Source organism: Carettochelys insculpta, chromosome 6 (assembly GCF_033958435.1).
Source record: "Carettochelys insculpta isolate YL-2023 chromosome 6, ASM3395843v1, whole genome shotgun sequence".
NCBI lineage: Eukaryota > Metazoa > Chordata > Testudines > Carettochelyidae > Carettochelys > Carettochelys insculpta.
Genome location: NC_134142.1, coordinates 20,968,777 through 21,173,399, shown reverse-complemented (window position 1 = coordinate 21,173,399; position 204,623 = coordinate 20,968,777). Strand labels below are relative to the sequence as shown.

General features: G+C 42.9%; 3 protein-coding genes across 16 annotated transcripts; all 3 read right to left on the bottom strand.

The window, feature by feature from the left end:
• Positions 1-461: 461 nt before the first annotated feature.
• PPP1R13B (protein phosphatase 1 regulatory subunit 13B) lies at positions 462-139,765 on the bottom strand. 14 transcript variants are annotated; one of them, XM_074996410.1, is made up of 18 exons: positions 139,512-139,765; positions 102,040-102,187; positions 95,439-95,558; positions 90,550-90,617; positions 44,851-44,952; positions 43,352-43,526; positions 42,787-42,983; positions 39,487-39,651; positions 36,273-36,453; positions 24,030-24,188; positions 19,175-19,344; positions 17,585-18,086; positions 15,767-16,518; positions 13,774-13,911; positions 13,557-13,690; positions 6,393-6,559; positions 5,179-5,378; positions 462-1,144 (listed from the first exon to the last, which is right to left on the bottom strand). In XM_074996410.1, the coding sequence occupies exons 1-18, from the start codon at positions 139,518-139,520 to the stop codon at positions 1,103-1,105; spliced, it is 3,429 nt and encodes a 1,142-aa protein (XP_074852511.1). In that variant the 5' UTR covers positions 139,521-139,765; the 3' UTR covers positions 462-1,102. The 14 variants fall into 14 exon arrangements, with proteins under 14 accessions (XP_074852511.1, XP_074852510.1, XP_074852520.1 ...); XM_074996409.1 differs by lacking the exon at positions 139,512-139,765 and adding an exon at positions 114,726-114,950 and having other exon boundaries at positions 39,511-39,651; XM_074996419.1 differs by lacking the exon at positions 139,512-139,765 and adding an exon at positions 114,726-114,947.
• An 18,016-nt stretch (positions 139,766-157,781) lies between these two features.
• On the bottom strand, positions 157,782-164,583 carry ATP5MJ (ATP synthase membrane subunit j). The gene is made up of 4 exons (XM_074996407.1): positions 164,448-164,583; positions 160,066-160,186; positions 158,862-158,882; positions 157,782-157,966 (listed from the first exon to the last, which is right to left on the bottom strand). The coding sequence occupies exons 2-4, from the start codon at positions 160,184-160,186 to the stop codon at positions 157,941-157,943; spliced, it is 168 nt and encodes a 55-aa protein (XP_074852508.1). The 5' UTR covers positions 164,448-164,583; the 3' UTR covers positions 157,782-157,940.
• Positions 164,584-171,313: 6,730 nt separating this feature from the next.
• Positions 171,314-172,731, bottom strand: RD3L (RD3 like). The gene is made up of 2 exons (XM_074998702.1): positions 172,433-172,731; positions 171,314-171,611 (listed from the first exon to the last, which is right to left on the bottom strand). The coding sequence occupies exons 1-2, from the start codon at positions 172,729-172,731 to the stop codon at positions 171,314-171,316; spliced, it is 597 nt and encodes a 198-aa protein (XP_074854803.1).
• Between the last annotated feature and the right edge of the window lie 31,892 nt (positions 172,732-204,623).

Here is a 204,623-nt window from a genome sequence, read left to right as displayed (position 1 = left end):
CTCTTCCTTTTCTCGACTCAACATTAGCACAACTAGTTCTCCACTTTAGTCCTTCAGCTACTCAGACTTCAGGTTTAGTCTTCCTTTGTTATCAAACTCTTACCCTTTTCAACTATTGCACTTCCATCCATGCACACATACAAATCCTTTAGTCAGACTGCAAATCCACTCTTTTGTTCCAAACAGACAAGTTTACAGGTGAGTAGGACCTATAACTTAGAGGTAAACTCATAGTACAACAATTATGAAGAAAATGAACAAGTTAGTTAGTGTTTGGGGGTTGAAGTATACAAAACACTGTTTGGATTCTTTAGCTTATCATTTAAATGCAAATCTAGATTCTACCATTGCTAAATCTTCCGTGTGGCCTTTGTAAAGGTTATCTAACACTATAGTGGCACAGCTGCAGCTCTGCTCCCATGATGCTTCCTCCAGTGAGTGAAGAGGATTTCCCATTGCTATAGGTACACTACCTCCTGAGGCAAGAGCTGCATATGCAGGAGGAATTAGGTCAACCTGTTATCCAGGATGTATAATAGTTCACAGTTCTGAGCAATATACCCAAGTTGACTTAAGTGTTGTACGTTGACTAGGCCCTGAACGAGGATTTAGAGGTGTTCTCAATCCTAGAGCCTTGGTGGCTGCTTTTGTGCATTTAGCATATGACAATCGCTGCAGCACACATGTAGTTAAGTCAGTAAAACTCAACATTCAGTGGTGTCAAAAATATCCAGAATTTTGACAGACAGTTATTGTGGGACTAGAATAGACAGGACAGCATATCTGCAATTTGCAAATGACACTTGTGAACATTTTAACACTACATTTTTCTGCCTATAAGAGTATTTTTGGTATTTAGAGTAAAACTGACAAATACTGTAAACTGCAAGTACCTCTCCCACTCAGTGATGAGTTACATGGAATGGTCTTCATTTACAAAATGCAGTTTTTTAAATCCTTGACTCCTGCCCAGGAAGGAGAGAGCACCATTACCAACACAGATTATACATTTTATTTCTCCAGTTGAAACGTGATAGAAAAGGATGACTCCGGTGTGGGTTTAAGCTTTCAGTTACCAGCAACGTATTGCACTGCCAAAAATTCAAGCAAGGGTTCGCTGCCTAGGTTTTATTCTTGGATATAGCTGCAAAACAAACAAATCAAAGGTTTAGCTGTGATCTCTAGAAAATCAAGACTAACCTATACCACTTCCATCCACACAGCTACTTCAGATTACATGAATGGATTGTAAAGCAAAAAGGGTAAGACATTTCACTGACTTGTCCTCTGGATGTATTTCTTTAGATTAAAAGTGATGGGCTATTTTGTACAATTCAAGAGGTGACTGTTTAGGTTTGAGTTTCCCCGTTGCTAACTGTTAGATTTACCACCCTTCTGAGGATAAAGAAATTGTCATTCTGAATTAGATCAGTGTCCTGTCTAGCTCAGAATTCTGTCTGCAACAAGATAAAAATGCTTTTAATGAAAAGATGCAAGAAGCCTCTACGCAAAGGAAATTTCTTCAATCCTGTTAACTCCTCCTGTAAATGTGCTCCTTATACTTGGGTCACTCTTACATCCTACTAAGGGTATGACTATAATGAGCAGAAAATTGACCTGGTCAGGGTCAATCTTCTGGAGGTCAATTTCACATGCATAGTAGGGATGTAAGAGAATCGAATTATCTGGGGTTGGCAGTCAACCCCTGTACTCAAGACCACCAGAAGTAAGGTAGGTCAACAGATTTTTTTTTTCCCTGTTGGATTTCCCTCTGTGAGGATGGCCTAGGTAAGTCAATTGCAGATAAACTGAGTCTAGCTATGCAAGTGCCATAACGAACTGCATATCTGTCATTGACTTACAGGCCTAGCGTAGAACTGGCCTAACTCTTGACTTCTCCTAGGGTAGTGAATTCTACAGGCATAAGAACTTTGATGCCACTCAGAATAAAGAGCTCAAAGACCACCACACACCTTTGCCCAGAAATGTAATACAATCAAGTCCTTTTGCAAACAGCTCGATGAGAAGCTTACTCAACCCAAGGACATTCTATATGTTTCCTAAGATACACCAATAAGGGACCTAGCAAGCCCCCCCCATTTAGCCATGGTGCACTTAGTGAAGGAAACCAGCCTCCAGAAAATATGATGTACCTGTAACAGCCTTGCCAGCATGGGTGTCACCTTCACCCCAATACCACTACTATTTACAATAATGACATTGCTGCCTGCCTAAAATATCTACAAGACAATGGACAACACTCGTATCTACTCCAAACACATTTCATCTTTACTTATTCAACATCGTTTTATCCAGACCAGAAGACCAAGGATGACTCCATAAAGGTGGCCTATGAGGAAGCTGGCCTGCAGCAAAATATTCTGGACAAGTGCACCACACAGTAAGATAAACCTGAGATACATCAGTGACATTTTCATCCTCTGGAAGATCGAGGAACTCCCTCAAAGTGTCATTACAACTTCAACCAGCACCCATCCTTAAACTATCTATAACACCATGACCAGCTTCAACAGTGGAAACCTACAGACAATTATATACAAGAAACCAACAAAATGGCATACCTACCCTCCCAGATCTCGTAACCACCCCAAAGACATCAAGAAACTGATCTACAGCCAGATACTCAAATATCACAGCACATATTCTGATGAAAGACCAATGTATACACCACAATGAACATAAAATCAACTTAATCAAATAAGGACACTCCACCAGAGATGCAGACTGCACCATGGAAATGGACACCAACATACACCAAGAGAAACTGCCACAACATGGAATCCTCTGCAACGGCACTCCCTTATTTGTCTTACCTACTGCCACATTCTGGACCCCAAACAATCTTAAGCTATCGTCAATGGGGACCACAGCCTGCAACAGATCTTTCCTAACCCCTGTCTTCTGGCCCATAAACAATCCCCCAATCCCTCCAAGTTTATGATGAAAAGTAAGCTCCACACAGACCAGGGTACATGATTTCAAAGTGGCACCAGACCTTGCCAGAACAACAGATGCAAAAACCTAAAGATACATCTCCAATGCTTTGAAGATCATCACCCCAATACAACATATCTTTTAAAATGCCCCAACAGTAACTAAATAGGTGAAGTAAGATACTAACTAGATTTTCAAATGAACTTGACCAGAAAGGTAACACACCATATCACTGATGGGTGAACACTATTCACAAAGCAAATCAGCATGAATTTGACCTCCCAGTCCTCATCTTCAAAGGAAACCTGCACAACATCTTCACACAATGAGTCTACACGGGCAGCTTTTGTCAACAAACCTCACCAAGCATTTACTTAGTTAAAGCGCTCTGTCAGATTGTGGCCAAAACTCAGCTGTTCTGTCAGCAGTGTCATCCCTGTACTCGATCAGATATAATGCTTCTGTTGACAGTGTTTTGTCAACTGTGTGCGTGTGCATGCGCACACGCACAGACACTTGTGTTGACAGGGCTTCCATTTCTCTGGGCAGCCCTGTCTGCAGAGCTTCTGGGCAGCCATTCTGTCAAGAGAGGGCCAGGCAGGGCAGTCTGGCTGCTCTTTCAATCTGTTTTTTTGTGTAGAGGTTATCTGTTGACAGAAGTACTGCTGAGGTTTCTCTGCTGCTCGTGACCTTTGTCAACAGCTGCTGCCAGTGTAGACATGGCCTGGATATATGGCTTTTTACAACACTTTCTTTCCGTGTGCACACCCCACCACACACGTTTTCCCTTTCTTTCTCTTGTTTGACTGGAGTGGCATTAACAACTCGCTTCACCTTGAATAATCCCCTCAAATGTGTTAGCTACTTACGTTAAACAATGTTTTACCTTGTAAGTAGCCATGACACAGACCCTTTTGAGACCTGAGGAGCTCTGTACATATGAAGTCTTGTCCCCTTCACCAAGGGTTGGTCCCCCCCCCCCCCAAAAAAAAAAAAAAGTATTACCTCACCTACTTTGCCTCTATCCTGGGACCAGCATTGCTACACAAGCATTCAGTCCCGTCTTTTTTATAGAAGCATTTTTATTATGTGTATACTATCACCTATCTAAATTCTCTCCAAACACTGCACAGGGGCACAAGGTATCCTCCCCAGAGCTGAATTCAAGCACTGGCAATAAAGGGACAAGGAAGCGTAAAATAGTATGATGTGCATGGTGAACACTTGTCAGAGGCACCCACTCTGGAGCACCCACAGGAAAACAGCAGGCACTGACAACCTGCCTGCCTATCAGTGCCTCCCACCAGTAGCCCTACCAAACAATGCCTCCTGCACCCCCGCTCCCCCCACCACCTCATGAATGAGTTGTTCTGTGGCCTGAAGGAGTTGCTGGGGGGAAAGTGGGGGAGGAATGAGGACAGAGTGCACTTGGGAGGGGGCAGAAGAACAGTGGGAAAAGGGAAGTGGGGGGCTGTGGGAAAAGGGGTGGAGTGGAGGCAAGGTCAGGAGCACAGCTAAGGGGAGCACCCCCAGTATATTAAAATGTCAGCACTTACGTACCCTGTTGTCCTGTCATCTGTTATAGTGTATGAGGTCTCTTACCTAAATGACTTAACTATGTTTAGTTCCATCCTTCAGCAGGGGGCACTAAACAGGTATAATTTTACACCATTTTATGCAACCAGAAGGTGGAAGTGTACCAGTTGCACAATTCTGATCTGCATTTTGACCACATCAGGCTTCTGAGCAGGTGAATAAACCTGTGTTTTGAAACTCCCACCAGGAATTATCCATGCCCCAGAGTTGTTACACTCCAGTTGTTTAAATATCTTCTTATATCAAATACCAAGGTCACACACAACAGTATACTTACGGTGCTAGTTTTATCCCTTAGTTTAATTTCATGAAAAATCATTAATATTTTAAAAGATCAATGAAATTATAACCTTTAAAAAACCTTCAGGCATCTTAACAATTACTGTTCTTTTTATACTCTCTTGTCCTAACTAGTTTTCCTTTTTCTACAGTAATAATGCTTAGAGAAGATGTACTCGGGCCCAGGAAAGAGGACTGCCTTCCTTATGTGACTCTGCAGCAATGATTTACCTAGAAGTTGAATTGATGGGTTCTGGAGGAAATTTCTTTGGCAGAAGACAAGAGGGAAAGTGTAACAATAGGCAGAGTTCCAAGCAAAAAGGAAGAAAGAAGCTTTAAGTAACTTACCCCCAAAAGATTTTTAGGCACATAGCCTTCTTTATCATTGAGGCGAGCCCACCACCATTCTGTTTCATTATCATCCTTGCGTCTTAGAATAGTAATGGCATCTCCTTCATGGAATGACAACTCATCATTATTCTGGGCTTCGTAATCCCACAGACCATACACAACTCCTTTATTCATGACTCCCAACTTCTCCTGTACTCCTGTTACCAAGGAATAAAAGGTAAACAAGACAATTAAAGGTGGTAAAAGTACCTTGACTTTCTCTATTTGGGATTTTGGGCCCTCCTCTCCAATGGGATATGCTAAGAGACTTTCATTCTAACACAGTTTAAGACTGTCACTATTTCCATTATAAAATCATTTTTCCACCTGCAATTTAACTGGCACATAAAACTTGATATAGCACAACAGCGGTCATAGATGGTTGGGAAAATTTTTTTTATTGCACATGCGTGAAAATTTGACGTTAGTTGAAATAAGAGTGCAAATCACTCCTACTAGTCTCACGTGCATTCTCTAGCAGCAGTTTAGAGTTTGTCGTCTTGTCCAATCTAGTAATTGCAACATTTATTGTATGTATCACCACTGCAAATCTGCCTACAAGGGTATGGTAAAACCCTAATGGAATCTTTACACTCTTTTTGGTGCAAGTTAGAATCTGAATTTAACTTCTGCTTCTAGAAAGATACTTCTCTTCTGATATGCACTAAACTTAAAAGCTATAGGTCATCTGCTTCATTAATTTCATAAATAGATGAATAAACTATTCATAATAAGGGTGAAGATCTAGATGTATTTTAATTGCTTATGTGGTCTGCTATAAGTTTGGCATATTTGACAATTTCATATGAAATTTACATGGCATCACCCTTCTAATTCCCAAACCTTGTCATTAAAATGAAAGAGAAGTTTAAAAAATCATGCCCAATGCCACAGGGAGCTAGTAAGTGGACTTGAAAAGGGAGGAATGACATGATTAACACCACCCAAAAATACTTTGGCACCACTATTTTCAGTGGATCAGAGTTTGTATGTGTGTTGGGCCGGGAGTGGGGGGCACATGACACACACATTATTCATTTCAGAGACCTAAAGTGAGGATATGAAACTTAAACTAGCACTGCTTAGGACAGAGATGAAAAAGACTGAATTATAGGGAAGTTACGAAGGTTTGTAAGTGGGAAAATATCAAGCATACACACTTTGTAACCTACCATACAAAAACTGAGAACACTGAATATAACTTTCCTCCATCTCCTCACACTTGTCCGCAGCAGTTTCTATATCACTTATAGTTGAAGCAAAAATTGCTGCTCCAGATTCTACAAGTAGTTTACAGAGATGAACACTATTGCAAGAAGCTGCACAATGCAAAGGTGTCCTGAAACAAAGCGAACACTTAGACATCAAAATGGGCCAGTAACCTAGAAATCCAATCTGAAACAAATGGTTTGGTCAGCCTTAAAAAGAAGGACTTTTGAAGGAATATCAAGTTTTTATTTAGGCCACATTCACCACATAAAAGTTAAATAACCTAGGTGAAATTCTGACACCCCCCCCATGGAAGCCAAATGGGACAAACAGATTTTAACAAGAAGGGAATAGTTTCATGGCATGTTGCGAGGTTGCAGTATGTTAGATTTAACAGGCAGAGAAAGACTTGTGCTGGCAAAAGAATAGATGGCAGGGCAAGAAAGGTGCACAACAGCATAGCTTAACAAGCTCGTTAAGAGTCCTTGCATTCATTACAAAAGTGTGGCAGGACAGAGAAACATTAGCCATGTGCCCAAAACCAAAGATTTTTTTCCCCTAGCATTATATCAGTGTGCTCCATGCATGTGCCCCCACTCTTGCTCTGAAGCTGTAAAAGGAGGTTGCCACACTGCACAATATCTTGCAAAGGCATGCACAGAGCCTTATGCCAGTGCTCTGCAGGTGTCAACAACAGAAACATCCTCAAGGAAGGTGATCAAGGCTAACTGATTCTTGGGGCCCATGCTGTCACACTGCTCTCAAGAGGCAAGCTGTGTAGCATTGAGCAAAAGAGGGTACATATTGAGCTCCATTTTGACAGCTCAGTAGATATGGCCTTTTTTTTATTCTTTCCACACGAGACAAAATATCTAGATTTCTTAAATGACTTCATCCTTAGGAGGTAAAAGGCAAGGGCCCCATGCACTTCCAAGTAATGTTATATTATCTGTTCCCATTGGTATGTGGTTTAGAGTCAAACACAAGAAATGAATACCTCAGTTAATGAGTGACAGCCTACTTAAGGATGCACATCAGATGCAGTCTCATGAATAAATTATTTTTGTGGGAAGCAGCAGGGGCAGGGGGGACAGAGCTGGAAAAAACAGGGTCAGATCCCAGGCTGGTGCAGGTTTTGCTATGGGAGGGCAAACTGTAATCAGTCTTTTCAAGAATCAAGATATGACTGGGTATGAAAACAGTGTGTGTCTACTGGGAGGTGGGACCCACTGATGGCTTCCAGGTGTATATTAAGGGAAGCGAGAGACAGTCCTGTACATGTTAAGGATAAAATAAAACCAAAGACACCCTGAAAGCTTAAACGAAAAGGGGAAATTTTCTGTTGGTCAGAACATAAACCATTTCCACTTCACCAAGAGCAATTTCTTTTACGAGTCCCTCCTACAGGTGCTGAGCATGTCCTTTCTAGTTCTGGTGTTGATTCAGATGCCATGCTCTCACATACAGGGTACCTAGATTGGGGAGGCAGTTCTCCCCCTACTCTGAATCAAGCAGTGTCTTGAGGTAAAGAAGAGGCTGGGCTGACAACTAATAGCTCTGGGTACCAAAACTAATGGGTCCAACCCAGCACTATGAGAACGATACGAGCCTTGCCTTGCCTGATTTTCTTCAATACCCTCAGTAACAGGAATCAGAGAAAAGACATACCTCAGGACCCACACCCGTCACATGAGAATAGCATCCCTCAGTGAACTCAGGCCTCCCTGCTCTTTGCTTCTTTCTCATGAGTCACACACCTTGCCCATTAATGCCTACTATAAAAACGAGAAGTCCTGTAGCACCTTATGGACTAACTGATTTTTTGGAGCATAAGCTTTTGTTGGCAAAGACCCACTTAGTCACTTCTGCCTACTGTGTTTGGTGGAGCCTGACACTCTCTGATTGTTGAGAGGCAGATGACAACAGGTATACCAACACTTTCACAAGTACAAAACACTTTTCACCCTGCTTGGTGTAATTGTTTCACGTGTCTGCCAAAGTTTCTGTAGTTTTGCTGATGGCTTTGGTGAGCACCTTTCTAAATGGTTCTGAGCTGTGCAGAATGTCTAGCAGTGCATACAGGGATTTCTGGTCCTCTCTCAGGAGAATGCTCAGTTTAAAAGGGTGACATAGGCATTAAGTCCTAGAAGGTACGACAGGGAAGCAGAAATCTCTGCCTTGTTGGGGGAAGGAGTACAAGTTCACCCGCATGAGGATGCCTTCTTCCTGGTGGTCCTCTCTTCCAGATTGTTGTGACTTTTAAGGGTGAGGGTGCTCTTCCTCCACCTTGGGAATCATATACCTGCAAGGCTTCTCTTTCCCATAACATGGGTAAATTAGATGACAGTGTCTTGAGTTTTCCAGGCCCCAATACTGCCATTGCCTGACCTCATATACTCCCGCTGCGGTAAAGGGTTCTTCATTGCACTGGAGTACTGAGACACTCGGGCTAATAGAGATACCTTGGTCTGAAATCAATCATTGCAAGACACCCTCTGGAAGTAATCCTGCTACTGGACACGAGACTCCAGAGTATCACAAAACAAGCAGTCATGTAGCACTTTAAAGACTAACAAAATCACCTTTTAGGTGATGAGCTTTTGCGGGGCAGACCCACTTCTTCAGGTCTGGAGGTATGCCATTTCCAGTACAGCACTGATGGTTTTATAAGACAGAAAACCAAAAAAAGTTGAAATAAATACTAACAAATCAGATACATAGGACTGAAGTGGGGAGGAAGGGAGTGAAATATTGAGTGTCCTCCCAGAGATCGTTACGAATATCAAAGGTAGGGAAGCTGTCTTTGTAAGGTGTGCAGTAATTCCTATGTCTATTAAGGCTAAGCCTCAATGTATCGAATTTGAGCATAAAAGGCAGTTCACATTTTTCCCTTTGTAATCTGCTGTTAAAGTCTCTTGTAAGATGCATACTCTCAGGTCTTTAATAGTATGTCCCACTCCACTGAAATGCTCACTGACAGGTTATGTGTATTCAGCTTCCTACTGTCTGCTTTGTGTCCATTCATTCTTTGGCAAAGTGATCGTCCAGTTTGTCCAACACACATAGCAGAGGGGCATTGCCAGCACACGATGGCATATATAACATTGACTGAGATACAGGAGAAATGTGCCCCTAATCCCACAATTAATGTGGTGAGGTCCAGTGATGGTATCTCCAGAATAAACGTGGACAAAGTTGGCAATGGGTTATGTTGCAAGGAAAAGCTCCAGGATTAGTATTAGTGTGGTTAGGTGGTTGTCTGTAGGAGAGAGCAGAGAGGATTCCACAGAGATTTTAACAACCTGTACCCCACCATCAATCTCAGCCTTGACCATTCCACACAAGAGATCCATTTCCTCGACACCACAGTACAAATCACTGATAGCCAGACTGATACCACTCTCTACCGGAAACCCACTGACTGCTACACTTACCTGCATGCCTCCAGATTCCATCCAGCACACACCATGCAATCCATCGTCTATAGTCAAGCCCTTAGATACAATCACTCCGCTCTAATTCTACTTACAGAGACCAAAAACTTCAAGATCGCTGTCAAGCATTCATAAAACTTAATACCCAGAAACCAACAATTTCAAGATAGGCCCAAGAAGGTCAATTACAGAACACCACTTGTCATTACCTATAGCCCTCAGATCATATCCCTGCAGTGTGTCATCAACAACCTACAACATATACTGTAACATGATACTACACTCCGAGAGGCCTGTTCTCGCCTACAGACAGACAACCACCTAATCTCAGGAAAATTCTCATTAGCAACCACAGGTCATACCACACTAATACTAATCTTGGAACTTCTCTTTGCAACATACCCTGTTGCCAACTTTGTCCACATATTTATTCTGGAGATCCTATCACTGGACCTAACCATGTTAATTACAGGATTGGGGCACGTTCTCCTGTACCTCAATCAATGCTATGCCATCATGTGCCGGCAATGCCCCCCGGCTATGTATATTGGACAAACTGACTAATCACTTTGCCAAAGAATGAATGGACACAAAGCGGAATCTGAATAAACATAAACCTGTCAGTGAGCATTTCAATGGAGTGGGCCATAGTGTTAAAGATCTGAAAATATGCATCTTTTAACAAACAGGCCGTATCCACACTAGCCCCAATCTTCGAAATAGCCATGCAAATGACCAATTTGAAGATTACTAATGAGACGCTAAAATGCATATTCAGTGCCTCATTAGCATGCTGCTGGCCGCAGCTCTTCAAAATTGCCACTTTTCTCTGCTGCACGGCTCGTCCAGACGGGTCTTTTTTGAAAGGACCCCACCAACTTCAAAATCCACGTATTCCTATCTGCCAGAGAGGCTGCTGATAGGAATAAGGAAATTTCAAAGTTCGCGGGTTCCTTTTGAGAAGGATTCCTGTTTGGATGAGCCGCACTGCAGTGAAAAGCAGCAATTTTGAAAAGCTGCGGCGAGCAGCATGCTAATGAGGTGCTGAATATGCATTTCAGCACCTCATTAGTAATCTTCGAAATGGCCTTTTGTATGGCCATTTTGAAGATTTGGGCTATTGCAGACATAGCCAGAGACTTTAACAGCAGATTACAAAGGTAAAAGCATGAACTGCAGTTTATGCTCAAATTCAATACACTGAGGCTTGGTCTTAATAGACAGAGGAATTACTGCACATGTTACAAAGACAACTTCCCTACCTTTGATACTCATAATAATCTTAGGCAGCACACTTAATATTTTGCTCCCCTCCTCCCCACCCCTTGCATTCCCCCCGTTCAATCCTATGTATCTGATTTGTCAGTTTTTATTTCTATTTATTTTGGATCTCTGTGTTATAAAACAGTGCTGTACTGGAAATGGCATACCTCCAGATCTGAAGAAGTGGGTCTGCCCCATGAAAGCTCATCGCCTAAAAGATTATTTTGTTAGTCTTTAAAGCGGTACAAGGCTTCTTGTTTTGCCAGAATACAGATTAACATGGCTACTTCTCTGTTACTATTCAGAATATCACAATGACTCTAGTTCCATAAATACAATTACGTCACCTGCTTCTGAGAAACAGGCTGGAGGCAAAAGGAGTAATTTCTGTAACTCAGGCCATTGCTGCAGAGAGAGCCAGAGCCAGCAGTGCTATGGATCAGCCATAGCCCAGAGCTGGCTGCCAAAGCCCAGGACTGGATGGCTGAAACCAGGAGTCAGTGCCCACCACTGTGTGGCTGGAAACAGCACTCATTGTGGTGTGACCAGGCATCAGCACCCTAGGTCAGCTCCCATTAGCATGTTGCTGGATCCTGGGAAGAGAGCTGTTAATTGGCACCTGCTGCTGTGAAGCTGAGGCAGGGTATCAATGCCAGGGGCTGAGGATGTACAGCTGGAACTTGGATCCAGTGTCTGCCACTTCTCATCCAGAACTGGGGCTAAGGGCTGAATGAAGCTCTGTGACCAGGGGCTGGAGTCTGCACCTGCCGCCTTGTGGCCAAAGGCAGAGATTGGCTCCCAAAGCCCTGTGCTTGGAATCCACTGCTGTGTGGCTAGGGCTGGTGCCTGAGGACTAGTCTGCTGCCTCACAGATGGAACCAAGAGCCAGAGACTGAAGTCCTGAAGCCAAGGCTGTGTATCCAGATTCAGGGGGGTTAGTACCTGCTGCCCTGTGGTCAAAGCCCAGGACCACATGTTCCAGTTCCCAAAGCTCCACTTATGTAGCCTGCGGCCCAAACTCCTACACCCAGCATGGGTCAAGGACTCACCTTGTTCCTGCAGCAGCATGTCTCATCTGTCTCCATGAGTGCAGGGCAGTACATTCAGGAGCACTAAGGAGTGAGGGGGCGGTGCCGATGCTTTGCCTCCTCCATCATCACTCAGGAGACTGTCATGGCTGCACAAAAAGCCCTGATGGCTACACACAGCCACAGTGGCCAAAGCTGAGAAATGCTGAACTAGAAGATGGTAAGAGTGAGTGAGTGTGTTTGTGTAAATGGGATTGTAGTGTGTGCTAGAGGAATAGAAGGGCTCCATACACTGGCAAGTTTGGAAAACCTGACCTTCTGAATAGTACACAAGTTTAGGAAATCTAACCCCATGAATATATCCTAAATAGATTAAAAGCATGAAGACTAATTTAAAAGTCACCTCCTAGGAAAGCTTCAGTAGTCAGCACAAACATAAAACTTGATCCTAAGCCTCGAGCAATAAGTAGTAACTAAGGTGGTGGTACGGCAGCCCCAGTGCACAGCATGAGAAGAATGAAGGCACATGTTAGAATTAAACAGACACTAGGGAAAAATCTTTGGTCCTGGGCATATGGAGCACATGCAAAAACCGGAAATGTGTTACACATATGGGCCAGTATCCAAAAAACTATGGGCCATATATTAGGATTAAATTTTTTTAAATTTTCCCTTTTTAAAAATCAATGGAAAGTTTTAAAAAAGTGATGACACAAAAAGCACCTTATAGAAAAGTATATATATTCACATATTTTTAATAAAGTAGTTTATTACTAATACTGTAAAATTATAATAATTCATGGACAAAGAATCCATGAAGGTAAAACCACTTTTGTATAACCACTGTGTATTTCAAAATTATTAAACATATCAGAGACAAATTAGAACTATACAGTTAAATATAAACAAAATATAATAGCATTTATTATTTGGAAGAGTGTGCACATTACATGTAGGTGAACATTTAGTAAAATGTCATGAATTTCAAGGCCTAAGTCATTAAGACTATGTCCACGCTAGAGACCTTACAGGTGTACTGATGCAGATGCAGCACTATAAAATTTCCCATATAGCCACTATGTGCTGACATGAGCTCTCCTTGTCAACATTATTACCCCCGAACCCCCCCATAACCAGTACTAGCTGTGCGGACAAGAGTGCACAACCAACGCTTTCATCAATGTAACTTCCATCAGTTGGCACAGTGGAGAGGTGTTTGTATGTGTGAGATCACTGAGCGACATGTTTTATCAATGAAAGTGCCTAACAATTTGCAAAAAGTCATTTTGGTAAATATATAGTAGTCTGATCCCTAGACAGCTCTTCACTAAGTTTCACTTTGAAAACGCCTATCAAAACTGACTGAATTTGACTTTGAAGTTAAAAGTGCCAGCATGCTTACCATCCATCACTGTCTGCTGCATTCACATTTACACCAAAATCAAGCAGGAACTTTACAATGTGGTGGTGGCCAGCACACACGGCATTATGCAAAGGTGTAATTCCTTCATCATTGGGTTTGCTGGGATCATCAACCTATGGGGAAAAACTGAAATACTTAAGCCCAAATCATTTCTTTCATGGAAAGAACATGAAAGACTAAATTTAGAGACGTTCACCTCATAAATGATCCTTTGTACCAAATCAAATTCTCCCTCTAAAGAAGCATCAAGAAGGAGGGCTAATGGGTTGAACTTTACCCTCAAACCATGACCAGTTCGTTCAGAGTTAGGTTTCTTCAGGTTGGTACGTTTAGTCTGAGCAGAGGAAAAAGGAGATGTCACCCCAAGTTGCATAAATGTCACAAAAAACATTCAATTTCATTTTAACTAAACAAGCATTAAAGTGCCCTAATGTGCTGATTAAGATCTGTCAGCATTTCCATTATAAATATTAGAGATAGATACCCAACCCTGAAAATACTAATTTTATTATGTGGAAATCTGAAGGTTACTTCAATATAAAAAGAGATTACTGTTAGAATGGGTGGAAATTACAGTGGGTTAATACTTTGCTAATTTCTTCATCTATGAATACCATTTTAAATCCCTCTGGCATCACAAACAAAAGCAAATCTGATGGGATCCTCCTGATCTCTAGCAAGTCTTTGGTTTCATTACAAATTAAATACTTCAGCACGAATGGCAGCCCCTGCTCATGAAGATCTCAGGTTTGCAGTAGGGAAGGGAAGCTTGCACAGCACTAATCTATTTTGTGCTTTTTTTCTAGGCAGTGGTTTCAGGAGAAACAGGTTCACAAAATCTGAACCATTTTCAAATGTGTTTTGTTAGACAGTCACAGAGAGGTAGCCATGTTAGTCTGTATCTTCACAAAACAAAAAAGCAGCCCTGTACCACTTTGAAGACTAACACAATTTATTGGGCGAGGAGTGGATCTGTCTCACCCAAGCTCATCACCTACTAAATTATTTTGTTGGTCTTAGTGATACATGACCACTTTTTTGTTTTGTTAGACAGTATTTTCTATCACTCAGATGCATTCTTCCCAGGTACCAGCAAAATGTTTTATCAATTGTGCACTACAAGGACTAGAAGCTGTAGAGGGTTTGAAATGTGTGTTTTAAAATTACCGTTTACTTATGTTTGGGACAAAAAGATTACCTCCACCTTTCCCCACAAAACACCCCATACCTATTCCCATAGGGATTACATGCAAGGCCCTGTCTTCTCTTACCAAGTTGGAGCTAAGTTCTTCCGAAACATCCTTTGATTCTACAACAGCTTGAGATAAATGAAAAAGCAGGTGTGCTCATGTAGTCAATATGGAAGTGAATAATACACACATAGTAGCTAGTAATACTTTATATTCATTTTATTTTATGCTGTTCCCTCATTTTCAATTCTCAACATAGTGCAAGATTTCAAAAATGACAAATAGTCTTGTAGACATTGCCAGCCTGAAACTGGAATCATTGGTATTTGGAAAGGAGGCAGTTGGGGGTCTTAGCATCTGGGGAAGCATGGAGGAAAATTTAGATTGTGGGATAAGCACATTAGATGAATGCTAATTTATTTTAGCAGAAACAATGTTGGCATTTATGTTATTTTTAAGAAGTGTTAATTCCCCATTGAGAGGAATATGAATAGTTCACACCAGCCAGAGCTGTTTTTTCAGACTGTTTGCAGAACTAGGAAAACATCTTTGCAACATTTTCCACTCTGGTTCAGGTTTATTGTTACCTTCGCAACCTTGAGATCTGGAAACATTTTTTGAATTCAAGTCTGATTCTAGAATTCAATTCTTGGGAAGGGTAACTTCACGTAAATTTCTGCAGCTAGGGGATACACAGAACCCCTGAACACACATGACTGTCTACAAAACACGTGCATTATTTCTTTACTATCTAGCCAGAGTTACATACAAAGCAGCATTCATACAGAAACAGCATTTTTATCAGCTTCTCCATAGGAATCTTTTATGGTGCTGCATTCGTTTTCCTTTTATTCCTGTGACGTCATAAACTTTATGCTATAGTACATCATTTAGCATAATCTGTTCGTATTCCTGCAACTGTAGGAGTAATAGACCATACAGCTACTGTCAAAGGCCAAGGGTAATACAGAATACAACTTTATTTCTGTCATCACTTACTGGAGGAAGTGGAGGAAGAACAGCTGGTGGCACAGGTACTTCATCTTCTACTGAGCAGCTGACCTCAGGTATGGGACTTGGTGACTTCTCGGTGGAAGGAACAACAGCAGGATTGTTATTATTGTCTTCAGTTGTCTCAGATGTTTCATGAGTAGTTTCAGTGCTAATATGTTCCTCAGTGGCAGGAGAAGGTAATTCATTATCATTGGCATCTGATGAAGGAGGCGGTTCATCAGGAAGAGCAACTGTTGGTTGCAATGAAATTGGTTCTTCAATATTGCCATTGGTGCTAGTGTTTCCATTATCAACATCTGCCAACGTGCCTATAAAGTCCGGTGAGTTGCTTGGTTGATAAAAAGGAGCACTTTCTATTCCTCCAGCAAGTGTATTAAAGCGCTGATATAGTAACTTCTGTATATTTGGTCCACTGGGACCTTCAGGTTCAGTGATAGAACTACGCTTCTTTAATGGTCTAGGAGCATTGGCTAATTTTCTTCTAAGAGCTTCAAGATCAGCATCACTTTGATATCGTAGGGGAGAATGCACTATAGGTGTAAGCTTAGTAGGACTGAGAGGGCGAGGAATGTTTTCTACATTGGTATTTTCACCTGATGGTGGAATGTTTTCCAGCTCTTGATCTTTTTGAGTGAACTCAGGCAGAGGCTGTGATGTATGGGTGGGCAAAGATCCATGAAGAAATGGTAAAGGTGAAGGAGAGGTTGAGCCAGATTGTAGGACAGGTTTTCCATAAACTGAAGATGAGAAAATAAGAGTAAGGGACTGTTCTAAATTTATATCAGAAAGGTCATACAATAAACTGCTGGATGGCACTACTGCTGTTTGACCATAAATCAACACAGAAGAAAAAGACATCAATAGCTGGGTTATGTCATAGCTGAACATCTCATTGCCTGATCAAACTAGGATATCAATATTCATCTGTGAGTGACAGAGATATCTCTGATAGGCTACATCTACACTAGCCCCAAACTTCGAAATGGCCACGCAAATGGCCATTTCGAAGTTTACTAATGAAGCACTGAAATGCATATTCAGTGCTTCATTAGCATGCGGGCAGCCGCAGCACTTTGAAATTGACGCGCCTCACCACCATGCGGCTCGTCCCGACAGGGCTCCTTTTCGAAAGGACCCCGCCTACTTCGAAGTCCCCTTATTCCTTATTCCTACTTTGAAGTAGGCGGGGTCCTTCAGAAAAGGAGCCCCGTCGGGACGAGCCGCGCAGCGGTGAGGCGTGTCAATTTCGAAGTGCCACGGCCGCCTGCATGCTAATGAAGCGCTGAATATGCATTTCAGCACTTCATTAGTAAACTTCGAAATGGCCGTTTGCGTGGCCATTTCGAAGTTTGGGGCTAGTGTAGACACGGCCATAGAGTTATAAATCATTCATGGACAAATGGTAAGAGGAGGATTGGTCAGGAGAAAAACCTGCCAGACATTGTATTTCTTTAAATCAATCTCTGCAAAAAAATACTTGAATACAACATTTGACATTTAATATAACCCATATGGTACAAAAAATTAGTTTGTATTTTTTAGAAATAAAAGATGTCTCTCAGCACATGCCTACTTGCCATCTCAATAACTACAAATGGGGTTAAGTTAAATTGTGATGCCATACTGTTTGAGTAAAGAAAAAAAAAATCCCTTCTCCCCAAATTCAGGCAAGTTATTCAAACAAAATATATTTATAATAATCTCAATTATTTATTACAAACAGATCAAAAAACAGTCTACCAAGTAAATCTGACCTAAGAGTAGTCTATTTAATAGGGAAAGGCAATAAGTATATATTTCTACCTGCTTTTACTGATTTATTTAGAGTATTGTATACAGCCTGTTGATAATTCTTTGGTGGTGTTGCTTGTTGAAGATACATTGAGTAGATGGAACTGGAGTTCACTGTCTGAGGTCCTTTTCTTGGAGACTGAGGCCTTGATCCTTTATCAGCTAGAAAAGGCCTGATGGCCACAGTTAAAGGGAGCTCAGGCCGTCCATCTCCACCAGGAAATAAGGAGGGACCAGAAGGCTGATATGTAGGGCTAGGAGGTACAGAAATTCTCTGCTGTATCTGTTGTGATGAACTAGGTTGATGTATATTGCTTGATGGTGGTAATGGAACAGGTCTTTGTCGATTTGTTATACTGGAGCCAGGTCTTGGTAAGCTGCCATCCTTCCGCCTTTCCAGTGAATTTGTAGAACCTGCTCCTAAAGGAACAGGGCTTGGATAGGTTCCATAGTTTTGAGGCAACTGCTTACTTACACCAGTCATGGTGGGTGGCATTTTCCCTGGATCAAGGCCCTAAATTAGAACAAAAAGTAGCGTATGAAAATCTGGGCAGACTGCACCATATCACAAATAAAATCAAAATAACCCTGGGTAAAAACATGTGTATCTTAACTAGTTAGATTCATATTCCTAAAGAGCAAGGAATAAATTATACTTATTTACATCTATACACAATTATGAAGCATGTTTTTAGAAACCATATTAGACATCATGCTTCCAGGAGAATTTTGCACAGAAGACAAAGATCAAAAGGATTGCTGCATATTAGAAAGAGAAAAAAAGTACACACATCTTACAAGTCCAGTGTAAGATATCTCCAATAGTTATAAGTAAATATGAATGCAAACAAAAAAGCAGTAAACAGTATCTGCATCAGCAAAGGGCCCAATTTTCAAACTTGAGCGCTTAGCTTTAAAGCACTCAAATTTGACTCCCTCCCCTGGCCCCCGGTCCCTTACAATTGCACTTCAACAAAAGAAATTAAGATAAGGTTGTCGCTCTTTGGAGTTAACAGTCTAAGAAAAACATAAGCCACTGCAATGGTGCAAACACCAGAGGACACAAGAAGACAAAGGCAATGGCTGGCTCAGCATAGGATGGATTTGAAAAATGAGTGTTTTCTGGAAGGATTTTCAATGAACAGGGAGAAGAGATTGGTAGAAAAATGGGAAGTTATGCCAAGCATCATTAAGTGGCAGCATGAAAGGCATGAAACTGAAGAGAGAAGGCAAAACTTTTAAAGGGAAAGGAGAAATGGGCTTGAGGGAGAAGAGTGGGAGAGAATGAGAGTAGATGTGCAAGACTGGCAACACACAAGACCCTGAAGGTGAGTGAGAGGAGCTGAAACTAGATGTGATAAGAAACAAGAAGCCAATGAAGGAATCTGAAGAAGAGAGATAAAGAGGATTTTATTAGTAACATTTTTGATAAATGGAAGGGATGAAGTGAAACGAGAAAAGGCCCAAGGCAAACTCTGCCAGAGAGGCCAAAGACAATCAGAAGTTATAGCAAAAGTTTATAAAAATACTATAAACATTTGACAGACATTATGAGGTTACTGTTTTTTTATAAAATTAAAGAATACCACATACAAAACCCACCAGTTTATCAGTACTTCCTAATACTGAAGATGGCAAAGGCTGACTGGATACAGTGCCTTGCTTTAAAGCAGTATCCATGCTTGATTCCTTCCAGTCTGCACTGGAGATTTGAGATGGTTTTACCACAGGCGCTGAACTCTGTTTAAGCGTCGGCCAGTTTCCATCATTAGCTTGAAATAAAGGGGAAATTGTGATATTTATAATTATCGGTGCCCATAACTGTAAACAAGCAAAGCATTTAAATGTACTCTATTATTCAGATTATTTGGATGCCAAAAATCAAATAAGCTTTCATTAATGTCAGGACATGATCCAAAATACCAGCATAACCACAAAGAACAACAGGCTATTTCTTATCCTTTGACGTTCAAATTAATTATATTAAAATTAGCTCTAATGACAGTGAACATTTTGGTGCTAACTGCAATTTCAGGTATCCTATTCCAAAACTAAACTTTTTTTTTTTTAAAAAGTTTATTTATACATAGAAATATGCCATAAGCAGTCAGTATTTGTTAAATTTGGTGAATTACCAATATACAAAGCTAAATTCCGCAATGTATCGATTATACCACTGTTTATCCTGAGTAACTGAATTAACTTCAGTTGAGTTTTTCCAAATTTGTACCTGTAGAACTGCAATCTGTAGAACAGAATTTGGCCCAGAGCCTTTGACATATAAGTGTTAAGTGAAGACCTGTTACAGCTATGTGGTACAAAACATTAACCGCAGCAAGTGAAAAATCTCCCAAAGTAGACATGAATGTCTTTTTCTTTTCTTCCCACTATCCTTAGCGATTATAAATGTCTCCCCATTAAAATTTAATTTTTCAGAAATTAATCTTCAATTAATTGAAAATTTCAACCCACATGCATATTTATTCATTCCATGCAAAAATATTATGCTCAATTACATGTAAACTGAAGCAACCAGCCCTTGACTGAGTCCTTGATGCTTTAGTGTGCAATTTTGGTAACTGGCATAAACAATTCATTTTTCAGTTTTCCCTAACTAGGATAAAAGTTTTAAAACTACATGAAAGTTAGACCTATATTGTTAGGTTGTAAAACAGTTTTGAACTTGTACTTTGTTCTCCTGTCTAAAAGGTCATACTTCTGTTGCTTTACTCACTCTTTTCTATGAGGTGGATATGGTTGTTTTTGTCCCTCCCACTGCTCTGTAATGACCACAGCAAAACAATTTAATAGTAGTACTGATATCTTGTGGAAGAAGCACTTATAGAAGATAATAACTGAAATGCCACGTCTTATGTGGAGAAGGTAGGATTTACTGGGATTCCTGCAACCCCTATGAGGAGACCAATTGAAGGTCAGTGATATCCAGTGACAAAGCCTTCCACTTAATTTCAACGTTACAGAAAAGTTCTCTCATTTGGCCTCTCATTGATCGTATTTTCCATTGCCAGATATGTAACCACACATCTATTTTGTACAGTTCTTTTCTAAAAAAATCTGTCTGCTATCCCACAAATAGGTCACGTAAGGTTGTTATAGATAAAATGCAGTTAACATAAATTATTATTAACTTATTAACTTGAGCCACTTTTATTTAACATCCAAAGATGTTAGAATCTGGAGACTGTTCAGAAACCCATATTTCCACCAGGGCAGTCCACATTCAGAGTCTATCAATTCATTAATCTGTCTTTCCCATAATTATGTGGTCTATTTTCTATCCTTTACTCATTTGAAAATTACACTCTCTGCATGCTGAACTGCCCTCTGAATTATCTTTCCTAAACATGCTACACACAAAAAAATAACAAGAAGTCCTGTGGCACCTTACAGATGAACAGATATTTTGCAGCATCAGCTTTTGTGGGCAAAGACCCACTTCATCAGATGCATAAGTGGAATCACCTGATCAGCATCAAAAACCTGCAGAACACCTCAATCTCCCTGTATCAGAGGCGTAGCCGTGTTAGTCTGGATCTATAACAGCAACGAAGGGTCCTGTGGCACCTTATAGACTAACAGAAAAGTTTTGAGCATGAGCTTTCGTGAGCACAGACTCACTTCATCAGATGCTGGATCTAGGTTTAATTTTGCGAGATAATTACTTTGGAATCAGAATGCTTTTCTGATTGTTAATTTAATAAAGCAAGATTGTTGTGAATTTTATTGCCCAAAGCACGTGATATAACATACAGTTCAGAAACAGCTTTTCAGAGTTTGTAGCATGCCAAGAAGTGCTGTAATCAGGACCGATGTCAAGATCTGACACTCTCCATGAACTGTGCACCTTATTTTTAATATCATCATCTAGTTACAAAGAACAAGACCAAAAAATAGACAAAAGTAAAACATACTTGCCTCTTAAGTAAGGGCAAATTTTCTAAATGTGAACAATACATTGGATTAATATTTACTGCATGATATATCTAAGACGTTCTTTAATTCTAGCATGCTTGTTATGGTTCCATTTCTTAGATCAATTCCAGAAGTTCTTATAACCTATACATACACACACACACACTAAACAAAGGAACGAAGATTTAGTCATACACTTAGTATTTTGTAATGAAGAGAGAGGAGCACTAAACTTATTTAAAGGGTAAGAAACAGCAAGATATTTCACTCTTCCACACATGCACACAAGTTTAAAAGGAACACTCAAGGAGCTAGGCAGCTGCAAAAAACATGCACTGAATATAAAATTTCATCTTTAGAACTCTAGGGAGAATTGCACATATCCTTAGAATTCTAAGGTGAGAAATGGGAACCAAACACATTCAATCTCTGTCCCTCCACCTCTCTGGTCTCTCTTTTAGAGCTGGTCTATGGGTTGCTTCAATTTGCACTAAAAAGGCGTAAATTTTCGTCCACACTAGTGTATTGCACACCAACTAGCTTGTGCGGATCCTATTGGTGTGCATTAAAAGTTCCTCAGTGCCACTTAAAAGAGCAGTATGTTCATGTGCATTAGGGAACTTTTAGAGAGTGTCAGGAGGTCCACTTAGCGTGCAAGACACACTAGTGAGGACTAAAAATGTACAACTCTGTTGTGACCTATGACACTATATAGACAAATTCTTGGTTTTCTTCAGCTTCAGAATGCATCTAGTCAAAAATGCATGCCAATTATCATGCACCTTACATGGCACACACATTAATACCTCTGGCTATGTCTGCACCAGCCCAGAAGATCGACCTGCTCACGGTTGATCTTTCAGGGTTCAATTTTGCGTGTCTGGTAGGGACGTGCAAAATCGACCTCTCAGGGGTGCAGTCAACCCCTGTACTCCTTGCAAGATGAATCAGGACAGCCAGGTAAGCCAAATGCAGATACATTCATTCTAGATACACAACTGCCATAGCTAGAATTGCATATCTACAGTCAATTTACTTTACCTAGGGTAGATTTAGCCTGAACCAAGTGTCACACATTCAGCTAAACTGCAGTAACAGCCTAGAATTACAGTTCGAGCCAGTAGAAGCTGGTGTTGAAAGGTGCCAAGCAGCTGCTGTCTGATGCTCCCCCAACTAGATCAGAACAGAAAGGGAACAGCTGCTAGGAACAAGCAAACCCTGATATTGGCAGCAGCGGCAAGAATACTTATAGGCAAGGATAGGGCAAGAGGCATGCAATACTGGCCATAGGCTGCCCTAACTAGCAAGCGGACATCAAGTTAACCTAGTCCCCAAGAGGTCCCTGATGCCTTCTGCTCCTACCCAGCACTTTGTTACCCAGAATTCGCTCAGGAATATTTCCCCAGGACACCTTCACCAAACCAGGTGTTCCCTGCTTCACCTCCGAACATCAAGTTATCCTCCTGGATACTCCTAAGACTCCAACTATCAAGCTGCTTCCAACAAAGTTTGTGAACCCCAGCCATCTTCTTCAAATCCTTCCCTTCCCCACAGGCCTCCATCTTCTCATAGCCATGCCACTAAGCTTCCCCTATATTTCCCTACCTCAGGTGCCCCTATAAACCTGTTATCCCTGAGCCACTGCCTCCTACAGCATTCTCAGCACATGTGGCCTTCATCATCCACTCACGAACCCCCAAAAATTCAACTTTCCTTCAATATCCTTCAGCAACTACCACCAACTGTTGCCCAGCTTCTCTATCACACACATACACAATTTTATCTAATTAGCTGATTATTTTACTACTATATTCAAACAGTAACCATATACTGTAAACCAACAATCTGAAGATGGTTGCTTTCTCTATTACCATTATATTTGGGCTTTTTCCAGACCTTTGTATGCAGAGATTTCAGACCACCTGATAAACAGAAATCATGCTTTTGCCGTTTTACTTACCTCCTGCGATGTAGCAAGTGAATTGCACAACAAAAGGTGAAATTCTGGTCTCACTGAAGTCAGTGGAAATTTTGCCATTGACTTCATTGGGGCTGAGATTTCACCCCAGGACCAGAAATCAAATCTCCCAATTCCCAGTGCTGAATTCCATGTAAACCATTAGAACCTCACACAGAATTCTCTTTCTAAAGTAAACCTACAAATACTATGTCTTGTTAATTCCTCTAATTTATAGGTTGATAACCAATAAAAAGTTTCCAGTAATTTTTTTTGTAATCATTATTTCAGTATTTTCACCTAAAAAACTCATTGGGGCAAATTCATCCCTGGTGTAACACAAATGGCAATACCCAAGGGATGAATTTGCACCAAATCCATTTACTTCCTTTTGATCCCCAGGATTAGCCCCCTAAAAAGTGTACATTATAATAGAGTAACTGCTTCACGCCAGGACACAGCACAATTTCTAAAATTGCTGTTTAATATGCATCTGTAGGCATGAGCTCAGATGACCATATTAAAAACTGGCATTCTTAACTAGCCAGCTATCATCTATACACTCACAGTGCAAGGTGTCAGAAAGAGAAGGTGCCAGGCAGATGACAGTTTGAACAGCAGACTGAAGAGAGGAAGTGGGAGGTGACAGAATAGGATCCACTATTATGTCTAAATCAGAAATCTTCCAGGTTCCTGGAGATTTTTTCACACACCCATAGTCTGTCTCTAGAGAACACAGGCAGATTCAGTCACACAAAAAGAAAAAAGGGGGAAAAAAGTGGTGGAAAAATTACATATTAACCATGAAGAAATTAGAACAGAGAAATGCAGAGATAAATACAACACTTGAAATGTGAAAAAATCTTGAATGTGATTTTTTTAGCAATGGATAGACTACTTTCTTAAACAGCTGCTTTGAAAAATTTGATCTAAATAACTGTTATAAGCATGTAAATTAATAGTCTAAACTACAAAGTCTAAATCTCTCTTTTACAGTCTAAAATACAGCTTCTCTAGATGTCCATATGCAATTATCCCCCAAAATAGTGAGATTTACAGATAGCAAAATGTTGTCTGCATATACTCTAACTTATCAATTGACCTTTTCCATGAGACGACACTTAAATGCAACAAAACAGAAGCCAATACAAAGAAGGAGTTGCTAATCTGTCAATTAATCTCCCATTTAACTCTCCATAAAAATCTGATTTGATTTTCCTCAATGAGTACTGGGACAAGATATGCACAACCCATCACTAAGTGAGGAAGAGGCTAGGAGATTTTGTACCAACTACCAGAGAAAGTGACCGAAGTGTCCATATATGACAGCCAACCTATGTCCAGGTTGGAATACACTACAGGCTGAACATCTCTAGTCTGGTATCCTCGGAATCTCACTGGTGCCAAACCAGAGAATTTGCCAAACTACAGGAGATCAGTATTGTCTAGGAGCTTTATTAATACTTCCACTGCTTACTTGGCTCTTAGAAGATACTTACAGGTAAACTAGATCTAAATAACTGCACAGAACACTGAGAACCAGGACTGGTATTAATGCGTGAAGGTAGCTCTCTTGATCCTAATGATTTACCTCTTGATGAAATGCCTACGGCAATAAGCAAGTGATGTAAGATGCAGGTGGAAGATATCACTGAAAGCATTTAGTCACAAACCTGCATGTAGGCAGTCCAGGTGTGATGGTCATCTGCCTGCTGAACTGCAACAATAGCAGCTCCCGTATCCTGCCTAGGTATCAAAGCAGCCCAATTTAGGGATAGTGCTGTCTTCTTTGAAAGAGGGGGAGAGAAAATCATCCCTAACGCTGCTTGTTCCATTGCTCCCTGTCATTGAATTGTGGTCACAAGGGAAAAATCAACAACTAAACTGAAACTACACCTTGCATCCTGGAACATACACTTGTTTCTTGATCACGATGATCTCCACGAATGCAGGACAGCAATCACTGATGAAGAACTTGCACGTTATAAAATTGATGTTGCAGCTTTAAGTGAAACTGGTATTCGTAGTACCAGTCAGTTCACAAAGGATGGAGCAGGCTATTCATGTTACTATATGGGCTACCCCAAGGATCATCCAAGGCAAGTAGGAGTTGGCTTCACCATCAGGACACCAGTAGTCCCCCAGTTTGAATCCAAGCCCCATGCCATCAGTCGTCGCCTTATGACTGCAAAGCTTTTACTGGGCAGGGACAATGCCTTGTACTTATTAGTGAATATGCACCCACTTTGACTCCTACAGATGATGAAAAGGCTTTTTATAATTGCCTGAATTCAGCGATCTCTTCAGTACCTTTTAAATCCAAGCTATATAGAGTCAGCAATTTTAGTGCTATATTTGGTCAGGACTACACCACAGGGCCAAAGGGGCTTGGACATTATGGTATTGGAAGTGAGAACTCAAATGGCACTCTTCTTCAAACTTGTGCACAGCATGAGCTTGCTATTGCTAGCACATTCTTCCAACAGGCGAACAAGTACAAACCAACTTGGATGTACCCTTGGTCTAAGCATTGGCATACGTCTAATACTTCATCACAAAACAAGTTAACTAGTGTAATGCGTGGTATTTGTTCCTCGTCTGACCACTACATAGTATGCAGTGTTGTCTCCTTGAACTTTGTCCTCCAAAACCTCATCATTCTGCTGTATGCCGAAAAAAGCTGGATGTAGGTACACTTGAAATACCCAAGACACAAGCACTGTTTCATTGCAGTCTTGATGCTTCCATAGTCATCAGCAACGAAAGTTCACCCACTGTTGAGGATGACTGGATTAACATCAAAGAAACAACCTACAGAACTGCTGTTGGGATACTCCGTTTCCAAAAACGCAGGCACAAGGACTGGTTTGACTAGGACAGAGATGCCCAAGCTCTTCTTGATAAGATGCAGGTGACACACCTAGCTTAGCTCAACAATAAAGCAAAAGCCATCAGGAAATCAACGCATATTTGAGCTAAGCAGGAGGTGCAAGTCAAATTACAGCAAATGCAAAAGGATTGGTAGTAATATCAAGCAGCTGAACTCCAAAATGCATCTGACAGACATGATTTTACAGCATTCTGTGACGGGCTGAAGGCAGTCTATGGGCTATGCATTGCTGGCTGTACACCAGTGTGCTCTGCTGATGGCCTCACTTTGATCGCAGATAGCGCTAAAATCCTTGACTGTTGGGCTGAACATTTTCAGAAAGCAGTGGACCTGAGGTCAACTTCTGACAGCAGCATTCTTGAAGAGATTTCTCAGCGGACTAATGATTTACAACTGGCCGTACCACCAACTCTAGATGAGATATAAAAAGCTGTTAAACAGATGAAATCTTGAAAGGCCCCTGGCAGTGACAGAATTACATCAGAAATTTGTAAAGCTGCTGATGGCCAGATGATATACCATCTCATTGATTTACTTAGTCCCCCAGGACTTCAAAGATGCCCTGATTGTACACACATATGAGAGAAAAAGATTACTGTGTATGCTGTGATGACCATAAGGGCATCCCTCTGCTCTCTATAGCTGGTAAGATCCTGGCTTCCATCCTTTACAACCGGCTTTCACTACATGAGTTCAAAAATGTCATTATCCCTCAAAGCCAGCATGATTTCATGCTGGTCGAGGCACTGCCGATATGGTATTTACAGCCAGACAGATACGAGAGAAATGTAGAGAACAACATCAGGACAGCTATGTAATCTTCATCAGCTTGACCACGAGGTTCAACACACTCAAAAGAAATGGGCTCTGGAAAATACTTGGGACGAATTGGCTGTCCTGAAAACTATATCAACATTGTTCAGTGTTTTCATGATAGTATGCTGGGTTGCATCCTAAACAATGGAGAGACATCAGCACCTGTTGAAATATCAAATGGTAAAAAGCAAGAATGTGTCGTTGTTCTCCTGTTCAATGTCTACTTTTTAATTATGCTGTTAGTTGCTTTTAAGAACTGCATGTTTGGCATACCTATTCAATTCCAAACAGATGGCAGTACTTTCAATCTCCAGAAACTTCAAGCTTGCACTTAAGTGGCTACTACAACTATCCATGACCTTCTGTTTGCTGATGACTGTGTGTTCAATGAAGGATGCACCACAGCTTTTTGATCGCTTTGTTACTTTTCATCACCACTCTGGAATCACAATGAGCGTCAAGAAACAGAAGTTACACCTCAGTCTGTTTGGAAAGAGCCCAGCACTCCAGTGATCACTGCTGCCGATACAGTCCTTGAGGCTGTTGACAAGTTCTGCTACCTTGGAAGTGTACTGTCCTCTAGCACAAAACGTAGCTCATGACATATCTGCTCGAGTCGTCAAAACCAGCACTACCTTTGGAAAACTGATCAAAAGCTTATGGAATGATCCTGGTATTAAACGCCATACCAAGGTAGCAGTTTATCAGGCAGTCGTCCTGAATATCTTGCTGTATGGCTCAGAGTCATGGACAATATATCGCCGCCATGTTTTGAAACTCAATCAGTTCCATATGCACTGCCTGAGGAAGACTAAAATTCCTTACACAGAGGTTCTTAAGCTGTGTGGTATCATGGAAGCAATGTTTATGAACAAAGCGTTTTGCCAGACTGGTCATGTTATGAGGATGGATGATATAAGGATACCAAAGATGGTCTTCTATGGACAGATTGCTCATGGAAAGCACTCTCTCAGTGGTCAGTATAAGTGCTATAAAGACATCTTAAAGATCTAGGTGAAGTCACGCGGCATCTCTTTCAATGATCTGGAAATTCTAATTCAGGACAGATTGTCCTGGCAGCAAACCATTATACAGGCTCTTAATTGCTTTGAGAGTCAGCATCTCCAGGCACTACAGGAAAAGTGTAGGATCAGAAAAGAAAGTACAATGCCTGAAGTTGGAGGTCTGTTAAGTGATATCTTTAAATCAGCTCTGCCGATCAAGGACTGGTTTAGTCGCTCACCAACAGCATCACAGAAGATGAGATTCATCAATCGATGGCTCAGTCCAAGAAGAGGAGGTGGGTTGTTTCACCTCTTGGCCTTATCATTCGGTTTCCTTGGGGCCCCTGTAAAGTATGACCTACAGCTGCACACAAAATACATAGCAGCAAAAGGAAGTGATAGTCTTCAGTTCTGACTGGGAATTAATCATTTGGCTCTTAGCAGCAGATACTGGTTTATGGAGAGCAAGGTTTATTGCTAATCCATCTAAACACGCTCTTGGATGAATGCAAAGTACTTAGGATATGTGCTACAGAATGGTTCAGCTGCCCACCCAGTGAGGTCCAAGCCTTGATGCAGGAATTCAAATCAAACCATCAATTCACAGGTCAGTACTGACTGGCTATTACAGGTGACTGGCTCTGGTGGCTCCTCTCTCACTTTTTTGGATCTCATTTAAAAGGTGACCCCAATCTATGCCCTGTGGTCAGAGGCTTAGGACAGAGAAGTTACTCACCTGTGTAGTAACGATGGTTCTTTGAGATGTGTCCCCATGGGTGCTCCACAGTAGGTGTCAGGCTCGCCCCGGCGCTGCAGATCGGAAATTTCCAGCAGTCTCCGTCGGGTCGCGCATGCGCTGATGCGCGTCGGTCCTTCATGCGCTTACGGTCACATGCACGATCCGGTCCCCGCCAGTTCCTGATCAACCACTCCGGATGCTTCTGAAAAACATGAAACAGAGTTCCGAAGTGGGGAGGAACGGGTGGGTAGTGGAGCACCCACGGGGACACATCTCGAAGAACCATCGTTACTACACAGGTGAGTAACTTCTCTTTCTTCTTCGAGTGGTCCCTGTGGGTGCTCCACAATAGGTGACTAGCCAGCAGTGACTCCAAAAAAGGAGGTGGGGTACCCGATTTACGTGCAGCTTGCCCTTGAAAGGACTGCTGTCGACAGGTGTGTATCCTCATCAAACACCCGGTGTATGGCATAGTGCTTGGTAGGATGACCAAGTTGCCGCTCTGAAGATGTCTCTTAGCACGATTCCCTTGAAGAAGGCCATCGACACTGCCATTGTTCTAGGGGAGTGAGCCCTGGGCGGAACTAGCAGAGGGGTCTTGCGAAGCTCATAGCACAGTCTTATGCAAGATACGATGTGGTTTGAAATCCCTTGTGAGGATAGGCCTTCCCCTTTCGACCTGGGTGTGAGGGACACCAGGAGTCTGTCCGTTTTCCGGAAAAGCTTAGTCCTGTCTATGTAGAAGGCTAACGCCCTCCTCACATCTAATAAAGTGCAGCCGCGCCTCCTTGCTGGAGTTGTGAGGCTTAGGATAAAACAAGGGTAATAGTATTGGTTCGTTAATGTGGAACGCTGAGGCAACCTTTGGAATGAAGGCTGGGTGTGATCATAAGATCACCGCTTCCTTTGAGAACACTGTGCAGGACGGCGTCACCATTATTGCTGGAAGTTCGCTCACCCGACAGGCTGACATGATGGCGAGAAGGAAGGTTGTTTTCAGGGTAGGCAGCCGGAGGGGTACGATGGCCAATGGTTCAAAGGGTGGTCCTGACAGCGTGTGGAGGACCAAGTCCAAACTCCATGACGGCGGTAGTGGTTTCCGAGGGGGGTACAGGTTTACCAGCCCCTTTAGGAACTGAGTGACAAGAGGATGAGTGAATATGGTTGGCCCTTCCTCTTTGTGTCGAAAAGCTGATATAGCTGCAAGATGGACATTTAGTGAGGATAGGGAGAGTCCGTCTCGTTTGAGCTCCAGCAGGTAGTCCAGAATTACAGTTATAGGGACGTCCAGAGGAGCTAACTGCTTGGAAGAGCACCAGGAGGTAAATCGTGTCCACTTCTGCTCGTAAGTCTTCCTGGTGGAGGTCCTCCGACTGCACTCCAGGACTTGTTTCACTCCCTCCGAACATGTGCTCTCTAAGGCGCTGAGCCATGGATCAGCCACACCTCTAGGCAGAGTCCTTGAGGATGTGGATGCACTATTGACCCCCAAACCTGCATGAGAAGGTCCAGCACTGCCGGTAGGGGAAGTGGCCGGAGGCATGCCACGCGCAGAAGCAGAGGGAACCATTGCTGTCGGTCCCAGGTTGGGACTACGAGTATCATGCGTGCTCTCTCCCTTTTGGCTTTCTCCAAAATCTTGTGGATGAGTGTTGTGGGAGGGAACACAGAGTAGAGGGCCCTTCCATGGGATCATGAAGGCATCCCCCAATGGTCCCTGCTCTACGCCCGCTCTGGAGCAATACTGGGGGCATTTCTTGTTGTGAGTGGCAAACAAATCAATTTGGGGAAACCCCCATTTGTGAAACACTCGTCGGAGCAGGTTGGAACAGATCTGCCACTCATGCGTGAGCGCAAAGCGTCTGCTGAGTTGGTCCGCCTTTACGTTGTGGACACCCAGCAAGTATGAGGCTTTTAGGGTTATATTGTTGGCAATGCACCAGTTCCACAACTGGACAGCCTCCGCACAGAGCGCATGAGATCTAGCCCCTGCTTGTCGGTTGATATAAAACATGGTGGAAGTGTTGTCGGTATTTATCCCAACTACTTTGCCGTGCAGGTAATTTCGAAAACGCTTGCACGCATTGAACACTGCTCTGAGCTCTAGTATGTTTATATGCAGTGTCTTTTCCACGGGGGACCATAAACCTTGAGTAACTTCGTTGCCGATGTGCGCTCCCCATCCCATATGGGATGCATCTGTCGTGAGAAAAGCGGTAATTTGCGGTTGGTGGAAAGGCACCCCTATTAGTAAGTTCCTGGGTTCTGCCCACCATGCCAGTGACCTTCGCATCTCCATTGTGGGCGATACTGCCCTGTGAACGGCATGGGCTATTGGTTTGTAAATGCTCACCAACCAATGCTGCAGGCTTCGCATATGCAGCGTGGCGTTCTGTACCACAAACGTGGTGGTCGCCATGTGCCCCAACAGTTGTAGACATGTTAGGATTGGGACAGTGGGGCTGTACATTATTACTTGTACCAGGGATTTGATGGCGCGGAAACAGGCAGGTATACCCTTGATGTAGTAGAGTCTATTCGCGCCCCTATAAACTCTATATTTTGCATGGGCTCGGTCTTTGACTTCGAGAGGTTGATGATTAGGCCCAATGAGGCGAATGTGTTTGTGGTGATGTGTATCATGCGTAAGACCTCTGCTTTCGATGTTCCTTTCAGTAGACAGTCGTCTAAGTATGGAAAAATGAAGACACCTTGTCTGTGTAGGTATGCTGAAACTACCGCCAGCGTTTTGGTAAAAACTCTGGGTGCCAAAGAGAGGCCGAATGGAAGAACTCTGTATTGGAAATGCTCCCAGCCTACTGTGAATCGGTGAAAACGTCTGTGTGCCGGATGAATTGCTACATGAAAATACGCGTCCTGTAAGTCGAGGGCTGCAAACCAGCCTCCATCGTTCAGTGCCGTGATTATGGAAGCAATTGTAGTCATTTTGAAACGCTGCTTGCGCAAATACTGGCTGAGGGCCCGTAAGTCCAGGATTGGCCTCCAGCCTCCTGTCTTCTTCTCTGTCAGGAAGTACCGTGAGTAGAAGCCTTTCCCTTGGAATTGTTCCAGTACTCTCTCCACCACCCCTATGAACATGAGGTGGTCTACTTCCTGTTTTAGCTTTGTGTGGTGAGAGGGGTTCTTGAAAAAGGACCTGGTGGGAGGTTTTGGTGGTGGCAGTGATCGGAAGGGGATCATGTACCCCGTGGCTATAATCTCCAATACCCATCTGTCTGTGGTGATGCTTTGCCATTGAGAGTAGAATGGTTTGAGCCGATGGTGAAACACATGTTGAGACTGGCACTGAGAGACCGTCTTGATTTTGCAGTCCCCGACGTACCCGTCAAACCTGCTGCCTCAGAGTTTGCGCGGAGGGTGCACGACCCTGCTGGGGGTGACGTCTAGGGGCCCTGTACTGCTGCTGCTGTTGGTGGCGCCCCGGGTCATACCCCCGTTGATATTGAGTACGCTGTGGCTGGTAAGCGTAATGCCTTTGCTGTGGGTAAAAATGTCTTCCTCCTGTACAGGGGGCCGGTGTATATACCCAGGGTCCTCAGTGTAGCTCTCGAGTCCTTGCTGGAGTGTAGGACCGAGTCGCTTGAGTCTGAAAATAACTTCTGCCTATCAAAAGGAAGATCTGTGATTTTTACTTGCAGATCCCTGGAAATCCCGGATGTCTGGAGCCACGATTCCCTACGCATTACTACCGCAGTGGCTGTGGAAAGAGCCGCTGTGTCTGCTACATCCAAGGCAATTTGAACTCCTGCTCTTGAAGCTGCGTAGCCCTCTTGGACGATCGCTTTGAGGACCGGCTTCTTGTCCTCTGGAAGAAAATCCATGAGGGAGGTAAGTTTCGAATAATTGTCGAAATTGTGGTTCGACAAGTGAGCAGCATAATTTGCCATTCGCAGCAATAAGGTAGATGAGGAGTAGACCTTTCTGCCGAGTAGGTCTAATTTCCTTGTGTCCTTATCTGATCCCCCTGACCTATATTGGGGCGTTTTAGCTCTGTGTTGCGACGATTCGACCGCTAGGGAATTCAGCTGTGGATGACTAAACAGAAATTCCATGCTCTTCGCTGGGACAAAATACTTCTTATCTGCCCTCTTATTTGTAGGAGGGATGGAAGTGGGAGTCTGCCATATGTTGGTGGCTGACTCCATAATCGCTTCGTCTAATGGGATGGCGATCTTGGATGAAGCCGGGGGTCTCAGATTTTTGAGGAGCTTATGGTGTTTCTCCTGCACCTCTGCTACTTGAATGTCCTGTGTTTGAGCCACCCTTTTGTACAATTCTTTAAACTGTTTAAGGTCATCCGGGGGAAGAGAGATCCCCAGGAACAACTGCCACATCTGGGGAGGATGAGGAGGCATTGCTACGATAATCTCCTCTAAGTCCTCAGGTTCCTGACTCTGTTCACGTGCTTGTTCTTTTGAGGGTTCTCGATGAGGGTCCAAATGCTTTGGACCACTCTCTAACGGGGGAAACTACGATGTTCCCCCGAGAGTGAGACTGTGTGCTGGGGTGCTGACGAGGCATGGACGGGGATCTACCCTGAGATCCAGACCCCCTGTGCCAGTGTCCCATATGGTAAGGGCGGCCATAACAACAGGGGCAAGGGCCCGATGATGGGGACCTGGACCACGACAACCGGAAAGTGTAGATGTGACGCGTGGAGGGGCGTGATCGTCGAGATGACGTTGACAATGGTGGGGATCCCCTGTGATAGTATTCATAGGGATCCCTGCTGGAGGTTGGTGAAAAGTGTCCAAGCCAGGGGGATGGCGGCTAAAGGAACGGAGATGGAGGTCTAAGGCAGGCTGTTGGAGTTGCCGCTCGGTGAATCTCTGGGGGAGAGCGAGGTGATAACGGCAATGCGATGACCTCTGGGGAAGGACTGTGGTGCCAGGTCTTGGTCTTCATTTTCCCCCGTTCCTGAGCCGTAGGTGTTCCCACTGGTGCCGTGCTCGGATCCGCTGCGCGCGGTGCTGCACGGGGAGTCTCGTCTGGCACCGTTGGGCCCCGTGCCAGGTACCCTTGCTCCAGTGCCATTGGTGCCGCAAGGCTCGGTGCCATGGGAGCCGGTGCTGCCATTTCCAGCGCCTGCAGGGCCCTCGGTGCCGCCTCCTTAACAGTTGGAGGCCCCTGCATGGGTACATGCGCCGCAGCCTTCCCGCTATGAGAAGCCAGCGGACTCGGGCCCTGTGTTCCGCTCATCCTGCTCACAGAAGTGACTGGCAGGGATCGAGCTGGTGAAAGCTTCTTCTTCTTCTGCACAGAGGAGGTTAAGGAAGCCGCCTTCCTCTTGTGCGAGCCCGAAGATCCCTCCTTGTGGGGACTTTTCCGATGGCCCAGGCTGGAGGGCCTTATCGAACAGAAACATTTTTAGCCTCATTTCCCTGTCTTTTCGGGCTCTAGCTGTAAGCTTAGAGCAATGAGGGCATTTCTGAGGGATGTGGGCTTCCCCGAGGCAACGGATACATTTGCTATGCCCATCTGAGGCAGGCATAGCCTCCCGGCATGAGTCACATTTCTTAAAGCCCGGCGAGGACATTGTTTGAACATTAAAGTTTTTGAGTGCTAACAGGGCACTTAACAGTTACTCAGTCCAGTAACAGATAACAGATAACATTCGCGGCCTTAAGGTAGTGGACCCGCCAGAGGCAGCCGCCTCCGTACTTTTCCTTGCTCTCTTTTTCTTTTTAAATATACACTCTAACATAAACAACTATAATAAGTAGGGTATCAACTAATAACTATTAACAAGAAGTAAATCAGAGTTTCTGTCTCAGGCGCTGGAGCCGGAGTGGATTCCGTCTGCAGCCGTTGGCGGTTGAGAAGGAACTGGCGGGGACCGGATCGCGCACATGACCGTAAGTGCACGAAGGACCAATGCGCATTGGCGCATGCACGACCCAACAGAGACTGCTGGAAATTTCCGATCTGTGGCGCCGGGGCGAGCCCGACACCTACTGTGGAGCACCCACGGGGACCACTCGAAGAAGAATGTGTGCATTTCTTACTCTTAAGGAGATTGTTTGCTACTAACCCATTCTTCACAGTTCTGACTTTAACTTAGACATTTACTGACAAATTGCCCATTGCAGAGAACTTGGAGAGAATGTGAGCTAACAGTTCAAGCATCCAAGTCATAGATGAATTCCTGCACCAGACCCCAATTGAAAAGGCATATTATAATACAGAGAGAATTGTTAACTACGGGAGGCTTGGGGGCTGTAGTGTTGAAGAACATGCTACAGATAATGAGTGCAGAAAAGCTCCTTCACTTGCCACAGTGAGAAAGAAGCAGGCAGTTAGAATACTAAAGGACTTTCTATGGCAGAATTAGCAGAAGACACACACAGGCTGTGTCTACGCTACAGGGATCTTTTGAAAGATGATCTTCCAAAAGACCTTCTTTCGAAAGAGCACATCCACACAGAAAAGAGCACGTCCACACACAAAAAAAGCACGTCCACATAGCCCCCACTCTTTTGAAAGAACAGGCCAGGGATTGAAAAAAATCTGGTGCCACGAGGTCTGCTCTTTCAAAAAAACGGCCCACTAAGCATCTACACATGCTCCCCCCCTGCCAAGAAGCTCTGGAAAGGGGATGCTCTTCCTGATCCAGGAGCGGAAGAGGACTTCCAGAAGAAGAGCTGAAGTCTTTTGATTTCGGATCGAAGGAGTGCATTTTGTGTGTGGACGCTCTGCATATTCTTTCGAGAAAGGGCATAATTTTCCAAAAGAACTTGCTAGTGTAGATGCAGCCACAATGCCTGAGTCAAACATTTTCAAAAACTTATTTTGGTAAGTTCTCTTCTTGCTGGCAAAACAGACTTGAGAACGGAAATCAATAACAATTTAATTATCTGAGAAGTATTTTGTGTAGCTTAATCTTACTTAAGGAACAAACATTGAAACAAAGCAGAATTCTTTAAACAGATGAAAATAAAATACTGCATAAATTAGTTGTATTTTATTTGAAGATTAAATTGCAGTTACATACTGGATTTTAAACTTTATTATTTAGATACAAACACCCCTAGAGCAGAAGTATTCATCACATTTCTGACAACTGCGCATGCTCTTTTTTAGGTGCCATATTCAGTTTATTAACCACGTAAAACTCTGGCAAAGCTATGGAGATAGCATACACTCAGCCTCTTAGGAAGAATGAGCAAGAGAAAACCAAAATACCTCAGCTTTTCTCTCACAGGACTAATCTGCCCAATTCACAGGACAGCACTGAGAGGCTTAAATCACTTTGACCAGAGAAGACTGTTCAAACTTGGGATCTCTAAGGACCAATTCTTTGCTCCCTTATATCCCAAATGGTTCAATAACCATGTACTTACCAGATTTTGATTTTCCATGAGTCGCACTGGCAGCAATAGTGAGAGACTGTGGTTTTACTGGGTCTACAGGTACAGCATAACTGCCAGCAGTAGGAACTTGGATGTAAGGCCCCACTGCTGCTACTCTGCCTGAAGCACTTAGAGATGACTGTGGTGATGACGTTCCATTAATACGATTTAACTAAAAATACACAAATCAAAAATGGTGTTAATATCTATTTAACGAGGGATTTTTAATGTGGCAAGAAAAATATGGTTGAATAATCTAGAGGGACGCACAGTAAACAATTCACCTCAAAGTTGTTAATCAAATTTGATCTGGAAAAATAGATTTCTACTCTAGAAAAGAGACTTTGCTCACCTGAAACTACACAGAGTTCTCAACCATGGGTATATTTTTCTTCTGTTCAAGGGTTCACTTCATCTCCATACATTGTAAGGTTGGGGCCTTAATGGAGCATTAAAAACCAAAATTGAAACTGTAAGCATCCCTCCATCCAGGCCTTCACCTGGTCATCCAGAGATGCATGCCATCAGAACACGCACACAGTTAGGGTGACCAGATAGCAAGTGTGAAAAATTGGGTTGGGAGCTGGGCAGTAATAGTTGCTTTAGGCTATGTCTACACTACGATGTAAATTTAATTTTATTATAATTGATTTTACAATGCTCGGTTTTATAAATTTGAACTTGACTATCCTCACCTCCCCACAAAGTCAACTTACTGCCGCCACACTAAATCGCCAGACATTGACTGTTGCAGCATTGCATTGTGGGAACCTATCCCACAGTTCCCTCAGCCCTGTAGCATTCTGGATTTTTTCACTGGTGCAGTATGGGGGCGGGGAAGGCCTCACAAGTGGTTGTGTGTATGTGATATTGTCATATTCCCACACTGCATTGCATTCATTCCCCTCCCATGGAAAGCAAACGGATATTTTTTCAGAAAGAAAGAAGTAGGGAATCCCAGGCCAAGGGAAACCAAACAGGCTGGCTTCAGAAGGTGTAGTGCACCAGTAAGGGGATTGTCATACTGCCCTGGGATCACCCAGTTGACTGTGTCATTTCAAATGGCACTCCTGACACTTCCCTCTCCTCCCCACTCGAAACTAACTCCCTCAGGCAGGGAAAAGAAGACAATTTGTGGTGCAAGATGTTTGGCTCCCCACTTCACTACACAGACACGTCCAAAGGGGGGGAGCTTGCCAAATTTCCACATGACAGAAATAATCTGTGCCCTGGGATCACCCAGGTGTTTGTGTCATCTCAGTTGGCCCTCCAGCCACTTTTCCCCTACTTGAAAGCACCTCTGCCTGGGCAGAATGGTATGGCTTCTACCGGACAAGCCAACTAGAGCTGCAGACATGGGATTGCAATCCTATCCTCAGGGATCACCCAGGCGATTGTCATCTCAACTGCTCCTCCTGCCACATTTCCCCCTGCCTGACAGCATCCCTGTTCCTGAAAATATTACATGAACAGATGACAGCTTGTGAATCTGCCCCCCCACGACCAATTCTATAAGGGAGATTGTGAGTATTGTGAGGGAGTAAATGGGTCGAAGGGCCAGTTGAAATAGTTCCTTCAGTGTGTTACTCTGGTGGGGGAGGACTGCCCCCCCATTCCATAAGGGGTATTGTGGGGGCACTGGGTATTAAAGCTGCAATCTGTCACCCACCAACACCGAGCCCCCAAAAATCTTTGCTGCGTGGGGAGACTTCCTCTCAGCAACAGCCAGCTCCTAAAAATCTTTAATGCAGGGGGGAGACTTCCCCCTGGCAACAGAAAGCCCTCAAAAATCTTTCCCACCTTTGGCACCCTCACTGCACACAAGCCAGGACATGGTGCCATCTAGCATCATGGTCTGCACAGCTCTGCTGGCAAATGATTTTATTGGGTCGGGGGCTAGCTATGTGATGCTTCTGGGGGCTGGACAGACCCCCAACTGCATGGTGTCTGTGGAGGTGAGAGCGGGCTGCACCAGATATTTGTGAACCGCAGAAAAGAAGTTCCTTGGCCTCTCATACAAGCATGACCCCTGCTCCCCACAGCCTAGCTACCACATGGTGCAGTGGGGCAGGGGTTAGCACCTGCATTTAAATAAACAAATAAATTAATAAATCTCAGCCTCTCGTGCTACATCCTGCGCAGGGCAGAAGCCACCACTCTGTGATGGGGCTATTTTTTCATGGGTAGACGTGAGTGCTGCACTAATAAAGAAGAGTGTCTCTCAGACTCTCATACAAGTATGACCTGCACATCCCAGCTGCTTCAAGCTACCTGGTGCTGAACTGAAATTAGTGGGCTTCCTGTTGCCTAATACCTGTGCACCTGGAGAGCAATGGAGATGGAAGCAGACACAGCGGACAACCATGGGGCATTGTGGGATACATATAGGGTACCTATCTGGATGCTAATAAAGTAATTTGAAGATCGGGTATTTCCACACTTGCCGTAATTTGAACTTGATGCTACATTGACTCACTTTGTGGGTGTAATAATATCGAGCTAATGGTATTCACAGTGAAGACAGTGACAATGTAAAACTGAGCTAACTGCCTTAAAACTGACTTCATCATGTAGTGTAAATGTACCCTATGTAAGACAAAGCCCCTAATACTGGGATACCTCATCACCCTACATACAGGGTCCAGCATACAGGTAACCACTATGCATAATTTGTAATGAGAGGTGATGGAGCTCAGACAATTTTTTTTTTTCCACATTCAGTCCAGACGTGTTGGGGATATGAACTGCTGAGTCTCTAATTTCCAAAGCTCAGCCCTGCGGCAAATCCTGGAACAAATTAAGCACTGGTTGACAATGTTATTCAACTGTGGGCAGATTATAAAAGTTACCAGCCTGCCCCAGTCTTGGAGGTAGTGATTTTCATATTTAGGAACAAATAGTTTACTAATTATCCAACCCCAAGAAATACTGATGGAAAGCCAAAAAATTAAGATCTAATTTCTGAAATACTGTTACTCTTGCAGTTTTGAACAATATCTTAACATAAAAAATAAGTGCATAGTAATCTAAACTTTTCCTAAGATTCATGGAAAGAATAACAACATTCTAGATTTCTAAAAGGTTATTTTCAAAAAAAGTGTTTTTCTAATTATGCTTCTTCAGCCGGAGAAAGATAAATTACATTTTATGACCTGTTTTGATGTTGAAACCACTAAAATGTGGCCCTTTTAATAGTTTATCTTACAGGAATGTTTTCTTTTTGACGTGCCTCAGCTTTTTTCTTGTACAGTCGCTCACGTAGCTCATTGATTCGCTTGTCCATCATAGCCACCTCCATGTTACGTTTGTTTAAAAGTTCTTTCTGCTGCTGAAGCTTGGAGTTCTGCTCCTGGTTAAGCCTATTACGAATCTTTAAAAGTGCAATTGTTATAATTATGGTAGATACTTTATTTTTTCACCTACCATCAATCCTTCTTACAAGATATCCAAAGATATGAAGTAATGTACATCAATTAAGGTCTTGCATCTAAATCTACACTTCTATAAAAACTGTTAATTGAACCTTTGCATGAAAATACAATTCTTTAGAAAAAGAAGCAAAAGAACATCTCTCTCAGGAAGCAATTGTACATTAATGAGTATATGCTTACTGTGTCCAATATAAGATAATTTCAAGCATCTAAGCATAAAGATGTTTCATCAAGGAACATTCATGAGATAAAAATTAAAGCATATATAAAATCTGATAGTAAGCTCATCTTTTCAAACCTTTATTTAATTTATTTTTTTACAAACTGGATGGTAAGAAAGAAAGAAAAAATGTCAGTTTCAACAGAAGCTATGTTATTGATTCTGTTTTCAATTCCAAATTAAACCTCTCGATGGAGGAACGGGATTCAAACTGAACTGCTGGTGTGCAGGCTAGACGCTGATTTTCCTTTCCACACAGGATTTAAGGTGAAACCTTTCAAGACTATACTAATGGTTAAGGGAGTGGGTCACCTCTACAGTTTAAAAATAAATAATGGTGGCCTTCATAATTTATTTTTCTTGTCTCCCCATTGGCACCTCTAATATTTCTCATGTCTCCATTTTCCATGTTGATGTTACATGGAAAAAAACAGGTGAATTTAAATCCTGATAAAATATGTATGGGTGTGTGTGTCCGACTGTGACAACAAGCAAAAATAGAGCTCTCTCAGGAATCTCCTAAGCACCTTTGCACATAGCATTGCTACAGAAGTAGAGATGCACGTAGTATAAATGACATGGGGAAAAAGTCAGTTCTTTTTTAATTAAATAAAAATGTGAGCAAAATTATATTAAACTCCATATTGTTCAACCTGATATAGCACTTTAAATGAGCCTTCCCCTCCCCTTGAGGGGAAAATGTTGTATTTTAGTAACTGTTAATTAGCACATCCATCTTAACCATCATAGTCAGTCAGTCAAATTCTCACACGGAACCTGCAAGGAAAACAAAAAAGAAGACCTCAAACATAGAGACGATCTACTGAGACTGAAGGACAACAACTGGGGTACTCCTGGAGTCAGCTACAAGTTTTGTCTAGAGACAGAGTGAAGTGGAAGAGCTTTGTAGATAACCTATGCTCCACTGGGAGTACAGCAGACTGTTGAATTCCACGAGAATTACGTTCCTGGACAACCAGACGTAACTTGAAATTTGCACAAGTTGAGGGGTCAGGGTGACCAGCTCAGCAGCAGCAGCCACTGCTACAGCCAGGAGCAGGGGCTCCCCCTGTTACAGGGGAAGAGAGCTGGTGGAGAACTTTGCTCAGCCAGCTCTCCCCTGGGGTACCTCTGCTAGGGAGGTGGGCGGGGGTGAGATCCCCTTGTTAACAGGGATCCCTGTGTTAAAAGGCTGCTGGCTGTGAGCCAGCTTGGCCACAGCTCCTGCCAGGGCAGGGGGAGGGAGGGAGGAAGCAATCCCCCTGTGAAGGGGGATCACACCTGGCCTGGAGTGCCCTCAAGTGCTACTGTGGGGAAAGGGGGAGGGGGCTGAGGGGGAATCCCTGTTAAAAGGGATTTAACAGATAAATCCCAATTAAAAGGCTGCTGGCTGGTGGAACAAAGCTGGCTGGTGGAGCACTAGCGAGAGGAGAGATCCCCCTATCAGAGGGGAACAGATCTTCCCCTGAGTACCATTGCCCAGGTGGGTAAGGGGGTGTGTCAGGGTCAGCTGCCCGGCCCCCTCTGGACAGCACTCATGGGAAGATCTGTTCCCCTTTGACAGGAGGACCTCCTTCCCACTCACCTGTGCGGCAGCAGCTGCTGCCTGTGGCTGAGCTAGGGGATCTTTGCTCCTCCAGCCACAGCCTTTTAAACAGGGGGATCCCTGTTAACAAGGGGCTCCCCGACCCTACCCCAGGCAACAGCTCTCATGGAAAAAGCTGGCTTTGACAGCTCTGGTCGCTTTTGACAGGGGGATCTCCTTCCCCCTTGTCTGTGCAGCTGCTGCCTCTGGCTGGAGCTTCCAGGGTCCCCCTCCAATTGTGCTAATGTGAGATATGCACATTATCTCGAGGGATTACTGTACAAGAGTTTAAGTCAGTAAGTCAAGTAATAACCACATACCAATTGAAATTATACAGAAATGTTCCTTTAAAAAAAACAAACAAACAAACATGAATTTAATTTCCTGGCTCAGAACCTAAGGATAAAAGAAATACATGCATTCCAAGAAAGTGAGAATTATCAAAAAGCATTATTTGTATTTCACATTTGTAAACTAATATATGTTACAGTTCACATATCAACCACAGAACACTACCAGCATATTTCAGAACCCATGAAAATCCTGGCAAAATGTCACGTAGTTAAACATTTGTAATATCATATGTGAAAAAGAGATATAGCAATGCACACAAAACATTTAAAACTTCTGAATAAGATCCACACTACAGCTATAAAGGTCTAGTTGGAGAAATAGGTTATAGGGTAACTGTAAATTTTCTTGTATTTTCAGTTATTTCTGGTGAGTCTCAAAATATAATCAAGCCAGGCTTGTTATTTAATCCTATAAACTTTAAATTATACCATATATTCACTACTATGTTTTCATACTACATTTTACAATGGATACTTTCATTCCTGAGTCATATCCTTAGCTATGAAAACAACTTATCCAGTTTGATAAACGTACTATCTCACAGAAGACAAATGATTAAGATGTGAAAAATTAGTCTGAGATGACAAATTTTAGAAAAAAGGAAAACAAGAAACGAGCACTAGTTTACATGCAAGTTCATTTTTTGCATTTATAGTCAATTCACTTACTGAGTAATCCTCTTCAAAATATATGTACAGGTTATTATATTATTTACAAATGTTAAAGTAGCAATAAAGAAGTGGTTTTAAAAACTAATGATTTATATACACCTAATATGCTCTTACAAATCAACACACACACGATCATAACTGGTTAACAGGGTTTCTGAAAAACCAAATACAACCACATATGTGGAGGGAAGTATGTATTACCTTACTACAGATACTGTGAAAAATGCCTCAGTTAATGATTTACCTGTAGTTCTTGGTACAGCTTTTTTAATTCTACACCTGCAGGTCCTGTCATCTGTCCATTGTAAGACTGGAGTCCATTCAGTTTCCCTTTCCTTAAGTCCTCCAATTGCTGAGTTAACTGATCCACTTTTAACACTGCAGCCTGTAACTCCTGCTGCTTTTCCTGGAACATGGCACTGATATGCTCAATTTCAGTAGCTATAATTAACAAAAACACATCACAAGGACTATATGAAATTCCAGTAGTACATATTGCGTATTTTCATTGTTCTAAATATTTAGCTATTGTAAACTGTAGTAAACAAGTCCTAACACACAAACTTTTCCATCTAACTTCACAAAAATAGCATACAAACTTATGCTTAAAACATGTTAACATAATTTGTAAAAAGATGAGCTTATTTACAAAAATGTATCGATTACCTAATTGATTCACTTGTATAAAGACCCTTTCTAGAAAGAGAAAAAACAATCAAACCGAAATTCTGCCACTACATTTGCAGGTTACAGTACAAAATATCACCAGTGAAATTAACCATGGAAATAGATTTGAAAAATCCACATACACAGATTGCCATTCATGATCTTGCTGTAATCAACTTGTCCTCTCATGGCACGTATTTTTTTCAGTTTTAACTCCTGCGTCTCTACCCGTTCTTTAAGTTTTTGAAGCTTTTCACTCTCAGAAATAGACTGCTGCTGACGGCGTTCCTGCTGCTTCAGATAACGTAAACGTTGTTCCTGTCAAAGCAAGGAGACCATGTAATCTCATTCAAGAAGAATTTTTTTAGTAAGTGGATAATGGTAAAACAAAACAACAAAACTTAACTTTAAAGAAACCAAAACTTTACTATCAACTTCAGATGGTTTTCTTGCCTATAAATCATCTCTAAAAACCACCACAAACTTACCTGAGAATAAACTGTAACTAAATCGTACACCAATACTCCAAAAAACACCCTACTCTTTTTGTATCTAAATAAGCTTGTCTTAAATATTGAAACACAGCACACTGCTTTTGAAACTATTAAGGCAAACCTCAAATGTACACCAAAAACAATGTCAGACTAAACATTCGTTCCACACATCTGTGAAACTTCCTCAAGCACTTGTTTCCTGCTGCTAGCAACATGCTTCCTGCTGTTGCAAAATGTCTTCCAACCCTCCATTACTCAATTTCCCAAAGGAAGCAAACAATAGTTAGTAGAGGATTTTAGACAGCCGAAGATAAGGAGATATGCAGCAAGATAAAGTTCCAGCTCTCTAAATGACAACCCATTCACTGACTAAATAAGGAAAATGTTTCTTTGTTTTCCAATATATTTCCTTCAGAGAAATATAGCAAACACTGTTCACTTGAATCTATTTAAATGTCTTTCAGTCCTGTAGTCCAAGCATGCAGTACATCCCATATATGTTATCTGGTAATTGTAATGGTGTCACAAAATGCTATACAGAAATACAAAACTTTGACCATACACTCATGTTTATGTATTCGGAAATGAACCTAGCACAAAGAGGTAACAATAATCTATTAATCTTTTTTCAAAATGCATGTAATTAAAGAGTCATACTAACTTCCATGCCTGCTGTTTATTAAGCTGTAGAATTCTATATAGCCTGAATTTAAAAATATTTGTTAATGCAGCAGATTTCTCAGGTTCTTTAATTCAAAGTGTTGTACAGGTTGAACCTCTCTAATCTGGAACACCTCTCATCCATCATCATCTATAATCTGGTATGACTTCAGTTAGCCGGATAATCCCTTATCATGGGTGTGGCCAAATTTCCCATGGTCCCATAAAGTTTATTTACAGCCACCACTCCTGGCTTTCAGTGTTCTGTGCTGTTAATTTACCTCTGAATGTCTTCTAAGAGCCTAGTAAGCAGTGAAAGTGTTGGTAACATGCTAGACAATATAGAGTTGACCTCCTGTGGTCCAGAAAATTTTCTCATCTGGTATTAGTCAGGTTCCAAGGGTGCCAGATGAGAAAGGTTCAATTTGTAGTGTGTTTTTCCTCAATTCATGAAAATTATACATGAACTTCTTTTTTTGTATTTTTACCTTAGCAACCAACATTTGCTGTTGGTTTTCAATCTGCTGCTGTTGTCTGGCAGCCATATCTTGAAGTTCTGAAAGTGTGAGTTCAACACGTGGATTCCCAACCTGTAGAAAACACAAAGCACTACATTAAAATGATTATTTGCTTATACATGTTGGATTTTGTGACATTAGAAACCAGACATCAGTAATCTAAATATGTTCTTAAATCCCAGTTAGAAGCTAAAATAAGTTTTCTTTTTGTCCTCTGAACTTTAACCAGAGTTTTATGCTATTTGATTGCAGGGAAAACAAAAAGAAGAACAAAAAACACCACCACAGCCTGAGATTATAAATGTTACAAACCAGATCTTCCATAAACACATGATCAGAGTTTCATAACATGTAATTTATTTGGTTGTTTTCTGTTTCCAGCTTTCTGAATATCCTGGTTCTATGGCAACATTGTTGTATGTTATCTCTTGGAAATATACCAAATGTAACAAATACTTGATGTTCCTGACTATGAGATGAGACTTCTTTAATTATTGTGAACTATGTATTTTGTGAGGGGAAAAAACACTTTCAGGAATTCGTTTCTCAAAATTATTCAAAGTGTAGTCTCTTTAAAAATCTAGGGATCTTGTAGGCTGTTCAGCCTGTGGGACAGGTGGGCCTGAGCCTCTGAGCTCCAAGGCAAACCCATGTCAAAGCACTGTCTTAAGCAGATATTTTTACACTGCTAACTCTGTGGATCAAGGCTAGGAGGCTTGCTCCAAGAGGCAGTGCAAACATGCCCACAGAGGCACCACATCCCTAATAACAGATCCCACATGAGAAGCAGAAGGATGGATTTCTCTAAGGAAGGAAGGAAGTGAGAGGCAGCAGATAACACCATGGAATGTGAACAGAATACAAGGTGGAAGAGAAAAGTTAACATGAAAAAACAACAAACTGGTTAAAATGGAAAGCAAATATGGAAGACAGAGTGGGAAGAAAACAAATGCTGCTATTCAAAGGAAGAGTTGACCAAAAGATAAGAGACTAAAGAACAACAGAAAACAGTACACCAAAATAAAAATGGTAGAGCAACACAGAATGAGTAACACAGAAAGAGACAAAGGTGGGGTGAGGGAGATACTCAGAAAGGGAAAAGCTAGAATTAATAGTTATCAAAGAAAAGATGTATTTTAAATTTCTTTATGGTTACTGAATTTCTATGGCAGATTTCTCGTTTGTGACCTACAAATTCTCTCATCTCCCTTATTTAAGCTGAGCCCATTACATGTGGAGTCATCATGAATCATCTCAGTAGTCCTCTCAAAGAAATTCCAAAGACAATTCTGATTTTTGCCTATACATATATAAGAAAGAATACACTACTCTTTTTTTTTTTTTTTTTTTGGGGGGGGGGAGGTTTGAAAATAAAGGACTTACAAGTTCTATTTTTTCCCCCACTACAGCACATGAAAGTTGTTTTTCTAGAGGAAAAACTATCAAAAAATAGGAAAGCTACTATTTTCGATGAGATATTACTGTTTAAGGTCCATTTTTGATAGAGCTATCAGAAATTAAATTGAGGCCACCAAATTGTTCTGCAGTGTTTTCACATTTTTTGCCTGTAAAAGTAACAAAATCCCTCAAAAAACTGGAGCCAAATTAGAGAGTACTTGGGCAATTTTAACACTTAACGAGGAGCAGTTACTGAATATTATTTACAATTTGTAACACACTTTGAATAATTTGACTAGTATATTGAGCTTCTGCTAAAACAAACAATGTAATGCTGAAGATTTCATATCTTTAATCTCAGTCTTTTTTTTTTTTTTTTAAAGGAGTAATTTTCCCTCTGCAAAAATATTCCTTTTTTTTTTTTTTTTTTTTAAAAAGTGGAAGTAAAAAAAAAACAAAACAAACAAACCCCCAAACATAAGTAAATTCCAGAAGTTGAAACTGCTCTACATCTCTTACCAAATGTTTGCTCTGCTACATTTAGATAAATTAATGTTGCAATACCAGAACAGCACTATGCTGTTGTTGAACAGAACATAGTATAACATCACCTGACTGGTAGGAAGAGCTGGCTGCCCAAAACAGTGTAACTTTTGTTACAACTGATTTCAACTTTAATGCAGGCCATTTTACCAGCATTGTAATCATGACACATTCTGTGCAGCATTTGAGCCAAATACATATGGATTACATTACTAACAAAAAAGTTAAATATAGGGCATCTCCAAGACTTAATGTAAAACCTCTCAAAGAAAAATCAAAGGAAATTAAGAAGTTCTTTGGAAATGATGACAGATGGAATTCAGTTTCAAAACAGTGCTTATACATGGGAAGAGAGATTTGAAGATTCATAGAGAGGGTAAAGGAACAATTAGAGGGAAATCTAAGCCAAACCTCTCAGATTCTGGCATCTGAAAGGAAATCTGGTTCAGAGTCTGTTCTGCGGTTCTCCCAAGTTGCCTTTCATGATAAGGTCTGAAATGATCTGAGCTGCCAATGGATCCTCTGCCATTACCAGTATCTTATCCCCAACCTCAAGAAGGGACAACTCATTCTCTGAAATCTAACAGGTACCAGTGAGACCGAACACCCGAGTAACTGATCTGCAGCTCTGCTGCATGCTCCTCTGAAAATCACACATCTCCAAGCTTTGTGCTCCTACAGAGTGGTTTCTTTGAGATCCAATTAATGGGAAACGAAAAGCAACAATTTTAACAAGATCTAATTCCCATGAAGGTGGACTTTTGCTTCTTTTCATTCTACACTGGGAAGGGTGCCAAAGCAACAGAAGGTTCCCCAGTAGAATCATAGAACACTAGCACCGGAAAGGGCCTCGAGAGGCCATCGAGTCCAGTCCCCTGCCCTGACGGCAGGACCGACCACTATCTACACCATCCCTGATAGACATCTACCTAATCTGTTCTTAAATATCCCCAGCGAGGGAGATTCCACAACCTCCCTTGGCAACTTATTCCAGTACTTGACCACCCTGACAGTTAGGAACTTTCTCCTAATGTCCAACCTAAACTTCCCTTGCTGCAGCTTAAGTCCATTGCCTCTTGTTCTCTCCTCAGAGGCCAAGAACAACAAGTTTTCTCCCTCCTCCTTATGACACCCTTTAAGATATCTGAAAACCGCTATCATGTCCCCCCTCAATCTTCTCTTTTCCAAGCTAAACAAGCCCAATTCTTTCAGCCTTTCTTCATAAGTCATGTTCTCCAGACCTTTTATCATTCTAGTTGCTCTTCTCTGGACCTTCTCTAATTTCTCTACATCTTTCTTGAATTGGGGTGCCCAGAACTGGACACAATATTCCAGCTAAGGCCTAACCAGCGCAGAGTAGAGCGGAAGAATGATTTCTTGTGTCTTGTTCACAACACACCTGCTAATGCATCCCAGAATCATGTTTGCTTTTTTTGCAACAGCATCACACTGTTGACTCTCATTTAACTTGTGATCTACTAGAACCCCTAGATCCCTTTCTGCTGTACTCCTTCCTAGACAGTCTTTTCCCATTTTGTATGTGTGAAACAGACTATTCCTTCCTAAGTGCAGCACCTTACATTTATCTTTACTAAACAATAAAAAGAGTAAAAAGAATAGACTCTACTATTCACACTGCAGTAGGGCTTCCTTCATGGGAGGTGGTCTGTCTCTCCCACTCTCTTGAGGAATAACAAACAACACCCTTCTAACCTTTTTAATACCATAATATATAAAACAATATCTTAACAGAAAAGCATAGTGGGTCACACCAAAGGTCCATGTAGCCTACTATCCTGTCTTCCACCAGTGGCTAATGTCAGATGCCCCAGGAGGAATGAACAGACCAGGTGATTATCAACTGATCCATCGCCTGTCACCTGTTCCCAGCCTCTGGCAAACACAGGCTAGGGACAACATCTCTGCCCATCCTGGATAACAGCCACTGATGGACATATCCTCCACAAATTTATTTATTCTATTTTGAACCCTGTTAAAATCACGACACTCATCCTCTGGCAAGGAGCTCCACAGGTTGGCTCTGCATTGGGTGAAGAAATACTTCCTTTTTTTTAAAACCTGCTGTCCATTAATTTTATTTGGTGATCCCTACACTTCTCGTGTTATGGGAAGTAGTAAATAACTCTTCTTTATTCACTTTGTCCACGCCAGTCATCATTTTAGACTATCGTATCCACCTTAGTCATCTCTTTTCCAAGCTGAAATGTCTGTCTTATTAATCTCTCTTCATATGGCAACCGTTCCATACCCCTAATAATTTTTGTTTCTATTTTCTGAACCTTTTCCAATTCCAATATACGTCTTTTGAAATGTGGTGACCACATAAATCCAGCATACCATGTGATATACTGTGGATTTATATAGAGGCAATATGACATTTTCTGTCATTGTCTATATCTTTTAATGGATTTTTAATATTCTGTTCACTTTTTTGACTACCACTGTACATGGAAAGGATATTTACAGAGAATTATCCACAATGATCTATGTCTTGAGTGGTTTTAGCCCCCATCATTTTATATGTATAGTTGGAATATTTTCCAATGCACAATATTTTGTATTTATCAACACTGAATTTCATCTGACACTTTGTTGCCAGTTAACCTGTTTTGCCAGATCCCTGCGCAGTCTACTTGGGACTTAATTATCTGGAGGAGTTTTGTACCATCTGCAAATTTTACCACCTGACCACTTACCCCTTTCCCCCAATCACTAATGAACATATTGAATATCACTAGTCCCAGTAAAGACACCAGGGGACACGACTATTTATCAGTTTCTATTCTGAAAAGTGATCACTTATACCTGTCCTCTGTTTGTTTTAATCAGTTCTTCCTCAACACATCATGTTAATTTGTGTCTGTCAATTCTGTTCTTTACTGTATATTCAACTAACCTGCTGGCTAGTGAAGTCAGGCCGACTGGCCTGTAATTGTCAGGATCACGCCTGGAGTGTTTTTTAAAAAATGGTACAACATTAACTGTCCTCTAGTCACTGGGTGCAGAAACTTATTTAAAATGATAGATGGTAGTATAACGCTCCTGCTGTTACATTATTAGTGTATGGAATTATAAGCCATATATAAAAATATCACCTTAATTTCAGAATCTTCTTGAGAGGGTATACTTTACAGACTATTTTAATAGTTCCTTTCAGGTGACTGTCCTTTTTACCTATTAGCATTCAATAATAGCATATTTAAAAGTAATATGTACATAGACGTTTCTTACTGTCAAAGCATTGTTCACCTAGCTAACCCTTTAAAACGTTCCTGTGAGTTAAGTATCCTTCCCATTTGACAAATGGGAAACAAACATTCGCATCACCAAACTCCTTCCAGTAGGCTATTCTGCCTTAATATCTGCTATTTTTTTACTTTGTTTTTTGACTGAATTACATTTCATTTTTATGTAAAGAAAACCCAAATTATTTCCATTCATACTTTTGTTTTATCTCCATCTTAAATTCAGATTGGAAACAATTTTTATAAACATGTTTTAATTAAAAATAAAAGCGGTTTGAATGTCATCCCTTCGCCTAAAGTAAATCAACAAACGCACAAGTCTGATTTTAACTATTTTACACACACACACACACACACACACACACACACACGGGAGATCTGTACCAAATGTGGAACACTTTCTTTTCAAGCTGTTCAGGCATCAGTATGATACAGACATGACTCACTTGAATTCAGAGGAGAAATGGCCTGTCCACTCTGTGAATACATCTTGCTGGCCATATAGTGGAGCAGAATTAGAATACATACTGGAAATAGTAACCCAAGTAACCCTACTCCTAGTAAATGTCAGCACGAATGGAAATTATTTATAAAAGCGGAATGATGAAATAGGTATGGAATAGTGGCCCTAAAACCAAGGGATATAAAAACATTGGCAATGTCTAGACCACATATAGAACACTTAGGTATTAAATCTGATTTCACAAAAGAGGAAACAAACAATCTTAGATGTTAGTAGTCTGTACTAATTTTTTATGTACCATAACTGTAACAGACAGCTTTTCCAGTGCTCTCCTTTATAGGTCTCATATCTTCTCTAAGCTTACTTCTTGTCTATTATCATTAAATGGCCAAGATATTTTACAAGAAGCTACCTTTCTTATACGGTGTTTCTCTTGTGCCCTTCAAGGCAGCACTAGAAACAAATAAGGGATCTCTGAAAAGGAAAAAAAAATGGAGAGTGATATGGCTGGTGAGAGGTCTGTTGTTGTGACCTGCACGTCATGTGCCATGTTTGTCTTTCTCCCAAAGAACAGAAAGGATTTTCTCTGTACCAAGTGTAACCTGGTAGCCATTTTAGAAGAGAAGGTTAAAGGACTTGAGGCACAAATAACCCTCGGGTCCATCAGAGAGGGTGAAGACTTTCTGGATAGAAGGCAACAAATAATACTGCAGGAACAGTAGGCTACCCAAAACAAGGAGGAGAAATGGAAGCATGTTACCTCCAGGAGGAGGAAACCAGTTCAAGTCTCTCCAATTCCAGTGGAGTTAAGTAACCGCTTTCAGCCTCTCTCCACAGGTGATACGGCGGAATTAATTGGGGCTGATACCTCCCAGGGATTGTATCTGAAAGAGTCCCCACAGTTTAGAAGCCATGGGATGCGCAGTCCTCAGGATGGGAGTTCTATGACCACCACCCCTAAGAGAAAAAGACGAGTGGTGGTGGTCAGGGACTCCCCCTAAGAAGGACAGAGGCATCCATCTTCTGCCCGGACCTAGAATCCCAGCAAGTTTGCTGCTTGCCTGGAGCTAGATTTCGGGATATTACGCTGCCAAAATTCTCAAACCTGTAGATTATTACCCCTTCCTACTTCTTCATGTAGGAACCAATGATACAGCCAAGAACAGCTTTGACAAGATCACGGCAGACTACGTAGCCCTCGGGAGAAAGATCAAGGAATACGGAGCACAGATGGTCTTCTCATCTATCCTCCCTGTGGAAGGCAGGGGTCTGCGGAGGGATTGTTGAATCACAGAGGTAAATGCATGGTTGTGTAGGTGGTGTAGCAGGGAAGGATTTGTTTTCTTTGACCATGGGATTCTGTTTCGTGAACAGGGATTGCTGAGAAGAGACGGGATCCACCTCACTAAAAGAGGAAAGAGCATCTTTGTGGGCAGGCTTGCAAACCTAGTGAGGAGGACTTTAAACTAGGTTTGTCAGGGGAAGGTGACAAGCCCGGAGGTAAGTGGGGAAGGAGGAGGGAACAATCAAGTGGGTTTCCTGGATGAAGAGGAGAAAGTGGGCCAATTGGCCCCTCTCTAAGATGCTTGTACACTAATGCCAGAAGCCTGGGGAACAAACAGGAAGAATTAGAGGCCCTGGCACAGTCACACAAGTACGAGGTGCTTGGAATAATGGAGACTTGGTGGGATGATTCGCATAACTGGAGCACGGTCATGGAAGATTACAAATTGTTCAGGAAGGACAGACAGGAGAGAAAAGCAGGAGGAGTTGCGCTCTATATGGAGGGAGCAGTATGATTGCTCAGAGCTCCACTATGAGGAAGGAGAAAATCCAGTTGAGTGCCTTTGGGTTAAGCTTAAAGGCGGGAGTAACAGAGGTGATGTTGTAGTTGGTGTCTGTTATAGGCCGCCAGATCAGGGAGAGGAGATAGATGAGGCTTTCTTCAGGCAGCTTAGTAAAGCTTCCAAATCACAGGCCCTGATTCTCATGGGAGACTTTAATCATCCAGACATTTGTTGGGAGACCAATACATCAGCATACAGACAATCCAGGAAGTTTTTGGAGAATGTTGGGGATAACTTCTTGGTACAAGTGCTGAACGAACCGACTAAGGGCCATGCGCAACTTGACCTGCTGCTCACAAACAGGGAAGAACTAGTAGAAGAAATAGAAGTGGGAGGGAACGTGGGCTGCAGTGACCATGAGATCGTAGATTTCAGGATCTGGACAAAAGGAAGAACGGTGAGCAGTAACATACAGACCCTTGATTTCAGAAGAGCAGACTTTGACTCCCTAAGAGACTGGATGAGCTGGATCCTTGGGAAACGAAGATGAAGGGGAAAAGAGTTGAAGAGAACTGGCAGTATTTTAAAGAAGTCTTACTGAAGGCAAAGGAATAAACAATCCTGCCGCACAGTAAGAAATGCAAACATGGTAGGCAACCAGCTTGGCTTAACGGGGAAATCCTTAGTCAGCTTAAATTAAAAAAGGATGCATACAAGAAATGGAAACGTGGACAGTTGACTAAGGAGGAGTATAAACATACGGCTGGAGAACGCCAGGCAGTAATCAGGAAAGCAAAAGCACAATTGGAACTGCAGCTGGCCAGGGATGTGAAGAGTAACAAGAAGGGTTTCTACAGGCATGTGAACAATAAGGGGGTTATCAGAGAAGGTGTGGGGCCATTACTGGATGAGGGAGGTAACCTAGTGACAGATGATGCAGGAAAAGCTGAAGTACTCAATGCTTTTTTTGCCTCAGTCTTCACGGACAAAGTCAACTTCCCCATGACGGTCCTAGATGATGCAGTATGGGAAGGTGGAGGGCAGCCATCTGTGGGGAAGGAACAAGTTCTGAGCTATCTAGAAAAAACTAGATGTGCACAAGTCCATGGGTCTGGATTTAATGCACCCCAGGGTACTGAGGGAATTGGCAGAGGTCATTGTTGAACCTTTGGCCATTATCCTTGAAGGCTCTTGGAGATCGGGGGAGATACTGGATGACTGGAAGAAGGCAAATGTAGTGCCCATCTTTAAAAAAAGGAAAGGAGGACAGTCCAGGGAACTACAGACTGGTCAGCCTTACCTCAATCCCCAGGAAAACAACAGAGGGAATTCTCAAGGAATCCATTTTGGAAGAGGGGAAAGTGATAAAAAGTAGCCAACATGGATTCACCAGGGGCAAGTCCTGCCTGACTAATCTGATTAGCTTCTATGACGAGGTAATAAGCTCCGAGGACATGGGAAAATCAGTGGATATCCTTGGACTATAAGATGGATAGAAAGCTGGCTTGATGGTCAGGCCCAACAGGTAGTGGTCAATGGCTCAATATCTGGATGGTGGTCAGTTTCAAGCGGAGAGCCGCAAGGCTCTGTTCTGGGGCCAGTGTTATTCAACATCTTTATTAATGACCTGGATGAGGGACTGGATTGCACCCTCAGCAAGTTTGCAGATGACACAAAACTAGAGGGAGAGGTAGGTATGTTGGAGGGTAGAGAGAGACTCCAGAGGGACCTGGATAAATTGGAGGACTGGGCCAAAATAAATCTGATGCAGTTCAACAAGGAGAAGTGTAGAGTCCTGCACTGGGGACGGAAGAATCCCAAGCATTATTATAGGCTGGGGACCAACTGGCTCAGCAGCAGTACAGTGAAAAGGGACCTAGTGGTTATGGTGGATGAAAGGCTGGATATGAGTAAACAGTGTGCCCTTGTAGCCAAGAACGCTAACAGCATACTAGGGTGCATTAGGAGGACCATTTCGAGCCGATCTAGAGAAGTAGTTATTCCTCTTTATTTGGCACTGGTGAGGCCACATCTGGAATATTGTGTCCAGTTTTGGGCACCCCAGTACAAATTTGGGTTTGTGGATTTGCTGGAGCAGGTTCAAAGGGCAACAAAAACGATTAAGGGTCTGGAGCACAAGACCCATGAAGATAGGCTGAGCGATTTGGGCTTGTTTAGTTTACAAAAGAGAAGACTTAGAGATGATTTAATAGCAGCCTTCAACTTCCTGAAGGGGAGCTCTAAAGACGCGGGTAACAAACTGTTCAGTGGTGTCAGATGGCAGAACAAGGAGTAATGGTCAGAAGCTGAAGAGGGAAAGGTGTAAGTTAGATATTAGGAAAAACTACTTCACCAGGTGGGTGGTGAAGCATTGGAATGCTTTGCCTAGAGAGGTGGTGATTCTCCATCCCTTGAGGTTTTTAAGTCCCGGCTGGGATGACTTAGTGGGGGTTGATCCTGCTTGAAGCAGGGGGCTGGACTAGATGACCTCCTGAGGTCCCTTCCAGCCCTGTGATATTAAAGCAAGGCTCAGAATAGAAAAGTAGCAGTACTTTTTAAAGTTTCAAACGTACACCAGCATATGTTCACTTTAAGACACAAAGGTAAGATACCAAAATGAAATGCTGTTCCCAGTATATTGTGCGTATGTTAAAAATACAATTATGCACATTCTGCTGCACTCGTTAGGCATCACACCCTGAAAATAACAAAAGATTCCTGTGACACCTTATAGACTAACAGAAAAGTTTTGAGCATGAGGTTTCATGAGCAAAGACTCACTTCATCAGATGCTGGTCTTGGAAATCTGCAGGGCCAGGTATAAATAAGCCAGAGCAAGGCTGGGGATAACAAGGTTAGCTCAGTCAGCAAGGGTGAGGCTTACTACCAGCAGTTGATCTGGAGGTGTGAACACCAAAGGAGGGGAAGCTGCTTCTGTATTTAGCCAGCCATTCGCAGTCTTTGTTTAAGCCTGAGCTGAGGGTGTCGAATTTGCAGATGAATTGTAGCTCAGCAATTTCTCTTTGGAGTCTGGTCTTGAAATTTTTTTGCTGTAGGATAGCTACTTTTAAGTCTGCTACTGCATGGCCTGGGAGATTGAAGTGCTCTCCTACAGGTTTTTGTATATTGCCATTTCTGATATCTGATTTGTGCATGTTTATTCTTTTACTTAGAGACTGTCCAGTTTGTCCGATGTATATAGCAGAGGGGCACTGCTGGCACATGATGGCATAAATTATATTGGTAGATGTGTAGCTGAATGAACCCACGATGGTGTGGCTGATCTGGTTAGGTCCTGTAATGGTGTTGCTGGTGTAGATATGTGGGCAGAGCTGGCAACGAGGTTTGTTGCATGGATGGGTCCCTGAGTTAGAGTGACTGTGGTGCAGTGTATAGTTGCTGGTTAGGATTTGCTTCAGGTTGGCAGGTTGTCTGTGGGCAAGGACTGGTCTGCCTCCCAAGGCCTGTGAAAGTGGTGGATCATTGTCCAGGATGGGTTGTAAATCCTTGATGATGCGCTGTAGAGGTTTTAGCTGCGGACTGTAGGCGATGGCTAGTGGTGTGCTGTTGGTTTCTCTCTTGGGCTTGTCCTGTAGTAAGAGGCTTCGTGGCACACGTCTGGCTCTGTTGTTCTGTTTTTTCACTTCCTCAGGTGGGTATTGCAGTTTCAAGAATGCTTGGTAGAGATCCTGTAGCTGTTTGTCACCTCCAGCTCCTCCAGCCAGGCCCCCTCAAGCCACATCTCCCCAGAAAACCCTCGGCTACGGGGGGGGGGGGGGGGGGCGGCACCCTTCCCTGTGTCCTTCTGCTGTGTCCCAGGCCCAGGTGCAGTGACACCCAGCACTCACGCTTGTGGAGAGCGCCACAACCCTCCCGACTCGGAAAAGAGATGGGGGGGCACACTGCCTCCAGTGGGTGCCCCATAGATGCTGCCCCATGGGAACCCCTGGTGGGGGTCAAGTTCTTGCTTGGTGTGTCAGGGGATGGCTGGGGGGGGGGCAGCAAGGTGGGGCCCCTGGGCAGGTGGCAGCACAGATGGGTCACCTTTCTCTCCCTTTGTGTCTCCTCAGCTTCACTCTCTGAGGGCCGGGGCAGTCCCATCATGGAGCAGTCTCGCCCCACCTGCTGAACAATCCAAGAAACCCCTATCCCCACCGCCCAGGCTGTTACTTGCCCCAGCCTGGAGGGAAGGCCGCAGCCACTCACACTGCCACCAGCTGGGAGCAAACACCAGATGGAGCAACAGGACAGAGCCTGGTGGCAAGAGGCGTGGAGTGAGGTGGCTGTGGTGCTCCAGCACCTTGCCTGCTCAGAGCCAGAGCACCCCACTACCCCCCTCCCCCTCCTCCCCTGAATTGATCACCCTGATCCCATCCAACCCCTCCCCTGCTGCCTGGCTCACACTGGGCCAGGGGCTTGTCGCCAGTGAGAGCCTGATCCCTCCCCCGCCCCCCGCTTGTACTTGGTGAACCCCGCTGGCGAGGCATTGCCAGCACCCCCTGCCTGGCCCTACCTCCCTGTAGTACCCACTCCAACCCAGGCCCGACGGGCCCCTGGACCCAGGCTGGCTGGGGTTCCCACACACACCGAAAGTCCCAGCCATCCACCTGCGTGACATAAGCCCTCCCTTGCCCATGGCCCCCCCATGCTGCATGCCCCCTCCCCATTGTATATAGTTCTTCCTTGTTCACCCCTGTATATAGAATTAATAGACACCTCTTTACTATTAATGGGGCTATGTGATATTCATTTACGTGTTTGGTTGAGTGCAGTCTGTTGTGTTGATAAGTGCAACTAACGGATATATTTTCATCTACCCCAGTGTCCCTTGTGCCTTTGCAGGCAGTGGTGCGAGGTGGGTGTGGGCTGGATGATGTCTGGGGGAGGGTCACTGAAGCTCACGTTCCAAGGCCTCCCAGACCCTAACCTCATCCTTAATGTGCTCACATCTTGGAATACAAAATCTACTTTAAGAAAATAACTGGTTTTCAGAACCACCACAATTTGATTCCTAATAACTAAGCATTCAATGCTGCCCTAAATAAATATATTTGATATATATCTTTGAAAACCCATTATGCTTATACAACTTGTACAACAGAAAAGCAAGATAAATTCTTATAATAGTCTATCCTTACAGAAACCTCTGAATATTTTTAATTTATAGTACAAAAACATTAAAATATATGTAAAAGGTTTTAAAAAGCTACTTATACAATCTTTTGAAAAAATAAATTAAGAAAAACGTGAGACTACCTTTTAAATACAAACCTTCTATAAAACGTCTAAGTGTTAATTTTACTGAAAACCATTACAGCTACATACCTTTTATTGTTAAAATAACACCACAGAGTTGAGTTAAAGGAGTGGGGAGAGATTTAAACCTGTAACTTCACTTGCTGCTGCTGCTTCCTTTTCATCCACATGGTAAATGAAGTACTGAAACCAAGTGAAGCTTCTTTTCAGGTTCAAGTAAATTATGTTCAGAGACGGTATGCCAACATATGCTAGGTGTCGCAAGTATAGTAGCATAGTCTTTGAAACATCAGGAACTTTAGCAAAAAGGGAGACTTTCCAACATATTTTCTCTTGTAAAGACCTCGTTGAACACATGCATTTGTTTTAATGACCTTCTCTTCAGTGAGGTAGTTTATAATAATCTGTAGTCCTTCAAACAAAATTAATGAGAAAACAAGCAAAAGTTCAGAATAGTTTTTGGTCAGTCCAAGGCCTTCTTCAGAAGCACTGTTATGTTTAATGTAATGTAAAACATGGTATGTCTCCTTAATGAGATCCTCCTCCTTCTAACTGAATTTCTATGACATGAAGTTACATTTCACAACAAACCTGGACCTATCACACTTAAGACACAAAATATCTCCCTTTTCCTGCGTTGGTGGAAATCTTCCTCCTCTAGGATTGCACTTATTACGGAGAACAAAAAAGAGCATGGCAAATATGTACTCCTCCAGATTCCACACATTCACTTGCAATATAGAGGTAAGTTCCAGGGCACCAGTCTGCTGAATTGTAACTTTTTTTATATTCATCACTTAGAGCCTTATACCCTAAACTGAACTCCTAAATAAATGCTGTTGGTTCAGTTGTTCACACTACAAGATTTACCTAGCACTGTTGGGTCCTTCATAGCAGGTAGCTAGGGTTACGCGCGCGCGTGTGTGAGTGCGAGCACACGCACATGTGCGCGCGGGAGTCAGGTCAGGGGCATCCAAATCACAGGCCCTGATTCTCATGGGAGACTTTAATCATCCAGACATTTGTTGGGAGACCAATACATCAGCATACAGACAATCCAGGAAGTTTTTGGAGAATGTTGGGGATAACTTCTTGGTATAAGTGCTGAAGGAACCGACCAGGGGCCGTGCACAACTTGACCTGCCGCTCACAAACAGGGAAGAACTAGTAGAAGAAATAGAAGTGGGAGGAAACCTGGCCTGCAGCGACCACAAAATCGTAGATTTCAGGATCTGGACAAAAGGAAGAACGGTGAGCAGTAACATGCAGATCCTTGATTTCAGGAGAGCAGACTTTGACTCCCTGAGAGAACTGATGAGCAGGATGACTTGGGAAACAAAGATGAAGGGGAAGAGAGTTGAAGAGAACTGACAGTATTTTAAAGAAGTGTTACTGAAGACACAGGAACAAACAATCCCGCTGCACAGTAAGAAATGCAAGCATGGTAGGCAACCAGCTTAGCTTAATGGGAAAATCCTTAGTCAGCTTAAATTCAAAGAGGATGCATACAAGAAATGGAAATGGGGACAGCTGACTAAGGAGAAGTACAAACCTACAGCTGGAGAGTGCCAAGCAGTAATCAGGAAAGCGAAAACACAATTGGAACTGCAGCTGGCAAGGGATGTGAAGAGTAAAAAAAGAAGGGTTTCTACAGGCATGTGAACAATAAGGGGGTTATCAGAGAAGGTGTGGGGCTGTTACTGGGTGAGGGAAAGGGACCTAGGGGTTATGGTGGATGAAAGACTGGATACGAGTAAGCAGTGTGCCCTTGTAGCCAAGAAGGCTAATGGCATATTAGGGTGCATTAGCAGGAGCATTTTGAGCAAATCTAGAGGAGTAGTTGTTCCTCTCTATTCGGCACTAGTGAGGCCACATCTGGAATATTGTGTCCAGTTTTGGGCCCCCCCAGTATTAAAAAGGACATGGATTTGCTGGAGCAGGTTCAGTGCAGGACAACAAAAATGACCTACAAGGATACTCAGAGATTTGGGTTTGTTTAGTTTACAGAGGAGAAGACTTAGGGGTGATTTAATAGCAGCCTTCAACTTACTGAAGGGGAGCTCTAAAGACGCGGGTAAGAAACTGTTCTCAGTGGTGTCAGATGACAGAACAAGTAGTAATTGTCTGAAGTTGAAGAGGGAAAGGTGTAGGTTAGATATTAGGAAAAACTACTTCACCAGGAGGGTACTGAAGCATTGGAATGCGTTGCCTAGAGAGGTGGTGATTCTCCATCCCTCGAGGCTTTTAAGTCCCGGCTGGGATGATTTAGTGGGGGGCTGATCCTGCTTGAAGCAGGGGGCTGGATTAGATGACATCCTGAGGTCCCTTCCAGCCCTATGATTCTGTCATTCTGTGCCAGGGACTCAGGGCAGGAAGCTGTGAAGTGTGGGGTGGGGCCTAGCTCTTACTGTTCAGGATGACTTCTTGAACAAATAGACTCATAGCTGGATGGATGCACAGGGACAGACAGGATGCACAAACTCTCTGTATATTACAGACATGTAAAAATTACATCACATAAAGAAAGCATTTACACAGTACTTTCCTTCTATGCCCATTATTGCTTACACATAGCAAACATTTTCAGAAGAGGTTACACCTGTTCTCCTCATACTGTCATCTTGAAAGTTCGTTTGGCAAGGGACAATAAACAACAATGCTTGGAGGGGAGAAAAGACAGCCCCATGCTTTGTGCACTAGCCTCGAATACAAATAGCCCACATTCAGCTTCCGGTTCTGTCTGTTTCCCATGTGATCATGGGTAAGTCATTCAGCCTCTCTATGCCTCAAATGCCCCTCTGCCCTCGGCCCTGGAGAGCAGACCGGCATTACTGGAATAAAAACTGTCCAGAGAATCATTAAAAAAAATAATGTCCCCATCATCTGACACACAAAATGGGTCCTGAAATTTTAATTTCTGATGCATGACTCTCCTGCTGCTGGTTACCATTTTGCCAAACAGAAATATCTGTGGCACTGGCAATGAGAACGAAAAGACAGATTATAAACCAGTATCTGGACTATTTCACTATTAAATTATCCCAAACACTGCCATACCATTTAAATATTTTGATCATTTACAAAATATATATGTGATTAAATAACAACCATTTCCACATTTCAGCCTATGTACTCTGAGGTTTATTTTTGTGAACATTCTATTTCTTTTCTTCTTGCTTTATTTCTATCTCAAAGCCAGGCTGTCTCTTGCCTGTTTGTCTATTCCCTTTTCTGGAACGTATCTCCCTAACTCCCTAATGAAAAAGTCATAATGAAGTGGCTCATCCAAAGGCAGCCCCAAAGACTGTCAGAGAAAACCATGTATCTGAACTCAGATATTCAACAGCATACATCTGTATAACGCAGACAGACATTCAACAGTGAAGCAAACAACAGGCAACCCTGTAGCACCTTAAAGACTAATACATTTATTAGGGAATAAGCTTTCATGGGCAAGACCCACTTCTTCAGACTACTGGAGAAGACAATTAGAATACAGGGTTTATATAATGGGAGGGAGGAAGGAAGGATGAATAAAAGGGTTACCTGACACTTCTAGGACCAGTACATGAAACAAATTAAGTTAAAGTAAGGTCTTATCCACGAAAATGCTTTACCTAATAAATATGTTAGTCTTACGATGCTACAGGACTGCTTGTTATTTGTGAAGCTACAGAGTGACACAGCTACCCCCTGAGCCTTAGTGAAGGGAGATCACAGGAACTTCCACTCAGCCCACACCTACAGACCTTATCCTTCACATAGGCTATGTCTACACTAGCCAAAACTTCAAAAAACGGCCATGCAAATGGCCATTTCGAAGTTTACTAATGAGGCACTGAAATACACATTCAGTGCCTCATTAGAATGTCGGCGGCTGTGGAGCTTTAAAATTGACGCGGCTTGCCGCCGTGCGGCTCATCCAGATGGGGGTCCTTTTCAAAAGGACTCCAGCAATTTCAAAATCCCCTTATTCCTATCTGCTGTTAGGAATAAGGGGATTTCAAAGTTGCCAGGGTCCTTTTGAAGAGGACCCACGTCTGGACGAGCCGCGTCAATTTTGAAGTGCCACGGCTGCCGGCATTCTATTGAGGCGCTGAATATGTATTTCAGCGCTTCATTAGTAAACTTCAAAATGGCCATTTGCACGGCCATTTTGAAGTTTTGGGCTCGTGTAGACACAGCCATTAAGGTAGTGCCTCAGCTGGCTGTTAGTTAATACTGCCCACTCCAACTGTTCAAAATTCATAAGTAAGGCCCACAAAACCCTGAGATTTTACAAATAAACTGGTAAGGGAATGGAGTCTTGGACTTTGATTCTTCCAAAGTTTTCAAAGTTCAGTCAGGTCACATTTTCCATATTTTCTCCATCACCATAAGGGCTAGATAATGTTATAAAAACTTTAAAAAAAAAACCGCAAGAATCTCAGGACTCCCATAGCTGTTGTTTGAGAGAAAAAACAAATATTTTGAAAGTCCAAATAAATTCACAAGAACCAGCAACACCTGTTAGCTGTTGTGGAAAGAACCATTACAAACCCTTAACAAGTAATTCTTGTCCACCCTATTCACCCTCTCCCCAAGGACCAAAAAGATAAGATACTGACACTGCTTCTTCCCTCCCCAAATTTCTGCACCAAGGTCAATGTTGTCTCCAGTATTCCCAGTCTCCTGACACAGTTGACTGTTGTCCATGGCTGCACCTTCTCTCACATGTTCTTACCCCTGTGTGCTGCCTTGCACTCTCCAGCTGGTCTGCTGTCCCTGAACCCAGTGCTGCTCTCCCTATTCCTTCATTTACCATGTTCGTATCCCATATATACTTTATGGGCTGCTGCTGCTCCGCTCCACTCTATCTAACCCCAGGTCCTGGCTCTCCCTTCACTAGAGGTGTCTTCTGGGGCTTGCCCAGATAGCCTCTCTCTTTCCCCTCCCATTGTTTTCAGAGGACCACTATCTCCCCTAATCCAACAGAGCAGAATCAGAGAAAACAGGTAGCCATTCCCACCCCTAGCAAAGCCCAGTCCTCCCAGCAGACTGATCTGCCAGCCATCAGATAGTTCCACCTCCATTTAAGACATTCCCTACTTAAAAGGGTGTTTTGTCCAATACATGCATAAGAAAACTGCTCACACAGAGGTGGTGCTTCTCCAGGGCCAGTAAAAGTGAAGGCTGCCTACAGAGCTAAGATGGGACATGACAGATGGTAGTATGGCCACCTTTAATCTCTCTGGTCACTAAATCTCACAGTGCTGAATTAGACTGTAACCTATCCCTTATTAGCCTACTCCGAAGACATGAGGCGAGATCTGGCCACATCTTGAAGACAGATGAATGGGAAAAGAGGAAAGGCATCAGAACCTCCCAAGGGAAAATCTTCCGTGAAACTGATTAACAATAAGGTTAGACCTGAGGAAAGGTGGGAGAGGGAAGAGTTGTCTTATTTTGAGGAGGTGCCATGAGGCAGTAGCACATCAAGTTTGGAGACAGTATAAGGGGTCAAGGTCACATGACAAGGTGAGACCAGTTCTGACAGCAGGGCACGTGTAAAAGCTGCAGCACAAAGAGGGGAATGAAACTACAGTCGCCTATCTTAAGGGAGTTGGGCAGTTCAGGAATCGCATCATTCTCCTGGGCCAGGAACAGAACTCTCCAATGGGAAAAGCAGCAACATCAGCTTTTATCAGCCTACAGGGGGAAGGGTATGAAGGCAGTAGCAAGTTGTTTCTCTGGTGGGGAACAGTTCTTCACATCTGAGAAGTGGGAGTTTTCCATCAATGTGTGTAGCAGTTATATGACTGGCTGCCTTCTTCTAACAAGTGGGGTACTGGGAAAAGCAACCAACCAGATGAAAGCTTCTCTAAATCAGTTTACTTCAGAGGAAAGGGGAAAGGAAATGAGACCCCCCCCCCCAAACAAATACAGCTTTCCAATTCCCTGCCTTTTACCCTACTGCAAGCTAAGGTATCCTGGGAGCTGCTATGGAGCTATTTAGCTAGCTACTGTGCCCAAGAGACTATACCAGTTGGAAATAGCCATAGTGCAGTAAACTCCAGCCACCTGTCATCAACATGCCTCTTTCTTAAATGGGAGGGCAGCCTAGAGAATAATGTAAGAGTTCGTTACCCTGGCAATTATATCCACAGAAACTTCCAAGCAGTTTCTGCTGTCTCTTAACCAGCTGAACAGCACAAAGGAAGCCCCAGAAGGCAGAAAGTCTACTCAGAAGTACTTACTGGGGCCAGTTGGCTTTTACCATTCAGCCCTCAGTCTGCAAAGCCTGGACATAACTGAGATAAAGACTTGATAATCCCATCTCTGCATCCAAAGTCTAATTCAGACAATCTAATCTTTTATAACTTCCCTTGCCTGTATGTCAGAAAGTTGACCTTGCTATGGTATAGAACATTTTGGAAGTCTTGTGGACAGACCCATACTTAATATTACAAAATGAGTATTTGATTCTATTCTGGCTAAAATAGAATGTTTGCTGATCTCTGTGCAGATGACATTATTTCCAGTTTAATGGTCCTATCCACAATGTGCCCTGCATTTTTTTAAAATTAGGTCAGACAATGCCAGCAGCAGAAATCCATTTAAAAATCTAATGATAATACCACATGCCTTTTTAAGACTCATGGAGATGAACTATCTAATTAAATAAAGCAAGCAGAATTTCAGAAATTAAAAAAATAAAGAACAACAAAAGTTAACAAGCTATTTGTAGACACTCATTAAGTATGATTGAGTAGTACAGTGTTCAAGCTAACAGATTTTAATCTGGCCATTTTATTCAGATACATACAATGAAAGAGCATTCCATTTTTTTTTTTATGCTTTAATATTCAGTTGCTTTAAAATGGAAAATATTGTGCCAGCCATACTGCATCGCAATTTGCGGACAAATTTCACTTTTCCTGCTCTTGTTGTTAGCAATCCCTAACTCATGATGACATAACTGGGTAAGCTGAAGCACTAAACTTCAGAGCCAGGTATTTATTAGTGTTTTCTCCAATGTTCTCCTAGAAAATTCAGCTGTAATGACCACTTATTTTTCTCTGGCAAGGCAGACCAACAGCTATCCTGGTATTAGTTATCAAACATCTACGTTCCCCTGCCTCAACTCTGGGGACAGGGCTTGACAACTTTTTGAGGTCTCCACCCAACCCCTACATTTCTGATTCTGTAAGAATTTCGAAAAATTAAAATGGATTTCTTACCTATTGTACAAATATACGGTGAACATGTGTTAGTAAGTACTGGGTAAAACAGGAGTGCTTACAAATAATTTTTACAGTGTAAGAAAAGTAGTAAACACATTCCAAAGAAACATAAAAACTACAAAACCAAACTTTTTAAAAATTCAACTATCCATGCAAGTAGGAGATACTACTGTTTTTACTGGCAGCAGCACAGACATAATAAATTTCCCCTTCTAATCCACCTGACTAAAAACAGTTATCCATTTAAAGAAAAAAAGAAAGCTTTTCATGCATAAATATGGAAATAATTTGCCAGAGGACAATTATGTATTAAACTTCAAACTTGTTTATGGTACCAATCTTTTACTCAGGAGTAATTAGGAGTAACAGTCATGTCTCCGTTAACTTTCAAAACAAATATTGTGAGTTTCTTTCAAACTAAACTTTTGGAATTAGACAGTCTGGGTACTGAAGAAAGATATATTATTTTGATATGCCAGTCCATCATAGCTAAAAAAGGCATTTCATTATAGATATCTTGCATAGTATGGTTAATATCACGTGCTCATTTTTCCCTTAAGTAACCATTTCAATGCCATGTTCTACAGTGGGGATTTCATATTGTTTACATGACAACAAACAGAAAACATTTCCAAAAGAAAATACAAATGCACTGAAAACAAACAGGATATATCAGGGGTGGGGGAGAAGATGAGTATTACTTTTCACATGTATCACCTAATATTTTCTTTTAAATCTGTCATTTTTTAAAATGACAATGGTTTTAAAACTTACAATTAGCAACTTGTGTGTTATCTGTATGCTAAATAATGTGTTTTTCAGCACTGCATTTTCAAACTATAGTTATGAAACCAAACTAGTCTGCATTCTGGTCATGTGACTCCAAAACCGTAACTTTAATTCAAGTGAAAAAGTAATACATTACTCTAATGAGCTGCTTGCAAAACAAAATATTATTTAAGAGCAATTTACGAAAATATAGTTTTAATTAATTACCTGCTGGATACTCTCCCATGTAACTGTAAAAGAGCATATCTTTATTTCGCTGCATTGCCCATCAGATGTAAACTCTTGCATTCCTTCAACATGCTTTAATTCCATTTTGTGCTATTTGCCGTCTACAGCAACCACATTAATTGTTTACTATTGGTTAGCCAAGGTAGCAAATGACCACAGAAATTCTATAAGATGAGCACTCTCTCACATCTTCATGGCTAGGTATAATCAATAAGATTTTGTATCTTTTTCTATACTAAATAGAGGGATTTTTCCTCCTATCCTTTATCTATATGAAAATCCGCCCCTGCATTCATCGGCAATCAGTGAACTGAAAAGGTTAGTGGATTTTGCCAGCAGTGAAAGACCTAATCATGGCAAGATCAAGCCAACTGTCAACTATGATTAGTTTGATGTATTGCACTTTCCCATAGCCAATGGAAAATGTTGAGCAGTAATCCTTTCTTTCACAGTCAGAGAGTTCAATGGAAAATACTGTATTGAACCCAAACGTTTAATTATTTAAAAATCACTAAATTACTTCCAATCCATATGTAAACCGAAAACAAAAAAACAATCTCATTAAGCACTGCTCACGCCTCAATTTTGTTCTATAGCGTAACACATAACAAAGAAGATGACAACATAGAAGGCTGTTATGTTTTACAATACATCCCTACCCACACACACCGGCCTTCCATGCTTACAGGAAGGGAATTTAGATGTGAACCTGGATTACACAGGATGAACAGCAAAACAGATTTCCATCAGGATATGGAAGTATTATGCATACAAATACAATAAATATACAGGTTGAACAGTTCTAATCCAGAACACTCATCCAGCAACATCCATAATCTGGCATTATTTTAGATAGCCAAACAACCACTTATCATGCATGTAGCCAAGATTCCTGTGGTCCCATAAGCTTTGTTTCTCGCCACCAGTCCGGGCCTTCAGTGCTCTGTGCTTTTATTTTGCTCTAATTTACCCCTAAATGTCTAAGAGCCCAGTAAGCAGTGGAAGTGTTGATAATGTGCTACACAATACTGACATCCCATGGTCCACCAAATTCTCTAGTTTGGCATTGTTCAGGTCGTCTGCATACTTGGCTCAATCTAATTCTTGACCTTCCCCCCCAGCCCTCCACTCTCTGATTTGCTCACCTTGATTATCTTTTTCTGATTTGTCCTCCTTGCTTACTGTTTTTGGTTCTCTGTGTCTTAAATATTGAGTCTGTTCTGCTCTGGCTATGGTCTGAAGAAGTGGGTCTGTCCCATGAAAGCTCACCTAATAAACTATTTTGCTAGTCTTTAAAGGGCTACTTGACTGCTTTTTGTTTTGATAGTGTACAGACTAGCATGGCTTCCTCTCTGTTACTACTCAGGTCCCAAGGGTGCCAGACAAGAGAGGTTCAACTTGTATATTTTCTGGCTGCATAAGGAGTCAGATTTATTTTTAGGAAAAAAGAGGCCAACAAGGAGCTAGATCACCCACTAATAGCATGTGAAGATGGACCCACAAAATATTTAACTTTCTTCTCCATTAGACAAAACCAGGCTCCATCTTACAGCTACTTGATATTAAGATGGTTTATGGACTAGAGAAGGCAACAGCTGAAGCAGGAGGAGGCTGCAGAAATGGCAAAATGAAGGCAAAGAGGTTCTGTTGGTTGGAATCAGGGCCTCCTAGAGCACTGGGGGAGGTGGGGAGAAATATATGCTCTATATGCAGACTGAATGGAAAGGGAAAGAAAATTAATATGAGACAGTGAGTACATAATGAGCATATGTCAGTGAAAGAAACTGAGGAGGCTACTGTATATAATTCACAGGCTAAGGGAAAGATGAAAGGAGACATCAACCAACAGATGGGAGGATGAATGTGGAAGATGGCTTGGGAAGAAAGATTAGGCTACTGACAAAAGCCATAGCCAAAGAATTATGCTGCTGACAAGAGCACTGCAGTTCTTGATCTGGGACAGAAACCAGTACATAGTTGGAATGCTGGAAAAAGGATACTAAAGCAATAGGATAACTGAGAAGCATTATGCCCCAAAAAGGGCTGGATCAACAGGAATGGGATGTCTACAAATAATGAGCTCATTTAGCAAAGCCTTCTGCTCAAAGTGGGATTAAACTGAGCTGGAAACATACTTTAAAGACAAGGGATGTATAGATTACTAGCAAGTGTACACTGTGCTGCTCAGGTCTTTAAGGCTGTGTCTACACTAGCCCCAAACTTCAAAATGGCCATGCAAATGGCCATTTCGAAGTTCACTAATGAAGTGCTGAAATACATATTCAGCGCTTCATTAGCATGTGGGCGGCCGCAGCACTTCAAAATTGACGAGCTTCGCTGCCACACGGCTCGTCCCGACGGGGCTCCTTTTTGAAAGGACCCCGCCTACTTCGAAGTGCCGCGGCCGCCCACATGCTAATGAAGCGCTGAATATGTATTTCAGCACTTCGTTAGTGAACTTCGAAATGGCCATTTGCATGGCCATTTTGAAGTTTGGGGCTAGTGTAGACACAGCCTAAGTCAATAATGATAAAAGCAGGGGGCTTTTTTTAGAAAATATAAAGAAAATGTACATGATTTAAATGACTTTTTTCCCCCAAAAACCTGCATCCCCACATCAACAGCCCTGTCTTGAGCCTCTCCTCACCTCCCCAACCCTGATGACTACATCACCCTACACACCAACCCCCTGCCCTGAACCCCTCCTTATACTTTTGTTCCCCTTCCTGTCCTTGTGAGGGAGTGACAGCAAAGTGCACAACTCATCTGCCCTCTGCCCTCCCCAGCCAGAGCGAGGAACACAGCAAACTGCACACTTTCCCCTCATGCCCTGACAGCAAGGAAGGAGAACAGCAAGCAATGAATCCAGAGGTGGGGGAGCTTCAGCCGATTTCCCTCACCACACACACCAGCACAACCAAATCCTTACATTGCTTTAAGTGATAAGAGGAAGCTGTATACCGAATTTGGTGGTCTTAGCTCTTATCTTTTAGGAAGGGTTCTTGGACAGACAGATGCACAGAAGACTGACTCAATTCACTGACAAACTGTCTCAGATATATACAGTAAACTCATATCTGGCACTCTATCACCTGGATTTCTCAAATAACTGGCATTTTAACCATAAGTAAATTTTAGTTACATTTTCCATAAGAACAATGGAGCAGTCCTGTGGAACCTTACAGACTAACCAATTTTTTGGAGCATAGGCTTTCATGGGCAAAGACCCACTTTGTCAGATGCATCTCTCCAAAAAATCTGTTATTCTATAAGGTGTTATTCTATTCTTGTTTTTGTGGATACAGACTAAACATGGCTACCCCGTGATTCACTACATTGTACTTATGGAAAATATAAGGAAATACTAATTAATACAGCAAATATGGTATTCTTTACAGAGTACAACACCACCATTGTTGGTAAATAAAGTATCCTGCATACATTTTTATTTCTTAATATCTAATCTTGCTTTAGTCTTATGCATTGCTAGGTATACATCTCTATTATCCAGAATATTTGAATTACCAGCAACCTCCCAACCCTGTGGCTCTTAAACATGAAACAGTTTACTGTAGTAGATATACTTCCACGACCAAATGCCCTAAACAGGGATTCATTCAATGGCTTAAAACCAGCTCTAGAACTACCAGGACGCAACGTCAATAACCTAGTTTGTTCTCTTACAACAACAACAACAACGTCAAAAGGCATATGAAGAATCAGAATGGTCTCATATAGCTCTCTGTTCCAGAGGCCTTTAACTTCTGACAGGGATCTACTCTGACTTCCTCTTTTCAGAGTTTAACCTGAGGAAAGGTCCTTCTGATATGAATGCTTCTACTTCCCCTTTCTGTTGCATATCAGAGAGAAACAATCTGAAGTCTCATCATATTGTCCAGACTGGACATCAATGAGACCTTTCAACTAAATGTCAGCCAATCATCAGTACTGATAACTAACTATCACAAGTGAGGCTGGAATTTTGGAAATGGCTTCAAAAAGCCATTTAGATTTGACTGAAAGAAGAGACCAGCTGTAGATCCCAACTACAGTTGAGCTTTCTGACTCCAGCAAAAAGGCAGTTGAATTCATTATGGTCTCCAACTTGAGAAATTTAAATTGCACTCGAATTACCTCTGCACTTTAGAGAGGGCTGATGACCTGTCTGCATCATGACCAAGTGACTCATGCTGCTGTGAAGAAGAGATTAAATTCAAAGTAGTTCCAAGCCTCAGCAGATGCCCCTTTCTCAGCTAGAGGGAAGAAATCCAGGAAAATTAAGTCTAAGTTGTTTGCTGTATATGGGAGTTAACATTAGAAACAACTAATGTTACATTTACATTAATGTTTAACCTAGTTCAGATTTCTAGACCGAGCTCTTTACCCTTCAGCTTTTTCTTTGTACAGAAAGTACTACACAGATTTTCCATACCAGTCACTACAGCTGCAAAAGGCCCAAGTTGCTTATAGGAAAAAGGATAGAGAGAAAGTGATTAAATAGGATCTGTTATACAAACTGCTTAAGCATTGAACCCTAGCCTTATATTAAAAAAAAAAAAAAAAAAAAAAAAAAAAAAAAAAAAAAATCAAGATATTGCTGGTGAAAGGGGGAGTTTGGAGAGACTGAGGGGAAGCAGTGGTGCAAGTGGCAGGGCCTTGGCACAAGTGAGCATGGGACCTAAGGGAGGAGAGGCAGAACAAAGCCAGGAAGAGGAGCAGCGTGTGTGGGGTTGTGAGGGAAGAGGATGACCGAGAGTGGGACTATTGCCTAGGTGCTCTTTTGGCAGCTATGCTCCTGCCTTTGCTGCTATGCATCCTGTTTGGGGAGTCTTCTCCTCACCTGGTCTGAACACCCATACTATGGTATGTTTTCGTTCTCATGACTTTTCTCCAACTTATTAATATCCTTTTTAAAACATTGGCATCACAACTGGACAAAGTGTTCCAACAGCAATTGTACCAGTGCCAAATACATAAGTAAAATAATCCCTCTACTTCTACAAGAGATTCTCTCTTTACGCATCCAAGGATTTCATTTGTGCTTTTTTGCCACAACATTGCACTGGGGGCTCATGTTCAGCTGATTTTCCACTCTTCCTAGAATAGTGTTCCCTACCCTATAAATATGACCTATATTCTTTGTTCCTAGATATATTCACTCCCATTTAGCTGTCTTAGAATGTACATTGTTTACTTGTGTCCAGTTTACAAAGTGATCCAGTTCACTCTGAGGTCAGGGAAATAGCTTCCAAAATGCCCAATATGGAGGAAAAATAAGAAGTAGGGCTCCAGGGGTGCTTTAGACAAGACTGGCTAGGAGAGTGATGACTGGCTCCTGGGGTGTCCTTTTTTAGGGTACAATCTAAGGACAGAATTTGGAAGAGGAAATGTAGTTGAATCTTGGGTACTAATATCCAATTCAGAAGACACGTCATCCACTATATCCAACAGAAAAGTTGGAGGGTGCTAGAACAGGCTGCCAGCTTTTCATGGGTTGCAGCACTACCAATTGATAGGTCAGCATTGGTGAGTATGTTGTACTAAGGAGGGCATCCTCCCTGTACCTCACAAGAGGGAGGAACAGGGATGCTCTGTTACGCAAAGGTCCTTGAGACAGAAGAGACTGATGTCATTGCCAGCAAATCCAGCCAGTGTTTTTCAGTCTTACTTAATGTTAGTGGTACCATGTAACTTTTGGGTGAAGTCTGCCTGTCCTCGGTGAGGCATTTGTGGAAGAGGTAAAGGAGAGGCTATGGATAACTGGGTTAGGTAACAAAACCAAGTTTGTCTGAGTCATGTAGATGTTCTTAAAACAGGACTCTTGCTGTGTCCTATCTGATTTTGTACAGTACTCAGTCAAATGGTATGTATGGGGGATGAGGTGGGATGGGAGGTGGGGGAAAATTCAAACAGAAAAGGAACATCCCATTTGATGAAAAAGGCAGTATGTTGGGCATTTGCTGGTGTTGGCTGTCGCAAAGAGATCTATAGTTGGGAATTACCACTGGTGGAATATGGTAGTTAGTGTCTGAGAGTCTAGCTCCCACCTTGTGATTCTGGTGGAAATATCTGCTGAAGTGGTCTGCGATGACATTCAGCTTTCGTAGGAGATATACTGTGGAGACATCCACTTGGTTTGGCTATGCACCATTGCCATCCATATATGGCTTCTGGGAATAATGAATAGGATTGGGCTCTGCCAGCCCTGGTGATTTATATAATACATGCATGGCATGTTGTTGGGAAACATCTTGATGGTTTTGCAGAGTATTAATGACAAAACATGTTCACATGCTTGGCTTATCACTCAGAGCTCTACTATAGTGATGTGTAAAAAGGATTGCGGTATCATTCATCTTCTGAACTGTATGATTTGACGTACGGGCTCCCTACCCTTCAAGGGATGCATCTACGATTATTGTGGCTGAAAAGGGATTCCCGTGCATACATTTGCTGGTTACAGCCACCCTTGAAGGCAACTCTTGACTCAGGAGGGCATGTTTAGTAGTTTGTGCAGTGAATGTTTGTGAATTTTTTTTAAAAGGTACTACATGTGCATTCTTGTACGTCTGATTATATATGTGGTGACTGCCATGTGCCCCAATACTTGAAGGCATTGTTTGGCTGACACTTGGAGCCATATGTAATAGCTGTAATTAGGTACGTTAAAGTGTGGTTAAGGGAGCTTTGTATACAGTCTAGCTGGGCTCTGATGAAGTCCAGCTGTTGTACTGGAACAAGATAGGACTTTGGTAGTTTATCTAGAAGGCTATGGTGGCCATTAGATGTACCACGATTCTGTTGGCTGCTATTGCCTCTTGGAGGGATGATGCCTTTATTAGGCAATCATACAGGCATGAAAATATTTTGATGCCTGACTTCTACAGGTAGTCAGTCATGACTGCAAAAGGCTTTTGTGAAGACTCTTGGCACTGTGGCAAGGCTGAAGGCTAGAACTCAGTATTGGTAGTAGTCTGCAGAACGTGAAGCAGAGGAATCTCCTGTGGGGTGGGCGTGTAACAACAGGAGAATTGGCCATCGGCCCTTGACTTTCAGGATGCCTACTTCCTTGTTGTAGAAATAGAATTATTGTTGCCAGTATTACTATTTTGAAATGTTGATGGTGAAAAAATTTGTTAAGCTGATGTGAATCCAGGACAGGCCTTCACCCCTACTTTTTGTTGCTGTGAGAAAAACAGCAAAACAGTAGAATCTCATTCCTCCAGGTTGAGGTGGTATGTCCTCGGTGTAATAGATGAGTGACTTCCTCTCTTGTAACAGGATCTTGTGGGAAGGTTCCCTGAAGAGAGATGGGGAAAGCTGGATGGGTAGGCAGGGTAGAGGTAATCAGGATGAAGTAACCTTTAAGGATTATTTCTAGGACCTATATGTTAGTGGTGACATTGACCGAGATGAGGTAGAATGGTAACAGGTGATGGATGAATAGATGGTAGGTTTTGCAACCCTGAACTGGTGGGAGAGGTGCTGAACCCTCAACCAAAGCTTCAGAATGATGGCCTTGAAGTAGATGACTGGTTCAACTTTTGTTCGAGCTGTGGCATCTATGTAGCTGTCTGTCTTCTGAATTGGTCGTATGATCTTTGAGGTTATGAGTAAGGAGTGTGATGGAAACATTGTGTATATCTGTTCCTGCTTTTTTTTTTTTTTGTTGAATTATATACATGCCTAGAGTTTTTAATGTGTCATGAGAGTATGGAAGGATGTGTTGGTGGATTCTGGAAATAATTTTTGTCTCTCAAAAGGGGAGATCCTAAATTATATTTTGTACCTCTGTAGGAAAGCTAGACAGATAGAATGAAGAGGTATGACATTACTGCGGCAAGGGATCAAGTGGCTGTATTTGCCAGATTCAGTGCAATCTTGGCTATGAAAAGAAGCCGTCAGCTTTGGTTGACTTGTATGGCTCCTGGGCGTCCTCTCGGAGCTGATCAAAAATGATTTTCATACTGTTAAAAATGTTGTATATGTATTTTGCTAAAAGCGTGGAACAGTTCGCTTCGCAGAACTGGAGGGAAGTTCATAAATACGATCTTCTTCCAAATCCATCCAGGTGCTTCCAGTCTTTGTTGTATATAGCTCCCTTAAATGTTTGCATCTATTGCGTACCGTCTAAATTATAAAGGAGTTAGGGAGCTGGGTGGGTGAAACGAGATTCTGCTCCTCTGGCTGGAATGTACTATTTGTCTGCCTGGTTGGATGCCGATGGCTTTGTGGCAGGAGTTTGCCACAGGACCGTAGTAGTATCCATGATGACTTCATTCACTGGCCAAGCTCATTTTATTTGATAGGCAAGTATGGATTATACTAGTTAATTTGTGTTGAGACTTTGGTAACTTTGCCAAAGAAATATCCAAAACTCTATTTCAGGACCTGAAAGAGGGTAGCAATCTAAAGTCATCCCCGTAGGTGGTAGGGAGAGCATCATAGTTTCATCCAGACAGAAAGATGATATGTGTGGGCAGCATGCCCTCCGCAGATGCATCACCTAATTCATCCAGATCTTCCTGTTGTTCCACTTGGGAAAGAGCAGAAGGTAGAAGTGGTGGGCAGAGGCATGGGTTCGGAAGTAGCCTGATTTGGGATTGGTATTTGTTCCCAAGGGTCCCAATATGGCCAAATGAGGAGGACTGGTACAGGTGAGGGCATCCATAGATAAGGTTGCCACTGTTGGAGTGGAATTAATGTGGTCTGGCAAGGTTGCTTTTGGGAAGAGTGATGGAGTGTGGAATGCCCCTTCTACCTCATCTGAGGAGAATGGTAGTGCTGAGCTTGCTGGTGTCACTGCCAAACTAGGTGATGGGAAGATTGGCATACCATCAGGACCAAACAATGGTGTTCTGGGTACCAAAAGTTAGCATTAACTCATCAAGTGTCATAAGCGGTGGCAGTATGGCGAAGTTCTTTGCTGGTGTGCACGTGATTGTCTCTATCAGTAGTGCAGAGATGTCTGCATTTGCATCCCAGTGGTTGGTGATGCTGTGTTGGAGGAAAGTGGTGCCATCTTTGTTGGTGCTGATGATGCAGAGCTGGATGGTTGCTTCTTAGCTTGCATACTGGTGCTATGGTTTGGCAATTCTTTTGCCTTTGCCCCTCAGGACATCTGCACCCCAGATGTTTCTGGCACCTCTCAGTCCAACATGGAGAGAGCCATTATACCAAGGCTGATTTTTTTGCCTGAAGAACAGGGTATTTTTTTTCCCCCTGAGGTGAAGTTGGGAGTGTGTCCTGTAGGCTGCTTGGAAGGAGGCTTCACAGGAGTCCATGGTTTGAGACCACTGCTGGAGACGTCTCTTGTGATGGAGACGGTCTCTGGGTCTGAGGGACTTCTCCACTACGAGCAGCTTCAGATGAAGATCTCTGGCTTTAAAGGCACCTGGACGACAATTTCTTGCAGTGAGCACATTTTTGTGTGGGGTATGCCTCACCAAGACATCGGATACACTGCAAGTGCTGATCTGATATTGGGATAGACAATTTGCAAGAAGTGCAGCATTTGAACTCCAGGGAGCCTAGCATGTTAGGAGGTTAGCTCCAGTAGTTTTCCAGAGAGTATTAGGGTTCAAAATATTTTTTTAAATAATAAACATAATAGAGATAAGAGGAAAAAAAGGAAGACCAGGGTAGGATAAATTGGTAAAGGCTATCTATATGTAATGTCAGGGTGTGAATTTCACAGAGCTGCTGATGTTCCAACCTAAGCCTAAGGTGGTAGAGAAGGAACTGAGGGACAGTTGGAGTGCACTGGTTAACTGCTCGCATGGGTGTGGGATGCATACTGTACATGCACTGCCACCTGCAATACTGCTGCTGAATGTCTTCAACTATGAGTACAGTGAACCCCAACACTTAACATGGGAGCACCCATAGGGACACTTGTTGAAGAAGAAAAAGGTCAGATCCTTTGGGCAGAGCCACCCCATCCACATGACAGTTCAAGGTGGCCACCCCAGACTCCGTGCTCCAGAATATTATATCTAGGCAAGACTGCAGACTGATTACCTCTAGCCTATACTCAGTAAACAAACTACAGTTTAATTTTCCAAATTAGGTTTACAAAAAATCCTTGTAAGAGAGGAGAAACAAGCATGTGTGGGTGGGTTGGGATGGGAAATAACACAATAATCTATATAGAGACAATTTTTATTTAAAATCTAAGACATCATCTTCTGGAAAGCAGCAGTTAAAGGGAAATAAAAGACTATTTCCTTACACTAGAAATAGTAACTATTTTTCCTCCCTCCAACACCTACGCTTTTTTTAGAACGAGCCTGAAATGACTACATGCTTTTCCATATAGTAACTTCACTTGTTTATGATCTCAGTTTAAGATAGACCCTTTCTACAAAATTATAGGTTAGACATTGTTTTCAGGATTATGTCACCAGAATCCTTCATATTTTTGTTTTTAAATCCTGCATCATATGAAGGCCTATTTTTAAGGTTTAATCACTTGACATATTTGCATGCATTAATTAAAGCTATACATATATTTAAGATTTACACGTTAAGCTAAAGCAACCTAAAATTCATGTAATTTGAGAAGCCACAAAAGAAACTGGCTAAGCAAACAATTGTTTTTTAAAAATGAAAAAAAAAAATACTGGCATTTATAGCAGCAAAAAATTCCCTGGTAGACCAGGGTAGAATTCCAAATGTGTATGGACAGAAAGTAAGAAACTCCTTAAGTTCCCAGAATTTTCAGCATCCATGCGTGGCCCTGGTCTCTGGTATATTAGCAGCCCCACAAGTCCAAGGGCTAACTTTACTGCTGCTTTTTCTTCAACCTTTTCATTCTCCTCACTACCATCAGAAGGATGATTAGGAAATTCCATAGGGAGAGATGACCCAGGAGATCTAGATTTAGTACTAATGTTTCCCACTGTCAAATTAAACACTAAAAATAGCTGATTCTCTTCCCACATGAACTTAAAATGGAAAAACTGTTTTCCTGTCTGACAACTGAAGAGCTCTCCCAGTTGGACACTACTTAGTTGCCTCTTCTATCCTCAGAGTGAAGTATTTGAACCAACCTGTTTAGCGAGATGGTGGTACAGGTCGATCTTCTCTAATCCCGAACCCTCTCTTCCAGCAAAATCTGTAATCCAGCATGATTTTACTTAGCTGGACAACTACTTATCATAGGTGTGGCCAAGTTTTGTGTGGTCCCATAAAGTTTGTTTAGTGCCACCAGTCCTGGCTCTCAGTGTTTTGTGCTGTTATTTTGCTGTAATTTACCCTAAATGCCTTTTAAGAGCCCAGTAACCAGTGGGAGTATTGGTAGTGTGCTAGAAAATCTTTACCTCCCATCATACAGCAAATTCTCTCATCTGGCACCAGTCAGGTCCCAAGGGTGCCAGATGAGAGGTTCAACCTGTACAACTTAAAAAAAAAACCTTCACCAGACAAGATTCAAAAACAACCATTTTATCAGTGGGATAGCCTGTATCAGCAAAAACAATGAGAAGTCCTCTGGCTCCTTACAGACTAACATATTTTGGAGCATAAGCTTTCGTACACAGAGACCTGATGAAGTGGGTCTTTGCCCACAAAAACTCATGTTCCAAAAAATCTATTAGTCTACTAACAAACTTTTGTCATCTGCCTACTAAAAAACACTGTCAATTCCCATTCGTATCTACTGTTTCACGTTTCTAGACTAGGGAAGCTTAAAGGAATCTAAGTCCCAGTTGGAAGGAACATAGTATTTCCTCTTTTGCTTGCAATTCTCCTAGACTGAAACAAATGTGATTAGCCTAGGAAGCCTCCAAACCCTTTAGGGAGGGAAGGCAAGATCAGCCTCAAGTTCTGTCCCATATTGCTAAACAGCAAACGGTTTTCCCAATATACATCCAGAAGGCAGCTTATTGAGTTCATCTTCTTTTCTTTCCCAAACTAGGAGAAAGTTTTGGCATTAAGAAAAGAAAAATAAACTGTAGAACAACATACTCTATAATCCACACATTGCCCATTGCCTTCCTCTCCCCTTAGAGAAAGCTGCAGTGTCAAAAAATTGAGGTAGGATGTAGGGGGTTGGTTTTTTTTTTGTTTTTTCTTGAGAGAGAAAGACTGCCACTTGTTAACAAAGACTGTCTCAGGTGCTACGTCCAGTCCCACTTGTGATCTCACAGCAGCCCTGTGCAACTGCAGCAATTACCAACATAGAAAAAGTGTTTTTAATTTGTATGTAATGTTTGGTATTTTGTCCTTTATGTTAAATCACACTAACTTACTTTTATTCTGTATTCTTCTACTGTTCCCACTCTCTCCTACCCTTCCCTCTCTCCACCGCTTCCCTCCCTCATGTCTTCTGTACTTGATGAGAGGAAAAAAAGGGGCCACATACCTCCAACAAGCTTTTGGCACTCCACTCATGTTGGACCTACCTGAACACCTGTCCCTTTATTTCTGCTCCCCTCAAATAACTCCCCGACTACCTTTCTTCCTGCAAGACAGAAATTCTACCACCACTGCCTGTGTTACCAGGGGCCCCTAGTGGATTTAGGTATTGTTACTCTTCCTTCCGGTTTCCAGACTATTTGTAAAGAAGAGCTTAGATACCTGTAGAAGCAGCTGGCACCATATAACCACTCAGTTCTCCACACATCACTGTTTTGAAACCACTAATAAAAACCAAAAGTGGCTCTTGTGGTAAGTTGTTTGCTGGGATAAAAACTTTGACAAAAAAAACTTGTTAAATTACAAGTTAGAGGAAAAGAGAAACAGCTATCCATTACCATGACAGTTGTTCAACAGCAGAACCAGGATTACTCCACTCTGGTCTAAAAAAAACTGGTTTGCAAAACTTTGATACTTGTTAATTCTTCCTGGGGCCAAGACTAATCTTGGGCCTTACCATAACTTCAAGGCTGTCTTGGAGCCAGTCCAATACTCATCCTTGTTCCAGAAGATAAACCCGTCTCAAAAATTTAGGCAGTGAGATTTTGAAAGGTAAGATTATCTATCAGTTAACCAGATATAAAGTGAAATTTTATTCAAAACATGCCTTAAGGTCTATGACTAGGGACCTATCAAATTCACAACCATGTAAAATGTGTCATGGGCTGTGAAATTTGGTATCTTCCTGTGAAATCTGGCCTTTTGTATGCTATAGTACAGAGATTTCTTAGGGGAGACCAGTGTTCCTCAAATTGGCGGTCCTGACCCAAAAATGGAGTTGCAAGGGGACTGAAAGATTATTTTGGAAAAGTCACGGTACTGACATCCTACTTCTGCATTGCTGTCTTCAGACCCAGGTGACTGGAGGGTTGCGTTGTAATGTTGACTATGTGTCCATGTCTGAAGGAGACAGCTCTACATACAATACTATAAAATTACCCAGGATGAATTCTAATAAAACAGATTTACTGTCCTTTCATGCAGCAGTATTTATTTATTTAAACATCAAGACAAATATTTTATCCTACAACATGGGTTTCTAGGCATCAGTTACACTTTGTTTTATCCAGTTAATTATATTAGGCAAAAATCAATACAGTAGACCCCCCCCCCAATTTACACAGAGGTTGTGTTCTTGTGCAACATCCACTTATGTAAAATTTTGCATTACTCAGGGGAGCCAAGAAACTGACCAGCACAGCATCGCTGGACAGTTTTCCAGCTTCCCCGAATGATGGGCAGCCCAGAGCCAGGCAGCAGCTCCTCAACACCCTGAGCTGCATGAAACTGAGATATGCATAACTTGAGTGCATGTATCTCAGGGTTCTACTATATTGTTATTAAGAGTACATTAAAAATATACCTGGGTAAAGAAAAATTACTAAGTTTTGTGAGCTTCTTCAGTATTCCATTGTATTCTATTTGTTCTAGAGCAGCGCAATATTCAACATTCTAATAACAATGAGTAAGCCCAATGCATTACGTAAGAGTAAGCCGATTGAATCCTTGAGTCTGAAACCACATCTTTCCCCCCTCCTCCTCCAGTTTGAAACTTGTCACAAACAGAATTTTAGTTTTCTATCCTTCTCAGAACTTACATTATTCAAACCATTAACGTGTATTTTTATAATCACTGCAAAAACCTAAAGCATTTTATCTTTATTGAACAGTGTCTGTCGTGCATCAGGTGGGGATGGTGAGGGACATGCGTGCGGGGGGGCTGGTGGGGCAGGGGTGGGGGCAGGGGTGCAGTGGGGGTTGCGCAGTGCCATGAAGAGCTCCTGCTTCCTCTCCACGAGGTTGTGGAGAGCACAACAGGTGCCCACAATCATAGGCACGCTGGGGAGGCCCACCTCTAGGTGCATCTGCAGGTACCTGAAGCGCACCTTCAGATGCCCAAACACCCACTCCACCATGTTCCTGGCTTGGTTCAGCTGGGCGTTGTAGTGGTCCTGGCTCTCGTTGGTACGTCCTGTGTAGGGGCGCATTAGCCAGACCTGGAGGGGGTAAGCTGCATCAGCAACAATGCACAGGGGCATGGTTGTATCCCTCACCAGGAGCTCCTGTGGGGGGACATAGGTGCCATCGACCATCCTGTGCCTGAGCCATGAGTTCTGCAGAATGTGGGCGTCATGGGCCCTGCTCAGCCAGCCCGTGCAAACGCCTGTAAACCATCCTTGGACATCCACAAGGGCCTGAAGGACAACAGAATGGTAGCACTTCTGATTTATGTACCATATGCAGCTGTGTGGTGGGGCCCAGATGGCAATGTGGGTGCTGTCCAGTGTCCCAATACAGTTGGGGAAATCCAGCTGCTGGAACTCTGCCATGGTGGCATCCATGTCCCCCAAGTGGAGAAGCCAGCACAGGAGGAGCCAGTCGATGGTATTGACAACCTGCACAGGGTGGAGGGCATGGGCACCTGTGAGTGTGTGATGGCATGCGGGTGGGGGATCCCCTACCCGGGCCCCACCGTGAGTGCATGGCCCAGCCTGCCTTACCTCTAGAAAGATGACTCCGACGGTGGCCTTCCCTACCTGAAATTGGTGGACGACTAAGCAGTTGCTGTCCAGTGTGGCCAGCTTCCACATGGCAATGGCTACCCTTTTCTCTGGGGGAGTGCAGGCCGCATACGGGTGTCCTGGTGGCGAAGTACTGGTGCCTGCCATTGGCACAGCTCCAGGAAAGTGGCCTGGGTCATCATAAAATTGCAGAGCTACTGCTCGTCATCCCAGTCCTCCAGGACGATGTTGTCCCACTATTCCCCGCTGGTGGGGTACTGCCAGAGATGACATCGGTCCAGGGAAAGGGGTGCTACGTATGCACCATGGGGACAGCCTGCAGGAGGCCGGCCAGGTGGCATGCACAATGGGGCCTGAAGTGGCATGCTGCCAGGATGTCCCCGTCTGAAGTGCTGCAGGTCCATGCTGGGCTGCAGCGTTGGGGCTGAGCAAGGTTCCACCTGTGCTGGGCTGGAGGTCGCATGCTGCAAGCAGCCTGACCCCTCAACATGTGGCGGTGGTGTTTGGGAGGGGTCCCTTAAGGGGGCGGCTGGCCCATACTCCAGGAAGGGCTGCCGGCCATTTGACCCTTCCATCACCATTTCCTTACCTGTTATTTCGAAAGGAGGCTCTGGGCTGTGTAGGCTCTCCATTTCGAAAGGATGGGGAGTCTTTTTGATGTTGTGAATCGCAATGTCAATCCACGTTGTGCGTGCAGTCACTTCGATTTGAAGCGACTCACTTTGAAGTGACAGATTGGGATTACCCCTTTCAACGTCACTTGCTAGTGTAGCCACAGCCAACGGGTCTGTATCCCCTGTGTGCAGTCATCAACGAGGATGAAGTAGGGAAGATGGAATGGCACAGCAGAGGATCTATCAGCCTGAACCTCCAACAGAGCACAGGGAAGAAACAAAACATTGTGGAGTACATGAATACACAGAACAGATGCTTAAGATCATGCGCCTAGCAATAACAATATAAATTGAGGATTTCTGGCCATCTATTTAAAAGTGCACATGCATCTTAGGTGCCTATAGATGGCTTCTATACATTTGTCTCTTCAGTACAATGTTGAAGGTACAACTGCAGGATCAGCTATAGCTATATTGCCATTACAAAGGATGCCACCCCCCCGGGCTTTATTAGAACTGGCTTATAAAGATGGATATGGATAATTTAAAGACACTTTGGGCGTACAGGAAGAACAAACCCACATACAGATCATTTAAGTTTCCTTAAATGCCATTAATATCTTTCACTAGAATACCGAGATTAATAAAGCAGGTTTACACTTCATAGTTCTGACTTCACGTCCAAGAATACACAGAAATGGAATATACAAATTCAGCAGATTGTATCTTTAAAAATGTTATGATGCACTTAGCCTAGACTATGCTTGGTCCTAGAAAGACATGTGACCATGCTGCCTGGTGCTGGAATCCACCCTGAATCTGTTATTTTTCCATGAAGATTACCACCCTGTGGAAAGTCTATTTAAGGAAGGGAAAGCGATCAGTCTTTTGTCTTCATCTGGCTTTGGAAACTGCCCCTCCCCTTCCCCCCAGTCTAAGAATATACTCTTGAACTGTAAAGAACTCTAAAAAGCTGTAGACTCAGACCAGAAAAAGAGGTTAACTTTGTCTTGAAGGATTTTACCTGCAATAAGTAAGGACAAAGGTGAGGAATATATTTGGAAACAATTTCACAATTTATTAGGCTTAAATGGCATATTTTGTTTATTTTGGTTTTGTAACTCACTTTGATCTCTTCATTTACAATCACTAAAATCCTACTCTCTCATACTTAGTAAAAACACTTCTGTTTGTTATCAAACTTGATGTAAATAATTAACTCTGAGTTTTCTCTGTGTAAAACTTTCATACAGAGTAAAAAACAGAATTATTTAAAGTGTTGGTCCTCTTTGGGGCTATCAAAGCCCTGTTGTGCTCTACCAGAGCTGAGCTATTGCAGCATTGGTGTTACTCTTTGAAGGGTGTCAAGGAGAGCTGTTATCCGAATGCTGTACTTTGGCTGGGAGAGACCAGCACTTCTGGTCCAGCATGACAGAGTGGTAGTCACCCCAGAGGGCAGGTAACCTGGGCTCAGTGATATGATCAGCACACTGGTTGACAGTCTCAAGGGGACCCCTGTGATTCTACCTCTTACAAAGGCAATAGGATGGCACAAGAGAAAAAAGATGGAAGACCATGCACTGAAAAAAAATTTCATCGTTGTAGAAGCTAGCAAGGTCACACTTAAAAATTAATAGTAAGAATTTCTACTGTAAGATGAGGGCTGGTCAGAAATTACAAAATGTTACTGTATTAGTCACTTCCAGGATGACACTGGGGTGTCAATGTAATGTAGCTGTAAAAATGCAATTGCAATTCTAGGACTCATCAGGGAAGGTATTCCAGTAAAGGTAGGGATGTATTAATGTCATTTTATAAAGGCATTATTAAGATCTGTTATACTGTGTACAATTACGGTAACATGTTCAAAAAAGATTAATTCAAACTGGAATAGGTACAGACATGGGCTACAAGAAGAATTAGAGTCACAAAGAACCAGTTTTATCAGAGGACGCTAAAAGACCTTGGATCGCTTAGTTTAGCGAAACAAAGGCTGAGAAGATATGTATGCTATATAAATACATCAGCACTCAGGAGATTAAACACCAGAGTGGGAGAAGAGCTATTAAGCAAAAGGTCAATGCTGGTACAGGTTGAACCTCTCTAATCCGCTATCCTCAGGACCTGACTAGTGCTGGACGAGAGAATTTGCCAGGCCATGGGAGGTCAACCTTCTCTATCATCATTACTAACATTTCCACTGCTTACTGGGGCTCTTAGAAGACATTCGGGGTAAATTACAGCTCAGAATACTGAGAGCCAAGATTCGTAGCTGGAAGCAAACTTTATGGGACCACAAGAAACTTGGCCACACCCATGATAAGTGGTCATCCAGCTAACAAAGCAAAAAAAATCATACCAGATTATGGATGTTGCCAGACAAGCATGTTCCAGATTAGAGAGGTTCAACCTGTACAGAACTCATGAGCATAACCTGGCTATATATAAACTTAGCCTGGAAATTAGAAGAATATTTCTAACCATCAGCAGATTGAGGTTTTGAACCAACCTGCCAATCACAGTAATGGAGGCAAACAAGCAAACGATCTAACTAATCTGATAGCACTTGATAAATTTACAAATCGGACTATGATATGGGTTGTATGTGGCAATATAGGTCTGGACTTCATGATCCAGAAAGAGAAGTTACTCACCTGTAGTAACGATGGTTCTTTGAGATGTGTCCCCGTGGGTGCTCCACAATAGGTGTTGGGCTCGCCCGGCGCCGCAGATCGGAATTCTTCTAGCAGTTTCTATTGGATCGCGCATGCGCTGATGCGCGCCACTCCCTTGCGCGCCCTCGGTCATGGGCGTGATCCTGTCCCTGCCAGTTCCTTGACCAACCGCCTCGGATGCTCCTGAAAAACACCAGACAGAGGTCTGAAGCAGGGAGGATGGGCGGGTGGTGGAGCACCACGGGGACACATCTCGAAGAACCACCGTTACTACAGGTGAGTAACTTCTCTTTCTTCTTCGAGTGGTCCCCGTGGGTGCTCCACAATAGGGTTACTGCTGGGTAGTCACCAAGTAAGGAGGTGGGCAATCGATTCATGTGCAGCTTGCCCCCCAAGAGGACTGCTGTCGACAGACGAGTATCCTCATCGAACACCCAATGCAGGGCGTAATGTTTGGCGAAGGTGTCATAGGATGACCAGGTCGCCGCTCTACAGATGGTCTTTTAACAGGATTCCCTTGAAGAAGGCTGTTGATGCCACCACCGCCCTGGTGGAGTGAGCCCTGGGCGGGGCCAGCAAAGGGGTCTTTTAAAGCTCGTAGCACATTTTTATACAGGACACAGTGTGCTTTGAAATTCTCTGGGAAGAGAGGCCTTCCCCTTTTGACCAGGGAGCGAAAGACACCAGAAGCCTGTCCATTTTCTGGAAGGACTTAGTTCTGTCTATGTAAAAGGCCAACGCCCTTCTCACATCTAGGAGATGTAGGCGCGCCTCCTTGCTGGAGCTGTGAGGCTTTGGGTAAAACGAGAGTAAAATTATTGGTTCGTTAAGATGGAACTCCAAGGAAACTTTTGGAATGAAGGCTGGGTGTAACCGTAAGATTACCACCTCCTTTGAGAATACTGTGCAGGGCAGTGTTGCCATCACTGCTGCGAGCTCGCTCACCCTGTGGGCTGACGTAATTGCAAGAAGGAAGGTTGTTTTCATAGTAACGAGTCAGAGGGGTACCGTGGCTAATGGTTCGAAGGGTGGTCCCGATAGCGCGCTGAGCACCAAGTCCAAACTCCACGACAGCAGTAGCGGTTTTTGAGGAGGGTACAGGTTTACCAGCCCCTTGAAGAACCTTGTGACGATAGGGTGGGCGAATACGGTGGGCCCTTCCTCTTTATGCCGAAAAGCTGATATAGTGGCGAGGTGGACCTTTAGCGAGGATAGAGAAAGCCCGTCTCGTCTGAGGTCCAATAGGTATTCTAGTATTACAGTTATAGGAACGTCAAGGGGAGCTAACTGTTTGGTGGAACACCAGGCTGTAAAGTGTGTCCATTTCTGTTTATAAGTCCTCTTGGTGGAGGTCCTTCGGCTACACTCCAAGACTTGTCGTACTCCCTCCATACACGTGCTTTCTAAGGCACTGAGCCATGGATTAACCATGCTTGTAGGCGTAGTCCCTGAGGGTGCGGGTGCACTATGGACCCCTGAGCCTGCGTGAGTAAGTCCGGCGCCACCGGTAGGGGCAGTGGTGGACAATCTGACATGCACAGAAGCAAGGGAAACCACTGTTGCCGGTCCCAAGCTGGAACTATGAGTATCATGCGAGCTCTCTCCCTTCTGGCTTTCTGCAGAACCTTGTGGATAAGCGTTGTGGGGGGAAACGCGTAGAGTAGAGGGCCCCTCCATGAAATCATGAATGCGTCCCCCAGGGACCCCCACCCTATTCCTGCTCTGGAGCAGTACTGGGGACACTTCTTCTTGTACTGGGTGGCAAACAAATCGACTTGGGGAAACCCCCATGTACGAAATATGCGCCGTAGCAGGTCGGAGTGGATCTGCCATTCGTGCGTGAGTGCAAAGCGCCTGCTCAGCTGATCTGCCTTCACGTTGTGGGCGCCTGGCAAGTACGAGGCTTTCAACGTTATGTTGTTGGCGATGCACCAGTTAAACAATCAGACTGCTTCCGCGCATAACGCACGGGATCGTGCCCCTCCTTGTCGATTGATGTACAACATAGTGGAGGTATTGATCCCGACTACTTTGCCGTGCAGGTATTCCCGAAAATGTCTGCACGCACTGAACACTGCTCCGAGCTCCGGTATGTTTATGTGCAGTGTCTGTTCCACAGGGGACCATAGCCCTTGCATCACCTTGCTGTCAATATGCGCTCCCCATCCTATGTGGGAGGCGTCCGTTGTAAGAAAAATAGAAATTTGTGGTTGGTGGAAGGGCACCCCCACAAGCAGGTTCTTGGGATTTTCCCACCACGCTAGCGATCTGCGCACCTCCGTCGTGGGCGACACTACCCTGTGGACAGTGTGGGATGCCGGTTTGTAAACGCTCGCCAGCCAATGCTGCAGGCTTCGCATGTGTAACCTCGCATTCTGTACCACAAACGTCGCTGCTGCCACGTGCCCCAAGAGTTGCAGGCACATTAGGACCGGCACCGCGGGGCTGTACGTCATGACTTGCACCAGGAAGTTGATGGCGCGGAAGCGGGCGTCGGGCAGGTATACTCTTGATGCGATAGAGTTTGTGCGCGCCCCTATGAACTCTATATCTTGCGTGGGTTCAGTCTTTGACTTTGCGAGGTTGATAACTAGGCCCAGCGAAGTAAACGTGTTCGCGGTGACGCGTATCATGCGTAGGACCTCTGCCTTTGAGGCCCCTTTCAGTAGGCAGTCGTCCAGATATGGAAAAATAAACACCCCCTGTCTGTGCAGGTAGGCTGATACCACTGCCAGGGTTTTGGTAAAGACTCTGGGGGCCGAGGATAGGCCGAACGGAAGAACCCTGTACTGGAAGTGTTCCCCGCCGACCATGAAGCAGAGGAAGCGTCTGTGTGCCGGGTGGATTGTTATATGAAAGTAAGCGTCTTGTAAGTCGAGGGCTGCAAACCAGTCTCCATTGTCCAGTGCTGTAAGTATGGAGGCAACTGTAATCATCCGAAAGCGCTGCTTGCACAAGTAACGGTTGAGGCCCCGTAGATCCAAAATCAGCTTCCAGCCTCCTGTTTTCTTCTCTGTTAGGAAGCAGCGTGAGCAAAAACCTTTCCCTTGGAATTGTTCTGGCACTCTTTCCACTGCCCCTATGAACATGAGGTGATCCACCTCCTGCTTCAGCCTCGCCTCGTGGTCAGCGTCCCTGAGATGAGGCCGGGTGGGAGGTTTCATCGGTGGAAGTGACTGGAAGGGGATCGTGTAACCCGTGGCCATAATTTCTAGCACCCATTTGTCTGTTGTGATCTTTTGCCATTGGGAGAGGAACGGTTTGAGGCGATGATGGAACATGAGATGAGAATGGCATTGAGCAACAGCGTTGATAGTGCAGTCCTCGACATACCCGTCAAACTTGCTGTTTCTGGGCTTGCCCCAGGGGTGTATGGCTTTGTTGAGAACATTGCCTGGGGGCCCTGTACTGCTGCTGCTGTTGATGGCGCCCTTGGTCATAGCCTCACTGATATTGTGCGCGCTGTGGTTGGTAAGCGTAGCGTCTTTGGTGAGGATAGAATTTCTTTTTCTTGTATGGGGGAGTATAAATACCCAAGGTCTTAAGTGTGGCCCTCGAGTCTTTGCCGGAGTGGAGGACCAAGTCGGTTGAGTCCGCAAACAGCTTTTGCTTGTCAAAAGGAAGATCCACAATCTTTGCCTGTAGGTCTCTGGGGATACCGGACGTCTGGAGCCAGGATTCCCTACGCATTACCCCTGCTGCGGCTGTTGAACGTGCCGCTGTGTCCGCCACATCCAGGGCAATCTGGACTCCCATCTGCGATGCCGTGTAGCCCTCTTGGACAATTGCCTTTAACACTGGCTTCTTGTCCTCCGGAAGTGAATCCATGAGAGGAGTGAGTCTAGAGTAATTGTCAAAGTTATGGTTTGATAGATGTGCCACGTAATTTGCCATTCTCAATAATAGGGTAGAGGAGGAGTAGACCTTCCTGCCAAACAGCTCTAATTTCTTAGCATCTTTATCCAACCCCCCTGATTTGTACTGAGACGTCTTTGACCTCTGCTGGGACGATTCAGCCACCAAAGAACTGGGTTGTGGGTGGCTAAACAGGAACTCCATGCCCTTGGCTGGGACGAAGTACTTCTTATCCGCTCTCTTGTTCGTAGGCGGAATAGAGGCCGGAGTCTGCCATATGTTAGTGGCTGACTCCATAATGGCTTCGTCCAGCGGGATAGCGATTTTAGATGAAGCCAGGGGTCTCAAATTTTTCAGGAGTTTATGGTGCTCCTCCTGCACCTCTGTTATTTGAATGTCCTGCGTGAATGCTACTCTTTTGAACAGCTCCTGGAATTGTTTAAGGTCAGCCGGAGGGGAGACATCCCCAGGGGCAATGGCCTCATCTGGGGAGGATGAGGAGGAACCGCTGGAGTAAGCCTCCCCCAAATCCTCTGGCTCCCGAGTTCGGTGGTATACTTGCTCCCTGGTTGGCTGTGAAGGGAAGTCTCGGGACTCTGGATCCAATTCCCCCGGGACAACTGTGTTCCCGTCCCAGAGCGAGAGTGTACACAGGAGTATCAACGAGTAGTAGGAGAGGACCTGCCCCTGGATCTAGACCTGCAGTGTCTGTCTTCAGCATGATGAGGACGACCATAGCAACATGGGCAAGGACCCAGTGATGGAGACCTGGACCACGATCAGGGAGTGTACCCATGATGTCTGGAAGAGAGGGATCTCCATGACGACACTGATAGTGGTGAAGCTGGTTTGTGATAGTACTCAAGGGGATCCATGCCCAAAAATGGTGAAGGTGGCCTGAGCCACAGCGAAATTGGTTGGAGGAACGGAAACAGAGGCCCGAAATAAGCCGGTGGAGTTGCCGCCCGGCGGTGCGGCGTATGTATCTCAGAAGTGGGGCTGGGTGATAAGGGCATCGCAGCCCCGCCTGGAGATGGACTAAGGTGCTGGGTTTTAGCTCTAGCCTTGCCCCTCCCCTGCAGGGTGGGCGCCGCCCCCTCCCGTGCTGGGGATCTCGGCTCCGTTGTCAGCGCCGCGCTTGGCAACGTCAAGAGCGGTGCCGCGCGGGTAGCTTCCTCCAGCACCGGTAGGCCCCGTGCTGGGTGCCCCTGCGCCGTCGGCACCACGGGAGCCGGTGCCGCTTGTGGCGGCACCACCAATTCCGGCGCTTGCCACGCTGGCGCTCACACCACCTTCCGTGCCGCCTGCGGTACAGTTGGAGGCCCAGCCTTGGCCACGTGCGCTGCTGCGCTGCCGCTTTCATCAGCTCGCGGCTGGGGGCTCTGAGTTCCGCCCGTCCTGCTCGCTGGAACCGCCGGCAAGGATTGAGCCGGGGAGAGTTTCCTCCTCTTCTGCACAGAGGGGGTCAAAGAGGCTGCCTTCCTTTTATGCGACCCAGAGGGCCCTTCTGCGCGAGGCTTTTCCGGCAGCTCAGGCTGGAGGGCCTTATCAAACAAGATCATTTTGAGCCTCATTTCTCTGTCCTTCCTGGCCCTGGCTGTCAGCTTAGCGCAGTGGGAACACTTCTGGGTAACATGAGACTCTCCCAGGCAACAAATGCATTCACTATGCCCATCTGAGGCTTGCATAGCCTCGCGGCACGACTCACACTTCTTAAACCCAGAGGAAGCCATCGCGGTGAGTCTTTACTGTTAATAGGGTACTTAGCCACTAATCAGTGCTTTCTAACCCAAAATAACATTCACGACCTTAAGGGCAGCGGACGGCTTAACAGCCTATTGTCTGCTCCCTCTCCTTCGTTCCTCTTCTCTCTGCTATTTAATATGCTCTTTTTTTTTTTTTTGGTATAATAGTGACAAACAACGAACTATCTTGTCTGTCTCAGGCTTTAGCCGGAGCGGATTCCGTGTGCAGCCGATGGCGGTTGAGAAGGAACTGGCGGGGACAGGATCATGCACATGACTGAGGGTGCGCAAGGGAGCGGCGCACATCAGCACATGCGCAATCCAATAGAAACTGCTAGAAGAATTCCAATCTGCGGCGCCGGGTGAGCCCGACACCTATTGTGGAGCACCCACGGGGAACACTCGAAGAACAAGGTCCCTTCCAGTTCTCTGTACCAATGATTTCAGGTCCCAGGTTTGAGTTTTTAGGCTTAGCAGTTATAAAAACTTGTCTGCAAACAACTGAAATGCAACAAACAGAATCTCCATAATGCTATTTATGTGTGAGAGAGCTATCAAAGTAGAAACATACTTTGAAGTTTTATTAAGTTAAAAACAAGCATAAAAACAAAACAAAAGTCAGCTGTTACAAGACATAAAACTATATATACACAACTAGCTGAGAACTATAGCATGGAGATTATATTTTCTGGAGGACAAACTATTCTGTATATTCTAAGAATTAAGCTATAACTCTTCCATTCCTTTTCAAAAAATATATTACTGAATCTTAAGCTTCAGTATCTTTCTTCCAGTACCTACCTATAGAAGATGAATTTAAGATGGTGCAAACATTTAAAAACAACAGCAATTTTCACATAAGCACACTATTTATCATTTGTTACATACCCCATTCTCTGTACGTTTCTCCGCAGGTATATTTATTCCATTTCTTTGATTCTGAGTCTGACGTCCACCTAAAAATAAAATATCAATCTTATTAACAAGGGCAGGGTGGCTTGTTTGGGTTTTAATTCAGAAGGTTAAGATTGTAGATTTACAATGGTAGTCTATACAAACTTGTATAAAGCTGATTAAGTTACCTTCCTTACAAACTACAATAACTACTTTATATTGGTCATTTGGTTCAAAAAAAGTTCAAAAGTAATTATGAATCTGATAGCGTATTAAATGGTTTTCTTCTGGGAGGAGAAAAAGCAGGTGTTTTAGTTTTTAATATAATGGATAGTTAATCAAATTTACTTAAAACTCAGCCAAACAGCACTGATTTTTTTTCCACACCAATACTGAAGTGATCTGTAAAATTAAGTTACTTAAAAATATTCTAATCCTCTTCAATTGTGTATCAATATCAAGGTATTTTTGGTTTTGTTTTGTTTTTTACCATAAGGTTCCAATGCCTTAAAAAAGGGGCAATAAATTTCCCAGCATAAGGTCAGCACTTCAGGAAATATTTGGCAAGATCAGTTTCTCAATAATTGCTATAGTTGTTGCCACTCAGTTGTAACAGTGAAACCATTCCCCTTGCTTGTCAGCACATGAAGTTTCCTTTTACCCATAATATTAGTTCTCCCAGTTCCTACTGTATCAGTTCAAAAGTCTGGTATTAGATTACTCTTTGTAGGTGGCAGAGTTAGCTAAAGTAGAACATGTTAACCTCATGATCCTCTTGTAAGGTATGGTTCTGTATTTTTCTGCCTCAAGTTTTATTGCCACAAAAATGCAAAAAACAGTGTTACTTAAGCTAGTGAACTGAGTGTCATGTTACCACAGCTGGGCTGTTGAAACAGCATATTTCTGGTCCAACATGAAGCAGTTGTTCTGGTTAAGTACCTTGCAAATGTATATATTGGAGATTGCAAGGCATCTGGGAAACAAAAGTTCCTTAATAAAAAGCTTGATTGAAGTTACAAAGGTTAAAAGATTTGCATGTCTGATTTAGAAACCACAAGCATATATTTCATGTACATGACACTCTGGCCACACTTAATATATTTAAATTTATATTGCACTTAAATCAGAGGATGGTTAAACACTTTACAGTGTATTGAAAATCAGTATATACTGATATCCTTTCAAGAATTACCGGACATCAGATACAGTTAAAACCAGAGTAGCCAATCTGCACCATTATATTCTACAGCTTTCAAGAGAGTTCGTGGGAAATCCCTTACTCCACTGAAGCTACAGAAATGGTGGTGGATAGGGTAACTGCTGGAACTTGTCCAGGCACCAAAGCCATCATCTTTCTCTTGCAGAAAGAAACATGGAATTAAATTTCTATGACCACAAAGCATGAAAAACTCAATTTTAAGTCTGATCATGAGTAACACACGTACAGCAATATGCCTCCAGTACAGAAGGTAAGAATTGATGTAGGCACCAAAGCTGGGTCACTTTTAATAATCTAAATCATCATTTCTGCTTCAGGTCCCGCCCCACAATTGCAAAACAAATAAGCCAAAAAATACCAGTTTTAGAAAACTTTGCAAATGCAACAAAAAAAACAAACAAACAAAAAAAAACAAAAAAAACTGAGCCAGACGCAGTCCATGGAGCTTCAGAATTTCTTGAAGGTGCACTAGAAGAGTACCTGTCCAATTCCATAAATTCAACCTTGTAATGCCAAGCATCCAGAGCCCAGTCTAAAAGAGGTCCGTTTCCCCCAGCCATCTCATTCCCTTCTTTTAAATATCAGAACCGAAACCCCACACCACCCTCTCCCCACTCGGAGCCAGACACAGCTCCCTCTGTGAAGCCATCTCCCCCCACCCACCTCCGGAGCTGGCTGCAGCTCCCCCCTGTGGTGCGACCCTCTCTCTTCCTCCCCCTCACCCCCACTGTGGGGCTGTCTTGGAGGACTTTGCAGAGCCCTGGGGGTGGAAGATGGCAGCTGTAAATCTGCCTCCTCCTGCCCACGCTCATGCCAAAGCCCACGGTCATCCTATACCCAAGCACTGTCCCACCCGGGGGAGCAGGGGTATCCCGTTCAACATTGCGTATGAGTGCAGGTGCCAGATTCTTCTGCAGTCCTATCCAGCATGAGTACTGAACTCTCTATTATACATATTTCTTTTTTTTTTTAATCTGACAACCCCCTAGTCCCGTGGATGCTGGATATCAAAGAGTTTACTGTAGAATAAAAGTCTTGATGCAAAGAACTCCACTTAGGAAGGAACAATCAATCAGTTTCAAATATGCAAAACGGGAAATGACTGCCCAGAAGGGAGTGCTGCGGAAGTAGACCTAGGGGTCATAATCAGTGTTGCCTCAATTTTTTTCCACCCATGTACAGAATAAGTTCTGTTGTTATGTGCACTGAGGCATGACTGGATGTGCACTACCAATAGAAAAACATGCTGCCAACTGTGGGTACCCTGCTAATCAGCTGGGCAGCACCTGAATCTTTACTGGCTGCCCAAGTGCTCAGCTTGCTTTGAACAATGGTCAGAGTGGACCACAAACTATGAGTTAGCAATGTAAAGCTGTTGCAAGCAAGAGAAGAAAAGTAATTCTTCCACTCTACTCTGCACTGATAAGGCTTCAGCTGGACAACTGGGTCCAGTTCTGGGCACTGCACTTCAGGACATATGTGCATGATTGGAGAAAGTCCAGAGAAGAGAAAAAAAAATTAAAGATGCAGAAATGTGACCTATGAAGAAAGATAGAAAAAAATGGGTTGATTGAATCTAGAAAAGAGATGACTGAGGAGACATGATCACTGTTTTTGAAGACCTGAAAGTTTATTATAAGATGGATAGAAAGCTGGCTTGATGGTAGGGACCAACGGTTCATGGTCAATGGCTCAATATCTGGATGGCAGTTGGTTTCAAGTGGAGTGCCCCCAAGGCTCAGTTCAGGGGCCGGTGTTATTCAACATCTTTATTAATGACCTGGATGAGGGGCTGGATTGCACCCTCAGCAAGTTCATGGATGACACCAAGCTAAGGGGAGAGGTAGCTACGTAGGAGGGTAGAGAAAGGATCCAGAGTGACCTGGATAAATTAGACGATTGGGCCAAAAGAAATCTGATGCAGTTCAACAAGGAGAAGTGTAGAGTCCTGCACTTGGGACGGAAGAATCCCAAGCATTGTTATAGGCTGGGGATCGACTGGCTAAGCAGCAGTACAGCAGAAAGGGACCTAGGGATTATAGTGGATGAAAGGCTGGATATGAGTAAACAGTGTGCCTTTGTAGCCAAGAAGGCCCACGGCATATTGAGGTGCATTATGAGGAAAATTTCAAGCAGATCCAAAGAGGTTGTTGTTCCCCTCTATTTGGCACTTGTGAAGCCACATCTGGAGTCCTGCATCCAGTTTTGGGCGCCCCAATATAGAAAGGATGTGGATGTGCTGGAGCAGACTCAGTGGAGGGCAATGAAAATGATTAAGGGGCTAGAGCACATGACCTACGAGGAGAGGCTGAGGGATGTGGGCTTATTTATTTTGCAGAAGAGAAGACTAAGGGGTGATTTAATAGCAGCCTTCAGTTTCCTGAAGGGGAGCTCTAAAAGGGATGGAGAGAAACTGTTCAGTGGTGACAGACAGCAGAACAAGGGGTAATGGTCTGAAGTTACAGAAGGGGAGAAATAGGTTGGATATTAGGAAAAACTACTTCACCAGGAGGATGGTGAAGCACTGGAATGCGTTGCCTAGGGAGGTGGTGGAAGCTCCATCCCTAGAGGTTTCTAAGTCCTGGCTTGACATAGTCATGGCTGGGACTAGTTGGGGTTGATCTCGATGACCTCTTGAGGTCCCTTCCAGCTCAGTGATTCTATGATCACATGGAAGGAGGAGAAAAATTGTTGTTCTTAATCTCTGAAGACAGGACAAAAAGCAATGGGCTTTATGTCGGACATTATGAAAAACTTCCAAAACTGTCGGGGGTTTAAAGCACTGGAATAAACTGCCATAGGAGTTATGGCATCTCCATCACTGAAGATTTATAAGAGTAGATCAGACAAACATTTGTCAGTTATATAGTGACAGAGAGATAGCCGTGTTAGTCTGTATTCTATCAAAACAAAAAAGCAGTCAAGTAGCACTTTGAAGACTAACAAAATAATTAGGTGAGGAGCTTTCATGGGACAGACTCACATCTTCAGATCATAGCCGTACCAGAACAGACTCTCTATATAAAGCAGAGAGGTCCAAAACTTGTTATCAGGGTTGACAAATCAGAAAAATTGTTATCAAGGTTGGCAAAGCAGAAGAGCAGAGGGGCTGCAGGAAGGGTGTGTGGAAGTTAACTTGTTTTATCTGACTCTTAACTTAACTTTTTACCCTCCCCTCCTGCAGTCCCTCTGCTCTTCTGATTTGCCAACCTTGATAATAATTTTCCTGATTCGGCAGAACCTAAGAGTGTGTGCTCTCAGGAGGTACAGGTGAGGGGGAACAAAGTGAGCAGCTACCCCAGAGCTGAGTGATTTAAAAGGGATTGAGGCACCAGTCTGCTACAGTGGCAGCAACAGCAGCCAGGGTCTTAAGCTCTTTTAATTGCTGTGTAGTCTGGACAGTTCTAGGGCTATACCTCAACCCCAGCCCTTCCTCTTGTGGTTCAGAGCTGGATCGCCTCACCAATCTTTCCCAGGGCCTGGTAAAGTTTGCCACAAGCACAGTGTGCCCTTACGGAACTAGGGGAGGGAATACAGGTGCAGCTGCTCTAAACCGTCGTGAGTCCTAACAATTATAATGATTTCCTGTAAATAATTCTATAAAGTGCTTTGATGAGTTACGGTTAGTTATCTTTGGCAAGTAGTGTAAGCCAAGTGTACTTACTCTGTTCATTGTTTTCAGCTGGAGATTCCTCATGACGAAGAAAAAATTTCACCTCTTCCCTGCGGGGTCCCCATTTTTGTAGATGGTCATACATCATGTGATCAAAGGGTATAGGGCGTTCTGGAAGTACACAGTAATAAATTATTGAGTTTAGTAATTTCTTAGAGTAACAAAAAAAGCCTTCTTATACAGGTAGGTATGTTTTTTGCACTTTGAGCAATCATCTGACAACTTAACATGTAGAAAACTAATGCAAAATAAAGCAGAAATAACATAGTTAAGCGCACGTGAATAGAGAGAATTTTAGAGAGTACAACCACCTACATAATTTCAGTGTTACATCCTGCTATGCATTCACTTAAATTTTGCCAGGAAATATCCCTCACCTACCGTGACACTACAGGATTCATATATAAATAACCACGTAGGTCATTGTTGCTATCACTGTTGTACAACTGCAATGAACCCTCTATAAGGTATGTCACGTAGGGTGTCGGTGAGAAAGTTAAAGTTTGCTATATGTGATCATCCTATTTGTGTGCATGTATCATTTTTGTAAGTGGAGTTACGGATACTAGCTGTACAATTGTATTTCCAATGTGTTTGCTCCCATGTAACACCTATACCATATTCACATCCAGCCTAGGTAAAACATTGTGAAGGGAACATTTAGATGGATGGCTCATCAGCAAATGCCATAGAAGAAGTTTAACCCTACCTGATGGGCTTTCCTGACAACACTTTAGTTAGAATATGTATAATGACCCCCTACTATGACTCGTCCAAGCATTCAAAGTCATGTGAAGAGATCACATGGTACTGAACTCTTGTGTACCTGCATTTTCCCCCACAAGCTGTGCTGAGGACTCTGCTTGGAACAATAAGTTTCCCTCAACAGAAGAAAAGCCAAAAAAGGCCCTGGAAATATCTCCATTCTGCTTCTTTCCTATTCTTATCACTGGACTATGAGCATTATGACAACGGGCTGGGGAATGTTCAAGTCATTTGGTAGCAACCAGAGATTTAACAAAATGGCAATTTATGACATCGTTACTTCAAACCTGACCCAAGAACATTGTAATCAGTGTATGCATTTGATTTCTTTAACCATTTTGAACTCTCATCTCTTTCTTTTCTCTTTTAAACAAACCTTTTGATATTAGACATTAAAGGATTGGCAGCAGTGTGATTATTGGGTAAGATCTGAACTACATATTGACTTGGCTATATGGCTATTCCTTTGGGATCAGAACCACCATTTGGTTGATGAAAATACTTTTAAATAACTACTCATTATTAAGTCTAGTATCTGGATGTTGAATCCAGCACTGAAACACGGAAGAGGCTGCAGTTCTGACTTCATGGTAGCAAGAGCAGTGATACATAAGTTTACTTTTGCTGCTGGGTTGGTATATCAGATGGCCAACAACCAACAGCTTTGGGGTGTATCTGCACTATTTCTCACCAGTTTGTCCTGAATTTGATATTCTTGGTTGTGGTCCACTGACATTTAAATTTTGTGGGGAATACCATTCAGGAATTCTATTTAGGAATCTTTCAATTCTGCTCTCCTTTGCCAATTGGGTTATTCCTGTTATGAAAGCATCACATTCAGTTTGAACCACAAGATTTCCAGCGACGTCCACCAGCCCAAAGTCTTGTATAATATACATACATAAATAACAATTCACCCCTAAGAATGTAATTATGTGCTACCACTCAAAGCACAGATTATACACTAGTCATTAATACAGCAGAAACTGACACAAGAGTGCACAGATCAGCAAATGCAGGAACAAAATCAGGCAAGGATAGCATGTGGAGATGCCCTGCAACACGTCCCCCACGGGCCACAGCATCACTGAGCAGGGCCAAGGCAGAGGGCAGCCTGCCTTAGCTCTGCTGCACTCTTACCAGCTAATCTCTTAATTTTGCTGCAGAACCTTCCAGAAGATCAACCTAATTCCAGGAAACTCCCTGTAGGTGTTCATTCTAATTTTTTTTTCAATCCATGTGCAGAATGAATTTTTAAATGTATTTTGTTATTGAGATAATGTGTAGATGTGTACCCCCAGTAGAAACCAAAAACCTAGATGTAATACATACATTTTAAAAATTATCACAGAGATAATTACTGCAACCATGACAGGTTAGACATTTTAGAGATCACTACTCAAAGAATTAAATTTAAGCATGAAAGAAATAAAATTTATAAAGAGACAGACAGACCAGTCAAAATCCTAAAACAACACTTTGAAACAAGTATGTGTCGGATTGGGAGGAGAGTTTGAAAGAGAGACAAACAGACAAAGTGAGAAGAACAGAGGCGCTCAATGTCCCTTTAAGTATGCTGACCATGATCAGACGTAGGAGGAGCTGCTGGCAAGCTGCCTCCATTCCGATTCCTGTAGTCACCCCCTCTCCACTCTGTACTTTAATCTCCACAGAGTTCGGGGGGCGGGGGGGGACGACACACTGACATAAGGGTTCCCTTCCCCCCTTCTCTCCCTTCCCCACGCTGCACAGCAAGCAGGAGGCTCCTGGAGGGACGGGGGAAGCTCCAAGCAACAAGCGGGAGCAGCACAGCAATAGACGAAGCAGCAGCTGAAGTGCTGCCACATGTTTGGCCAGGAGGCTATAAAGTCAGCATCACTTGTCAGAGGCTCCGCAATCTACCAACAGAGCCCAGTCCCCTGGTTGGAGACCAGTGCCCTAAGGCAAAACCTGAAGACATGGAGTCACTGAAAAAGTGATACCAATGAATTTTAAGCTAAAAAAGACTGACAGATGCATATTTTCCTATAGTATAATGAAATTAGAAAAAAGCTTAAGAAAAACCCCCAAAACTGACAAGCACTCACTCCTGTTCTACTCTGCTTCAAACAGGAGTCCATAACTTATCCTGTCCAACTCCAATATGGAAATTTAAGACCCAACAAGAGATTAGATTTGGGAACTCTTGTAATGATTTAACCGAAATTCTGAAATGCAATTGTAATGTAAAATATTAAGTTTGTACATTGATCATGAGACGTTTAGACTATCTACTGCTGCTGTAGAGGTGACAAGAACTAAACAGTGGTAAACAGAGAAATGGTGGGATTTAACTGGCTTTAAGATTCATAATATTGGTTCACAGCTTCTTCTAACAAACTGATTTAAACAGCTTATTTGATTTCATAGGATTTAGTTACAATTATCTATTTTGCCCAATTTACAAAACAGCAGATTATTATTAACAAGACAGATTTCACCTTACCTTAAGCCAAGGGTCTCCTACTCAATTTAACTTAGGGACAGTAAGTCCTCAAATCTTTGTAGCAGGCCAGTGGGCACACCTTTCTGCAGGACTACAGGTGAGGAGAGGGTTCTCTCCACAGGTCTCCTTACCCACACACTCCCCAACACCACTACACATTCTACATCCCTGATGGCTGCCTCGGGACAATTTAAACCCCTGCAACCTCCCTTCCCTGCTGCCCCAAGAGCGATGCAGCAGGGCTGGCACAGTAGGGCTAGAGAAGCTTCAAGCTACTAGCTCCACACCACTGCAGGCACATCCCTCTGGTAACAGCAGGGAAGGTGTGTGCAGAGACATCCAATCCATAGGATGGTTTGTCATGGATGCCCTGACCCTTGTGGTTTAGAGGGCCAGTTGGCAGCCATCCCAATGTCCTTTGGGTGGGATGGTCCCACATACTCGGGTACCTCAAGGCCCTTGGAGGGCAGGGAGCAGCAGCAGGTGTTGGAGCACTCCTACCTTCAGAGCGGCAGCAGTCTGCTCTGCTCTGCTGTCATCTCCCAGACTTCATCCCACAGAGTCGGTGCTTCAGTAAAGGAGTGCAATGAGGGGAGGGCATAGCAAGGGTTGTGTTTAATTAGGAGCTGGCCTTGGGGAAGGTACAGACGGACACACACACACACAGATCACAGGGACTCATATGCTGGCAGCTGCATGTGGTCCGCATTGTGGAACTGCTCAGGCTCTACATGGCCCACATGCCACGAGTTTGAGACCCCTGCCTTAAACAAAATTATTATGCCCATACCTAAACATTTTAAGTACTTGACAAGATATGTGAATTCAGTCTCATAATATTTTGGGAAACAATATATTTTGGTCTTAATTTCCTGAACAACATCCCTACATCTACTCTACTCTCAAAGGTTTAATCACTGCTAAAGGCTCTATATGTAGAGGCAACAGAAGAGATGTTAATGGAATTTTTTTTAAGTTGTGTTCTATCAGTTGTGTTTTGTTTTATGGAGTCTTTAAAAATTAGTCAAACATGGTTAATACTTGTATATCTTTTGCTGGTTTTTAACCATGTCTCCTTAAGTACCGGAAAGAATGCCTGTGACTTAAATAGTGGGAATCATATAACCTGAGACAGCATCAGAAATAGCATGTATCAATGACTAGGTCATAAGAATATAAGAACAGCCACACTGAGTCAGACAAACTTCTGTCTAGTCCTGAATCCTGTCTTCCAAAAAATGACCAATGTCAGGTGTTTCAGAGTGAATGAACACATAGGCAATCACTGAGTGACCCATCCTTTGTCATTCAGCTACCAGCTTCTGGCAAACACAGGCTAGGGACACTCAGTAGGCTGACAAGATTGTGTTGCATCTCTACCTATCCTGGATAAATAACCATTGGTGCACCTATCCTCCCTGAATTTTTTTATGCTTGCTATAGTTTTGGCTTTCACATCAACACCTGGCAATGAGTTCCATGGGTTGACTGTACCTTATTTAAAGTACTTCCTTGTTTGTTTTACACCTGCTGCCTATTCATTTCATTTAATTTTTTGTGTTACGAGGGGTACATAATATTCCATTATTCACTCTCTCTGCATCTGTCAGTATTTTGTACACTGCTCTTATCCCCACTTAATTATCTCTTTTCCAAGTTAAAAAGTACTAGTCCTCATACTGATGCTGTTTACCCCCCAATCATTTTGTTGCCATTTTCTGTACCTTTTAATTCCCATACATCCACTGAGATGGAGTTAGTAGAATTGCAGCTAGCATTCAAGATACGGGCATACAATGGATTTATACAGAGGTATAACATATGGTGTCTTTCTATCTATCCCTTTCCTAATGGTTTCCAACATTGTTAGCTATTTAGACAGTGCCAAATGCCAAAAAGGCTATTTTGAAATAAACTCAAAATAAGATGTGCAATTTGCATAGCACAAACTGCATATCTTATTTTGAGTTTAGGGTTCCTGGTAGACATAGCCTAGGAGTCCTGATGAAGCTTTAAGTTAGCATGATTAAAACTAGTTCGATTTATACTCCAACCCCTGGAGACAATTCAAAATTTAATGTAGCCTCTCCACAGGGTCATGAAATAATTAAGGTAAATATCACAGTTGTGAGGGACTGGACAGGAGGAAGGGAGACACATTAGAGCCCACCGTGCCATTCATCTGAGTTTCTAAAGAATTATATATTTCAGTTTTGCATTTTGCAAAACTCATTTACTATACATTTACACTTTAACTTGGAGCTGGATTTCTAAAGGCACACTATTTTCTACACTCAAATCAGTAAGCTTAACTCTGCAGGGAAGCTGTGCATGTGGAAGTAAGGAGCACTCACAAATGCCTGCACTGAAATATAAAAATGTTAGCTGTAGGTATTCATCTGGTAAGAAAAAACAGATTCAAATACCCCTCATTTTACTTTATAGGACCTTGGAATTAATGAAAAGAGAAGATGAGGACATTAAATATTAGCTGAACAGCTTACTTCTGAAAGGGCTCTACAATTGTCTGAAGAATGTCACCTAATCATCTCCAATCCTAAAGCAAGGCTAGAGAAGTTGGAAAAGGAGATTTTTATGGTTTAAGTCAAAAAAGTAGATGGGACACACAACAAAAACCACTTACTTATGGAAAGTTAGACACAAGACATAAAACAGCCCAGAACCAGAAGCACTGGCTATCAACGTAAATGATACTTCTATGAGACTATGGAGATTGCACGCAGAGGCTCCTCTGATCTGTGCTGATTATACATACACACGCTGATCTCAGGCGAGTTTGTACTCAAGCACTTCTCAGCTATACCTCCACACATGCTACCATAGCTGCACCGCTACTTATACAAGGGCTAGCTCAATAAGAGATAGCATATGTACATGAGCAAGGTAATCACTGCCCTACCTGGTAGAGGAGTTTTAGCCTTAAGTTTTAGTTGGTTTGCAGATCTGATAATTGGAGGTATCTTTTAGCTTGTAAACCAAGTACCAAAATGAGTAATTTACAAAATCAAATTTTTGCTGAAGATAGTTATACTCAACATTTCACTTGTTTGTTTTTCACTTGTACTTTTCTTTTGCTAGAGAATTTCTGCAGACCATTACAGCTGTGATGGTTTGAAACCTTAAAGATAAATAAAGTCCTTGATTTCCCCCCCCCCCCCCCCCCCGTCTCTTCCCAGCATGGAATGCTGTAAGCAAACATTAAATATCTCTAAGATTGTTTAAACTATGAATCTGAGATGTCTGAATCACACACAAAACCTGTATTTGTACGTTAATAAATGATGATGATTTTCTCAGCTACTAAAGGACTATTTTGCTTACCATTCCCCCGCCATACTTCAGCCAGATGGCAACTTCCTTCCCCAGGTTCTTTGCAGAACTCCACAACGTCTCGACAGGTTGTTTCTGGTGTGATTGGCACTTCTGTCAAAGTCTGTTCATTGCTGCTCAAGAACACAGTTAATATCATCTGAAAGAGAAGAATGATACAACAATAATTATAAACAATACCAAACAGGAACAGAGTCCAGTCATATAGATTTTTTTCCTTCTTTAAAACTGATATCTATTAAGGTTGCTGACACTTGCGATTTAAAGACCCTATTTTTCAGTTCCTTTAGCTATTTGGACTGAAGTTTCACATATTGTGTGTCTGTTTCAAGCTAAATAATATTTTGGAAAGTTTCAGCCATGGTGGTTTTTGCTGTTTCAGAAAATGAAGTTAGCACAACCCCCGCCCCCGCCCTCCAAACACCCCTATTAAAAGACTCTCAAGACCTTTTCTTTGAAATATCGTAGCATCCTCAGGCCTTGGAGCAAGAACTTGAAAGTTGAGAGAAACACAGACTTTCAGGTCATTAACAGAATGGCGCACTCTACTGAAGTGCTGGCTGAGAGGTTTGAGAGTTAGAAGTCTTTTGTTTTGGGGCCATTAATTCTTTGTCCAAGAGTGTTTACAGTTTGACCTATGTACATAGTATGTGGGCATTGTTGGCACATGATGGCATATATATTAGTTGAAGAACACAGGAATGTGCCCATGATTCTGTGAATAACCTGGTTAGGTCCAGTGATGGTATCTCCAGAATAGATATATGTGGACAAAGTTCACAATGGGCTTTGTTGCAAGGAAAAGTTCCAGGATTGGTACTATTGTGGTATAATCTGTGGTTGCTGGTGAGAATCCTCATAAGGTTGGGAGGTTGCCTGTAGGAGAGAACAGGCCTCTCACGTAGGGCCTTCTGGAGTGCGGCATCCTGATTAAGGATAGGTTATAGGTCTTTAATAATGCGCTGCAGTGGTTTGAGTTGGGGACTGTAGGTAATGACCAGTGGTGTTCTTTTACTGGCTTTTTTGGGCCTATCTTGGAGTAACTGGTTTCTGGGTATTCATCTGGCCATGTTGATTTGTATTTTTACTTCTGCTCGTGGGTAATTCAGGTTTATGAATATTTGGTAGAGCTCTTCTAGTTTTTGGTCTCTGTCAGTAGGATCAGAGCAAATGCGATTGTACCTAAGGGCTTGACTGTAAACAACAGATCTTGTGTGTGCAGGATGGAAGCTAGAAATGTGTAGGTAAGTATAGTGGTCAGTGGGTTTCCCGTACAGAGTGGTACTGATCAGGCCATCATTGATTTCTAATGTAGTGTCCAGGAAACGTCTCTCCCACACGGAGTGGTCGAGGCATAAGTTGATGGTGGGGTGCAGATTGTTGAAGTCTGTATGGAATTCTTCTAGAGTATCTATACCATGGGTCCAAATCAAAGATGTCATCTAAGCATTGTAAGTAAAGGAGGGGTAGCAGGGGACGAGAGGTGAAGAATCGTTTTTCCAGGTGTGTGTGCGTGCGCGCACGCACAGACGTGCTTTTGCCATCCCTGTGAAAATCCACCCAAATTTGACCAAGCTATACAACAACTACAGCAGGGGGTAGGGGAACAACAGCAAAAACTGCCCAGTTTGAATATAGCCAACAAACTTATGAGCATGTAAAAGCTAAGCTTCTTCTAAGATTCCCTCCTTACCAAGCTCACTGAAGCCTCTAAGCAACTAAAAACTAGCCAGAGTGCGTGTATGTCCCACAGGGACTGTACATTCAACCCTTCCCTTGCAGCTCCTATTTGTGAGACATTCCACAGGGCACGTTCACCCAGCCAGGTACTACTGGGATGAAGTTGGACTCCTTCTCACGGTTGCTGCCTCCAGGTCAGGGTAGGGCCAGGCCCCAGAACTGACAGCATAGGCGATAGTATAATAGGCCATTTGAGCCTCTTCTGGTACAGCCATGCCCACCAAACACCAATCGCAGGACAAAATTTGTCTTTATTATTGCACCCCATGCAGGTTATGGGCTGGCTGAGAAGGCAGTATGTGCTGCTCCTCCCAGAAAGGACACTGGGAGTAGGAGCCAAAGAAAGGTTAGGGTTAGAAGAAGAATGCACAAGTGGATAAGGTGCTAGTCCAGAATTTGAAAACCATGGCTCAATTTCCATCTTCACCATAGAGAGCTCTATGTGATTTCCCCAAGATCACAAAATGCAAAATTAACACATACTTCGGAGTGATGATAATGAGTGTCACCATATCTTTTTAGATGCCCAGAAAAAAATCACTAATTCACAAAGTCTGAGTTCAGCACTGGGGCCTTCTATACCACGAATGGAGGGATAGGAGCCTCAGATGCGATTTACAGATTTTATTCTGAGCAGCATGCTTAACTTTTGTTTATGGAGTGCTTGTGCGGCTGGTATATATCCTGTAGCCATCCTTGCAGGTGTCACATGTTCAGCCTTGACTGTCTGAGCACAAAGGTTGTGGCAGACATGTATCTCAAAAGATGCAGGCCTTGTCCTGCTGTGACTTGAGGACTTTGCATGATAGTGGCAATTATATTTTTTAAATGCTAAGACATGAGGTGGTAGGAGCTTTGCTCTGGCCCGGCTCATGTTTAAGTACACGCCTATGAAGTCCAGCTGCTGAGAGGGTGATAGAAGGCGTTTTTGAAAGTTTATTTGAAAAAAAAAAAAAAAAAAAAAAAAACCCTTCGCTGGTTAAGAAGCCAACCCTGGTTTCAGCTGCACCCATTCTTCAAAGACGCTATTAGGAGGCAGTCATTGAAATAAGGGAATATTTTAATGCACCATTTGCGTAAATGGGTTATTGCGACTACAAATACCTTTGTGAAAACTCTGGACACTTGTTGTGAGCCCAAAAAGGAGGACTCAGTATTGGTGGCGTGTTTGACTTAGGGTAAATCTGAGAAACTCGATATGTGCTGGGTGTATAGGGACATAGCAAAAGGCATTCTGTAGGCTGAGGGATTATAGCCAATATTCTTTGGCCAAGTCTACACATGTGCCTCCCTTTTGGACGAGGCACATTAATGAGACACTTTGGAACAGGGTAATGAGGCACTGACATGCATATTCAGAGCCTTATTAGCATGACAGCAACCAGTCATGCTTCAAAATTGCTGCTTTCAATACGCAGACTAGCTGTATAGATGTGGATGCTTTGAAATAAGTGCCACACAAAACAAATTGGGAATAAGGGAATTTCAAAGTGTGGCACTTATTTCGAAGCATCCGCATCTATACAGTCAGTCTGCATACCGAAAGCAGCACTTTTGAAGTGCAACTGGTTGCCATTATGCTAATGAGGTGCTGAATATGCAGGTTAGCACCTTGTTACGCTGTTCCAAAGTGCCTCATTAACATGCCCTTTCTGAAAGCCTTTGTGTAGTAATGGGATAATGATCTCCAGCGCTACTATTCTGAAGTGTTTGTGCCAGATGTAGTATATAAAGGAGGCACAGATCTGGGATAGGTTTCCATCCTCTGTTTCTCTTTGGTGTGAGAAAATATTGGGAGAAAAATCCCTCTCTTGATTTGAGGTAGTACCTTTATCACTCTTATGTGCAATAGATGGGCAACTTTCTGTTGTAACAGGATGTCATGTGAAGGGTCTCTGAAGAGGAAAGTGGAACGTGGGTTGGAAGTAAAAGGGATGTAATATCCCGTGCAGATTATGTCGAGAACCCATCTATCCAAGGTAATAGTGTGCCAGATAGGGTAAAAGGATAGAAGTCAGCAGTAGAAACACTGGATCATTGAAGGATCTTGATGTCGGAGATCTGTCAAACCATTGACCAATGGTTTGAAAATGACGGACAGAACGTGGATAGCTGCGACGTACACGATTATTCTTGGGGTTGTCGATGTCTGGGTTGCTTCTGTCTTCTACATTGTTAGTAGGGTTGTGGTTGTTGGTATGGTGTAAGGCGGAAACACAATGTAGTAACATCCCTGTTTCTTCTTGGTTTGTGGTATGTACATAGCTGAATTCTTTAGGGTAGTATGAGAGTCCTTTAGGGCATGTAATGAGGTATCAGTAGAGTCTGCAAAGAGTTTTTGATCCTCAGAGGGATGATCCTCTACCATGCTCTCTCCTTAGGGAAACTGGAGAGATTGAGCCAAGAATTCCTACATGTCATGAGCATCACTGCCAATAAGCAAGCTGCTGTGTCCACAGATTCTAGTGATGCCTGATGAGCTGTTTTTGCTATGAGCAAGCCCTCCGCCAAATTGGCCTTGAACTGTTTTTTGTTCCTCTGGAAAGTTTTCAATAAAGATTTTCATATTATCAAATACATTGTAAGTGTATTTGTTCTGGAGCACAGAACAATTACTAATTTGAAATTGTAGCAATGCCAACAAGTAAGAGTTTCTTCCCAGCAGATCAAATCTCTTCCAGCCCTGATCATATGGTGTGGGCTGGAATCAGGTTTGTTTGCCCCTTTGTTGTACAGCCTCTACCATCAGAAAATTAGGAACAGGATGGGTAAATAAAAATTCTGCCCCTTTTGGTGGTGGGTAGTATTTTCTATTGGTCCTCTTATTAATAGGTGGTATTGACGCAGGGGTTTGCTCATATTTCTCTGGCAGGATCCATGATGTCCTCATTAATAGGAAGGGTTACCCTGCTTGATAGGGAGGCATATAAAATGTTAGTAAGTTTACATTGGGGCTCTTATAGGTCGTCTAAAGAGAATTCCAATGAGTCTACCACCCTTTTAAATAGCTCTTGGAAGGACTTGAAACCATCCCTAGAAGTTGGTGGTGGGCGCATTACTGTCTTGTCTGGTGAAGATGATGAAATATGAGTGGGCAGAATACTGTCCTGTACAGCTGCCTGCTCTTGTTCTTCCAGTTCCTCCTCAGGTTCACCTTGCGAGGAAGGTGATGGACAGGGTGTTTGGGAGGGCTGTGGTGTGTGTGGTAGTCATGGGAGTAGTGCGAGCATGAGGTCAGCAATGAGCCCAGGCATCCCAGTACAGCCAGGCTAGTGGCATTGGTATCAGAGGCATCCAGGGATATGGTGGCTATATTTGCACTGGTACTAGTGGAAACTGAGATGGTTACTTGGGGGCGGAGGGGAGGGGGGGGCGGAGAGAGACTGTCAAGGTGCATGTGATGCTGGCTCAAGCTCTCCCTCTTCAGACAAGTAGAACAGTACTGAACAGGCTTGCATGGTGACCATCATCTCCTATCGTAGTGGGGTAGTGTTGGTACCGAAGTGCAGCATGCTGGGAACCAAGGTTAATGATAAGTCAGAGTGGGCTGTTTGCAGTGGAGGTACCGTAAAAAGTCAGTACCAGGGCGTGCAAGACCATTGGTGCCAGGATTTGAGAAGCCAACAGTACTGGAGGTCAAAGGTCAGCACTGGAGGTGCTTGAGGAGTTGGCACTGGTGCCAGTTTGGTCTGCAATGGCTCATCAATTGTCGGTACCAATTTCTTCAGTGCCAAGGTAGGAATATACTCTTTGGGGCTTTCATCAGTGTTAAGGAAAGGCTTGTCTTTAGCCTCTTCCCCTCAGCTCATCTGTGTGCCTGATAGGTCCAGTGAGTCCAGGTCCGAAATGGAATGTGCTGCTGGTACCGAGGCCGTATTTTTTCCCCCCAGAGAATGCTTATTCTTAGGATGTTCTCTGTGGGTCAAGATGGAAAACCTATGTTTAGCTGCCAGCTTTGTTTTTGAAGGTCCTTTATCAGACATAGCTGCTGGTGCTGTCTGTCTCAGTGGGGACCTGGACTCAGGGTCTGAAGCTGGTCTCAGGGTCTTTTCCATGAAGATTAGCGTCAACTGAGGATTCCTGGCTTTTAAGGATCTTGCTGAAAGTTTTTTGCAGTGGGCCCATTTTCGGTGTATGTGTGATTTGACCAGGCATCCATTGATGCCTTGTGCATGTCCATCTGAGATGGACTAGACAGCTGTTATGATTAGCAGCATTTAAATCCTGGGGAGCCAGGCATGGTTGCTGTCTGTAGGTGCCCAGGGGCAGTGAGGGGAAAGACCCCCCGCCCTTTTTTTTTTTTTAAATAAATAAATAAAAAAAAGCAATGTGAGTGGACAGGGATAAAAGAACAGTTGAATTGAGAGTTTAGGGTAGCAAAAAGAGGTTGAAGGTAAGTAAGCTCAGAGTTGCTGAGTCTCCAACCTAAGTCAAGTGCAGTAGAGAAGGAACTGAGGGATTGCGGGCAACGTGCAACAACTAACAGCCACTACAAGTATGAGCCACGTACCAGGCATGGGGTGCCTCTGCTTAAAAAAAAAAAAAAAATCTCCAATTATGTAAGTGCAGGGCACCAAGACAGGTGGAGCACCCATAGGAACACGCCCCATCTCAGGAAGTTTGGCACCTAAGCCCAGGCTGAAGAGAGTCACCTCCCTCTGCTTTTAGGTTTTCAGCTACAAACCCTCACTTCCAACTTTTGCAAAAAGCTACGGATGGAGGTGAGGAGTTCCCTCAAAACTTTTAGCCTAGTATTTAGTCTTCTCTCCCAGTATATGGGAGACAACCATTTGCCCTGATAGCAGGCCCATTTTCAAATCCCTTTTTCCCCTAACATTCAGGTGAGCGCCATAGCCTATGGTCTATATAATATTCTGATGTGGGGCTCCCTCAATATCTCCTACTGAAGTTGTTTCACTGTAGATAAAGAAAGACTCTTCAGCAAGAGAGAGAATGCATGCTCAAATATGAAAATGATTTTGTAGTCTGGTGATGAGAGTACTCGTGAGAAGTGGGAGAATGATGATCACGTCTCCCAGAGTCCTCCCCGCAACCTTCCACCACTTGTTTTGTGCCAGTTTGCAAACAGGTATTGATCCAAAAGGTATGCTCTAAACCTATCTACCTGATCAGTCCCTGCAGGAAATTTAACAAAGGAATGCTTACCTTCCCTTAGTTCAAGCACCACTTAGGCCTCCAGATACCTAGAGCCAGGCTATTGCATACTTGCCCAGAAGCAGAAACAAAGGCACATTAGAAATTTTACTACAAAAATTTAGACATTGAGTTTAAGTGCCTGCAGGGTTTGGAAGCAGCTAAGCATGAGTTTTAGGAACTCCAGTGGAGCCTTATCTGAGATTTAGGCACTGAAACTAGCAGTTAAGCACCCAACACGTTTTTTTGAAGCTAACCCTCAGTCACTGCACTTCAGTTTGTCATTTGCAAAATGGAGATAATAGTACTCCTGTGAGGTAGGGAAGTGTTACTTTAGCTCAGATATTACAGTGACGGGGACTCAATAACACTAGGATAGATATAAGGGGGCAGGGGAAAGACAGATTCAATGAGGAGCCCTGGGAATCAGTGGCGGAAGACAGGAGAGTGGATGATGAATGTGTTAACTGGGATTAGCCACGCATGTAGACTAGGACTGAGTGTGGGGAGGAGGGAGAGAGAGTTGGCAGTAGACAAGATTGGGACTTGGACGGTGAGCACGAAGATTACACAGAGCTGAGACTACGATGAGAAAACAGAGTAATGGAGACTGGAGCTAAGTAGCTGAGGAGAATGGAAATGATACAAGAAGCTGAAGGCAGTGAGAGACAGGAATGAGACATGCTGTAGGAGAGAACGTAGAAAGGGTCTAAATTGAGAGGAACAATAAGAAAAAGGCTGCATCCACTACAGGCACTCTCCCTCCCCAGGCCCTACAATGAAGTCCAAAATTCCAGAATCTTGACACACCCACTGTTCAGCAGAAATATCCATGAAACTCACCGACAAGTACCCCATCCTCCTCTATCACTGATCCACACAGAGGATGACATGTTATTAGTACTATGAGTTACCACTCTTATAGTAAAGAGTGGAAGAGATCTGTCCAGTGGTTCTAAAGATTCTAACTCCATTGATGGGGACATCAGTATAGATATTAATATGCTGTACATGATGGAATTTAAAAAAATAAAATAGGAAGCTACATACACACAAAACCACACTAAAAATATTAAGGTTGACACTTCAAGCACTCAAAAGAAGTTCGGAAGTGCAAAACCTAAGGTTACCTACCTAGCCTCAATTCACTCCAATATATGTATGCATTATGATACAGTTGTTCATCATCATCATCATCATATTCTATTTTTTCCACAGGATCCTTGCCATCTTCTGAGCAGAGGACACCCTTGCTTTAGGTACAACCTCAGTGTTGTGCTGTAAAATGAGTCTATTGTCTGTAGGATCCCTGCCTCATTTATGGAGGAAATTAGAAAGTGTGTAGTGAAATATTGTGGGGAAAAAAATGAAAGCCTTGTGATTAAGGAAGCTGAATACTGTCCTAGCAAATGGGATTCTATCCCTACCACTGCCACAAAAATTCCTGTGCAACACTAATCATTTACAGACTTTGCACAACTTTCTGAAAGGGTTAAGGTTGCACAGTTTTATACCCAGAAACTGAGGCAACAAGTGATTCAAAACTTCAAACAAGTGGCAAAGTCAAGATCAGAAGCCAAATTTCACAGCTTTTTAGCTTTTTGCTAAGTCCTCTATACCACTGTTTCTTGCCTCTTTTTAGGTACCTACTTAAAATGCCGTAAGTGTCAGTATATTTGGACACCAATACCTTTCAGTGTTGGAAAGTTACCATCTAAAGATGAGACTACACAAAACAAACTGAGACCTGTGATTCTCCACCAACAGTAACAATGTTGGAAGCTATCATGTAAACAGGATGAAGCCATATTTTTATTAGACAAGGTACAGGCACTTTTTTTTTTTTTTTTAAATGGCTGTCTACAAATAACTTCAGCTGCCATTTGCTTGATCAGTGGATTAAATCTCTGACTTTTCCTAGTTTACGAAAGGCTCAGACACGACCACACTATTCCATGCCTCTGGAATTAATTGCAGAATTCACTCCCTTGCACCTGAATATTTTACTGGAACCTAAATTTTAATCCAAAAGAATTATGTTCGCAGTCTTTCTGGTTATGATGTTTGTAACCATGACAACATGCAATTAGCATAAACCAATACAGTTGTACCTGCCTGCACCTACAGACAGCCTAAACAAAATAGATTTGTGATACACGAGCTGCATCTCCAGTCTCAAACTGGGTCAATTATGCAGTACTAGAGGACCCGTTGCAGCTCTACTTGCAAGTGGAAGTTGGTCTGGAAGAAAGCTGTAGACAAACTTCTTGTACAGTAAACTCTTTCATATTTGGCAGCCCTGGGACCAAGAGGTTGCCAGACATTTAAATAATGCCAGATAAAGTTCAGACCCTGCTCCCCGCACTTGCATTGGTGGGGATGGCAGGGAGATGCTTGCAAGGCTCGCAAATGGCTGCACCATGCTGGGAGCTACTCTGTGCACTGGCCACTGGGTGGGCAGCCACTGTCAGAAGCAAGTAGTGGGTGGGGAGCTGTCCACGCATGAAGACAGAGTCCTGTAGGTAGACAACAACTCTCTGTAATGTCTGCCCCTGAGCTTTGTTGATGGTCATGGGAAACGCAAGCTGGACTGGGAATTGACATCTGTTTATGGAACATTCACCCAGAGAGCAGACAGACAGACAGCAAAAATATATAGGACTAGAAGCCCAGCTGCAGCTTCACTTGCAAGCAGAAGTCAGGTTAGAAGAAAGTTCTAGACAGAAACCATGTTGTATATACATCCAAAGTGTATGGGTCAGGTCCTATGCTGGCAGGGGAAGGAGCTCCATTGGGTGGGCTGGGCTGGGCCCTCCATTAGCTGGTGGAGTGGATCTGTTGGGACTGGAACGGGCCATGTGCTGGTTGGGAGAGAGGCTGGGGCTGGCATGGTGTGAGGGGTTGGCTTTGTGGTGGGGGCTGGGCCCCACACTGGCAGGAAAGGGGCTAGGGCTGGCACAATGTGAGCAGAGGGCTCAGTCAGGCCCATGCTGGCCAGAGAAGGGGAGAAACATGGTGGAACCTTGCCCAGACAAGCAGACAGATGGGACACAGCAAAAAAAAAAAAAAAAAAAATCATATGCAGTAATTCGACATTTTTCCCCACTATTACAAGGAATTCACCCTGTCACTGAATTCATCATTTTACCATAAATTTAGAAAAAAAAAATATACTGGGCATCTACCTGCCTGCCCTGTTGAGACCTGCTTTTATCTATCCATTATTTTTGCAGCTTTCACGGCAGTACTCCCTGTAATGATCTATATAACCAGGTAGAAGGGGGACGGGGAATGAGTGCTAAGTCTGGCTTGCGACTGGGGACTAGAAGTAGAGAGGGCAGGCAAGGCAGCCCAGAGAACACTGCAGTGACTGAGGCCTTCAGACTGACAGATATGCTGCTAAAATAGCTATAAACTTTCAAAATACATATGGGTGGGAAGGGGATGTAATACAGGTGACCTGGAGACAACCGAGGGAAAAGAGATTTTCAAAAACCAATTATGTCTGAAAATAAAACAAATTTTGCATCAGAGTATTTTCAACTGTGAGCCATACCAGTATGTGATTGAGTGTGGATAACAGGATGGTAATAGATATTCCACCGTGACTGAATAAATGAATGTTTCTGCAGAACCTAAAGAACTTCCGCCTAAGATTCTGAATCACTGAATCTGTGAAACGTGTGTAGCCCTGTCCACGTACAGTTTTTAACCTTATGCAAAATGCATCTTGAACTTCCTTGGCTAAGATAGAGGAATTAGCAAGTCCTTATCTATTGATAATCGATTTCCAAATGGCACAACTGCAAAATACCTGCTCTTGCTAAGAGATTGCGTCCATTCCTGATAGAGATCGTGCTCCTTTAATCCAAGCTTTAATAGCCTCTCCACTTGATTAGTGCAATACCTAATGGTTAAAAACAGTGCCACAGACAATGAACGAGGCTCAACAGCAGCAAAATGTAGTTAAACCATCTCTGCACCCAAATACATGTGCTGGTTCCTTGCTGAATACCAAGTTAAATTTTAGATTATCACTTATTTTCTTTGCTCTCCAAGGGCTGAAGTTCTTTCAGGAACTGCCTTTATCTTTGCACTTAAGTTTTACCACATCAGCTGAAAGTCTCAGGAACATCATAACTACCTACAACAAGAAAAGTGACAGCAGGAGTCACAGCCATATTGGCAGGTGGCCTATGACTAGGAAAACACCTTCCTAGGAGAGCCAAGAAAAACAACACAAACCTTAACTTTAAAATGAAACGTCTCTCCACAATCTTTTTCCAAAAAGTGATAACTAACATTTATTAAGTGGAGGAAAGAGGACATACAGTATTGTTATAACTACTCACTGGATCTTGCACTCATATCACTTCAATAAAAACAGCAGACAGAGATAAATACATGTGCTCCTTACATAGTACTTCTCACTGAGTTGGAGGATGTCACAAATGTTTTTCATTACAAATTCTGAGGGCTGCATTTCTTCAAGATCCAAATCTGATGCTTTGCCAATTAAGGTCAGAGTGCAAATTTAAAAAGAGTATGGTAATCCCCCGGTATGCATGATTTCAATTTGTTAGTCTTTAAGTCATGGGTTTTGAATGTTTGGCATCCTTGCATTATTGTAGTTAGCTATGAATAACTGCTCATTCTGAGTAGTATTTAAACACATGGCAGGGGCTAAAGGAGAAGAACAAAAGCAACTAAAAATTTCATTTTTCTGAGAGGAGGCTCTAATTTTGCATGAATAGCATCATTTAATGGACTTATCTTTCCTCTGTAGTTTGAGATATTTTAGCCAAGGTTTAGGAGAATGAAAAAGTGCTGTTTCCTCCATACACGTCTAACCTTATGACTAAAATCACTTCAAGTTTACTTAACCACTAATGTCCAGAAGTGGCTGATCATGTACTGTGACTCAGGAAATTAAAAACTGTATAGATTATATCCTACAGTTGTCTGACAAGATATGCAAGAGTATTATTACATTTAATGCATCTCCTTTACAAAGGCATTCTGACCCACAAAAAGATTTTAATTAAAGGCACCATATCTCTGATTCTACCATAGTTCTGGACTGCCTTACCGTACTTGAACACTTACATCTTATCACCTGCTCCAAGTGAGCTGCAACTTCTACAAAATGTATAAATACAAACCTTACTGCAAGTAAACAGACACTCTAGACTTTTTGCTTTATTTTCAAATACAGGAGTAAAGATCAACTGACAACTTCCTCTATGAACGAAGGAAGGCAGTTAAAAAAAAAATCTTAAGTAAGCAGTTTGTCTGGTGGTCCGCTCTAACACTGCAGCAACCCCCCTACCTTAAATCTCTTGTTTACTGGCTTGAAAAGTACTTATAAAAGTGAAAACAAAGACCCCTATCTCTTAGGAGTCAGACAACTGTATGAAAACAATCATATTCCTCATTCCTGGGACAAGAGTTACAAGTCACTGAATAACTACTCTGCTAGAGAATTGCAATAAACTCTGTGGCTAAATTTTAGTTGGAAGAAGTAGTAGTTGAATCTAATTAAAAGTGAATAACATAAGACACCTGTTTTTTTCCCCAAACACTTTAATTTAGCTGATTCTATATTTAATTCAAACTGAACTCAGAACTGCTATTTCTTAGACAAAGCATACTTTTCATATGTGAAATCAGTGAGTAAATGTAAGCTTTTGGTAAGTTTCCACTCTTATAAGTTTCACGCCATCATAAAATTTCATGACTAGTCTTTGAAAAAAAATTAATAAGTTTAGTTTCAGAGCAAATACCTTTTTTTTAATTCCTTTGTTCTTTTTCTTACTTTCAGGCTTCAGTCCAATCTTTTCTGGTAGCCAAGATTTCTCTTTTGACTTGTTCATAATACTTTGAATAACCATTCTTAAAATATTCTTCATATGTAGATCAATAAATAGTGTAAATAAAATAAAAAGTATATAAATAGGTGGTGTACAGCTGAAGTCTAAAATAGTCACTATACACCAGCAGCTACCAAAAAAATCTACTTAAATGGATGTCCCTTTGGCATGCTTGCATATGAATACAAGTAATGACCAGCAGAGATAAGATGTTCTAATGAAACAAGACAGGCCAGAGCTGTGACAGGAACAAGATATGGAGGATCAAATTTCACCTAATTAGGCAAACTTGTACCAGGAGAGTTCTATTATCTTACCATTGTGCAATATTCATCTGTGCTTAGAATTATAAGAAATGGCAATGATTTATACACAAAATTTGTCAAATCTGCAAAAAACACATTGTTTTTGGTTAAAATGTGGCTACAAATATTAAGAATGGCTCTAATGTAAATGTTTAAATAGTCTAATAAAGCAGTTTGGAATGAAAACACCTGTGTTTGCTTCAAACAAAAATCCACAGTCACCTCTAAAGTTATATATATTCTCTCTCTCTCTCTCTCTCTCTCTCTCTCACACACACACACACACAGTCCTGTCCATTTCTTGACAGAAATTTGCTATCATGTATGCAAACACTTATAGCACAATAACTGGTAAGCAGTGTCTACTGATATTTCTTCACCTCAGAAGACAGAGTGATCGCCACCGCCCATGCCTCAAAAGACCCTCTTTACTAGCACACAGGAGCCACAGATGCAGAAGACTCCACATGAGCCCTCTTGCAGCTCCCTAAAGACCTCAGAAGAGCGATAACATTTTCTAAACCCTCAACTCCTTTGTTCTTACACATGAGACACTTAAAGGCAGAAGAAATGAGGTTTTATTGAAGTAGTCATAAGCAAAAAACAGGAGCCGACAATGTATCTTACATATCACAGCCCTCTGACATACTAAGCTACAAGATTACCAGTAGCTCCCTGAAGGGTGTTCTGAAGTAATAGGGGAGGTATTTCTGATCCCAACCATCTCCCTCCCTCCTCAGAAGGCCTTCAGGGTGACACAGCTTATTAAAGGAGGAAATTCTTAGGATCACCAGAGATCTCATTTGGAGAGACAACAGAACAATTTAATTTGTTGCATGATGGGAAAAATCTTTTATTTTACTTATTTGAAGGAGCGCAAAGACTAATTCTCAATACCCAGGTCTACCACAGATAGCATGTTAAGTTGCCAGTATAGAAGACTGACTTTTTCAAATGTTCACAACTGAAGAGGAGAAACAGAGATGAGATGTATTTTGCTATCCCTATCCTATACATACTTGGAGGCTGGGTCTACATGTGCCCCTTCCTTTTGAAAGGGGCATGTTAATGAGCGGGTTCTAAAGATGCTAATGAGGCACTGCAATGAATATGCAGCGCCTCATTAGCATAATGACGTCCGCAGTGATTCGAAAGTGCGGCTTTTCGAATCGCGTACCGCCCGTGGAGACGGGACTTTCTGAAAGGGACTCCCCCCCAGTTTTCGAAAGCCCTTCTTCCTACCTGGTGATTGGAAGAAGAGCTTTTGAAGGGGGGGGGTCCGTTTCAGAAGGTCCCGTCTCCACGGGCGGTACGCGATTCGAAAAGCCGCACTTTCGAATAGCCGCGGCCCCCGTTATGCTAATGAGGTGCTGCATATTCATTGCAGCACCTCATTAGCATCTTTTGAACCCGCTCATTAACTTGCCCCTTTTGAAAGGAAGGGGCACGTGTAGACACAGGAGGAAACAGGGAGCATACTAAAATGTTTAAGAAACCATCTCTGAAAAGGTATTACCAGTGGAAGGTGTTTCCCCCGCCCCCAGCATGGGTATGACAACATTCCTTCCTCATGCCTTCATGTAGATGCAGCATACCCCACAAAAAAGTTTTTTCTGCCAGCACAGTAACAGCACGTCTGCACTATATCAGTTGTAACAGAGGAACTCTGCATATCTACTATTTTGACAGCATAAACTGTTGGCAAGGCGACATGGCTTTTTCCATACCCATGACAAACACAGTTATGCGCATGAAATTTTGTGATGTACACTTGGCTAGAGATTGAACATGCAGCCCAAAACTACACAGGTAAGTTTAATTGTCAGCCACTCCTCAGCGTTTTTAAACAAGGAAGAATGAAGTGGGTTTCTGAGGGTTTTTTTGAGTTGCTAGGGCTCACACAGAAGGGTCGTGCACACCTAGGAGGCAGACATAAAGGCTACCCTTCCTTTTGAAAGGGGCATGTTAGTGAGTTGGTTCAAAAGATGTTAATAAGGCACTGCAATGAATATGTAGCACCTCATTAGCATAATGGCAGCTGCGGCGATTCAAAAGTGCAGCTTTTTGAATTGTGTGCCGCCTGTGGAGACAGGACCTTCTGAAAGGACCCCCCAGTTTTTGAAAGCCCTTCTTCCTATCTGGTGATAGGAAGAAGGGCTTTTGAAAACTGGGGGGGGGGGTCCTTTCGGAAGGTCCCGTCTCCATGGGCAGCGTGCAATTCAAAAAGCTGAACTTTTGAATCGCCGCAGCTGCCATTATGCTAATGAGGCACTGCATATTCATTGCAGCACCACGTTAGCATCTTTTGAACCCACTCATTAACATGCCCCTTTCAAAAGGAAGGGGCTCATGTAGACTCAGGGAAAGGGAACAGCTGGAGACTGTACTCACCTGCTGCTTCTCCCCCACACCATCCCTCACATAGAGGCAGCCTGGGCTCAGGCTCACTTGCCCCCTCCCTCTCCTGAGCCAATCCATCATGTTTCACATTTCCTTCAGAGCTGAGTGTTTGATTAGAAGCCAAAAAGCTCCACTTTTCCTTCAGAGTCAGGTGGCAGTACATGTCATTGGGGGAGAGGGTGTAATTGACTATCAACAAAGAAGGAAATAGGTTTGGGCACCACTGAGTTAATAGTGCAATAATCAAGAACAGAACAAAACACAGGACACTCTCTTCTACTCCTTCCTCAAATCCTGAAACCCAGCTGCACAGCCTTTGAATCAGGAGATCATGGCCCAAGTCAGTCATCATTTGCCTGCAAAATCTAAAATATAAAAATTTTAAGAACCCCACTTACCTATCAGCAATATGAGATGAAGAGGATAATTAAAGAGCTCATCAGGCTAATAAACTGAAGTCAATCAACAACAAAAAAAAACAAAACAAAACAAACCACACACTTTAGAGAGATATCAAGGCAGGCAAACTCCCTTCACCAGGTCAAAATTCTGCAGTTGTTTGAAGCAGGAGGGAGGAGTACATACAGTCAATAGCAACAGATTTTAGGATTTCAGCTCTAAATTAGCTACAAGCCAGACAGCTGCAAAGTCCAAGAGGCCCATGAGAGTCTCCGAAATGTGTGTCTTGTTTGCTGGGGGCGGGGGGGGGGGGGGGGGGGCGGGGAAGACACCCTTCAGCCAGCAAAAGCAGTGAGATGGACATATGTGCAAGGACAGGACATTCTCCGCATTCTCTGTAATCCAAATTTTGTAAATCACTTGGTGAGCAATATAAGTATGTGGTCTAATCTTGTTCTGCCTTTTTTAAAATGCCTTTGCCTTATAACGTCCACAGAGTTCCAACAAATCCAATGGGGATAGTTGGGGAAAAGAGAACAAACAGTTACAAAAATTTCATTGGTTAAAATGAGTCAAGCATCATCAAGAGAAATGAATACAAACTAACAGGCAATGTTTACTAAAGAGGCAGGAACTAAATACACAAGTACACACTGGCAATAGGTAAGGATTAAAAACTAACTTTCAAAAGAGTGGCAATTTAAAAAGAAAAAATACCCATTAAATGTCATCTAGATAACTTGTTTTCATGATGACAGACAGATAGACGTGTTAGACTGTATTCTATCAAAACAAAAAAAAAGCAGTCCTGTAGCACTTTAAAAGACTAACAAAATAATTTATTAGGTGATGAGTTTTCATGGGATGTACACATTTCTTCAGATGATAGCCTTACCACAACAGGCTCAATATATAAAGCACAGAGGTCCAAAAATTATCAAGGTTGACAAAATCAGAAGAACAGAGGAATGGGGGAGTTTGATAGAACATCAAAGTATGTAAGAGAGTCCTTATAATGGGTCAGGTAATTGCTGTCCCCATTCAAACCACATGTGTTGAATCTGAATATGAACGTTAGTTCTGAGCATTCCCTTTGTAGGAGGTTGTTAACGTCCCTTTTCAGCAGAACACAAACTTTCAAGTCTTTAACAGAATGGTTCACTCCATTCAAGTCCTGGCTGACAGGTTTGTATATCTGGAGATTTAAGTCTGTCCTAAGAGTGTTTGCAGTCTGTCCTATATACATGGCATGTGGGCACTGTTGGCACATGATGGCATATATGATGTTAATTGAGGAACAGGAGAATGTCCACATAATTCTGTAATTAACGTAGTTAGGTGCAGTGATGGTATCTCCAGAATAGATATGTGGACAAAGTTGGCAATGGGGCTTGTTGCAAGGAAAAGTTCCAGGACTGGTTTTTTTTCTGGTATAGCCTGTGTTTGCTAGTGAGAATCCTCAAAGGTTGGGAGGTTGTCTATAGGAAAGAACAGGCCTGTCAGCTAGGGCCTTCTGGAGTGTGGCATTCATGATAGGTTGTAGGTCTTTAATGATGCATTGCAGTGGTTTGATTAGGGGGCTGTAGGTAATGACCAGTGGTATTCTGTTATAGGCCCCAAAAAAGCCAATCTTGGAGTTGTTGATTTCTGGGTATTCAGCTGCCACTGTTTTTTTAAACCCTTCTCCTGGTGGGTAATTCAGATTCATGAATGTTTGGTACAGATCTTGTAGTTGTTGATCTCTGTCAGTAGGATCAGAGCAGGTGCAATCATATCTCAGGGCTTGACTGTAAATGATGGATTGTGTCATGCGTGCAGGATAGAAGCATGCAGGTAAGCGTAGCAGTCAGTGGGTTTCTGGTAGAGAGTGATATTGATCAGGCCATCAGTGATTTGTACTGTTGTGTCCAAGAAATCTCTCTTATGTGGAGTGGTCAAGGCATAAGTTGATAGCGGGGTCCAGAAAGTTGAAGTCTCTGTGAAATTCTTCTAGCATCTCTTTACCATGGGTCCAAATGATAAAGATGTCACCAATGTATTGTAAGTAAAGGAGGAGTAATAGGGGATGAGAACTGAAGAATCATTCCAAGTCAGCCATAAATATATTAGCATTTTGTGGGGCCATATGGGTGCCCACAGCAGTGCCACTAATCTGGAGGTATAAATTGTCCCCAAATCAGAAGTAACTCTGGGTGAGAACAAAGTTACAGAGGTCAGACACTGGATTAGCTGTGGTAATGTCAGGGATGGTATTCCTGATCGCTTGTAGTCCATCTTCATGCGAATATTAGCGTAGAGAGCCTCTACATCTATGGTGGTAAGAATGGTCATGTAAGGAAGTTTTCCAGTGTTTTGCAATTTCCTCAGGAAGTCAGTGGTATCTCGGGTATAGCTGGGAGTGTTGGTGGTAGCTGGGAGTGTTGGTGGTACAGGGTCTGAGGAGGGAGTCTACACAGCTGGACAGGCCAGTGCCAATGCCCGAAATGATAGGATGTCCAGGGTTTCCAGGTTTGTGGATTTTGGCAAGTAAATAGAATAATCCAGGGCAGGGCTCAGATGGTGTGTCTGAGTGAATAAGGTCCCAAGCAGAAGCAGCTAGCTCCTTAAGTAAATGGTGTAGTTTCTTTTGGAATTCCAAAGTGCAATCAACAGAGAGAGGTCTGTAAAATATCGTGTTGGAGAGTCATCTGGCTGCCTCCTGTTCATAGTCTGACAGACAACAGCACCCTATTTGTCAGTTGGCTTCATTATGACATCTGGGTTATTTTTGAAATTCTAGACAGCATAGCTTTTAGCATAGTAGAGATTGTCTCTCATTTGGTGTTATTTGTGCATAATGGCAGTCTGTGCATGGTTGTGGAAGCACTGAATGTAGAAATCCAGACTTTCACTACGGTCATCGGGGGAGTTCACATAGACTTTTTAGTTTTGTTAGTGGGGGCTTGGGGGAGGGGGCGACTGAGTCAGACCGATGTTCATAGGTATATTGAAAGAATTCCTTTAGACGGAGATGGCGTTGGAGGTCACCAGAGAATTATATTAAGTTTGTGGAAGAAGTGGGGCAGAAAGAAAGACTCTTCTGCTGGGCTGAGTTTGTAGCCAGAAAGTTAATAATATTGTTGGCTGAGCAGTGGTTGTTGTAGTAGTATCCTGCAGTATCAAGTAATTTAGATAGTTTGTCGTCCTTTTCTTGTAGGGAGTGGAAGTGTGTTTTATAGATTTCTTGTCTACTATAGTAAACTCTTTCCGTGGGATCTCGTGTGGATGCCTGATCATTGATGAGAGTTTCAAGTTCAGAAAGTTCATTCTTAATCTTTGTCAGTTTATTGTAAAGGATTTTTAATCAAGTGGTTCCTCAGTTTCTTAGAGACTGTGTGGCATAGATTCTCACTGTAGTCAGTGTAGTACATTGAATGTAATGGGGTTTTCACTGTCAGTCCCTTGGGTATGATGTCCATTGTTTTCTTGGCCATTACCAAGCCATCCAACACCCTGACTCAGCCTAGTGATTTCCTCCATCTCATCTTGTACACTTATACATATGCTCACAGGAATAAAATATGCACAATGTGCTGAAATTTAAGTAAATTTGGCAGGATTAAGGTTTCAGATTATGAGCACTGTATTGCAGACTTACTTTTATGTAAATAACTTCCTTCCATCAAAATGGTTATTGTGTCTCCCCTTTCCTCACTTACATCCTTGCCTTTTTCCCCCTCAACTCTTCCATCATAAGATCTGGCCAGTCCATCTCTTGCTTCTGGGCTCATTCTCTCCCACCACTATGGAATGTCTCAGAAGTCCCATGGCCAGGCTAAGTTCCTCTCTTACAAATTCATACTTTCCTCTTAGCTCTACCACCTTTTTAGCTAAATAATCACTTACCCAGTTTAACTTAATCCCATGCCTACAATCCCAGCCACCTTTGACTCACTCCTCAAAACCTTTCCTTCTTCCCACTTCTACTGTTTTCTTGAACTAAGTCATCAAGATTCCACTCATTAATGGACAAATGTGGCCTTCCTCCTTCCTTCACCCTCTGGCTACAAATGCAAAAATCTCTCGTCTGCCTTCTTCTACTAAGCTCTCAACTTGCCCCAATGACTCCATTCCAGACCCTAATCAGCATTGTGCTCTCAATCATCTGCACCTTTGTTCTTCTCCTTAATAGTCTCCCCCCCACCCACATCCCAAAACTTGACTCATTCATGATAATTAGACACTTCCACCTAAAAAACACAACAAAACAAAACAAAAAACAACACACCACTCAACTACCATTTCATCTTCCTTTCACCTCTAAATTCACCCCTTTTCTTACAAATACTGCCTGGACTGGCTTGCCTACAACTCCATCACAGACCTTACTGAATCTTACTTGCACTTATTCCACTCAACTGAAACCACTCTTGCCACATCTCTAATGACCGGTTCCTGGTCAAATCTAAGAGTTGGTTCATCCTCACCCTCCTTGATCTGTCAGCCACACTGCTCTTCTTGAAATCACATCCACCACTGGCAGCTTCCATAACTGTCTCCTCCTACTTCATTTGCTCTTGGGGAGTATCCCCTCTCTAGGTTTTCCACAAGCCTCTGTTCTCTTCTCCTTCTAGACCTAATCTCATTCACAGACATTCAAATACAATCCCTATATGGAGGTGTGATGGGGTTCAGGGGTCCATGAGGCTCTGCACCCCATCCGCAGTCAGGAGTGACTCCCTCAGCAGCAGAACAGCGGGTTTATTAGCCAACAGGGTACAGAATCTTACAGAAGAGTCAGTACAGCAATCAGAGACAGACAGTCCAATCCATGTTGGGGAGATGAGGCCCCGAACAGCCCCCCAGAGACAGGGCCTTGCCACCTCCTTTGTCTCTCTCTCTCTCTCTCTCTCTCTCTCTCTCGCCCAGCCCAGACTAAACAGCTTTCCAACTCCCAGTTCCAATTCAAACCCCTCAGGCTCCACCTCCTCCCTTGTCTGCAATCCAGAGGTGCCACCTAGTTGTCTAGGTTACCCTCAGCAAACCACACACATCTGTCCCACTAGATCATAGGAGGATTTCTAGAGCTCTTTATTCTAAACCTCAGTGAGGTAGTTGTGGTAGTCTGTATCTTCATAAAACAAAGAAAGCAGTCCTGTAACACCTTAAAGATTAACAAATATTATAAATAATACTGTTATTCTTTAAAAGGTGCTACAGGACTGCTTTCTTTATTCTAAACCTGTTTTGTCCAAACTCAGCCAGTCTTTGCCATCTCCTTATTGAAGCCTAATTATCAGCTGAAGATCAGCCCCTCTTTTAGAGCTCTCTAAGGGTATGTCCACACAATTTATTAAAGTCGACTTTGTAACACTACTTTTTATAAAGCTGCAATTGAGTGTCTGCACCTGCTCAAAGTTGACAGTGTCCCCCCACTAAATTGCCTAAGTTTGACTGCAGCAGCAGTACTTTGTGGGCACCTATCCCACAGTTCCTTCAGCCCCGTTGCGTTTTGGGTTTCTGTGCCAGTGTCTTGTGGGAAAAATGTCACTACATATGGTTGTGGGTGTGTGATTTCATCATCCCAGAGTGCTTTGCTCTCACTCCCCATGCCACTGAAAGCATACATCTTTTTTCTTGTGGCCTGCCCCTGCCTCAGGACACTTTGGCACATCAATAGCCAGCTCCGACAGTGGTAATCATCAATCTGCCCAGACCACAGTAGTAGTTCAAGTACTGTCATGAATTCAAGTAAACTAATGAGACTATTTCCAGACCAAGAGTCCCTTCCCATGGTGAAGCCCGATACTCAAGTTCCACTTGCAGCTGGTGAAGATATCATGCACCACTATCTGCACAAAGAAATTAGATACATTGACATGTTCTCTTCCTGCTCTGGGAGTGGGGTTTCGTAGGTTTGCAAGTGGGAGGGGCTGCCCCATAAAATGTGTAGCTCAGAAAACTAGTTTCTGGGCCTCTCCTGATAAATCCTGTGCAGGGAAAATGCCTTCTCAATTACTGAAACCCCACTCAAACCCCATGTAGACCAAGGCATGCCATTTTCTGGAAGAATGGTAAGCACAGCTAAGCGACATGCAGAGTCAGGGCTAGCACACTTGCTGTCTGGTGGCTTGGAAAGGGCATTCTGCTGTCCGGAAGCATGGGGCGGGGTGGGAGCAGGATTTTCACACAGAATTGCTGGGTGGCTTAGGGTAACCCTTCTCCAGCATGCCCTGGAAAGTCTTCCCATAAATGTGCACATTTGTCTTGCTGGTCCACAGTTTACTTAGCACAGATAAACACCCCACCCTCCAACACACAAAGAAATGAGATTGTGGATCTCCTGCTGGGTCTCTTTTGCAACCCTGAAAACTCATGGCTAGTAGCAAAGGTGAGGTGATGACCAGAAGGGGCAATGTAGGACATTTTCAGAGGCGAGTAAAGTCTATTTTAATAATGATGGTGTCTGCACTTGCATAAGTCAACATTGAAAGGAAAAAAAGACAATTTTCAGTGTTACTGCTGGTGAAATCAGGAGTACAAAAGTCAACCTCAAGAACCCTTAAAAAACAAACAACCTATTGAACACTGATAGACACTGTTGCTTTATTAAAAATCAACTTAAGACCCTTAAATTTGATTTTATTCCCTAGTATAGACCAGGACTTGAAGGCTGCATCTACACTTCCCCTCCCTTTTGGATGGAGCATGTAAATACAGCAGTTCAAAAATGCCAATATGAATATTCAGTGCCTCATTTGCATAATGACAATCTCCTGCCAAGTCAAAAGTTCTGCTTTCAAAATGAAAATAATTAGGTAGAAGGGTGCTTTTGAAAGCAGAACTTCCTTTCAAAGGAACCCCCTCTACACGGTCAGTTTGCATTTTGAAAGCAGCACTTTCAATGTGGCGAATGGCTGCTGTTTTGCAAATGAGGTGCTGAATATTCATGTCAGTGCTTCATTAGTGTTTTTAAACCACTGCATTTACATGCCTGTTCTGAAAGGGAGGAGCAGTGTAGATGCAGCCAAAATGTATTTCAAAAATACAGCATCTACACACAAAAGGCTATGCCTACACTACCCCCACCCCCTAAACGGGGATGCTAATGACACTAGGTTATGCTAATGAAGTGCTTCAATGAATATTCAGCACTTATTAGCATAGCAGTCAAAGCACTTCAGAAGTGCTGCTTTCGATCGTGCGCAGCTAGTCTACACAGTGTCCTTTTCGAAAGGACCCCACACACTTCAAGAAGTACACCATGTAGATGAGCCACCGTGATTGAGAGTGACATTTTGAAGTGCTGTGGCCACCATTATGCTAATGAGGCACTGCATATTCATTGCAGTGCCTCATTGGCATATCCCAAAGCGTCTCATCAGCATCCCCCTTTCAAAAGGGGGGGCTAATGTAGACATAGCCAAGCCTATTTTGAAATAGTCATAGGTGCTATTCCTTATAGGATGAGGTTTACCAATTTCAAAATAAGCCAACCACTACCTTGGAATTTTGAAACAGTGGTTGCATGGTGTGGACACTAGCTTAGTTATTTCAAAATAATGGCTGTGCTTGTGGAGGGATGGGAGCAGCACAATGAGCTACCTAGCTGTGCATATGCCAAGAACAGCAGGTATGGGGAGCTTCTAGATGGGGCTCAGAGCGCCAAATCCAGGGGCATTATTATGCTGTTCCTGCTGAGTGCCCTCCAGATCCAGCAGCCCAGCCTCCTCCTACACCCCATTCCCCTGCCCTGAGCACTCTCCTGCTCCCAAACTCCCTCACATGAGTACACTCAACAAAAATGGGTCAGCTACAGGAAAAACTTGTCAAAGTTTATACATTCATGTTACATAAAAGGGTTTGCCATAGTCGATTTCTCCGGCAGAATTCATGGCAAATCACTAAAGCCACTAGTCTCTGCAAGAGTCCAGCTTATGATGAGTGGAACATCCAGCCTCACTGGAGGCTGTGTGTTCTCTGACCCTCAGTCATACGGAAGCAGGAGATGGTCTGGAAAAGTCAGCTCCAGCAATGGGTAAGTAAGTGGCACCACACCACGTCCCCCAGCAGAATAGTAGGATGGCAGGAGCTCCCCAACCAAGCTCTCATGGGTGTGGGTGTCTGAGCTTGGCTCCTCCACATCAAGTCCCCTCCAACTGCAACTTGGTGTTGTAGGAGGTTTCTCTAAGTCTCTACTTCTGTGTGAATTCTTTTTGTTGTCTTCCAAAATTAAAACTGAAATGATTATATTGTGATAAACTTGCAGAATTTTTAGAGTGTGCAGAACTTAGTGCGGAAGAAATAAAACTAAGATACTTGGTTAAGGGGTGGTTTTCTTTCCAGCCACATGAACTAGAGGCTTGATAGTTTTAAAATGAAAGCATGTATGTTTAAGCAGACTTTCTGCAGCCAATTACACTACTGATTAACTGTAACATACGCTATATTTTGATGACAGGAAAGAAGAAAATTTAGGCTAAAAATAAGAACAAGGAAGATCTTAAAGCAATCACTCATCATGCTTGTACTTCAATATAATTTCCAAAGAAAGAAATCGGCTGTGTCCTTTTATTACTTTATGGTGTATTAAACAATTTTTTTTTTTTAAATAACTCCAAGTAAAATTGTTCTTTAGAGAGATTCATCTAACTTAAAAAAAAAAAAAAAAAAAAAAACACACATGAAAAATTATGTCTATTAAGAGGCTTTAACACAATATATTCCATGACAAACCATGTTTTAAAAATTACACTTTAATGCAATAGCTTGTGTTGATTAGAGGCTACATCTTGGTTAGGTAACTAGGAAATTGGAAATCTTTATACCATGCTTTTTTCCCCCACATAGATAGAGCCCTTAATGACCGGAGATCAAATGGAATCATGATATCACAAGTCAAAATTTAATTGATTAGTTTTTGATGGGACTTATTTAAATAACTAATGTTTTGGAAACAGGATTTATTGCCATTGCTCATTAAGGCCACAATCTCCATGATCGTGACTATAGTAGGCTAGAAATGACATTGTGCTGCACCAGTATAATCCTGAATTGCAAGAGGCAGCCTACAGTGAAGGAAAGGATTTTCCTGTTGCCATCAGAACACTACTTCCTAAGTGCTGATGAATAGGTCATCTGCAGGAATATCTATGCTACAAAATTCAGTGAGAATAAAGTTGATTTTCTTGCACCCTGGACTTAACAAAATTGCGTGCATGTCCACACTGGAATATAAAGTCAGCGTGTCACCCATCAGGGTAACCAGCGATGACTTTGTACAGTGGGTACCTATTCTACCGATCTTGCTGCCTGTTACTTTGTATCTGTCTTTACCACTGTCTGATAGGACAAGTGTGTCACAAGTGGTTCTGCGTGTGCACTGTCAGCATCCCATAGTGCACTTGTTTCCTCCCCCCTCCCCCTCCCTTTGGGGAGCAAAAGAACAAAAAAAGTGTTTTCATGCCCTTCCTGCCCCCCCCCAACCCATGCAGACACCACTGCAAGGCTCAGATGGAACCTGCTCAGCTTCAAACTGTTGCGGCAACTATTATGAGCACCTCACACATTTTGCTGTGATGGGTGTAGAGCTGAAGCAGCCATGAAAACAATGAAGATTGAGGACATGGGCATACACGAATGTGAGACATTAGCCAGGAGAAACAGGAAGACCCTGGCTACTCTTGATCTTTTGAGCACAACGGAGCTCCAGTTCTGGTGCCCTGAAACAAGCTCAGACTGGCAAAACCTCACTGGTCTGTGGATATGGGATGATCAAAACTGCTGCATGCTTAAGGCCACTGTCATGGAACTTTGTGAATTGCTTCCCCCCGCCCCACCCCTCACACACTGTTTATAATACCAAAATGAGACCTGTTCCAACAGTTCAGAAGCATGTGGTAATAGCTCTGTGGAAGCTTACAATGCCACCAGTCAATAGACAATCAATTCGGAGTAGACTGATTCAGGCAGACAAGGAAATCAAATACCCTTCTGCTATAAAAGATAGTGACACAGCAGATGGTTTGCGATGTGCAGGACAGGGAGAAAGGGAACCCTAGCACAGCAAAATGAAAACTGTTGCAGGGCGAAAGATGGAACACACAGGCCAGTCTTGCAGCACATGACCTTGCCACAGAGTATGTAAATCACAAGGAGTATTTCTTGATGGTGTTGCAGGGCCAGTGAATCACAAGGGCTGATCACAGACAGCAAAGTGGGATGTTTAGGAAATATAACACGTGTCTTTAGGAATTCTTGGCTGTTCAGAAAGGTCCAAAATGGGAGAGAGTCTTCCCAGACCAGAAAAATCACCAGTAGAGATGCCAATACTGAGCCTACAAGACTCAGCTTACCCCACTACTCCCTTGGCTCATAAAGCCATACATGGGCAGCCTGAATCACACTCAGGAGCATTTCAAATAAGGCTGTGCAAGTGCACGTGGCTGTTTAAAATCCAGGTTCAGGAGCCTCTTGTTGCTGTTAAGCTACACCAAAACAACGTGCTCCTTTTGTTGACAGCCTGGCATATGTCCCATAACTTTTGTGAGAATAAGAGGAAAAATGTCATGCCTGGCTGGAGCGCAGAGGCAGATCATGTAGCCAGTAGTTATGAACAGCCAGATACCAAAGAGTAAGGAGAGCAGAGTGAGTGGAACTACTGATCGGGGACATGTAGTCATGTCACTGTCTGCTAAGTCATAAAGCTGTCTTTCAGTTGTGCCTGTTGCTTTTAAGAATGTCCCCCTGCCTCATGTGTGCCGGCCTGTAAATCCTGTAATTCCTCCCCCCACAGACACACACACTCAAAAAGCCCACAAAACACACCCCAAAACTGTTTTTGGAAACAATTTTTATTCAGAGGACTCTAAAGGAGTTTATGGGTGGGGGTTCAGGAATGGGTAAGCAAAGACATTCTGCCATCAGAGGTGTGGGAATATAAGCCTTCTGCTTGCCGAAGCATCCTTGGAAGTGGAATGCAAGGCTTTCACTGACTTTCCTCCCTGCATTCTGGGGTGCCAAAGTGAGGGGCAAGTTAAGGAACATGGTGAAGAGAGCACATGGCTCATCATGGACTGCAGTACTCCTGTATCATGCACCCCAGGAGCACTGTTTGCTGCCTCTTCAGCAGCAACATCTCCTTCTAGGTCTCTGCTTCATACTCTGAGCTCACTCTGCCTTACAATCCACTCTCTTTCCCAAAAAAGCCCACCTCTCCTCCAGCATGGCTTTCCTCCATTCATCTGCCTGGGCCCTGTCTGTGCAGGCAGCTTCCTTGTGCTCTACAGACATATCTTCTGACAGGGCTTCTTTTCTGGTGGAACACCTCAGAACAGCATTCCCATACCTTCCGCACCCCCCTGCTGTGAATGTGGCCAGTGTAGCTGGAAACACTGCCATTTTGGAAGCTGGCTGCGTGGCTCTGAGATGCATGTGGCCCTTTAAGAAACCATTTGCGGCTCCCCCCACGGCTGCTGCTCACTTCTCCGGCTTTCAGCATGGCAGGCAGGGCGATTAGGACTCGATTTAATTGGTGCAATGGCTGGCAGGAGGGATGCAACCATTACACCAACTGAAGTCCTATTATTTCAGTGGGGCAGGGAGCTAGGACCTGCTCCTGCCATACTGTATGTGGGGGTATGAAGGCTGGGAGGAGCTGTGCAGAAGACAAGATGGGAGCCTGACAAAGCAGCAGCAGTGGGGCCAGGTAGCACACAGATCCTGGATAAGGTAAATTAACCCTGGGTTTGTGGCTGCAAGGAGTTTAAGCCTGGGTGTGGCTTGGGGCTGAGAGGGATTTAAGCCTAGGAATTGGGGGAAGGAAATCAGACTAGTGTTCCAGCACTATCTTCCCCCATGGGGGGGAGGCGGGGAAGAGTACTGTCTTCCAGTGTTCATTTTCTTCTGCAGATCTGTGCCAGCTAACAGCTGGGGCAGGGAAAGCTCGAGCAGTGGTTAAAGAGCTTGCTCTTGAGCTCACTACAACAAAACATGAGTGAAGGTCAAACATTAAAGGGGATACACATCTTCAGTAAACATAACACGACAGAAGTTCTTTCATGAAATTCCTTGAGAACACAATAGGGACATATTCCATTCAAGAACAATAGTTTGGTTTTTAAGCATCCTCTTGCAGCAGACACTACAGAGATTTTAAGGGACCTGTGTAACAGTTTGCTTCCAGCCAAAATAAGGCACAAACTTTGGCACATGCTTTCAAGCCTGTGATTGCAAAAGGCAGTTTTTGAACTGTGCATGCTAGGACAGGGACTATGGCTGTTACCACTAGTTTCTCATACCTGCTTTGCTGGGGCATTGAGAATTCCCCTAGAAGTACAGGGAAAGGGGCAGAAGGAGAGAGAAAGCTTCTACTTCCTGTTCTGCTGGAACAATGAAAGCTTCCCCCCCTCCCCAGGAGCCCAAGGAGAGGGAGATGGTCCAGGCATGGTGGAGCAGTTTTTGCTATCATATAGTAGCTTAAAGCTCCTTCCCCTAGGTTGCAAAAAAAAAAAAAAAAAACACACACCACACCAACCTGCTTAGCATAAACTCTGTAAAGGAACAGATGCTGGCTGAATATGAGCAGAAGGCTGGCAAATATGCTGCACTGCTCTGTGGTGCCATGATGCCACATTACCTATTAGTGGCTTGGCATGGAAAGGGGTCCTCAAGCCAGTTGGAATATGGTAGGCACCCCCCCACCCCCCGCAAAAGAAAGCCACCATGAGAAGGATTAAAGGAGTACATGTCTGAGAGCTTTATAGAGATGTGCAAGGAGCACTGTCCCCAGACACATTAACAAGTTGTTCTGTGGGACACCCCCCCTGCCCCAAACTGTACGGGTACAGCACCCGGCACAGATCACACCCAGTTGCCTTAGCCTACTTGTAACATGATTAAAAAATGAAGTCACCAGAGGTGCCCTCCCAGTCACCTACAGACATGGGTGTTTCCTTTGGAGGACTCTGGCAACAGTAAGGCAATCTCTTCAGATATATCCACTGATTCTTCAGGGACAGTGGTTGGGTCACTCCCTAGAATCTCATGCAGCTGCACACAGAAGAAGTGGCACGTTTGCAGCCATCACCCTGAGCATCCATTTGCTCCCTTATTTTTATGGTACCCCCGAGCACCTTTATTTTCATGCAGCACTGCTGGGTATCCCTGGTGCATCCTTTTTCCTCCATGTCCTGCGAGATCTTGGCATATGTGTCTGCTTTTCTTTTGTTGGACCACAGTGTTCCCAGAACATATTCATCCTAACACACAGCAATAAAAGTTCCTGGATTCCCTGCATGCTGGAGCTTGTGTGCAATCCTGGGAATTAATGGCCAGATGTGTTGCAGAGGTGTACTGCCTGCTCCGTTCACCCCATTTCAGGAATGAAATTAAAAGAGTCTCAGGCCATTTCCTGCATATCTGGAGAGTAGCAGAACTGAAAGTGATGGCCAGGGTGGTCACATTTGGGCACTGTGAAACACTTCCAAGAGGCCTAGAATGTCCAGTTTCCACAATACTCTACCTGCACTACCCTAAGTGCAAGTATGGAAGGTGAAATTTGTTGTCACTCCTTCTGAAAACCAGAAGCACAAAAGTTGATCTTAGGAACCCATAAAGTCAATGAAATGGACCCTGTAGTGTGGGCTGATTCCTGAGAAATTCAGCTTAAGTCACCTAATCTCCTAGTGTCAACCAAGATGGTCAAATGCTTCAGGCTATCTAGCTGCACCTACACCAGAAATAGGGTCAGTATAGCTACAGCACTGAAGGAATATGGATTTTTCACTTCCTCAAGCATCAGGTTAGGCTAAACATAACATAAGACCAGGACTAAGGCATTACATCCTCAGCAAACTCCCTTATACTTCTGTGGCTTGTTGGAGGTTGCGGGGGGAAGAAAAAACAAACAAAAAAAACCCACACAAAACCAAAAGAACCCTGAAGACCAGATTTTACATTCTTAATATTTTAAAGGGGGCGGGGGGGGAAGGAAGATCCGTAACAAATCTGTAGGCTTTTTTTTTTTTTTTTTAAAAAAAAAAAAAAACAAAAAAAAAAAAACAAAAAAAACCACACAACACTTATTTTAATTTTGTTTACAAAAACCATAACTAACAGTCAAGGGCCAGGCAAGCTTCCAGCCTACATTAGGCCATTTAAAGGTACAGCCGTAACCAGTGTGAAAATTGCATCACTGGTTGGGAAAACCATCAATTCACACTTGACCTATGCTAGGAAAGGCTAGCGGAACATCCACCTGCCCTCACAGGGAAGCCTTCAGATCCCCTGTTGTAGAAAGAGGAGTCAAGGATCTGGCCCAATTCCTCTCCCCAAGGGAGCAGAAGAAAGTGCAAGCTACAGAATAAAGCATGCAAACCGCAGTATTGAAAATTTAGAATACAGTTAACAAATGAAACATAGTCATGTCAGATCAGGTGGCGTTTGTTTTGGCCACTACTCTATGCTCTTCAGTGTCCATTTAATTATTTTAAAGCTCCAGCCATAGAGTTGTTTTTCAACGAGATCTTTCACCCCAAGGGATATAGGATTAAAAAGTCCATAAAACTTCAACCAAATCTCACACACACACAGCATTACACCTTTTTCCATGCAAGAACGTGCTGTAGTATTCCAAACCACATGCAGAGATTTAGACAATATTAAAAGATGCACTGATTAGATTAGTATGCCCTGTAGCTAGTATATTTAAAAAAAAAAACAAACAAAAAAAACCACTCCTACATCACAATCCAGTCTGTAGAATATACTTAAAAAAAAAAAAAAAAAAAAACAGTCTGAAATAAAGCATGAGATGGTAATATTGAGCAGGTTTAAATTACAGTAGAGCTCCGAGGTGCATGTGCAACTTGAGTTGCATGTATCTCAGGTTAATGCAACTGAGCGGTGAGGAGCTGGTGCCTGGCTCCAGGGTGCCTGCCACTCTAAGGAGTGGGGAAACTGACCAGCACTGCTGCACTGATCAGTTTCCTGACTCCTGTGGGGGCAGCAGCCAAGAGTCAGGCTGTTGCCCCTTCAAGAGCCAGGAAACTGACCAGCACTGCTGCTTCAGTCAGTCATTTTCCCCCCTCCAAGATACATGAAGTTTCATTTAGGTGGGACTGCGCAAGAATGCAACCTCTGAGTAAGTCAGGGTCTACTGCATCTCCATTAAAAGGCACAAATTAAGGTCAGGCTTCACTTATTCCCATTATTAGTTCCAGTGGCTTTTTATTTTTAACTACAATATTTAAAAGCATAACTTCTCAGTTTTAGTCAGTCAATCAGGATAAATAATCACCACTTGACACTAATTAGTACTAGTTTAACTTCTAGTCTGGCACTCTTAGGGCCTGACTGGTGATAATATGAGGGAATTTGCTGGACCACAGGAGGTCAATATTGTCTAGCAGCATTTAAGGGTAAAGTTACAGAACATGGAGGCAGGACTGCTGGCTGAAAACCACCACATTATGGTTATTGCTAGATGGAAGTGCCAGATTAGAGACATTCAACTTGACATGTAGGAGTTAAAAATAAAAGCAGCATGTTTTTCCTTATTACTCAGATAAAAGCTAACAAGATTTTCAACAAAGACACTAAGTATGTGAACCATAGTCAAAGGGATCCTAGCGCTCTGTTATGAATGGATCATGAACCAACCAAGATGCAAGTCGTCAATCCACATGTTGAAGCACTGCATTAGTAGTCAGTTAACTTCATATGCCTAAAAAACACCCAAGTCAGAGACAGATGGCAAGTTATATGGGCGGCTGGTGCCCCAACCCCATGATTATTCAGAGCTTGATGCTCAGCTCCAGCAATGTTCAGAAACCCCTAACTCTAGCACTGTACCCCTTCACACCTTGCACCTCCTGCACCCTGTTCTGCAACCACATGGGGAAACTGACCCCCTGGACCTACAAAGCAACCGGCATTCCTGCTCCCATCTACTATGGCTCACTGGGTTGCCAAAGGAAAGGAAAGCAAACACACTTGCTTATACCTCAGCACAGCCCTGGTGAGGAAGTGACCTAAGTTTAGTGAGCCTTGGTATTATGTACTGGGGAACAGGTGGGGACGGACTATTTCACTCCTCTCTGTAACCCCACAAAAAAAGTAAAAGGCATCTTTAATTTTGATTCAAAATTAAAGAAAAGTTTCATCCTAACCACTATAGGATTTTCTTCACAAATACATCTGAAGCTTTCCAGACCACAAAAATCCAGATATTGGCTGTCAGCAGGCCAACAATTAAGCCAAAGAGAAGAAACTTCAACAGAACCAAGCCAATTGCTTGCAGAAATCTAGCATTCATCTCAATGAACCCTGTACCTCACAGCTTGTCTTTATCACTACTGATGGAATGCAGCCCACAAGTGTGTGTGAAGCCACAGGACTGAAAACAGAAATGCAGTCCAGTAGCACTTTAAAGACTAAGAAAATAATTTATTAGGTGGTGAGCTTTCGTGGAATAGACCCACTTCTTCAGACCTGGTCTATCTCACAAAAGGGGGTCTATGCCACAAAAGCTCACCACCTAATAAATTATTTTCTTAGTCTTTAAAGTGCTACTGGACTGATTTTTTGTTTTGATAGTATACACAGACTAACACGGCTATCTAACTGTTACTATTCAACTCTGCATAGGGCATTGGTCAGTTCTCACCTTCAACCACCTTCAAACCAAATGGGAAGTTGGAGAACTAGTTTATGTCTGGAGCCAAATTTTACTGTAGCAGTTCCTCTTGTAAAGGAAGGTAAGTGCACTTCCTCTTCTTTCACCTTTTCCACTCACATCTTTTGAAGCTACTATTCAAGAAGTGCTTTAACTGCAGAATACATATTAAAGATCCATATGATTAATTATGTTCTAGAGATAGAAAATAACTCCCTCCTCCAACCTCACAAGCCTACAGTTCTACAATACCAGACAGTCAAAATAGCTTTTGCCCCAGAAGGTGGACAAACTTCAGTTCCTGTATGTTGTAATGTTAGGCCAAGAATTATACAACTAGAGTAACAGCAGAAGTGCCGAAGCAAAAGAAAGGCAGCCTTCTCAAAGTTATCTATGCAACTGTATTGACCTGACATCACTTTTGGAAGCAAGCATTCATGGTGGCTGTTTTAACCTGTGAAAAGCCACATGAACTCAGATGATGTACATTTTGGCTAACTTCAAAGAACCGAAGGAGATTTTAAAAAAAACACAAAACAAAAAACAAAGATTTCCCCCCCCCCCCCGCCCCAAGAGGAAGTGGTTCAGTGATAAATGGTTTAATAAAAACTGCAATGTTACCTATTTTTAAAGGTACTTTGGCATGTGGACTAAAGTCAGTGCAGAATCACAGATTTTTGTGCTTGTCACCAATATTCCCTCCAATTTTTCCATGTAGGGGCAAAATACATTTGATTACATCACCCAGGCATTTGCAGATGTGCACCACCACTATCAGTATGCTGATGGCTGTAGGTGCTCTAGACAGCATTTCAACCTCTCCTGGGTGGCTACGTTACACAAGCATTCATCTTACAGGGAACACTGTCATCCATACTTTTAGCTGGGGACACAAAAGTTTCACTTTTTATTTCCTAGCACAGCAAAACTAATAGACTGCATGGCACTCTGTTTCCCATTAGCAGTATGCATTAAAATATTATTCAAAATTAAATCTGAATTTTCTTCTGAGATTAACAAGTGTCAAAGCCTGAACTTCTCTCTTAAAACATTTAAATAAATATGCTGGATCAAGGGCAAGCTAAATGGTATGAAGTCAACTTTTATAAATATGGCAAAACAGCTTACAGTATCAGCTGTAAAGGAGGTGGTTTAACAACTTAAAATTTTATATGACGTTTTGTGCTTAACCCCCCCTCCACCACCACCATTACCACCCGAGCATAGGCACAGAGAGCACAGGCATGTACTTGGCGCAGGTCACCCCTGTCCCGGGCACTCACTCCTTTTGTTGTGTGAGGCAGGCCCTGGTGCACGTCTTTAAATGCACCAGGTAATAACCCTTCTTCCAGGGACGTCCTGTTGAGATTCTGACTGTACTCCCCCACCGCCCCACACATACCTCCTGATCCTTTTACATCCCATCTATGGCCCCACAAAGTCCCAAGACCTCCTCCTCAGCCTCATCCTGGCTATGGCCACAGTGGCCAGTTACAGGACCAGGGAAAGGTGGCTGGCTGGGGGCGACTGATGTAACTGAGAGGCCTACTTTTGTTGCTTGGTTCACCCATCCAGGCAAAGTTCCTCTAGATGGTGTGCCCTGGTTCCCTTGATGCCTTCGTGGAGCAACGGGTATGGTCTGGGCCTCTCTGTTCAGTGTCCCCTACCAGCTCCCCCTTGTTTTGGCCCTCTCTCCTTTTAGTTGTCTCCCAAATTTATTTGGGATCCCATATTTAATATATTTCCAGGTTCCTAACTGACCATTTTAACAGTTTAGAAAACAGTGACTGCTATACTGCTTATCTTTTTTTCTTGCGATGTGGGCTCATGTCCACTCACATTCAGTCCCCAATAGAGCCATACGAGTGTAGCCTGACATCACCACAAGCAAAAAATTATGTAGTACATAAGCAGTACAGCAGTCACTGTTTTCTAACATATTAAAATGGCCAATTAATAAGAACCTGGAAATACTAAGCTATATAGCACACCCTCTGAGGCAGCATAAAGGTGAGCCAAATTCAGCATAAGGCTTTATTTATTTGAAAGTCATGTTGTAAATTACATGAACCACTGGGAATGCACCTCTTTAAAAAAAAAAATTATGAATGGAAACAACTACTAGATTTAAAAAAATCTACTCTGTACCATTATTACAGGGAAATCCAACCACACAGGACTGCAAGTAGCACTAATATTCTTTTCTTATTCCACTGAAAAGTAGCAGAGTATTACAGAAATGGAGGGACAGACAGGAGTGTAAATAGCAAGAAAAGCTTTGTTGGTTAAGCTTCTCTCTGAAGGAGGTATTATCCTATTTCTTCCCGGGGCGAGGGGGGCAGGGGGAGGACAGAAACACATGGAGAAAGCACAATTCTTTTTTACCACTAAGTTAAGAGACATTTACAAAAATATAGATTAAGTACAGTTTCAACCAATTATCTGTCTAGTTTACTATTCAACTCCTCGATAGCTGATTTGGAGTCAAAAAAATATTCCAATCTAGTATTTTTTAAAACTAAATAAGAATTTAAACAAAACAAACAGCTATTAACCTGCTTTATAATTCTGATAAGTATCTTTGCAAGGATGTTTTATGGTTAGCCAAATTATTCAAAAGCTATTTCTGCAAGGAAAAAAAAAAAAAAAAAGTTACCCTTAAACTGATGTCTAGGAGGTACCTAATTCAATAAAAATAAGGTACTAACCATTCACACCTTGAAATCTGGGCTTAAAACAAATTTCACATGTGACCCAAAGTACGTTGGGTTCCATTCCAGTCCCTTCCACCTCCCAGTCATCTGCTCACAACAGACAGAATCTAGTATTTGTGACATTTCTCTAGAGGTAGAATATACAGGATGAGCTAAGTTAGGATTGAGATGCACTTGCAAAATATCCAGAGAGTGCCTACACCATGATAGATTCAATTCAGTGTTATTCATGTCATTACTGCTGGATTCAGCAACTTCTAGTTTTCAGAACAGATATAGCTGGTGCAATAAAACCCCCCCAAACAGACGTCAATACTAAAATATTTTGAAGTAAAATTTCATAAACAGAGTTACCTTAAGTCTACCTCAAGCAACTGTAATATTTAAATCCATCCTGAAGCACATACAAAATAGAGCCTAATCAAATGGCCTAGAAAGGGTAGTAGATTCCAAATGCTACACTACAGACGTTAAGTATCAGAGGGGTAGCTGCGTTAGTCTGGATCTGTAACAGTAACGAAGGGTCCTGTGGCACCTTATAGACTAAGAAAAGTTTTGAGCGTGAGTTTTCGTAAGCACAGACTCACTTCATCAGATTAAGTGAGTCTGTGCTCACAAAAGCTCACGCTCAAAACTTTTGTTAGTCTATAAGGTGCCACAGGACCCTTCGTTGCTACTATAGAAGTTGTGACATTTTTCTCCCAATCCAAAAACTGCTAACAAGCAAATATGTTTAATCAGGAACTTTTATGACCTATACTGTACTTAAACGTGTTACCCTTTATGCAGTGCTGCATAAAAGCTGAAAAGTTTACCAGTCTTTTCTCTTCATTGTCTAAAACTGAAAAATACCCATATGTTTATGGGCTAAGAACCATAAGTCAACTACTCTGTCCCTGTTTTTGGAAAAACTGGTTTACAGCGTTTTTTTACATCTTAAAATCCTTTCATATGTGGAAGCTGAAAAACCAGAAGAGAACTAGATAAAAACATTCAGTTTTACCTAATACTCCTGACACTCCAGAGGGATGCTTGTCCCTGAGACTATGGCAGTGACATCGAATAAAAACTGACTTGTTTTCCTTGTCTAAGCTTGAGTGGAAATTCAGGAACTAAGAGTAAATTAGCTCAGAATTTTCCTTGGGACTAGTACAAGATGTATACAATGAAATGTTTAAGTTAGATAAACAAGAGTTCATATGGTGTATTTTAGTTTGGAAAAAAAAACAAAAACAAAAAACCATACTAGTGTTTGGGGAAAAAAAAACAAACAAACAAACAAACCAAACCAAAACCACACAGCTGTTACATTCTCAAGATTTATCCACAACCCCAGTACCAGCACTAAACTCTCTCCTAGCCACTGCACCAAACCCATGTCACCCCCACTCTCTTGTTGTGAGAGAGGTAAATTAGTTTATCCAGTTAACTTTTAAACTAAAAACCAAAACAACTGTCACTGCACTAGGGCAGAGAGGAGCAGAGGACGGAGAAACAGGAGAGATATGGGGACACAGATGGAAAGGCTAGAGATAAGCTGTTTCAGACACATTATTCTTCCCACCAGAAAGGCCCATGAAGCCGCTGGAGAAGGGGAAAACAAAAAACCTATACGTCGTACGCGGGACGTCTGTGATTAACCCTTCTTCACGCATAGCTGACGAAAGTGTGTTGAAGGAATAACAAACGAGATTTCAGGGAGAGAAACCTAGCCCTCGCTGTAACCGCGGAGGGCCCACAAAGTTCGAATCAAGCCACCCTAGAAGCGCCGGTGGTCTCCAGGGCAGGAAGACCCTGGAGAGTACGAGCGTGCAGGCCGGGTCCGTGACGCCCACGGCCGGCTGTCACACGCGCGGCCCCCGAAGCGGCGAGGCAGCCCCTTGAGCCCGCAAGGTGAGCGGCTGAGACAGACGATGCTTCTTTCCACCTCTCCAAGGGAAGCCTCCCCCCAGCCAGGCAGCGATCTGGGGTGAGTGCGTGTGTGTGTGAGACAGAATGACAGGGAACCCCACGCCCGGCCGGGGGCATAGGACATTTCAGCCCCCATTGGGGGTATAATGGCGGGAACCCTCCCCCCCCAGGGAGCGAAGAGAGGGACTGTAATGCCGCGTCCCTCCACTAACCATGCATGGCCAGGGAACCCGCACGTGCCCGGCTACAAGAGAGGAGCGCAGCCCCACTCAGCGGGGGATCACGGTGCCCTGGACGAAGCAGGTGTCGCACTCACCGGCATCATCTCCGCAGCGGTTCTGAGCCGCCGCCGCCGCCGCTCCCGGCCTCCTCAGCTGCCGCGCGGGCCGCTTTCCTCAGCGGCCGAGGAAGGCGCAGACCGTGGCGGAGGCAACAACAGGCGCCTTTCGTCTCCCCGCAGGCCTCACTCGCCGCAGCGGCTGCCCCCACAGCAAGAAAGGAAGGGGGCTGCGACAGCAACCGGACTCTACAGCCCCTCACCTCAGCGCTTCCTGCTCCGCATTCCCCACTCCGCCCGGCCAGGGGTTAACGACAGCACCGCTTCCCCATTGGCCGGAGCAGGACGCCGCCGCGATCTGCATGGGGTGGGAGGAGGATGGCTGCCCGCGCACGCGCGCTGGGCTCTTAGCCCTCGTAACTCCGGTCGCGCGCGCGCGCCCTCTCACCGTGCTCGAGTTGTTATTTTACTGCTCCTCGCGGGGCCCCGCCCCGCGCACCTAGGTTCTCCATCCCCCCTCCCATCCCGGCCTTTCCTGGTGAAGGGTACTGCTCCCTTCCCCGTCCTACCGTGAGCGGCGCACCTGTACCTCTGCTGCCTCGGCCTGTACTCCCTCGCGCCTCGCTGCAGGGCCTGCTCTCCTCCCCGCCCCCCATTTTCTACTGTTGCCGCACCCCTGGCCTGCTGTAGGGGCCAAAGGGACCCGTCCCCGACTTGCTCCCATAGCAGCAAGCCTGGCCTGCCACCTCCCTGTCCCGGGTAAACGTGGGGCTGCCCCTCTCTCCCCACAGCTTGCCATATGCTGTGTTACTATTGCTTGCAGTCAGCGAAGCGGTGCGCTGCCCGGCGCTCTGGGGCCCGGGCTGTCGCCCCACAAGGGCTGTAGGAGAAAGGCCCTTTGAAAGGGCCCTTTGCCGCAGCGGAGGTCACCGTCGTCCCACATTCGTCACTCGCTGCTGGAATGTGGGGAATGCGGATTTGCAGAGGCAAAGTCCTCAGGGCGTCCCTATCCCCGCCTGCTTCTGCCTTACGGGGAATGCAGGCTGCAGCAACAGCCGCAGAAAGGAGCCCGAGGCCTCTCGCTGAAGGTGTAAAGCGTCTGATCGGCGCTCTCCGGGAGCTGTAGGACTGCGGCTTGCAACGTGAAGCCTGAAGGACAAATGCATTCTAAAGCCATACAGCTGAAGTGTAAAATAAAATAACGTGGAAGGTGTTTATCTTGCGGGGAAAAGACGAAATAAAATAATACAATAATTTAGCATTATGTCTAGCACCCTGGGTGGGCGTCCTACAGGAGCCTAGAAACTACTCTGCCATTGAAACAGCTAGCTGCGGTACCTAATACAATAACACATAACAGTAAAGGAAAAGAAATGCAGCCAAGGACACCGATGTAAAGATACTGTGGTGTTTATTGTTCACAAATAGCTTAGCTTCAAAGGCTTCTTTTGAAGTGATTTCATGTTTTTTATTGTTGTTTTGCAGAACTGGAAAACTGAGGTTAATATAACAGCTTGGAAGCTGTTAATCACTTAAAGGTCAAAGCAGCAATATAAGCCTGTTCCATAATATAGCTGCAAATATATAGTTATGTAAGTCTCATCAACATTTCCAGTAGTCTAGAAAAAAAGATTAGTCATACTGTTGGATCTACTGTATGGATAAAAATCCTCTTTTTTCAAACTCTTGATTTCTGTTTTTCATTTCTTTCAACATACACCAAAGTAGATTATTTGTCAAGACTGTACAACTAAATATAATTGGACATCATTTTTTGCTTTTTAAGAAAAGTAGGCTGTTAAGGTTTTAGCTGAAAATGCCAGCTGGAGATTTGATTACTCTTATGAACCCACAGAGCTCACAGTCCAACCAAATAACATTCTGTTTTGTTTCTGCAGGTAGAAGAGAATGGGCTGCAAAAAGGTGATGTGGTAACATCAGCTGCTTATATAATATTCCATAAATTTCTTCTGACCTTTCAGCAGTGTGCATAGCTTATAGATATGTCAGTTTATTGATATAAAAAATTGCACTGCGTAACCATGTCTCTCAATACACCTGTTCTCAGCTCTGTTTTGAATGTTGTAATATGGCAGTTGCCATCTTTGAAGAAAACTGTCCTGCAAGACACACCTGTTAGCATCATACCACAATGTTTTGCCAGCCTTAAATTATTTTGCAAGTACTATGCAAAGTGCTAGTAGCTTGCAATAATATGTAGTATAGTGGCTTCTCTTTAAACTAATTACACCTCCCACATATGTTTAGGAATAGGCAAGACTAAAATATTGGGACAAAAGACAAGTTCAGATTTATTCAGAATTGCTTTATTTACCTTGAGCTAGGTAGGCCTGGAATAAAATATAAATTTATTTATATACCTTAAAACAATAAGCAGTTATTTGAGTAAATACTACTTCAAATATATTTTAAATCATGTTAACGACCGGGTAAAAAACATGAACAATAGAAAGCAAATGGAGTTCCTCCACCTCTCCTAAGGGTGCATCAACACTAGAAACTAACTTCCACGTTAACTTTGAAGTTAGGCACTACATCAGCGTAGCCAGCAGAGAGCCTACACCCATTTTCCCTTACTTCAAAGTTAACTTCCTGGGACTGGAGTAGTGCCCTACTTTGAAGTTTAACTTCGCAGTAGGGTGTGCGTAAACACTCTACTTCAAAGTTGTACTTCAAAGTAAGCAACTTCAGAGTTATTTTTGTAGTGTAGACATAGGTCAAGTGTTCTTATGGCAAAATCCTTAGTTTAATTGTGGCTAAAAGACCATTTTTGAAACTTTTTGCCCATCTTTGTTTTTCCAGTTGTATGCCCTCCTCATTATTCAAGGTGCAATTGGGTGAGTGGTTCTCAAACTATAGTCTGTGGACCACTTTCTGAAGGTGTGCTGATAGCTGACTGGTGGTGATGCCTAATAACATTAAAATTAATTAAAAACACAGATACTGTACTTCTACAGTATGTCTTTTTCCATTTAAACAATTTCTTTAGTTTGTGCTGCTGTAGGAATGCTACATGACTGGTAATGAGAAAAGAAATGGTCAGTCATCACCACATTAAAATCCATGTTCGTATCCCTTCTGTCAGACAGAGGGCAAATTGAACTGGAGTCTCCTGTGCTCCTTGTGAATGCCCTAATCACTGGGCTAAACATTATAAAGGTTTCTGCTGCTTTTATCCTCTTTCCCATCTCTACCTTGGGGCCCTTTTGTGTGGAGTTATGAAGCTGTCACTGTTTTTACAAGAAAAAAGTTGGGTGCTTGATTCCAGGAGACATACACAGCTGTGCCCTTCCTACAGCTCAGACTTAAATTCCTGACCCCCCCATGATGGTAGAATTTACAACATGCCCCTCTCCATCATATATGTAGTTAGCCAATTTAGGCAGTTCAAGCTTTTATGGCTCCTGTTCTCAGGCACCTGTATGCCCCCATGCATTGTGTAGAGAGCCTAGGCATCTAACCTAGGGCTTGTAGGTTCCACTTGGTGGCTAGTGGAGCTATCCATGAAGCAACTGAGATGTCTAAGTTCCTGAGATAGGTACCTAACTCCCTGTGTGTGGCACCACTCCGATCCACAGAATTCCTACCTGACTGCTGCTTCGCCTGCAAGGTGCCTGCACTCACTTGTTGCCTAACTTTCTTCAGTAAGAATTCCTGAAGTGCTTAAGTGTCAAACTGTGAGGCATTTATGTTGTAGTGTCTCTTTATGTCCTGCCTAAGCCCCAGAACTAATCACAGACCAGGGGAAGGTGGGTATTTATCAGCCTAAGTCATGTACAGCACCAGATCAGGTAGGTGGCCTCTGAGCATGCCTATTGGGTCCAGGCCTATTCAAAAGCTATCTTATGAGTTCTGGCTGAGTGATAAGCACACTTAGCAGGCACATGGTGAGAGGAAGAACTAGTACTTGGGAGACAGGTTCAATTTGCTGCTCTGCTACAGACTTCCTTTTTGAGCTTGGAAGAGATATTTAGATCTGGGTGTACACAAGGAGTTAGATATTGCTGAGCCTCAAAATACCAGGGATGCAATGACCCAGGTTCAATTCTTACCTTTCTTTGTGAGGATAAAGGATTTGAATAGTAGGGTTCTCTAACCACTGAGCTATGGATAGTTAGAGGGTTCCCTTATTCTTCCCTATTAAAGCTTTTACTGTACATACATGACTAGACATAGGGCCAGAGAGAGCGCAAATGCCAGAATTACTCTGTAGTCCATTGTCTGAAGCTCCCATGTGGGAAGTGGGAGGCTCTAAGGCTAGTCCTTGTACTCCAATCCTTCTTTCCTTGTTCAGCCATGGAAGAACAGCTTCAGCAGGAAAGATTAAGAACCTCACCTCAGAATATCCCAGAGTTTAGGGATTAGAGAGCTGTCCTGAAAGATAGGAGACTATATTCAAATCACTTCTGGGGATTTCTGTTCTGAAAAATTAAAAGTTCTGCACACAGTATTTTAAAATTATGCATATTGTATTTGTTAAAATACAATATGATCACACTGCTGCTCTCAGTCCTGAACCGCTGAGGGCCTGCTGAGAGCCCCTCATGACTAGGCTACCTGCAGTCAGTCCTGCACAGCTGGGATTCCAGCTCTCAGCCCCAACCATTTGCATCAGGTGCAGGTAGGAATCCTGGAAAGAAACCATAAATGCTGTGGCAAAAATAAAATTCTGCAGGGAAAATTAATTCTGTGTAAATTTTGCACTATGCAGGTTTGCAAAATTCCAGCATATAATTTTTTTCTCACCTTCTGATGGGGGAATTGAACTAGGGTTTTCCATCTCCTACATGAGTTCTCTCTCTAGTGTGCTAAAGGTTTTAAGGTGAGCATTGGAACCACCTCTAGCTGTTTTGTGGGCAGCAAAAAGGTACCAAAGTCATTTTCACAAGTGGCATGGATATTTAACACCCCCCTGCAATACCAGGCAGCTGGTTTCTGTTCATGAATCACTAGCAGCGATAGATGCCTGAGAAAGTGACGAAGCTTAGCACTCAAACTGCTGCTGGCATTGCTCATTAGTTAGCGTAGGTAGCTCCCTACCTAGTGTGTTGGTTTGTGTGGATCACATGCTTAGGCTCTTTTCTCTTGCCATGCCATTTATTATATAGGAAACTTATGTGGCTTACTCTGCTTTGTAGATCACAGCCAGGGCTGGCCAGCATAGGTGGGCTATGCCAGGAATCATCTCAGAGCACGAGTGGTGGTGCCACGTGGCAGCAGAGAGGTGCACACTGCCAGTTTAGGGTCAGAAACTGCTTCTGGCTGGCAGGGGTGGCCATGAGAGGACAGGGGGTATTGCACAGGGGTTAGGAGCACAGCAGAGCAGTGTAAGGATTAGGGGCACAGGTTAAGGTGAGGGGACTGCAGGGATTGGAGGCGAAAGGGCACAGTGCATGGATAAGGTGTGCAGGAGAGGGATGGGGGATTGTAGAGGTTGGTATGAAGGGGGAACAATGCAGGGATTGGGCGATTGGGAGGCAGGAGCAGAGAGGCACACCTTGCCTATGGTTTTCAAAATAAGGGGGCTCTTTTGAAAGATCCCACAGCGGGTCTACACGCAAAAAGCATTCTTTTGAAAGTAAATCTAAAGAACTGGCACTCCTTTCAAAAGCACTCTTCTGTCTCCCTTTCAGGAAGAACTCCTTTTGAAAGAAAATGTGTATCAACACTGCAGGGCCCTTCTTTCAAAAGAGCAGTCCTCTTGGCACCTGTTTTTTCAATCCCTGGCCCATTCTTTCAAAAGAGCAGGGGTTGTGTGGATGCTCTCTTTCGAAAGAGCAGATCACTCTTTTGATCTACTTTGTTGTATGCGGACACTCTCTTTTGAAAGAAGTTCTTTCAGAAGAGATCTTCCGGAATGGCTTCTTTTGTAAGATCTCTGTCACGCAGACATAGCCAATAATAGGTACACTAAATAACTGGATAAGGCAATTATTGCTAGTTGTAGAAAAGCACTGAATCAAAATCAGACTTTTTGCAGGTTTAACTTATGTCTGTTTAAAAAAGGATTTGTGCTCTGACTATCATTTTACTATTTAAAGTTTGGTGTCATTTTCTAGTTACTGTTTTGAGATCCATTACCTTTGCATAGAAAGCTATAATTTTCCATTTTAGCCTGTCACCAACACTCCTCATAAGCTTGAAAGTTCATCTCTCTCATGAACAGAAGGTGTCCAATAAAAGATGTTACCTTGCTCACCTTACTTCACTAATAAAGGGTATCATGTGGGGGCATTATTTTAATTGCTCCTTTCCTATTACTTTTCTAGAAACCTGATTATATATCTGCATAGTATTTTTTTATTATAAAACTTGAGTTCCTTGATGCAGGGGCCGTGACAGCTATTTTACAGTGGTTGGATATAAACCAAAGAAAAGGAAGAAATTTGTAAAAAAGCCTTTTTGCGTGAGAGGTGACAGCAGCCGCAGTTCTTTGAAATTGACACGGCTCACTGCAGCACAGCTCAGTGCAGACGGGGCTCCTTTTCGAAAGGACCCCGGCAATTTCAAAATCCCCTTTATTCCTATCTGCTGTTAGGAATAAAGGGGATTTTGAAGTTGCTGGGGTCCTTTCGAAAAGGAGCCCCAGCTGCACGAGCCGCATCAATTTTGAAAAGCCGCGGCTGCCAGCATTCTAATGAGGCGCTGAATATGTATTTTAGCACTTCATTAGCAAACTTTTGAAATTTTGGGCTAGTGTAGATGTGGCCCATGAGTCAGATTTTCAAAGTCATTTAAGAACCTGAAGATGTCCTTAAGAGACTCATGGGATTTTAAAAGGCACGTAAGCAGTTTTAGCACCTAGCTCCCATTGATTTCAAATATAATAAATATAGTTGAAAATCTGGCCCCATCTCCTTCAAGTTTTTGGAATTAGTGTATCTCATCCTCTCCTACCTGGTTTTATTGATAGATCAGAAGAGGAAAACATGCTTTACTGCTTTTTCAACTTCCAGCCACTTGGTTTCTCACCTTTGAATGAACCAGTTCAATTAAACTAAATGTTCTCTGCTACTGCTAGCTAAATTGAAAGTCTGCTTCAATTCCCCTCCTACGTGATGTGTAAGAGGGATTTGAATATGACTTTCCCACATCAAAGAGAGTGACCTAGCTACTGCTAGAGAATATTTTAATGTAGGGTTTCTGCACCCTGTTCTGCTGAAGTTGTTCCACTGATTATAAATACTCGAATCATCATTGATCAGGGATTTCAATTTGTGTAACTAAAAAGAGCATATTAAAATTTAAAGAGGGCTTATTATCAATTCATATTATATTTGTATTTATTCAGATTACTTTTAGTAAATGCAGGACTTAATATAGGTTATTAGCATTTCAGATTAAAGAACAGATTTATTTTTAAAAAGAAGAAATACTTAATTTAAAAATACTTTGTAAAAATATTTTTATCCATCCTGTTATTTCACTTAAATGAGATGGTGGAAGTGCTGACTCTTTCACCTAAGCTGCAAGAAGCCTGATTTTTGTTTACTTCTGCTGAGTAGGTAGTCTTTCTTTTTTCATTCTGGTACCTGTAACTAAAGAAACCCTGGCTTTCATATGCTGGAAGGAACAAATTTATAACTTCAGTGAGATGAAACTAACACTTACACAAATGTCTTTTTTTAGGGGCTGGGGGGGTGACATGGATGGGGAGGAACATTCTCAGAGTACAGACATTAACAGACCATACTTCCAAAAAAGGAACTCTGAAAGGTGGAGCTTGTTTTTGTTTTGTTTAAGTTTTATAGTTTTGTATATTGTGAAAAGTTTTTTTATGCATCCCCTCTAAAGAACCACATGTGCATCTGGCTTAATACAAAATACTTACTTTGTAACACTAATTCTCTCTCATTATAATTCTATGAAAATTGGCCCTGAATAGTGTTTTAACTGAGTCATGACAGCACTAATAACTTTGTTTAGCAGTATGGCGCAGGGTACTGTAACAGATTATGTCAACAGAGGAAGATTATGAATCTCCAGGAAAGTTGTACAGCAACAATTTTGAAATAATTTTAGGCAATACTTCACACACAAGAGTAAGTCTGTTAGACTAAAGGACTTGTTTTCATTTGTCTGTCATAGTCCCAGCAATCTGACATAGCACAAGGTTGAATTTTAGAAACTGCAAAAATGGCAAGCAATATATACTGGCCAATTGCCATGCTCTAACTCCTCAAATTCATAATCAAATTATGTGTTTGCATCACCAGCCCATGTGATCAAAGGAATAAATCATGTTAAAATGGGAACACTCAGTTGTTTATTCTGTACACCAGTGTTTCTCAACCTTTTCTCTTTTTTTATAAAGTACCCCTAGACTTCTCTCATGTACCCCTAGGAGTATGCATCCCACTGGTCAAGAAACATGATCCTAAGGTAATCTGAGGTCCAGAAACAAGTGCCCTTCAACCTTTCCAGATTACTGCATCCTCTTCAGTAGTAAGATTTGTTTTGCATACCACCAACTTACAGTTCACTTAACTACTTACTTACAAAATCCTGCAAAAATATCACAGAAAATTACTACTGAAAACTTGCTGGCCTTCTACCATCTTATCCAATAAATGAATTGGAATAGAAATATTGTATTTACATTTCAGCATAAGGCCTATGAAGCAGTAGAAACAAGTCATCATTTGAAAGATCTTTCAGATTGTACTGACTTTGAATGTTTTTACATAATCTGTTGTAAAACTAAACAGGTGTCTAGATGAGTTGATGTCCCATCCCTCCCCCCACCGAAGATTGTGGGGTACCCCAATTGAGAACGTACCCCTGACTGAGAAACACTACTGTACACAATCTCCCCAAGAAGTAAGTTTTTCTGAACTACTATATTCATGTGTGACTTTACGTTACAGGAACAGATGGCTGATATTCTGAAGTTTACGCAGTATAACAATATTTAATTCTGAAGAGTCAGAGCAGAAATGAAGCCATATGATTTGTATACATATGGCTATATATATTTATTAATTGTTTGAATGCCTGACATCACATTTTCAGCCCTGTGCACTGTAGGTTAGAGATGGTTTCTGTTAACAACAACATCAATTGTATGCTTAATCCTATACACATGATGCTGCAAATGTGCACTAAATAGAGAGTCAGCTGAGTTGAATGCAGATCTGGTGAGATGCAGTCTTCTAGGATCCTCAGACTGATGGTCACGTTGTTCTTGTATGTAGTAGCTGCTTTCGTGGATGAGTCATCTTGTACTAAATATTAAATACCATCAGATTGGGGGTGGGGGTTACGTACATAAAAATCCAGTTCTGCTCCACTGTAATTTAGAATGATGTAAATACCACATCAAAAAGACTGGCCAAGCTAAAACCAAGGAATAGTGGTAAAAGCTCATGGGAAAGGTTCTTTTAATTTTTGCATATTTAGACATATTACCATTTTAGCAGTCATATTAATGTCTTGGATTTTTTTTTTCCGGTTGTAATCCTGAGAGCATTACCTGAACAAAATTCTGCCACTCCCACACTCCAGAGAGACACACACAGACACACCTTAAAATTAATCAATTAACATGAGTTCTTACATTTATACTAATATGTTGTTTATACTTTATTTCCAAACACCGCTTACATAAAAGATCCATCCAATTAAGGATATACTATTAGAGACATAAATAGTCTTTTCAAAGTAGTATTCAAGTAAAAGAGATGTTCCTCTTCAAAGACGCAAGGGTTTCCTGGTGTTTATATAAAATGCCATGAATATTTGTCATAAATTAAGACTATTTGTCCTGTAGCTCTGAAAAAGACAGAAGCATGTTTGTGACATGCATTTTAAATGCCTGTGTGATCGCTTTTCAGAGCTGTGTGTGACAGACAAGAAAATGGTGAATTGAAAAACATGTCAGCGATACAGGTGCTGTTTTTATTTAATTATCAGAAGGGTAGCTGTGTTAGTCTGTAGCCACAAAAACAAAGTCCTGGGGCACCTTACAGACTAAGATTTTTTGGAGCAAAAGCCGATGAAAGTTTATGCCCAAAAAATCTGTTAGTCTACAAGGTGCTACAGGACTTCTCATTGTTACTGTTTAACTATACAGCTCACTAGGAATCTGAGTCTCTAGGACAGAGAATGCAGAAAAGCATTTAGTTTTAGATGGTGAATTTTGATAGAAAGGCAATCATGGTAGCATTATCAGATCAGAGAAAAAAAATTTTTTAAAGGTAGTCACTGGGAGGTTAATTACCCTCAGCATATGGCACTGGTGAAACCATTACCGACGGAAACCCTCTTGTCTGGCACTTTTGGCCCAGCAACGTCCCTCATCTGGCAGGAAAATGGATGTTGCTGGACCACAGAGCTCCAGCTGTGCTGGGCAAAGCACAACCCTGCTGGTGTCAGGGAGTTCTCCATCACTGGAGATATTTAAGAGCAGGCTGGAGAGATATCTATCTGGGAAAGTCTGGACAGTTGTTGGTCCTGCTGTGAGGGTAGGGGCCTGGATTCGATGATCTCTTGAGGTCCCTTCCAGTTCTAGTGTTCGATGATTCTGTGAAACAAAGACTGCTATCTCTAATTGACACTGCAGGAAGAAGACATATAGGCAGAATATAATTCTCTCTAAAAGAATTCACACAGCATATGATACTAACTATGCAGCTTCTACAGCAATTTTCAAAGATCAGGAATTTGATTTTGCATCTCATGTGAAAGACAAACTGTTCTAGCAGCACAATACTTCCTAATATCATGCAGGGATATTAGTTCTGTGCTAGTCCAGAGGGAAGAGTGCCACCTACAGCATCACCAATATTATTTCCCATAGCATAGCGTTAGCTGTGTAAAAACTCCAACTCTTGTATTATATGATTGAACCACTACAATGATCTGGATGTTAAACAGTGAAGGTTACATCAGGTTGAGAAGCAGAATAATTAAATCCATAGTAACATTAAAGTTCAAAGGTGACTGTGATTGAAAAGTACTGATGAATGTTATTTCTATTTTCTGTCTACTTAACGTTATTCAGGTTGAAAATATTCTTTCTAGCAGCAACAGTCACGTGAACTGAACCTATGCACTGATTTAAAGAGTTCATGTTGCACTCCCCATCAGCACCTGGTCCAGGCTAGGTAAGGTAATGATCCAATCTGTGGAACAATTGGTTGATAAAACTTGGTCATGTGCCACCTGTTGCACACATCCTAAGAAAGAAAAATCACTGCTACACTCCTGTAAACTTTCCTTTTTAATACTAAAAACCTCAGAGCACTGTTTTGGCCTTTGGTCTTGAGCATTAAGAAAAATACAAGCAGTCTTGTAGCATCTTAAAGACTAACCATTTTATGTATTAAGTAAAGAGCTTTCATGGGTAGGAACAGAAAGCTCATTGCCTAATTAATACAATTCTTAGTCTTTAAGGTACTATAGGACCCCCCCCCTTTTTTTCGTGAACCTACAGACTAGCAAGGCAACTCCTATGACACTATTGAGCATTATGGTAATTGTTTATTAAGAGAAACCATCACTTTGTTGAGGGCCTGCTCCTTTGGCCATTTTAATTTAGTTGTATTATAACCTAGTGTCTGAAACACAAACAATTTTGTTCCATATAAGATTTTTAATAACACAGATTATAAAAAAGGAAGCAAAGTTGTGTTTTTTTGCTGCAACCCCTGGTGATATTCCTAACCTCATAAAAAGGCAGGGTGCTGCATTCTTTGTACTGCTTCAAGTATTGGCAGCAGTACCAGTCCTTATAGGATATAGAACTCTGTATATACATATTGCTTGGCAGGTATTAGGAAGAACTAATGTTACATTCATCTGTACATCTTTTCTTGCAGATATGAAATTTAATAATTTTTCATTCAATAGAGATTTGATTCTTTTAAACTGATCCCAGAGGTCATATAGTAGCAGCCCACAAATTAAGAAAATGTGCCTGTCTCTGAGGAGAAAGGATCTGATTCCATGCCAGTTGAATTCAGTGAGAACCATTTACTTGGATAAGGCTCTAAACAGAAAATCTCCCCATTAATCTAGATTTCATATGCTGATTCCCACCAGAATTGTACCAATGCATTATTTGAATTCCATCTCTTACACATAAGCTCCAACCACAGTAGTTCCTTTATAAACAAATCAAATGACCTTCACCTGCAGAGCTTATGGCTTAGTCTGCAGGGAACACAGCTGGAAAATAGTACAACAATATGATTAAATGGTGAAATTAAGCACATGTTATTTCCAAGGGTTACAGTTTTTAGTTTTGTTTACATTTACATTGTTTTCAGTAAGTTACGGAGGTGAAAATGTGCTAGGATTTATAAGTTTTTGAAGAAGTTTAATTTCAAGATGGAAGTGAGAGCAACTCAGAGACAGAATTTCTGACTTATAGGGCATCCCAGAATAAGGCTTAAAGACAAGAATGACAAAGCCATAAAGTGAGCACAAGTTACATGGACTGGGTAAAAAGGGCATCAGAAAGGAGGGGAAAATAGAAATTAAGGCTGATCTACACTGGAAAATTACATTGATCCAATCACATCACTCAGGAATGTGAAGAATCCACATCTCTGAGCACTGTAACTAAACCAATCAAAGTCTTCATGCAGATAGTGCTAGACTGACATAAGGTGCAAATACAGAGTTGTACTGACGTAAGGTTTGACAGGGCATTGGAGAGGTGAAGCTTCAACATGACCTTTTACACAAGGAATGGGTGGATGGTGAATCAAATTTCTAAAACTAAATTTTTACACAGTTCATTAGCTTCCCCATTATTGTTTTAATTAACAGCTGTGTTTTTCTCTTACAGGAGAAAACAGAGCATCTATGAGAAATGCCAGCAGAGCTAATAAACCAAACAAATTGTGAAAGGAAAGCACAGAGAGCACAGCAGTTAAAGTTTTACTAAAATATTTGTAAGTGATTACCACAATGGGCTTATGGATCTCAGGATTAGCTGACCTATTCCTTTAATTCACTAGGAACTTTCATATCTCATACATCACTTGTTTCTTTTGCATAACTACTAAATGACTTAGCAGCTTAATTTAAATTCCCAAATCATCATTATGATGGTGGTCAGTTCATTTAAATACATTGGAGGAAGGAATATATTGCTCGAGTGACTTGCCTAAAGTAACACAACAATTCTGCAGCAGAAAAAGGATTAGAATCCTGGAATTTCTAGTTTTGAGTTTCTTTTCAAACAAACTACAGTGCCTGCTCTACACCAGTCTTCCTTTCTACATATTGCTGAGCGTGCTATTAATTGGTACTGAAAGTTTTCTTTGCCACGCTTAGCCTGTATTTTCTTGCCACGCTTTCACTAGCCAAATTCTTAATCAACATATTTGGTGCTTAGTAGAGGAGCTTCAGTCTTACTACTCTTTCCTTCCTAGTAAATTTACAGATTTCCGTGACTGAAACAATAGAGATTCCACATGTTGATTTCCTCATATTTTTAGCTTCACTTCACCCACCTGGCGATATGAGATCATATATAATCACCTTTGTTTCCATTCTTTGGAAATAAAAAAAATGAAACTGCACTAATGACACTACACTGTTACATCAAAATATGACTGTGTATAGTAATGTATATTCCTAACTACTCTAATCAGCAGTTTGATCTCGCACACACAATTGTTTGTTTTTTAGATCATTTCCTGCAACTTTTGTCATCCTACCCACCAAAGTAAAAGTTCATGTGGTATTTTTCATACGTTACTACTTAGTCATAGGGAGGTTAAGTAGTTTGGTCCTATGACTAATGCTTCCTTGGCTCCGACAAATGGCCATAATGAGTCAGCCCAATGTCCTGTCATTGTATTATTATGTATGTATGTATTATGGCTCCTATTACAAACCAGTTCAGCTATATTCACTTCTTGGACCAGATTCTGTGCTCTATTTAGTACAAAAATCAAGCACCATGTATTCCCTTGTGGGTTCCAGGACTAGCTGTTCCAATAAGACGTCATATATGCCATGTTTCCCTTTAGAAAACCCATAGTGACAGTTTCCTCATTTATCAAAAAGAGCAGTACTTCTTGGGCTGTTATACAACACTCAACATTTATAGAAACTTTGAGAGTTACAGACAACACCTGAAAGATTTACTGAATAGATGAGTTAGAGCAGGGGTCAGAAACCCCCAACACAGATGTGAAGAGTGGCATGTGAGTTGATTTTCACCAGCACGAGACAGGAGCTCAGCTCGTCCTCCCCCAGGCAGCCAGGAGCTTGCTCAAAGCCAGGCTGCCATGGGATTAACAAAAGAACAGCTCACGCTACCAGCCACCACCTAAACAGTAAAAGCTCTGCATCTTAATTATTTATTAATGAAGCAGTTGTAAGAAAGACTATTACTGACTTTAAAAAGAATCACTGGCTCTTGGACCACAGAGATCAAAAGATCAAATTTCAACACTCCACCTCCAAAAGGTAGCTGAGCCGAGTTAGGAGGTACTGGACAGATGGTAAGTGGAGGTAAGGACCCTACAGTACCTGTAATATCATCTGCCTCCCACCCATCTCTCCAGCAGCAACATTTCAGAAGGTGAAGAGGGGACTGAAGACCCTTCCCAAACAGGAAGCAGTGCAACTGGAGAAAGCAGCTTTGATCACCCAGCAGAAGATAAGGAGATCCTGCAGCCTCTTTTTCTGAGGCACATTCTTACAAACACACAGATCCTCAAGTAGGAGCATGGCAGAAATGAGGTTTGTTGCTAAAAGTGGCTCTGGAGCATAGGTGCCAGTACAATGTTCAACAAATGCCGCCCTGGTCCTTTTGCAGCAGAAGTGTGATTTGGACCCAATCTACCTTCTGCCTCAGCTCCTTTGATAGATCTTGATATGCCTGAGTAGAATATGGGGAGAAGGAAGGTGGGAGCTGAAGGCCTGTGGAGACCCAGGTCCTCAGAGGTACCTAGTCATTGATCTGCTTTGCACTGGTCTTCACACGCTCTAGTGAAATCCTCAGGGCTGAATTCGGTGCTCAGTCTCCGAGTATAACATATAGGGTGCAGAAGGCACCCAAGGAAGAGATTCTCAGAAGCCAGCAAGCTGAGAAAGGAGCCACCTAAAAAAATCAGTACAGCAGAAAGGGGAAGGGAGATGAGAGAGATTTAGACGAGAGGGAGGCTGCTTCCTCCACTTGGCATCCTTCAGCTGTCCTGGAATAAGGCACCTAAACCTGCTCAGCTGAATAGGCAGCCCATCCCCTAGCAGCCAAAACTGTATTCTACTCATTGGAAATGGGTAGGAAACAATTCTCATCCCATGATAATTTTCCAAATATTTCAGTTAGGACACTAAGCAGGGGTGTGGGAAATCCAGGTTCAAGTTCCTAAACTAGCTGCTTTTGAACAGGGACTTGTCCCTACTTACAGATAGAGCCAATAGGCGACAGAATCCATTTCTCTCTCTGGCTCAATGAATAATTTATACAAAGTGCAATAGCTCAGGGAGCATCATTCCATTGCATAATAGCTAAAAACACAGTAGTTTGTAGCATGTAGCTGGAATGTGGGAAACGTTCAGATCTCTGGTCTGCCTCAGGTGACCCACCAGAAGACTACCTCCTCCCCTATTTTCAACAAAAAAACTTCCTGACCAGCCCCAGTGCAGATGCTTGCTTACAGCTGTGTTATGGGGATGCTGCAGTACTCTTACCTACAGGTGCCCCCGCCCCCCGTCTCCACCTTCAGTCTGATATTAGGTCTTGGGTGTTCTGTGAGCAGGCCTACAGAATTGGGCCCTACTAGCAAATTAGTGCTCAAGCGCAGTACAAAAATCTCTTTCTCCAGGGCCTCCTGTAGCTTTGAAATGCACTAGCTATGGGGTAGTGGCAGCACTTATGCAGATTTACAAATGCTACCTGACGCAAAACTTAGGTTCCTACAGTTTTAGGTAGTAGCTAAATGGTCTACTTGTTTAACTAAAGAGATAGATAGCAGCTGAAAGTACCTTGGAGAATGGGGTCTGATTACTTTCCAGTTCTTAGCTCTTTCCCTGTTTGCTCCCCTCCATACCACATCATTTTCTGGTGACTGGCATAGGCCCCACTACTAACAGCTGTAAGTAAAAAGGTATAAGTGGACTAGTTGTTCTTCTCTCCAGAGAGCAGATGGGTGCTAATGGTGGAATCATGTGAAAGAGAATGGTATATTTAAAGGGCTAGAAGGGCAGACTACAGAAGCAGTAGCTGAGGCACTCTAGAGCAAAAAGGGGTCGTGATGGGGTTAAGAGTACTCCTTGAGAAGCTGGTTGTGTTCAACAATTGAGTTCTATCCTCTCCTTGCCCCCTCAGATAGTCAGAGGAATCCAAGGGATTACAACAGCAGCAGGTGGTTCCCAATGTATTGCAGAGACCAATAAATTCACCAGCAGTAACTGTGCTCCAGAAACAACTTCATCATCATCTCTCTCCATCTTCCCTAATAGGATGATGGTGGCGGGCGGGGGGAGGAGACAGGGAATCTGGCAGCTGCAGCTCTGGCAGAAGTGCAGGTAGTGTAGCTCACTAGAGAATGGAGTCCACCCATTGTGGCTACAAGGGAATAACATCCTTACCTATTACTGAGTTTTAAAACTGGGTATTGGTCTTGGAAAGGAACTGTGACTGTGGACATCCACTAATATGTTTTAGGTTGCTACCTGTATTTTTCCAGCTCTATGCAAAAACAAAAACATGAATGTTTTACAAGTAAGTCACTTGTGCATGCAAGGCATTTTTCTCATGAACCCTGTAGCTACATTTGAACTACAAACCCTCTGGTGACAAACTGATTTATAATGGTGCAACTAGCACTCTCCCCCTTAATCAGTCTCAAGGGAACCTCTGTGATCCAGCAATTACACTGCTCTACCCATTTACTGTATTTTCATGCCCTATACATTAATTCAATTCATTTCAGTACCTGCTTCTGCTGCTAGTCAGTTTATAAAACAGCATTAACATGAAAATGACAATTCTGATCAGTTTTGCTGCTTCCCAGAGGACAGAATAACAGCAGTAAAGTGACTGGAGTTTTGTTAATTTCACTTGTTGATGCTTGGGAAAACTAAAAGTAGCGGCAGTGAAGCTATGACATCAAATTGACTTAACCTTCCAAAAGTGAAAGTAACGTATCTTTACAGTTGTGAGGACTAATTACATTGAAGAATTTTTGTTTTGTTTTTAGGAAAAATGCTTTAAATTCCATTGAAACAATTTTTTCAGGTTCCCCCACTTTCCAGCCAATGTTTCCCCTGTACCTTACTAAATGAAATTACCAAGTCCTGATTATTTAAATGCAAAGTTGTCATAGCAAATATGTACCACATATGGAGATATAATGGATACTAGAGAGAACTGAACAAGGAACTTTCAATACCAAGATGAAGATTTTTGAATAAATGAAAAACTCCTTTAACTGTGAACAGGTAGCAAGCTGTTGCAGTTGCTGGAGCCAGTTACAGCACCACTTACCTTAGCCAGATCTATTTTAAAAGGTTACATTAGTCAAAATTCTTATGGGTAGTTTAGACAGAGTAAACCAAATGACAAAAAGCAGCACTCTGTTTAAGCCCACTGCGATATCTTGAACCTGTGAAAATGCAATCAGATCATTTTCATAACATATAAGGACTTAGGCCTTTTATTAGATTAGTGATGCCTACTTTAAGTGCTTAAACAGAACACTACATGTAAGAGTGAAATGTTACTTGAACACCGTGGTTCCCAGTAATGCCATAGATTTTATAATCAATGAATACTGCACTGAGTATATAGCTTCTCAGAAGAATCACTCAAATTTAGTTCGACAGTCTCCTATAACATAGCCAAGATTTTATTCAAATAAAATATATTACTTTGTAATTTGAGTAAGTCAGTCACCAAGATAGCAGATTACCCTCAAATATTACTACGGTCCCATCCTACATAATACATACAACCAACACAATTTTGCTGGAAGATGGGAAAATGTTAGAAGTAAGTTAAATGCATATTGCATCTACAATGCTTGTAGATATTCAAGTTTGTAGTCAGATAAAACTATTACCTTATTTGCAGATAGAATGAATACAAAGCTGAGCAGTGCATAAATTTTACACTAACTGCTCACCTTCTCATTTTCCTAAGAATTCTGATGTAATCCAAAATTGATGTTCAGAGGCACAAGCAGCAGTTGGGTGCCCAGTCTGCATTATTTCTCGATGGGAGATAAGCACCTAATTGCTCTTTGTTCCTTTGAAAGTCACCCCCTCAACGACAAAAAGAGGTTGACAATTGAATGACAACTGAAACACACTCCAGAACACTTCTCTCTCAACGCATTTATTCAGCCTATGCCGTACAGTGGCTTATATACAGTTGTAGGACTATACTATGCTTATGAGGCCCAATTTACTTTCCCATGATGGTAGGTTGCTTCATTTATAGCACAGGAATCATGGAATGCATACTTGATGAAGAGCCATTTAATGATGGGAAGAAGCAGAGGATTCTGAAACAAATACACAATTTAGATTGTTCAAAAATAAAGTAATATATATTACAAATCTGTTATTCAGGACAGATACAGTTAAGCATCTTCAGCTATGAATATCCAAAAACTAAATGAACCGGTATATCAAAGTATTTGAAAATTCTTCATATATCTAGGTGTGTAGCCTACTATTTTAACACTTACATTATCAATTTTATTGCTTAAACATGATTTCACGGAGAAAAACTACCTCAACAGTCAAGATAAATGTATGTAGTTTAGTTATTGCCGTACAGTGTAATGTTTGGGCGGGGGGAAGGATATTTTAATATTGGGTAACATTTTTATGTACAAAACTGACAATCTGGAGCAACGAAATCATCTTTCAAGTCAGAATTAAAATAGGACAATTGTATTAGCAAAGGAGAATAAGAACATTCTGACATCTTTGTCACAAGCAATGATATATTTAAAAATCTCAAGAATTGCACATTAAAAGTTAAAATGAACTAGTTTGTTGATAGCTAAAAATGGTAACCTGTTTAAACTAAAAAAACTTCTATAAAAGGGTTAAGCCCACTGAATATATCTTTTAAAATTCTTTCTAAAAAGTTACTCTCCCAAACTCCAACTACTGTTTTGTGGCAGAGTGTGTTACACAAAGGAATAAGCATGAATGTTGCATTTTTGTAAATGTACAGCTATGCTACCTGGGCTGTAAATACCCTGACAATTATATCAGATAACACAGAGAACGATAACAAAGCCTGAAGATTTTCTTTGAAGACTGTTTTGCAATATCCACAGTATAAACAAACTAAATTTAATTTAATATGTTGGTCTATTTGTTTAAAATCTTATTTATGGTTAAAAGAAGATATACAATTCTCTGCTGTGTAACACTAATACTTACTGTCTGCTACTGCTTTTTTACCTAGAAAAGGAAGGAAAAAATTGAATTGTAAACAATTGTAGCTTTGCGTTTTTTTACTTTCATTTTCAAGTTTTAAGCTGCTCAAAAAGCTAGTATGCAACCAAACCTGGACCATAATTTACAGTGATGACAGGATATACACATGTTTTGAAGAGTTAAGTACCCCACAAAATATGTTTTATTAAACTAATGATCAAAATAAGCTGCTTAAAATCAGAATATACGGTAATATTTTATAACTGTTATAAAGTGGTGTAAGATCTCATAGCATGCTAATCTTTGGCTGTGTCCACACTAGCCTCCTCCTTTGAAGGGGGGCATGGAAATGACAAGGACATGGGAATATCAGCAAGCCACAATCATGCATATGCTGCACCTCATTAGCATAATGGCAGCCACACGAATGTCAAAGCTGCTAACTTCGAAGTGTTGACAAGCAGTTTAGCCACGGGCACTTTGAAGTATGCACCCAACTTCAAAATTCCCTTACTCCCAATTTGGGACACAGGCTTTAAGATGCAAGGAGACTTACCAGAAGAATTCTGGGGATCATAAATTAAGGCTATAATACTTTTCAAATTATATAATTATGCACATTAAGATAGCACAGTGCACACCAGATTCAAAATTAGGAAAGTGCAAAAGTAAGTTTAACACCAACTTTGTAGCACTCTCCTGTGTTTTCCTAGGTAGATTTTGGTCAAATACCAAGACCTAGAAACCTAAAGGTACTTTTTTTTTTTTTTTTTTTTTTTTTTTTTTTACACACATGACACTGGTTTGCAAAACTGCAGTTTTTCTGTGAAAGCTGCTCTGTTTCAAATTACTATTTGTTCAAAACATTCCAGATGACCAGCAAAAGCCCTAGCATAGATACATGTACAGTAGCACAAATGTGCTTTTGCTAGTTTAGTTTATCTGACTTTTAGAATCAGCATAAACTATAATGGCTAAAGTACTTTTTTTACTCATGTAAGCTGTGTCTACATGAGGATTTGCTGATATAGCTTTCCCAGTAAACTTTTTCTAGTTTAGACGTGGCCTTAATGAAGTGAGTAAGCAATTGCTAATTATTTTAAATAAATATATGGGAACTTCCAAACAATTAATTCAACAGTTTTATTTATAAACAAGGATTTCAAAGAAAGTACACTGAAGCTAAGATTGAAACAATACAACTTACCACCATAGGAAATTTTGTAATAGACATATGACGTTAAGGCCAATCCAACCCATATTTCCTGGTAAACTGTAGTGTAGTAAATCTTCATGTGGTGCCATGTCTTAGTAAGATATTGTATCATCTACGAGTTATAAAAAAAATTGTTATGATGGTGAATTTTGCAAACAAAAAAAAAAAAAGTATTGGGCAGAATCAAGGTCAAGAATACATATTAACAAAGGTACAAACAATGTCGTAACTATCCCAAACCCTAAACTTTACAAATCCAGAATATTCAGAGCTAAAGTTATAAGAGGCTGTTGTGTTCTACCACAAAAGAGAAAAGTGATAAGCACAAAATCACAGAAAATAAGAACTGGAACTTCAAGAGGCCCTCAAGTCCAGTTCCCTCCACTCATGGCAGGACCCAGCAATATCTAGACCAGTGATGGGGAATCTTTTTAGGGTCAGGGGACCACTGACCCACAGAGAAAAAAGAGAGACCAACAAACACCATCCCCTCCCATAACAACCCACCACCTCACTGATGTGGTGGTCCCTGAGTGAAAAACAGAAAAAGACTCTTCCCTTATTCACTCCCCTTGCACACCAGCCCGACAGCCTAAATGGACAGGGCCAGTAGATTTTGTGTGCCCCCCACTGCCACTGATAGGGTGGGGCCAAAAATGATGGACTCAGTGTGGGAGTGGGCTACAGGGAAGTGGGCGTGGGAGGGAGGGGAGATGTAGGAGTGTCGTGTGGGTACAGGGTCTCAGCAAAGGGGAGGAAGCACTTACCTGTGCAGCTCCCCACGTGCACGAGGCTCTGTGTCCCCTGCCACACCACACAGCCCCCTCACCCCTCCAGCCCCCCCATTCCTATTATCCTCAATTCTGGTCAATCAGAACAGTGGGAGGAAAAGCCTCTAGCCTTCCCTGCACTGTCATTCTCCTAGCCTAGGGAGGGGGAGCATGCAAAGCCACTCCCCCCCGCAACCCCAATAGATCCCATGGGCCAGATCAAGCCCCCATTTGCCTGACTCTGGCCCATGAAGTTTAGGGCTCCACATTCCCCATCCCACAGTGGACCAAATGTTGAGGGGTGAGTTCTAAGCTTCAGAGACCACATCAAGATAAGCAACAGGCCAGGGCCCTAGATTCTCAACTCCTGATATAGACCACCCCTGACAGAAGTTTCTCTAGGGCTATGTCTACACTAGACACAGAAATCAACTGCAGATATGCAATTTTAGGTACAAGTTGATCTTCCTCGGTAGCGTGGCTATAGTTTAATCTATTCTTAAAAATCTCCAGTGATGGAGATTTCACAAACTCCAGGCAATTTATTCCAGTGCTTAGCCACCCTGACTTTTAGGAAGCTTTTCCTAATGTCCATCCTAAACCCAACTCGCTGCAATTTAAACCCATTGCTTCTTGTCCTATCATCAGAGGTTAAGGAAAATAACTCCTCCCCCTCCCCCGCCCATCTCCTTATAACAACCTTTTAGATACTTGAAAGCTGTTCTCTGTCTTCTCAGTCTACTCCTTTCCATACAAAAGGAGCCAATTTTTTTAAAATCTTCTCTCACAGATGATGCTTTCTAGACATTTTATCATTTTTTTTGTTGTTCTCTGAATTTTCCTCCAATTTGTCCATATTATTACTGAAATGTGGCACCCAGAACTGGACACAATACTGTAACTGAGGTTTAATCACTGCCTTAATGGGTCAAGTCATCTACCACCGAGACTCATATCCACCCATCCTTATACTGCTCACAGTTGACTGCAACCATTGGAATTGTTGCACATAAATTAGATGAAAGGTTCATTCATTGAGTTACCTCTGATTTTATGATACCATTTAAGAGATGTTACCTGAACTTTTGATCTTATACTGTTTATAGACAATGTAATCATAAATAGATACCGTATTTAACATCTTATGGTATACTCTTTCATATCCAACATCCTATTATCTGAAACTCTCAAATAACTGGCATTTTAACCACAAGTAAATTTTAGTTACGTTTTTCCACAAGTACAGCACAGTGAAAGTAAATACAAATAAATACAGCAAATACTGCATACATTTACAGTGTACAATACTGTTGTTGGTAAAGTACTCTGCATAAATTTTTGTTTCTTAATATCTAATCTTGTTTTACTTTAGTAGGTATACCTCACTATTATTCACAATATTTGAAAATTCAGCAACCTCCTGGTCCCAGGGCTGCCCAGTACAAATGAGCTGACTGTGTTTACAGCCTACTTTCTTCAGCTATAAGATACATACAGATTCCAATTAATATTAACATGGAACGTTTGAACAGTTGTATTTCTTTATTAAAGTCAGATACATTTAGAACAAAGAAAAGACTAAGTTTCTTATGGGACACGTTTCAAAATGAATTTTAATAAACCAAGTAGAAAATTCACTTTATACTGTAGCAACATAGAAACCTTATCACTAGAAACCAGACAAACTAAATATTTTGCACAGGTCACTTAAAAGACCTCACATGCCCGTATGGGCTTGTCTTAAAAGGAAAGAGTATATTCTTAATTTAAATACTAGAGAAGACGAGATCCTAAAAGAGAAAATGCTCCTTACATCCCTTTATACCTATAATTTAATATTGAAATAGTTGGGTAAAAAGGATTTTTTCAGGGACTGCGATGAAGTAATTTTAAATTAGCAGTAATCAAAATCCTACTCCTCTCCACTCCTGAGCAAAATAGCAAAATACCTAGATTTACTTAAAATAGTTGAGCGGAAGAAAGAGCAAGAACATGGGTCAGAACAACAGATGCCCATCCCTGGTCTACAGAGCTTTACTGAATTCAAATTTATTTTTAAGAGTCTCTAACATTTTCTTTACCAACATGATATGTTCACCTTAATTCTGAAGAGCAGAATATATAGTTTACAAATTCAGAGGGAAATAAAACAAATGCCATTACTCCATGAACACTATCTTTGAGTCAAGGCCAAGCATCAAGCAGTATCAACATATTTCATTCTTGTTATGTCCATAAATGTGATATTTACAAATAATTTGGTAAAAAATTAGAGATGATATAACTTCTCAAAATTCCAAGTAAGAGTAACACTGAATTTCTGTAACTGTTCACTTTGTGAAGCTTAAAGCATTTCAGGTTACATGCAGTATATCTAAACCAAACACACAAGGATGAAAGACAGCAGCTAGCAAAGTGTAAGCACAGATTTTGCAAGGGATCTCAAGTCTAGGTCCCACTGACCTATACACTTAATAGGAGGTTTTTCATGACACCTGGGTGGGGACAAAGTGGGTGAAGAGAAAAGGAGATGAGATTTATGTTATCTATGGAGCAGAGATCCTCTCCTTTTTTGTCTGGTTACTCACAGGGCCAAAAAAAATGCTGTCCTGGTCCATTACTGGGGTCCAAACCACGATGCTAACATAAGTAGTTAATATGTAAGCATTAATTTAATGACATTTAACTTGTACTGCTGCAAAAACCTTGAACACAGAACAATGCACTGTCTTCCCCAGACTGCAGGGAGACAACTCCATTACAATATTTACCTTTCATAGTTTTCCTCATATGAAGCAGAATAAAAAACCTAGTATTGTGTTTTCACCGTTGCTGTTTGGGGCCAGGTGGAAGATTTTATACATTTCAAATTACTTCTGCTTAAAACAAGGATTAGGAGGCCATGCAGACTAACTGACACCTGTACCTAACAAAGCAAGAAGATGCTCTAATGTACACGGGAGTGTGGGAAGAAAAAGGAAAATGCATACAAAAATAACCTTTTTTCCCTACCGACCAAATAAAACAAGGTGCTCAACACCAAATTCATACCGCAACTATTAGTAACAGGCTAAAATGAATTCTCCCCTACATGTACGTACTGAAATGCCCAGCACCCTTCGGAACAGTTACTAAGACGCGGGGACCCGGGCATCGTACAAGGGATTGACCCACCTTTTACATCAGTTTTTGGCGTTAAAAGACACCCCCCTCCCCCCGAACACACACACACCTTGCGGTGCCTGCCGTCTTACACTCCCCCCTCGGGAAGGGAACTCGCACCACCGCGCATGGGGCCCGAGCTTGTAGGCTGCCGAGCAGCGTGGCTTCGTGACATCCGACGGAGGGAGAGCAGGAAAGGCCCGGTTCAGGCCCAAGGAATCGCCGCGCTATCCCACCCCCAGCACTGCCTGGGTTCACCCTTCACCGGAGCCTCGGAACTCCTTCCCCAACTCCAGGCCCGGCCGGCTCCTACCACCCTCCCCCAGTTCCTTAGCCGCCGGGCTCGGCTCTGGCCTGAACGCCGCATTTCGCTGCAGAGCCACGGGAACCAACCCTCCCACAGCTCCCTCAGCATGAAGGGCTGGACAGGACCAAACCCACCTTGGAACCGGTAACAAACAAGCCTCTGGCGAAGGTCACGGAACGGAACTACAGCTGCCGCCGCGCGCAGGACGCTGGGAAAAGAACGGCCAACGAGAGGAGAGGCTAGAATGTCTCGTGCCCGTGCCCGTGCCCGTGCCCGTGCCCCTCCCCCTCCCCGGAAAGGAACAGGAACAACAGCCCGCCCCCAGCAGGCTGTGCTGTCGTCACTGCAGTTTCCGCGGCGATGCTTTGTCGCCCACCTCAGCGAACTTCCTTAGTACCCTTCCGCCACAGCGCCCCGTGTGTCCTCCACGGCAACCACAACAAGGGACACTGCGCTTCTCCCTCCAGGGGAAAGAGTCCGCTGCGCCCCCTGTTGCGCCCCCCGTCGGGAGCAGCCTTCTCAGCCCATTGCCAATTGCCGAACAGCCCCGCTCGATGTCCGGCCATACTCTTAGCACCTGTTAATGCGGGAGACCCCGCTCAGCACGATACCTGCCCCAGCGCGACCCCCCGCCGCTCCTCCAGGCGAGAAGAGAGCTCAGGGCCTGCTCTTCACCCGTCCCTCAGGCCTTTTGCTGGAGGGAGGACGTCCCGCTGTCCTTTGTGTGACGTCAACTCAACGCCATGTGCCCACTGCACTGCCCAACAGCCTTGAACACAGAGCTTCCTGCGGGACACGCAATCTGCGTCCCCGTGGAGTCTGAACGTGGGATGGCCTGCAGTCAGGGAGAGGGGCGCGTGTGCCAGGCTATGGTGTATGTGTGTAACACCCGTGGGGGTAGTTAACACGGATGTTCGTGGGCAGGAGATGGAAGCGGGATTTTCTGGCAGTGGTTGGGATTCAGGGGGGGATGCGTTACGCTAGGCGATGCTGGAGAGCTTAGGTGGGATGTGGGCAGGAGAACGTACGCTTGGTGCCCGGCAAAATGGAGGAGAGCTGGGGGGGTTGGTATCCTTGATACCGCAAGAAGGAATCCGACGGTCCCAGCAGCGCTGTGAGACAACCTTGGGCCGCCTCGGCTCAAAAAGGAAAGCGAGCCGTGGGGACATGTGATTGCAAGGGGCGGAGCCAGCCGAGCGCGTGGGCTGCACGTGGAGGCGCGGGGCTTCAGGTCTGGTCAGGGGCGGACTTGTTGGGGAGGTCTCGCCCCCGCCATGCTGCGGAAGCTCACTCTCGAGCAGATCAATGACTGGTTTACTATCGGCAAGGCTGTCGCCAAAGTGGAACTCTTGGGCGGCGCTGAGCTTCAGGCCCCTGTGTCCGCTGCCAGCGGCCCCCGGCTCGCTGCTGGGTGAGTTTAGGAGACGCCTGGGCCGCGGGGCGGCTGGGGAATCAGCGGCAGTAGAAACCCGCCTCTTCCCTGGCACTGCCGCAGAGAGGACTCCGCCCTCATGAGCTTTCTGGGCATAGGGAGGGAAGGGGATAGCTTGGCCCCACTGTGGGGCTTGGTCTGGGAGAATCCTCGCCTGAGGTTGACAAACTTTCTGGCCGAACAAAACAACCCCCGGGCTCTGCTTTTTCCCCAAGGCCCTGTCATGGATGACGGTCCCAAGGGGCATTCTGGGGCTGGGAACAAACTCTCTCCCTCTGTCCCAGGCCCTCCCCTGTCTCTTTCCAGTCCCCATTTCCTTGTCTCAAGCTGCTCCTCTGCCCCCATTGTACCCCTTCCCACAGGCTTCCTCCACTGAGTGACTTGTCCTGAGGTTCTGGGGGAGTGGGATAGTCTGACAGTAGCAGTTGGGCCTGCCCCAGCACTTAGCACAGCAGCAGGAAGCAGAATAACTTGGCTTTAGCCTGCTTTGCCAGTTCCATGCCACAGTGGTCCACTTACTGTCACTTGATGAGGACAGGGGTCAGTTACACCCCTTCTCCCACTACCTATCTTAAGCAACGTGGGTCAGGAGTAGGGATGTAAAATATTGTTTAATAGTTTCTCTGCCTGTGGCACTGTTATGGATGAGAAGGCTTCAGCCCTCCCCCTGTTCCACATCTGCTTTGCCCATGCCCCGCCTCTCTCCCTAGCCCTGCTCAGCCCCACTATTGCTTCTAGTGAGTGTGTGGGTAATCCTGCCTATCCCCTGGGGTGGGGCAGGGCAGTCTGAGAATAGCAGGAGCTAGGAAGCTTGCCTAGTTGTAAGATTGTACTGCTCTGGGGCAGGGCTAGGACAGCCCCCAAACATCAGAAGAGGGGCAGTGCTGATGGTGAATGCAGGGGATGAAGTGCACGTGGCCCCGTATGCATTCTGCATCTGTTGCCTCTGGTTAGAAGTTAGACTTTTTTAGAAGCTCATGTTGTATACTGCTGCAGAGTGACTTGACCATTTGAATGACTGACTTTCAGCTTTGCTGTTCTGACCTAACAAGGAAGTAGTTTCATAACTATAGCTTTTTTATTAGCAAATGGCAAAATAGAATCATAGAACACTAGAACTGAAAGGGACCTCAAGAGGTCATTGAGTCCAGTTCCCTGCTCTCTTGGCAGCACTAAACACCATCTAGATCATCCCTGATAGGTGCCTGTCTAACCTGCTCTTAAATATCTCCAGCGATGGAGATTCCACAACCTCCCTAGGCAATTTATTCCAGTGTTTAACGACCCTGAGAGTTAGGAAGTTTTTCCTAAGGTCTAATCTAAACCTCCCTTGCTTCAGTTTAAGCCCATTGTGCCTTGTCCTATCCTCAGAGGCCAAGGAGAACAATTTTTCTCCCTCCTCCTTGTAGCCCTCTTTGAGGTACTTGAAAACCGCTACCATGTTCCCTCTAAGTCTTCCCTTTCCTAAACTAAACAAGCCCAGTTCTTTCAGTCTTCACTCACCGCTCGTTCTCTGGACCTTTAATTGTTCTTGTTGCTCTTGTGGACAAACTGGAGAAGGTCCAAACATCTTTCTTGAAATGGACACAATATTCCAACTGAGGTCTAATGAGTGCTGTGTAGAATGGAAGAATGACTTCTGGGCTGTATGTATGGTACAAAAATAACTTTGAAGCAACTTCAAAGTTGATTGTCTGCGCACACCTACTTTGAAGTTAAACTTCAAAGTAGGGCACTACTCCATTCCTGGGAATGGAGTAAGGACTTTGAGGTTGGGTTCCCTGCTTCGAAGTAAGAGAAAATGCGTGTAGATTCTCTGCTAGCTACTTCGATGTAGTGCTTAATTTCAAAGTTAACTTTGAATTTAGTCCCTAATGTAGATGCACCCATCATGTCTTGCTCGCAGAACTCCTGTTAATACATCCAAGAATCATGTTTGCTTTTTTGGCAGCAGCATCACACTGTTGACTCATATTTAGCTTGTTGTCCACTGTGATCCCTAAGTCCCTTTCTGCAGTACTCCTTCCGAGACAGTTGCTTCCCATTCTATATGTGTAAAGCTGATTGTTTCTTCCTAAGTGGAGTATTTTGCATTTGTCCTTATTAAACTTCATCCTGTTTACCTGGGACCATTTCTGCAGTTTGTTCAGATCATTCTGAATTGTGAGCCTATGGTTCAAAGCAGTTGCAACCCCTCTCAGCTTGGTATAGTCAGCAAACTTAATAAGTGTACTCTGCATGCCAATATCTAAATTGTTCATGAAGATGTTGAATAGAACTGGTTCAAAAACAGGTCCCTGCCGAACCCTGCTTGTTCTGCCCTTCCACCATGACTGCAAACCATTAATATCTACTCTCAGGGAATGGTTATCCAGCCAGTTATGCACCCACCTTATAGTGGCCCATTCTAAGTTGTATGTGCATAGTTTCTTGATAAGATGATCATGTGAGACCATGTCAAATGCCTTAACTGAAGTCTAGGTATACCACATCCACTGCTTCTCCCTTATCCGCAAGACTTGTTACCATGTCAAAAAAAGCTATCAGATTTGGTCTGGCATGATTTGTTCTTTACAAATCCATGCTGGCTGTTACCTATCACCTTACTTTCTTCAGATGTTTGCTCCATTATCTTTCCCGGCACAGAAGTTAAGTGGACTGATCTGTAGTCTCCTGGGTTGTTCTTTTTTTCCCTTTTTATAGGTGGGCACTATGTTTCCCTTTTCCAGTCTTCTGGAATCTCTCCTGACTTCCAGGACTTTTCAAAGATGATAGCTAATAGCCCAGAAACCTCCTCTATCAGCTCCTGAAGTATTCTAGGATGCATTTCATCAGGCCCTGGTGACTTGAAGACATTTAATTTTTCTAAGTAATTTTTAACGTGTTTATGTGTTTTATGCTCTAAACCGATCCCCTTTTCACTAGCATGCATTATGTTAGGCATCTCTGCCATTTCCAAGTTTCCTGATACAGTTTTTCTCTCCTCACTGAATTGTGGGCCTACCCTGTTCTTGGTCTTCCTTTTGCTTCTAATATATTTATAGAATGACTGCTTGTTACACTAATAAAAAGATACCACTACTTAAGTGGACTTCCATAGCAGAGCTCTAGAGCGTATGACCAAAATTTTAATTTTATTATTAACCAACAAAAAAAAAGCAGTGTTGTTTGGAGATAGATCAGTGAATGTCAACTCAGGAATGTTTAGTGTAGCATGTCAGAGTCCTGGAATTGTAAACATTCAATTATTTTTCCCTTTTTCTTTTGGAGAGCAAGTTCAAGGTATAAATTCTTGGTCTTTTGGGACACTTGACAGTGGAAAAAAATTTCCATAGAAAAGCTCAGTAGATTAATCCCCTCTCTTAGATTTCAGGAATCATAGGGTATGCCCCTTTGAAATCTTCCCACTAATTTCCTTGTTCTCACACAGTCATTGTTCCCTGATTGAATGTCCTGAGAATTGTAGGAAATGAATTCTGCTTTTGCGCATTAGTGAGGCTGGAGTAAGCGATTAGGGGAGGATGTTCACTCCTTTAGGACTAGTTGATAAAGCTCATTAGTTTCAGGACTAACTCCTGTCATTGTGTGGTATAAGCTCATGCATACTCTGGATGTGTCTACACAGTCTGGGGCAGCAAGTTTGAGTGTGGGTTAACAGACTTACGCTCTTGTTATGATGCTAAGAACAGCTGTGTAAATCGTGCAGTCTCTGAAGCACAGGTGCATCCTGAGCTGCCAAGTCTACATAGCTGTTTAGTGCTGTAACATGAGCCTGCATTTCTACTTTTCCACTGGTTATAGTGTAGACATACTCTCTGAACCTTAGGCTACTTGTGAGGATTCACTCATTTCCCAATATTTGTCATAGACTCTGCAACAAGTTTGCTAAGTATCCTAAAGCTCAGGAGGTAAGCAAAGACCTGTGTCTATGAGCGTGGAAAACTATTCCATGTCCAGTGTTATAGGCAGTTATAAGAAATACGCTCTTAGGAAGACACATTCTTGCATACTAAATTTCTCAGAAGAAAGTTTTTGAGACTATCTTGGAAAGCACTAAATGAAGGTAAGGTAAGATCTTATAAAATCAGCTTTGTCTCATAAGTCTGTTTTCTAGTTTTTTGCACTTGGCATGTTCGTTATATTTCCAGGATTTTCAAAGTGTAGTGTTTTAAAAATTCTAATGTTTTTGTAAACTTTCAGAAAGCCTAATTTTGTCTATTCAACCTTAACTCCATGGTAGCTGCCCGCCTTTTAAAAAAAATCTGGAAATTTATTGATGAATATGTTTGCAAGCTCACGTCATCCTTTCTCTGTATCTTGAGAAATTCTACCAAAGTGTCCTACTGATACACTGTTATAGGAATATAATTAGGAAAGGAAGTGTTTCTCTCTGTAGTGCCTTTGTGAAAAGACATGTAATATTGGGCCAATTTTTCTTTTTTTTTAATGATTGGACTAACAAACGGAAAGAAGATCTGGAGAGGAACTTTTTGTGCAACAAAAATGAGCAGAAATCTTTCTTTTCTGATGGTGGGAGTTAAATCTAGCCTTGGGACAATTTCATCAAAAATGGGTTTTGACATCATTTTCTGCTCTAATTTTACCAGTTGTGGCCACAGTTACTATATGTCAGTTGAGTCTAATACAGCTTCATTATGACCCCATGTTGATGGCTTGGGGCAACAATTAAAACTGAAACTTTAATGTCTTTTATTTCAAATGCTCAAGTGACATTTATCCTCTGGAATAGGTTTTCAGACTTATTCACCACTACAGAAAGCTGATTTTTATAAAATGCCAGATCACTGGAAGTTAATTCTTCATCAGGGTTTAACTTTTTCTCCAAGAAAAGCAAAGGGATGAATTAAAACCACTTTTATTCTGAAATGCAAACCTATCTCTAAATCTCTTAAAGGAGAAAGAAAGAGCCACTAAAGCTGGTTGAATATCCAGATTGTTTCTCTTGATTTGAGTAGCTTTGCAGTACTGCAACATATGCAGAATACCATTCAGAAAACTAACCATAAATAGTACAGCCGATGTTACAACTTCTGATCTTTTTTTCCTTTACAAATTCTTGTGAAATAGTTTTCATCATCAGAACTTGTCCTCCCTTATGTTGAACAAATCAATTACTATTTTACAGGATGGCTCACACACTGTATATTGTAGAATCTTAAAAAAAATCCTGTGTAGGTTACTGAACAGAGGTCTCTGTTAACACTTTGCAAAGTGATTGCAGTTTGAAATATGGAAAATGTCTATAGCTTGTTACAGTCGATAGGTATAATACAAACAGGATAATCTCCACATTTTTGGAAAGATCTACAGTTATAGTTTTATATCTTTTTATATTAAACAGTGCTCTTAAACACAACATTCTTAGAAATGTAATGATGAAAAGAGGGTAATGATTTTAATTAACATTTGTAAAATGTATTGAGACTATAATAAGAGATTTAAAATTCTGAGCTTGCAACAAAGGAGAGCATGTCATATTTCTCATTGCTATGTTTTTACATCTCTGGATGGGGATGTAAGAAGTGAATTCAGATAACAGAAGGAAAATTAACTTGATGGATAGTAATATGGAAGATTCCAGATTCGGTGAGAAAAAGTGGGAAACATGCTCTGTGTATTTTTGTCAACATAACTTGAAACTGTGGGAATTTCGTCTTTGTCCGATTTGTTAGTGCTATCACCTTGCATTGTGAAGTGTACAGAGCAATTTGTATTCCATATGTTTACCAGTTGGTCTCGCTGGTTTTCCTTCTCAATCGTAGTTAGAAAATCTTTTAAAACTTGCTTGAATATGTAGACTATTTCCCAAGGTAAGACATCATTTTCTGCCAAAACTTCACGAAATCTAAAAACAAAAAATAATTGGAATCTGTTTTTGTTAGTGCTGAAAACTATTCCAGAACATTTTTCTTTCTCTTCCTTTGTTTTTTGGGGTGGAAGAGGACGAGAATACTTTCTGACCTCGCTTGTTTCCTTTCTTTCAAAAAAACCCTAGCAAAAATAAAGAGCTCATATCATGCATTTGGATGGAGTAAAACTGTAAAGAGCAGTGGGAGCTTTTTTTTTTTGTATCAGGCTATCTTGCTAAATTGATTTAAATTGACTTTGCCCTCAAGTATTTTCTGGGATTCAAAGGGAACATGTATGTTCTATTCTTTCCACACAAGCCAGGAAAATATATAAAAATACATTATCTTGAAAATTTACATATAAAAATACCACCTGGAAAAATTAATTATTGACCTATGCTTTGACAAAATGTTGAGATATGCAAACCCTTTAAAGTACGATGACTCTAGAGGCCAGTAGTATGTAAAATGTTTTTGTGTTAATGATCTAACTCAGTTCTGTGGTCAGTAAATGACAAGTGTCAGATGTCTAGGCATTATAAACCTCAGTAGTACTTTGAAGATCATGCAAAAAAAAAGTGTAACTGAAGACTTGAATTCAGCATACTGTGTTATGAAATTAGATTTTTATGCCTAGGAAAGCTGTAGGAAGCTGAAAAGATAAGTCTTTATTTAAATTCCTAATAATTTGGGGCAGCGGGGGGACAACACCACAACCAAATTTTAACAACTTGAAACTGGAATGCTGAAGTAGAGTAAGGGTGAACTTGTTGCCTAGAAAGTGACAATTACATTAATAAGTAAGAAAAATTGTTACCTGCTAAGAACAGTTCCAGTTTGGCAAGGCTGAATTTGTGAACATAGGACTTCAAGCTGCCTTTGTTCAGTAGCTGGGATTGTGGCTTGAGGATTTTGGTAGCTCTTCAACCAGTTGTAATCCATACCGTTTCTTTGGACTTTTTGTTCATTTTCAATCTCTTGTACTAATCTTTCACGCTCTCTCAGGTGCCATTTCAATTCCCTCAGCAGGGTCTTGGTCACTACTTCTGAGGCAGGATATTGTGCAGATTTGTAGGAATCATTTTTTGACCACTTCATCCACCCAAAAAGTGGCATTTTTAGCTATGAAAAGATTAAACATTATAGTGCTCTGTATGCCGAACAGTAGTGTTTATTTTCCATGAAAAGGATTAATGGAAAATTTAGAATGTTTTACATAGTGCATTTGGTACAACTGTGCATATTCTCAGTGTTTAAAATATTTTGTAATACACTTTAAGATGTAATTGCTTAAAAGGCTTCAAACCCTAAGTCTGCACATTACCACTATTACAAACATTGAAAGGGACTGTTGTAGCACACAGTCTCTTTGACTGTTTGCACCATTAAATCACAATAAAATTTCATAATTTTAAACCGAATTGTCATCTTAAGTAGCAAATATTATTTGATAAATTGTCAAACTGAAATGCTTTAAGTATATGATGATCAAAATGATAAAGTTTACAATAAAGCAATTATTAAGCAGTTTCTGATCAATTTTTAGAGATCAGTGTGATTTTGCATTTCTCACTTTTTAAAATGCCATGCCTGTTTTGTTTTAAATACATTTTCATACTCATCACCATCTGGAAAACTGTAATAGAAATATAGATTAAATTTTGTATTTTTATTATGGAGATGTAACTTTTCATCAGCTTTATCACAAAACATTAAACAAACTTGGGTAAAATAACATACTGTACCTTGGATCCACTTGTTTTTGAAGAAGTTGTTGCAGTTTGCTTGAATTGCAATCTCTTCTTATTCTAACATACTCTGTTTCCAGGCTGTCTCCACTATAGAAGCGAAAAGAGTTTTCCTCTGGTTAGTCACTTAAACTGGAGTTGGAAGAATAACTGTCTGGACTGAACATGAGATTTTGATTCTTTCTACTTTCAAGATTAATACATTTTATAGAGAGCAATCCAGTTGACCTAGCATTGATGAACACTTTCCCCAGAGTCCATTAGGGTCTCCTACCTTTGAATTGAGTTCTGCCTATGGCAGCAATTTAAAAAAAGATGGCAGCAATTTCAGTTGCTTGTTGCTAAATACATCCAAGGTATTGTTGGTAGTCAGATGAATAATGATATCTGAAGCAACTACAGATGCGCTTCTAGCTAAAGTTAAGACAGTCGCATGATGTGTATAGCTGTAGGTCACAATTTGAAGCTGTATTTTTATGCCTTTAGAGCTCTAAAAAACAGTTCTTTTTATTGTCTGTCTAAACTTTCACATCATTTAGATGCTGAAGATTTTTCCTCTTCTGTTTAGTGTAGGGGAAACGTGTATCAGTCTGTTTCTGTTTACACGTGCAAATGTGTAATAATTTTCTGATGAGATCTTGTGAATGCACATCTTAACTGAGTACAATGAAGAGTGACTTAGAAGGTAGTTGCTCATAGATTTTTAGGCTGTAAGAATATTGTGTTTTCTGATGAATTTAATCTCATAGTATTAAAACTGCTTTTAGTTACAGCGTTAATTTGTTAGCAGTTCTTAGTTATCATTTCAAATATAATTAAAGAGGCAACTTTGCAAGACCTACAGTACCTAATGGAACATATATTAATCTAATTATAATGGATACAGGGTAGCACAATGGTGTAAATGAAACTCAGACCAAAGTAAAAAACAGAATTTTAGGTCTTACCATAGATTTTTTTTTCCTCCCTTAACTGAATGTGAGTCTCTTGCTCTTTTTTTCTTGTTGATTATATTGGAAAATATCCACTTCAGGATTCATTTTCGGGGATGATTTTGTGCATGCTAAAGGTCGCTGAAGCAGCCATTTTCCGTTCCGGTTATCAAGTCTGTTCCTATTAATCTAAACAGCAGGCATGGTATAGAAAATGCCTTCTGTTCAGCTTTCTGTATTGTTTGTTTTAGTGACTCTCTCTTCTGCTGAAAGTATTGTTCTCTCCTACTTTTACCTCTAGCCAATGATGGGAGAACAGAGGTTGTGTAAATCTGTTCCAAATGTCATGCAACATAAAGGATGACGTGTATGGCTGTTATTAAAGCTGATACTACTTATACACTGGAAAAATTCAGATGTCAGTTTTAATCAGCTTCAACTGGAAGGTTTTCACATTGCATTGTATATGGTACTATGAAAAAAGAAAAGAGCTGGGCTTATAATGACAGAACTGTCGTCACACATTTTCAGATGAAATTAAAATATTTCCTGCCACCTCTCTTCCAGTACAGTAAGTGTCATCTCTTTTTTCAAAAAGTATATCAAATTGTATTGGATCAGAAAGTAAATTACACAATACATGGATAAAATAAACTTTAAAAGTCATAAAGGTGAATACTGGAATGCACATAACTTTAAAAGCACAACGCTTTGCTTGTTACCTTGGTTTCAAGGGTTGTCATAGCCGGGGGTGGTAGCGGGGATAAGCTCCCACTATCTATAAAATGCTCCCATGGCGTGCATCTCCAATAGCCTCTGACAACCAAAGTCCAGCTCCTGGCCTTCACCTGTGGCTTAGTTTCTAAGCCTGGCGAAACTGTTTGCACTGACAGAAGAAGGGGCAAAGGTGGGTGACTGGCGCCTTAAAACCAGCTGCTTCAGGCAGATGGGGTTCATCAGCCTGGGAAGGCCGCCCACCTAGGAGAAGGAAACTCTGATTTAAAACCTCCGCTGCCTTGCGGTGATACCTAGTCACGGGAAAGGCTTCAGGAGTAAACCCCGAGGAAAAATCCGGAGATGGAGCCCCTAAGGCAGTTTGAGGTTGTGCTCAATCTCACTCTGGCAGCTCCTGCGACAACATTGGTGCCAAGCTGTACTGGCTTTTGCCTTTCCCTTGGATTACATCAGTGGCGTGAAGAGGGGGACCCTGCTGCTGGGCATCAGCTGGTTCTTCAAACTTACTTGCCCAGGCCTGCGCCCTGGAGAGGACACTTCGGCATCACTTTGAGCGGTGACACAACACGGGAAGCAGCAGTTACTGGTATTAAGCCACTTCACTCAATTGGCGTAGAGTGAGGCACCAGGGGTTGCTTCCGACGGTGGGAGAGGTCTTCGTAACTCATTGGGCAGCTACCAGCCGCCTCAAGCTGGGCAGCCCCCAGCCAAGTAGGTGCTGCCTCGCCATGGTCCACTTGCTCCACTGGGTGTGTGGGGCTTAGGGAATCACCAACAGGTGGATCGTTAACCTTACACCAGGCAAAACAAACGAGCAACAAAATAATCCAGCCTTCAGGCTGGGCACATGGAATGTAAGGACCATGACTCCGGGCCTTACAGAAGACCTACAGAGCATTAGTAACCCCCGGAAGACAGCAATCATTAACAATGAGCTGAGAAGACTGTGGATGGACATCGTGGCCCTCCAGGAAACAAGGCTATCGTCCTGTGGATGTCTCAGGGGAAGGACTTTTCCTTTTTCTGGCACAGGAAGCCTCCAGAAGAGACCAGGGAACACGGTGTTGGCTTTGCAGTCAGAAACAGCCGAGTTGGCTCAGTCATACCACCAAATGTGGAAACTGAGAGAGTGCTGAAAATCCAGCTTCAAACACCAGTGGGCATAGTCAACATCTTCAGTGTCTATGCGCCTACTTTAACTTCTGCCCAGGAAGTTAAGGACAAGTTCTATGATGAACTTAGCATTGCCATCAGTGAGGTACCTTCCCATGAACCGCTATTCATCCTTGGCGACTTCAACGCCAGAGTTGGCAGCGACCACCACAGCTGGCCATCCTGTCTGGGACAGTTTGGAACAGGGAAGATGAATGAAAACGGACAGCGCCTCCTTGAACTCTGCTCCCAACATGACCTCTGCGTAACCAATACCACCTTCAACGTCAAACCCCAGCACAAAGTTTTGTGGCGACACTCAAGTTCGAAACATTGGCACCAGCTTGACCTCGTCCTCACCAAATGCAGCCACTTAGGTATTGTCAGGGTGACACGTAACTACCACAGCGCTGACTGTGATACTGACCATTTGCTCGTGTGTAGTAAGGTGCACATCCAGCCGCGAAGATTCTTTCACTCCAAAAAGGAAGAGAGGCCACGCAGTGACACTGGCAAGACTCGTGAACCTTCAAAAGTATGCGAGTTTGTCCAAGCACTTGGAGAGGCCTTGCCCCGCCCGGACGACACTGATATCAGCAAGAGATGGGAACAGCTACAGGACGCTATCTATAATACTGTGATATCTACCTTTGGGAAGAAGACAGTCAAGTCTGCTGATTTGGTTTGAAGCCCACACTGAAGTGCTGACACCCCGATTGAGAAGAAGAGACATGCACTGACTGCATACAGGTCCTCTCCCAGTGAGGTGAACCTGCAGGTGCTCTGGTCTGCTCAGAGTCAAGTGCAGCAGGTTGCTCAGCGGTGTCCCAGCGATTACTGGCTCCAGCTGTGCTCCAAGATTCAGCAGGCCGCAGACACTGGTAACATGCGAGGAATGTACAATGGCATCAAGCAGGTCATCGGTCCATCACAAAGAAAGACTGCCCCACTTAAGTTGGCCACAGGCGAGGTCTTGAAAGACAGAACCAAGGAGATGGAACGCTGGGTGGAACACTACTCACAGTTGTACGCCAGAGAGACCGTAGTTACAGAGAGAACCCTGAATGCCATCGAGCCTCTGCCCACCATGGCTGAACTCGATGCTGAGCCCACCTTGGAGGAACTCAGTGACGTGCTAAAAGCACACTCTTCTGGAAAAGCCCCAGGGAAAGACGGTATTCCCTCAGAAATCCTCAAATGCACCGGTGGTACACTAGTTTCAGAGCTGCATGGAATACTTTGCCAATGCTGGAGAGAAGGCAGCATACTGCAAGATATGAGGGATGCTTACATCGTTACTGTCTACAAGAAGAAGGGTGACAAAAGCGATTGTAACAACTATCGTGGCATCTCCCTTCTCAGTACCATGGGGAAGCTATTTGCACATGTTGTTCTGAAGAGGCTCGTTGTTCTGAAGAGGCTCAATGTTCTTGCAGAGAGAGTCTACCCTGAGTCTCAGTGTGGGTTCAGAGCTGAACGGTCCACTGTAAACATGGTTTTCTCGTTTAGGCAACTACAAGAAAAGTACCTGGAGCAGAACAAACCTCCGTATGTTGCCTTCATCGACCTGACCAAGGCATTTGACCTCCTCAGCAGAAAAGGTCTGTTCGCGATTCTGGCTAAGATCAGCTGTCCCCCAACTCTGCTCAGCATTATTAGGGCCTTCCATGAAGGCAGGAAGGGGACCGTCATGTACAACGGATCCACATCTGAACCCTTTGAGATTCTCGGTGGAGTGAAGCAGGGGCGTGTGCGGGCTTCAACACTGTTCGGCATCTTCTTTGCAGTGTTGCTCAAATATGCCTTCGGAACTGCTACAGAGGGCATCTCTCTCCACACGAGAATGGACGGCAACCTCTTCAAACTGTCAAGGCTTAGAGTGAAGACTAGGGTGCTTACGAAGCATCTAAGGGAGTTCCTTTTTGCTGATGATGCAGCTGTTGCTGCTCACACTCAGCAGGAACTGCAGTCACTCATAATTCACTTTGCGGATGCGTGTATGGAATTTGACCTCACAATCAGCTTAAAGAAGACCCAGGTGATGGGCCAAAACGTGGGTAACGAGCCATCTATCAACATGCTAGACTACGAACTGGAAGTCGTCTGAGTTCGTGTACCTAGGCTCGACTATCTCGGACAACTTGTCACTTGATAGTGAGATCAACAAGCGCATTGGAAAAGCCACCACAATGTTTTCCAGGCTGACAAAGAGAGTATGGGCTAACAATAAGCTCACTGTACACACCAAGGTGCAGGTCTACACAGCCTGTGGTTTGAGTATGCTAGTGAAACATGGACTTTGTGCTCAAAACAAGAGCAGCGGCTCAACACATTCCACATGCGCTGCCTTAGGCGCATACTTGGTATCTCATGGCGGGGCAAGGTCCCCAATAGCATGGTGCTTGAGAGGGCAGGCACCACCTCCATGTTCACCCTTCTCAATGTGAGCTGATGCCCAGGTGCCAGCTAAAGGTCTGGTGGGGCAAAGGGGGTGACACCGCACCAGCAGCTACGCTAAACAGCCAGGGCAGGCTGGGTTCTTTGGTTTGCGTTTAGTTCGGGTACAGCAGCAAGAGAAAAATTACACTTATTAGAGGCTTTAACAATTACTTTTATTTATACAAAGATAGAAACAATTTAACTTAAGAAAAGTTTAGACAAACTAGCTAGCTTAAACTAATACAAGTAATGCGTACACAAGAAAGGCACGTTGCAGGTGTGATTTTCACCCCTGCCTCTTAGACCTGGTGGAACCAGAGTCTTTCCCTCAATTCCTATAGGAAAGAAGTGTAATACAGGTGTAATTCTTACCCCTGCCTCCTAGATCCGGTGTAACCCAGAATCTTTCTCTCAGTCCCTCGGGAAGAAGTAGATATGAACCAGGCGTCCCCAGTCTCAGGAGTCAATTCCAGACCTTGCCAGCAGGTGTAGGTGATTGGAACTTAAAGGGGGTGGGCTGCCAAACCCCTCTTATACCCCTTTTGTCACGTAGGCTTCTTCCTGGTCTCAAGTGGCCAATCGGTAGGAATGTGTTTGAACCCCAGGTTTCCCAGGGAAGATGCAAGGCTCAATTTGCACCTGTGAATTGTGGACAGTTGGGCACCTTTGGAGGTGATGGGCGGAGATTCCCCGTTCTTCCTGGGGCAGTGATCAGGTGTGTCAATCATCGAGATCAGCCAGAAGGGCGGCCATTAGCTAGCCCATTCACTGTCTGGTTTTGTGTATAGTAGAGAGGCTGGGCGAGACAGCACACGTGCGTTCCCAGGACATCAAAGGCTGCCTGTCTCCCTCTTTGTTTCTCTCTCTGCCTCTCCCAGTGGCGGGGAGAAGAAGAAAAGGCCAAATGGGGGGTTCACGTCTGGCTACACTCAAACAGAGGCGTATGTGCTGGCTGGGCCATGTCTCATGCATGACGGATGGCCGAATGCCGAAGGACCTCCTCTTCAGCGAACTGGCGTCTGGAAAGAGGCCAAAAGGGCGACCTAAATTGCACTACAAGGACATGTGCAAGCGTGACCTCAGTGCTCTCTCTATCAGTGTGAACACCTGGCATTCGCTCGCCTCACAGGCATGCCTGGAAACGGGGAGTGAAGGAAGCTCTTGTTGTGTATGAAACTACCTTGGTGAAGGAAGCGGAAGACAGGAGAGCCCTCAGGAAGATCCATGCCCATGATACCAGAGCAGCAGTAGGCAGATGTCGCTCACAGTGCGGAAAGGACTGCCACTCCCAGATTGGATTGCACAGCCACAGAAGATGCTGCTCGAATCAGTCCAACTGGGGTGCAAACCCATGATCCCTTGGGATCGAAGGATGCCAACTGCCTTGCTTGTTACCTTAATGTGTTTTGTGGGTATATAAATTGAAATATTGCTTAACGTGCCACTGACACTAAAGAGTGAAACTCAGCATTAGTACTGTGTATGCCTTCATGTAAATTCAGATCCCTGTTCTATGAAGAATTAGAAATTAATCAAACCAGAGCAGTAGTTAATCTAGACTGTGTCTACATTAGGAAATAAAGTCAAATTTATTAAAGTTGACTTTAGACCACTAGATTGTATAAAGTCGATGAGTGTCCATGCATGTTTAGAAAATAGACATAGTGTGCCCCTATTACCTTTCCTGAGTTTGACTCTGTCAGCAGTGCATTGTGGGTACCTATCCCACAGTTCCTGCACTCCCATTGCATTCTGGGTTTTTGTGTCTTTTTCATATAGGAAAAAAATGTGCTGCAAGTAGTTAAGGATGTCTGATGTCATCATTTCAGAGTGCATTGTCCCCACTCCCATTGAAAACAAACTGCCAAATATATTTTCACACCACTTTTCCACAGCCTGCCCCGCAACATGCTGTTACAAGGCTAACAGGCCAGTCCTAAGAAATGTGAAATTCAGAAATAAAAATCTGAAAAGTTTCAGTTTGCCATTATTGAAAAAGTTGTTTCTTGGTATTGTTGAAATGCTTTTATTTTGATAATGTTGTTTGGATTCATTTTATTTTGACTCACCAGCCATGTGATGGTGGCAGGGAAGCTGGTGAGCCTGGCAGCCATGTGGTGTGCAGGGCAGCTGGAGAGCCCAGCAGCCACATGGTGCAGACGGCAGCTGTGTAGTGCAGAGAGCAGCTGGAGAGCCCGGCAGCCACATAGTGCAGGGGCAGCCGGAGAGCCTGGCAGCCGTATGGTGATGGGGCAGCTGCATGGTGCGGGGTACAGCTGGAGAGCCCAGAAGCCATGTGGTGTGGGGACAGCCATGTGAAGCCCGGCAACTGCATGGTGGGGCAGAGGTTAAGCCAGAGAGCCCGAGCTGATTCTTGCTTCCTGTTCCCTACTTTGTGTTCACCTGGAGAACAGTGATGAGCAGGGTGTGAAAGCGATGCTCAGAATGGACACATAGGAGGCGTTGCAGGATAGACTTCTGGAGACCAATAAAATAGTTAAATAATTCTGTGTTTGCACTAGCATAATTTGACCTTGTAAATTCAAATTTGTCATTACTCGTGAAAAAGCTGGAGTAGAAAAGTCAACTTTAGGACCCCTAAAAATTGACCTAATGAAGATAGGTACATTGTAAAATCAACCTAATTCCCTTAAAATTGACTTCATGCTCTAGGGCTTGTCTACACTACCATCTTCCTTTGAAGGAAGGATGGTAATTAGGGTGTTGGGAGTTTCCTAATGAAGTGCTGCTGTGCATAGGCAGCACTTCATTAAGCAAATTCCCCCCCGCAGCATCTTCAAAGTTTTAAAGTTCGAAGTACCGGCGCGCATCTAGCTGTGGCTCACCCACTGGTACTTCGAAGTACTGGGGCAACTTTGACGTCCCCTTACTCCTCAAAATTTTGACGAGTAAACTCCCACCACCCGAATTACCATTCTTCCTTCGAAGGAAGGTGGTAGTGTAGACACAGCCCTAGTCTGATATGAAGTGGCTAATCCTGGATGCATCCTCAGGAGGCATCATTCCTCCCACTTACCTCAAATATATCAATATATTTACAATACAATACCATTGGGTGGACATTTCTGTTTGGCTTCAGCTGGTAAATTGGCTTACACCCTGAAGTATTAAGGAATTTTATCCTAATTAGTAATTATTGCTGCCATTATTACTTAAATTCTTTTAAAAATACTAAGCTGTTTGCCTCAATTATATCCTTCACATAGGTCCATAGTTAAAATGTGCATTGCCCAAGGTACTTCCTTCTTAACATTAAATTTGTGGCCTTTTAATTGTGGGTACTCTCTGGTTCTTATTTTATTGGAAACAGGCGCTTCTAATTGGCTTTTCTAAGATAATGCATTATATTAACAATCTCTTATCTTTCCTCACTCCTTTTTTTCACTTAGTAGACCTGGGAAGAAAATTTTGAAAACACTTAAACCTCTTTTGGAAGCATGATTTAGGTATTTAGGAACATGTCTGTTGGGCTTTAAGTCTTAGGTCCTAAGTCGCTTCTGAAAATGGGACTTGAGTGCTTCTGAAAACTGTACTTGTTGTCTTTTAACTACTTCTGCCTTCTCTCCAACTCACTCCCACATCAGTACATTTTTGTCATTTTCATTGTTGTCCTCTGAATCTTTCTTGGTCATTATAAAAGATAGAGGCTGTGTCTACACGTGCCCCAAACTTCGAAATGGCCATGCAAATGGCCATTTCGAAGTTTACTAATGAAGCGCTGAAATGCATATTCAGCGCTTCATTAGCATGCGGGCGGCAGCGGCGCTTCGAAATTGACGAGCCTTGCCGCCGCGCGTCGCGTCCAGACAGGGCTCCTTTTCGAAAGCACGCCACCTACTTCGAAGTCCCCTTATTCCCGTGAGCTCATGGGAATAAGGGGACTTCGAAGAAGGTGGCGTCCTTTTGAAAAGGAGCCCCGTCTGGATGCGCCGCGCGGCGGCAAGGCTTGTCAATTTCGAAGCGCCGCTGCCACCCGCATGCTAATGAAGCGCTGAATATGCATTTCAGCGCTTCATTAGTAAACTTCGAAATGGCCATTTGCATGGCCATTTCGAAGTTTGGGGCACGTGTAGACGTAGCCCTAATGACCAAGATATAATAATATATAATATATTTTTATAATGACCAAAGCTGCGTGCAACACTTATGAGAAGCCATACCATCAGTTGATACAATTCTGTGGGTTTTTTCTGTTTCTTACTCAGTACAGCACAATTTATTTTGCTGCTGCAGACTGAGCAGATGTCTTCAATTAGTCATCCACAATATTTTTAGCTCTTTCCTGAGATAACTGAATTTATCTGTGTATAGAAAAATCTCCAGTTGCCATCTAACATTGCACTTCTCTCTAAATCTGCCCATTATGTTGCCCATTTACCTAGTTTCCCGAGGTTCTTCAGAAATTGATCACAATCCTTCCTTTAAATTTAGTAATTTAATATTTTTCAGCAGATTGCTAGCACAGCATTCAGCCCCTTTTCTAGATCACAATAAATGTATGAAATGCTATTTCTAATATTTTTTTGAGTGCCCCACTGTTAGATATGTAAGTTGGCTATGTATTCATGCTGTGTATTTTTCCCTTTTAACTAATAATAGATCTTTCTGAAAAATCAGTGGTACCTCCATCTGCTACACAGTTTAGGTCAGAATCATCTCTTGGATCCACTAGCCTTCTGTCCCATCTCCATTTTGTAGACTTCCTCCTGATTTGTTTATCAGGGCACCTGTTTTCTCTTTCCCTTTTTCCTCCCTCTTGACCACAAAATAGTGCAAAGTACACTATGGAAACACTCAAAACCACTCTGGGGAAATCTAGGTGCCATGCTTTCTTGAATTGCTTCAAGCAGTTTTGATAACATCATTCATTATGAATATATTTAACAGAATTGGGCACAGTACAGACCACTGGGGAGCACCACTATATACCTCTCTCCATTCTGAAAACTGACCATTCATTTCTACATGTTGTCTTCTGTCTTTTAATGAGTTTAATCCATGAGAGGACCCTCCGTCCTAACCCATGACAGCTTACTTCGCGTAAGGGCCTTTGGTGAGCGTCATTATCAAAGGCTTTCTAAAAGTCCAACTATACTATACCCACTGGATCACCCTAATCCACATTATTGTTGACCCCTTCAAAAAATTCTAGTGGATTGGTGAGGCAAGATTTCCTTTTATGAAAGCCTTGTTGCCTCTTTTCCCCCAACAAATAGCGTTCATCTGTGTGTCTGATGAGTCTGTGACTTTTTGGACGTGCCTACACTAGCCCCAAACTTCGAAATTGCCATGCAGATGGCCATTTCGAAGTTTACTAATGAAGCGCTGAAATGCATATTGAGCACTTCATTAGCATGCAGGCGGCCACGGCACTTCGAAATTGACGTGCCTCGCCGCCGCACGGCTCATCCTGACGGGGCTCCTTTTCGAAAGGACCCCACCAACTTCGAAGTCCCCTTATTCCTATGAGCAGATGGGAATAAGGGGACTTCGAAGTAGGCGGGGTCCTTTCGAAAAGGAGTCCCATCGGGATGAGCCACGCAGCGGCGAGGCGCATCAATTTCGAAGTGCTGCGGCCGCCCGCATGCTAATAAAGCGCTGAATGTGTATTTCAGCGCTTCATTAGTAAAGCTCGAAATGGCCATTTGCATGGCAATTTCGAAGTTTGGGGCTAGTGTAGACGCGGCCTTTGAGTGTTGACTTCTTGTTCCGTAATTTTTTTTGACTTCCTAATTACAATTTTGCACTTTGTTTATGCTCTTTTTTTCTTTTACTCATAAGTATTTAACTTCCATCATTTAAAGGATGCATTTTTGCTTTAACCACTTCTGTTACTGTGTTGCTTAGACATGGTGGCACTTTTTTGGCCATCTTACTTCATTTATTTATTTTTGGTATATACATGGTTTATAAAAGAGCTATATAAATCCATGAAGGATGGGTCCATCAATGGCCATTAGCCAGGATGGGTAGGAAGGGTGTCCCTAGCTTCTGTTTGCCAGAAGCTGGGAATGGGTGATGGAAGGGATCACTTGATGATTAACTGTTATGTTCATTTCCTCTGAAGTGCCTGGCCTTGCCCACAGTTGGAAAACAGGATGCTAGACTAGATTAGGGAAGGGAACAGGTGGGCCACATCCAGCCCCCTGCTTTATTTGGTCCTGTCAGATCTGGAAGTCCCAAAACTCACTGCCTCCCCATGGGGTTGGAATGTGAGCACTGGCTTTGTGGGAAGTCTTGAGCCTTGGTATTCCTCCCCTGTGGGTCTGGAAGGCGAGTGGAACCCTGGAACCTGAATGGAGTTTTAGTGAGGTTTGTCTTTTCTATTCATTTTACTTGTCACTTGTGTGTGGTCTCTGAGTAATTATTTTATGCTTTTATTGGTGTTTGAATTTGTGTATACTCCTTTTGAGATGTTTTAGTAGGTTTCATGTCCTTTTGAAGTTTTTTATTTTTAAATCTGTCGATATGTGTTTATATATATATATATATATTTTTTTTAAAATTGTAAGCCACCTCAAATATTTTAAATAGAGAGGCGGGGTAAAAGTATTTTAAAAAATTAAATAAATGACCCCGACTGAAAACATTCTTGTATGGGATAACAGCAGCTAGGTTCAAACTATTTCTTTTTCGATCTATAAAGTGAGTCATATGAGTTACAACCTCCATGTTATGGGAAATGAAGTATGGAAATTTAAAGTGGGAAAAATAAATATATCAGAAACATGAAAGTGAAATGTTTTTATAACCCTCGCCCAAGAACACTCTGTGCAATCATTCACTGACTGTTTGATTAAGCTTATGCACGCGATCCACTTTATGGTGCAGTCACATCCTTAAAGTGAAATTTAATGGCAGGTCTGAGACTGGAATGATTGCAGATGGTGTAATTCTCCACATAAAACAACTCTGGGGAAAAGTGAAAAGCTTCTTTTCCAGTAAGCAGTATCCTTCTTAAAAGGCTACAGCCTTAACAATTTTGGCTTGCCATTCGTTACACATTAACTTTCTCTTCACAGGTCAAGCCCTTAACATGGAGATATACGCATCTCCTAGAACTGGAAGGGACCTTGAGCCCTGAGAGAGTCTCTCCACCACTCACAGCAGCACTTGTTGGGGGGAATCAAAGTTGTTTCAGATTTTATATTTCAGATTATATATAATCTCCTTGTCATGAACAATTAATTTTTAAAACACTAGTGTCTAAAGTGCACCACATTTAATGTGTACAAATATTTTAGCATGACCATCAAATAAGATATTCACCTTTATTTGAGACTGGCAAGTTAATGCAATATTAGCTGAGCCTTTGTCATTTTTTTTCCATTGTCAAAACTGTTCCAAAAAGTCTGTTTTGTCTGATATTTCAAAGAGCATTGCAATTTAAAATATACTGAATAATTTCCTTCCATTATGTTTGCCTGGTTGACCTATTTGAGGCCATTTTATAGCTTGAAGTACAGAAAGACCTTTCTCTTGCTGAATTTATTTAAAACAAGGCGCCCGCAGTGCACTGAAAGCATTTACAGCTGAATATGCCAACAATTCCTGGTGTTAAACTATATTTCCCTTCCAGTAATTCTTCTGAAATGACAGTTGTATTGTGTTAATTTGACAATTTTTATTTTATTTGGATGTGTATCACTACCGCAAAGGTGTCTGTTCCAAGCAAGTGGCAATAAGTTACTTGAGAACAATTGATGTGAGGGGAAAAAAAACAAAATCAGCAACAGCTTATCAAAAGTGACAGTAAAGGTTGAACCTCCCAAGACCAGTATTCTCTGGTTTGGCAACATCCATAGTCTGGCATGACCACAGATCTCATTGGATCAAAGATCCAGGCTTGGAAGGCTATTAAGGGGACGGCCACCTGGAGCCCAGTGATAGGGGAACCTGGCCATCCTGGGCAGAGGGGTCTGGCAGGGTTTGTGTCCCTGGCTGGAGCCAGCCTCCATGGTGTTGGGGCCATACCACCAGCTGGGACTGAACCTGGTGTCCTCTGGACTGGGGCCACACCGGTAGTCCAGCCAGGGTTGCAGCGAGCCCTTGTGGCCAGACCAGGACCAGCCATGGCCAGGGCACTGGCTCTGGAGCTGGCCTCCGTGGGGTAGGGGTGGGGCTGCACTGGCAGCATCTGTGGGGCTGGGGCATGAGCTCGTTCCTGCGTGGCTGCCATGTCCAGTGCTTGCTGGGCTGGGTTTGGAGCAAGCCTCCAGGTCCAGAGCCAGTGCCTGTTGCGCCTGGGAGCCCAGCAGTGCATGTGTCCCTGACGGGAGCCATCCTCTGCGGGTCGGGGCCAGACCAGCAGCCTAGCTAGTGCTGAACCTGGTGCCTGCAGGACTGGGACTGCACTGCCAGTCAGCCCACGATCACAGCCAATCAAGGTGTCTGGGCTGGGGCCAGAGACAGTGCCCCATACAGGGCTGGAGCTGACTTCTGCAGGGCTGAGTCCAGGGCTGCACTGGCAGTGGCCATGTGGCTTGGGCTGTGCTGACAGTTTGGTCAGGGCCAGAACCTGGCCATATCCAGCAGCTGTGGGGCCAGGTCCACAGATGGCTGCAGCACCTGTGGGGCCATGTCTGGCAGCTTGTTTGGGGCTGCTGTCAGCCTGCATTCTGGGCAGGAGATAAGGGGTCATGGGGCTGGAGATGGGAGAGGAAGGGCAAAAAAGGAGCTAGCAGCAGACTGCGTGACCGGAGGCAGGGGGCCTTCCTTTATCCAGCTAATTCCCTTATCCAGGACCAGTCAGGCCCTGAGGGTGTCAAATGAGGGAGGTGCAACTTGTAGTTAAACCATATATAGCAAGAGAGAAATGAGGAAAAGTAGCCCAACTTCTGTAGATATTTCCCCTTAAATAACATCCAGGTGCGTTCATGGAGCACATCTTGCCAGCCAGACCTCTCGTTGTCTATATCAACACTGCATTCGGGCCTGCTGCGGAGGTCTCTTTCTCGGGGCAGTTTAGTTGCAGTGTAGGTATTTAGGCTCCCATTGCAGCCAAAGCACTGGGACCCTCCCACCTTGCAGAGCCCTAAGATGGAGTTTCAGCCTGATTGTGAACATCTGCACCACGGTTAAACAGCTCCTTAGTGTAAACTCTGCAAGACCCAACCAGCTGGCATGGACCAGCTGCAGTTGTCTAATTGCAGTGAGGCCAAAGATGCTCCAGCTCAGTCTCATCATCCGCTTATCTAAAGTGTTTCTAAAGACAGGAGGGTAATGGGCTAATTATGGTTTCATAGGTTTTACCAACAAGTTGGCTACATCTACACTAGCCAAGAACTTCGAAATGGCCATGCAAATGGCCATTGCAAAGTTTACTAATGAAGCACTGAAATACATATTCAGCGCCTCATTAAAATGCGGGTGGCCACGGCACTTCAAAATTGACGCGGCTCGTTTTCGAAAGGAACCAGGGAACTTCGAAATCCCCTTATTCCTATCTGCTCATAGGAATAAGGGGACTTCAAAGTAGCCGGGGTGCTTTCGAAAAGGAGCCCCGTCTGGATGAGCTGTGCGGCGGCGAGCCGCGTCGATTTCCAAGTGCTGCGGCCACCCACATTCTAATCAAGTGCTGAATATGTATTTCAGCACTTCATTAGTAAACTTTGAAATGGCTATTTGCATGGTATTTCAAAGTTCTTGGCTAGTGCAGACACGGCTGTTATGTTCCAACCACAAGCAACCGGAGCAGATGATAAAGCATTTTTATTCTTTCTGGGGGTGTTTTGTAATCCCTGTCATTAAGGATAGTAACAGAGAGTTCTTCTTCGAGTGTCCCCGTGGGTGCTGCACATTAGGTGTTGGGCTCGTCCGGCGCCGCAGATCGGATCTTCCAAGCAGTTTCTGCCAGACCGCGCATGTGCCGGTGTGCGCCGCTCCCTTGCGCGCTCCTGGCCACGTGCGCGATCCGGTCCCTGCCGGTTCCTCTTAACCGCCGTCGGCTGCAGACGGAATCCGACTAGGCTACGGCCAAGTTAGCGTATTCAATGGTTTTAGCTGTTTTCTTTAAAGTTTTCAAGTTCTTAGTCTATTGTTGAGTTAGCCAGTTGTTATTTTCAAAAAAAAACAAGAAACAACAAGCGGGACGGCATTCAGTCCAGTCCTAGTAACAAGCAGAGCACCGGAGGCCAGGAGCCTAGGGCCATTAGCCCTCTTGCCACGGCAGGCTATCGGAGAGGGGGAAAACAGCACAGAGAAGGTGCTAAGTACCCCATTAACAACAAAAAGACTCACCAACAATGTCTTCTTCAGGATTCAAGAAATGTGAGTCTTGCCGAGAGGCAATGCTAGCGTCTGATGGGCACAGTCACTGTATAAGGTGCCTTGGGGAGTCCCATGTCACGCAGAAATGCTCCTTCTGTGCAAAATTAACAGCCAGAGCAAGGAGGGACAGGGAGATGCGGCTTAAAATGCTGCTATTCGACAAGGCCCTCCAGCCAGACGTGCCGGAGCGGCCGCAGCAGGAGGGACCCTGGGGGACGCATTCGCAATCTCCTGGAGGGGCCCCCTGCTTTACGCTTTTCCTCCCACAGTGCTCATCCACAAAGTCTTGCAGAAAGCCAGGAGGGAAGGAGCCCGAATGATCCTGATAGTCCCAACGTGGAATCGACAGCAATGGTTCCCCCTACTCCTGCGCATGTCGGACCATCCACCGATGCCCCTTCTGGTGGCGCCGGATCTGCTCACGCAAGCCCAGGGGTCCATAGTGCATCCGCACCCCCAAGGCCTGCGACTACAAGCGTGGTTAATCCATGCCTCAGCTCCCTAGAGAGCACATGTACAGAGGAAGTGCAACAAGTCCTAGAAAGTAGCAGGAGGACTTCCACCAGGAAGACCTACAAGCAGAAATGGGCTCGCTTCACGGCATGGTGTTCTACCAAACAGCTAGCCCCCCTTTCGGTGCCTATACCTGTAATATTAGAGTATTTACTGGACCTCAAGAGAGGAGGACTCTCGCTATCCTTGTTAAAGGTCCACCTTGCCGCCATTTCGGCGTTCAGACACGAAGAGGAAGGGCACACGGTGTTCGCCCATCCCATGGTTACTAAGTTCCTCAAAGGGTTGGTAAACCTATACCCACCTCGGAAACCGCTTCCACCTTCGTGGAACTTGGACCTGGTGCTTAATGCGCTCACGGGACCACCGTTCAAGCCTTTGGTCACGGTTTCCCTCCGCCTCCTTACGATAAAGACGACCTTTCTTCTCGCAATCACGTCAGCTCGCGGGGTGAGCGAGCTTGCGGCAGTTATGGCAACACCACCCTGCACTGTTTTTTCCAAGGAGGCGGTAACCATACGGCTGCATCCAGCCTTTGTTCCTAAAGTTTCTTCTGAGTTTCATGTTAATGAACCTATTGTTTTACTCTCCTTTTATCCAAAGCCTCATAACTCTAACAAAGAGGCGCGCCTACACCTCCTGGACGTGAGGAGGGCGCTAGCCTTCTATATAGACAGGACCAAGTCCTTCCTGAAAACGGATAGGCTCCTTGTCTCTCTCGCTCCCAAATCGAAAGGAGAAGGTCTCTCTTCGCAGAGAATCTCGAAGCACATCGTATCCTGCATAAAAATGTGCTACGAACTCAAAAAGACTCCTTTACTGGCCACGCCCAGGGCTCATTCCACTAGGGCGGTGGCGGCATCAACAGCCTTTTTCAAGGGTGTTGCGCTAAAAGACATTCGCAGAGCGGTGACCTGGTGATCCTGTGACACCTTCTCCAAACATTACGCCCTTCACAGGGTATTCCAAGAGGATACCCGTCTTTCGACAGCGGTCCTTTCGGGGACAAGCTGCACATGATGCGATTACCCACCTCCTATCTTGGGTTACTGCTGGGTAGTCACCTAATGTGGAGCACCCATGGGGACACTCAAAGAAGAAAGAGAGGTTACTCACCGTAGTAACGGTGGTTCTTCGAGATGTGTCCCCGTGGGTGCTCCACTACCCCCCCATCCTACCCGCTTCGGATCTCTGTTTAGTGTTTTGCAGGAGCATCCGAGGCGGTTCGTCAAGGAACTGGCAGGGACCGGATCGCGCACATGGCCAGGAGTGCGCAAGGGAGCGGCGCACACTGGCGCATGCGCGGTCCGGCAGAAACTGCTTGGAAGATCCGATCTGCGGCGCCGGGCGAGCCTGACACCTAATGTGGAGCACTCATGGGGACACATCTCGAAGAACCACCGTTACTACGGTGAGTAACCTCTCTTTTGTCATGTTAATCTCTGTACTATCAAAACAAAAAAAGCAGTCCAGTAGCACTTTAAAGACTAACAAAATTATTTATTAGGTGGTGAGCTTTCGTGGGATAGACGCACTTCTTCAGACCATAGCCATACCAGAACAGATTCAGTATTTAAGGCACAGAGAACGAAAAATAGTTATAAAGGTTGACAAATCAGAAAAATTGTAATCAAGGTAGGCAAATCAGAAAAGAGGGGGTGGCACAAGCGGGGGGAAGTCAAGAGTCAGATAAAACAAAGTATGTAAAAGAGTCCACATAATGGCCCAGGTAATTGGCATCCTGGTTCAAACCACGTATTAATGTGTCGGATTTCAATATAAAAGAGAACTCGGGTGCTCTTTCTTTGTAGGTTATTCTTAAAGTTCCTTTTCAGTAAAACACAGACTTTCAGGTCATTAACAGAATGATGCACTCCATTAAAGTGCTGGCTGAGTAGCTTGTGAGTTAAGAGCTTTTTGATGTGTCTTTTGTGTCCATTCATTCTTTGTCGAAGCATGTTTACCATTTGTCCTGTGTATAAAGTATGTGGGCATTGTTGGCACATGATGGTATATATGATGTTAGAGGAACATGAGAATGTGCCCGTGATTCTGTGAATAACCTGGTTAGATCCAGTGATGGTATCTCCAGAATGGATATGTGGACAAAGTTGGCTATGGGGCTTGTTGCAAGGAAAAGTTCCAGGATTGGCATTATGGTGGTATAATCTGTGGATGCTGGTGAGAATCCTCATAAGGTGGGCGGGGGGTTGTCTGTAGGAGAGAACAGGCCTGTCACCTAAGGCCTTCTGGAGTGTGGAATCCTGATTAAGGATGGGTTGTAGGTCTTTAATGATGCATTGCAGTGGTTTAAGTTGGGGGCTATAGGTAATGAGCTCTCTCTTATATTCAAATTTGACACCATTAACGTGTGGGTTGAACGAGGATGCCAATTACCTGGGCCATTATGTGGACTCTTTTACATACTTTGTTTTATCTGACTCTTGACTCCCGCCCCCCCACCATCCCTCTTCTCTTCTCACTTGCCCACCTTGATTACAATTTTTCTGATTTGTCAACCTTGATAACTATTTTTGGTTCTCTGTGCCTTAAATATTGAGTCTGTTCTGGTATGGCTATGGTCTGAAGAAGTGGGTCTATCGTGTGAAAGCTCATCACCTAATAAATTATTTTGTTAGTCTTTTAAAGTGCTACTGGACTGCTTTTTTGTTTTGTCATTAAGGTGGTTTGACACTTCCTGTGTTAAGGGAGTGTTTTCAAATGCTTAATAGTTTGGGTCAAGGAAAATGTTATTGGAGTATGGTTTGAATTATCCATGGACTAAGATTAGCAATGGATTAACCAGAAGTAGCTGCAGTTGCAGAGCACTTGCAACAGTACCTAATTGATGCAAGATACTTTGGATTTATGGATTTGTGTTGTTTTTCTGGGGTAGAGGAGAGACTGAAACGGTATGCTTGGAAGAGAGCAGAAAAAATAATCTGTCACCAGTTTTAGTCTAAATCCAAGAAAGCAAACTGACGCTATTAGAAAGGCATTTTGATGTATCACTCCTAGAATAAACCAAATTGTTTGTTTTTAATTATTCAGACTTTTAAATTCTTTATTGTATGTCTGCTGCTTTTGTTTCTGAAGGGATCCATAAGGATTTTGTTTGCTGGATGTTACAGAACAGAATACTTTATGAAAGGGATATATTCCTAATTCTTAAATTTAACTAATATAACTTTGAGGATTTCAAGTGAAGCCTTTGGTTTAATAGTTAATAATTTTATTCCCTTGTTATTGGGAACAAAAACAAAAGAAAAAAATTATCCTTTTTATCTCAAGGATAAGAAATTTCATTAAAGTAACAAACATGATAATATTTTCTCATGTTGCTATACTACCTCCAGAGAATCATTCAAGATGGATATTAAAAAAAAAAAAGTTGTGTTCAGTCTTTTCTTGGCAGAATTATCTAGGGCTTTTGTCTAAAATAAATCTTAATTTCTATTTTGATGGAAAATTAGGTACTAAATGGTCAAGGGTTTTCTTCATTATTGATCACTCAGGGATCTCAAATGCAGAACATAAAGATGTCCAAACAATGTGATGCCTTTCTCAGGGTAGCATCCTGAGATGAGTGCCAGGGACAACACTGGAGTCTGGCCAGTGTGGTGCATTCAGTGGGATAGATCCTGCCATGGCATGATGTGGAGGCCTTGAAGTTAGAGTAATCCTATTATCTCCAAGGATTTGTTTATCTTTTTCCTTGAGTCTAGAAAGCATATATTAATTTATTTTCATTTCTTTTTCAGGGTACAAAGCAAAGAGAATGCTGGAGCTGAATATATTGAAAAATACAGACAACTGGAGGTGGAAGAATTGGACAAATTGGATCATGTTCAGTTTATGTCTAGAACAGGTGAACAATGAATGCTCTTTCCCTTCTCCTGATCATAATGTAAAAACCAAAAAAAAAATCTTAAACCATGGGGTCTTAATAATATAGTAATATTATGTTTGCATTTTTGCAATATGTTTGCAATATTATGTTTGCATTTTTTCTCTGTTGTTTAAGAATGGGCTCGTATGAACAGGTGAACAAATGACTTATGTGTATAAATGGGGCATATGCAGACCACACACTTGAATAAGGTTATACAGTCTTAATTTAGGATTTCACTATATGCGTATATTATGTGAAAAGGTTTTTCTGTGTATACTTTGAGATTATTTTTCATGATAATATTGGCCTAGTAAGTCTTCACAATTGTAAATCCAACTGTGGGGAATTACACAATAAAAGTATAAAATATTTCAATCATTTAAAAAATGTTGATGGAAAAAGGGTATGAACAGGAGATGGACTAAATTAGTTCAAACAAAAAGGCCTACTGATAGAGCTCATGCACTGAGTTAAGGTGTCATGCCTGGTGAACAAAAGGAGTGTAGGATTGGAAACTAGGGTCCCAAAATTGATGTGTTGTAATAAAGATAAAATGAGAGAATGGGCTATAATTCTTATCTCTCGCCTTTGGGATTCTTAAAAAGAAAAAGTAGCCATTGGGGACAAGTATCAGAAGGGTAGCCATGCTAGTCTGTATCTGCAAAAGCTACAAGAATTCCTGTGGCACCTTATGGACGAACAGATTTTTCTTGCAGTATAAATTTTCGTGGGCAAAGACCCATTGCATCTGACGAAGCGGGTCTTTGCCCACAAAACTTAGCTTAGTACTTAGCTTACTTATGTCCGCTTGTGCATCTGGGCACATTGGGCAACAAGTGCTCGCCAGCGATTTCGGTCGGCTGCAAATAATTCCATCTCTTCCCATGATATACCAATGTTTAATAAGTGTTCCTTAAATGTGGTGCGCGAGGTCTTGAGTGTCCTGCCTCTCTTCCTTCTTCCCTCTGCCGGTATCCATCTCATTGCAGTCTTTGGGTGCAATTGATCTGGCAGACGCAGAATGTGTCCAGCAAACCGCACTCTGCGCTCTGTCATGATATCCTGCAATGCCCGTGACCCGCATCTTTGTAGTATCTCCTCATTGGTAACGCGATCGCAATAGGTGACACCCAGTATCTTTTGTAAGCAACGCTGGTGGAATACATTGAGCTTGCATGCTACTCTTGACATTATTTTCCACGTTTCGCTAGCGTGAATGGCGACTGGCATGACGATGGTGTTATACAGTCGAACTTTTGTTGCAGTGTCAATTGTTGGTGCGGACCAAATTGGGTGCAGTCTTTGGAACATTGCTGATGCCTTATCGATTCTTCAGTTAAAATCTGCCTCGACACCTCCGTCATTAGACAGAGTGCTGCCAAGATAGGTGAACTGCTGTACTTCTATGGCTTGGCGTCTGACCACTAGTGGTGTGTTTGTCTGAGTGTTCCCAACCCGCATCAACTTTGTTTTATCACTGCTTATCCTCAGCCCAATTTTGCCAGCTTCTGCTTCCAAATTTGTCGTCATGCCTTGCAAGCATTCGCTCGTTTCTGCTAGCAGTGCAATATCGTCTGCAAAGTCCAGATCTGTGAGTCGACACTGATCTTTCCATGAGATACCTAGATGTGCGTCGCTCATCACCTTTCTCATGATGAAGTCCACCACCAGAAGGAACAAGAATGGACACAGGACGCACCCTTGATGCACTCCGGAGTTGATTTTGAAGAAATCTGTCATCCCGTTATCAGTCCTTATGCAGCAACTAGAGTTTAGATAAAGATTTCGGAAGACGTTGATGTGGTGTTGTGGGATGCCATATATTCGCATTATGTTCCATAATGATTCTCTGTGAACGCTGTCAAATGCCTTTTTAAAGTCGATGTAGTTAATTAACAGCGGCCGTTGGAACTCGATACTCTGTTCGATGATGTTGCACAATGTGAAGATCTGTTCACTACATGATTGTCCGCAGCGAAATCCGGCTTGCTATTCAAGAGGTGTTTTATCCACCACGCTCTGCAACCTCCTGAGTAGGACGACGCAGAAGACCTTACTTGGGACTGAAAGGAGCATGATACCTCTCCAATTGTTACAATCAGTGATATTCCCCTTCTTTGGTAACTTGACAATCATTGAAGGAAATTGCCCACAAAAGCTTATGTCCAAAAAATCTCTTAGTCTGTAAGGTGCTGCAGGACTTGTCCTTCTTTTAGCCATTGGGGAGAGACTCAAGTAGCCTGGGCAGGATAAAGATGGCTGCAACTTCCACTGTGGCCTGGGATTTGGAGGTTCACCATCAAATTGCTGAGCCTTCACTATCTTGAGCCTGAGAGATATACGAGCCAGAGAGAGGGATCCGGATGACGTCACCTCCACTTGCTTTGGGTTAAATCCACAACAAAACCTGGAGTAGCAGACTTTGTTTCCCTCCCTACCATATTTTTAATTTTTTTATCTTTTTGCAATCCTTTTTATAAGAGTCTAGCTTTGGACAAGACAGCATTCTTTGCAACACAAGTGAAAGCTTCATGACTAAAGATGCGACTAAAGCAATCTCCTACATACCCCTGTGCCTGGTCAAAGTTGATCAGATTTTGGAATGGCTGATGAGACTGCATGCTGAGCTGTGTTTCTCTAGCATAGAGGCTGCAAATAGGAATCATCACCAGAGAGGCTATCTGCATTTTCTGATGTTGCTGTTCTTTACTCTCCCCTTTTTATGTATGTTTGTTTTCTAGGAGACAGGATCAGACTTTAACAACAACGCCAAACTACCTCAACTGACTCCCCACCAAAAAAAAAAATTACCCTCTTTGATACTATCTGAAAAACTGACTGACAAGGATTTTTCCCCCTCCTAAAATTTCTATATAGCTGAAGTGAACAGGAATAGGGAATTTTGTTAAAATGAAAGCCTGACTTAATATTTACATTCCTTTTTCTTTTTCTATATCTTTAATAGAAGTTTTAAAAAAATTATGTGTAAGTTTGACCTAGTACTAAGCAGGTTGAGCTCTCTCTAGTCTCAAATCTTTGAACCAGCACTGTTTGGTATTGTACAGCAATTGGCTCTCATTAACAACTTTGATTCTCTAGACCCATTTACTCAAATTGAAACTAACACAATGGGTTGTCTTACAGTTACTAATGTAGAAATTAGCTCTTTATGCTATAAAAGCAGTGAGGAGTCCTGTGGTGCTTTAAAGATTTACAAATTTATTTGGGCATAAACTTTTGTGGGATGGACCCCACTTCATCAGATGTGTGAACAATATTCTTTATTGTTCCAGTTACCAATCCAATTGATTGTTATTTCTCTTGGTCTTTTTTTCCTGCACTGCTGTCATCCACTTCAATTTATTTTTGTGTCTATGTGTTTCCACTTTCAAAATGCCTTTTGTAGAGAGAAATTTGACTGCACCACTTTCCCAGCAGCTCTTTTAGAAGTAGTATGAAGCTGACCTGGATGTCAGGAGAGTTCAGCTTCAAACAAAACAAAAAAAACAGTCCTGTAGCACTTTAAAGACTAACAGCATAATTTATTAGATGATGAGCTTTCGTGGGACAGACGCACTTCTTCAGACAGTTCAAACACAGCTTCAAATAGTTACCATGCCACTAACCCTCAAAATATAGGACACCCCTTTTTTGAATATAGGTAGTGTATACTCTAGCATTTAATGTCTTTCAGTGACTGTGTGAGAGGCCATTGGGTTTTCCCTACGTATGAAGTTTTATGAAAGAAATGAGCTAACTAGTGTTGTAATTGCAGAATGCCTAGTTATGCCATTATGTATGTGATTATGGGGAAAATGTCATTTGTACACCTTTACTCTTATTAAGACAAGATTTCCACCAAAACTATATTTTCTAGTGCTTTCACCAATTTGATTTTAAATAAGATTGGCACTTGCAATATTTTTCATGAAAGAAGTAGCTGGGAAGCCTTTACTGAAATTCTGCCTGCTAAATTTCTTTTCCTGATTCCCTTTCCTTTCTCCATTTTCTTGGTCTGCCCTTAAACTTCTTCGTGTTTATACATTCAGTATAGTGTAAATATTAGTATCGCTCCTTTGAGTTGTCATTTAGTTAAACAACATTCATTAGTTATCTTACTGAATGTAAATAAAAACACGTAATACCATATAGAGCCTTCCCGTTTTTTCCTCTGTTGTCTGCTTCCTCTCATTCCTTTTCTCTTTCCACTATTCCATTTTATCCTGATATAGGAGCTCAGTTCATGCAGTTTCCTATGTTCCAGTGCATTTCCTCTAATAGGGGCTCTGCTCCGAGCTCTATAGTATCAGCTGAGGGGAAACTAAGCTGACTGAATAGTAATAGGATTGGAAGGTGCCCTGTGGCATTCTGGGACAAAGCACTAAAAACCTAGCAAGACTCAATATCACAAAACATTCAAGACATTTGAAATAAATGACTGCTAACCCTTTTTCCACATACGCAAGATTCCTGTGATGGGATAATGTTAAAAGGAAAAATTGAGTTTGATAAATGTGAGATTAATGCTTCCATCATAAATGTTTTTTTAAAGCAAAACAAAGCACTTATCTTAAAGGAAATCTTAATGGTTATAAAATGTTAATGGTTGCAGATTTTCTGTGTTCTAAAACGCATATATAACAGTGGTTTCCATACTTTTTGGTCTTTTTTGGTGGCCCTTGTTTTACTTAGTTAAGGGACGTGGGAATTGTCCTAGTGCATGGTCTTCCAAACTGGGGGGCGTGCTGCCATGGAGGGGCGTGAAGAAATTTCATTGGGGGGGGGCATGAAGCAACCCATTCCCCACACCTAAAGAGAAAGCTGGTCCTTGCTTCCAGCTCTCAGCTGCTGCCATTTCATGTGGGCGAGCCGGTGCAACCATTGGCAAAGGCAGCTGGCAAAGGCATACATAGAGCTAGCTGCTTCTTGCAATGATGAGTGAGAGTGGGTTGTGGGGGAAGAGGAGGATGTGGTTAGAGGAGGGCCTGAAGGTGCCTGGCTTTGTGGGAGGGGAGGGGCTCAGACAGGCAGCTGGGGTGACTGGCCTGTGGTAAAAAAAGAGGTGGCGGGGGCGTGAGGGTTTCTCAAAAATCAAAAGGGGTGGGGGCGTGATGCCAAAAAGTTTGGGAACCACTGTCCTAGTGGACCAGAGAGGTGGTTCAACTGGTCCAGTTTAGTGATCCATAGGAAGAGCCAAGAACCCTTGTCACAGGCAATTAAGGAACAACCACCCCAGTGGGGATTCTTCTTGATAACCACACTTAGTTACAGACTGGCTTGAACCCAAAGTGCAAGAGTTTATATCCCTTTCAAATCTAGTTTTCATTGTAATGCAGAGTGTTTTATGTAGTGTATGTATTATATAGCCAGCCTTCTTTTGATTCTTGGTACGGAGTTGGTCTTGATACCTTGTTGCAGTGTCTTACTGCCTAGCTGCATTGCATTTGTAGACAGGGATCATTTTCTTTTTGTTTTAAATTTGCTGCTCTTCAATTTAATTGAATGTTCCTGTATCTTTGTATGACAAGAGAGGGTAACTAGGACTATCCAAACTATGATTTCTGTATGGAAAGTGTCAAGTATCAGAGGGGTAGCTGTGTTAGTCTGGATCTGCAAAAGCAATGAGGGGTCCTGTGGCACCTTATAGACTAACAGGAATGTATGAGCATAAGCTTTCGTGGGCAAAGACCCACTTTGTCAGATGCCATCTATCAGGTCGTTGCCCACGAAAGCTTATGCTCATACATTTCTGTTAGTTTATAAGGTGCCACAGGACCCCTTGTTGCTCTTATATGGGAAGTAGAGACTGTAGAGTCCTCCAGTAAGTCTGCTCACAATCTCCGTCCATGCCAGGCACTATAGAAGGGAACACAGGTCATATGGTAAGTGCAAACAGTTAGAAGTACAACAGGAGGAAGATACCTTTTACCAGTGATAGAACAAATGCAGCATCAGTGGCCACTCTCTGGCTCAGAGCCATCTGTAGATCTTCCAACAAGCAGTGTTTGGTGGTAGACCTCAAATTGCCTTTTGGAATTGTTCTGTGTGAGAGCAAAAGAGCTACTTGTATCTTTGATCAGATGAGGTCACTGGGCATTATCCAGAGTGGATATCCAGTGGTAGGCTGCAAATACGTCCATAGCACTTTTGTTTTATTCCTAGTATTAGCAGCCTTTGGAAAGGCCACAGTATGAATGAAATCATCCATTGTGTGCTTCTTTAAAGCAACTTCGTGTTACAACATGTTCCCCTTCTTATTTCTAGCCTCTGAAAATTGAGGAGAAACAGAGCAGGGCCCTGTCTGAAACATTAAGTTACTAAAAGTTTGCCTTAAAAGTATTGCTTTTTTATCATTAGACAATGCTTATATTTTGCAGGAGGGTGCAAATGTGTTTCCCTTCCCAATTTTGATCAATGCCATTCAATCTTGCACATGCTCTTCAGGGATGTGATAGAAATAATACTGGTTTCAGGGAAGAAGGAAACTCGTAACATTTTCCTGAACAGTATTTCATCCAGTAGCATGCAAATGGGTGCTTCACTGTAGGTGTATCTACACATACCGTGCCTGAAATGTCAGCTAAGTTCATTTGACCGGCATGTGCACTCCCCCCCACTCGTGCTCTGCTTCTAGGCTTGCTAGTGCTGCCCTGCGACCCATACTCCAACCCAGTTCATTTGTCCTTTGCCTGAAGTGAAGTGGGTAGTAGTGTGGGTTACTTAGCTCATGTTTCATTATAAGTGGTAGTGTTTAGTTTCTTATAGTTTCCTTTTATTTTTGCAGCATTTCTAGAGATTCTTTTTAAATTTTTAAAAACTTCTTTCTCCCTGTCCTCTTCCCCATCTTTTGGAGATCACCCCTCCCATAAGGCAAATGCCTGGCTCCTCCAGGTATAAACAGTGTGTCTCCAGTAGGAAGACAGACAGTCATTCCTGCTGCCTGTGGGGCTTCATTGATGCTCTCATTCCACTGAAGTGCACAATCTGGCAGTAATTGAATGCTTGATCCCCAAAAAAACAGGAGTTAAAGTTGAAACTCCTTATTGTGCACGTTCTTAAACCAGCATCTGACCCCAGTCCCAATCCCTTCTGCGGCAAAGGTTGTTCTGGAAGCTGTTAAGTTCTAGCGAGGAACAGGTCAGGAGAAAATCTTCTAACTCAAGTCACAAAACCTCCACAAAGAGGATTGCAAGCCTTCAAACTGAGCTCCAGCAGTTTTCCTATCAGCACCCCCATTCCAGTGAGGAGTCAGACAGTGGTGAAGAAGACAACTTCGCTCTGGTCTCACATCATGCCCCCGTTATTGTAGCAGCTGGGATCTTCTGAATTACACCCATGCTCTGATCCCCAAATCTCCTGGTGTGGCCATCTGTAGGTGCTCCCTGTCCTCTGCAGCACCTTCCTATACTGGGACATGTAGGCAGTTTATAGGCATCCTACTTCCCAGGTATCTAATGTCTCCTACAGAGAGCTTGTCAGGTGATCTCCTGCAGCCTGTGTATCTGGAGCCCAACAACTTGAGAAGGGAGCTTTTGAGGAGCAGGCAGCCAGATTAGAAGAGCAGACTACACCACTGGCAAATATCTTGTTCATGAGAAAAGGTGGATGCTTCCTCTATTATCATTGGCCAATGGTTTTAATTTTTTTCAACATATCACTAAGAGGGTTGGTGACATACTACAGATTCCCCTGGAAAAAGTGAGACATCCCACCACAAATCGCTGGACACGGTGCCTACCTCCTCCTCTTCAGGAATTGCCCACCCAGTTAATGTGGTGCTTTCAGATACATAGGTTATCTGGCAGATACCAGCCTTTATTGTGCAGACAAGTAGAAGGACAAACAAGAAATGCTTGTCTTGGCTATGGAAGTTACTTCAGCTGCAGAGAATGCCTTCAGATAGGTTGTTTCCTGGCTGCCAGTGACTAAAAGTTCTGGCTCTTTCCCCAAACTGCAAACAGCTGAAGTACCCTGTGTTATTGATCTCTGGACCTTATGACTTGAGGAAAGGAAACTGTGCAGGTTAGCATTGATAAACTTTCCTATTTTATGTCATCACTAAGAAATTTGAAATGTTTTTCCTCTAGGTCAAATTTATCGTCCTGTTCCTCAATATGTATATGGATCTTCATGGTTATTAAAGCCATTATTAGTGTTGGCCTTATCTATATTAAAGATCTGTTTGGTGAGCCTGAGATTAGTGCAGGTACTTGTCAGTAGTCCACCTACCTCTTGTATCTAAATTTGTAATATATTGTCTTTTTCATATGTTAAGCCCTAGAGAGTAGAACTCATACCATCTTTTTTTCCAGCCCTTCCCACTCTTAAAAGAGTACCATAAAGCTTCTTTTAAAAACTTGTCCTTTAAAGCTACTACAACATCTATATTTATTATCTTCTCTTTTATTTCCCTTTTTCACTTTTGGAATTGGACTTCCATGCTTGTCTTTTTAAATTTAACATAGTTTTTTGTTTGTTTTGTTTTGTTTTACGGCAATAAGTGCAATAAAATTATTACGTAGAATATTTTAAATAGCATAAAAGCGACATTATTAGTTATTTTAAGAACAATGGTTGAATTACCAGAAGCATTTCCCTAGCAGCTTGAGACTTCTTCCAGTGTTCATCAAATCATGCAGAGGTACTGATGTCTGAATAGTGACATGTTTGAATGTGCCAGAGGGCAGCCAGTTATCTTTTTGTATCATGTTGTTGTGACAGAATGCTATATATGAGTTTTCCAGGGGATTATATTTAGAATCCTGTCCAAAAAGTCTTTTGGAAAAAGACAACATTAATATTCGTTAGGGATTGTTGTTTTGATGCTAACTTTCGTCTTGTCCATATTTTGTTGCTGCCAGCTGAACCAGTATATAGAAATTAACTGAAACTGTTGCTTTCTTACATTACTAAAAGATTTACTTAGTTTTACTTAGATCCTTAACTCAATTAATTTTTGTTTTTCTTCATTTAAATCATTGCTCTGGGGTGGGGATGTGGATGTGGATGAGGGCTTCAATATTCAGGCTGTCCTGGAGAGAGAGGACTACCGTTGCCTGCTCGCCCTGCAGCATCTTGTGGCCAGGTGAGAAGTGTCTCTCCATAGCCACTACAGCTGCATCTGTTGCAGCCAGGGGAGAGATGTGTGTCCCCCACTGGGGCAGGTCCAGGTTAGTCTGTCCCCCTCTGGGGCAGTTCCAGGTTAGTCTGTCCCCCTGTGCTCCCCAGTCAGTGTGAGGGATGCAGAAAATTGTGCACTCCCCTCTCACTCCCTGATCAAGGGGAACAGCCAGCAATGTTTCTTTATGAATGGGGGTCAGGAGGGAAGGAAGCTTCAGCTCACCCTCACTAAATGGTGTTGGGGGGGCTGGGGCAGTGCTGCACTGCAGGGAGGGCAAGCCCCAGCCCCCTTTCATGCCTGGTGATTCTCTTTTCTGTATGGTTTGCTGACAAGCAACCCCATTATCGTCACATCCCATTTTCTTGACACAACCAAAGCCTTACATTGCTTTAAGTTACGATAAGAGGAATCTGTGTACTGAATTTGGTGTTCCTAGGTTTTACCATTTAAATGGATGGACAGAGAGACTCTCTCAAATATGTAGTAGAAATAGAATCTAAGCTTCGCTATATTCTTTCCACATTATCGTGTTGTTGGTTTGTGGAGGGTTCCTGCTGACAGCAGAAATGACTCTAGAAGTGCCTAACAAACTCTATGTTGCTTCATGTATAATTTGTAGTATAGTTTAGCACCAAATCCCAATATGTATGATGTTAGCAGTACAATAATACACATATTACAAATGTAGAGGAAGACAATCTCTGCCTCGGAGTTGATAATCTTGGTTTTATGAAAACGTTCTTTACCATTATTCCTCAGAAAAGAAACTTCTTTGGGAAAAGTGTTCATAGCATATTTTACTCTTTAAGGAGTTTTCTCATTTCTCAAAGTGTAATTTTAAAAAGAAAATTTGTTTTCATGTTATACAGTAACTTTAAACTTACTCTGTGCCTGTTCACACCAGTGAATGTTATGACTTGGGGTGAAAAACTGATCCTTCTAAAGGCAAAGGGAGTTTTACCATTGATTTCAGTAGAACTGAGTTTTCACTCATGATGTCTACTTACATTTTCATAAAAATATTTGCCTTCAGATCTGATTCCATGGGGTTTTTTCTTAATTTTTCTGAAGCTAGCATTTACGCTGATTATACATGTGCCTGGGTGACATTAGCATAAAAATTTTTGTTATTTCATCTGTATCTCCCACAGTAACAGTGCCTACAAGTTAATTCAGAAATTCTCTTGCCTTGGTGTCCTAGCTGCAAGACTGTAGTTAAGATGTAAGTTAATGATCAGATGTTAGATGAAGGTGACCATGTATATCAGGCTTTCATGTCCAAATATGAGTTTAGCTTGTAGTTCAAGGAAAAGAATTTCATGGTGTGAATGGGGTGATGAAGGGAAACTGATAATATAAGGACAAAAAAGCAGTCATTTAGCACTTTAAAGCCTAACAAAATGATTTATTAGGTGATGAGCTTTCATGGGATGGACCCACTTCTTCAGATCATAGCCTTACCAGAACAGAATCAATATATAAAGCACAGAGGTCGAAAAATTTTTATCAATATTGACAAATCAGAAGAGCAGAGGGACGACAGGGGGGCGTGGGGTGGGGGATTTAAGAGTTGGATACTTTGATGTTGCATACTTTGATGTTTTATCTGTCTCTTATCTTCCCCACCCCAAACCCTCCCACCGTCCCTTTGCTCTTCTGATTTGCCAACCTTGATAAGAATTTTTGGACTTCTGTGTTATATTCAAATTCAGCAGATTAACACGTGGCTTGAACAGGGACAGCAATTACCTGACCCATTATGAGGACTCTCACATACAGTAAGACATCAGAGTATGCGAGGGTTCCATTCCAAGCGCCCTTGTGTAACCCAGATTTCGTGTAAGTGGGGGGTCTGGCTTTTTCCCTGGCAAAATACACATTCTGCAGCTGGGGAAGCAGCAGAAAGGTAAGTCCTGGGGTGGAGGTGGGGGGGGGCATTTGGGGAGGATTAAGCCTGCTGGTGGGTTGGGGCCATGGGAGGCGGGGGGCACGGCTAAGCCTGGGGTAGGTTAGGGCTACTGAGGGGTAGAGCTGAGCTGGAGCTGCACATGGGGTGCAGAGCCAGAGCCCTGCTCGGGTGGTGAGCTGGCAGGGGGTTGAAGCGGGTGGAGTGTTGAATCAGAGCCACGCCGGAGGTGGGGAGGGAGCTTGAACTGGAGCCGCGCACAGGCAGTTTAAACCAGGTC

Bases quoted from the DNA above. Each gene is read 5' to 3' on its own strand.
- PPP1R13B (XM_074996419.1), bottom strand. From the start codon at position 114,851: ATGAAGAATATTTTAAGAATGGTTATTCAAAGTATTATGAACAAGTCA. The intron at 42,984-43,351 runs GTATGTGGATTT...TGTTAATTATAG, and splicing joins GATCATGAATGGCAATCTGT to CTACTGAAATTGAGCATATC. The intron at 19,345-24,029 runs GTGAGTGTATAG...CTTTATTTCAAG, and splicing joins TCTTTCTGACACCTTGCACT to CTAATGATGGAAACTGGCCG.
- ATP5MJ (XM_074996407.1), bottom strand. From the start codon at position 160,186: ATGATACAATATCTTACTAAGACATGGCACCACATGAAGATTTACTAC. The intron at 158,883-160,065 runs GTAAGTTGTATT...TTCCTTTTCTAG, and splicing joins TTACAAAATTTCCTATGGTG to GTAAAAAAGCAGTAGCAGAC. The intron at 157,967-158,861 runs GTAAGTATTAGT...TATTTGTTTCAG, and splicing joins TAAAAAAGCAGTAGCAGACA to AATCCTCTGCTTCTTCCCAT.
- RD3L (XM_074998702.1), bottom strand. From the start codon at position 172,731: ATGCCACTTTTTGGGTGGATGAAGTGGTCAAAAAATGATTCCTACAAA. The intron at 171,612-172,432 runs GTAACAATTTTT...TTTTGTTTTTAG, and splicing joins ACTGGAACTGTTCTTAGCAG to ATTTCGTGAAGTTTTGGCAG.